The 259,245-nt window shown below is 41.0% G+C and overlaps 11 protein-coding genes across 23 annotated transcripts; 4 read left to right on the top strand and 7 right to left on the bottom strand.

Annotated features, from left to right (window-relative positions):
• Positions 1–6,309: 6,309 nt before the first annotated feature.
• Positions 6,310–13,981, bottom strand: prokr1a (prokineticin receptor 1a). The gene is made up of 2 exons (XM_041786214.1): positions 13,433–13,981; positions 6,310–7,236 (listed from the first exon to the last, which is right to left on the bottom strand). Exons 1-2 carry the CDS (start codon positions 13,858–13,860, stop codon positions 6,537–6,539), a joined length of 1,128 nt encoding a protein of 375 aa, XP_041642148.1. The 5' UTR covers positions 13,861–13,981; the 3' UTR covers positions 6,310–6,536.
• Positions 13,982–32,569: 18,588 nt separating this feature from the next.
• On the bottom strand, positions 32,570–82,637 carry LOC121507734 (GTPase IMAP family member 4-like). Of its 2 annotated transcripts, none has more exons than XM_041784062.1 (3): positions 82,150–82,637; positions 33,947–34,479; positions 32,570–33,768 (listed from the first exon to the last, which is right to left on the bottom strand). In XM_041784062.1, exons 1-3 carry the CDS (start codon positions 82,190–82,192, stop codon positions 33,343–33,345), a joined length of 1,002 nt encoding a protein of 333 aa, XP_041639996.1. In that variant the 5' UTR covers positions 82,193–82,637; the 3' UTR covers positions 32,570–33,342. The 2 variants fall into 2 exon arrangements, with proteins under 2 accessions (XP_041639996.1, XP_041639997.1); XM_041784063.1 differs by lacking the exon at positions 82,150–82,637 and adding an exon at positions 81,791–81,868.
• A 5,868-nt stretch (positions 82,638–88,505) lies between these two features.
• snrpb2 (small nuclear ribonucleoprotein polypeptide B2) lies at positions 88,506–94,977 on the bottom strand. The gene is made up of 7 exons (XM_041784209.1): positions 94,879–94,977; positions 92,260–92,331; positions 91,968–92,140; positions 91,732–91,866; positions 89,814–89,849; positions 88,940–89,028; positions 88,506–88,859 (listed from the first exon to the last, which is right to left on the bottom strand). Exons 2-7 carry the CDS (start codon positions 92,321–92,323, stop codon positions 88,700–88,702), a joined length of 657 nt encoding a protein of 218 aa, XP_041640143.1. The 5' UTR covers positions 92,324–92,331; positions 94,879–94,977; the 3' UTR covers positions 88,506–88,699.
• A 2,370-nt stretch (positions 94,978–97,347) lies between these two features.
• Positions 97,348–144,788, top strand: kif16ba (kinesin family member 16Ba). 7 transcript variants are annotated; one of them, XM_041784709.1, is made up of 28 exons: positions 97,353–97,803; positions 103,377–103,446; positions 103,519–103,632; positions 108,686–108,802; positions 114,110–114,207; positions 114,655–114,764; positions 115,390–115,532; positions 115,756–115,924; positions 115,992–116,123; positions 116,201–116,376; positions 117,655–117,720; positions 118,878–118,937; positions 119,234–119,353; positions 120,137–120,188; positions 120,348–120,485; positions 120,578–120,660; positions 122,900–122,988; positions 124,343–124,375; positions 124,697–124,750; positions 124,903–126,246; positions 126,326–126,481; positions 126,562–126,670; positions 128,956–129,003; positions 129,302–129,349; positions 141,497–141,619; positions 142,004–142,093; positions 143,463–143,546; positions 143,762–144,788. In XM_041784709.1, exons 1-28 carry the CDS (start codon positions 97,757–97,759, stop codon positions 143,921–143,923), a joined length of 4,035 nt encoding a protein of 1,344 aa, XP_041640643.1. In that variant the 5' UTR covers positions 97,353–97,756; the 3' UTR covers positions 143,924–144,788. The 7 variants fall into 7 exon arrangements, with proteins under 7 accessions (XP_041640639.1, XP_041640640.1, XP_041640641.1 ...); XM_041784710.1 differs by lacking the exon at positions 128,956–129,003 and having other exon boundaries at positions 97,354–97,803; XM_041784711.1 differs by lacking the exons at positions 124,343–124,375; positions 128,956–129,003 and having other exon boundaries at positions 97,354–97,803.
• Positions 144,789–148,397: 3,609 nt separating this feature from the next.
• On the top strand, positions 148,398–183,618 carry alg13 (ALG13 UDP-N-acetylglucosaminyltransferase subunit). 2 transcript variants are annotated; one of them, XM_041786266.1, is made up of 25 exons: positions 148,398–148,676; positions 153,551–153,634; positions 153,798–153,848; positions 157,105–157,151; positions 159,433–159,505; positions 161,488–161,569; positions 161,652–161,817; positions 163,231–163,294; positions 163,395–163,512; positions 163,594–163,658; positions 164,283–164,383; positions 166,488–166,573; positions 166,730–167,006; positions 169,258–169,362; positions 169,455–169,602; positions 170,768–170,939; positions 174,144–174,179; positions 174,256–174,311; positions 174,454–174,522; positions 174,819–174,939; positions 176,783–176,899; positions 176,975–177,015; positions 179,126–179,240; positions 179,569–179,676; positions 182,900–183,618. In XM_041786266.1, exons 1-25 carry the CDS (start codon positions 148,557–148,559, stop codon positions 183,265–183,267), a joined length of 2,790 nt encoding a protein of 929 aa, XP_041642200.1. In that variant the 5' UTR covers positions 148,398–148,556; the 3' UTR covers positions 183,268–183,618. The 2 variants fall into 2 exon arrangements, with proteins under 2 accessions (XP_041642200.1, XP_041642199.1); XM_041786265.1 differs by having other exon boundaries at positions 169,255–169,362.
• A 150-nt stretch (positions 183,619–183,768) lies between these two features.
• zgc:110222 (uncharacterized protein LOC550336 homolog) lies at positions 183,769–189,327 on the bottom strand. 4 transcript variants are annotated; one of them, XM_041786268.1, is made up of 4 exons: positions 189,246–189,327; positions 185,215–185,280; positions 184,840–185,100; positions 183,769–184,049 (listed from the first exon to the last, which is right to left on the bottom strand). In XM_041786268.1, exons 1-4 carry the CDS (start codon positions 189,298–189,300, stop codon positions 183,841–183,843), a joined length of 591 nt encoding a protein of 196 aa, XP_041642202.1. In that variant the 5' UTR covers positions 189,301–189,327; the 3' UTR covers positions 183,769–183,840. The 4 variants fall into 4 exon arrangements, with proteins under 4 accessions (XP_041642202.1, XP_041642205.1, XP_041642204.1 ...); XM_041786271.1 differs by having other exon boundaries at positions 184,840–185,126; positions 189,246–189,320; XM_041786270.1 differs by lacking the exon at positions 185,215–185,280 and having other exon boundaries at positions 184,840–185,126; positions 189,246–189,318.
• Positions 189,328–189,596: 269 nt separating this feature from the next.
• On the bottom strand, positions 189,597–200,629 carry LOC121508715 (wiskott-Aldrich syndrome protein family member 3-like). The gene is made up of 11 exons (XM_041785743.1): positions 200,470–200,629; positions 197,759–197,898; positions 196,574–196,708; positions 196,024–196,177; positions 195,108–195,225; positions 194,968–195,012; positions 192,970–193,094; positions 192,596–192,877; positions 192,380–192,519; positions 192,095–192,307; positions 189,597–190,717 (listed from the first exon to the last, which is right to left on the bottom strand). The coding sequence occupies exons 2-11, from the start codon at positions 197,889–197,891 to the stop codon at positions 190,554–190,556; spliced, it is 1,509 nt and encodes a 502-aa protein (XP_041641677.1). The 5' UTR covers positions 197,892–197,898; positions 200,470–200,629; the 3' UTR covers positions 189,597–190,553.
• A 3,783-nt stretch (positions 200,630–204,412) lies between these two features.
• LOC121509135 (opsin-5-like) lies at positions 204,413–209,826 on the bottom strand. Its single transcript, XM_041786370.1, has 6 exons — positions 209,700–209,826; positions 207,592–207,797; positions 206,516–206,615; positions 205,782–205,886; positions 205,083–205,306; positions 204,413–204,880 (listed from the first exon to the last, which is right to left on the bottom strand). Exons 1-6 carry the CDS (start codon positions 209,824–209,826, stop codon positions 204,413–204,415), a joined length of 1,230 nt encoding a protein of 409 aa, XP_041642304.1.
• Positions 209,827–214,377: 4,551 nt separating this feature from the next.
• On the top strand, positions 214,378–229,572 carry LOC121508365 (serum response factor-like). Of its 2 annotated transcripts, XM_041785165.1 has the most exons (8): positions 214,378–215,259; positions 218,511–218,780; positions 220,303–220,495; positions 220,638–220,787; positions 225,880–225,978; positions 226,058–226,219; positions 226,292–226,371; positions 227,157–229,572. In XM_041785165.1, exons 1-8 carry the CDS (start codon positions 214,885–214,887, stop codon positions 227,241–227,243), a joined length of 1,416 nt encoding a protein of 471 aa, XP_041641099.1. In that variant the 5' UTR covers positions 214,378–214,884; the 3' UTR covers positions 227,244–229,572. The 2 variants fall into 2 exon arrangements, with proteins under 2 accessions (XP_041641099.1, XP_041641100.1); XM_041785166.1 differs by lacking the exon at positions 220,638–220,787 and having other exon boundaries at positions 214,380–215,259.
• Positions 229,573–231,223: 1,651 nt separating this feature from the next.
• Positions 231,224–245,536, top strand: eif4a3 (eukaryotic translation initiation factor 4A3). Its single transcript, XM_041785187.1, has 12 exons — positions 231,224–231,516; positions 235,799–235,871; positions 235,963–236,029; positions 236,531–236,593; positions 236,687–236,819; positions 240,428–240,508; positions 240,925–241,066; positions 241,267–241,405; positions 243,793–243,908; positions 243,990–244,097; positions 244,525–244,652; positions 245,377–245,536. Exons 1-12 carry the CDS (start codon positions 231,363–231,365, stop codon positions 245,391–245,393), a joined length of 1,221 nt encoding a protein of 406 aa, XP_041641121.1. The 5' UTR covers positions 231,224–231,362; the 3' UTR covers positions 245,394–245,536.
• A 1,828-nt stretch (positions 245,537–247,364) lies between these two features.
• On the bottom strand, positions 247,365–257,078 carry soul4 (heme-binding protein soul4). The gene is made up of 6 exons (XM_041785285.1): positions 256,954–257,078; positions 253,416–253,615; positions 252,980–253,065; positions 252,741–252,882; positions 252,464–252,647; positions 247,365–251,112 (listed from the first exon to the last, which is right to left on the bottom strand). The coding sequence occupies exons 2-6, from the start codon at positions 253,567–253,569 to the stop codon at positions 250,938–250,940; spliced, it is 741 nt and encodes a 246-aa protein (XP_041641219.1). The 5' UTR covers positions 253,570–253,615; positions 256,954–257,078; the 3' UTR covers positions 247,365–250,937.
• Positions 257,079–259,245: the final 2,167 nt, after the last annotated feature.

Below are 259,245 nucleotides of genomic sequence, written 5' to 3'. Positions count from 1 at the left end.
ACCTTGGGGTCAGGACCCCTTGGGGGTCACGAGACACAAAGAGGGGGTCTCCAGATTTCCTTGAAAAAAAGCTAAGAATATTTTTATAATTCCACTGTTGCCACATTACACAAATTTTGCCAAATTTTTAATGAGTTTTCATGATTTTTCCACACAAATTTTAACACGTTTTTGCCATTTAACACTTATTTTTGCCATTTTAAGCTCTTTTTTTCTACTTGTTTTTGCCACTTCTTTTTGTTATAACTTTATTTTTTCAAAATGTGAGTCACCACTGTGAAACGCCACTTAAATATACAGCAGACCAAAAAGCAAAAGGACCAAGCTAACAGATAAAAATATATTGACATGAACATATTGAAAAAAAAAAAAGAATACAATGACAATAAATAAACCACATACATAGTAAAACAAAAGGTAGAGCAATACAAACAAACAAACAAAAATTTAGGGACAACGTGCTCCCCTTTTTTGGTTGTTGACTTATGTTTTACCACTTACATATTACTGTTTGCTATTTGCTGTAAGAAAGATTGACATTACTATGTTTTTATTCATTTTAGACGTAATGTTATTAGTAATAGTACTAATCGGATTAATGCTATTATTATTATTATTATTGTTAGTTTACTTTGTTTGCTTCTCTATTTTCCATAGGTTTCCCATTTTACCCACAATATTTTACCCTTTCTTGAGTTCCGTCTAATTTTAAATGTTAAGTTCTCCATTTCTTTAATTTGTTCCATCAGTTCTCTCCATTTAGCGACCCTGCCTTTCTGAAGCCAGTTTAAAGTTAAGCCAGTTATAAGTTTAAGCGCAGATATTCTCATTATTCTAATGAGGTATTTATCATCAGAATTCATTGTTCCATCAGGTAATCTGCCTAAGAGAATAAACTCATGGTAAATTATCTAGTCAATTTTTAAAATATTCCTCATTTCATTACAAATAAGTGTCCAGTATATTGTCAGGATGGGGCAGAACCAGAAAATGTGGCTGTAGTTTGCGTGGTTTTCTCCACTCTCTCCAGCAAGATGAGGTCACTGATTGTTGAAACTTTCCTTGTTGAATAGGTGTCATGAAGGATCTCATTTGGAATTTCCATGCATACTCCCGCCAAAACTGAGATGCTGTTGTCTTATGTGTGAAAAGACAAACATTTGTTTTTGCCACTTCTAAACCAATTCTTGCCACATGAGCCAAATGTTGCCTCTGTTGACCCATTATTGCCACTATTAACCCCATTTTATCACTCTTCATGCCCATTTTTTCCCATTTTAACCACATTTCACTATCTGATATACCCATTTTTGCCAGTTTGACCAATTTCTGCAAATATCTGCCTATTTTTTCTTTCTCAATTAGCACTATTTTGCCAATTTATATTGATTTTCTTCCAAGACTACTAGATCCCCACCTATTTTTGCCAATTTAAAGCCTTTTCAGCCACTTCTTAATTCCCTTTTACCACTATTTTTGCTACTTTAAACCATTTTTGCCTTTTTTGGTTATTTTTTGCCACTTCTAACCCATTTCTGCTACTTTTAAGACCCATTTTAATTTTTTTTTAACAAAATAGATTTACATAAGAAGGCTATAGACTACACAAATGATTTTTTAAAAAAAGAGATTTGTTTCATTGCTAAGAGTGGCTTTGTTTTTAAGGTTAAATATAAAATAAGGATATCACAGCTTAACTTTACAACAGACCATGATTTTCTTGACCTCCATTGGCCCCCCAGTTTGGCTGGACCCCAGAATGCTCTCCCCTTTATCCGCCTCATGGACGGCCTTGTCTCCACATGACTATTCTAGGATGTTCATGGCTGTTCAACCTCCCTCAGGTCCAGTGGGGGTCCCCAGTCTCTGGCCCCTGTATTTTGGGGATCTTGGGCTGAAAAGGTTGAGAACCCCTGCCTCACATCCTCACATCTTTGCCAGCTGCATTTCTCCTGACGGTCAACAAATGCTCCCTGTCTGTGAGGCTGAGAGAACAGCACTATGTTCTAAAAATTCAGAATCCTACATTTGTTTTAGCATTTAATGCAAACTTAAAAAAAAAAAAACGGAATGAATAAATGTCCTTTACCCTAACGTTGGATCTTAGACATTCAGTTGCACTGAAATGTAAAAAGATTCATCTTCCATGTATAGATGTGTTAGAGCAGCATCAGAAATCAAAGTTTATGAGAATAAATCAGGAGGCGTTGTTCTCCTGATGACTGTGGAGGATCTCCTCCATCTCTGCTCCACATGTGTGTTATTACAGCTGAAGGCTCTGATTGGACAGGCGTGCTTCCTCAGAGCGATTACACAGACAGTCGAGCGTGTTCATCTTCATTAAATCAAACATAAATGACACCAGACTGCTGCAGAATAACCACACATTCATCATCTCACATCTGTTTTCACCTGAATATTCACTCTAACGTCACAGTAGAATCTGATTCACCACCACCTCCTCTTCTTCATCTGCCTTCATCAACGGTGTACCCATACTCCAGGCACAGGTGGAGCTCAGTGTAGAAGAGGCACCCAGAGGCCTTAGTCCTCAATGCAGTGGTACCAGGATTGGTTCCTGGTCTCCGTGTATGTCTCCCTCCGTTCTCTTCGGCCTCTCTCCAGCTGTTCTATCAGAATAAAGGTAAAAACATCCAACAGTTTACCCACACTTCACTGAGGTCTAACCCTTAAGTCGTTTAATATTTCATCATTAATGAAAGCTAAGGTTGTGAAGTTTTTCATATTTTTATGAACCACAGTTTCAAACAAAGCGGTCTTTGTGATCTAAAAAGGCCGCCATATTGAAAAGCTTTTGTGAAATCCATCTTTTTCATAATTTGAGAGCACTGGCGAGGAATGAATGGATGAAAAATTGCAGACAAATCCTGTATAATGTCTTAGTTGTATGAAAACCCTGCTGAAACACTGTCAATGTTTTTGTGCAGTTATTAGCTGTTTTCTGCAATTTTTGATCACTTAAAACAAGATTTAACTAAACAGCTCTTTAACATGAGCCACTGTAGCTAGCTCCTGTTTGAGTGCCAGTTTCCTTTCCTGCATCTTTTGTCCTCATTTAACTCTTATTTAAAAAGCCAGAGTGGTTAAAACAACCAGCTCTACTGATCTAATCCTCTAAAAAGATACAGAATGAGCTGAACCATGATAAAAACTGGACTGGACCAAACCAGACTGCAAAAAAGGGTAAAAAGAGGCTACATTTGTTAAGAAAAGCAAAAAAAGGTAAGTGAAAATGGTGAAAAGCAGTTAAAAGTGGTAGAAATGGGAAAAGAAAGGCAAAAATGTGTGGGAAAATGGTGTAAAGTGATTGACTAGTGGCAAAAATGGGTTAAAAGAGGCAAAATAGGATAAGAAAGTAAAAAAGGGTGTTAAAACAGTGGAAAGCAGTTAAAAAGCAGAAGAAATAGGTAAAGAAATGCAAAAACAGGTGAGAAAATGGTCTAAAGCAGTGATCATCAACTGGAGGCCCAGGGGCCAAATCAGGGCCCCAACAGCTCACAATCCGGCCCCCAGAGGATTATTAAATTCAGAACATATAAGGGGAAAATATGGCATGCTACTGTTTAACTTTTTCTGACAGTTAGCACAGAAGAAGCACACAACTATTTTCGTGATTTGGCATGGAAAATGCAAACGTATTGTTCTGAACTTGATTGAAGCTGCAGTTTTTTGCATCAAATTTCCACATAAGGCTCTTTGATTTCCCTTCCTACAAAATCTCCACAGATCTGTTTCTTGGGTGTTTTGGCCTATCATGACACAGAATACTAGCATCAAACTCAGTAATAGACATCATGAAGGCTCCAGAATTATGAAGCAAAAATATCTCAATCACTCCCTTGTGGCTGGCTGCAGTATAGGTGATAGGACTGATCTCGCTCTTTTTTTTTTTTTTTACAAAACTATGTAGTGGCAAAAATGGGTTTAAAGAGGCAAAATAGGTTAAAACAAGCATAAAAGGTGCATGAAAATGTTAAAAACAAGTTAAAAAGTCATAGAAATAGGTAAAGAAAGGCAAAAATGGGTGGGAAAATGGTGAAAAGCAGTTAAAAGTGGTAAAAATGGGAAAAGAAAGGTAACAATGGGTGGGAAAATGGTGTAAAGCAGTTGAATAGTGGCAAAAATGAGTTTAAAGAGGCAAAATAGGTTATAACAAGCATAAAAGGTGCATGAAAATGTTAAAAACCAGTTAAAAAAGTGGTAGAAATAAGTAAAGTAAGGCAAAAATGGGTGGGAAAATGGTAAAAAGCATTTAAAAAGTGGTAAAATGGAAAAAGAAAGGTAACAATGGGTGGGAAAACGGTGTAAAGCAGTTGACTAGTGGAAAAAACAGGTTAAAAGAGGCAAAATGGGATAAGAAAACTAAAAAAGGGGTGTTAAAATGGTGTAAAGTGGTTAAAAGGCAGTAGAAATAAGTAAAGAAAGGCAAAAATGGGTGGGAAAATGGTAAAAAGCAGTTAAAAAGTGGTAAAAATGGGAAAAGAAAGGCAAAAATGGGTGGAAAAATGGTGTTAAGCGATTGACTAGTGGCAAAAATGGGTTTAAAGAGAAAAAATGGGTAAAAACAAGCATAAAAGGTAGGTGAAAATGTTCAAAAGCGGTTCAAAAGTGATAGAAATAAGTAAAGAAAGGCAAAAATGGGTGGGAAAATGGTGTAAAGTGATTGACTAGTGGCAAAAATGGGTTTAAAGAGGAAAAATGGGTTAAGAAAAGCAAAAAAAGGTAGGTGAAAATGGTGAAAAGCAGTTAAAAAATGGTAGAAATAAGTAAAGAAAGGCTAAAATGGTGTAAAGTGATTGACTAGTGGCAAAAAATGGGTGTAAAGAGGCAAAATAGGTTAAAACAAGCAAAAAATTTGCATGAAAATGTTGAAAAGCAGTTAAAAAGTGGTAGAAAAAATAAAAGAAAGGCAAAAATGGGTGGGAAAATGGTGTAAAGCATTTGAATAGTGGCAAGAACGGGTTAAAAGAGGCAAAATGGGTTAAGAAAAGCAAAAATTGGGTGGGAAAATGGTGTAAAGTGATTGACTAGTGGAAAAATGGGTTTAAAGAGGCAAAATAGGTTAAAACAAGCAAAAAAGTTGCATGAAAATGTTGAAAAGCAGTTAAAAAGTGGTAAAAATGGGAAAAGAAAGGCAAAAATGGGTGGGAAAATGGTGAAAAGCAGTTAAAAAGTGGTAGAAATAAGTAAAGAAAGGAAAAAATGGGTGGGAAAATTGTGCAAAGCGATTGACTAGTGGCAAAAATGGTTTAAAAGGGGCAAAATGAGTAAAGAAAAGCAAAAAAGGGTGTGAAAATGGTGAAAAGCAGTTAAAATTTGGCAGAAACAGTGATGAACATCAGAACACAATCATAGCTTGACACACTTTTCAGGATGCTAGCACCAATGCTACTGTTCCAACACACATGCATTCATATGTCAATAAATCCTAAATAAACCCCTCCCACTGGGGAGGGTTTGTCAGGGGCTTAACTCTGTGTGGGCCTGGCTGCCGTGCAGCCTCTCATTTGGTTCAGGGAATGTGAAATAGTGTTTTAGCAATGTGAAAAAATGTCTCCTCTTTTTGCTGTATTTGTTGGATATGATTGAAAAACATTAACGAATCACTGTATTCCATTTTTTATTCACATTTTACACAACATTAAACTTTTTAGGAGTTTAGGAGTGTATGTTCAGCTCATGTCATGTAAACACACAGCCGTCATGTAACTGAAGGTCTCTCCGAGAGGCATCTGGCTGCAGCCCTCGGGCAGACCTCTACGCTGGGGCGTTCGGTTGGAGACCTCTACGCTGGGGCGAAACCTCTACGCTGGGGCGAAACCTCTACACTGGGGCGAAACCTCTACGCTGGGGTGTGACGTATATTACCCGCAACGAAATTTCAGCTCTATCCGCTTGCCGACAGGCTGACCCTAAACCTAACCAGTCGGATTTTAATGCCTAAACCTCACCAGTCGGATTTAAACGCCTAAACCGGACCAGTCTGGGTTTAATAGCATATGGGTCGGCGATTGCTACTGCACGGTCCAGCGTACGGGGCTATGCTAATGTGTCATAAGCACAGCGTTTTAGTCATGCTAACAACAGCTAACACGCTGCACGCCTTAGCGTAGGCTTGGGCAATGACGTCACGCCCCAGCGTAGAGGTTTTGCCCCAGCATAGAGGTCTCCAACCGATAGCCCCGGCGTAGAGTTTTGCTCGAGGGCTGCAGCCAGACCCTCTTGGTCTCTCCTGTTCATGTAAACGTGGACAAACATCACAGGATGGACGTCACTTTTACCGGCAGTAGTTTGATATCTCTAACACTCCCCTCTGGTTCCTCCTGGACAGCATCATCCTGTCCATGGCTAACCCACTACCATACCATCCTGTACCAGTCCTCACACAGTGAAGCTACAAACGGGGTCCAGTTGATCTCTCCAGTGAACCAGTCTCAGGGTTCAGATCTTACAGCAGGGCCACCTCCAAACAGATAATGTGGTTTGAGTTCTGCAGCAGATCCTCTGAGTCTCTTCTACCTGAGCCGGGTGTCCTCCACGTCCTCCGTCACTCGGAGAGACGAGGTCCGAGCCTCGCCTTCGTACATGGACTTGGAGGTCACTAAAGTGACCAGCTTCAGCGGGAACTTCGCTGCCCTCTTCAGTTTCTTGTTGGTGTTCCGCACGCTCATGAAGCAGAGCGTGTTGATGACCCCGTTGCTCATGGCGATGCACTCGATGATGTAGAAAGCCACCAGGGAGTTCCTGTTCCGGGATATGAGCGTGGGATAAAAGTCCCGCAGCAGGGCGAAGCCGTAGTACGGCGCCCAGCAGAGGATGTACGCCACCAGCACCAGAATCAGAACCACCACCGTCCTCCGACGCCTCTGAAGCTTCCGTCTGATCTGCTCCGTCTGGAAACCGGGGACGTCCTTAAACCAGAGCTCCCTTGAGATCTGGATGTAGCAGACCGCCATGACGGTCACTGGACCGATGAACTCCAGAGCGAAGATGAGCAGGAAGTAGGAGCGGTAGAAGACCTGCTGATCCACAGGCCAGATCTGAGCGCAGAAGGTCTTAAAGGTTCCTCCTTCCGTGTGTGGGTACGTTGTCTCTGAGGCCATGTAGGCGGAGGGGATGGAGATGAAGACGGGGATGATCCAGACCGTCAGGATCACGCAGTACGCCGTCTGGTACTTCATACGAGGACGGAGCGGGTACAGGATTGCCATGTACCTGCAGACAGGAAGAGAGGAGGAGACAGTCGTCATCTGTTGTTGTTCATCATTCGCCTCCTGATAAAACTGCCTCCAATAAACCCCACTCACACAACAATGAACCACCACCCGGTAACGATAAAAACTCATGCTGAGGTGGGTCAGCAGAAGAGCGAAAACATCCTACCCGCCATGAAAAGTGGCCCAGTTCTGATAAAACCGCCGCTCTGTTGTAGCTACATCTGAGCTAATCAGGAGGCAGCCTTTGCAAACGACTAGAATGACTTAACCCCGCCCATAGCTACTGCCTCGTTCTCCTTAAAGGATTCTGATATGTCCAAACTCACTTTGGTGAAGCTCAAACAGTGGGGGTGTCAAACTCAAGGCCTGGGGGCCAAATCCGGCCCGTGGTACAGTTACAACCGGCCCGCCAGACCATTAATATTTTTATTAGAACTGGCCCACCAGCATGAGGTCTGCAGATTTCTTCAGTATGAAAATGTGAACATATCCTCAAAGATTTAAAATATCCTTAAGTCATAAAAATGTAAAACAAAAAAAAAGGAAAGGGTAGAAAGAACTATAACTATTATATTATATATACTATATATATAGTACAATAAATATTACTGTTTTATGTAATATTTTGACCTTTTAGATCCACAATTTTAAATTTTAAGTTATATTTCCACCCTTTAAACTCATGATTTTGACTTTTTGTCTCATATTTTTAATTTTAAAAAGTATAATTTTGAATTTTATCTCATATTTTGACTGATAATGGGCTAATAACCAGAAGACTAGAGTTCGGCTCAAGGAGGGAGTGGCAGGAGACTGAATTTGCTTTTGGTTGGTACCATATATTATAGAAAGAATTTAGTAAATGACATACAAATATATATACAGTGTACACAATAAAAACTGAATGGCCATTCGAGGAAAACACAAAGTGCTCAGTTCAGGTACAGGGGCATAACAATGAACTGCAATGCAATAAATATCGAGAGTCCGGCAATACGGACTGCTAAATCAAGAGTCCAGCAATAAATTTAGTTCAGCAACTCAGAAAAATATCACCCCCAGCCCACCCACAGTCCATTGGAACCCACGTCTGGGTTTGACCGTTCGACCAGATGGAGGTAAGTGCGATAAGAGTTGGTGAGAGGTGTGTATAGCTGGGTGGCTAATGGGGCAGTGTGCGTGCGTGGGGAGAGAGTTTCGTGGGCTGCAAAGAGCCCCCTACTGGGCCAGCAGGGGAGGTGTGACTCTGCAGTGCTCTCAGTTCCAGTGGCCCTGTAGGCTCTAGGCCTGCTCCTTCATTAGCTCGCCATCAGGATCAAAAACCTGGCCAAATTCCGCAGACTACGCCTTAAACACGAGCTCTTTCAATAGTATATGGGACGCGCTAGAAAGCTCCTGCAACCCAACTCTCAACCGGCTTCCCCACCGCACCTTCCCAGACTGAATCGCAGCGGTACAGTAAACAAATGCGATTGGCCGCGCCAAGTCACGTGACCGCATGATGTCACGAGGAGAATAGCTGTGATTGGCCAGACTGATGCCGAAATCCCGTGAGAACAGACAGAAAACCCCGCGAGATTAAAGGACGGGACTAATGCATGAGCAGAGATACATGTAGAGAAAAGCTGGCATACAGGATTTATCACCTGGGTTACATTTATGGTGTATTTTGACCTTTAGAACTTATAATTTTGAATTTTATCTTGTATATTTGACTTAAAAACACATTATTTTTACATTTTATCTGATATTTTGAATTTTAGAATGTATTATTTTGAATTTCATCTCTTATTTAGACTGTTAAAACCCATTATGTACAATTTCATCCTATATATTGAGCATTAAAACTCATGATTTTTGACATCTTATCTCATATTTTAATTTTAAAATGTATTATTTTTAATTTTTCTCATATTTCGACTAAAAAAATTCATGATTTCCAGTTTTATCTCATAATTTAACCTTTAAAACTTTTTTTGGAATTAAATTTCATATTTTGACTGATAAAATTCATGATTTACGGTTTTATCTTGTATTTTGACCTTTAGAACTTATCATTTTGAATTTTATCCTGTATATTTGACTTTAAAACTCATGATTTCGACATTTTGTCTAATATTATGAATTCAAAAATACATTATTTTTAACTCATATTTTAACTGATAAAACTCATAATTTACAATTTTGTCTCATATTTTGACCCTTAAAACTCATTAGTTTGACTTTTTATCTCAAATTTTGATGGATAAAACTGATTTTATGTCATATTGTGAACCTTCAAACTCATAATTTTCAATTTTATCCCATATTTTGACTGGTAAAACTCACAATTTAGATTTTTTTTCTCATATCTTGACCTTTAAAACTCATGATTTCCAGTTTTATCTTGTATTTTCACCTTTAGAACTTACCATTTTGAATTTTATCCTTTATATTTGACTCTGAAAGTCCTGATTTTGACTTTCTATCTGATATTTTGAATTTTAAAATGTATTATTTTGAATTTTATCTCATATTTCACTGATAAAACTCATGATTTACCTTTTTATCTCATATATGATGGATAAAATTAATTTTATCTCATACTGTGACCCTTCAAACTCATTATTTTCAATTTAATCTCATATTTTGACCTTTAAAACTCATGATTTCCAGTTTTATCTCATTGTTTTACCTTTAAAAATCATGATTTTGACTTTTTTAATCTCATATTTTGAAGTTTAGACATATTATTATGTATTCTATCTCATATTTGGACCTTTAAAACTCATGATTTTGAATTTATCTCATGTAATTGCCTTTCAAAAACTTTTTTGACTTTTAATTTCATGTTCTGACCTTTTGATCGTGTAAGTTTGACTTTTTATCTCAGATTTTGATCCTTTAAACTTATCATTTAGACTTTTTAATCTCTAAATCATCAGTGCTTAGTTTTTTCCCATAATTCATTACTGATGATATGACGATGACAGTTTATGGTTAAATGCGGACCCTGTTGGGCCCTCAGGTTAGACCTGAATCCAGAATCTGGCCCCTGCTGTGATTGAGTTTGACACCCCTGTCAAACAGTGTGGACTGGAGCTTTTCAACATGGATTTTCCTGATGACAGACATGGTGTCTGGCAAATCCAACTGCTTTGTGAGGTTAACTGAGACGGGCTTCTTCTGAGCTGAGGGCTGGTGTGTGAACTAGGGCTGTGAAGCTGTATGTACTCCCTGAGAGAGAAACACAAAAGTTACATAGTGCTGAAAGCAGCTGACTGGGTCACTCTGTGAAAATGGGATAGACTCCACCTTCCCTGAAAGTTCCCAGACTGTTTGACTTTGAACGACTATTTAAGGAGGGAGAGCTGCATTTAACTGATCTAAATGTAATCTTAACCTGCCTTTGCTCTGGTAATTCACAGAAATCTTCACATCCTGAAGATCATGGTGTTTATTTTAATAATTACTTGTTTTTTAATGTCTTATTTCAGAGGATTTATGTAGCTCAATGCTTCTAAAAGCCTCAGTTATAATAAGATTTAATAAAAAGTGATGAGTCTGGGTCTGTAAGCCAGATTTCACAGTTATCAGCAGCAGAAGTGTTTCAGACACGATCACTAACAGAGGAGCGTGTAGCACTGACAAACTCTACATTCTCACGGACTAACAATCTCTCTTCTCTGCTGAAGCTATTTAAACATGACAGGAGGCGCTGGCCATGATAAATGTTAGACGGCGGGCTGCCGGTCCCACGGTGTAAAGACTAACAATGATTGATTTGATCCAGAGGCTGAAAGACGGCGAGAGCTGTTTTTATCAACACTGGAAGTAAATAAAGTCTGTCCAGGACGTCTGCAGAGTCCGGAGGTCTGTTTGGTTCAGCACAGACTCTGAAACAGCAAAACAAACGTGACACAATAGACTGCCTTAGATTGTCTTAAACAAAGCTGTGAAGCTGGATTACATCCTCGGATCCTTGTTAAAGACACACGTCTGTGTCTGGAGAGACGAGGTAAAATCGTTGAACATGGAGGCAGACAGTCACCTTGGGCGGACAGGTTCATCTCTCCTGACCACGCCTCTTCTAACAATCGCGGCCAGCATCGACCCTCACCTTGTTTTTATTCACGGCAGCAGAGGGACGGACAGGCCGAGGTCAGGGGAGTCACGGAGAAGGACATAATCACTGCCAGGAGGGCGTGGTCGGACTCAGACATGTTAAATCAATGTCAGGTGAGGAATGAGGGCCTTTATTAAGGTTTCAGGAATTCGCCACCTCACAGGCAAGAAGGAAGGATTTTTATTTCTGCACTGAGTTTCTCTCAAGAAGATGTGAATGAAAGAATTACTCTTTATCTTAAATGATCAACCATTTATCCAAGATTTGTTCATTGGTATGAGGAGACGGCTGGTATCATGATTGTCTCATCTCCGATTGGTCCATCTGTGTCTGAGTAGAGTAATATCATCAGTGGTGGATGTTTGCAGCTCTAGAAAATACTACAATCCTGTTGGGAAATAATCAGAACCCTATGTGGGACCGTATCAAAGGTAAAGTTCTGATTCTTGTGCTAATATTCCAGAATTTTAGGGATTTTAAAAACCTGCCATATGACTACAAATGCCTCAGTGATGTGGTTTTTCCTTTTACAGTGGTCTGATACTGCTGATTCGAGGTTTCTCAAATCCTCAGCATGGCCTGGGACAATGCAAGGATCGTGGATCAGAGAAGAACAAACATAAAGAGGCCATTGAAAGCAGGAAGTGGGAAAAGACATCATCAGCCAGGACGAGGGGGCACTCATGCTGTCCCACACCTGGGACTCTTTCCTCTAGAGACCAGGGGATGGCAGGGGGGCGTGGTCAGACCTGTCAGGTCCATCAGGCTGACCACGCCTGTATATAAAGGACATGTCAACTGTCAGGTGATGCTTCTGAGGAAGACTGCAGATGACGTTCGAAACACGTCAAGGTAAAAACAAAAAACACCTCCTATAATTAGATGTCTAAAAAGGAAACACAAGTAATCAAAATAAGAAGACTGGATCTACTCGGCCACGCTTCATGATGGCGACTCGAGCTGTTGATGAATTTTAACGTTCAAGGTGTTTGCGGTGTATCGACCAGAGTAGTAACCTGATGGATTTGTTCCACACATCCATCTGGTAAACCTCCCATAGACAGCGTTTAGAAAAGGGCAGAGCCTTTGAAAAAAACTTGGAGGGTGATTGGATGAACGTTCTGTCACATCATCTACGGGCCAATCAGGGCAAAAAAAACACGTGACGTCGTAGCAACTACCAAGGAGTAAACTCCATAGAGAGCTGCATAACTTGAACCATGGCGACTTTTGTCATTGTTGAAAAGAAAACAACTCACTGCTGTTCTCTGTTCTTCTTTTAACCAAGAAATGTCTTCAAGTTCTGATAAAACTGGCGTTTTAGCGGCATCCACGTTAATCTCTTCTGCCATAATTGCACTGGCCTCTTGCTGCTGCTTGTTTACGTCACGACTCCGCCGCACCTGAAAGTACTGCCCCTCGTCGCTGATTGGTCCTGCCACTTTCTAACCGGGCCCAAACGGTTCAGATGGGAGCTTTGCAAGATGGATTCACCAGTGAGAAACAAGGAAACGGGAGAATCCATCTGCTTTGCAAGGTTATGAGTGTAGAGCAGAACAAGAAGAATCCCCTAGGTGGAGTCTGTTTACATGCAGACCCTTAGAGCCACTAAAAACGGGCATTATTTTGGTCAAAATGGTGGCCTTCCGAGACTTTTTGTAGTTTCCTGACATGGTACTTATGCCCAGAAGTTTAAAATTCTAGATGACTGTGCTTCAGGGACTGATGGATGCCATTAAGCCATCCATCAAAGGTCATGTCTCATGTCAGATTTACCCCCTGGGTCATTTGAGATCCTTTTTCTTTCCCATATTGCTGAAACCTGTGGCCTGCTTAATAATGTGGAACATGTGGAAAAGTGCATTTTGAGGTTTTTATTTTTAAAAAAATAATAGTTATCATTATGAAGTTTGTTCAAAAACATTTGAATTATACTCTAACTGCTGATGACTTGAAAAATATTATGACTGTCATTTGCATTGATATTTAGAAAATCAGAGAAAAACGTCGTTTGCATAATAATGTGGAACGCGGTGTATATGAACATGCTAAGGGTCCAGGTGAGTGTATATTTAGCAGGTGTACCCACCTGTCCACAGCTATGGCGAGCAGCGCATTGGTGGAAACGTAGAGTGACACCGTGCGAAGGTAGTTGGTGGAGGCGCAGAGCAGCAGGCCGTGGTCCCACGACAGCTGCTTCACTACGTAGTAATCCAACAGGAAGGGACAGCACACCGCCGCCACCAGCACGTCCGACACAGCCAGGTTGGCGATCAGCAGGTTGGTCAGGTTACGGAGCTGCTTGTAGCGAGCGAGGCTGGCGATGAACAGGCAGTTTCCGACCCCGCACACCAGCATGATGACCACCAGCACCACAGCGATGACAATGGTGGCCACGAAGAAGGCCAGGCCCTGCGTGGTGTCCGGGATCTCATCCAGAGGGATCTCATAGTCCAGACCGTCGCTGGACAGGAAGTAGTCTGTCAGAGCCGAGCTGCAGTTTGAAGAGTTGGCCATGCTGGATCAAGTCAACATGCCTGGAAAGAAAGTCTGCGGATAATAGAACGAGAAATCAAGTTAACAGAACACAGTAGAAAGAATCGTACCCAGCATGCCTTCTGCCTTCATCAGTTTGTCTGTTTGTGTTTTTGACAGTTGAACAAATATGTTGTGCACTGTGGTCAGTGCATGACATATTTCAAATACGCAGGTGTCTGTTCGTAGACCTCGATGAGAGCTAAAGTACTGTAAAAACACCACCATTATAACCTGATATTGCTGTATTTTCACCTATCTCGGCAGCAGCACCCTATGGGACGGCCAGAAACTTTCAAAATAAACTTAGGAGGGTGACTGCTCACTCACCTTCAAAATGTTAGGACACACTTTATGGTTGTTCAGATTTTTGATACTTTTTCATACTAGGGCTGGGCAATTAATCACAAGTTAGATTAAATCACAGTATGGCCTGCTGCAATATTCTAATCGCAGACGGTGCAATATTTCTTTAGCCTGAAATGTGTCAGAATACCAGATACAGTTTTCTGCAGTAGATGTTTTATGCTCTACACCAGTGTTACTCAACCCTGCTCAACCAAAGAGCCAAATTGTTAAAAAATACCTTTGCAAGAGCCACAAAAAGGCAAAAATGGGGAAAAAAGTGGCAAAAAGAAGAGGCAAAAAATTGGGATAAAAGGAAACAAGTGATATTTAATGGCAAAAGGTAGCTTACTTAGACAAAAAGCAGCAAAAAACGGGAAAAAAAGGCAATAAGAAGAATAAAAAATTTGGGGAAAAAACTAAATAAGTAGTATGTAATGGCAAAAGGTTGCTTAAATGTGCAAAAGTGTCAAAAAAAAGGTGAAAAAGGGCAAAAAATTGGATTACAGTGGAATAAATGGGGGAAAAGTGGCAAAAGAAGTTGCAAAATGGCCCCAAATAAAGGGGAATTATGGTGAAAATGGCAAAAAAAAAAGTTTTTTAAGGTTTTCTGGGGAATTATATTTCAGATTAAGACGTAAAAGAGCCACATGTTGAGTATCACTGCTCTACACTACATGCAAACAGAGTGTCTTTTGTGTTTTTTTTTTTTTTTTTTTACAAAAATCTTACTTTTCTCCCTCATGTATGTGTTTTTCTTATTCAAAACAAAAACAACAAAAGATATGGATCAAAATGCCTTTTCTTTTTGTAAAGTTATGTATTCCTCGTTTTGTTTTTCTAATATGGTGCTCTTTTTAATAAAGAGTGATTTATTGAATGTGTTTGTTAAACAACACATAATATGGGGAACCTGAAAATAATCGCACAATTAATCGCAATCGCAATATTGGGAAAAATAATCGCAATTAGATTATTTTTGCAAATTGTTCAGCCCTATTTCATACCATGTATCTTAACACTTTATTAACTCTGTGCTTTCAGTGATTTAAACTTTCAAAGTTTTAAAAGCATGTTTTTCACAGGGCACATGTGTTGCCGAGGAATAAATCAATCAGAACTGTGCAAGCAAACTCCTGCACATGCACGCTTCTAACTGTGCAAATACATCACCATAGAACCAAAATATTATCAGTGGAGGTGTGCAACAAAACCATGAGCAGAAATTTGCTTGCAACTTTTGATAATATTGGGAACTCAGATCCTCTAAGTTGCCACTGAAACAGGTCTGGCTTTCACAGGCGTCCTATCAATGTCTAATTTTGCTGTTGTGATGAACCTTCTCCTGACACAGCTGCATCCTTTAACAACCGTCCTGAAAGAAAGAAAGCATTCTCAGTCTTCACTTTGGTGAAAAACCTTCCTTAAACTCAGACATGTAAGCTCAAATAAACAGTGTGGTTCGGTCACATCACCTATGCTTCAGTGTCCTGTTCAAAGTGGACTTTTTCCCAGCATGCATCAGGTGAATGACTGTGTAAATGCTTCTCAGACAAACATAAAGAGTGTAGATTTACTGTTGAACACATATGCAGCTCTTTGGCCCGTTGGTGTGACATCAGAGACCTCCAGACCGGACTCTACAGGAGCGCCGTGGTCGTGGTTTGGCTGATTCTGTCTCCAGGTGACCATGGTCATGAAGTCTGCCTGTTAGATTTGTTCACAGGTTGGGGAATGTCTCGTCTCCGCTCTGACGTCTGAACAAACTGCCCCCAACTTTGAACTGTTCTCGGTCTGCTGCAGGAGTCCTGGTTTTAAACTTGAACTTCAACAGCTGCTCTCTTTATTTCTGTTCTTTCAATCCAATCACTGATCCTGTTTGCATAAAAAGACCAAGCAATTTCAGTCATGTTCTTTGAATCCAAACTCTGTTTTGATTCTTTTTTAACACCTCTACACTGACTGAAGCCAGGGCTGGAGGCCATTATTATATCTACTGGATGTCCATATGCTGTCCTCCTCTATCTGTTCAAAAACGATCGTAACTAGTAAATATCCTGAGCATCTATTTTCAGGTCATCAGCACAGTCTGCAGTATTTCCTCTGATGTCTCAATTATACATATCCATCATTATAACTCACAGTGGTGCTTTATTCCTCATTCCGAATCTGTAGCATCAGTTAAACGGGCTGGAGCTCATAAAAATAAAAAAATGGACTATTCTCTGAATTTTTAGGGCATCAAGGATGAGTCTAAATATTTAAACAGGCTGACGTCTATTATGTAACACCAAAAAAGGACGTTTTATGACCAGCTGCACCAGAAATATATAAAGATCAAGAATGCTGCCTGTAGTGAACCTAATAAGGGGATCAGAATCATGATAATCCAAAATACATAGTTACTGAGGAATATTAAACCCAGAGAATGGACCCTGATGGACCCAGAGAATGGACCCTGATAAACCCAGAGAATGGACCCTGATAAACCCAGATAGTGGACCCTGATAAACCCAGAGAATGGACCCTGATAAACCCAGATAGTGGACCCTGATAAACCCAGAGAATGGACCCTGATAAACCCAGGGAACGGACCCTGATAAACCCAGATAGTGGACCCTGATAAACCCAGAGAATGGACCCTGATAAACCCAGAGAATGGACTCCGATAAACCCAGAGAATAGATCCTGATAAACCCAGAGAATGGACCCTGAAAAACCCAGAGAATGGACCCTGATAAACCCAGAGAATGGACCCTGATATACCCAGAGAATGGACCCTGATAAACCCAGAGAATGGACCCTGATATACCCAGAGAATGGACCCTGATAAACCCAGAGAATGGACCCTGATAAACCCAGAGAATGGACCCTGATATACCCAGAGAATGGACCCTGATAAACCCAGAGAATGGACCCTGATAAACCCAGAGAATGGACCCTGATATACCCAGAGAATGGACCCTGATAAACCCAGAGAATGGACCCTGATAAACCCAGATAAACCCAGAGAATGGACCCTGATAGACCCAGAGAATGGACCCTGATAAACCCAGAGAATGGACCCTGATAAACCCAGAGAATGGTCCCTGATGAACCCAGAAAATGGACCCTGATAAACCCTGATAGACCCAGAGAATGAACCCTGATAGACCCAGAGAATGGACCCTGATAGACCCAGAGAATGGACCCTGATAAACCCAGAGAATGGACCCTGATGAACCCAGAGAATGGTCCCTGATAAACCCAGAGAATGGACCCTGATAAACCCTGATAGACCCAGAGAATGAACCCTGATAGACCCAGAGAATGGACCCTGATAGACCCAGAGAATGGACCCTGATAAACCCAGAGAATGGACCCTGATGAACCCAGAGAATGGTCCCTGATAAACCCAGAGAATGGACCCTGATAAACCCTGATAGACCCAGAGAATGAACCCTGATAGACCCAGAGAATGGACCCTGATAGACCCAGAGAATGGACCCTGATAAACCCAGAGAATGGACCCTGATGAACCCAGAGAATGGACCCCGATAAACCCAGAGAATTGACCCTGATGAACCCAGATAAACCCAGAGAATGGACCCTGATGAACCCAGATAGACCCAGAGAATGGACCCCGATAAACCCAGAGAATGGACCCTGATGAACCCAGATAGACCCAGAGAATGGACCCCGATAAACCCAGAGAATGGACCCTGATGAACCCAGATAAACCCAGAGAATGGACCCTGATGAACCCAGATAGACCTAGAGAATGGACCCCGATAAACCCAGAGAATGGACCCTGATGAACCCAGATAAACCCAGAGAATGGACCCTGATGAACCCAGATAAACCCAGAGAATGGACCCTGATGAACCCCGATAAACCCAGAGAATGGACCCTGATGAACCCAAAGAATGGACCCTGATAAACCCAGAGAATTGACCCTGATGAACCCAGATAAACCCAGAGAATGGACCCTGATGAACCCAGATAGACCCAGAGAATGGACCCTGATGAACCCAGATAGACCCAGAGAATGGACCCTGATAGACCCAGAGAATGGACCCTGATGAACCCAGATAGACCCAGAGAATGGACCCCGATAAACCCAGAGAATGGACCCTGATGAACCCAGATAAACCCAGAGAATGGACCCTGATGAACCCAGAGAATGGTCCCTGATAAACCCAGAGAATGGACCCTGATGAACCCAGAGAATGGACCCTGGTAGACCCAGAGAATGGACCCTGATAGACCCAGAGAATGGACCCTGATAGACCCAGAGAATGGACCCTGAAAGTCCCAGAGAATGGACCCTGATAAACCCAAAGAATGGACCCTGATAAACCCAGAGAATGGACCCTGATAGACCCAGAGAATGGACCCCGATAAACCCAGAGAATTGACCCTGATGAACCCAGATAAACCCAGAGAATGGACCCTGATGAACACAGATAGACCCAGAGAATGGACCCCGATAAACCCAGAGAATGGACCCTGATGAACCCAGATAGACCCAGAGAATGGACCCCGATAAACCCAGAGAATGGACCCTGATGAACCCAGATAAACCCAGAGAATGGACCCTGATGAACCCAGAGAATGGACCCTGATAAACCCAGAGAATGGACCCTGATAAACCCAGAGAATGGACCCTGATGAACCCAGAGAATGGACCCTGATAAACCCAGAGAATGGACCCTGATGAACCCAGAGAATGGACCCTGATAAACCCAGAGAATGGACCCCGATAAACCCAGAGAATGGACCCTGATGAACCCAGATAAACCCAGAGAATGGACCCTGATGAACCCAGAGAATGGACCCTGATAAACCCAGAGAATGGACCCTGATAGACCCAGAGAATGGACCCTGATAAACCCAGATAAACCCAGAGAATGGACCCTGATAGACCCAGAGAATGGACCCTGATAAACCCAGAGAGTGGACCCTGATAAACCCAGAGAATGGACCCTGATAAACCCAGAGAATGGACCCTGATAAACCCAGAGAATGGACCCCGATAAACCCAGAGAATGGACCCTGATGAACCCAGATAAACCCAGAGAATGGACCCTGATGAACCCAGAGAATGGACCCAGATAAACCCAGAGAATGGACCCTGATAGACCCAGAGAATGGACCCTGATAGACCCAGAGAATGGACCCTGATAAACCCAGAGAATGGACCCTGATAAACCCAGAGAATGGACCCTGATGAACCCAGATAGACCCAGAGAATGGACCCCGATAAACCCAGAGAATGGACCCTGATGAACCCAGATAAACCCAGAGAATGGACCCTGATGAACCCAGAGAATGGACCCTGATAAACCCAGAGAATGGACCCTGGTAGACCCAGAGAATGGACCCTGATGAACCCAGAGAATGGACCCTGATAAACCCAGAGAATGGACCCTGGTAGACCCAGAGAATGGACCCTGATAGACCCAGAGAATGGACCCTGATAGACCCAGAGAATGGACCCTGAAAGTCCCAGAGAATGGACCCTGATAAACCCAAAGAATGGACCCTGATAAACCCAGAGAATGGACCCTGATAGACCCAGAGAATGGACCCCGATAAACCCAGAGAATTGACCCTGATGAACCCAGATAAACCCAGAGAATGGACCCTGATGAACCCAGATAGACCCAGAGAATGGACCCCGATAAACCCAGAGAATGGACCCTGATGAACCCAGATAGACCCAGAGAATGGACCCCGATAAACCCAGAGAATGGACCCTGATGAACCCAGATAAACCCAGAGAATGGACCCTGATGAACCCAGAGAATGGACCCTGATAAACCCAGAGAATGGACCCTGATAAACCCAGAGAATGGACCCTGATGAACCCAGAGAATGGACCCTGATAAACCCAGAGAATGGACCCTGATGAACCCAGAGAATGGACCCTGATAAACCCAGAGAATGGACCCCGATAAACCCAGAGAATGGACCCTGATGAACCCAGATAAACCCAGAGAATGGACCCTGATGAACCCAGAGAATGGACCCTGATAAACCCAGAGAATGGACCCTGATAGACCCAGAGAATGGACCCTGATAAACCCAGATAAACCCAGAGAATGGACCCTGATAGACCCAGAGAATGGACCCTGATAAACCCAGAGAGTGGACCCTGATAAACCCAGAGAATGGACCCTGATAAACCCAGAGAATGGACCCTGATAAACCCAGAGAATGGACCCCGATAAACCCAGAGAATGGACCCTGATGAACCCAGATAAACCCAGAGAATGGACCCTGATGAACCCAGAGAATGGACCCAGATAAACCCAGAGAATGGACCCTGATAGACCCAGAGAATGGACCCTGATAGACCCAGAGAATGGACCCTGATAAACCCAGAGAATGGACCCTGATAAACCCAGAGAATGGACCCTGATGAACCCAGATAGACCCAGAGAATGGACCCCGATAAACCCAGAGAATGGACCCTGATGAACCCAGATAAACCCAGAGAATGGACCCTGATGAACCCAGAGAATGGACCCTGATAAACCCAGAGAATGGACCCTGATAAACCCAGAGAATGGACCCTGATGAACCCAGAGAATGGACCCTGATAAACCCAGAGAATGGACCCTGATAAACCCAGAGAATGGACCCTGATAGACCGAGAGAACAGACCCTGATAGTCCCAGAGAATGGACCCTGATAGACCCAAAGAATGGACCCTGATAGACCCAGAGAATGGACCCTGATGAACCCAGAGAATGGACCCTGATAGACCCAGAGAATGGACCCTGATAGACCCAGAGAATGGACCCTGATAAACACAGAGAATAGACTCTGATGAACCCAGATAAACCCAGAGAATGGACCCTGATAGACCCAGAGAATGGACCCTGATGAACCCAGATAAACCCAGAGAATGGACCCTGATGAACCCAGAGAATGGACCCTGATAAACCCAGAGAATGGACCCTGATAAACCCAGAGAATGGACCCTGATGAACCCAGAGAATGGACCCTGATAAACCCAGAGAATGGACCCTGATGAACCCAGAGAATGGACCCTGATAAACCCAGAGAATGGACCCCGATAAACCCAGAGAATGGACCCTGATGAACCCAGATAAACCCAGAGAATGGACCCTGATGAACCCAGAGAATGGACCCTGATAAACCCAGAGAATGGACCCTGATAGACCCAGAGAATGGACCCTGATAAACCCAGATAAACCCAGAGAATGGACCCTGATAGACCCAGAGAATGGACCCTGATAAACCCAGAGAGTGGACCCTGATAAACCCAGAGAATGGACCCTGATAAACCCAGAGAATGGACCCTGATAAACCCAGAGAATGGACCCCGATAAACCCAGAGAATGGACCCTGATGAACCCAGATAAACCCAGAGAATGGACCCTGATGAACCCAGAGAATGGACCCAGATAAACCCAGAGAATGGACCCTGATAGACCCAGAGAATGGACCCTGATAGACCCAGAGAATGGACCCTGATAAACCCAGAGAATGGACCCTGATAAACCCAGAGAATGGACCCTGATGAACCCAGATAGACCCAGAGAATGGACCCCGATAAACCCAGAGAATGGACCCTGATGAACCCAGATAAACCCAGAGAATGGACCCTGATGAACCCAGAGAATGGACCCTGATAAACCCAGAGAATGGACCCTGATAAACCCAGAGAATGGACCCTGATAGACCCAGAGAATGGACCCTGATAGACCCAGAGAATGGACCCTGAAAGTCCCAGAGAATGGACCCTGATAAACCCAAAGAATGGACCCTGATAAACCCAGAGAATGGACCCTGATAGACCCAGAGAATGGACCCCGATAAACCCAGAGAATTGACCCTGATGAACCCAGATAAACCCAGAGAATGGACCCTGATGAACCCAGATAGACCCAGAGAATGGACCCCGATAAACCCAGAGAATGGACCCTGATGAACCCAGATAGACCCAGAGAATGGACCCCGATAAACCCAGAGAATGGACCCTGATGAACCCAGATAAACCCAGAGAATGGACCCTGATGAACCCAGAGAATGGACCCTGATAAACCCAGAGAATGGACCCTGATAAACCCAGAGAATGGACCCTGATGAACCCAGAGAATGGACCCTGATAAACCCAGAGAATGGACCCTGATGAACCCAGAGAATGGACCCTGATAAACCCAGAGAATGGACCCCGATAAACCCAGAGAATGGACCCTGATGAACCCAGATAAACCCAGAGAATGGACCCTGATGAACCCAGAGAATGGACCCTGATAAACCCAGAGAATGGACCCTGATAGACCCAGAGAATGGACCCTGATAAACCCAGATAAACCCAGAGAATGGACCCTGATAGACCCAGAGAATGGACCCTGATAAACCCAGAGAGTGGACCCTGATAAACCCAGAGAATGGACCCTGATAAACCCAGAGAATGGACCCTGATAAACCCAGAGAATGGACCCCGATAAACCCAGAGAATGGACCCTGATGAACCCAGATAAACCCAGAGAATGGACCCTGATGAACCCAGAGAATGGACCCAGATAAACCCAGAGAATGGACCCTGATAGACCCAGAGAATGGACCCTGATAGACCCAGAGAATGGACCCTGATAAACCCAGAGAATGGACCCTGATAAACCCAGAGAATGGACCCTGATGAACCCAGATAGACCCAGAGAATGGACCCCGATAAACCCAGAGAATGGACCCTGATGAACCCAGATAAACCCAGAGAATGGACCCTGATGAACCCAGAGAATGGACCCTGATAAACCCAGAGAATGGACCCTGATAAACCCAGAGAATGGACCCTGATGAACCCAGAGAATGGACCCTGATAAACCCAGAGAATGGACCCTGATAAACCCAGAGAATGGACCCTGATAGACCGAGAGAACAGACCCTGATAGTCCCAGAGAATGGACCCTGATAGACCCAAAGAATGGACCCTGATAGACCCAGAGAATGGACCCTGATGAACCCAGAGAATGGACCCTGATAGACCCAGAGAACAGACCCTGATAGTCCCAGAGAATGGACCCTGATAAACCCAGAGAATAGACTCTGATGAACCCAGATAAACCCAGAGAATGGACCCTGATAGACCCAGAGAATGGACCCTGATAGACCCAGAGAATGGACCCTGATAAACCCAGAGAATGGACCCTGATAAACCCAGAGAATGGACCCTGATGAACCCAGATAGACCCAGAGAATGGACCCCGATAAACCCAGAGAATGGACCCTGATGAACCCAGATAAACCCAGAGAATGGACCCTGATGAACCCAGAGAATGGACCCTGATAAACCCAGAGAATGGACCCTGATAAACCCAGAGAATGGACCCTGATGAACCCAGAGAATGGACCCTGATAAACCCAGAGAATGGACCCTGATGAACCCAGAGAATGGACCCTGATAAACCCAGAGAATGGACCCCGATAAACCCAGAGAATGGACCCTGATGAACCCAGATAAACCCAGAGAATGGACCCTGATGAACCCAGAGAATGGACCCTGATAAACCCAGAGAATGGACCCTGATAGACCCAGAGAATGGACCCTGATAAACCCAGATAAACCCAGAGAATGGACCCTGATAGACCCAGAGAATGGACCCTGATAAACCCAGAGAGTGGACCCTGATAAACCCAGAGAATGGACCCTGATAAACCCAGAGAATGGACCCTGATAAACCCAGATAAACCCAGAGAATAGACCCTGATAAACCCAGAGAATGGACCCTGATAAACCCAGAGAATGGACCCTGATAGACCGAGAGAACAGACCCTGATAGTCCCAGAGAATGGACCCTGATAGACCCAAAGAATGGACCCTGATAGACCCAGAGAATGGACCCTGATGAACCCAGAGAATGGACCCTGATAGACCCAGAGAACAGACCCTGATAGTCCCAGAGAATGGACCCTGATAAACCCAGAGAATAGACTCTGATGAACCCAGATAAACCCAGAGAATGGACCCTGATAGACCCAGAGAATGGACCCTGATAGACCCAGAGAATGGACCCTGATAAACCCAGAGAATGGACCCTGATAAACCCAGAGAATGGACCCTGATAAACCCAGAGAATGGACCCTGATAGACCCAGAGAATGGACCCTGATAGACCCAGAGAATGGACCCTGATAAACCCAGAGAATGGACCCTGATAGACCCAGAGAATGAACCCTGATAAACCCAGAGAATGGACCCTGATAAACCCAGAGAATGGACCCTGATAGACCCAGAGAATGGACCCTGATAGACCCAGAGAATGGACCCTGATAGACCCAGAGAATGGACCATATTCTTAATTTTGCATCTCACAGTTATGATGCAAGTCATGGTGTTTACGTTTTATTTCAAAATTGACCTTTTCAATTCAAAATTTTGACTTTTTATATTATTTTTTAGCTTTTGGATCCACAATTTTATTTTTTTTTAAGTTATATTTTGACCTTTAAAACCCATGAATGGCGTGCCGGTAGTCAAGTGGTTAAGGCGCATGTCATATAAGCAGGCGACCCGGGTTCGAATCCAGCCCCTTGCACTATTTCCTGCATGTCTCTCCCTGCTCTCTCCCCTGTTTCCAACTCTATCCACTGTTCTATCAAACAAAGGCAAAAAGGCCAAAAATAAATCTTAAAAAAAACATGAATATTAATTTTTGTGATTTTAGCATCACATTAAAGAGTCTGTGATATTTAGCCAGCCCGACTCACATTCACTGGAGGGTCGAAATATTAGGAACACCTCTTACAACAGCAGCAACTCTGATCTCAGTGAAGAGTGAATCATCTCTGACAGAAGAAGTCAAAGTAGAGATTATATTAATGTTTTACATGCAGGTGTGTCTAATGAAGTGGTCAGTGATTGTTTTTTTAAATGAGTTTATTATTATCTGTAGGTTATAGACGAGTGAATAAACACCGTCAGAAACATCACTGGTAAAACACAGATCTAAAACGCTTCTCTCTGCCCTCCTCTAAATGTGAGTTCCCATTTCCTTTCCTGACTTGTTGATTATTGACATAATTAGTTGCAAAATCCTCCTACAGCTGTTTTCATCAGTACCACTTCCTTTTCCAGCCTTGTTTTCACCCTGTCCCTACTTTTTTACGTTGTGTTGCTGCCATCAAATACAAAATGTGCAAATATTTTTTCATGAAATGATAAAATGTCTCAGGTTAACCCTCTGGTACCCTTTGAGCCTAAAATGTACACCCTGTTGTTTTTTTTTTGAAACAGCTCTGCCCTCTTTCACAATTAATATTATCATGTATTGTATTTTTGTTCTTTTTTTCTACAATTTTCAAAATTCTGTCCCAGCCAAAACAATCAGCCTCTTTTATAGTGTTAATATCCCTGGTGTGCAAAAAGTCCCCACTGAAACCCATTCAAACCACTACTTTTGATCCATGCACCATTAAGGCATGAATCATGCGTTTTCTGGTATCTGAGAGTTGGGGCTTTACATTTGCACCTGGACCATTTTTTTACCCTGTGGCGTCACTTTTACCATATATGGCCAAGGGTAGGAAATACATGTTTTTTCCACCAGATTTCAGTGTTATACTGCCCACTGCTCCACTTCTCACTAACTCTCTGAGGGGTTTTTTATGTGCAGATCAATGACATATGCCAGGCTGCAAAAATCAAAAAAATAGTTATCTACTTTTCATGTAGTAACCTGCAAAACTCATTTTTTGTGTATTTTGCATCTGAAAATGCAGTCACATCATTGATAAAACGTGGCATTTAAAGGGTTAAAAAAATTTCTTAGGACCGGAGGTTGCCGCTTGGGCTTCAGCCCTGATTGTTTTCTTAAAAGCCCTGAATCTTTCAGGATGGTTCAGTATGTTTCTTATAGTCTTGCTGATCACACCGTGGAAATACCATTTTTAAAGTACTTTTAAAAAATCAGATTTTTTTTTACTTTTAAGTACATATGTACGGAGGATGATAAGGGACATTAGCAAAAAAAAAAAAGAAAAAAAGAAAATGGTATGCATTTGTTTTTAATTCTCAGAAAAAAGGCAGACTTCTGACTTTACCACAGAATATTGAATTTTTCTTAGAATTTAAAAGATGCATGGCGATTTTTTATGGCCCTAATACTCTTTTGTATCTATACACTCACTGCACTGGAAAAGATATTTTTATATTTTTTCTAAAAATAAAATTTTCAGCATTTTTGTGAATACATTAATATCTACAACCCCAGTTGTTGCTTTTTGTACTTTGTTTGAAAATGCAGAGCTTCAGTTGTAAACTTTTCACCAAATTCCTACCCTACCTATGCAATGTGACTAAAAATATAAACTTCAGACATTTTTAGGAGGCAGAAGGGAAAATGATTGGACTTCAGGATGGTGTATCATGATTTTAGAATGATAATGACACCTTTATCTCATTTAGGTTAAGAAAAAATGATGTTATCAAGTAAGTATTTTTCAGTTGAGCAACATTATTTTTGCCTAAAATGTTGTGTAGATTTGTAGGCATTTTGAATTCTAATTTTTATTTAAGTGTGCAAAAATAGTGCATTAAACCGTTCGATATGCAAAAAAAAAAAAAAAAAAAAAAAAAAAAAAAAAAAAAAAGGGCAGTGCCCAACCCTTGGCAATCTTTAGTTTGGGCTTAGCCCTGGATTTTAAACGTGTCTAGCTCCATCCCACTGGAGACAGATCTACGGCCCAGTTTTGGGACCCGACCCACAAGTTTTAAAACAGCTGTCCTACCTGGGGTCCGTAGACCACTGTTTAACAACCATTAGAGGATCAGCAAACAGTAATAAAGGAAAACTTTATGATGCATTTTTAAAAGAAGCTCAATAGAATGGGTTACTTACAGAGTTACTGTCTTAGCTATCAGATATGAGAGAATGCAGGAGACACGTTTACATTGGTGCACTTTCCACACAGGACTGCCACATTTTAACTGAGAATAGTGAGTAAAATCGACAATAATCACGACGTTTTGAAGAAGAAATCTACATTTAATGTCAGGAATCTAAAACCCGGATTCTCTGTGTGACAGTCGAGCTAATATCTGCGCTGATAAAAACCAAACACATCCGGAGAAAACCGCCAAAAGTAGATTTAAAGAATATTCTGTACAGACCTGAAGCTGCTGCTGCTGCTGGGGCACGCGCTCTGCTCCTCTGAGGATTGATGAGAGCGCGAGGCTCTGCGCGTTCACGAAGGACCACACACTCACGAGCACACCGGAAGATGAACGATGATCACAGTGATGGATGAAACTTTAGAGAAACAGCTGCTGCTTAACGGTGGAGGGAGCAGGTGTGGCTGCGCGCGCACCCTGGCAGGGGCGTGGCTAGGGATTTTGGGCCACCAGAAAAAATATCACACAGGCCCCCCCCCCCCCCCCAACCGGCTAGCCAAGCAACAAATGTAGCATCATTATAACAAATATCTGTGCATTTAAATGTATCTCTGAAGCATCAATGGATTTATGTGCATTACTTTTTACAGTGTTTGACCCTCACATGTACTACCCTCTGGACACCTTGGAGGCAAAAATGTACACGCACAGAAAAACTGCCATTAAATCAGCATACATCGATATTTTTTCTACTTTTTTTTTTCGTTAATCTTTTTAACAACTTCAGACCTGCTCAAAACTACAAAAAACTTCAATAACTCTCAGAATTGTAACCCTTTTAATGCCAGTTTGATTATTTGAAATATTTTATTTTTACTGCAAAAAAACACAAAAAGTGAATGATTTTCTATATGATAAATAGCAGAAAGATGGGGCTTTGGGGGTGATAAGAGTCTTGGATGGGTCAAAGATCAGCAACAAAACTGATTTGATTGCATTAATATTTTTTGTGTAATGTCAGAAATACCCTCTGGACACCTCTGAGGCAAAAATGCCCCCATTGACTTCCATTAAAACCAGGTTTTTTAATCTCACTGTCATTGCAGTATAAAATCATGCATTCTTTAATGTCAGCTTTTTAATGTGAAGAAGTCTAGTGAAATTTGACATTTTTACCGTATTCAACCAGATTCAACCATTTACTCATTGTAGGACCATGCACCACATTCTTGTAGTTTTGCCCGTTATATTATGGAGAGTTTTTGTGTGCGTTTAAAAGGGTTACAATCCTGAGAATTATTGAATATTTGGTAGTTTTGAGCAAGTCTGAAGTTGTTGAAGAGATTTATGAAAAAAAGTAGAAAAAATTGATGTATGCTGACTTAATAGCAGTTTTTTTGTACGTGTACATTTTTGCCTCCAAGGTGTCCAGAGGGTGCCCGAATGTTAAAGCTGGTGCTACATAAAAAAAAGGCAAGTGCAATGAAATCAATTTAGTTGCTAATCTTTGATCCATCCAAGACTCTCATCAGCAACAAAGCCCCATCTTTCTACTGGTAATTTTATGGAAAATAATTCACTTTTTCTCTTTTTTGTAGTAAAAAAATACAATATTTCAAATAATCAAACTGGCATTTAAAGGGTTAAAATCTTGAAAATTATTGAATGTTTGGTAGATTTGAGCAGGTCTGAAGTTGTTAAAGAGATTTATGAAAAAAAGTAGAAAAAAATATTGACGGATGCTGATTTAATAGCAGTATTTTGTATGTTTACATTTTTGGCATCGAAGGTGTCCGGAGGGTAGTAAATTCATCGAGAGAGTCTGAATGACATTTAAGAGTAAAACATGTTGGATTTCAAAAATTTAACTAGAAAGAAAAGTTCATGTAAAAATTCATGCCACAAGCTGTAAAACTGACAAAATAATCACAAATTTTTTAAAAACTAAACACTGAGAAAAATGGCCAAAAATGCCTGAGGAGGGCTCAAGGGTTCAATTAGTTTACTTGCATTATTTCACAGCACTGGGCGATACCATCCAGACACTTTTGAGGGAGGAGCAGCCCCCTCCCCCAGCATTTCATTTCCCTCTATTTGATACAAATTTCTGTCTGTTGCTTTTGATTCAATAATGACACTAACTAATAATAACAATAAATAAATAAAAAAAAAAAAAACACTTTTCATTGCAGGCTTCCAAACGGCCCCTTCCTATTGTGGGCCCGGGTAATCAGTACCCTTTCCCCCCTGTGCTACGCCCCTGACCCTGGGCACGCACTTATGTTAGATAAACAAAACTAAAATGACAGCTATGAGGCTACAGACAGTAAATAAGGAAATATACATTTTAAATCATTTCTGAGTTTCTTCCTTTTGTATTAGTCTTCATCTTCATCCCACGAAAATGTTGGTGATTACAGGAAATAAAATCGATAATGAAGGTTAATCGTGTTTATGGTGCAGCCTCAGGGCTGGTTCAGGCGTAGGTGATAAAGGCGTTCAACTAGGGCAGTGGTTCAACTGGTGGGACGGAGCCCTAAAGTGGGCCACGGAGCAGTTTTCAGAGGGTCTCAAGTGTGTGTCTGGAAAAAAACGGTGGCAGAAGTCTATGAAGAACATGCAACTGTACTGTTTATTTTACTCTGTTTTACTGTGATAATAGGTCAATTTAAATGTTTTATTAATATTTGAACTTATTTATTTCCTTTCCATGCTATAAAAGCGCTGCTTTTACCATGTTTAAGAAGTCATTTCTCAAGTACTCTAGAAATGTGGCTAAAATTGAATTCTGTTGCATTCATAGACTTAAGAGCAACATTTTTATTTATTTAAATGTGCATTTTTGAAAATTTTAGATAATTGGGTCACGATTGGTCATCACAGATTTTGGTTGTTGAGAACCACTGACCTAGGGCGCCACACTGGGGTGGGGGTCATGAGTTCACCTCGGTAACAGATCGTCAACTCCTGCACTCCTCCGGCCCAACAGAGAGAGCAGAGCGGGGGGTAGAGTGATCATATATCCTGAGAAAACTTAACTCAGAGTCTTCTGGTTGTTCCAAATAGCAGTGAGTAACTCGGAGAAAGTTGATTTCCATCATAGGTGCTAATAATTATAAGTGCGCCATAACATCTGTACTCAAACGATGCCGATGCCATCACTGACAACAGGATGTGCTGATGATGAGGCAAAGATGGGACCATTACTGACCCAATATTTTTAAAAACAGGCCTGTTGATGCAATGATAACAGAAATGTACATATCTTTATTTTTAAACTAGATTATTGGCCTAAATTTTTAATACTAGCAGATGTGCATGAATTTTGCACAAATGGATTGTTAACAAGGACCAACAGGGGATGAATTAAAACGGAAACAGAATATGGATATCCTAAATATCCTCCTTAAAAAGTCCCCCTCATATCTCCACATCCCAGCATGCAGTAGGGAACTAGATTTACAGAACGCTGAAATATTAGATCAACCATGTTTTCCCTCTCGCGTGAAGGAGAAACTGACACTACACCAAAAATGAGTGTTAAAGGTCACATATTTTAATTCAGTTCAATTTTATTTATATAGCACGTTTCATACAAATGTAAACTTAATGTGCTTTAAAGAAGATAAAAAAAGACGTGAAACAGACAAACTGCAACCAAGATAGACTACTGAGGCAAGAAAAAGAAGACATTTCAGGAGGGGGATAGATTATTCTGGCCGGGGGCACATGTTTTTGCCAGAAAAGCCTGAAAAAGTGATTTATGTATAATATGTGACCTTTAAACTGAAATGACTTTCAGTTAAAATGGAGATATGATTCACTATTGAGACTATACAATGGAATAACAGGGAGATGGAACAGTGTTTTATAAATCAATAACATACAGAGATAGTTAACAGATGCTAAACAGTGAAGCACTCCACTGAATAAATGATCCTAACTACCACTGACTACACCTGGAACAGTACTGGTGCTGCTTTTTAGTGGGATAATTAACCCTTAGAGCTCATGGATCCATGCTACAGGCACATCCCTTTATTAACTACTTGGTAACGTTTGAACCGTAGGTCGTAGACACTTCTTTGGTTTTTTATCTGAAAGCTCTGTTTTGTGCCTTTCTGATTATGTGCATTATGCATTCATAGCTCTGACAGAACATTTTCTAGTGAACCCTGAACTGGACTGACTATCCGGGGTCTCTGAGGACAGTGTTGTTATAAATAAAAAGAAGTGACACAGTTTATAAAAACGTTGATAATTTTTTAACTGTAAGCCATAGACACTGCTTTTTTCCTCTGAAAGTTCACTTTCTTGTCGATCGTTTGCTACCATCGCTGTTTACATTACCCTAAAGGACGCCGTTCTAGTGAGCCCGGAACTTCAGTAACTTTTGGGGTCTTTACAGATTGAATCTACATTCTTAGATCTGATAATAAGTGTCTTTTTATCCATTTTTAATCCACTTTCGATCACTTACTCCAGCTTTTTGCCCAGGGCATTACATGTTGTTTACCGCAATGCACTGTGGGAGTTGTAGTCAACCAGTTGCGTCTCTACTGCTTTGGGAATGGTACAAATGAATCTAACTGCAAAAAAGTGCATGGACTTTTCTTTGTATATATGTAGATATTTTGAAAACCCTTAGTCAGAAAATATTTATTTTTTCACCGTTGTGTCCCAAAGAGATGGAGAACAAGTCTGTGCAAAGAAAAGGCTTAGTCACTTTTGTTTTCTGTGTTATCAATAAAAATCTCTGAGTTTCAAATTCCAATTTGTTTTTTCTTTTGTCTTTAGAGTCCAATAACTGTTTAAAAATAAAACTCATTAAAAAATAAAAACAGAGCTTTACTGTGCACCACAGGGTCGATGTTTTACAAACTTTTTAAGACAAAAAGTCCAGACGAGACATGATGGTGAAAAAAATAGCTGTGAGCTCTAAGGGTTAATTAGGGCATTAAAAATCCAGATAACATTACTACTTTGGTTGCCAATGTGTTTGTCACTACAGTGTTGTCTAAGTGTCGTCACAAATGAATAAAAATATCAATAAATTCTTGTCAAAATGTTTGTTTACAGAATTAGCATGGTAGCACTGCCTTGTGCTGAAACTAAATACAATACAGTCGAGCAAAAGCTTCATGTTCTAATTCCATTTTAAAGGGGCATTGTGTTGAATTTGGAATTCTAGCACCATCTAGCGTTCAGATTTTAGAATGAGCCGATCTGTTACCAAAACATCACATCACTAAGTGACGAGAGCCTGTGAGGACCAAAAAGGATCGTGAGCCGGACATCATTTACAGCAGTGACGAGGTGAGGGTTTATTATTCATTTTTGTACTCATTGTTTTTATAGATTATAGGTCAGTCTTCTTCTCCATCTGCCTTCCAGGTAGCTTTCAGGACCGACGGGCAGGTTTGTATTTAAAAATGATGTTTCGCTCTTTCTGTCCCCAAAATGTTGCTGTGGACAACATGGCGGTTCGTTATGTCAGTTTCTGTGAGGGCGACCCGCGGTAATGTAAATTTTAAAAGCTTTTTTCTAATTTTGTAAAAAGAAAATGAAAGTTTAAAGGGGATGATTCACATAAATATATAAACATTATATCCTATTAACACCATTTCTGTTCGGCGAAATGCAGCCAAATTCTACACTGTACCTTGAAGTGGAAAATATGCTGAGGGCCAATCAAAAATGGGCCATAGTTTGGACACCCCCGGTTTAAGGCATACATTTAAAATTTTCATCATTGAATTTGATAGTAAATAAAATACATGAGTGCCATCACAACAGAGCCCTATGAGGTCTGACAGGCTCAATGACAGCCTCACATTTATCTTAAATCATCTCCAAATTGTAATTTCGCCAGGGGCACCAAAACAGCTAGAGCCGGCCCTGAGCACCGCTCTGGAGCCGGTGCATAGCAGAAAGAAATAAATTAATAAATCATAGCCGCCCTAAAGTGTGCCAGCCCGCTGGGGAAATGCCCGGAATCGCAGTTCGCCAGTCCATCCCTGCTTGCAGAGCCGTCTGAGCGCCTCTGTAAACAATCCACCATGGCCTGACTTTGGCAAGGGCGGTGGCTCTTTGCTTTGGTGGCATGCTCGGCCAGCGAGTGGTATGGGGTTTTTAAGAACTCTAGGTGACTGCATCACTGCCTTATCTCACAAACAATGGGATGGGTCAAGGGTCACACAGACTGTGTGTGTGTGTTAATTGTGCGACAAAAAAAAAGTGACGTTTAAGTACTTTGAGTTAACGCTGACAGCCCTACCAGATGCAGAACCGGGTTGGATCTGTCATCTGCGCTTCGAGCTCACTCTCATACTGCTCCTTCAGCCGTCTCATCTCTTCTTCCCTCTCCTCTCTCTCTCTCTTCAGCTCTGCTTCTCCCTCCTCTCTCTCCTTATCCATCTCCTCCCTCTCCGTCCTCCTCTCCTCCTCTCTCTCCTTCCTCTCCCTCTCTCTATCAGCCTGGAGTTCCTCATTGAGCTTCTTCATCTGCTCCTCATACTGAGCCTTGACTTTCCTTTCCAGCTCCTCTTTTTCTCTGCATATTTGTTCTTCTTTCTCTTTCAGGATGCGTTGTTTCTCCTCCTCCAGAGCCCCCTCGGCCTCCTGGAACATCTCGTTGGTGTAGTGGCTCCCTCCATTCCTCTGGATGATGTTCCAGATCTTCAGGAGCAGCATAGTCACCTGTGAGAAGAGATGCAAGGATTAGTCTTAGTTTTAGGAGTATCACGATTCTTTTGAAATTTGAATGTGTGTTTGTATTAAAAAGACTCCTTAATTTAAAAAACTAGTAAATAGCAGAGGTTGGAGCATGGAGCTTGGAAGATTCAGTTGATATTTTAGGCTAAGCGTGTCATCCTACCTGAGAGCGATCTTTACTCTTGTTGTTGAAGACGTGGTACTGGCCGTTACAGCGGGTCACCAGTTCCTGCAGGTCAGGGCTTTCATCCAAGAAGTCCTTGATTGGGGTCCCGTCAAGCCGGTCTCCGTGAGTAAAGAGAACCATGCTGTATCTGTCTGCTGCCGGGCCAAAGATCTCCTGAATCCTCTGCACCGTCTTTGTGTCCTCTTCAGTGTATCTGCCCAGCCTGATGACCACCAGGAACACGTGGGGTCCGGGAGCAGCCAACGTCACGTATGCTGCACACTGGGTCACGTCTTTCTCGGTCTTCTCTCCAAATCTGGTGCCAAACAGACCCGGGGTGTCGATAACAGCAACCTTTTGTCCTTCCACTGTACCTCTACCCTTCGAACAGTCCTCAGTCAGCGACACTGCACTGAACTTTGACTCAAAACACCCTCGACCCAGGATGGTGTTTCCAGTGGCGCTCTTCCCAGTTCCGGTCTTTCCCACCATCACTATCCTCAGCTCCTCGTTATTCACTCTGCTGTCACCTGTGAAAGAGAAGGGGGGACGTCTACATCAGGCACGGGGACCAGGACAGTCTACACAAAAAGCTGAGACAGAAGCGTTTACGCTGATGCTAGAAACTAGAAGGTAGGAGAGTGTTGGCTTCCTGTCCCATAATCACCAAATACTGTAGACCAGTGATACTCAACACATGGCTCTTTTATGTCTTTATTTTAAAATATTTTTCACCCAGAAAATCTTTAAAAAGATCAACTTTAACCTTAGAAATTATCCATCAATCAGTTTGTTCCCCACTCTTGTACAGTCAGCTTGAATTGTCAACCTTTATTTTTTTGGTTGTATATTTCCATTGTCCTTGTTTGCAATTTCTCCTCCTTTTTTGCCACTTTTAATCTTTTATTACAGCTTTTTAAGCCCAAGTTTGCCAATTCTTTTGCCCTTTTCACCAGATTTTGTCTATTTTGCCCTGCTTTTTGATAATATTTTTTTTCACTTTTTTGCCATGTTTTGCCCCTTCTCACACATTTAAGCAGCCCTTTATCATTGAATGCCACTTTCTGCCCATTTTGTCTCTTTTCACATTTTTTGTGCCACATTTTGACCTTTTTTTAACCGCTTGTAACTCATTTTAATCAATTTTGCCACTTTTTCCCCCATTTTTGCCAATTTTCACCCCTTTTTTGGCCACTTTTTGATGGTTTTGCCACTTTTGCCCATTTTAGTCTCTTTTCACCTATTTTTTGCCAAATTTTTACAGTTTTTTGACCAATTTTGCCACCTATTGCTCAATTTTTCTTACCGTTTTTACCACCAGATCTAACCTCTTTTATTCAGCTTTTTGTCATTTTCAAAATTTTCCCCTTTTTTTGCCCCTTCGTGCATATTTAAGCTGCTGTTTTCCATTTTTGCCACTTTGCCCATTTTAGTTACTCTTTTTTGCCACATTCTACCATTTTTTGACCATTTTTACTACCTGTTACTCATTGTTTAATCAGTTTTGCCACTTTTTTTTTTCACTTTCACCCATTTTTTTGCCACTTCTTTGCTGCTTTCGGACCATTTTACCACTTTAACTTATTTTCACTGGCACTAACCCATTTTCACCACTTTTCACCACTTAGATTGTGGCTCTTGCAAAGTTATTTTTAAATAATTTGGCTCTTTGGTTGAGCAGGGTTGAGTAACACTGCTGTAGACGATCATGTAGGTGCAGGGCCGTTTCTTGTTATAAGCGGACTATGCAAATGCATAGGGCCACACAAGCCACTAGGGGGCCCCAGAGCTGAATGTTCATTCTCATCTGAGGAGAATTAAAATTGCCTGTCTTTATCGCTTGTATCAGTGGTTCTCAACGTTGGGGTGGGACCACCTTTGGGGTTGTGAGACACTGAGAAGGGGTCTCTCAGTGTCTCACACTATTGCCATTTCATACCAATTTTGCTCAATTTTAACTAGTTTTCTTAAATTTCTCCAGTCAATTTTGTCAATCTCACCACAGTTTTGTCATTTAAAATGCATTTTTGTCCGTTTAAAACCCTATCCACCACTTTTTTCTGCCTGTTTTGCCACTTCTAAAACCAAATCTTGCCACTTTCTGTCTATTGTTGCCTCTGTTGACACCATATTGCCACTATTAACCACTTTTGACGCCTATTTTTGCTCATTTTAACCCATTTTAACCACATTTCATTATTTGATATGCATATTTTTGACAGTTCAACCAATTTCTGCCAAATTCTGCCTATTAACCATTTTCTGCCAGTTTACATCAATTTTCCATCCTATTTCACCAAGTTTCTGCCTATTTTTATCACTTTAAAGCCATTGTAACCACTTGTTAATCCCCTTTTATCACTATTTATGTCCATTTTGCCACTTTTTTGCCTTTGTGTGTGTGTGTGTGTGTGTGTGGGGGGGGGTATTTTTTGGTCCTTTTACGTAATTTTTTGCCACTTCTAACTCATTTCTGCAACTTTTAAAATCCAATTTCACTGCAGAGAGAGAGAGAGAGAGAGAGAGAGAGAGAGAAAGAGAGGAGCACGGAGGAGTAGATCAAAAGGCTACATCCAACACTGCATAAACTTTGTGTTTATTGTTAGGGTAAAAACGCGATTGTAGATAGTTTTTTAAATTACCGTTGAACTCCAATAGTACTGTTGTTATGATTGCACTGTTAGAGAGAAAAGAGCGTCTGTTCATTTACATTAGCTCTATAAACATCAGACCCCAGTGTGATACTACAATATGGACCAAACTCTGACAGTGTTTAATGAATGTCTAATAATGTTAGGAATATTTTTCTATTACTCTGAGTATCAGTTAATATATAAGGGTTGTCCAAACTATGGCCTGTGTGCCAACTGTGGCCCTTGGTCCTTTTGAATTGGCCTGCAAGAAATCCATTAAAAAGACCCACATAACAACATAAAACTTGACTCTATTTCTTAGTTTGACTAGGAATGCACAATATTGGGGTTTATATTATATGGGGATATTTACAAACTTAATTTAGCTAATATCAGTACTAATATATAAATGTAGTTTAGACCTAACACTTCAGTCCTTGAAACACAGTTTAAGGATCAACAAAGAAACATACTTCAGTCTCTAGAACACACTAAAGTTTAAGTAAATTGGATGAACACAGAAAAAGACTTCTGTCTGTTGGTCCTGCCAAAAGTAGAAAAAAAAAGATGAATACAAACAAAAGGTTTTCAGCAAATAGCACAAACTGAGCTCATTTGCTCCTCTGTCTGATCTCAAGGTCTGATCTCCAAATCATACTGCTGTGATCATTTTCAAGCACCAACATTTCTATAAAGTCAGTCAGCTTCCAGCAGGTTGCTCTTGTTTTGTGTCTGAATGTGGAGATAAACCATCAGCATCTCTCTTCTCTGTGATTGGCTGTTTGCTTTGGTAGACATTAATGAGAGCTGTAATTTAGGCTGTTTTGGTTTCATTTTTCAAGTGCATTCATTTACTAAGCATATATTTTGGTTACATGTTGGTTTTAGAGATGTAACAAACATTATATATTGTGCTACAGGTTTTTGTTCTGTGCTACAAGATTGTCAACCTCTGTAACACCAGCGCTATGGGCAAAAAAAGTTAACGTACAGCCCTGAGTCATGGTAAATGTTTTTTTGTTCCACCGATGTAAAATGCTTTGCAGGTTGGACATTCCAGCTTGTAGATGACAAAAGTTGTTTTACAGTTAATGAAATGATTGATGGTGTATTGTTTTTGTGTAGTAGAGTCCAAGAAAGTTTTTGTGCTGTGGTTGCAGTGGCCGCGTTTGTAACTGCCTTCAGGTTTCTGACCCAGACCAAAACAAACACACATCATCAATGTAGCGTCCCCACCAGATAATGTGCTTCAAAAGCTGTTCTTATCCTGATTAAAACAAAGTCCTCTTCCCATTTACCAAGGTAAAGTCCTGCATAAGATGGAGAACAGCAAGCCCCCATGTTACACCCTTTAGTCTGTCTGAAAACCTTATCCTGAAAAATGAATATATTATTGTTTAAAGTCCATTCTGTAAGAGTCAATAAAAAATCATTAGGTGGTGTTTCAGATTCAGGGCGGTTATTTAGGTAATGTTTAAGTGCTGCCAGGCCTTGTGTATGTTCTCTGGTTGTATATAGTGGCTCAACATCCAAAGTGACCCACTCTGCAAAAGAATTTGACACCAAGATTGACCTGTTTCGGTTCTACAGGAATCTACACCTCAAGGCTTGGTACCAAATTGAATTGAGAATTTGTTTCAACAAAAAAAGCCAAATAAACTTTGCAACCTTTCACACAGAGGAGTGCTTTAGAAGTATTAAGTAATGATAATGAGATAGTCATTAAGAAAGCAGACAAAGGGGGCGCGGAAGGGACTTGTATGTTAAAGAAGCTCATAGACAACTGTACAACAGTGAGTTCCATCAATTATTGACTTACAATCCCACTGAGCACTTGAAAATAGAACTTAAAGAAATGCTCACAGAAGCTAAGGGAAAAGACGGGACATCTGAAGCTGAAATGAGATTTCTCTACAATGAAAACCCTAGAATGGCCTCCTTTTACATGCTTCCTAAAATTCACAAGAATATGACCAATCCTCCATGTAGACCTGTGATATCAGTCAATGATAGTCTTACTGAGCCAGTGTCTAAATATTATGACTATTTTATAAAACCATTTCTAGCTTCCCTCCCTGCTTATGTCCAAGACACCACAGATGTCCTCAACAGAGTTAAAGAACTAGGCAGCATAGGCACAGAGACATTGTTAGCCATTTTGGGTGTTGAGTCACTATATACAACCATAGAACAGTGGTTCCCAACCTTTTCCAACTCAGGGCCCACTTTTAAGTCTCAAAAATGTTCGCGGCCCACCTCCGACCCCATAGGTACAGAGGCCATATAATGCGTTCTCAGAGCCCTTTTTTTTATTTATGACTGAACATACAGGACTGGACTGAATACAGGAGAAACATGTTGGAAGCTCCACAGTCGCTAACACAGCATCTGTAACATGTTGCAACAGCTTCAGTATTACAGTTTTCAAGGAGCTGTCCACACAAAAACCTCTAGACAACAACAAAAGTTCCTATCTCTCATTTGCTTGTCACGTGTCTAATACTGGAAGGACAAACAAAACAAAATAATGAAAAGAATATTTGAACATTTTTAATATCCTTTCAAACGTAACTGAGTTTTAACCTTTAAAACATTATTCTGTATATTTTCATTTTTACATTTTTCTTTCTCTGTTTTTGACCGTTCTTGATTGTTTTCATTCTTGAATGAATTCACTGGAGAACAGCTGATCTCCAGGTCAGTGAGGTCCTCTCCGTTTAATATCATATCAGTGGGCTCAGATGTATTGATTATGTCACCAAATCAATCACTCCTAACAACGCGCTACAGTTGTAAACCCCGTGAATAAAGGGACTGTTGTGATAACTGAAGACTTCTCTGAGTTTTAACTCAGAAAAGTGTTTATGTTCGGGTCTGTTGTGCTATGTTTGCCGTTAGCATCTTAGCTAAACTTTAGCTCCGCCGTCTCAACAGGTGAGATTTAAAGAGCTGCCGTAGTTCTTAAACGCATTTCTCCAAAGCGTACAGACAGGCAGACATTTTGAAAGTTATCCTTCCTTTATATAAAGTCCACATGATTGTTTCCTGACGTGCAGAACTGTAACTGAAGGATGTTTTGGCGATGACCAGTGAAACACATCCATCTACCTAGCGAGCACCTCAGGCGAGATGATGCTTTGACCGGTCGGCCGGTGCTAATTTCGACACGGCGCCACCGCCACTACTGGTGGTTGCAGGCAACTGCAGTTACATATGACTGAAATGACAGATCCTGACAGGAAAACGCTTGGTGGAATATCCGATTGGAAAAACTGAGCCGTGAGCTGGTGGTGGCAAAGAATTTTGCATCGGCAGCCACCAACAAATTCTCTGTGCAGGAAAAACCCTGGTATTTGTCACCACTTACAGCACAGAAGCAGATCAGTTTAAAAGGATAATTACTAAAAACTGGGACATCATTCGAAGCGATGAACAACTAAGACAGATTTTTCCACAGCCTCCACTCATCACCTTCAGGAGATGTCCAACTCTGCAAGACAAACTGGTCCACAGCCATCTCCAACCCAGCACTCCCCCATCATGGCTGGGTCAGAAACCCGAAGGCAGTTACAAACGCGGCCACTGCAACCACGGCACTAATGTTATACAGACAAAAACTTTCTTGGACTCTACTACACAAAAACAATACACCATCAATCATTTCATTAACTGTAAAACAACTTTTGTCATCTACAAACTGGAATGTCCAACCTGCAAAGCATTTTACATCAGCAGAACAAAAGAGTTTACAGATTACAGACAAATATTACAGACAAATATGCAATTAGACCTGGAAACATTAACTACCCTACGGCAAAACATTACCTTGAACTTCACAACAGTAACCCAGCAACGTTACAAGCTATTGGCATTGACCACATCCCACCCTCCTTGAAGAAAAGAGACAGACAAAAGAAACTGAATCAACCGGAGGCTTTCTGGATTTTCAATTTACAGGCCACTTTACCCCCTGGTCTAAATGAAGAGTTGGACTTCACTGTTTTTCTGTAAAGAACTGCTAATTGTATTTTTTAAAGCTGAACATCTTTGTTACCCTACAGTGATATGATATTGTGCACTGTTCTTTATTTATCTTTGTCATATGTAAATATATTCCATAAGTGAGGTTTTTTGTATGTCCTTTGACCTATATTAACACCATCGATTGGCCATTTTATATGTTGACATTCTCTGCAGGCCATTACCTTTATGCCTAGTTGGCAGGTTCCTATTGGCCAGGACCAGTTTAAAAGAACCTATGGCTTCCAGGCTTCTGTTTGTTTGACTGCCTGATGAAGGCTTGATGCCGAAACGAATTGAAGTGTGTTTTTAAGGTCTTTACAAGACCATGCCATGAGAATAAAGGCATTTTAATGCTTAAAGAGAGTGCTTTGGAGTTTTCTTCCTGTTATCAACTTTATGAATCCCTTTTCCAAAGAGAAGAGTTTTAAAAGATAAATTTTATTGAGTCCTAGAAGCACTCCTTCCTATGTTTTTTTTTAAAGATATTGTTGATGCACTGTAATGTCATTTAATACTTTTAAAAACAAATACTTTTTTATTTTGTCAATATTGAATCAAATTTTGTCAATATTAAATAAAAAGTTCAATGAAATGTTAAATACGGAAGCCAATGAAAATTAGTTTTAGGCCTACTTAGTCATGTTTGTGGAGGTCCACTGCTGCCTCCTGTGTGATGCCTATGTGATGAGACAGGCAGCCTTGCCTGTGAGCCTGCGCTGAGGGCAACAGACCCAGCCTTCACGCTTACAGATCTAAGCACACACTCACAGATCTGAGTACAAATCGTGCGCGGTACAGCCAATTGGGAGGCAGATTCTGAACCAAAATGAACTAAGTCCACAATTACAATCAGGTCTACATATTTGCAGATTAGTGCACGCATTTGTGGATCTTTGTACAAATTTGCAAAACTTTGTACACATTTGCAAATCTTTACACGGATTTGCAGATCTGTACACACATTTGTGGATTTGTGCACACATTTGCAGATCTGTACATGCATTTGTGGATTTGTGCACGCAACTGTGGATTTGTGTGCAAATCTTTGTACGCTGTTACGGCTGGCTCAAATGCCGAACATAACAATGGAAACCACACACTCAATGGGTTAAATAATAATCACTTTTATTGAAGTTTTAACCAAGGTTTAACTAAACAAAACCTGAGCGCACACAAAGGAAGTGCTGCTGCTGGAGATGCTGCTGCTGCAAGGTGGAGAGAGAGAGCTGGTTAGCAGATCCTGCCTAAATAGACTCTGGGTCATTAACCACAAGTGCAGACAAGGTGACATCAGCAGTCACTAAAGGAAACACCCAAAATAAAACAGGAAGCACTCATGTAACACTTCCCCCCATAAAGATGGCACATATTGTGACATCACTCAAAAACATGAGACAAGGCATCAGCAACAACATTTTCTTGGCCTTTCTTATGGCGAATCTCTAAGTTATAACTCTGGACTATGTTAGCCCAACGCATCAACCTCTGGTTGCTGTTATACATGCGGTTCAAAAACACCAAAGGATTATGATCGGTGTACACCACAACAGGCTGCAAGGAAGAACCAACATACACCTCAAAATGCTGTAAAGCCCACAGCAAGGCTAGAGCTTCCTTTTCAATAGTGCTGTAGTTCTGCTGCGCTGGTGAGAACTTTTTTAGAAAAGTAGCACACAGGGTGGTCAATGCCTGCTGAATCTTCTTGAATCAAGACAGCTCCAGCACCAGTACCACTGGCATCAACCTCAAGCTTGAATGGAACAGCAAAATTTGGGGCAGCAAGTACAGGAGAGTTGCACAGGACAGCCTTAACAGCTTGAAAAGCCTGCTCACACTTGGAGTCCCACACCAACTCCCTAGCTGGACTGACAAGGTCAGTCAGGGGTGCAACAATGGTGGCAAAGTTGCAACAGAATGCTCTATAATAACCTGCTAACCCAAGGAAACGTCTCAACTGGCGTTTAGTAGTGGGGACAGGGTACTGAGCCACAGCACTGATCTTAGCTGCAATGGGGCGAACCTGTCCCTGACCTACTTCCTTACCAAGGTAAGTAATAGTGGCTTTTGCAAACTCACATTTACTGAGGTTAAGAGTTAAAGACGCTTTCTCAAAGCGGTCAAAAACACTGTGCAAAGTATTCATGTGACTTTCCCAGTCAGGTGAATACACAACAACATCATCTAAGTAGGCCTCACAATCAGGTACACCAGACAACACTGTCCACATTAGCCGCTGAAAGGTGGCAGGGGCATTACACATGCCAAATGCCATGACGGTGTACTGAAGAAAAATTGTCAGGCGTGACAAAAGCAGAGATTTCAGATGCTCTCTGGGTCAAGGGCACTTGCCAATATCCTTTAAGCAAGTCCAGTTTGGTCACAAAACACGCTGTTCCTACCCTGTCAATGCAGTCTTCCACACAAGGAAGAGGAAAAGAGTCAGGCTTGGTAACACTGTTAACTTTCCTATAGTCTGTGCAGAATCTAGGAGTTTCATCAGCTTTTGGGACAAGTAAACAAGGCGAACTCCAAGAGCTGTTACTGGGGACTGCAAGACCATTAGTAAGTAAATACTCAACTTCTTTCTGCATTATTTCTCTTTTAATAGGGTTAACACGATAGGGATGTTGTTTGATGGGAACATTATCACCTACATCAATATCATGTTGCAGGACATTTGTGCGAGTTGGAACATCTGAAAACAAAGCTGGATGGCTATTAACCAACTGGAGGATATCCGACTTTTGAGAGGCAGGGAGATAAGACACGTGAGCCTCTAAATTTTCCAGAACCTGAGAGTTTTGAAGCCGGGCACCCAATGCAGTGGCATTTTCTTTGGTCAAACCATCATCAATGAGACAAGTGGTAACAAGAGAAACTGCACCAACACAACCGACGTCATTTAAGGGGCCTTTTTCCCCTTGGGACCGGACTGCATAAGACTTCAACATGTTCACATGACAAACACGAGACTTACGCTTTCTGTATGGAGTACAAATAACAATCAGTGTCACTCAACTTCTTTTTAATGACATATGGCCCAGAAAACCTGGCCTGCAATGCTGATCCAGGTATCGGCAGAAGGGCCAACACAGAATCACCTGGACAAAAAGAACGCTGCACTGCCTTTTTGTCAAAGTGCTGTTTCATTTTACCTTGAGAAGCTGACATGGCCTGTTTAGCAACTTCACAGGCATGGTGAAGGCGCTCATGGAAGGAACTCACATAGTCAAGTACATTTACTTTTGTTGAGGACTCTGTGAGCAGTTTCTCTCGCAGCAACTTTAAAGGACCCCTAACTGTGTGACCAAAAACTAGCTCGGCAGGGCTAAAACCCAGTGATTCCTGCACAGTTTCACGGATAGCAAACAACAAGAATGGAATACCTTCATCCCATTCAGGACCATGTTCAAGACAGTAGGTGCGAAGCATAGATTTAAGGGTCTGGTGAAATCTTTCCAGGGCACCTTGACTCTCAGGGTGAAAGGCACTAGAAACCTGATGTTTCACACTAAGAACCTGTAATACTTGATTAAACACCTTGGACATGAAGTTCGTCCCTTGATCTGTCTGGGTGATTTTTGGTAAACCAAAAGTAGTGCAGAACTTCACAAGTTCCCTCACAACAACCTTAGCTTTCATAGAACGCAGGGGTATTGCCTCAGGGTAACGAGTGTTAGCACACATAATAGTCAAAAGATATTGAAAGCCAGACTTTGACTTTGGTAGAGGGCCTACACAGTCAACAATGAGTCTCTCAAAAGGTTCCCCTATTACCGGAATAGGCTGAAGAGGTGCAGGGGGAACCACCTGATTGGGCTTGCCTGCTAACTGGCACACATGACAAGTACGACAATACTCAACCACTGAAGATTTTAAACCTGGCCAAAAGAAGTGTCTCAGAATCCTGTCATAGGTCTTTGTAACTCCCAAGTGACCAGACATAGCATTATCATGAGCTAACTTTAATATCTGTGCACGATATACAGAAGGTACAACAACTTGGTAGGTGGTACTCCAGTCTGACCCATCATTAACAGCAGTCCACTTACGCATAAGTACATCACCTTCCACAAAGAAACCAACGGGAACAGACGACAATTCTTCCTTAGGCTTAACAGCTGCAAAACACTTACCTAACGAAGGATCAGCTTTCTGTGACTTAACTAGCTGTTCTCTACCTAATGGAAGTGAGCTAACAGTCACATCAGGATCACACAATGTCAACTCAATAACCTCTGGGACAGTAGCTGGGGAACCACTACTACTTTCTCTGTTGGGCTTAGCATCAGAACTAGCCACTAGCACTTGGCTATCAGTGTCAAAAGTGTCAACCATAAATGTATCAGCAAGGTTAGCTTCATTAGCTTTGCGAGCCTGAGCTCGGGTCACGACACAAGCAGGATAAACACAAGCATCTGTTTTTAGTTCACTTTGGTCAGAGTCAGACTGTTCAGTAAGCATAGGGTTGTCTGTCACAACTGGTGAAGGAAACACCTTTCCTCCAGCAAGGTCATTACCTAGAATGAGACTGACCCCTTCTACTGGAATGTAGGGACGCAAACCAACTTGAACAGGCCCTGTGACCAATCCACATTTTAAATACACTGTGTGCAGAGGGGCTCTGAGATAGGACATTTCACATCCTTGTATCAGTGCATCACCACCAAGAAAAGTTTTGTCAGACAATGGTAACACTCCCTGCAGAAGAATAGATTTTGAGGCACCAGTATCCCGCAAGATACGGACTGGAACAGCATAGTCAGATTCGGACAGTGCTACAAAGCCATCAATAATGAATGGTTCAAAACCTGATGGTTCAGAGACATTTTTGCAGGACTGATCATGCTCAGTTTTCATAACAGGAAGTGGGCCACTCACAGAACCAATCAAGGCCACTGGTTTAGGTTTCTGCTTCTTACTTAGAATTGGACAGTCAGCTACCATATGGCCAAGCTTTTTGCAGTAAAAACAAACACGTTCTGAACTGCTGGTTTTAGAACTGGGGGTTTTACTACCTGAAAAACTGGCAGAACTCTTGTTTGAAAAGCGAGGACGCTGAGGAGTAGTGCGAGTTTTAGTCTCTGTCTGAGGCTGGTCACTAAATGAAACTTTATGAGCTAAAACATACTCATCAGCCAAAATAGCTGCATCTGCAACAGTTTTTGTCCTTTGTTTACTTAAATAGGTTGCAACAACTTCTGGAACACAATTTTTTAACTCTTCAAGGAGAATTAACTGTCGCAAATCTTCTTTTGTTTCTACTTTTGTTGAGGTGCACCACCGATCAAACAAAATCTCTTTTTCTCGCGCAAATTCCACAAAAGTTTGCTTTTCAGCTTTGGAATAGCTACGAAAACGCTGTCTATAAGCCTCTGGCACAAGTTCATATGCCCGCAAAATGGACCCTTTAACAGTATCATAGTCGAAGCTCTTCTCTAAAGTTAGTGAGGAATACACCTCCTGAGCTTTACCAGAAAGAACACACTGCAAAAGCAAAGTCCAACAGTGCTTAGGCCACTCCAAGGTGGTCGCCACCCGCTCAAAGTGTGAAAAATACTTCTCAACATCTTTTTCATTGAAAGGAGGCACCAAATTTATATTTTTACCGACATCAAATTTGGAGAAACTTGAGGAGCCAGATTTATCAGTAGCATTACTCCTTGTCTGAGCCCTCAACTGTATCTCCTGAAGTTCTCTCTCATGAGCAAGACGCATTCTTTCCCGCTCCAGCTCATGCTTTCTGATCTGCTCTCTTTCCTTTGCCTCAATCTCTAATTCAACTTTTCTTAATTGTAACTTTAACTCAAGCTCTCTTGATCCTGAAGCTTTGTCTACAGAAACTTCTGACGTTTCTATCTCGCTCTGCTTTTCCTGCTCTTCCTCTGAAAAAGCATCTGATTGCTCAATGGGCAGTTCAAATTCTTCACACAAAATGCCCTGTTCAAGTAACCCATTTATGACTTTAGAGCGGAAATCATCTTTTTTAAGATTACCTTGAATAGCAAGGCCATAATGGTCTGCTACAGCACGAAGATCCTTTTTTGTGCAAACAAAAAGTTGCTTAGCATCAGGCTCCTTAACAAACCTGTCTAACTCAAATGCCATAATAGCAACACACTAAGGCACACTTGTCACTAAACCACAAATTTCTCCACAGAGATTCCCAACTAACACAACTAAATCACAGCTCACACACAAAAAGAAAAACCCACATGAGTAACTAGGGCACTTTCCACTAAACTGAGAGAACCTCAGTGCTAAACTACACAAAAGTAGGACTACTTTAATCCCCCTTGAACTTTTAATGTAGCACACAAAATTTACCCATGCAAATTACCTCAAATGTAACCTGCTGGTCAACAAAAGCTAAGCTAAGCTAGCTACAAACTCAGGGAGAACTAGCCTACACACAAAGACAAGCTACACACTTCCACCTGATGCCACAAAATAGCCTAATACAAGCACTGTATAACACACAAAAGTTAGGCTTTAGAAAACAGTCAATAATACCCCACAATAAAGAGTACCTACACAAAATTACCTAGCCAACACAAAACATCTTCTACTGAGTACTGGAAACATATCACTGAGTGTACAGAAAAAAAAAAAGCAACTCCCCCTGGTTCCTACCTAAACTTTTCTAAACCTACCTGGTTGGCGTGCCGGGCTCGAGGCATCACTAGACCCAGAATACCGCAGAAGGCCACAGACACGACCAACTACAATAAACTGAATCCAGTGCACCCCCTCCCCAGGGTTACCAGAAAAAATGTGAAAGAAATGAAAATAACAAATGAGAGGCTGATGGAAGGACGACCGAAGTCAGCCCAGCAAGACCCCTCCTAACTAAACCAGGGAGAATTACCTCTAACTTGGCATCCCATACACTCTGACCATGTGCTTCCAAACGTACTCACCAGAAGACTCCCAGCAGAAACTGCCTCAGTGCTTGTATCACACCTCCAAAACTAACAAAAAAACCTGAACAAACTAAACTAATCTAGGGGCAAAACTAATCCAAGTTCAACGACGAGCCCCCATTATTATGTTACGGCTGGCTCAAAGGCCGAACATAACAATGGAAACCACACACTCAATGGGTTAAATAATAATCACTTTTATTGAAGTTTTAACCAAGGTTTAACTAAACAAAACCTGAGCGCACACAAAGGAAGTGCTGCTGCTGGAGGTGCTGCTGCTGCAAGGTGGAGAGAGAGAGCTGGTTAGCAGATCCTGCCTAAATAGACTCTGGGTCATTAACCACAGGTGCAGACAAGGTGACATCAGCAGTCACTAAAGGAAACACCCAAAATAAAACAGGAAGCACTCATGTAACATACGCATTTGCAAATACTTTTGCAACAATAATAGCTCCATAAAGTAGAGGCCAAGGAGAGAGGGAAGAGACTTGAGAACGATTAAAACCGTCTAAATATCTATATAAAAAGCACAGTCGAATAGTAATTTAAGCATTAGAATTTCAATTAGTTTTTAATATTCGAATTATATTTGAACCCTGAAATTCATCCAACAGCCTAAATGAGGAGGATACTTAAACATGCCGTTTTGCCACCCAAGTGGGCACTTTAACATGTTTTAACCAGCCAGGAGGGCACTTTAGCACGTGTTTTGACTCCCAAGAGGGCACTTTAGCATGTGTTTTGACTCCCAAGAGGGCACTTTAGCATGTGTTTTGACTCCCAAGAGGGCACTTTAGCACTTGTTTTGACTCCCAAGAGGGCACTTTAGCATGTGTTTTGACTCCCAAGAGGGCACTTTAGCACGTGTTTTGTCTCCCAAGAGGGCACTTTAGCACTTGTTTTGACTCCCAAGAGGGCACTTTAGCACGTGTTTTGTCTCCCAAGAGGGCACTTTAGCACTTGTTTTGACTCCCAAGAGGGCGCTTTAGCATGTGTTTTGACTCCCAAGAGGGCACTTTAGCACGTGTTTTGTCTCCCAAGAGGGCAATTAAACATGTTTTTGGCTCTCAAGGGCACTTTAGCATGCATTTTGTCCCCAAGAGGGCACTTCAGCGCATGCTTTTCAACAACTGGGCATGAGGGGGGGAGACTGCCCCCCTGTGCACACCACTGATAAGAAACGTTGTTTAAATTTGGAAGCTAAAGCCTGTCTTCTTTATGTGGGTAACAGATTTATTGATGTGACCTACCATGACAGTGTTTACCTTCATAAAGGTTTATAGTTAAAGTTTGTGCAGCTGTCTGCACATCAGCAGACACGCTCAGGCAATAGAGGCAGCGACACACTGCATTTGGCTTCTCGGGGGCTCTGTAGTCACAGAAACAAGAGAGGAAAATAATAAAATTAATGAATAGAAAAGCTCAGAGTTGTGCTTGCCCGATTGGGCAAGTCCTCACAAGTTTTGCTTGCCCATCGGCTTTTTGAAGTTGCTCCGGGCATTTGGGCATCCGTTAATGTCGGACCCTATTTATCATCGAGAAGGTTGATAAAAAGCTTAAGTTACAAGCCAAAATTTACAGGTCCCATCAAATGTGATAAACCGCATGTCGTTGCCACAATCTCAGACCACAAGATGGAGCAGGGGTCATCAACCGCATCTGCACAAGGGCCAGATTTAGTCTCCACAGAGACTCTGGGGGCCGGACTTTCAAATAAACAAAAATTAAATAAATATTTTGGTCTGATTTAAATATTATTGTATTAGTATTTGTATTTCTTTTCAAAACGCAGAAGGCCACAAAGAGACAGACCTGCCCACAGAATTGTCCGGGCCCCTGAAAATCCCAAACAATGGGCCCTCCCCAGCAGTGATTAAGCACTAATATTCATTCATTTTAACCCCTTTCATCACTTCATTTGGACATTTCTGCAACATTTTCTGCCCCTCATCTTATTTTTGATCATTTTTGCCACTTTTAAAACAACTTTTGCCACTTTTGCCCATTTTGACACTTTTAACCCATTTCAGTACTTTGCGGGCTATTTTTGAAATATTTGTCACTTTTAACTCATTTTTGATACCTTTCTGCCTCTTGAAAACAATTTTTTCTTTTCTCTAACCCCTGTTAAACCTCTTTTTCTGCACATTTTTGCCCCCTTTAAGCCACTCCAGTATCCATTTTTGCCACTTTTTAACCCTTTTTCATTACTTTTTGCAGCATTTTTGCCACTAATAACTATTTTTTTAATTGTTTTTGCCCCTTTTTCTGCTTTTACCAATTTTTGCCCTATTTTAACCTCTTTTCTTGCACATTTTTATCCCATTTTGCCACTCTAGTACTCATCTTGCCACTTTTTAACCTTTTTTCATTACTTTTTTCAACATTTTTGCCACTAATAACTCATTTTTTTGTCATTTTTGCCACTTTTTTCTCTTTCACCAATTTTTGGCCACATTTTAACCTGTTTTCCTGTACATTTTTTGCCACTATAGTATCCATCTTGCCACTTTTTTTACCTTTTTTCATTACTTTTTTCCACCCTTTTTGCCACAAATAACTATTTTTTTTAATCATTTTTGCCCCTTTTTCCTATTTTACCATTTTTTAGCCACATTTTATCCTCTTTTCCTGCATATTTTTGCCCCTTTGTGCCACTCTTATATCCATTTTGGCCACTATTTAACACTTTTTAATTACTTTTTTGCAACATGTTTGCCATTAATAACTCATTTTATTTACTTTTTGCCCCTTTTTCCCTTTTCAAATTTTTTGCCCCATTTTAACCTCTTTTCCTGCACATTTTTGCCCCTTTGTGTCGCTCTACAACCCATTTTGCCACTCTCTAACCCCTTTTCATCACTTACTCAGGCCAATTTTGCAACATTTCTGCCAGTCTTAACCCATTTTTTTTTTAAATATTTTTACTCATTATGAATGATGAGTGATTTTCTATAAAAACAGGTCAAAATCAGATCATTCTAAAACTGTTTAAATAGTAATTTTTTTGTGCATGGATTTAACAGCTGCAGACATTTGAAGCCAAAAGACACTCCTAAAACCAGAACATCTTCTTTTGCTCCTTTTCTGAATTTAATGATCTTCTGGGGGGCGGACAGAGAGCTTTGGGGGGCCTGATTTGTCCCTCGGGCCACCAGTTGATGATCAGTAAGACAGAGGATCAGCATCAAAGTGCCACTGAAATTAAGGTTTTTGGCTCAGAATATGAGAGAAACATGACGGCCTTTTTACCATCTTTACCAAGAGAGTGTCTCCGTTTGGTGCTATAGTATTTACACTGAATCATTCAGCATAATGTTTGCCAACCAGGGCTGTCACTAGGATTGAAAACCTGGGGGGGGGGGGGGGGGGGCTCAGCCCCTAGGGTTTTGGGTAATGCTTGGCATATGGCGCGCACCATTTTTTTTTCTCCAACCTTAAAATGCTTAATTAATGCATTTATTATCAGTTGTAGAGCATTTATCAGGACCTATAATCGGGCTCACTCTCTTTTCCTTGGAAGGCTGTCTTTTCCTGAACCTTGAGCAGGTCTTCCTTTTTTCTAATAACAGCCTGAGTGAGTTTATGAGTTGGTATTTAAAGGTCTATATGCTAGAGTGAGTTTATGGAAAGATGTTGGAAAACATATCCATTAATGCATTTAGTAAAATATAGTTGTGGTGTATAATATTTATAAATGTTTGATTTCATAACTCCTCTCTTTCTTCTTTCAGACTGTTCATGCTTTCCAAATAAAACTAGCTTATTTCTGCCTGCCACTGAGATTTCTCTGCGTCTGAAGACAGGCTATACCAGGGGAACTCAGCCTTATTCTACCCAAGAGCCATAATGTCTTAAAATACTTTAGCCAGAGCCACATTCCAAAACAGGGGATGTACGAAGATCCAAAGATCAGATGATCCATAGATGAAATAAAATGAAGCTGTAAATTTTTGGATTATTGTGTCATTAAATGGGATACAATAGGCCACATAAAAATCTTTATAGTTTTAGAGGAAAGGATATGTTACTGATAATGAGCATATATCTTTTTATTCATCCAAGTTCTACCTGGTGTAAGGACTTGAATTATGGTTGGCCATTTGGGAACATTTGGGACATCAACTGTTCTGTGGCTCTGTTTAAATTAAAAGACATGTTTTCTATTTTTTTTCCACTCATTATTGATGCTTTTAGCTAAAGGAAGAGGGGCCTCATAGTGGTCTTTGCCCTTGGCCTCAAAATGAGTAAAACCGGCCCTGCTTCACACCTGCAGCTTGCACCTCGCCTCATTCTGTAGCTTTGGTTTCCTGTTTCTGCTCTTTTGACAGTATTTATTATCAGCAATACATTAACTCATTGAGTGCCATTGGCGTATACGCCAAAGTGTTTTTTCGGCGGCTGGCACAAGGGGGCACTCTCACGCTCCCTGTGAGTAATTTTGGGGCTTCTGGGATACGTAGTCGGAACACTTCAGTCGGAAGTGACGGTAGCTCAAACATCAGAGGTGGAGACCCTGGGGTCAAAGAGCAGAGCGATCGTTACGGAGGTAATCTAAGCTAAAAGTTCTAACTTAGATGCTGATGAAACTTTAAACTTTTGCCTGAGAAATCGCTGACTCACTGAAACCGACACTGATCTTAACGACAGCGAATCCAGGGATCGGCGCTTTTATTCATCTGCCTCGGTCGGAAAAGAGGCTAAAGAATGCCCCAAGGTTCCCCCCTGTGCGTCCAGCTGGACGCGTACAGCAACAAGCAGGAGAGGACGTGGGCGTATATGGAGGTCCTGTGGAGGCCGCCCAGTTCCAGAGTGTGACTGGAAGCATTTTTATTTATTTTACAATAAAATAACATCTGTAATACAATTTTCAGATGTCTTTTATGTCAATGAAGGCAAAATTATAACATTCAAATCACTGTTCTGCTTGACAGACTCTCTTTCACAAAAATGCATTTTTCTCAGCTTTCTAGAAAAAAAAGTGGTCTTTTTGGTGAAACTAGCCTCTATTCAACTTCAGATAAATCAAGAACGGAACAAGCTACAAACAAACGTTTTGTAGAGAGTTTCTTCTTTCATTTGAGCTGTTTGGTGTTTTCAGAATCGTAGTACAAAATATTCTGTGGGTCTTGAAAGATGACTCAAAATGGCCAAAAACGCTGGCACAAGGCACTTCCCATTTTGTAAAAGGGCTGGCACTCAATGAGTCAGAGATCAAGTAAAACACCCACGTTTTGACAAGTTTCACGTGATGTCACGTTATCTCAGCATGTGATCCGTGTTTGAGTGTGGGTCACTGACGACGCATATCGCAATAATCATCATAAAATACCAGTGTGGCGTCAAGCGACTAAAGAAACCTGTTAAAACGAGGGCAGACGAAGCTGCAGCCTGAACACAGTACAGCACACCTGAATGAGTGATCTTACTGAGAGACGCAGCACCTGCGGACTTCCTCTGCTCTCTCTTACGCACGATCCTCCATCGCGCACGCCCGACCTTAAAAACAGACGGATTAAAATAAAATTAAAGTTTTCATTTAGATTTGGCACTAAAGAGCCACTGGCGACTAGGGAGCCATGGGCTGAGTATCTCTCCTCAATACATTCAGCAGTGAGTGACATAACGCTGTGGTGCTTTCCTAAGTTAATTTTGTCTCAGTTTTTACTGTAATTATTGTTGGGGGGGCTGAGGAACATTTAGGGGTGGCTTCAGCCCCCCAAAAACGTCCCTGTCGCCAACCTTTGTTATCTCGGCTATTACAGATAAGTAAATGAAGCAGAGCTCCATAAGTCAGCATTAGTTTAACTACAGCCCTTTGGACAACAGCTAAAAATGATGTACGATAACCAAAGCACTAAAACTAGAACAAAATACGCTAATGCAACAAACAACGAACACAACGAACAACGCAGCTAGGAGCTAACGTTAGCCTAACGTTAGCCTAACGTTAGCCTAACGTTACAGACGTTAAAGATAACTTTATATTTTTTTCCAGCAAAGTGACAATATGTTGCCTCAAATACGATGTTGACTTGCCTTAGAACAGATGTAGACGTCCTGGTTAATTTTATTCACCTTGAGCTGATGTTGTGGTCTACCTTACTCAAAGAAGACACTTTTCTCGGTTTAGATGTGGCTTAGGAAAGGGTAAAGAAATACATTCCGTCGCCCAGCCTCTCGGGATACCTTGTGTTGGAGTCGCATGTACCCCGGGAACACCGTTTGACCATTTTAAAACTTGAAATCTCAAAAAAGAAAAAAAAAAACTCATAAAACCGGATGAAAACTGACTTTCTCCTGTACATTTCAATGGACGTCCAGGAAGCAGATGTCCGAGATTGTATGGAATGGCTATACGCGCTATGATTGGCTCATTGCATTTGGGGGCGGGACTTATCCATAGATCCCACCCTCAAAAGCGATGAGCCAATCACAGCTTGAAGTGACATCAAAGCCACGGAATGTGTTGACGTCACAGGATCAAAGCCAAAAATTCTATAAGGCAGACTCTGCGGCAGTGTTAGGTCATAGAATTGACACTTGAACACAAGTTCAATAATTACGCAAATATTTGTTGAAAAAATAGGATAAAATGTCTTCAAAGGTGCAGGAAGCGGAAATTAGAAGAAGTGCTTCAACAATGCAGGCATTAGCTCATCAGGTGCGGCATTTGACCGGCTTTAAAAGCTTTGCTGAGAAAAAAATCAATGAACTAAAAGGGACTGTGGAAATAGTACAGCAACAAAAAGCAGAACTCCACAAAAAGAATTTGGAGTTGACTTACAAAAATACATTTCTCTTTACAAAGGTGAAAGAAATGCAAGTTGTGCAGGAGAAACTGAAAGCATCCCAACAGACCACCTCAGTTTTAAAAGAGGACCTGAAAAACGCCAGAACAGCAGAGCATAATGCAACACAACAACTGAATCAACAAAAAATTGAGAATGAGGCTTTGAAAAAAAAGATTTTGCAATTAGAGACTTTAGTAGTTCACCATTCAGGCAAAGAGGAAGAACTGAATGCTGAAACGAAAGGGTTGGCTGATGAAAATCTAAATCTAAGGGAAAAAATCAAGATTCAAGATACATATTTACGCAAATATGCCAATACCCTTAATAAGAGCATGGCCGAGAAAGAAAGGCTTGAAAGGGGTGAAAAATCGGCCACTCAGGAAGCCTACCTTAAAGACAGTGAGGTAGGCAACCTCAGAATGGTTCTTAAAGACAAAGAGACCAAAATGAAAAGGCTGATTGCTGACAATCAGTCTTTCAGTCGTGCCATCAAAGAGAACAATGAACAGATGGTCAATGACAAGGACACCATCAGTGAGCAGAAAAGAGAAATTCAGAAGCTGAAGGCCACTATCACAGACCTGACGTCAGTGTGCAAGGCAGAAAAATCACTGCAGATAAAGTTTAAAAAACAACTTGTATCTGCTGACAATCAGTTGGAATCCCTTAAAATCAAGCTGGCACAGTGCGAGTCAGCGCGGATCAATCTTCAAACTAAATTTGACGCACAGCTGCTCCAGGCCGAGAAAGACTTGCAAAACATGCTTTCAGAAAAAGAGCAACTGGAACAAAAAGTAATTCACTACCAAGGGGAAATTAGGGATTATCAAAATAAGGCCAGTAACTCTAAACTGGAATCGGAAAAGCGTGAAAAGCAAGTCAAAAAACTTGTGGACGACAACGGCTATCTGACACGGCGAAACGCCAAGCTTGAGAGAGAGTCTGTCATCATGGCAAGGAAATTGAAGCTAACCGTTTGCACGCTGGCAAAGACGAGGAGAGATAAAGTAACGGCTATGAAGGGACCTGTGCCAGAATACTTCCAGGTGATTAATGATCAACCGATGCAGTACTTAAGATTTGCGATAAGCCAACAGCAGGACGATGAAAACAAGACGACCAAGGAGTTTGAAGGATTTACACAGGATGAGGCTACGAGGCTATCACAGAGGATCGAGCGGTACCAAAATAAGATCAGGGCTCTGGAGAAAAACCTGGAGATGGAAAAAAGGACGAGTAAGATGTACCACGATAACATGGCAGATTTGAGAAAGGACAAACAAAAATTGGAAGCTGAACTTAGGAAGTATAAATTGGAGAGCTGGAAGAAGTCAAAACCTTTGCCTCCTATTAAAGAGAGAGACCCTAACCCTAACCCCAACACCAACCCCTATAAAGACCAATCATGGCACCCTCATTACACTGTGAATGGATCACCAGAAACTTGTTTCCAAACCAGGCCAGTCCTGCCAAAGCAGCCCATCGTACCCCCAATTAAGATTGAAATTGAGTGTCCTGGCACCGGAATCACTCTCAAAGAGAAACCAAAAAAATAAACTCTCAGGGGCGCTGTTGAGGGAGCAATGGAGTAACGTGCAATTGGCAAAGCACCATGGGACAACCTTCCAAAAGTATTTTTTCAGCACAGTTTGACAAGGAATTTATTGGTGACCCATTCTGAATTTATATCTTATAAGGGGAAGTCAAAGAGGTCAGTGTATTTTCTGGCAGATTCATTTCCTGCTTGAAACCAGACAAAACAAGGCTGGGTTAAAACCTAGTACTATATACAGTCATGGACGAAAGTATTGGCACCTTTGAAATTTTTACAGAAAATACACCATTTCTCCCAGAAATTGCTGCAATTACAAATGTTTTTGGTACACACATGTCTATTTCCTTTATGTGCATTTGATCAACACAAAAAAAAAAAAAAAAAAACAGAAGAAAAAGCCAAAATGGACATAATATTATACAAAGCTCAAAAAATGGGCCGGACAATGCTGCATAATTCATCCATGGCTGTAATTGAGAAGTTTAGAACCCATGGAACTGTGGACGAGGACAGAAGAGAAAAATTGACAAAAGAATGCAACACAGAAGCTGGAATGGTGGATAAACATCCTCAGTCAACTTCCACACAAATTCAGGCTGTCCTGCAGACTCAGGGTGCAAAAGTGTCAGCTGGGACCATACGTGGTCATCTGAATGAGATGAAGCGCTATGGCAGGAGACCCAGGAGAACCCCACTGCTGACAAAGAGACATAAAAAAGCCAGACTGGAGTTTACAAAAATGTACCTGAGTAAGCCTCAATCCTTCTGGGAGAACATTTTGTGGACAGATGAGACTAAGCTAGAGCTTTTTGGAAAAGCACGTCATTCTACTGTTTACAGAAAACAGAATGAGGCCTACAAAGAAAAGAACACAGTACCTACAGTCAAACATGGTGGAGGTTCAAAGATGTTTGGGGGTTATTTTGCTGCCTCTGGCACTGGGTGCCTTGACTGTGTTTCTTGTGTTGTTCCAAAGCACATAAAGGAAACTAGAAAAGCATTCGGAGAGCACAGACCTCTGCCATTAGCCCTACCTCCCAACAGTGAAGAATCCTTCAAAAAATTCCTGGATCCATCCCCATGTGCCCCCCACCACGGGGGAAGGTGCCAAGTCCTGCTGGAAACATATGTAATTGCAACAATTTCTGGGAGAAATGGTGTATTTTCTGGAAGAACTCCACGGGTGCCAATACTTTCTTCCATGACTGTATCTGGGATGCCTGTTGAAATGCCTGACTGAAATGTGTGTTCTAGGGCGCAGGTGGTTAAGCGCCCCCCATGTACGCGGACGGCCCAGGCCTGAATCCGGCCTGAGGCCCTTTACCGCATGTCTGTCCCCTGCTCTCGTCCCTGTTTCCAACTCTATCCACCATCCTCCTCTATCAAATAAAGGCACAAAAATGCCCAAAATAAACCTTTAAAAAAAAAGAAAAGAAAAAGTGTGTTCTAGCAGAGTGAATTTTTCATGACTGTTAGTAGTTTATTATTTTTAGCCAAAGTTATAGTGAGTGGTTACGTAAGGGTTAATGCCCGACTTCGCGGAGGCAACCGTCCCGACGGTTCAGGCCTCCACGTCGTCCATGAATCCCTGATAAATGGACTCCTCGAAGGGCATTAACCCACTTATACCGTGGTCACTTGCTAACGTGCTAATTAATAAAACTACCAAATTATAATTTCATACATTTTGTGATCAAAATAGAAAGTTTTACTAAAACAATTGCTTTCCCCTAACAACATCTGAGGGCTTGACTAATAACTGGAATAGCCATTCCAGCCTTTTGTTTGAAATAAAAAGAACCATAATATCATAAACTTCAGTCAGTTTAATGTAAACTATGCTATATTTGACTGTTAGCCCTGCCCACAGAAAAGGGCAAAGAATTTACGAGGTGTGCAAGGCTTTGCCTGCTCTGAGGCTGCCAGAATTAGATTTGCTAATATTGACTAAAACCCTGACAAAGCAGTTATTAAGAAGTCTACACAAAGGTCTCTGGATCAGAGAAGCATGCAGAGGCCATTTGTAGAGTTTTAGCAATAAAATAATTCAAATCTATGTTGATTTTTGGTGGTAGCATGTCACTTTTTCCTTCTCTTGGGTCATGGGGAGGGGGCTTTTCTTAGGTACAGTTGAAACCAGAAGTTTACATACACTATATAAAAAGGCACATAGACTTTTTTTTTCTCACCGTCTAACATTAAATCAGATTAAACTTTTCCTGTTTTTGGTCAATTTTGAATACCAAAATTATTTCTATTTGCTAAATGCCAGAATAATGAGAAAATGATTTTTTTAGACCATTTTTATTACTTTCTTCAAAGTCAGAAGTTTACATACACTAAGATTACTATGCCTTTAAACAATTTGGGAAAGCCCAGATGATGATGTCATGTCTTTGGAAGCCTCTGATAGGTTTATTGACAACATTTGAGTTAATTAGAGGCACACCTGTGGATGTATTTTAAGGCACACCTGAAACACACTGCTTCTTTGTGTTCTTTTGTGCCTCAAAATGAGTAAAACCGGCCCTGCTTCACACCTGCAGCTTGCACCTCGCCTCATTCTGTAGCTTTGGTTTCCTGTTTCTGCTCTTTTGACAGTATTTATTATCAGCAATACATTAACTCATTGAGTGCCACTGGCGTATACGCCAAAGTGTTTTTTCGGCGGCTGGCACAAGGGGGCACTCTCACGCTCCCTGTGAGTAATTTTGGGGCTTCTGGGATACGTAGTCGGAACACTTCAGTCGGAAGTGACGGTAGCTCAAACATCAGAGGTGGAGACCCTGGGGTCAAAGAGCAGAGCGATCGTTACGGAGGTAATCTAAGCTAAAAGTTCTAACTTAGATGCTGAAGAAACTTTAAACTTTTGCCTGAGAAATCGCTGACTCACTGAAACCGACACTGATCTTAACGACAGCGAATCCAGGGATCGGCGCTTTTATTCATCTGCCTCGGTCGGAAAAGAGGCTAAAGAATGCCCCAAGGTTCCCCCCTGTGCGTCCAGCTGGACGCGTACAGCAACAAGCAGGAGAGGACGTGGGCGTATATGGAGGTCCTGTGGAGGCCGCCCAGTTCCAGAGTGTGACTGGAAGCATTTTTATTTATTTTACAATAAAATTACATTTGTAATACAATTTTCAGATGTCTTTTATGTCATTGAAGGCAAAATTATAACATTCAAATCACTGTTCTGCTTGACAGACTTTCACAAAAATGCATTTTTTTCAGCTTTCTAGAAAAAAGTGGTCTTTGTAGTAAAACTAGCCTCTATTCAACTTCAGATAAATCAAGAACAGAACAGGCTACAAGAAACCTTTTTGTTCCATTTTGAAATCGATGATTTGAAAAGAGAATTTCTTCTTTCATTTGAGCTATTTGGTGTTTTCAGAATCATAGTAGAAAATATTCTGTGGGTCTTGAAAGATGACACAAAATGGCCAAAACGCTGGCACAGGCCACTTTCCATTTTATAAAAGGACTGGCACTCAGTGAGTCAGAGATCAAGTAAAACACCCACGTTTTGACAAGTTTCACGTGATGTCACGTTATCTCAGCATGTGATCCGTGTTTGAGTGTGGGTCACTGACGACGCATATCGCAATAATCATCATAAAATACCAGTGTGGCGTCAGCGACTCAAAGAAACCTGTTAAAACGAGGGCAGACGGTTGCTGCAGCCTGAACACAGTACAGCACACCTGAATGAGTGATCTTACTGAGAGACGCAGCACCTGCGGACTTCCTCTGCTCTCTCTTACGCACGATCCTCCATCGCGCACGCCCGACCTTAAAAACAGACGGATTAAAATAAAATTAAAGTTTTCATTTAGATTTGGCACTAAAGAGCCACTGGCGACTAGGGAGCCATGGGCTGAGTATCTCTCCTCAATACATTCAGCAGTGAGTGACATAACGCTGTGGTGCTTTCCTAAGTTAATTTTGTCTCAGTTTTTACTGTAATTATTGTTGGGGGGGCTGAGGAACATTTAGGGGTGGCTTCAGCCCCCCAAAAACGTCCCTGTCGCCAACCTTTGTTATCTCGGCTATTACAGATAAGTAAATGAAGCTAAGCTCCAGAAGTCAGCGTTAGTTTAACTGCAGCCCTTTGGACAACAGCTAAAAATGATGTACGATAACCAAAGCACTAAAACTAGAACAAAATACGCTAATGCAACAAACAACGAACACAACGAACAACGCAGCTAGGAGCTAACGTTAGCCTAACGTTAGCCTAACGTTACAGACGTTAAAGATAACTTTATATTTTTTTCCAGCAAAGTGACAATATGTTGCCTCAAATACGATGTTGACTTGCCTTAGAACAGATGTAGACGTCCTGGTTAATTTTATTCACCTTGAGCTGATGTTGTGGTCTACCTTACTCAAAGAAGACACTTTTCTCGGTTTAGATGTGGCTTAGGAAAGGGTAAAGAAATACATTCCGTCGCCCAGCCTCTCGGGATACCTTGTGTTGGAGTCGCATGTACCCCGGGAACACCGTTTGACCATTTTAAAACTTGAAATCTCAAAAAAGAAAAAAAAAAACTCATAAAACCGGATGAAAACTGACTTTCTCCTGTACATTTCAATGGACGTCCAGGAAGCAGATGTCCGAGATTGTATGGAATGGCTATACGCGCTATGATTGGCTCATTGCATTTGGGGGCGGGACTTATCCATAGATCCCACCCTCAAAAGCGATGAGCCAATCACAGCTTGAAGTGACATCAAAGCCACGGAATGTGTTGACGTCACAGGATCAAAGCCAAAAATTCTATAAGGCAGACTCTGCGGCAGTGTTAGGTCATAGAATTGACACTTGAACACAAGTTCAATAATTACGCAAATATTTGTTGAAAAAATAGGATAAAATGTCTTCAAAGGTGCAGGAAGCGGAAATTAGAAGAAGTGCTTCAACAATGCAGGCATTAGCTCATCAGGTGCGGCATTTGACCGGCTTTAAAAGCTTTGCTGAGAAAAAAATCAATGAACTAAAAGGGACTGTGGAAATAGTACAGCAACAAAAAGCAGAACTCCACAAAAAGAATTTGGAGTTGACTTACAAAAATACATTTCTCTTTACAAAGGTGAAAGAAATGCAAGTTGTGCAGGAGAAACTGAAAGCATCCCAACAGACCACCTCAGTTTTAAAAGAGGACCTGAAAAACGCTAGAACAGCAGAGCATAATGCAACACAACAACTGAATCAACAAAAAATTGAGAATGAGGCTTTGAAAAAAAAGATTTTGCAATTAGAGACTTTAGTAGTTCACCATTCAGGCAAAGAGGAAGAACTGAATGCTGAAACGAAAGGGTTGGCTGATGAAAATCTAAATCTAAGGGAAAAAATCAAGATTCAAGATACATATTTACGCAAATATGCCAATACCCTTAATAAGAGCATGGCCGAGAAAGAAAGGCTTGAAAGGGGTGAAAAATCGGCCACTCAGGAAGCCTACCTTAAAGACAGTGAGGTAGGCAACCTCAGAATGGTTCTTAAAGACAAAGAGACCAAAATGAAAAGGCTGATTGCTGACAATCAGTCTTTCAGTCGTGCCATCAAAGAGAACAATGAACAGATGGTCAATGACAAGGACACCATCAGTGAGCAGAAAAGAGAAATTCAGAAGCTGAAGGCCACTATCACAGACCTGACGTCAGTGTGCAAGGCAGAAAAATCACTGCAGATAAAGTTTAAAAAACAACTTGTATCTGCTGACAATCAGTTGGAATCCCTTAAAATCAAGCTGGCACAGTGCGAGTCAGCGCGGATCAATCTTCAAACTAAATTTGACGCACAGCTGCTCCAGGCCGAGAAAGACTTGCAAAACATGCTTTCAGAAAAAGAGCAACTGGAACAAAAAGTAATTCACTACCAAGGGGAAATTAGGGATTATCAAAATAAGGCCAGTAACTCTAAACTGGAATCGGAAAAGCGTGAAAAGCAAGTCAAAAAACTTGTGGACGACAACGGCTATCTGACACGGCGAAACGCCAAGCTTGAGAGAGAGTCTGTCATCATGGCAAGGAAATTGAAGCTAACCGTTTGCACGCTGGCAAAGACGAGGAGAGATAAAGTAACGGCTATGAAGGGACCTGTGCCAGAATACTTCCAGGTGATTAATGATCAACCGATGCAGTACTTAAGATTTGCGATAAGCCAACAGCAGGACGATGAAAACAAGACGACCAAGGAGTTTGAAGGATTTACACAGGATGAGGCTACGAGGCTATCACAGAGGATCGAGCGGTACCAAAATAAGATCAGGGCTCTGGAGAAAAACCTGGAGATGGAAAAAAGGACGAGTAAGATGTACCACGATAACATGGCAGATTTGAGAAAGGACAAACAAAAATTGGAAGCTGAACTTAGGAAGTATAAATTGGAGAGCTGGAAGAAGTCAAAACCTTTGCCTCCTATTAAAGAGAGAGACCCTAACCCTAACCCCAACACCAACCCCTATAAAGACCAATCATGGCACCCTCATTACACTGTGAATGGATCACCAGAAACTTGTTTCCAAACCAGGCCAGTCCTGCCAAAGCAGCCCATCGTACCCCCAATTAAGATTGAAATTGAGTGTCCTGGCACCGGAATCACTCTCAAAGAGAAACCAAAAAAATAAACTCTCAGGGGCGCTGTTGAGGGAGCAATGGAGTAACGTGCAATTGGCAAAGCACCATGGGACAACCTTCCAAAAGTATTTTTTCAGCACAGTTTGACAAGGAATTTATTGGTGACCCATTCTGAATTTATATCTTATAAGGGGAAGTCAAAGAGGTCAGTGTATTTTCTGGCAGATTCATTTCCTGCTTGAAACCAGACAAAACAAGGCTGGGTTAAAACCTAGTACTATATACAGTCATGGACGAAAGTATTGGCACCTTTGAAATTTTTACAGAAAATACACCATTTCTCCCAGAAATTGCTGCAATTACAAATGTTTTTGGTACACACATGTCTATTTCCTTTATGTGCATTTGATCAACACAAAAAAAAAAAAAAAAAAACAGAAGAAAAAGCCAAAATGGACATAATATTATACAAAGCTCAAAAAATGGGCCGGACAATGCTGCATAATTCATCCATGGCTGTAATTGAGAAGTTTAGAACCCATGGAACTGTGGACGAGGACAGAAGAGAAAAATTGACAAAAGAATGCAACACAGAAGCTGGAATGGTGGATAAACATCCTCAGTCAACTTCCACACAAATTCAGGCTGTCCTGCAGACTCAGGGTGCAAAAGTGTCAGCTGGGACCATACGTGGTCATCTGAATGAGATGAAGCGCTATGGCAGGAGACCCAGGAGAACCCCACTGCTGACAAAGAGACATAAAAAAGCCAGACTGGAGTTTACAAAAATGTACCTGAGTAAGCCTCAATCCTTCTGGGAGAACATTTTGTGGACAGATGAGACTAAGCTAGAGCTTTTTGGAAAAGCACGTCATTCTACTGTTTACAGAAAACAGAATGAGGCCTACAAAGAAAAGAACACAGTACCTACAGTCAAACATGGTGGAGGTTCAAAGATGTTTGGGGGTTATTTTGCTGCCTCTGGCACTGGGTGCCTTGACTGTGTTTCTTGTGTTGTTCCAAAGCACATAAAGGAAACTAGAAAAGCATTCGGAGAGCACAGACCTCTGCCATTAGCCCTACCTCCCAACAGTGAAGAATCCTTCAAAAAATTCCTGGATCCATCCCCATGTGCCCCCCACCACGGGGGAAGGTGCCAAGTCCTGCTGGAAACATATGTAATTGCAACAATTTCTGGGAGAAATGGTGTATTTTCTGGAAGAACTCCACGGGTGCCAATACTTTCTTCCATGACTGTATCTGGGATGCCTGTTGAAATGCCTGACTGAAATGTGTGTTCTAGGGCGCAGGTGGTTAAGCGCCCCCCATGTACGCGGACGGCCCAGGCCTGAATCCGGCCTGAGGCCCTTTACCGCATGTCTGTCCCCTGCTCTCGTCCCTGTTTCCAACTCTATCCACCATCCTCCTCTATCAAATAAAGGCACAAAAATGCCCAAAATAAACCTTTAAAAAAAAAGAAAAGAAAAAGTGTGTTCTAGCAGAGTGAATTTTTCATGACTGTTAGTAGTTTATTATTTTTAGCCAAAGTTATAGTGAGTGGTTACGTAAGGGTTAATGCCCGACTTCGCGGAGGCAACCGTCCCGACGGTTCAGGCCTCCACGTCGTCCATGAATCCCTGATAAATGGACTCCTCGAAGGGCATTAACCCACTTATACCGTGGTCACTTGCTAACGTGCTAATTAATAAAACTACCAAATTATAATTTCATACATTTTGTGATCAAAATAGAAAGTTTTACTAAAACAATTGCTTTCCCCTAACAACATCTGGAGGGCTTGATCAATAACTGGAATAGCCATTCCAGCCTTTTGTTTGAAATAAAAAGAACCATAATATCATAAACTTCAGTCAGTTTAATGTAAACTATGCTATATTTGACTGTTAGCCCTGCCCACAGAAAAGGGCAAAGAATTTACGAGGTGTGCAAGGCTTTGCCTGCTCTGAGGCTGCCAGAATTAGATTTGCTAATATTGACTAAAACCCTGACAAAGCAGTTATTAAGAAGTCTACACAAAGGTCTCTGGATCAGAGAAGCATGCAGAGGCCATTTGTAGAGTTTTAGCAATAAAATAATTCAAATCTATGTTGATTTTTGGTGGTAGCATGTCACCTTTCCCTTCTCTTGGGTCATGTGGGGAGGGGGGCTTTTCTTAGGTACAGTTGAAACCAGAAGTTTACATACACTATATAAAAAGGCACATAGACTTTTTTTTTTCTCACAGTCTAACATTAAATCAGATTAAACTTTTCCTGTTTTTGGTCAATTTTGAATACCAAAATTATTTCTATTTGCTAAATGCCAGAATAATGAGAAAATGATTTTTTAGACCATTTCTATTACTTTCTTCAAAGTCAGAAGTTTACATACACTAAGATTACTATGCCTTTAAACAATTTGGGAAAGCCCAGATGATGATGTCATGTCTTTGGAAGCCTCTGATAGGTTTATTGACAACATTTGAGTTAATTAGAGGCACACCTGTGGATGTATTTTAAGGCACACCTGAAACACACTGCTTCTTTGTGTTCTTTTGTGCCTCAAAATGAGTAAAACCGGCCCTGCTTCACACCTGCAGCTTGCACCTCGCCTCATTCTGTAGCTTTGGTTTCCTGTTTCTGCTCTTTTGACAGTATTTATTATCAGCAATACATTAACTCATTGAGTGCCATTGGCGTATACGCCAAAGTGTTTTTTCGGCGGCTGGCACAAGGGGGCACTCTCACGCTCCCTGTGAGTAATTTTGGGGCTTCTGGGATACGTAGTCGGAACACTTCAGTCGGAAGTGACGGTAGCTCAAACATCAGAGGTGGAGACCCTGGGGTCAAAGAGCAGAGCGATTGTTACGGAGGTAATCTAAGCTAAAAGTTCTAACTTAGATGCTGATGAAACTTTAAACTTTTGCCTGAGAAATCGCTGACTCACTGAAACCGACACTGATCTTAACGACAGCGAATCCAGGGATCGGCGCTTTTATTCATCTGCCTCGGTCGGAAAAGAGGCTAAAGAATGCCCCAAGGTTCCCCCCTGTGCGTCCAGCTGGACGCGTACAGCAACAAGCAGGAGAGGACGTGGGCGTATATGGAGGTCCTGTGGAGGCCGCCCAGTTCCAGAGTGTGACTGGAAGCATTTTTATTTATTTTACAATAAAATAACATCTGTAATACAATTTTCAGATGTCTTTTATGTCAATGAAGGCAAAATTATAACATTCAAATCACTGTTCTGCTTGACAGACTCTCTTTCACAAAAATGCATTTTTCTCAGCTTTCTAGAAAAAAAGTGGTCTTTTTGGTGAAACTAACCTCTATTCAACTTCAGATAAATCAACAACGGAACAAGCTACAAACAAACGTTTTGTAGAGAGTTTCTTCTTTCATTTGAGCTGTTTGGTGTTTTCAGAATCGTAGTACAAAATATTCTGTGGGTCTTGAAAGATGACTCAAAATGGCCAAAAACGCTGGCACAAGGCACTTCCCATTTTGTAAAAGGGCTGGCACTCAATGAGTCAGAGATCAAGTAAAACACCCACGTTTTGACAAGTTTCACGTGATGTCACGTTATCTCAGCATGTGATCCGTGTTTGAGTGTGGGTCACTGACGACGCATATCGCAATAATCATCATAAAATACCAGTGTGGCGTCAAGCGACTAAAGAAACCTGTTAAAACGAGGGCAGACGAAGCTGCAGCCTGAACACAGTACAGCACACCTGAATGAGTGATCTTACTGAGAGACGCAGCACCTGCGGACTTCCTCTGCTCTCTCTTACGCACGATCCTCCATCGCGCACGCCCGACCTTAAAAACAGACGGATTAAAATAAAATTAAAGTTTTCATTTAGATTTGGCACTAAAGAGCCACTGGCGACTAGGGAGCCATGGGCTGAGTATCTCTCCTCAATACATTCAGCAGTGAGTGACATAACGCTGTGGTGCTTTCCTAAGTTAATTTTGTCTCAGTTTTTACTGTAATTATTGTTGGGGGGGCTGAGGAACATTTAGGGGTGGCTTCAGCCCCCCAAAAACGTCCCTGTCGCCAACCTTTGTTATCTCGGCTATTACAGATAAGTAAATGAAGCAGAGCTCCAGAAGTCAGTGTTAGTTTAACTATAGCCCTTTGGACAACAGCTAAAAATGATGTACGATAACCAAAGCACTAAAACTAGAACAAAATACGCTAATGCAACAAACAACGAACACAACGAACAACGCAGCTAGGAGCTAACGTTAGCCTAACGTTAGCCTAACGTTACAGACGTTAAAGATAACTTTATATTTTTTTCCAGCAAAGTGACAATATGTTGCCTCAAATACGATGTTGACTTGCCTTAGAACAGATGTAGACGTCCTGGTTAATTTTATTCACCTTGAGCTGATGTTGTGGTCTACCTTACTCAAAGAAGACACTTTTCTCGGTTTAGATGTGGCTTAGGAAAGGGTAAAGAAATACATTCCGTCGCCCAGCCTCTCGGGATACCTTGTGTTGGAGTCGCATGTACCCCGGGAACACCGTTTGACCATTTTAAAACTTGAAATCTCAAAAAAGAAAAAAAAAACTCATAAAACCGGATGAAAACTGACTTTCTCCTGTACATTTCAATGGACGTCCAGGAAGCAGATGTCCGAGATTGTATGGAATGGCTATACGCGCTATGATTGGCTCATTGCATTTGGGGGCGGGACTTATCCATAGATCCCACCCTCAAAAGCGATGAGCCAATCACAGCTTGAAGTGACATCAAAGCCACGGAATGTGTTGACGTCACAGGATCAAAGCCAAAAATTCTATAAGGCAGACTCTGCGGCAGTGTTAGGTCATAGAATTGACACTTGAACACAAGTTCAATAATTACGCAAATATTTGCTGAAAAAATAGGATAAAATGTCTTCAAAGGTGCAGGAAGCGGAAATTAGAAGAAGTGCTTCAACAATGCAGGCATTAGCTCATCAGGTGCGGCATTTGACCGGCTTTAAAAGCTTTGCTGAGAAAAAAATCAATGAACTAAAAGGGACTGTGGAAATAGTACAGCAACAAAAAGCAGAACTCCACAAAAAGAATTTGGAGTTGACTTACAAAAATACATTTCTCTTTACAAAGGTGAAAGAAATGCAAGTTGTGCAGGAGAAACTGAAAGCATCCCAACAGACCACCTCAGTTTTAAAAGAGGACCTGAAAAACGCTAGAACAGCAGAGCATAATGCAACACAACAACTGAATCAACAAAAAATTGAGAATGAGGCTTTGAAAAAAAAGATTTTGCAATTAGAGACTTTAGTAGTTCACCATTCAGGCAAAGAGGAAGAACTGAATGCTGAAACGAAAGGGTTGGCTGATGAAAATCTAAATCTAAGGGAAAAAATCAAGATTCAAGATACATATTTACGCAAATATGCCAATACCCTTAATAAGAGCATGGCCGAGAAAGAAAGGCTTGAAAGGGGTGAAAAATCGGCCACTCAGGAAGCCTACCTTAAAGACAGTGAGGTAGGCAACCTCAGAATGGTTCTTAAAGACAAAGAGACCAAAATGAAAAGGCTGATTGCTGACAATCAGTCTTTCAGTCGTGCCATCAAAGAGAACAATGAACAGATGGTCAATGACAAGGACACCATCAGTGAGCAGAAAAGAGAAATTCAGAAGCTGAAGGCCACTATCACAGACCTGACGTCAGTGTGCAAGGCAGAAAAATCACTGCAGATAAAGTTTAAAAAACAACTTGTATCTGCTGACAATCAGTTGGAATCCCTTAAAATCAAGCTGGCACAGTGCGAGTCAGCGCGGATCAATCTTCAAACTAAATTTGACGCACAGCTGCTCCAGGCCGAGAAAGACTTGCAAAACATGCTTTCAGAAAAAGAGCAACTGGAACAAAAAGTAATTCACTACCAAGGGGAAATTAGGGATTATCAAAATAAGGCCAGTAACTCTAAACTGGAATCGGAAAAGCGTGAAAAGCAAGTCAAAAAACTTGTGGACGACAACGGCTATCTGACACGGCGAAACGCCAAGCTTGAGAGAGAGTCTGTCATCATGGCAAGGAAATTGAAGCTAACCGTTTGCACGCTGGCAAAGACGAGGAGAGATAAAGTAACGGCTATGAAGGGACCTGTGCCAGAATACTTCCAGGTGATTAATGATCAACCGATGCAGTACTTAAGATTTGCGATAAGCCAACAGCAGGACGATGATAACAAGACCAAGGAGTTTGAAGGATTTACACAGGATGAGGCTACGAGGCTATCACAGAGGATCGAGCGGTACCAAAATAAGATCAGGGCTCTGGAGAAAAACCTGGAGATGGAAAAAAGGACGAGTAAGATGTACCACGATAACATGGCAGATTTGAGAAAGGACAAACAAAAATTGGAAGCTGAACTTAGGAAGTATAAATTGGAGAGCTGGAAGAAGTTAAAACCTTTGCCTCCTATTAAAGAGAGAGACCCTAACCCTAACCCCAACACCAACCCCTATAAAGACCAATCATGGCACCCTCATTACACTGTGAATGGATCACCAGAAACTTGTTTCCAAACCAGGCCAGTCCTGCCAAAGCAGCCCATCGTACCCCCAATTAAGATTGAAATTGAGTGTCCTGGCACCGGAATCACTCTCAAAGAGAAACCAAAAAAATAAACTCTCAGGGGCGCTGTTGAGGGAGCAATGGAGTAACGTGCAATTGGCAAAGCACCATGGGACAACCTTCCAAAAGTATTTTTTCAGCACAGTTTGACAAGGAATTTATTGGTGACCCATTCTGAATTTATATCTTATAAGGGGAAGTCAAAGAGGTCAGTGTATTTTCTGGCAGATTCATTTCCTGCTTGAAACCAGACAAAACAAGGCTGGGTTAAAACCTAGTACTATATACAGTCATGGAAAAGTATTGGCACCTTTGAAATTTTTACAGAAAATACACCATTTCTCCCAGAAATTGCTGCAATTACAAATGTTTTTGGTACACACATGTCTATTTCCTTTATGTGCATTTGATCAACACAAAAAAAAAAAAAAACAGAAGAAAAAGCCAAAATGGACATAATATTATACAAAGCTCAAAAAATGGGCCGGACAATGCTGCATAATTCATCCATGGCTGTAATTGAGAAGTTTAGAACCCATGGAACTGTGGACGAGGACAGAAGAGAAAAATTGACAAAAGAATGCAACACAGAAGCTGGAATGGTGGATAAACATCCTCAGTCAACTTCCACACAAATTCAGGCTGTCCTGCAGACTCAGGGTGCAAAAGTGTCAGCTGGGACCATACGTGGTCATCTGAATGAGATGAAGCGCTATGGCAGGAGACCCAGGAGAACCCCACTGCTGACAAAGAGACATAAAAAAGCCAGACTGGAGTTTACAAAAATGTACCTGAGTAAGCCTCAATCCTTCTGGGAGAACATTTTGTGGACAGATGAGACTAAGCTAGAGCTTTTTGGAAAAGCACGTCATTCTACTGTTTACAGAAAACAGAATGAGGCCTACAAAGAAAAGAACACAGTACCTACAGTCAAACATGGTGGAGGTTCAAAGATGTTTGGGGTTATTTTGCTGCCTCTGGCACTGGGTGCCTTGACTGTGTTTCTTGTGTTGTTCCAAAGCACATAAAGGAAACTAGAAAAGCATTCGGAGAGCACAGACCTCTGCCATTAGCCCTACCTCCCAACAGTGAAGAATCCTTCAAAAAATTCCTGGATCCATCCCCATGTGCCCCCCACCACGGGGGAAGGTGCCAAGTCCTGCTGGAAACATATGTAATTGCAACAATTTCTGGGAGAAATGGTGTATTTTCTGGAAGAACTCCACGGGTGCCAATACTTTCTTCCATGACTGTATCTGGGATGCCTGTTGAAATGCCTGACTGAAATGTGTGTTCTAGGGCGCAGGTGGTTAAGCGCCCCCCATGTACGCGGACGGCCCAGGCCTGAATCCGGCCTGAGGCCCTTTACCGCATGTCTGTCCCCTGCTCCCCTGTTTCCAACTCTATCCACCATCCTCCTCTATCAAATAAAGGCACAAAAATGCCCAAAATAAACCTTTAAAAAAAAAGAAAAGAAAAAGTGTGTTCTAGCAGAGTGAATTTTTCATGACTGTTAGTAGTTTATTATTTTTAGCCAAAGTTATAGTGAGTGGTTACGTGGGTTAATGCCCGACGGAGGCAACCGTCCCGACGGTTCAGGCCTCCACGTCGTCCATGAATCCCTGATAAATGGACTCAAGGGCATTAACCCACTTATACCGTGGTCACTTGCTAACGTGCTAATTAATAAAACTACCAAATTATAATTTCATACATTTTGTGATCAAAATAGAAAGTTTTACTAAAACAATTGCTTTCCCCTAACAACATCTGAGGGCTTGACTAATAACTGGAATAGCCATTCCAGCCTTTTGTTTGAAATAAAAAGAACCATAATATCATAAACTTCAGTCAGTTTAATGTAAACTATGCTATATTTGACTGTTAGCCCTGCCCACAGAAAAGGGCAAAGAATTTACGAGGTGTGCAAGGCTTTGCCTGCTCTGAGGCTGCCAGAATTAGATTTGCTAATATTGACTAAAACCCTGACAAAGCAGTTATTAAGAAGTCTACACAAAGGTCTCTGGATCAGAGAAGCATGCAGAGGCCATTTGTAGAGTTTTAGCAATAAAATAATTCAAATCTATGTTGATTTTTGGTGGTAGCATGTCACTTTTTCCTTCTCTTGGGTCATGTGGGGAGGGGGGCTTTTCTTAGGTACAGTTGAAACCAGAAGTTTACATACACTATATAAAAAGGCACATAGACTTTTTTTTTCTCACCGTCTAACATTAAATCAGATTAAACTTTTCCTGTTTTTGGTCAATTTTGAATACCAAAATTATTTCTATTTGCTAAATGCCAGAATAATGAGAAAATGATTTTTTTAGACCATTTTTATTACTTTCTTCAAAGTCAGAAGTTTACATACACTAAGATTACTATGCCTTTAAACAATTTGGGAAAGCCCAGATGATGATGTCATGTCTTTGGAAGCCTCTGATAGGTTTATTGACAACATTTGAGTTAATTAGAGGCACACCTGTGGATGTATTTTAAGGCACACCTGAAACACACTGCTTCTTTGTGTTCTTTTGTGCCTCAAAATGAGTAAAACCGGCCCTGCTTCACACCTGCAGCTTGCACCTCGCCTCATTCTGTAGCTTTGGTTTCCTGTTTCTGCTCTTTTGACAGTATTTATTATCAGCAATACATTAACTCATTGAGTGCCACTGGCGTATACGCCAAAGTGTTTTTTCGGCGGCTGGCACAAGGGGGCACTCTCACGCTCCCTGTGAGTAATTTTGGGGCTTCTGGGATACGTAGTCGGAACACTTCAGTCGGAAGTGACGGTAGCTCAAACATCAGAGGTGGAGACCCTGGGGTCAAAGAGCAGAGCGATCGTTACGGAGGTAATCTAAGCTAAAAGTTCTAACTTAGATGCTGAAGAAACTTTAAACTTTTGCCTGAGAAATCGCTGACTCACTGAAACCGACACTGATCTTAACGACAGCGAATCCAGGGATCGGCGCTTTTATTCATCTGCCTCGGTCGGAAAAGAGGCTAAAGAATGCCCCAAGGTTCCCCCCTGTGCGTCCAGCTGGACGCGTACAGCAACAAGCAGGAGAGGACGTGGGCGTATATGGAGGTCCTGTGGAGGCCGCCCAGTTCCAGAGTGTGACTGGAAGCATTTTTATTTATTTTACAATAAAATAACATCTGTAATACAATTTTCAGATGTCTTTTATGTCAATGAAGGCAAAATTATAACATTCAAATCACTGTTCTGCTTGACAGACTCTCTTTCACAAAAATGCATTTTTCTCAGCTTTCTAGAAAAAAAGTGGTCTTTTTGGTGAAACTAGCCTCTATTCAACTTCAGATAAATCAAGAACGGAACAAGCTACAAACAAACGTTTTGTAGAGAGTTTCTTCTTTCATTTGAGCTGTTTGGTGTTTTCAGAATCGTAGTACAAAATATTCTGTGGGTCTTGAAAGATGACTCAAAATGGCCAAAAACGCTGGCACAAGGCACTTCCCATTTTGTAAAAGGGCTGGCACTCAATGAGTCAGAGATCAAGTAAAACACCCACGTTTTGACAAGTTTCACGTGATGTCACGTTATCTCAGCATGTGATCCGTGTTTGAGTGTGGGTCACTGACGACGCATATCGCAATAATCATCATAAAATACCAGTGTGGCGTCAAGCGACTAAAGAAACCTGTTAAAACGAGGGCAGACGAAGCTGCAGCCTGAACACAGTACAGCACACCTGAATGAGTGATCTTACTGAGAGACGCAGCACCTGCGGACTTCCTCTGCTCTCTCTTACGCACGATCCTCCATCGCGCACGCCCGACCTTAAAAACAGACGGATTAAAATAAAATTAAAGTTTTCATTTAGATTTGGCACTAAAGAGCCACTGGCGACTAGGGAGCCATGGGCTGAGTATCTCTCCTCAATACATTCAGCAGTGAGTGACATAACGCTGTGGTGCTTTCCTAAGTTAATTTTGTCTCAGTTTTTACTGTAATTATTGTTGGGGGGGCTGAGGAACATTTAGGGGTGGCTTCAGCCCCCCAAAAACGTCCCTGTCGCCAACCTTTGTTATCTCGGCTATTACAGATAAGTAAATGAAGCTAAGCTCCAGAAGTCAGCGTTAGTTTAACTGCAGCCCTTTGGACAACAGCTAAAAATGATGTACGATAACCAAAGCACTAAAACTAGAACAAAATACGCTAATGCAACAAACAACGAACACAACGAACAACGCAGCTAGGAGCTAACGTTAGCCTAACGTTAGCCTAACGTTACAGACGTTAAAGATAACTTTATATTTTTTTCCAGCAAAGTGACAATATGTTGCCTCAAATACGATGTTGACTTGCCTTAGAACAGATGTATACGTCCTGGTTAATTTTATTCACCTTGAGCTGATGTTGTGGTCTACCTTACTCAAAGAAGACACTTTTCTCGGTTTAGATGTGGCTTAGGAAAGGGTAAAGAAATACATTCCGTCGCCCAGCCTCTCGGGATACCTTGTGTTGGAGTCGCATGTACCCCGGGAACACCGTTTGACCATTTTAAAACTTGAAATCTCAAAAAAGAAAAAAAAAAACTCATAAAACCGGATGAAAACTGACTTTCTCCTGTACATTTCAATGGACGTCCAGGAAGCAGATGTCCGAGATTGTATGGAATGGCTATCTGGCGCTATGATTGGCTCATTGCATTTGGGGGCGGGACTTATCCATAGATCCCACCCTCAAAAGCGATGAGCCAATCACAGCTTGAAGTGACATCAAAGCCACGGAATGTGTTGACGTCACAGGATCAAAGCCAAAAATTCTATAAGGCAGACTCTGCGGCAGTGTTAGGTCATAGAATTGACACTTGAACACAAGTTCAATAATTACGCAAATATTTGTTGAAAAATAGGATAAAATGTCTTCAAAGGTGCAGGAAGCGGAAATTAGAAGAAGTGCTTCAACAATGCAGGCATTAGCTCATCAGGTGCGGCATTTGACCGGCTTTAAAAGCTTTGCTGAGAAAAAAATCAATGAACTAAAAGGGACTGTGGAAATAGTACAGCAACAAAAAGCAGAACTCCACAAAAGAATTTGGAGTTGACTTACAAAAATACATTTCTCTTTACAAAGGTGAAAGAAATGCAAGTTGTGCAGGAGAAACTGAAAGCATCCCAACAGACCACCTCAGTTTTAAAAGAGGACCTGAAAACGCTAGAACAGCAGAGCATAATGCAACACAACAACTGAATCAACAAAAATTGAGAATGAGGCTTTGAAAAAAGATTTTGCAATTAGAGACTTTAGTAGTTCACCATTCAGGCAAAGAGGAAGAACTGAATGCTGAAACGAAAGGGTTGGCTGATGAAAATCTAAATCTAAGGAAAAATCAAGATTCAAGATACATATTTACGCAAATATGCCAATACCCTTAATAAGAGCATGGCCGAAAGAAAGGCTTGAAAGGGGTGAAAAATCGGCCACTCAGGAAGCCTACCTTAAAGACAGTGAGGTAGGCAACCTCAGAATGGTTCTTAAAGACAAAGAGACCAAAATGAAAAGGCTGATTGCTGACAATCAGTCTTTCAGTCGTGCCATCAAAGAGAACAATGAACAGATGGTCAATGACAAGGACACCATCAGTGAGCAGAAAAGAGAAATTCAGAAGCTGAAGGCCACTATCACAGACCTGACGTCAGTGTGCAAGGCAGAAAAATCACTGCAGATAAAGTTTAAAAAACAACTTGTATCTGCTGACAATCAGTTGGAATCCCTTAAAATCAAGCTGGCACAGTGCGAGTCAGCGCGGATCAATCTTCAAACTAAATTTGACGACAGCTGCTCCAGGCCGAGAAAGACTTGCAAAACATGCTTTCAGAAAAAGAGCAACTGGAACAAAAAGTAATTCACTACCAAGGGGAAATTAGGGATTATCAAAATAAGGCCAGTAACTCTAAACTGGAATCGGAAAAGCGTGAAAAGCAAGTCAAAAAACTTGTGGAAGACAACGGCTATCTGACACGCGAAACGCCAAGCTTGAGAGAGAGTCTGTCATCATGGCAAGGAAATTGAAGCTAACCGTTGCACGCTGGCAAAGACGAGGAGAGATAAAGTAACGGCTATGAAGGGACCTGTGCCAGAATACTTCCAGGTGATTAATGATCAACCGATGCAGTACTTAAGATTTGCGATAAGCCAACAGCAGGACGATGAAAACAAGACGACCAAGGAGTTTGAAGGATTTACACAGGATGAGGCTACGAGGCTATCACAGAGGATCGAGCGGTACCAAAATAAGATCAGGGCTCTGGAGAAAAACCTGGAGATGGAAAAAAGGACGAGTAAGATGTACCACGATAACATGGCAGATTTGAGAAAGGACAAACAAAAATTGGAAGCTGAACTTAGGAAGTATAAATTGGAGAGCTGGAAGAAGTCAAAACCTTTGCCTCCTATTAAAGAGAGAGACCCTAACCCTAACCCCAACACCAACCCCTATAAAGACCAATCATGGCACCCTCATTACACTGTGAATGGATCACCAGAAACTTGTTTCCAAACCAGGCCAGTCCTGCCAAAGCAGCCCATCGTACCCCCAATTAAGATTGAAATTGAGTGTCCTGGCACCGGAATCACTCTCAAAGAGAAACCAAAAAAATAAACTCTCAGGGGCGCTGTTGAGGGAGCAATGGAGTAACGTGCAATTGGCAAAGCACCATGGGACAACCTTCCAAAAGTATTTTTTCAGCACAGTTTGACAAGGAATTTATTGGTGACCCATTCTGAATTTATATCTTATAAGGGGAAGTCAAAGAGGTCAGTGTATTTTCTGGCAGATTCATTTCCTGCTTGAAACCAGACAAAACAAGGCTGGGTTAAAACCTAGTACTATATACAGTCATGGACGAAAGTATTGGCACCTTTGAAATTTTTACAGAAAATACACCATTTCTCCCAGAAATTGCTGCAATTACAAATGTTTTTGGTACACACATGTCTATTTCCTTTATGTGCATTTGATCAACACAAAAAAAAAAAAAAAAAAACAGAAGAAAAAGCCAAAATGGACATAATATTATACAAAGCTCAAAAAATGGGCCGGACAATGCTGCATAATTCATCCATGGCTGTAATTGAGAAGTTTAGAACCCATGGAACTGTGGACGAGGACAGAAGAGAAAAATTGACAAAAGAATGCAACACAGAAGCTGGAATGGTGGATAAACATCCTCAGTCAACTTCCACACAAATTCAGGCTGTCCTGCAGACTCAGGGTGCAAAAGTGTCAGCTGGGACCATACGTGGTCATCTGAATGAGATGAAGCGCTATGGCAGGAGACCCAGGAGAACCCCACTGCTGACAAAGAGACATAAAAAAGCCAGACTGGAGTTTACAAAAATGTACCTGAGTAAGCCTCAATCCTTCTGGGAGAACATTTTGTGGACAGATGAGACTAAGCTAGAGCTTTTTGGAAAAGCACGTCATTCTACTGTTTACAGAAAACAGAATGAGGCCTACAAAGAAAAGAACACAGTACCTACAGTCAAACATGGTGGAGGTTCAAAGATGTTTGGGGTTATTTTGCTGCCTCTGGCACTGGGTGCCTTGACTGTGTTTCTTGTGTTGTTCCAAAGCACATAAAGGAAACTAGAAAAGCATTCGGAGAGCACAGACCTCTGCCATTAGCCCTACCTCCCAACAGTGAAGAATCCTTCAAAAAATTCCTGGATCCATCCCCATGTGCCCCCCACCACGGGGGAAGGTGCCAAGTCCTGCTGGAAACATATGTAATTGCAACAATTTCTGGGAGAAATGGTGTATTTTCTGGAAGAACTCCACGGGTGCCAATACTTTCTTCCATGACTGTATCTGGGATGCCTGTTGAAATGCCTGACTGAAATGTGTGTTCTAGGGCGCAGGTGGTTAAGCGCCCCCCATGTACGCGGACGGCCCAGGCCTGAATCCGGCCTGAGGCCCTTTACCGCATGTCTGTCCCCTGCTCTCGTCCCTGTTTCCAACTCTATCCACCATCCTCCTCTATCAAATAAAGGCACAAAAATGCCCAAAATAAACCTTTAAAAAAAAAGAAAAGAAAAAGTGTGTTCTAGCAGAGTGAATTTTTCATGACTGTTAGTAGTTTATTATTTTAGCCAAAGTTATAGTGAGTGGTTACGTAAGGGTTAATGCCCGACTTCGCGGAGGCAACCGTCCCGACGGTTCAGGCCTCCACGTCGTCCATGAATCCCTGATAAATGGACTCCTCGAAGGGCATTAACCCACTTATACCGTGGTCACTTGCTAACGTGCTAATTAATAAAACTACCAAATTATAATTTCATACATTTTGTGATCAAAATAGAAAGTTTTACTAAAACAATTGCTTTCCCCTAACAACATCTGAGGGCTTGACTAATAACTGGAATAGCCATTCCAGCCTTTTGTTTGAAATAAAAAGAACCATAATATCATAAACTTCAGTCAGTTTAATGTAAACTATGCTATATTTGACTGTTAGCCCTGCCCACAGAAAAGGGCAAAGAATTTACGAGGTGTGCAAGGCTTTGCCTGCTCTGAGGCTGCCAGAATTAGATTTGCTAATATTGACTAAAACCCTGACAAAGCAGTTATTAAGAAGTCTACACAAAGGTCTCTGGATCAGAGAAGCATGCAGAGGCCATTTGTAGAGTTTTAGCAATAAAATAATTCAAATCTATGGTGATTTTTGGTAGCATGTCACTTTTTCCTTCTCTTGGGTCATGTGGGGAGGGGGGCTTTTCTTAGGTACAGTTGAAACCAGAAGTTTACATACACTATATAAAAAGGCACATAGACTTTTTTTTTCTCACCGTCTAACATTAAATCAGATTAAACTTTTCCTGTTTTTGGTCAATTTTGAATACCAAAATTATTTCTATTTGCTAAATGCCAGAATAATGAGAAAATGATTTTTTTAGACCATTTTTATTACTTTCTTCAAAGTCAGAAGTTTACATACACTAAGATTACTATGCCTTTAAACAATTTGGGAAAGCCCAGATGATGATGTCATGTCTTTGGAAGCCTCTGATAGGTTTATTGACAACATTTGAGTTAATTAGAGGCACACCTGTGGATGTATTTTAAGGCACACCTGAAACACACTGCTTCTTTGTGTTCTTTTGTGCCTCAAAATGAGTAAACCGCCCTGCTTCACACCTGCAGCTTGCACCTCGCCTCATTCTGTAGCTTTGGTTTCCTGTTTCTGCTCTTTTGACAGTATTTATTATCAGCAATACATTAACTCATTGAGTGCCATTGGCGTACGCCAAAGTGTTTCGGCTGGCACAAGGGGGCACTCTCACGCCCCTGTGAGTAATTTTGGGGCTTCTGGGATACGTAGTCGAACACTTCAGTCGGAAGTGACGGTAGCTCAAACATCAGAGGTGGAGACCCTGGGGTCAAAGAGCAGAGCGATCGTTACGGAGGTAATCTAAGCTAAAAGTTCTAACTTAGATGCTGAAGAAACTTTAAACTTTTGCCTGAGAAATCGCTGACTCACTGAAACCGACACTGATCTTAACGACAGCGAATCCAGGGATCGGCGCTTTTATTCATCTGCCTCGGTCGGAAAAGAGGCTAAAGAATGCCCCAAGGTTCCCCCCTGTGCGTCCAGCTGGACGCGTACAGCAACAAGCAGGAGAGGACGTGGGCGTATATGGAGGTCCTGTGGAGGCCGCCCAGTTCCAGAGTGTGACTGGAAGCATTTTTATTTATTTTACAATAAAATAACATCTGTAATACAATTTTCAGATGTCTTTTATGTCAATGAAGGCAAAATTATAACATTCAAATCACTGTTCTGCTTGACAGACTCTCTTTCACAAAAATGCATTTTTCTCAGCTTTCTAGAAAAAAAGTGGTCTTTTTGGTGAAACTAGCCTCTATTCAACTTCAGATAAATCAAGAACGGAACAAGCTACAAACAAACGTTTTGTAGAGAGTTTCTTCTTTCATTTGAGCTATTTGGTGTTTTCAGAATCGTAGTACAAAATATTCTGTGGGTCTTGAAAGATGACTCAAAATGGCCAAAAACGCTGGCACAACGCTGTATTTTAAGGCACACCTGAAACACACTGCTTCTTTGTGTTCATGGGAAAATCAAAAGAAATCAGCCAAGATATCAGGAAGAGAATTGTGGACTTGCACAAGTCTGGTTCATCCTTGGGTGCAATTTCCAGATGCCTGAAGGTGCCACGTTCATCTGTTCAAACAATTATACGCAAGTATAAACACCATGGGAATGTCCAGCCATCATACCGCTCAGGAAGGAGACGGGTTCTGTGTCCCAGAGATGAACGTGCTTTGGTCTGAAAAGTGTATCTCAACCCAAGAACAAAAGCAAAAGACGTTGTGAAGATGCTGGCTGAAGCTGGTGAGAGTGTGTCATTATCAACAGTCAAACGAGTCCTGTACCCACATGGGCTGAAAGGCCACTCTCCCAGGAAGAAGCCATTACTCCAAAAGAAACATGAAAAAGCCAGATTACAGTTTGCAAATGCACACAGGAACAAAGACCTTAATTTTTGGAGACATGTTCTGTGGTCGACCAAACTAAAATTGAACTTTTTGGCCATAATGACCATCGTTACATTTGGAGAAAAAAGGGGGAAGCTTGCAAGCCTGAGAACACCATCCCAACTGTGAAACATGGGGGTGGCAGCATCATGTTGTGGGGTTGTTTTGCTGCAGGAGGGACTGGTGCACTTCACAAAATAGATGGCATCATGAGGAAAGAACATTATGTGGAAATACTGAAGCAACATCTCAAGACATCAGCCAGGAAGTTAAAGCTTGGGCGCAAATGGGTTTTCCAAATGGACAATGACCCTAAGCATACTGCCAAACTGGTTACAAAGTGGCTTAAGGATAACAAAGTCAGTGTTTTGGAGTGGCCATCACAAAGCCCTGATCTCAATCCCACTGAAAATGTATGAGCAGAGCTGAAAAGGCATGTGTGAGCAAGGCGGCCTACAAACTTGGCTCAGTTACACCAGTTCTGCCAGGAGGAATGGGACAAAATTCCTGCAAACTATTGTGAGAAGATTGTGGAAGCATATCCAAAACATTTGACCCAAGTCATACAGTTTAAAGGCAATGCTACCAAATACTAATGACATGTATGTAAACTTCTGACTCTCAAGAAAATAATAAAAAATTGTCTAAAAAATGATCTCTCTCATTATTCTGGCATTTAGCAAATAGAAATAATTTTGGTAATCCTAATTGACCAAAAACAGGAAAAGTTTCATCTGATTTAATGACAGACAGTGAGAAAAAAAAGTTTCTGTGCCTTTTTATATAGTGTATGTAAACTTCTGGTTTCAACTGTACATGTCGGCGGGCTACAAGGAAAAATGGTTGGGAAACAGTGATATAAACCAGGGCTTTTCAAAGTGTGTGAGAGTGAGCCTCCCCTAAGAAGAACTTATTCATTCAGTGGACCCCCACCCACAAAAAGATTCAAATGGAAAAAAATAATAATTGAACAACATTTCAAACGTTTCTGTCTAATCTTTAAACATTTTAAACATTAATATATTTTGGTTTGCAAATGTCCTTAAACATCTGCCTTTCCCTCTAACTCAGTTATAATGCCATTAAAAACCCTTTTTCATATTTTTTGGGCCATTACAACTTCTTTTTGCTTCTTTTTCCTTATTTTTTCCACTTTTATCCCATTTTCTTCTTCACCTTTTTTTCCCATTCATCATTAAATATCCCTTTTTTTCCATTTTTTTTGCTCATATTTTCAACGTCTTTTTGCCACTTTATCCCATTTTTTCGGCAAAGCACTACAGGCGCTCCAGTACGCGCCCCCTCGAGCACGAGGGTGCTTTATTTAAACCGTGGCTCTTATGAGGCTTACTTTAAAAAAAAAATCCTCTATAATCCTCTATAAAGGTGAAAACTGTCAGCAGTAGCCTAAAGACTGCAACAAGTCGTATGAATAAATCTAAGTCCACACAAAGGAGACTGACTTTAACTGCCAAATTCAAATGAAAACTTGTGTATTATTACCGTCGGCTGCGCCCAGGACGGAGGAATGTGCGTAAAAAGCGCAGAGGACGTCCGCTGACGGAGCGTCTCTGCAGTGAGTCCATCATCCCTTCACAGAGGTGTGCTGTGTTGTTTTCACACATTTCCTCAGTCATTTCCTGCCGATGCTCTCCCATGCTCGTATTTGATGATGACTGTTGTGATGCGCATCATCATCAACGAGCCAAACACACACGGATCACATCTTAGAATAATGTAAAACTGAGTAAAACGTGTCCAAACGTGGGTGTTTTATTTGATCTTAAATGTACTAATGATAAACACTGTCAAAAGGGCAGAAACAGAAAAATGAAAGCAACAAACTGACAGGACAGGACGATCTGTGAGGGGGGCTGCAGGTGTGGGGCAGGGCTGGTTTTAGCCATGGACAGCATCTTGCACGGGGCCCCGACAAATCTAGTTATTTTCAAGGCAGTACTTCCCTCTGCATCCTTCTCTGATCACTGTCAGGTTGGATTTCTTTTGTGCTACTGCGTTGTTTCCTGTTTTAGGGTTAATAAAGTTAGCGGATCTTTCTTTAAATGGCCCCAAGAATCACTCTGTTCGAGTTCTCATTTTATCAAAATAGTCAGAAGGAATGAAACCAACCCTCATATGAATAAATATTATATTTAGAACAAGTAAAGCTATGCAGAGGTCCTTGTATTTAGTGTTTTACCTGTCACCTGTGTGGGAGGGTTCCAGGTAGTAGACGGATCCATCTAGAGACTTTTTGGACTCCAGCCCTTAAGAATGAATGGATGAGAGCCTGACTAACAGCTGGACTGAGGTTACTAAGATATCATGAAATATTAAAATGTGCAGGGACGGCACATTCCTGCGGCAGTGACGTCATCGCCGTCACGCGGAAGTACGGAGTAAACAGTACGTCCCGTAGACTGTTGATGAGAAAATCAGCTGCGCTACAGAAAAGCTGCTTCAGTTAGAAAATAACGACCCTACCACAAAGCTACTGAAGAATGTAGCTAAGCTACTAATGACGCTGCTACACTGGCTGTAACATCGCTGTAGCTTTGCTACTCACCACAGTCTGTAGCCATGGTTGGGTTGTAGGCGATGCCGTCCATGATGAAGTCAAAGACTGAGGAGAGGATCCTGGAGCTGCAGCTGAGGTGAGGATGGGTTCACTCCTTACTACTGTAGACTGCTAACACACGGCCCTCAGTACCACCCTCACATTCATGATGGAAGTGAAAGGGAGAAAGTGAAAGTAAAACTAGGGAGTTCTGCATGGCCACTCCTGAGGGGGGGATTTCTGGGGCCCAGGGGACAAAATCATGGTCCACTGTAAAGTTAAGCAGTGATGACCACATTTTATTTATAACATTGACAATAATCACGCTTATCAAAGAAACAAAAAGAGTTTTGTTCTGCTGTAGTCTAATATAACCTTTAAAAATGTAAACCCCTTTTCTCTAAACAGAAGGACCTTAATGACATGGATGGGCACACTGACCTAAACCATTAGGACTGTAAGGTCAGACTTCATAGCTAGTTTATTACATGCACAAACACGAGGATGCCACAAAATAAAGTAGAAGAAACTGAAACCACTATGATGAAAAATAATGAAATAATTGTAAAAAGAGGCAAAGGATTGGCTAAAGTGGCAAAAAGCTGCAACAAAGCAAAAACAAATGACAAACATTTGATAAAACAGGCCTCAAAATTAGAATGAAAGGGGAAAAAATGGCCGAAATTGGTTGAAGTGGCAAAAAAGTTGCAAAAATGAGTGAAAAGAGCTAAGGAGGGGTTTAAAGTGGAAAAAAAAGATACTAATTTGATGGAAAAACTCACAAAAAAAGTGGCTAAAAGTGCCACTTAATAAGAGTGAAAGACATATAAAGGCTCAAAAGTGCCAAAAAAGGGCAAAAAGCAGAAAAATAAATAAATAAAAGTGCCAACAGAAGTGGCCAAAAGTGGGAAAAACAGGTTGAAATGGCAAAACAGTTGCAAAAATAAGTGAAAAGCATTAAAGAAAGGATTTAAAGTGGCAAAAAGATACAAATTTGATGGAAAAACTCACAAAAAAATTGATTAAAAGTGTCTAAAATTAGAGTGAATGGGAAAACATGGCTCAAAAGTGGCAAAAAAAAGTGCAAAAATCAGAAAAAAGAAGTTACCAAAAATTGAATTACAGGTGGCCAAAATGGTCCCAAAAAACAACAAAAAAGGGCAAAAAAAATGTGTGGAAAAATGACTAAAACGGGCTAAGAGGTAGGAAATGGGGGAAAAGGAGAAGAGTGGGGCAAATCTGGGAAAAGGGAAAACAGAAAAACAGGTGAAAAAAGTGGCAAATATGGGATAAAAGTGGCAAAATGGACAAAAAGTGGCAAAAAAAAAGGTAAAAGTGGCATTAAAAATACGTTAATAGTGGCAAAAATGGTAACAAATCAGCAAAAAGGGTCAAAATGGTGCAAACTAGATGTCAAATGGCAAAAAATGGGTAAAGAGTGAAAAATGGGGAGGGAAAAGTGGCAAAAATGGGTGCAAAGTTACCAAAAATTGAATTACAGGTGGTCAAAATGGTATAAAAAAAAAAAACAAACACCAAAAAGGGCAAAAAATGCATATAGAAATGACTAAAACAGGCTAAGAGGTGGGAAAAAGGAGAAAAGAGCTGGAAAAATAGGGAAAAGAGGGACATTTTATGGCAAATCTGCTTGAATGTGTGAAAATTTGGAAAAAAGCAGAAAAAAATGGCAAAAATGCAGGATAAAAGAGGCAAGAAAACTGTTGAAAAAGTGGCAAATACGGGATAAAAATGGCAAAATGGACAAAAAGAGGCAAAAAGGAATGGCATAAGCAGACTTAAAGCAGTGGAAACAGATTAAAAGTGGAAAAAAACGGGGAAAAAGTTGGCTAAAATCAAAAATAAGGGCAATTGAAATATACAGACTAAGAAATTAAGTTTGGCAATTAGAGCCAGCTGAATAAGTGTGGGAAACAAACTGCAATGGATGATTTCTGAGGTCACAGTTTCCCTTTTAAATGTTTTCTGGGGGAATAATATTTCAAATTGACACATAAAAGATCCACAAACCATCACAGAAGAGCCACACGTTGAGTATCACTGCTGTATGGTATATTTTTGTTGCTGTGGTATCAAACAGGAAGGGATTTTTACTAGAAGCATAACGTTTGCAATCATGACAGCCCTAATACTAGTAGACACAGTAACAGAGGGAATGTTTTATTTTGCTGATAGGCGGATAAATAAGCAGAGAAATAACAGTCAAATAAAGAAGTATTGTAGTTCTGCTGCCTCAGGTTGTGAAGGAGCACATAAAGGACATTATATTTCACTGTGATGCAACAGAAACGTTGATGTTGTACTGAACCTCTGTGTGTTTCTCTCTTCTTTATGAAGCGTGGCATATTTCTGTGTGAATCCTGCAGCATGTCTGAAGAACAAAGAGGAAAAATCAAAGCAGCGCATGGATTTGAGGAGCTTTTCCCCATGCACATGCAGAAAATATTTCATCAATATAAATGTGAGAACAGAAACAAGGGAGAAGCAGCCATGGTGGAGTCCTCGCCTCTTTGACTCCTTGTTCAGCTGATTGAATGTATTGACGTGTTATGTGACGCCGTTCAATGTTAAGCAGGTGTTTTTGCTCTTGTGATGTGATGATATGATCCAAACAACCATCCAGGCTCCGCTGAAGTGTCCTTGAGCGGCTCATCTCCTCATGAATGGAAGATAAAGAGAGCGTTTACCTGGGCAGGTTTTATAAGAAAGCTCGACCTCCTTCATCGTCTGACAGGCCTGGGCTCCAAACACAAACCTGATGACTGTAGAGAGCACTTCACATGCTGTATTATGTTCATTCAAAGGCAGTTATGGAGGTAAACTTTCTTAATATCGCTTAGTGATACATCTATCCATTTCCTTCCACTTGTCCAGGTCGGGTCAGAGGTCAGGTCCCTCTCCCCAGCATCGTTTTCCAGCGCAGCCTGCAGCCATCGCTCTCTAACTTAGCCCACAGCCTCAGCGCTGAGTCTCTTCAGAGAGTAAACAGCATCCTGTGTCCTCATTGGCTCGATTCCTTCAAGGCCCAGCCTCGTCTTCCTCCAAGATGGTTCAGAGGAGGACCACCAGCACTCACAGGACTGTAACCATGTCTGCACCAAAGCTTTCCCAGGCCTGAAGAGAGAAATAATCCCTCCAGTGAGCTCTGGGTCTACTCCGGGGTCTCTTCTTGGTTTGACGGGCCCAGAAAACCTCCAGGAGACCACCTCCACTGACTCCTGACACAGCTCCACTCTGGGCTCCTCACCCTAACCCTCGTCTGAGCCCAGTCTTCCCTCTGAGAAGTCTCATTTTATCCACAGCAATGTTAAAATAGTTTGGGATTTTTTTATTAGTTTTTATTTTTACCTTTCGTTTCAGATTACAGTTTAGATTTTACTCATTTTTCCTGCTGGTTTCTTTGTTTTGTATTATTTTGAAAAAATATTTGGTTTTAGTTTCGTTTTGATTAGTTTTTGGGGGAATATGAGACACCTGTCAAGGGTCAGGCCACTTTGCTCTCTCTGGGCCTGGGCGTTCATGCCAGACTGTCTGCTGCTGCCAAAGACTAAAACTAAGGAGATTTTATCTCTGATTTCATTTTAGTTTGTTTTGTCAGTCGAGAATTTAGTTTTAGTGAGTTTTTGTTTTTCTCAAGCTCAGTATTGATGTAGTTTCAGTTAACTACAATGATTTGTGCCTTTTAGTTTTAGTTATTCTGTTAGTTTTAGTTAACTTTATGTAAAAACCTTGATCCACAGTCTGGTTCTCGTTTCATGTGTGTTTTAAGATGAGAGTGTGAGGACTGACATGCAGGGAAGAAGCCGCAGACAGGACTCCAACCAGTCTGTCCCAGCCTTTTTGGGGAGACGTGGGGGCCCCCACTACATTGATCTAAGACAGGGGTGTCAAACTCAAGGCCCAGGGGGCCAAATCTGGCCCGTGGTACAGTTATTTCCGGCCCCCAAGACCATGAATATTTTTATTATAACTGGCCTACCATTATGAGGTCTGCAGATTTCTTCAGTATGAAAATGTAAACTTATCCTCAAAGTTTTAAAATATCCTTAAGTCATAAAAATGTGAAAAAGGAGAGAGTAGAAAGAATTATTACTATACTAGTATATCATAAATATACTACATACATTACTATAAATATTACTTTTTATGTTACTTTTAGATTCACAATTTTTAATTTTGAGTCATATTTTCACCCTTTAAACTCATGATTTTAAATGTATTCTCGAATGTTTACCTTTAAAACTATCGATTTCCAATTTTATCTCATATTTTGACCTTTAAAACTCATGATTTTGACTTTTTATCCAATATTTTGAATTTCAAAATGTATTCGTTTGATTTTTATCTTATATTTTGACCTTTAAAACTAATGACTTTGACTTTTATCTGATATTTTGAATTTTAAAATGTATTCTTTTGAATTTTATCTTATATTTTGACCGATAAAACTCATGATATTCAATTTTATCTCATTATTTGACCTTTAAAACATATGATTTTGACTTCTTTGATCTCATATTTTGAAGTTTAGACGTATAATTTTGTATTCTATCTCATATGTGGACCTTTAAAACTCTTGATTTTGAATTTATCTCATGTAATTGCCTTTTAAAAACTTTTTTTGATTTTTATTTTTCCTGTTCCGACCTTTTGATTTTATAAATTTGACTTTTTATCTCAGATTTTGAGCTTTCAAACTCATCATTTAGACTTTTTTAATCTCTAAATCATCATATCATCAGTGCTTAGTTATTTTCCATTATCCATTACTGATGATATGATGAGGACAGTTTCTGGTTAATTTTAGCAGTATTAGTAGCAGGGGAGAAAGATCTCAGTATTTACAATAAAAACAAAACAGCTTAATAAGATTTCTATTTTCTGTTTTCTGGCTGATATTGTATAGTGATGATGTATTGTGGTTTCTCCCTTTTAGAAGAATAATTTTCTGTTACACTTTTGTCTGATGTATTTTTTCCTGAAACCTTTTCTAAGGTGCCATTTTTTCTGAGACCTTTCTGTCTGAGTATGGCGTATATTTTTGAGACATTTCATTTGAGCCTGATGTATTTTTTACTGAGAAATTTCATTCAGATTCCGACAGTTTTCCCTGACTCCTTGTCATTTGGCATCTGATGCTCTTTTTACTGAAACCTTTTCTATGGGTTCGGGTGCTGTCCTCTCACAGGAGGATGAATGGGCATCAATCAGCCTGTCTGTTACTATTCCCAGAAATTCAACAGACATCAGGTCATCTACCGTTAAAAAAGAAGCCCTTGTGTTGCTTTGGTTCCTGCACTTACGTTGGTTCCAGCTCAGAGCCTGCTCTGGTGTTTCTTTGTGCATGTAAAACAAAGATAAGCGCCTTCTGTGCTGGTCCGTGTTGCTGCAGGACTTACACTGAGGTCGCTGATAGACATTGATAGGATTGCTGTTCTCTCTCTCTCTCGCTGATTGGAGGAGAGCTGTTGCGTCCTGGCTGTTGATTGGCTAAGAGCTGACACCTAATCTTTTGAAAAGAGATGGCTTGAGTGAAGACGCAGACCCTCCGACATTTCTCCAAACTTCACCACAGATCAGTTTGTATAATAGGAAATTATGAATTTGTAAATAAGCTCCTAAAAATGTTTAAGTTAAAGCCATCCTGGTAAGTAGAGGAGAGTGGCTTTTAAATACCCGGTCTGTCCTGTTTTCATGTAGTCAGTCAGGTAAGGGTTTTGGTTTATAAATGTGTTTGTTATTTTTAGCTCTGTCTCCCTGAGGTAATGTGTTGTTTTTAATGACCAAAAGAAAAGAATAATAACATTGTCTTTGTGCCCGCATGCTCAGGTGAAGAAGGAGAATGAAGAGCTCAAGGTTACGCCTCGTACCTCTAGGCTGTGCGTCACTGACCAGTCTGATGCCGTTTTTCCTGAGAACTTTTCATCTAAAGTCTGACACTTGACGGAGGCTTTCCTGAGACCTGATGCTTTTTAATCAGAATCTGACACCTGGCTCTGGGGCATCAACTCTGGAGCAGGACTCTGGGCTCCTGATTCTGTGACCCTGTCTCTTGGGCCCTGACTCTGGACTTTTGACTCTGAGGCCCTGATTCTGGGGCCCTGACTCCAGAGCCTGACTCTGGGTTCAATTCTGGGGCCCTAACTCCGGAGTCTGACTCTGTGCTCCGACTCTGGAGCCCGGACTCTGGAGCCTGGCTCTGGGCCTCGAGTCGCTGACCATGCGGTAACAGTGGATAAATTCCCTTCCTCTTATTTTTTAGCCTTCCCGTCTTGTAAATCTCCACCTTTGATTCAGTTTTACTCTTGTTTGTTTTTTTCTGCAGGAGCAAAAACTAAAACTGTAAATATGTAAAAGTCTTTTATTTTACAAATCAAGATGAAGGCTGAACATTTTCTCTTCACCTCATTACAACGCTGCAGAATTCTTGAAACAAAAAGTAAAAAACTAAACTTAAAAAAAAAAAAAAAAAAAATCAATCTGTATGAACAACGGAAACCAGGGTCCACCCCCCCTCCCCAAAGTCTTTGAACACCTGTGACTATTTCTTGGCGTAGGTGATCTTCATGGCACAGGTGGCTGTGATTCTGAAGCCCTGCAGCGCGTCTTTAGCCACGCCAGCCTGCGTGTCGCTCTCAAACTCCACAAAGGCGATGTCGTGTTTCCCCGGGACGAGGCGGACCTCTTTGAAACCTGGGAACCTGAGGAAGGAGGGAAAACTGTCAGCGTGCAGGTAAAAAAAACACACCTGATGTTTGAGAGGAAGTGAGGGGGAACTGACTGGTTGAAGAGCATGGACAGCATCATCTCGTTGGTCTCTTCAGGGAGGTTGTTCAGGAACAGGATGTAGTTTGGTGGATTGTCAGGCACCTGAAAGACGAACAGACCCGGGTCAAAAACCGGCAACAGCAACGACCTGAGGGTTTGAGTCAGAGTCAGACGCTAGAATAAGGATTGACGGGTCCATCAGGCAGGGATTGTTCTAGTCTCAGTCAGTTCTTGGTGAGAACTGGTTAAACATAAATACCAGAGAGTGTATTTACTAAATCTGGGTCCATTTACAGATTTAGATGTGTAGATTCTGTTCTCAAACTTCTGGATTTTCAGCATGGAAAGTGTTCGGGTTTGTTTCTAGTCTGTTGGCCAATCATGTTTCAGCGGGATCTGGCGTATGCAGGAGAAAAAGTCAATGTGGACTACAAAAATAAAGGGAAAGTTGTCCAAGCAAATCCCTTAGCAGCTCTAGACTATAATCTTAAAATGGCTTCCTGTCTCTGTTTATCACACATCTGCCTAAAAGTAAAGCCAACAATCCATAACAGAAAACATTTCAGCTAAGTCCTGATGTTAACTCTCCCCCAGCTCTTCATTTTCAAACATGAAAACTACTTTATTTGCTAGCAGAAGGCAGACAAAAGAGAAAGACAGCTGGAAACAAAACCAGAACCCAAACATATCAAACCCAGAATCACTGCTGCTGTAGTCGGACTCACTCGTGGATATTAAAAAGACTGTTTTAACCTTTGAAAATTACTGCCGTCTGTGTAATACAGCGTTTATTTTTCACCAGTAAAGGATGTCGAGTTAATAAGAACCAAACGTCACGCTAGTTCCCCTTTTTCCCCAAAAACATGGAGTAAAGCGTGACGTCTTACCTGTACTGCAGGAGAGTGGACTGGTGCTGCTGAGCCCTGCAAACAAAGACAGTAAACATCATTAAAGAGTTAAATCCACATGAATATGAAACATAAGAGCCAATCTTTAACACAGAAGCTGGAGCTTCTGAGAGGATCGTCGCTGTTGTTAACATGAAAACCGCCCAGTCTCACTTCACTGAATCAGAAAGCTATCACGGAAGAGCATCAGGTCACTGCCAGCCAATTTCCTGTCAGACACTTAGAGTGTGATGATGATGATGATGATGATGATGTTTCCTCTGTCTGCCTCTTTCTTATTTCTCCTACAGAGGGGGGATAGACCTGAACCACACATCAGCTCACCTCCATCTGCTGCCTCTACAGTCACATTTACGGCCTCAGTGATGAAATTAAACAAGAGACTGACATTTAAAAAGAATTCTAGTCCCGCGTTTCTGGCAACCATCCATCTAGTGTCAGACTCAGTCACAGCAGGGGCCGGATCCTGAATTTGGGTCTAACCTGAGGGCCTAACTGGGTCCAAATTTCCCATAAACTGTCAACCTCATCTTCACTGCTAGAGGATTATAGGGGGGAAAAAAACATAGGATTGATGCCAAATAATTTTGAGGATAAAAATGTCAAAGGTTAAAATCATGATTTTAAGCAGTTAAAATACTAAATAAAATTCAAATTCATGAGTTTCAAGGTCAAAATATGAGATTAAATTCACAATTATGAGTTTTAAATGTCAGAATATAATAAAAAAAATTATAAAATCAGGAGTTTTCAATGTCCAAATATGGTTTAAAACTCAAAATCATGACTTTAAAAGGTCAAAATATGGGATAAAATAAAAAACAAACAAAAAAAAAGAGTTCAAAAGTCAATATTTGAGATAAAATAAAACCATTAGTTTAAAGGTCTAAAAACAGAATAAACTAAAAAAAATCATGAGTTTAAAATGTTAAAATGTGAGACAAGACACAAAAATATGAGTTTAAAAGGTCAGAATATCAGAAAAAAAATAAAATAAAATCATTAGTTTCGAATGTCAAAATATGGTATAAAATTCAAAATCGTGACTTTAAAATGTCTAAATATGACATTTTTTTCTAAAATATTGAGTTTGAAGGTCAATATTTGAGATAAAATAAAACCATTAGTTTAAAAGGTTCCAAAATGGAATAAAATTTAAAAAAAAATCATGAGTTTAAAATGTCAAAATGAGAGACAAAACACAAAATTCTGAGTTTTAAATGTCAAAATATGAGAAAAAAAAATGTATGCCAGCTGAGAGGAGGATCAGGAGAGCCTCATCCATTTCCTGAGAGGGGCGGAGTCAGACAGCTCATTAACATTTAAAGCCACAAACACAGAAACAGCTGGTTCTGAGCAGGGCTGAAACAGGGGTTTTAGACATGCAGAGATCCAATACTGGAGTGTTTTTTCAGTAACAAACTTCACAGGCATGTTTCGGGGACCTCTGAGACTGATTTAAACTTGTCTTTAGGGGGTTAAATATGTCCCCTTTAAGATTCTAGAAAGCTTTATTGGTGAGAGCATTACCTTTTGTTAAAAGCTCAAACGGCATAGCTTACATTTTCAGTCATTAGACTCACAAATTCTAACCAAAAGTCCCCCCAGTAAAGAATGTGAGGAAGCACATTAAAAAGTAATCTATTTAGCCGTGTTTAAAATGCATCTGCAGTGGGAAAAACACGTTCTAAGTTCTTTAGGCTAAGGCACTCTGAAGGATTGCCTTATGGAACATGAGAATCATGTTCTCATCAAACCATTTCAATCAAACTTGTAGAGTTTAGGTGGGGGAGAACTGTTAGCTGAGCATTGAACATTTATAACCATCGGTGTATGAACAGCTGAAGACGTCAGCTCTCTAAAATAACAGAACATCATTTAGACGAGCATCACTCACCGCTGCTGGTTTCTTTGTTAAACTGGCTGCTGGCTCCTGAGCTTTCTTCTTCTTCTCCTTCTTCTTCTCTTTGTCGCCGTACGTTCCTTTCATCTTGGAGATGACCTCAGAGTCTGTCTTTGCGTACTGAATCCTCTGAACAAACATGCCAAGGTTAATAGAGCTTCACAATGAGTCCCAAACATGACTGTAAACAGCCGTTAAACTACTAACTAGTCCTCATTCTCTGGACCTACCATGGGTTTGTTGTAGAAGGGGAAACCCTGCAGCTGCCTCAGTGCGTTGGTGGCAGCAGCCAGCTCTTTGAAGACGACAAAGGCCTGACCTCTCATCGTCATCGTTTTCATCGCCACGATGTCGATGATCTGGCCGAACTGAGAGAAGAGCGCGTAGAGCGAGCGCTTCATCTCTGCAGGACGACAACAGCGGGGACAGAGTTTTACATTAAAAATTAATGCAACATCACAACAACTTCAGTTTCCCTGGAGAGAACACTGCATTAATGTTGCTGATAAAATGTCCTCTCACCTTCTTTCTTGATTTTGTCATTTAAATTGTTGATGTAGATGGTGTGGTTTGGTCGGATATCCATGTTGGAGTCTGGAAAACAGCAAAAGAACACGGTTACCTTTTTAAAGCTCACTTTCACTGATAAATACTAGCTTCTCCTGGCATCCAAACTTTCCACAAAATCTAGTTAATAATGATGTTAATACTGCTGTAATGACACAGTTGTGTATTTCATTTGATTTTAATTGGATGCAACTGAAGTTTGAAACTCCAGGATCTTGACCGGCCAACCCCACAAATCAGCCCATACTAATAATAGGTTTATTTTCTAGATTTGCATCGCACTTCTAAAAACCAGCGGTTCAAATGTGCTTTGACATACATGCCGAAACAAACATGAGGCCTATGCTAACAACCCCCCGCACAAGAAAACATAATCTTTAGCAAAACAACCCAAGCACACCTACATGCATGGTCAGAGCCTGCAAAATATTCAGACTGGGAGGACCAAAGATGTAAGAACATTTCATTTTCATTCAGTTTCAGCTTCAATCGTGAAAACAAAACAAGATCATGTGAGAAATTTTCAGTCAATTTGGCCATGAAATACTATTTTCTTGTAAATCCTTATTGACTGCAGGGACAGAAGAATAGAGAGGATAATTTATTGGATTTTTGCTGATATTGGATGTTGCAGCGTTGTCATTCAGTGAATGTTTTTGTCCAAAGCATCTATCACTAGATCAGCGATACTCAACATGTGGCTCTTTTATGTCTTAATTTTAACTACTACCCCAGAAAACCTTGAAAGGGGGAACATTTTTGCCACCTTTCAGTCATTTCAGCTACCTTTTGTCATTAAATACCTTCTTTCCCTTCTTTTTGCCACTTCATCCCAATTTTTGCCCCTTTTTCCTATTTTTTTGCCACTTTTCTCCCATTTAAGCTACCTTTTGCCATTAAATGCCACTTGTTTCCGTTTGTCACATTTTTGCCTCCTCTTTTTGACAATTATCAATCTGACAGTGGTTTATGTCTCTGGTAATTAACTCGAGCCTTGTCAGTCCAGTATATACAGCACCTCTGGGTTAAAGCTGAACTTTTTAACAACTTTCTCCTGATGATCACAGTCCTGTACATAACCTTGTAAGATGCCTTGATGAAATAAGCAAATGGATGTCCCATAATTTCCTACAACTAAACAAAGACAAAACTGAAATACTAATAGTAGGCCCTCAAAAACAGAGGCAAGAGTTCATATCCATGTCACCATTCCCTCTACAGCACAGTGAGCATGTCAGAAACATAGGTGTCATCATTGATTCAGATCTAAACTTCCAAAACCACATAACAGCTATTACAAAAACAGCATTTTACCACCTGAAAAACATTTCTAAATTATGGCACTTCATGTCACAATCGGACTCCGGAAAGCTGGTTCCTGCATTTATATCCAGCGGGTTGGATTACTGCAACGCCCTTTTTGACGGACTTCCTAAAAAGTCAACTGGAAGGCTCCAGCTTATCCAAAATGCTGCTGCCAGAGTGCTTACAAGGACAAGGAAACAGAAGGTATTACACCTGTACAAAAACATCTTCACTGGCTTCCTGTCCAGTACAGAATTGATTTCAAAATACTACTTCTAGTTTATAAACCTCTGAATGCTACGGCACCCCAATATCTTTCTGACCTTCTCACTGACTACCATCCCATCAGACCTCTCCGATCATCAGGCATGTGTCTCCTCAGTGTACCTAAAATTAAAACTAAATCTGGCAATGGTGCATTCAGTCACTATGGTGCTGTCCTCTGGAAACAACCTGAGCTCTGCTGAAACACTTAGTTCCTTCAAAACACTGCTTTTCTCACAAGCCTTTGGTTGTTAGGTTATCTTTGTGTTTAAACTTGTCTATGGGTTTCTGTATGCTTCTTTTAGGAGATCCCAACATTAGTACATGCACAATGTACAGATTGTTGCAAAAATTCGGTTTCTCTTGACTCAATAGTGTATCTTTGTTGCTCTTTGTATGTTTGTTTTGCGTCTGTTTGTAATCCTCTGTAAAGCACATTGAGTGTACATTTGTATGAAATGTGCTATATAAATAAAATTGAATTGAACAAAAATCTCTCTCAAAGCTCCGGTTACATTTCAGCTTAGGCCTTCCGTGTCCATGCTATCTATGAGGTGACATTTTAAATGTGACAAACAGAAGATTAGAAACAGAAGACTTCTTCCTGCGCTAACAAGGCTAACATGAACAACAACCTAAAAGCTCTTTAAAGGAGTCAAATGTGGATTTACAATGGCAGGACACTTTTATTTTCACAAAGAGGCCTTTCAGGTATTTTGGGACGATTTCAGGTGTCCCGTGAGTTCGTTTTTAGAGGATTTGTGCACATGCTAATGCTAGTATGCTAATGCTAGTACCAACATGCGTTTGTCTAGCGTTCACTCCTTCCATTCATAGAGTTAGCCGTTAGCGCCAGCTAGCTGTCCGGTCAACTGTGTTGACTTTCATTTGTTTAAAGCGGCGTAATAACGTAATATCTTACATTTAAAAAATACAGATGTCACAGTTTAGTTGAGAATAAGGACAAACAGACACAAGACAAATTTGTAAAGTTATTAAACTCACCTCTTCTCTGCTCACAGCGCTCATTGAAAACAGGAAACTCCAACAAGAGGCGCCGGTAGATTCCTGCTGCTACTTAACGAGATCTGACCTCTACCGCCCCCACCAGGCCAGGAGGGAAACTGCAGGCTACGTCTTATTACCATTACCCGTTAGGCCAGTGTTACTCAACCCTGCTCCGCCAAAGAGCCAAATTATTGAAAAATAACTTCGCAAGAGCCACAGTCTAAGTAGTGAAAGTGGCAAAAAACGGCTTAACTAGCATTATGAGTAAATTAAAGGTGGCAAAAATGGTAAAAAGGCGGCAAAAATGTGTGAAAAGGGGAGAAAATTGGAAGAAAAAGGGTCAGAAAATAGCAAAAATGGGTGAGAAGTGACAAAACAGGAGTTACAGGTGGCAAAAAATGGTCCAAAAGTGGCAAAAACGTGGAAAAAATGGGTGGAAATTGAGTAAAATGGGCAAAAAGCGGTCAAGAATGGCAACAGTTGGCAAAAAGTGGGAAACAAGTGGTATTTAATGGCAAAATGAAGCTTAAATGGGCAAAAATGGGATAAAGTGGCAAAAAGAAGTGGCAAAAATGGGCAAAAAAAGGAACAAGTGGTATTTAATGGTAAAAAAATGGTGAAAAGTGGCTAAAAAGGGCAAAAATGGGAAAAACTGACAAAAACAAGTGGCAAAAATAGGACACAAGTGGTATTTAATGGCAAAAGGTACCTTGAATGGATGAAAAGTGGCAAAAAATGGGGAAACAAATTGGAGAAAAGTGGCAAAAATTGGAAAAAGTTGCAAAAAATCTGGCAAAAATGGGAAAAAAATAGGTAACAAGTAGTATTTAATGGCAAAAGGTAGCTCTAATGGTTGAAAACTGGCAAAAAAGTTTCCCTTTAAGGTTTTCTGGGGGAATAATATTTAAAATTAAGACATCAAAGAGCCACAAATAGTCACAAAAGAGCCACATGTGGCTCCAGAGCCACAGGTTGAGTACCACTGCACTAGGCCCTTGTTAGGTTTTAGTAAAATGCCCTAAATGCATCGGAAAAGCCTTCGTCCAGCCCCTTATATCGGACAGATTAAGGCTAACCTTTTCACAAGCTGACTGGAAGAAAATACACTTCCTCTGAGACCGTTACATCAAATCTAAAATAAAACAGAGAGAGAAATATACATAAAAACAGAAGTCAGTGACCGTCAGAGCTCATAAACTCATATCAATTCACAACAGACCATAAACAACATTTCAGATATTAGAGATGTTTCATGAAAAATAGTTTTGTATTTGATGGCAGCAACACATCTCAAAAAAGTAGGGACAGGGCAACCGTTGTGTAGCATCCTCTTTTAACCATAAATATCTGGGAGGTGAGTTTTAGTAGAGGAATGTTGTCCCATTCTTGTCTGATGATTCTTATTCTCCTGGGTCTTTTTTTGCTGGATTTTTCCTTTCATGATGCTCTAAATCAAGGATGTCAAACTTAATCACAGCAGGGGCCAAATTCTGAATTTGGGTCCAACCTGAGGGCCGCACAGGGCCAACATTTACCCATAAACTGTCAACCTCATTCTCACCAGCAATGAACTATGGGGGACAAAAACCAAAGCACTGATGATAAATGATTTTGAGATTTAAAAAAAAGTAAAAATGGTATGTGCAAAGGCTCAAAATCTGAGCTAAAAATTTAATCTTAATGGCTCAAAAGGCATTTAAAGTCAAAATCATGTTTTTATAAGGCAAATATATAAGAAATGAAGTTTAAATCATGATTTTTAAGGGTCAAAACATGAAATAAAATTTTGAAATCATGAGTTTAAAGGTCAAAATATGAGATAAATTTCAAAATCATTGATTAAAAATGTCAAAGTCTGAGAAAAAGAAATACATTTTGAGTTTTACAGGTCAAAATATTGCTTGAAATTTAAAACTGAGGATACAAAAGTCCAAATTATGAGATAAAAGTCAAAGTAAGGAGCTAAAAAGGTCAAATGTGAGAAAAAAAATGTAAGTTAAAAATTCAAAATATTACTTAAAATTTTAAAATTGAGCATCAAGGAAGCTAAAAATGAGATAAAAAGTCAAAAACAGAACTGAAAAGGTCTAAATATTAAATAAAAGTCAAAAACATAACTTTTTCTTGTTTTTATGACAGAACGAGGATATTTTCAACCATCAGGGTCAGGTTTACATTTATAAAGGAGAGGAAATCTGCAGTTTTAATAAAAATATGATAGGATCTGGCGGGCCGGATCTGGCCCCCGGGCCTTGAGTTTGACACCCCTGCTCTGAATGTTTTCTCTTGGTGAAAGGTCTGCATGCAGGCTGATGTATGGCAGCTCAGGGCTTCCGTATATCACAGACTTTTTGGCACTATTTTTATATTTCCAGGCAGGTATTTGAGACCCATCTGTCAAATAAACGGATTTAAACAAACTTAGTTGAAGATACATCTTCATACATGAGTATGTCTCCGGCTTTTGTCCTCTCCAGGCCTCCGTAGCGGTGTAATGTTGATATCAGCTGATGCCTCCCTCCTCCTGTCTGTCAGATGAAGCTAGCTAACAGGCTAACGGGCTCCACTCAGTAACTATGGATGTGAGCCGGTTCACTCCGGGACAGAGACGCAGTGTCACCGGGCCACGGTAACACTGTCCGCGGCGTTTGTCCTCCTCTTCGGTCTCCTCTCCTCCCGTCTGTCTGCCCCAGTTTGGACATTTGGCCTTCAGCCGGTTATCTCGGCGACTTTTGCCCTCTTTATCCCGCTCTGGGTCACAGTGCGCCTCGGCTAGCCTGTTAGCCTCGGAGCTAATTGTCTGATATAAAGAGCTCTGATTGAGGCTAACTGACTTACTGACTCATTACGGGGACCCAAAACAGCGGGATGTGCCATGGCATCGGTTCGGGTGGCTGTCCGGGTCAGACCCATGAACAGGCGGTGAGTCATGGATGCTAGCACGGGTGTTTGAAGCTAACTCTGACGGTCATAGTTCATATTTAGTCAGAATAAGGAGAATTAGTGAAGCTGATTGAGGTGCGTGGGTGTTTAAATCACATGAACAGACTTAGACCATCTCAGGCTTTAAGGCTGTTTTAAATAATGCTATTATAGAAATATAGGTGGATTTATGGGCTCCAAGAGAAATTATTCACCGAGCAACATAAACTTAAAGTCTCACTGTGTTATACAGAGAGACATTATTAATTTATGGATCATAGTATCAGAAAAAAGAAAACTGAACAAAAACATGTTCATAGAAAAGAACAGTAGAGCCACTGAGTTCTTTTAGATACAACTTCTTTTCAAATTCTGGAAGAAAAAAGTCAAAATTCTGAACAAACTCAGTCAGATTAAAGTCAGAGTTTTGAGATTAAACTCAGAATTTAACATGTAGGTTAAAAATTCTAACATCACAGTCAGAATTCAGGGAAAAAAATCTGTCAGAATTGTGAACAATCTAAACCTTCAATCTCAAAAATAAGTCAGAATTCTGACCAAAAGTAATAATTTTGAGATTAATCTAGAGATTAATCTTTTGTAATGCAGAGTAGTGAGATGTAAGACAGAACTCTTAAATCCAAGTCAGAATTCTGATAGATGGAAGTCAGAATTTTGAAATCAAAGACTGGATTTCGAGATTAAAGTCAGAATTTTGAGATAAAAGTCAAAATTGAAATATTAAAGTCAGATTTTTTAAGATCAAAGTCAAAATAATGAAATTAAATCAGAAATCAGAAAAAAAAAATTAAGAATTCTGAACAATTTTCATCTTTAATTCCAAAACTTCTGAGATCAAAGTCAGAAATCATTACAAGAAGAAAGAAGTTAAGATTACAGCCAGAATTCTGAAAAAAAAAAAAAAAACTCAGAATTTTTAATCTAAGAATTCAGGGTTGAAAATCTGATTTTTAAAAAACATTTTTTAAAGCCAGTATTCTGGGAGGAAAGTCAGAATTCAGAAGTCAGAATAATGAAATTAAATCAGAAATCATAAAAAGTAAGAATTGTGAACAATTTTAGACTTTAATCCCAAAACTTCTGAGATCAAAGTCAGAAATTATTACAAAAAAGAAAAAAATCTAAAATTAAAGTCAGAATTCTGAAAAAACCCTCAGAATTCACAATGGAATGATTCTGAGTTGAAAATGTGATTTTTATTTTAAATTGAAGCCAGTATTCTGGGAGGAGAGTCAGGATTGAGATTAAATTCAGAATTCTGAACAAATTCAGCCTTTGAGCTCAGAAAAGTTTAGATCAAAACCAGAATTCCGAGATTAATCTCAGAATTAAAATTAGATTTTAATCTCAGAATTCTGACTTCTTTTCAGAATTCTTTGTTTAATCTCAGAATTCTCTTTTTTTCCCTCAGAATTAGAGAACAAAGATGACACAGAAATGATCCTAATCCTCATCTGTTCATAAAGGAGAGGATTTAATCCACCAGTAACATGAAAGCAAACACCACCATCCCTAAAATTAGACAAACCCTGGCAACGTTCCTGAACCATTCCTCTCGGTTCAGTGTTAACAGGAAGACTCCGGCAGACTGTCTGCTCCAATATCGGCAGTATTTTAGCAGACAGTTAGAACAGTGTGGAGTAATGTTTGATCAATTGGCTCCTCTCTTACAGAACAGTTTCATGTAATTGATGTATGTTTCCATAGTTCAGGTGCTTCCTAAGACCCATGATCTTTAAGTAACAGAAGTTGGACTGTTTTAAAACACGTGGGAAGGAAAAGAACCAAAGTATCAAACAGTTCTGGCAGCTTAAGTTGAAGTTGCTGACTGAGTGTGCAAGATGGAGCAGTGGTTATTGCTGCTGCCTCTCTGCAGGAAGGTTCCACGGTCTTTCTATGTTGAGTTTACATCTTCTCCTCATATCGGGGTTTACATGCATGCATGTGTTCTATCAGGGCTTACATGCATGCATGTGTTCTATCAGGGCTTACATGCATGCATGTGTTCTGTCGGGGTTTACATGCATGTGTTCTATCAGGGTTTACGTGCATGCATGTGTTCTGTCGGGGTTTACATGCATGTATGTGTTCTGTCGGGGTTTACATGCATGTATGTGTTCTGTCGGGGTTTACATGCATGTATGTGTTCTGTCGGGGTTTACGTGCATGCATGTGTTCTATCAGGGCTTACATGCATGCATGTGTTCTGTCGGGGTTTACATGCATGCATGTGTTCTATCAGGGCTTACATGCATGCATGTGTTCTGTCGGGGTTTACATGCATGCATGTGTTCTGTCGGGGCTTACATGCATGCATGTGTTCTGTCGGGGTTTACATGCATGCATGTGTTCTATCAGGGCTTACATGCATGCATGTGTTCTGTCGGGGTTTACATGCATGCATGTGTTCTGTCGGGGCTTACATGCATGCATGTGTTCTGTCAGGGTTTACATGCATGCATGTGTTCTATCAGGGCTTACATGCATGCATGTGTTCTGTCGGGGTTTACATGCATGCATGTGTTCTATCAGGGTTTACATGCATGCATGTGTTCTATCAGGGTTTACATGCATGCATGTGTTCTGTCGGGGTTTACATGCATGCATGTGTTCTCTTGGGGTTTACATGCATGCATGTGTTCTCTTGGGGTTTACATGCATGCATGTGTTCTGTCGGGGTTTACATGCATGTGTTCTCTTGGGGTTTACATGCATGCATGTGTTCTGTCGGGGTTTTCATGCACGCATGTGTTCTTTCGGGGTTTACATGCATGCATGTGTTCTATCGGGGTTTACATGCACGCATGTGTTCTATCAGGGTTTACATGCATGTGTTCTCTTGGGGTTTACATGCACGCATGTGTTCTGTCGGGGTTTACATGCATGCATGTGTTCTATCAGGGTTTACATGCATGTGTTCTGTCGGGGTTTACATGCACGCATGTGTTCTGTCGGGGTTTACATGCATGCATGTGTTCTGTCGGGGTTTACATGCACGTGTTCTCTTGGGGTTTACATGCATGCATGTGTTCTGTCGGGGTTTACATGCATGTGTTCTCTTGGGGTTTACATGCATGCATGTGTTCTATCAGGGTTTACATGCATGTGTTCTGTCGGGGTTTACATGCATGCATGTGTTCTATCAGGGTTTACATGCATGTGTTCTGTCGGGGTTTACATGCATGTGTTCTATCAGGGTTTACATGCATGTGTTCTGTCGGGGTTTACATGCATGTGTTCTATCAGGGTTTACATGCATACGTTCTATCGGGAACGATACATGCATCAGGGTTCACAGGGTTTACATGGCTCCACCCACAGAAGCCCATTAGGTTAATTGGCCCCTCTAAATGGCCGTAGTGTGAGTGTGGCTGCTTGACCGTCTCCTAATGTCAGCCCTGTGATTGACTGGTGGCCGGTCCAGGGTTTACCCTGCCTTTCACCCAGTAACAGCTGAGACTGGCTCCATCCTCCTGAGACTCCAATCATGTTAAGCAGTGATGATAATGGATGAATAACACTGATAAAACGCCCTTTAATAGACATCTCTGAGTCACTGTGATTTTAGCGTCATTCACCTCAATACTTCATGATTCTCATGTTTAAATAATACAGTCTCTTCTGTTTATGATCACTGCTATCATAATGTTCCATCTCTTATTCTAACAACAGTGTATTTATCATCTCTGTGGCTCTACTACTCAGGTTTGGTGTCCCTACATGCTGCTAAGAATGGGGGCCAATTAGCCACGAGCTAAGAGGCTAGCGGCGCCTCTTCAACAGCGACACAGAGAATGAATAAAGCCCTTTGAACATATTAGTAATGTTAATATGAGACTATTTGATGGAAGTAATGGTCTATTGCAGCTTCTTGTGTCTGTGGTGGCCTGTTATATGACGGCTGGTTATCAGCATGTGCAGCTTATATAATGTGCTGTTCTGTGGTTGTCTCCAAAGATAACTCACACCTTTGTGTCCGATTAGTCTCAGCTGACGCTGACGTGTACAAGCCTTACATCGGAGATCTTCATGCACAGACATGTTGAGTTTGTTTTCATGCTTTGTCTCAAACATGAAGGGTGGAGTTGACCCGGAGAATAAACTCAGGTGGAGACGGACGATCAGACTCCACTGAACAAACACGTCTCCCAGCTGGTACAGCTCAGGTTCAGTCACATGGTGATTATCGTTGACAGTCGGCCAGGGCTGACAGGAGAAAAGACACTGAAACTTGAAGGGAGTCAACTTTTGGACAGTTCTAAAGAGATGAATGATTTAGTCTAGAACAGGGCTGCCCTGGTCTCATCTCTGCTTCAGATACCATTTATCTATGAGTGGGGGTTATGAGTATCAGTCATTATTGCTTTATTTAGAGATGCACTGACTGTAAAATCAGTGCTGATTCTGATGTTTATAATAATTTAGCACACTTAAACATAAACTGTGTGCTGGAACAGATCCACTCAGTTGGACTTTAGCCCCTCAACACACTATTTCTGTCTAGATCAGGGGTGTCAAACTCAATCACAGAAGGGGCTGGATTCTGAATTCAGGTCTGAGCTGAGGGCTTAACAGGGTCCACATTTAACCAAACTGTCAACCTCATTTTCACCAGTAATAAATTATGGGGAAAAAACTAGCACTGATGAAAAATTATTTTGAGATTTAAAAAGTCAAAATGACAAGTTAAAAGGCTCAAAATCTGAGATAAAAAGTCAAAGAGGCCACCAAGACACCTATGACTACTCTGAAGGAGTTCCAAGCATCAGCAGCTGAGATGGGAGAGACTCTGCAGACAACAACTGTTGGCCGGGTTCTTCACCAGTCAGAGCTTTATGGGAGAGTGGAGAAGAGAAAGACACTGTTGAAGAAAACTCAGATTCAGTCTGGACTAGAGTTCACCAAAAGGACTGTGGGAGACTCCATGGTCAAGAGGAAGAAAGTTCTTTGGTCTGATGAGACCAGAATGGCCCCAAACACTGACATCACCCCAAACACACCATCCCCACTGTGGAGCACGGTGGTGGCAGCATCATGCTGTGGGGATGCTTAACACCTGAATATGTGTTCAAATGTGCTATCCCTGTTAATTTTGTACTTCTACTGTTACCACACCAGCCATGAGATAACTGTGATATAAATTTTCAGCCTATCTTTAACAAAACTGAGTACAGCCTGCGTTAAGAAGTTAAAAGGACAGTTAAGATAGATGTTATTACATTATTAGAACCTGGAGAAGTAGATGGATTGTGCAGATTGCATGTCTGTCATCAGGTAGATTCCTCCCTCTGAAATGCTAGTTCTAGTAGTCTGAGAATGATTGGACCAATTGGTGTCATTTGAGGTGAAAGAGGTGGGCGCTACAGGTGTGGTTTAGCTGAGGTGTAAACAATGGTGGCTCATGAAGAGATTAGCGTGAATGCAGCTGTAGGAGCAGTTTATCAGAGCCGGACGTTTTTTGTTTTTTTTTTAATTAAAAGCAAAGAACCGCACTGAAAGATTGTCTTGGTGGTTCAGATGTTTTGGCTCTGAACTTTGTCGATGTTTCACAGGGAGAAGGACCTGACTGCAAAATGCATCATCCACATGGAAGGAACCAAAACCAGCATCACCAACCTGAAGGTAGGAAATGCTGTTAGTCTGCTTAAAATACAAGCTGAAGATGATGTTAATGTGTTTCCTTGTTTTCTAAAGCTCCCTGAAGGCATCGGGGGAGATTCAATGAGGGATCGAACGAAAACTTTTACGTACGACTTCTCGTATGACTCCACGGACTGTAAGAGCTCAACATTCGTCTCCCAGGAAAAGGTAAAACACGTGTGTCCTCTCCTTTTCTGCTACTGCCCCGATTCTGCTGCTGTTTTATAACCGTAACTGATAGATGAGGTCAAATTCTCATAACGCAGGCTAACATCTGTCAAACTGGAGGATAGCTTGGTCATAAGTCATGGCAAAGTGCACCTGACCAAAAGGGTGGTTTTCAGCAGGTTTTTAAAAAAGTTCTACCGTGACACTTAAAGGGATATTTCAGTAAAAGAGTTTCAAAAAAGGAAGGATATCACTCAATCCAAGTTATGGAGGACAAAAAAACACCATTTCACTGGTTTATTTGTGTCACATCACATATAAAGGCTTTCAGCACAAGGCCTTCATCAGAGCATTTGACCTTGTACTGAAAACGTAAGCATTTGTTTGTGATTTGAGCCAAATAAACGAGTGAAATGGTGTTGTTTTGTCCTCATAACTTGGATTTAGTGATATGCTTCCTGTTTTAAACTCTTGAATGATTTTTGAGCTTGGGCATGGTACCCCACTGAGGGTCTACATTGATGTGAAGCGCAACTTTCTCCTTTAACTCAGGGATAGTTCAGCATTTTTTTAAGTTGGGTGGTATGAGGCACCTAGCGGTAGAAGAAGCATTAGTATCCAGTGATTTCGGTGAGCACTGCTCCTTTAAGAAGGACTCTCTGATTTTAGGAAGCTAGGCTATACAGTGTAACACATCGGTACAGTTTCTCAGTGAAATTTAGGAAGTTTTTGGTAAAAACGGGTCACAAAACAGTGTCGGTTCAAATGTACGCACTGTCAAAACTTTTTGAACCATTTTATACCCAGAAAGCCTCTGTGATATTGTCACTATTTTGCAGTGCAGGCTTTGGCTACCAGTTCTGTGCTCTTGCACTGCAAAATAGTGATAAAATCACAGAGGCTTTATGGGTATAAAATGCTCCAAAAAGTTTTGACAGTGCGTACGTTTGAACCAACGTTGTTTCGTGGTCCATTTTTACCAAAAACTCCCTAAATTCTGCAGAGAAACAGTACCCATCTGTTAAATTACATAGCAGGGGTCACTAACTGGCGGACCGTGGTCTGGGTCCGGGCCCCAGACGCCATCTGATATGGACTTGGACCCGTACCTACAATCATTAGATTAACAGGGAACTTTAAATTTGACGGGGTGCTTCTATTTTAACAGGCGCAGCTACTCCAGGATATACGGTACTGGTTTTGCAACTCAGGAAATGCAAAGACCAATTGCATGCAAACCTTTGGCCGAGATGCTGCTCGGCCAAAGGTTTAAATAAAAACGTGTATTTTAAATAAAATTAACAGCATTAAAGGAAAACTAATTTTCAGTTTATCAGCACAACAAGTCCCTGAAATATCACACTGACTCAAGTTAGACATCATGATGTTCCAGACCTTTGGTTTAATACATTTTCTCTGACTGATCCTTTGATTTTTAGGTGATTATTCGTGCTGTATAGCCTAGCTTCCCCAACACCCACTGAAATCCCTGGAGGCTTATGCCACTACTACTGCTAGATAACTCATACCACCTAACTTAAAAAATACGGAAATATCCCTTTAAGCATCAGTATAAACAACAAACAGTAATAATAATATTAATAGATATGCTGATTTATGGTGATAAATAGCTTTTAAATGATGGAAAAGAAACCACACATCATACATGACCAAATGTGCAGTTTAATCAACATTTTAAAGACAAAAATGCTGAAAGTAGGTGAAGATTTTGAAAGAGCCAAGCTCTAGTCAAAACTTTGAATTCAGGATTAACATAAATAAATAAAGCTTCAAAATAGCAAAGTGATTAAAAGAAACAAGGCAGGGTTTTTCCTTTGTGATTTTGGGGTCAGTTTCCCTCCTGGCAAACATGATTCTTTTATTCATTAATAACTGAAACCCTGCTTAACTCCAACCAGAGTTTTGGCTTCATAACAATGATCTATAGTTTTAAAATAATGTTCTGTGCCCATCTGAAGGTTTTGAGCCCTATTTCAGGATTAATCTCCACCTCACATGATCCTTTTTATTCACTTTGCATTACTGCTCTGGTTCAAACTGGCACCGATTCTCTCGCTCACAATCAGAGCTCCACGTAAGGCTGAAAATGCCAACTTCCCTCCTCTTCATGTAGGCAGCAGCGTGGTTATAAAAAGCAGAATTTAAGTGCCCAGCAGGAGTAGAGGCATATGCGCAGGCATGTTTCTGTAGGCGGGACAAACTCATTATTTTACAGCATACTTTAGTAACAAAGGTATGGTGTCATTATTGTTGAGTATAGAGTGCATTTTGGGCTCAAATTATTCTTTAACTTTCCATTAAATCTGGACTGTGAGCTCAAAACTGCCTCAGATTTCCTCTATCGTTGCTGAGATGTTTCTACATCTTGACTGGAGTCCAGCTGTGCTAAATTAACCTGATTGGACTTGATTCTAAAGCCCCTCCCCTCTCTATAGAACGCCTCACAGCTGACAATGATATCAGAGCAGAAACCATGGGTCAAAGGTCAAAAGGACAGGATTGTTGACAGGCACAGATCTGGGAAAGGCTACAGAAACATTTCTGCTGCCCTGAAGGTTCCCAAGAGAACAGTGGCCTCCAGAATTCTGACATGAAGAAGTTTGGACCAATCAGGACTCTTCTAGAGCTGGTCGCTCGGCCAAACTGAGCTCCAGAGATCCTGTGTGGAGATAACACATGGTTCCAAAAGAGCAACCACCACTGCAGCCCTTCAATGATCTGGGCTTTATGGCCGAGTAGAGAAATGGAAGCTTCTCCTCAGTGAGAAACACATGAAAGCAAAACATAAAAGCTCGCTATGAGTTTGCAAAAAAGACCCTGAAGGACTCTGACTGAGAGAAACCAGATTCTCTGGTCTGAGACTGGACAGGGAAAGCTGAATGGAGTAAAGTAGGGATGCAAGATGTTATCAGCCTGGTACTGATATCAGCAGATATCAACATTTCTGACAATATTTACATCCGATATTTTGGCCATGAATATCAGCATGTATCAACTGTAAATGGCGTCCTTATATACTAACATTTTAGTGGCGTTTTAGTCTGAACCAACAGACCTGTGTCAGTTGAGGTCTTTTCTTTATTTATCTTCATTCTTTAAACATCCAAGTGTTTAAGGATGAAACTTTGTTTCCTTGGTCATCCTCAAACCTTTAAATGTGTCCAAAAGGACTGAAATTTCTTGTCTGAAAAGCGTATTTAAATATCAGTATAGATATTGACTAGAATGAATCAGTAAATATCAGCAAAAATCCAATATTGTGCATCCTTAGAGCAAAGTGCAGAGATATCCTCAGTAAAAAACCTGTTCCTCAGGACCTCAGACTGGCCTGAAGGGTCACCTTCCAATATGACTATGAAAAATGTTAAAATGTTTTGCAGCAATAATGACTCCATAGAAGACCTCAAACATAACGACTAAAAGAAAAACACATTAGAGCAGGGGTGTCCAACTCAATCACAGCAGGGACTGGATTCTGGATTTAGGTCTAACCTGAGGGCTTAACAGGGTCAACACAACCTTAAACTGTCAACCTCATTTTCACCAGTGAAAAAATATGAAAAAAACAGCCCTGATGATAAATCATTTGGAAATTCAAGAAAGTGAAAATAATAAGTTTAAAGACTCAAATCTGAGATAAAAATTCAAATTTATTAGTTCAAAAGATCAGAACACGATATTTAAAGTAGAAAAATATTGTTTATAAAGAGCAAATATATGAGGAGAAAGTTGAAATCACAAGTTTGAAAGGTCAAAATATGGGCTCAAATTTGAAATCATGAGTTTAAAAGACAGTTATGTCTTAAAATTTTAGATTGTGAGTCTGATAGTTCAAAATATGTGATTAAAAAGCCAAAATTGGAAGTTGAAAATGTAAAAATATGAGCTAGAATTCAAAATGATGACTTAAAAAGTTGAAAATATGATTTAAATTCAAAATTGGGAGTGTAAAAGGTCAAAACATGATATATAAAGTAAAGCTTATGAATTTTAAATGTTAAAATAAATGAGAGAAAAAAATTTGAAATCCTGTGTTTAAAAGTCAAATTATGGGGTTAAAAAGCCAAAGTAAGGAGTTGAAAAGGTCAAAATATGACTTAAAGTTTAAAATTGTGAATCTGAAAGATAAAAATGTGACATATAAAGTCCGAATTATGAGTTGAAAAGGTCAAAGTATTAAATGCAAAATCAAAATCATAAGTTTGAGTCGTAATCTTGAGATGCAAAATTGAAAATATGAAATAAAATGAAATATTTTTTTTCCCTTCCACATTCTTGACTTTTTTTTTTTTTTTTTTGGGCATTTTTTGCCTTTATTTGATAGAGGAGGACAGTGGATAGAGTCGGAAAAAGGGATGAGAGCGGGGAGAGACATGCGGTAAAGGGCCTCAGGCTGGATTCGGACCCGGGCCGTCCGCGTACATGGGGCGCACCTTAACCACTCAGCTGCCTGTGCCCCCATTCTTGACTTTTTAATCTAATTTTTCTTATTCTTTACTCTCCCAGATTTTTATGACTTAACAAGGATATTTTAAATAATCAAGCTGAAGTTTACATTTTTATACTGGTGGGCCAGTTAGAATACAAAAATAATATGATCTTGTGGGCTGGATATAATTGTTCAATGGGCCGGATTTGGCCCCCGGGCCTTGTGTTTGACACCTGTGCATTAGATGAAACTTTTAAATGATGTGAAAACAACCAACCAGGTAACAGAGTTCTATGCTTTAACTGTTCCTACTCCATGTCTGGGTGGATGGTCTGTGCAGATCAGATTCATTTGAATCCTCACCTGAAGCTCCACATCTTATTTGATCCCAGGTGATAAGAGCACACGAGTCTAAGAGCAGTATGTGAGGTATCTGGGTCATAGCTGTGTTTACTCTGAACGATCACATTACTGCTGAAATGTCAATACTGAGTCATGTGAGCAGCAACATCTGCAGTGTAATGTTTCCCAGAACTCGGTGACGTGTACGCAGGAGCTTTAAAGAGATCTCTGCTGAAATAACATTTTCATTCTCCCTCTCAGGTTTTCAAAGATTTGGGCTCAGACGTGCTGAAGGCGGCATTCGAGGGCTACAACGCCTGCGTCTTTGCCTACGGACAAACCGGCTCGGGGAAGTCCTACACCATGATGGGAAATCCTGTGAGGCAAAACCCAGGGCATATTTAACATCACACTCTAAAAGACTTTCAGGCACAATGATGAGATTTAAGGAGGCTGAATAATCAATAGTCTGCTCAGTGAAGGCTCCACTGACCTAATGTTGTTTTCTAAAGATTAGAGCAATCAGTACGACTGAAACCATCGATTATAATCAGATAATCTGCTTTTATGATTAATCACTGCAGGAGAATGCTGGTACTTTCAAACCTTTGGCCTAGTTTTACACATTCATGGGTCTAAATGACTAAAAAGGACAAAAACTTGAGCTGCTGTAGGTCTATTAGTCCACTCTAACACTGTACTGCCAATACTTACAGCTGATGGGCAGATTTTATAGTCATAATACCCGCTTAAAATATTGGTGGAAGTGTTCAGATCTGCTGAGGCCAATAATAACGTGAAATTCCTGCATAGAATTGTCAGAAACGTCCATACTTTAACACTTTCTGTTGCCATGTTTCAAACATTACAAACTCCATGATATCAGTGATCACTAGAATAATCTTTACTCTATTTATGCCCTTCTGTTTCCGTCCTCACCATTAAATGCTGAATACAATAAGGCAGATTTGCATGGAACAGGATACTTTTCCCCAAATAACTGCATCATGGCTCAGCATCTCTGCACGCCGGTGCGTATGTGCTGATAGGCCAACAACACTATAAGGGGAGCTTTAAAGCTGTGCCTTTGGAATTTATTTACAAAATTTTAGCACGTGCACTTTTTTGTGGAGCTTTGAAAAGCATCAGACAGCAGGTGGGCCACATGATGTGACTTATTACTCTCAGCAAATGGAACCCATTCATCTCAGATATGACGTCTAACCTGCTCTCACATCAGACTTCTGAACGCAGTAGAAGTCCTTGAATGATGACTCAGCACAACATTTTTGGATTTTATAGAAAATCTGTACATATTTATGTTTTTTTTATAGCACCAGTTTGGAACCAGTAGACCCAAGAAGAGGGATCAAGGACAGTTATGGTAGTGAGATATGACCCAGCTGTGCTGGATTGTACGGTACTTTCCAGTTTCAACACTAGATGGCACTGTTGTGTTATCTCTCTGAACCAGGGGTTCTCAACCTTTTAAAGGGATACTTCAACATTTTGGCTAATTTGCCCATTGCCATAATTCCTGTGGTCTTAGTGGGGGGGGACCAATATACCAGCTGCACAGCTAACACTATGTAAGCAGACGGTATTTTTTGTTTTCCCTCATCAAATACACAATCCAACAACTCCAAAACGCTCTCGTGGACAAGTCGTGACCTGCACATTCACCACGCTATGAAATAATAACGTATAATTATGTAACATTACAACACATGAAGCAAATACTTGGAACTATTTCTTGAGTAAACCACTGGGCGGAGTGATACAGTGCAGCAGCCATGTCTGGAGTGTAGTTCTGGCTTTGCATTTAATTTTAAAACATCTCTGTCTCGTAATGTTCCATGATTATTTCATAGCCTGGTGAACAGTAGATCACTTTACACCAGCAGTAGCATGTTATACAATTTTGGGGCCCAAGACAAACAAACATTTGCACTAATCAGAGAAAAACCCACTTTACTTTTGTGTGAAAGCAAAAAGTTCTTAACCCACTTAATGACTGTTTAGCAGTGTTGGTGTAACGCGTTGCTAAGTAACGCGTTACAGTAAATCCGTTACTTCTTATGGTAACTAGTAGTGTAACGCGTTTCTTTTCAAAATGAATAATGCCGTTACCGTTACTGGGAATTTAGATCACACATTACTCGTTACTTTTACAGCTGACAACTCTTTGATGAAGGTTAGCAAACATCCGGTTCGGCAGACGATGTGACAGAGCGGCAAGCACATCAGCATCGTGGGAGAGAGAACAGCCTCTGCAGAAAGAAACAAACACAGGCACTGAAGCGCACACACACATCATTGCTGAGCACTCGAGCGTGAGCTCTCTGTCTTGGAAACACCAGAATTACTTTTCCCTCCTTGGGATAAAGGACGAAAAAGAACAGGGAAGTAAAACCTTTCCACCTCCACGAACAGCAATTTTAACTTTACGAAGTACTGAGTTAAACAACACGCTTCAGCTAAACTAATTTCCAGAGAGCCGGATGCTAAAGACACCGCTAACCCAGGTACAGTTCACGTTAGCTGGGCAGAGCAAGCTGGGAGGAACCGCCCCATCTAAACAACCCAAACTGGATTTAATTCACCACCAGCTGCAGAGTGTGTCACTAAGGAAGCACTAAACAGACTGATAGCAAAGTATGCTGTTAAAGACACGCTTCTGATATAAGCTGTGTAGTCCACTGTCTTCAGAAAAATAAGAGAAAAAGATAAGACGAGGGATAGGACCGCCATGTAAAAAGATATTCAGAGAGCAGCCGGGATTTAATCTTTTCTCTGTCAGTAGAGTAGCCTAGATCTATTTGAGACTTCTTAAACAGTGTTAAAAATGCTTTAACACTGTCAAAAATTGAGAAACATTTCTACTGAGTTCTATTGTTTCACCACTTTCCAACATCATGATAATGGCTACAATGTTATATAAAATTTGAGTTATTTCCTCTCACACTGTCATAACTACACAAATTAATGTGATGTGTACAATAATGAGGATTCAAGTGAAAAAAGTAATGCCTGAGTTACTTTTCAAAGTAACTAGTTACTTTTATAAAGCAGTTACTCAGTTACTAACTGTTACTTTTTGCAAGCAGTAACTAGTAGCTGTAACTAGTTACTATTTTTCAGTAACTTGCCCAACACTGCTGTTTAGTGATGTTTATTGTATAGAAATGTCCAAGCGGAGTTTAAAATATCCATTTAGAAACTCTAGAATGAGATATGGTAACCAAATGACATCAGAAAACACAATTTTTTGTGTATTTATAAAAATAAAGACTAATTACTTAAAGGTAAATGATGATTTAACAACCAAAAATTCTCAAAAAGTCACCAAGTTAACCATTATGCCCTGTTAAAAAAGTTGCTTTCAGGTGGTTAACTGCAAAGTTTATAGTTTGACCTTTAAAATGGAATAACTTTATGAAAGATTGATATTTTTCCAAACTTTTTTCCCAGTTTCTTCATGAAGGGGTTCTTGATTGATTTATATCATAATTTAATGAATCGCATTAAAAATTAACCCTTCAGAGGCCATTTTTATCATATACCACTAACTGATTTTTGGAAAAAAAAAAAAAAAAGCAAACAAACATGTCAGTCAATATTCAAAACATTTTTTTGACTTTGTGTGTTATCAGTATCACCAGCTTAACTATCATGATAATACGTGAGAAGATTGATTTTGGTGCATTATTTTTTTTTTTGCATAATGTCAGTTTGTCCAAAACAGTTACTTCTGGTTTGTTCCCTACAAAGTTTGTACCATAGACTTCCATTATAAACACATTTTTTGACCTCCCATGTAAAACAAAGTGAAAAAATATTTTCCCTGTAATTTCCCATTTCTCTGTAGCAAAGTACTTGAAGTTTTGTAAAAATTAAATCAATCACAAAATTGCCCCATTTTCACATCACCCCACCCACCCAGGTCAAAAAAAGGTGTTTTTAATGGAAGTCTATGGTACAAACTTTGTAGTGACTACACAGTCAAAATACAGTGGATATGGATGAAACTCAAAAATATCAAATTCATGCAAAAACACACTCCCTGACCTAATTTTTGTGGCAAGCTCACAATCACACCCAAAGTTATTTCATATAATACACTCTAAAATACACAGATTTCCCTTAACAGTGCATAAGGGTTAATGTTTGTTTATATATTTGAATAATACTAATTTTGAAATATTTAACCCTTTACTTACTGAGTCTAAAAATGGAGATTTGGACATATTTTGTTATTCTGGCTATAGAATAGTCAGGAAAAGCCCTAAGTCTGAGAGCTTTGGTGCCTTTTCCCAGGAGTACTTGAACTTGACTTTTCAACCTCTGGTTAATGATTATTGCACATTATATGGAATTGTCAGCAGTCTAAAAGAAGAAAAACACAAAAACAGATTTGTTTTTCATGGCTTTTATGAGAAGAAATTTTGTTATTGCTCATGAAGTTTTGATTTGACATCTGAAATGTGAACCTATACATGTTTAGAACAATCACCAGTCATTTTTTGAGTCTAGGACTCTGGGTGTGCAAAACACAGTGCAAAAGATAACTATATACATAGGCGACAATTAGTGCAAATAAAGGTGGAAAAATGCATTCTCAACATTCTCAGTAACATATTGTTATTGCACATGACAGACACGCACAAATGCCACTATCTAACGCTATTTTTAGAAAAACAAAACACCACTCTCTCTCGCTCTCCTTTTACTCTCTTCCTTCACTCTCCTTTCTCTCTCGTCTTCTGCCAAAGCTGCTGTTTTCGTATTGCTGTTCAACATTACCGTAATATATATACCACACATCATATATCACTGGAAAGCACAGATTCTCAGCTCTCTGTCAGCTTTTTTTAGATCGGGCAAACTTTCGAGGAGTTACAGTGTTGAGAATCCATGTAGCGGTCTTGCAATACTTCTGGTGTGTTGCTATGAATGCCCACGTCATACGGTTGCCAGTACTGTAATGAACCATATACGTACGCATGCCCACAATTCTAAGCTTTCAAACACCATTGGAATTTCTCTGATTGGACAAACTTTGACAGAGTTACAGTAATAATACTCTGGACATATAAAACACAGCGCTGGTGCCGGCTCAGTAGGTAAAGGGTTAAATTAAGTCACACCAAATGACTTTTTGGAAGTTTTTATGTCCTTTTTCTTCCTAAGATATCAGTGAATTTTATTGACTTTATCATTTACAGTTGCTTTAATGCCACAATAACATCAGCAAATTTACTTGAATGTGTTAACCCCTTAAATTCCTAATGGCCAGAAGACAGCCCTGAGTCAGCATGTGTGCCTAACGGTGAAGCCCGCCTCTGAACACCAGAAAACATCCACAAATAAACACATTAAAACACATCTAAACACTCTGCCCAAGGGCATGATGGGAAACTCTGCACACACTTTCCTCTATATTTTGCGATTGCAGTGGGCGGAGCTTAGATAATTCACTCTTTATAGACCATTTCAGTCAGACTGGAGTTAGGATTATACTTTAGGAGTTAAAATCAACTCTGAGAACTATTTTTAGAAATTAACAGACATGTCTGACATCACAAAGGGAATTCAAAGCTATCAGAGCTTCTATTTTTGTGACGCCACATGCTTAAAACATTAAGATAAATCTCACTGGTGTTTGCCTTTATTTTTTGTGTTCAGGGGGATGCAGGTTTGATCCCGAGGATCTGTGAAGGATTATTCAGCCGGGTCAACGAGGCGACTCGATGGGACGAAGCTTCATTCCGCACAGAAGTTAGGTGAGTCGGACTGTAACCTGCTAACCCGTCTGCTCGATTAAACTTTGGAATATTTAAAAGCAGCCAGGCTGTTAGACATCTTAATAGCCTCAGTCACTGGACCAGGAGCCCAGATTAGATATTAAAAGCATTTGGTAAAGCTCCAAATGAAGAGAATGTGACCGTTTTCTCACTCAGCCATTATGTATCGATCCTCAGGGTGAATATGGGTTACCATCGCTCTACAAGCATGAAGAACAAAGAGCTAAAACATGAAGATAAAGACAGTTTTTCAGCTTTAACTGCATCCTTCATCTTCATTCCTTCTCTTCAGTCTTGGCTGTTTGGAGCAGCAGCTTTAGGGTTAACAGGAGCTAATATAGTCAGAGAGAAAACAGGAGAATGCCATCATTTATGAACCTAAAGAGGACATTCAGAGCTCTAAGTTGAGGCTGTTTTTGTTTTTAGTTACTTGGAGATCTACAACGAGAGGGTGAGGGACCTGCTGAGGAGGAAGTCCACTCAGACCTACAACCTGAGAGTCAGGGAGCACCCCAAGGATGGGCCGTATGTGGAGGGTGAGACAATCGCACCAAACAGGAACAAAATACAGCGTTTTTCTTTAAATCGAATTTGCATGACAGTAAAGCATTATATACTACATATATTACTATAAATATTACTTTTTATGTATTGTTTTGATTTTTCAGAGTCACATTTTTTTAATTTTAAGTCATTTTTTAAATATTTGAACCTTTAAAACTCATGATTTTGACCTTTTTTAATCTCATATTTTGAAGTTTAGATGTATTTTTTTTGTATTCTATCTCATATTTGGACCTTTAAAACTCATGATTTTGAATTTATCTCATGTAATTGCCTTTAAAAACTTTTTTGACTTTTAATTTCATGTTCTGACCTTTTGATCTTTTAAGTTTGACATTTTATCTCAGATTTTGAGCCTTTGAACTTATCATTTAGACTTTTTCAATCTCTAAAACATCAGTGCTTAGTTTTTTCCATAATTCATTACTGATGGTATGATGATGACAGTTTCTGGACAACTATTGACCCTGTTAGACCCTCAGGTTAGACCTGAATCCAGAATCCGGCCCCTGCTGTGACTGAGTTTGACACCCACGCAGATGTTCGGTTATTTGCAGATTCTTTTCTAACTTGCCCCGCCCTCCCTGCTTTTCTCAGACCTGTCCAAACACCTGGTACAGAACTACAGCGACGTGGAGGAGCTGATGGAGGCGGGAAACATCAACCGTACCACCGCCAGCACGGGCATGAATGACGTCAGCAGCCGCTCCCACGCCATCTTCACCATCAACTTCACACAGGTTAGACCCTAGTTACACAGGAGTGTGTAACGCGTGAGGTACGTGGCTGCACACGGAGCTACAACTAGTGAAATCTACTCGTGAATATCTACAAATATCAGACATGAATCTCGCCGTCCTCTGTCCTAGCTGAGCCAGCAGAAGCGCTAAACCCGTGCTAATGAGTCGAAGCGTCTTTGTAATTTTCAGCCAGATCTTAACAAAGCCTCTCTCCCTCTTTCAGGCCAAGTTTGACGCGGAGATGCCCAGTGAGACAGTCAGTAAAATCCACCTGGTAGATCTCGCCGGCAGCGAGCGAGCGGACGCCACCGGAGCGACGGGCGTCCGCCTGAAGGAAGGAGGAAACATCAACAAGTCTCTGGTCACTCTGGGAAATGTCATCTCCTCACTGGGTAAGAGATGTGACATGATTTGTGTTTATGTGGTTTATGTGTTCGCTGACTGCTGATCTCTTTGCAGCCGACATGACGCAGGACGGCGGGAACACCAACCTGAAGAAGAAGTCTGTGTTCGTCCCTTACAGAGACTCGGTGCTGACGTGGCTGCTCAAAGACAGCCTGGGCGGAAACTCCAAGACCATCATGATCGCCAGTGAGACAAAAGTTTGACTAAAAACCTAAAAAAAGGATGAAGAAACTGATCTGATTTGATTCTGTTTGTCATTGCAGCCGTCTCCCCCGCTGACGTGAACTACGGCGAGACGCTCAGCACACTGAGATACGCCAACCGAGCCAAGAACATCATCAACAAACCGACCATCAACGAGGACAGCAACGTCCGGCTGATCAGAGAGCTGAGGGCCGAGATCGCTCGCCTGAAAGCTCTACTGGTCCAAGGAAACCAGGTACACAAACACAGACGGGGGAGTGAGAGGGAGGTCTCACTCTGCTGCTTTTATAAGTTATGAAAAGCGACCTCATGGTTAACAGTACAATATGTAGATATTGCATGAGGCTGTTTACCACTTCTTCAACTTTACTCGGGCACTTGTGATCACACTCACCAGGTGGAGCTGGAACCGGATTGATGCAGTTTAGGCAGAACTGGGGCGGGATTATAATCAAAGATTTGTATTTCTTTAATGACAGTTTGGTGCTTTTTAAAACCATTAGCTGCTAAAACATCAGGGACAGTTTCACCTGAAATTTCCACATAGGATGACTGTGCCACGCACCAAAGCGCCACAGGTTTGCTCTGACCAAAGGTGAGCGACCTCGCCCACTGGAAGCAAGTCTAGAACACTGCACTGCGGCTTGCAACCCTGATCAGCAGGCAGAGATCACGGGAGACCTGCTAGTTCACGCAGGAATAGTATGTCAACAGCAGACTATTTTACCTTTTGGGGTTATTATATCATCCTTTCCAGTAGAAGTCCATGATATTATTGCTTCCTCTGTTGGGTGAGTACATTAGGAAGTTAAAAAGTTAAGGTTTGTTTGAAGAATCTGTTGTTTTATGTAAAATTCTTTGGCTAAATGTCCTCAGAAGTTCACTTTTCCTCTCCAGTGGCGCCAATGGCGTCCTTGTATCTCTGTGACCCACTGACCTCTCGGTGACCCTTTGCTCTCGCTGAAGGATGAGACGTAATGTTGATACCGTAATGATTCTGACTGTGAGTCTGTGCATTGTGTTTTACTTTGAAAGAACCGGATAATCTTCGCTTGTGACTTTCTGTTTTGGAGCTTTCTGGTTGACGGGAATTGACACTGTTTGAGAGCAGCCGGCGCTGAAAATAGACCAGCAGGGTATCTCGAATGAAGCAGAGTGGACTGGCGCTCCAGGCATGCGCCGCTGCCAGTCTGGAGCGCCGGCTGTGGAAATGCTCTGATAGACTAGAGAGGGAGCGATTTGCTCCGCAGTACGTTTCGCCGGTTAGATTGCGGCGCGGTCGTCGTATGTGGAAATTGGAGGTTAGACATTTGGTTCAGGAAAGTATTGACCTTTTAAGACTCTGACAAAGTTGATTTAATATTTTTCTACTCTGTCTGCATGTTTCTGACCATTAGAGACCTCATTTTAAATATTTTCTTCTTTTCTCCTCTTATGCACCAGTACCTTGTGCAGGAAAACTGCCCTCTAATGTGAGGAATTTCTGACCTTTGTGTTTGTGCTCGTACTTCAGATTGCTCTCCTGGATTCGCCCACGGCTCTGAGTATGGAGGAGAAACTGCACCAGAATGAAGCCAGAGTGAGTCTGATGTCCAGCCTTTTCTAACAATGACCACACAAGGGCTCTGCCAGGTTTCTACAGCACCACCAAAGAGACAAATTAACAGTTTAGTGATTCCCTCCTGGCCACGGTTACCAACCAGGAGTTAGCACTGCAGTCTAAGAACCAGTGCTAATATTCCTGGTTTTACACTCTGTACCTCTTAAGCCCTAGTGGGACCAAATTTGGTCCTGCTAGCTTGATCTGAACAAACTTGATCTGTGCGCTGTATTTATGCACAAAAATAGTCATGTTACACATCAAATTAAACAGAAGAAGCTCAGCTACAAGCCCAAATAAACCATTTTAACCTACACCACAAACAACTCATAAAGGAATCAAATCAATGACCACATGTAAAAGTGGCCGTAGTGCTACGTAGCCAGACACTTCTACTCATGTTTGTGCAGTTTCCATTAGTTTCAACAGTTTCTTTTAGTTTTCTGCACTTTTTTGTGTTGTTTTTTGTGCCATTGATGATAAATCTGTTCCTCTTGGTGTCAAACTTTAGTTCCTTTGTAAGACTTTCTTTGAAAGGGAAATATATGGAGGTCTGTGTGATTTGAGAAAAAACAAAGAATTCCAAAAAGAAGTTTGCAATACCTGAGTTTCAAATGGCAGAGATAGTGCCAAAATGGGCCAAACTGTGCCCAAATGGCACAAGAGGGGATTTTGCCTGGATATTGTTTTACTAAAATCTCTCTTTTTTTGTCCTGATAACCCTCTGGTGGTATGAAAGTTGAAAGAGTTAATATCAAAATGTGGTTCTTCGGCCTACTGGAGATTTTTGGACTTCAACTTCATTATTTCTATTGGATATATATGCTAAAATTGCAAAAAAATAAGCGAAAATGATTTTTTTTTTAGTTATAATGTGAGTGCCAACTTGAATCACTCTGATCCAGTAACATATTTACACATATTTACACTTCTGAACAAATTTCACAAGTGTCCTCTTGTATCTGATCATTCAAATAGACCTTGTAGTTACAGTTATACTCATTTAAAGATGGACTGTAAATTTTGAGTAGTAACCTAGGGCTAGGGCTTATCAGATTAAAGGACACTTCTGCATATTCTCTGTCTGTTTTATGAAGTCTCTGGGATTTTTCCGTGATTTTTCCTTGTGTTTGCAGGTTCTGGAGCTGACTAAAGAGTGGACAAACAAATGGAACGAGACACAGAATATTCTCAAGGTAAGAACAGGTTTCTTTAAGTCTTATTTGAATGCATCTTAGTTAGTGCAGTGTTCAAGAAATCGGTGCAGAAGAGAAGCCAACGGATGCTCTAATCCTCTGTACGTCAGGTTTTTAGATGTCAATGGAGTCTGAAGGACAGGATTGTAGTGTGCATTGTTAGATTTTAGTCTTTAGAAAAGATAATGTGTTCTTTTAAAGACTTTTATTCTTCATTATTCCAACCCTTGTCTCCTCTGAGATTTTTATGAAATTGTTCTTAAAGTCATGCCGCTTCGTCATATCTGTACCTGCAGGAGGAGACGCTTGCTCTGAGGAAAGAGGGGATCGGCGTGGTGTTGGACTCGGAGCTGCCTCACCTCATCGGCATCGACGACGACCTCCTCAGCACGGGGATCATCCTGTACCATTTAAAGGTAAGAAAACACAGACTGAGCTGAATATCCTCACAGGTCCAATATCTTGAACTATTTGTAACAATCAGATATTTTTCCTGAGCCATTTTTAGGAGCCTTCTGCCCCCTTCAGGGTTATCTGTGCACTGCAGGTATTATGGTGTATTCTTTCAGTTAAAAAAATCTCACTGAAAATGTAAAGGTCTTTAAATTTTATGTATCAAATAGGAGCCCTTTGGATTTAAAGGCCTAAAGTAAGTGTTGCCTCCATCCATCCATCTAGTAGTTAGACAGAAGACTCTCCTCAGTGAAAAGAAACTCATGAAAGCCCTCTTGGAGTTTGTAAAAAAGCCCCTGAAGGACTCTGAGATTGTGAGAAACCAGATTCTCTGGTCTGAAGAAACCAAGATTGAACTGTTTGGCTTCAGTTCTAAGCCTTTTGTCTGCCACAGCACTCAAGACCTCAGACTGGGCCGAAGGTTCACCTTCCAACCTGGCAATGACCCAAAGACCACAGCCAGGAAACGCCAGGAGGGACGACTCTGTGAATGTCCTAGAGGGGCCCAGCCAGAGAAATTAAACCCTATCTCTGTAGAGACCTGAAAATGTCTGTCCACCAACGGTCCCCCTCCAACCTGACTACCTGTAGAGGATACTTTCTAAATTCTCTGTATATCCATTTATCCATTATCGAGACCTCTTTTCCTGCCCAGGGTTACAAGGACAGTCAGATATTTCCCACACAACACCCATGTACTGAGGCGTGTATTTGTGTGATTTTTCATCTTCGTTCTCCTTCTTCAGGAGGGACGGACGTACGTGGGCAGAGAGGACGCGTCCACGGAGCAGGATATCAGTGAGTCTGATGAGCACTTTTCTCTTTAGCAGTGGTTTTTGGTATTAGGGTTATAAAACTAAACAAACGGGCAGACTTCTTTGTCAAACGATCGATCTAAAAATGTTGGAATCATGCAGAACCTGATTTTGTCTCCTCTGTTATTTTACCGTCCCGTAGTCCTGCACGGTCTGGACCTGGAGAGTGAACACTGTATGTTTGAAAACCAGAATGGCACAGTGACGCTGGTCCCGCTGGGCGGAGCTCAGTGTTCAGTTAACGGAGTCCAGGTGACGGAGCCGTCGCAGCTCAACCAAGGTGAGAGTGAGGATCACCTTTGAGCTCTGAAGATGGAGTGTGTCAGATGGGAATTCTGAACAGGTTTAAGTTTCTGTTGTGTCGTCATCCAGGTGCTGTTATTCTGCTTGGCCGGACAAACATGTTCCGCTTCAATCATCCAAAGGAAGCCGCAAAACTTAGGGAGAAAAGGAAGGTGAGGATATAAGATACTGCACAACACACTACAATGTGGTACGATAAGAAACAGTATGGTATGAAATGGTTCTTTACAATACGATACAATCAATACAGCTAGATCCGTTACAATCCGGTACGATCTGGTCTGATACAAAACAAGGCAGTAACAAAACATGGTACAACACGGTAGGATCAGTGTTGGGGGAAACGCGTCACAAAGTAATCCATTAGAGTACTCAGATTACTTTTTTGGAGTAATGAGTAACGTAACGCGTTAGTTTTACAATTCAAGTAATCCTGTTATTAGTTACATTTTCATAAAAGTAATCCGTTACTGAAAGAAAAACCCCAAATGTCCCCTCTCTTCCGTGACTTCAAAAAGAGAGAAAGAAAAAAGGAAGCTCCTTGAAGCATGGGCTCTGTTTGTCCTTCTCTCTTCCTGTAGTCACGTTGGCATGTAGCGCCGTGCCAGCGGAGGGTAAACATTCTGTGCCATTACACAGCATGACTGTGGAATTATCCCCATTATGATGGATTTTTGGATAAAAGGGACAAGAACGGCATCCTGGTGAAACATAAGTTTAAAAGCTCCGTTTGCTTTCGTTGAATCAGCTGTGCAGCCGTTCCAATTTTGCACTGTTGTTACACACAACCTTGGAGTGATTCTGTCTGCCTCTGCTCAGCTTGTTTTCAAAATGTGGGGATGTTAAAGAGTTGTAAAGGTTTTCCTGTCTGTTAGTGGTGTTCTCAGGCTGCAGAGATACAGATTATGGGCTGTAAATTAGGCTGTACATTGGTATTAGAGTCTGCACATTCAATTGCAGCTGTGCAGTCGTTATCGTTTTTACAACTGCCGAGTGGAACAAGTGGCTAAAGGGTTTTAATAGTTAGTGACGCAAAAGTACTCTATCGCGTTAGAAGTAGGTAACACAGTTACGTAACAAGTTACTTTTCTCAGTATGTAACGCAGTAATCTAACAAGTTAGTTTCAGAAGTAAGGCTACCAAACACTGGCTAGGATACAAAACGGCACGGACATATACGCTACAATGCGGTACAGAATGAGACAGCACAGTACGATATGTTGCAATGTAATAACGTGTGACACGATCTGGTATGATACAGTACGATATGATACAGTACAGTAAGAGATGGCGCAATATGGTACGTTGCCTTGCAGTACAATACATTGCAGTACAATACGATGCAATACTTTGTGGTACGATGCAACGCAGTGCAATGTGGTATGATACGGTGAGGTACCCTACGATGCAGTACGATACGATAGGATTTGGGGCCATGCGGTACGATACGATGTGGTATGATGCATGGGATGCGGTATGATATGGTGTAATGTGGTACAATACGATATGGTATGGTCCGATGCCGTAAGATACGGTACAATACGGTATGATATGTTACAATGTGGTGCGAAACAATACGCTATGGTGTGGTATGATACCATACCGTACAATACGGTAGGGTACGATATTATGCAGTACAGTTCCCTACGATACTATGCATAACAGTACAATACAATGTACTGCAATGTGGTATGATACAATGTGGTATGATGCGGTAAGAAACGGTGCTGTGTGGTATGGTATGTCACGATGCAGTACGTTATGATACCGTACGGTACGGTGTGATACAGTCAGGTACAGTACGATACAATACGATGGAGTATGATATGATCTGGTGTGATATGGTACGATACAATGTGGTAGGATACGGTGCGATGTAATGTTGTGTTATTCGGAAAGATGTGATGTGATGCGGTAAGATACGATACGATATGGTGCAATACGATGTGGAATGCTAAGACATGATATGGTACATTTCATTGGCTGTACATCAAACTGGATAGTTCAGCTCTGTCCAGCGTACTAATCTGTACATTTTATCAGCTCAGGTCTTAATGAGGCTTAAATTTGATTGTTGTAAGTTTGTAGGAACCCTGTCAGTATAAACAACAAGATGGCTGCAGATTCTGACCGTATAATGTCGGTTTCTGCATTCGTATCAATGCTGCCTGTTATTGGACAAATTCACAATGTCAAAGAGAGTAGAAAAGAAAACTAGGTAAAAGTCATAATCCCTGCCTTCCTTCTGCTTCATATTGATTCTCCTGGTCTTGATGAATTTTAGGCTTCCAGGGAAAAGTTAAATTCAGCTACAGGCAGTAGCAGGACAATTTTAGGATGTTTTCAGGAGCTTTGTCCCTACAGTGAGACCTTTTTTTTTTTCCCCCTTAGAGCGGTCTTCTCTCTACGTTCAGCCTCTCCATGACGGACCTCTCCAAGTCGTGTGAAAACCTTTCCACTGTGATGCTCTACAACCCGGGGTGAGTTTTTAAAGACCTCAGACATCAGCTGCATGTGATGATCAGCTCAGACCCTGCAGTACATCCACCCTCTGCATCCAAACCCTGCCAGGACTCTTTAGATTGTCTCCTGTATTTAAGAGAATAAAGAAACCAGATTAATGTAGCTCTAAAGCAGGGGTGTCAAACTCAAGGCCCTGGGACCAAATCTGGCCCGTGGTACAGTTATACCCAGCCCACATGATCATTAATATTTATTATAGCTGGTCCACAAGTATGAGGTCTGCAGATTTCTTCAGTATAAAAATGTAAACTTGTCCTGAAAGATTTAAAATATCCTTACATCATTAAAATGTCAAAAACTAAAGAGTAGAAAGAATGATTTCTATAGATAATATATACTACATATAGTACCATAAATATTCCTTTTTTATGTAATATTTAGAACTTTTAGATTCACAATTTTAAATTTTAGGTTATATTTTCACCTTTAAACTCATGATTTTAGATGTATTCTCAAATGTTTACCTTTAAAACTCACCATTTCCAATTTTATTTTATATTTTGACCTTTAAAACTCATGATTTCCAGTTTTATTTCATTATTTGACCTTTAAAACTTATGATTTTGACTTTTTTTAATCTTGTATTTTGAAGTATTATTTTGTATTCTATCTCATATTTGGACCTTTTAAACTCATGATTTTGAATTTATCTCATGTAGTTGCCTTTAAAAACTTCTTTGACTTTTAATTTCATGTTCTGACCTTTTGATCTTATAAGTTTGAATTTTATCTCAGATTTTGAGCCTTTAAACTCATCATTTAGACTTTTTCAATCTCAAAGTCATCATATCATCAGTGCTTAGTTTTCCCCCATACTTCAGTACTAATGATATTATGATGACAGTTTCTGGTTCAATATTGACCCTGTTGGGCCCTCAGGTTAGGCCTGACTCCAGAATCCGGCCCTTGCTGTGACTGAGTTTGACACCCCTGCTCCAAAGTCATGTTGGCTCGCAGTTCTTTAACGATTTAGCAGCACACCGATCATGAGGATTACATTTTGTTTGCATGAAGAGACGAGGAACACAAATTTAAATCATCATGCTGTTTGTAATTGTGTGGTTTTTTTAGGGTTGTGGAGAAGAATCACAGTAGTTGCATTAGTTTTGGGTCAGCCATGTCAGCATCTCCCTGCAGCTCCCTGATGGAGCGTCCATAGTTGTGTAGTTGGGTTTGATAAACGGGTAAAATCTCAGTGATGTGAATTTTGACTCTCTTTAATACACAGCACATATTTCCCCATCATCTGTGCATCTATGTTTCTGAAATAAAGAGCATAAATTAACTGTGTGACCCATGTCCTGTTGACAGTCTCTTCACTGAGAAGGGCCCCGTCTTCCTCAGGTAGACCCAGTCGTCCACTTCCTGTCTAACTGTCCCGTCTGTGACATGACGACGTGTTTTGATTGGTCCCGTTCGTCAACCTGAACCTTCATTTATCGTCTTGTTTTATTTGCACGTCATCTCACCGCTTCTGTCTCCATTTTTACAGACTCAAATGCATTGTTGTTTTTTTCCCACTTCATTTAAACCTTTTCATGTTTTTGTGTTGTTTGCTGCTTTCACTTATTGCAGTGTTACTAGTGTGCAGTCAGATGTTTCTCAGTATGTTCTGTGTTTGCTGGTTTGGTTTGAAGAAGCTGATGGAGGAATTTGTGTCTAAAGGTTGGAGTTTGAGAGACAGCAGCGAGAGGAGCTGGAGAAACTGGAGCTGAAGCGGTAAGAGAGTCAATGATCCTGTCTCTAAAACTGTACACACACATTTTTAAAGTCCAGGAAACACGAACAGTTTGTCATCTAGCGGTCAAACTGACCTCTCAGTCATCCTTCTAGCTTTCTGGTGCTAACAGGCAGAGTTCTGGTCTCTTTAGGAGGCTGATCAAGGAGATGGAGGCAAAGCATCAGAGCGAGAAGGCGGAGCTGGAGCGGCTGCAGCAGGAGGTGGAGAGTCAGCGGAAGGAGTCTGAGGAGGTAAGACAGCAGATCCTTCGTCAAGAGGAGAACCTCCGCCGCCGCAGCCAGGACATCGAGAGCCGTCTGCGTGACTTCCTGGCCGAGAAGGAGCGATTTGAGGAGGAGAGACGCTTGGAGATCCAGGGGACGGACTTCCAGAGGAGGAACCCCCTGCAGGAGGTGGAGTCAGAGGAAGAGGAGGAGCAGCGGCGTCAGCAGGAGGCTGCAGAGCAGACGGAGATCTACAGAGAGCTGGAGAAGCTGAAGAGGGAGCGGGAGGAGCAGAAGGTCCGCTTAGAGACAGAGCGGCGGCGCTTGGAGGAGCAGGAGCGGGAGCAGCTGAGTCTGGTGGGGAGGCTGGAGGAGCAGCTGAGGGAGAAACACGAGGCCGCCTCCACCCTGCTGACCAGGGAGGATGCGCGCCGTCTGGAGGAGGAACGACGAGCTCTGGCTGAGATCAGAGAGGCGCTCCTCCGAGCCAAAGAGGCAGGGGAGCGGCCCGGCGTGGAGGACGCCGGGGAGGAGGCGAGATCCGCCCAGGCTCGGTACACGGGCTTCAAGGAGGCACAGGTGGAGGAGCTGAACCAGCTGGAGGAGGGGCTCCGGCAGCAGAGGGAGCGCCTGGAGAAGGAGGTGGCTGCTGAGCGTAACACCCTGCTGCTCCTTGCTCACAGCCTCAAAGAACGACAGCAGCAGCTAAAGGAGGCGCAGGAGAAAGGAGCGCAGGACGCTTCTGCCGTCTGCCAGGAAGAGCAGCTGGTCAAACAGGCGGAGCACAGGCTGCAGTTTAAGGAGCGCCAGCTGGCGAGCGTGGCAGATGGCGTCCTCCCCGCCCTGGCGGAGGAGAAGCAGAGAGCGGTTGAGGTTCTGGAGCGCAGTGGAGGAGGCAGGAACGGGAACTGTGACAGCCCGCTGGGGTTGGACAACACTCTATATCAAGTGGAGAAGGAGCTGGAGGAGAAGGAGGAGAAACTGAACCTCCACTGGCAGGGTGCTCAGCAGCTCCAGCAGCTCCAGGAGACCTACGAGTTCACCGCCAACGTGGCAAGGCAGGAGGAGAAGGTCAGGAGGAAGGAGAAGGAGATCCTGGAGTCCAAGGAGAAGCAGCAGAGGGAGGCCATGGAGCAGGCGGTGGCTCGACTCGAGAGGAGGCACTCGGCTCTGAGACGCAGCGTCTCCCTGGAGCCCGACAACGATGAGCAGAGACACAAGAGCTCAACCAGCAGGAACCAGAGGCCGGGGGCAGACCTGGACCAGCAGAGGTCAGAGACGTAGAATAGAATCATCAGAGAAGGTGCAGACTTCAGTAGAGCGCTAACAGGGCTGTTCTCACCTCTTTAGGGTTGAGCGGGAGATCCAGAAGCTGAGAAAGAGGATCAGTGAAGGAGAAGACAATAGAAGCCACTCCATCAGCAACGACGAGAAGACGAGTCACAACAGCTCCCCGGTCAGCCACATCCAGAGTCTGAACACACTGCTGCCACTCTCAGACGACCGGTACGGCTCTGAAACCTGCTTCTACTCAGATTACCCTCCACGGTTTGTGTATTTCATTACATGATCTTTAAATTTACCAGGATAAATGCGTACATTGAAGAGGAGGTCCAGCGGAGGTTACGCAAGATGAATCTTCTGAACGGCAGCAGCAGCACCATGGATCTGTCTCTGTCCTGTGAATCCCTCCGGGTAAGACCTGATCAAAAATATTCATGAGATTATTACTAAATCATTACTGTTCTGGACATCTCAGCATCCAGAGAAGCTGGGTTTATGGAGAAGAACTGGCTAAGACCATATGTAGGTTAACCTCAAACAGATTGTCCAGACTCCATGTCTGTCATCAGGCTAATCCACAATGCTGGTACCCACCCAAAGATGGTTGATAATAACTTTAATAATAATAACTTCATGCTTAAAAAAACAGGAGAACCCAAATAAGAGATAAAGACAGCAGAGCAGCATCAAGAGAACCCTCAAAGTTGAAGAAACTAAATTAAATCCAACCTACATATAAAACCCAAACAACACTATCGCCCTGACAATGAGACATCATTAGAACTAAGACGTCACATGACAAAACGAAAACTAAGACGTCACATGACAGCACAGGAATCCAACAACAAATCTTGAGAGCAAGAGGCCCAAATTCAAAGAGTAATTGAATGACAAACTAAAAGAACTAAAAACAGTTCAACCAATAATCTCACAGTGAAGTTTGTTTAAGCATTTATTATGCAACATAATATGTTTGGCGTCCGGCTCCGACTTAATCACTCCTCACAGATTTTACATACAGAATTTGAGGAGTGATTATGTAACAGCTTTATCCCCAGGTCGGAGCCAACAGGTGGATGCTGGGGTGGAGGTGGGTTGAAGGCAAGAGCACAGCGTTGTTCCAGGTGCAGCGATGCAGCAGACACAGAGAAGGAAATCTTGCAGCTTAAATAGCCCACTAGTATCGAGGATGTGAGTCTTGTGATTAGATTAAGATGCATGTCAGGCGTGAATGATTGTGCTCAAGATTACTGGCAGAACTAACTCACAGGCTTCGTTTCATTAAGGAAAGTTAAGTGATAAAAGAACATGAAAGGTAAAAGCATAAAGAAGAGGAAGGGAAACACTAAAAACAATAAAAACATTAAAATGATCAAAGCAATATCAGTGAGATCAGCTAATTAACCTCCATTTTAATGTAAGAGCTGCCATGAAAGCTGCTACTGGATACCTTCAATTGCTCTTGGTGTGAAAAAATATCTATCCTATATATCCATGCATCCATCCGTTTATCCATCCAATCATACATCCATCCATGCATCCATCTGTTCATCCATCCAATCATATATCCATCCATCCATCCTTCCATGCATCCCTCCGTTTATCCATCTGATCATATATCCATCCATCCATCCATGCATGTTTCCATCCATCCATCCATCCATCCATCAATCCATCCATGCATCCATCCATCAATATATCCATCCATCCATCCATCCATCCATCCATCCATCCATCCATCCATCCATGCATCCATCCATAAATCCATCCATCCATCCATCCATCCATCCATCCATGCATCCATCTGTTCATCCATGCATTCATCCATGCATGTTTCCATCCATCCATCCATCCGTTTATCCATCCATCAATCCAATATATCCATCCATCCATCCATCCATCCATCCGTTTACCCATCCATCAATCCAATATATCCATCCATCCATCCATCCATCCATCCATCCATCCATCCATCCATCCATCCATGCATCCATCCATAAATCCATCCATCCATCCATCCATCCATCCATCCATGCATCCATCTGTTCATCCATGCATTCATCCATGCATGTTTCCATCCATCCATCCATCCGTTTACCCATCCATCAATCCAATATATCCATCCATCCATCCATCCATCCATCCATCCATCTATCTGTCCATCCATCCATGCATCCATGCATCCATCCATGCATCCATCCATCCGTCCAGAATTGTAGTGTTGTCAGTAATGGTATGACACGCCTCAGCAGGAGAGAAATGAAACTTAAAACACAGAGGTTATTAGAAAGAAGTGAACACAGAGAGACGCATCAAACCATTCTTCTGTGATCTCATGTTACGTCTGCTGTCAAAGGTTGGTTCAGAGGTAAGAGAGGTGTTGTAGCATCTTGATAAACATTTAAATGTCTATAATCATCTAATTTTGTAATACCGTGATATGATACTGTTACTGTAAAGAGCTAAAAATAACTAAATACACTGATCTAAATTTCTGGTCATTTCACTTAGCTCTATCACTGAGGGAATAATCAGCTTTTATTATAGATTTCTGTACAGTCAGATTTCTCTTTACAACCACTGGAGCCGCCCTCTGCTGCATGTTTTTGGTTTGTAAAGTGGCTGCATCAGACTTGGATAAAGAGTGAAGATCCTTTCTCTGTGTAGAACTGATATTTAGCTCTTTAACCCTGCAGGACGAGGAGGAAGTTAGCGACTCTAGCTCTGTTAGATTAACAGATGAGGTAAGACCAGGATCCACATCTGCTCTGTATGACCCAATCAGACTTTCCCTGCTCTAATCTGCATGATTCTCCCAAATATCGGCTGTGGATCCTCTCAATCAGCTTGGTTTAAAGTTCTTTTAAATTGGGTTTTTGTAATTCTCTTTTTATTTACCCTAATATTGTTTCTTTTGTTCCTCTTTCATTTTGAATCAACCATGTTTTCTCCCAATCTAACATACTGGTTTTTGATTTAAAGTTATTTAAAATGTAATGATTGTAAGATGTAAAGTTGATGTTTGACTTGCTGTCATTTCAGGATGATGAAAAGCTGCAGAACATAAATCCAAGGAGGCTGAAATACGAGGTAAGACTGTGATTTCATTGTTTTTTAGGGATGGATGAGGGATGTAACGATATACTCCGGTCAACTAGAGGCCCAAATTATGGCCTGAATTTGTGTGGTTAGTCAATAATGGACTTGGCTTTTTATGGTAAATATGATTATTTTATCTAAGTATTTATTTAAATTATTTTAAGGTTGCAAAATTTCTTATAAAACAATAGATAGTCTTGTCTGTGTATAAATGGGCACTGATTATTGCTATTGCTTCAAACACTGATGATGAACAACAGAAAGCAGTTTGGTAGACTATTTCTCTGTGGCTTTTTGTCAATAAATCTTCTACCATAGTGAAGTCTTTTTATTCCCTTTTAAATGGAGCCACATCTGTAAGCATCATGCATCTGTGGGATGAGCAGCAGAGCTGAGGATGTGGGTTGGTCCAAACAGCTGATTCTACCGTTGACTCTTAGTCAGCGTTGTTTGGAAGAGTCTTTGTCAACCGCAGAATAAGCTGTTTGGTAATGGCAGAGAAGATCTGGTATATTTTTTTGTTCCTCACAGATGTGGCTCCACTCAGGGCGCTTTCACATTAGGCCCAGTTGTTTTGAACCGTGCTTCAGCATGACCCCCCTTCTCCCCGCTGGCTTGCTTTCACACTAGCAACATCGATCCATGCCCGGGCCCACTTGTGTATGTACTGAGTCTGAAACAGCAGGTGGCGGTATGCACTCAGCTGGTTTACAACCCCGCCAGTGAGGAGAGAGAAGCAGAAAGCTAACATAGCAACCACTGGGATCATGACCTGAGCGAAGATTGTTTTTGTTTTAACCCGGAAAAGTCCATCCTGCTGCCATGGATGATTTAAAATCACTTTTTAAGATGCCAACAACGTCACTCTTCGTATCTGCACATCTACTACTGCTCAGAGGATTAAATGGGCTCGCGCTGCACTGATACAGAGGTTTTTGAAGTGACTGGAGACTTTTATTGCTGAATAAATTGCCAGTGCCCAGGCGCAGTTTGATTGTATTCACACGTCCAAAATGAACCGAAACGACTTTGGGCTCAAGTGAACTTGGATCAGGGACAGGGTCCCTAGTGTGAAAGCACCCTTAAAGGGAAATAAACAGGCTTTACAACGGTATAAGTTTATAATTGTTGAAGCATTGTTGAAACACAGGAATAATCACTAATTTGATGACTTTTTGTGGTAGTTTTATATTTTCTTTTGAGTTGGTTTGTCCATATTTTGTTAAATTGTATTGTGAGGTATCGTTACATCCCTAGGATCTATGCTGTTGAGAATGATTATAGATCAGATGCCCTGCTACAGCATCACAATGGCATGGTTTTCAGTAACAAAAGTTCATTGAATCTTAATCTGCATGTAAAAATCACACAAGAACAAATCAAAACTAAATTTCTGTTATAATATACCAAAGTCTAAAGTAGAATTTTTAACTTGTTTCCATGTGAAATCTAAATTACAGAAATTGTCTGACAGAGTAATAATTTCATGGTATCAGACTAAGGTTTGTTTGTCTTTGTTTAGCTGCAATGGATTACGTCAAGATATGTTGGTTTTTAAATTTAGCAGCTGTGATAACCGTGGCTGAGACGTATAAATATATCTCTCTCTCTCTCTCTCTCTATATATATATATATATATTTAACATATATGTACAGAAAAATGTGTTTATATCTGTTGAAGGTTATTGTAAGAAAGCATTGGTCTGCTAAGGTGCATACAGTACGTTTACATGACGTTAAAAACATTTATTATGTTCGTCTGACTCAATCTGGATTTAGATGCATATAAACTCATTGGTCCAATTAAACTGTGTCAAGTCAAATTTATCAAAGTAAATAGCGGCTAATGGTGGTCTAGTGGTTAAGGCGGACCCCATGTACGCAGACGGCCCGGGTTTGAGTCCGGCCTGGGGCCCTTTACTGCATGTCTCTACCCCGCTCTTGTCCCTGTTTCCGACTCTATCCACTGTCCTCCTCTATCAAAATAAAGGCACAAAAATGCCCAAAAATAAACCTTAAAAAATAATAATAAATAAATAAAAATAACGGCTAATGGAAACTTTTAGAAGTCGATACACTCTTCTGTATTTACACGTTAAACTGTGCCAGACTCGTCCCAGTGTTCTGAGCATGCTCCAGTGCCGGGCTTTGACCTCAGAGTCAAACAGCATAAATGTGTACAAGGAAGACAAAAAGAAAAGCAAGACATAGAAAGTGTTGGAGTGAGATTCTGCATTGTTGAGCAAACATCCCCTACTTTTTCAAAAACTCCTACCTATGTGTGAACGAGGCCTTTGATGCTAAATATACAACCGCTTAGTTGCTTGTTTGGTGGATGATGTACCGGATCAACCTTGAGAAGGTCCATTAGTCACTGCCTGCAATGGGGACTTTCTGCAGCCTACTGTAGCAGAGTCAGACACATCAGTAATTTTCATCAATAAATTGGTTCCACTTGGTTCTCATGTGGACAGCAGTCGGGTCAAAGGCCTGTGGAAGCTATGGTCAGAGTTCAACTTTACTGTGCATGTAAACGTACTGATGTATGAAGTTATTGTAGGAATGTTGTACCATTCTTTAGGTCATAAAGGTTATTTTCATTAATACTGCACAAATGATGCTTTACTCATGTTTAAATGGGATTCGTATCTTCCAATAACAGTTTTTGTTGAACACTTTTCATCCTAATTTGCATGCAAACCTCTTCACACTTTAAATTTCCAATCACTTACAACACACCTCTGCACCTGGTGATGGCGGACCTGTAATTCTCTTTGGGGTGGATTATGGACTTCAGTACAATTCAAAGATCCTTCACGTCCTTCTTGACGATGTAGTCATGGACTCCCCCCTTGTGCACACAGAGAGCCCCAGGGATGTGGTCTAGCTTCCTGCCTGCCTCGGAGCTTGAAGCAGACACCATTCTTCACATCTCAGAAAATGTGTTTGGTGAGCCGGAGAATGACCTTATAAAGCCTCGGGGAGAAGAAAAACATAAATCCATCGCTTATGTCTGGCTTGAGAGAGAGAAAAAGCCTCCAAAAGATGATGACATTAACAAGTGGTTGCAAGAAACAGTGGGAGTTAGACAAGAAGAAGAAGAAAGAGGGGTTTATGAACATGATGGTGCCAATGTCTGGGAACACAAGTTTTGTTCCTCCTTAGCAAACACATCCGATGAAAACAAGAATATCACCAATAAATCAAGAAATGATTCAGGCTACGGTGTGATTGATGATGAGAAGATGGTTGAAATAAGGGCAACAGAGTTGTGTAGGAATGGACATTTGGATTCTTATTTAAGGGAAAATGTCAGACAACAAGCACATGGCCCAAGAGTGGCACAAGAAGCAGAACTCGCCAATGATCACCCATCAGAGTCCCAGAATTCTGCCACTGGTTCAAGCGATGGTGAGTCGTCAAAGTTCCAGAACTTCTTCTCTGGTGTTCCTAAGAATCAGTCATTTGAGTCAAAGAACTTGCCCACTTCTCTCGTCAATGACTGGTGGTCAAAGTCCCAGAATTGGGTCATTGGTCTTGCCAAGAATCAGCTGTCCAAGTCCCTGAACTCTCTCACTGGTCTGAGCGATGAGCAGTTGTCAGAATCCCAGAATCCTGCAACTTGTCCTTGCAGTGATCTAACATCAAAGTCCCAGAACTCTGTCCCTGGTCTTGCTGATGATAAGCTGTCAAAATCCCAGAATTCTGCCACTGGGCCTAGCAGTTATCTGTCATTAAAGTCCCAGAATTCTGCCACTGGTTCAAGCAATTGTCAGCCGTCAAAGTCCCAGAATGTCATCTCTGGTGTTCCTAAGGATCAGTCATTCGAGTCGAAGAACTTGTCCACTTCTCTTGCCAATGACTGGTGGTCAAAGTCCCAGAACTGGGTCATTGGTCTTGCCAAGAATCAGCTGTCCAAGTCCCTGAACTCTCTCACTGGTCTGAGCGATGAGCAGTTGTCAGAGTACCAGAATCCTGCAACTTGTCCTTGCAGTGATCCGTCACCAGAGTCCCAGAACTGTGCTACTGGTCCTGATAATGATCCTTTGTCAAAGTACTGGAGCTCGATAACTGGTCCGGCAAATGACCAGTCACCAACGTCCCAGAACTCTTTTATTGGTTTTCTAAAATCCATGCAAAATCCAAAGGAAGGTATTCAAAGTCAACTCAAGGAAGTTCTGGATATAGCAGTTGAGAAAGGAGTAGCCAGCAGTAGTTACACATTGGGCTATGTCACTGGAAAGCTTTCAGATGCGTACAAAGATGCCGGTAGAAGGCTGCAGGGAACACGGGACATAATTCAGAACGTAGGAGTAGATGAAATGAAGGATGTGCTCTCTCAGTATGTGACCATGATGTCCAAAGACCTTCCTCTGATTAATCGGATGCAGCTCAAACCAAAGCCTGAACCTTGCATCCCCTCAGAAACCAAAGCCACTTTGGTTGATCCAGCAGATCACACCCGTAGTCCTTCTCTGAGTTCTGTCATGCCTACAATCCCAGGTGTCTCAGGATGGCCAGAAGGCTCTGTGTCATCTCTCAAAAACACCTCTCCTGAAGTGTTTTATCAAAGACTGGTCCAGCTTCCACCAGCCTTGTCCCACCTACAGTCACTTCCATCTGAGAAGATTTTAGAAAAGTTGGAATATCTGGCTCCTGGAATGGAAATCAAGAAGCTTTTGAGTATCTTCTGGATCAAAACTGCCAACAAAAAGCAGCCCAATTCCAAGCCTGGGTGCTTGCTTTTGTCAGAACATGATCTTGTTGTGGTGTCGAGTGAAACAACATTAGATGACTCCTTATCTGTTTTTCACCATTTTAACCTGCAGGAAATCAAGAAAGTACAAATAAGCTTGGCAGGGCAGCATGCCCGCCTTAGCGGATGCACTGAAGACTCAGTTTTGGTGATCTATACCCACAGCAAAGAGCTCACCCAGGAGTTCTGCAAGGCTTTACTGAAGATCCTTTCACCTGAAAAGTTTTCTGAAGGGACAGAACATCACCCATTACTCTCTGCTGATCTCATGGCGCTCTCTTTGGATTGGACATCTAATGTTCCTGATATTGTCCTGGACAACGGCTTTCACATCACGTCTAGATTCAAGCGGGTCCTTGCAGATCTGCTCTACATCATCCATGGGAACATGGATGGTCCAGGCAAACCTTCTCTGGCAAACATCTGTCCTCTGCTCTACACCAGCGTCAAAATCATGAACTCTACCCATGTTCGTCAGGACACCATCTTTCAGTTCCTGTTGTCGGACACCCATATAGCCCTTCTCCGGGAGGATGGTGTCTTTCATCCAGCGCCACGGGGATCCAGTCTGGTCCCTTCCCAGCCCCAGTTTCAGGGCCTTGAACTCCGCAGGCGTTCAGACATCAAGTGCGTTCTTGTGAGGCAGAAGGACGACTGGCTGACCATAGAAATCTCATTCATGACTCTCAAACTACAAGCTCAAGAAATGATGATTTACACAAGGCAAGGTCCACCTGAAATGCCCTCAGTTGCTCATCAAGGGGGTCGATGTGATTCCTGGAAGTTATCGTTTGGTTGTACCTCAGAAGCTGTGATCTTGATAAATCACCTGTGTACCTAAGAAGTGCACCTTAAGGCCGCCCCCCCGGATGGGGGCCTGCGCTCACCAACGCCTTTTTTGGCACCAACAATAACCTAAGTTTCAGAATGCTTCTCACTGGCAGTCACTATAAGTTGGCTTGAGACTTTTAGCTTCTACCAGCAGTGACGCGTGTCTGTTTTAAATTACCATTAGCTTCTATTAAGGAAATGTCACCAACACAACATACATGCTGAAGCAGCAGCCTTACATCTGGTACCTTCAAAAAGGCTTGTCTGATTATTCTCTCCACCATTGTTGATGACAGATCAAAAGTCCCGCCCCTTTTTGATTGTGACTGGTTTTTTAGAGGGAAGTGACATTGCCAAGCAAAGTTGAGTGCAACACAAAAAGCTGTTGCTGAGGGCTCCAAGTGGACACAGGCTCTAAAGACTGATGAAACTTTGGCAATTGTGTTTGGCATTTTAAAATAAGTTCACCATTTTGTAGCCAAATGTCTGTAGAAAATCAGAGAAATTACCTGAGTAGATGCTATTGATCAAACGTAAGTAAAATGGGGCATTTGAAAGTATTTTTTAAGTATTATTTTAAAATGTTGATGTTATTAAAATTAATTGCGACTAAAAGATCTTCTTCCTGAAAGCTCTTTGACTATTCCTTCAGCAGAAGAACCACAGCAAAAGAGGGGTTCCGGTATTTTTAAACCTGGGCCAAAAATAGTTTTTATTCATTTAGAGGTTGAAATGACTTGTGAGTAAGGCCGCGCCTAAGAGAGGACAAAGGGGAAAGCCAGCCAAACTGGGGGCCCATGGAGGTCCGCAAAAATCATGGTCCATTGTAGATTAATATGTGATAACCATACTTTATTTTTAACCTGAATAATAACCACTCTTATCAAAGAAACAAAAATGAATTCTATTAATTTATGCTATAGAAAAATAGTCTTCAAAATGTAACCCCTTCAGAACACATGACCTTTCTATTGGTGTGGCACACTGACCTCAACTAAACCGTTAGAAAGTAATGTCAGACCTCATAATGTTCAAATGCCAAAAAATGAAGTGGAAAAACTAGAAAACAAGAATAGAATCAAAACAGGCTAACGGGCAAAAAGGTGGCAAAAATGGGAAAAGTGGCTAAAAGGGGAATAAAATGGCAAAAAAGTGGCAATAATGGATGGAAAGTATGGTGAAATTGGATAAAAAGAATGACAAATAAATAATTCCAACACCAGAACCAATGGCTTGATATACTTTTCAGCTCTAACTGGAGGTAGATGTTAGCCAGGATGCTAGCACCAATGCTACTGATCCAAACATAAGCATTGATATCATCAATAAATCCATCTGCAGAGGGCCCATTCTCTGGGTTTATCAGGGGCCATTCTCTGGGTTTATCAGGGGCCATTCTCTGAGTTTATTAGGGGCCATTCACTGAGTTTATCAGGGTCCATCCTCTGGGTTTATCAGGGGCCATTCTCTGAGTTTATTAGGGGCCATTTTCTGGGTTTATCAGGGTCCATTCTCTGGGTTTATCAGGGGCCATTCTCTGGGTTTATCAGGGGCCATTCTCTGGGTTTATCAGGGGCCATTCTCTGAGTTTATTAGGGGCCATTCACTGAGTTTATCAGGGGCCATTTTCTGGGTTTATCAGGGTCCATTCTCTGGGTTTATCAGGGGCCATTCTCTGGGTTTATCAGGGTCCATTCTCTGGGTTTATCAGGGGCCATTCTCTGGGTTTATCAGGGGCCATTCTCTGGGTTTATCAGGGGCCATTCTCTGGGTTTATCAGGGTCCATTCTCTGGGTTTATCAGGGGCCATTCTCTGGGTTTATCAGGGGCCATTCTCTGGGTTTATCAGGGGCCATTCTCTGGGTTTATCAGGGGCCATTCTCTGGGTTTATCAGGGGCCATTCTCTGAGTTTATTAGGGGCCATTCTCTGGGTTTATCAGGGTCCATTCTCTGGGTTTATCAGGGGCCATTCTCTGGGTTTATCAGGGGCCATTCTCTGAGTTTATTAGGGGCCATTCTCTGGGTTTATCAGGGTCCATTCTCTGGGTTTATCAGGGGCCATTCTCTGGGTTTATCAGGGGCCATTCTCTGGGTTTATCAGGGGCCATTCTCTGAGTTTATTAGGGGCCATTCACTGAGTTTATCTGGGGCCCTTTTCTGGGTTTATCAGGGTCCATTCTCTGGGTTTATCAGGGGCCATTCTCTGGGTTTATCAGAGGTCCATTCTCTGGGTTTATCAGGGGCCATTCTCTGGGTTTATCAGGGGCCATTCTCTGGGATTGTCAGGGGCCATTCTCTGGGTTTATCAGAGGTCCATTCTCTGGGTTTATCAGGGGCCATTCTCTGGGTTTATCAGAGGTCCATTCTCTGGGTTTATCAGGGGCCATTCTCTGGGTTTATCAGGGGCCATTCTCTGGGTTTATCAGGGGCCATTCTCTGAGTTTATTAGGGGCCATTCACTGAGTTTATCAGGGGCCATTTTCTGGGTTTATCAGGGTCCATTCTCTGGGTTTATCAGGGGCCATTCTCTGGGTTTATCAGGGGCCATTCTCTGGGTTTATCAGGGGCCATTCTCTGAGTTTATTAGGGGCCATTCACTGAGTTTATCAGGGGCCATTTTCTGGGTTTATCAGGGTCCATTCTCTGGGTTTATCAGGGGCCATTCTCTGGGTTTATCAGGGTCCATTCTCTGGGTTTATCAGGGGCCATTCTCTGGGTTTATCAGGGGCCATTCTCTGGGTTTATCAGGGTCCATTCTCTGCGTTTATCAGGGTCCATTCTCTGGGTTTATCAGGGTCCATTCTCTGGGTTTATCAGGGGCCATTCTCTGGGTTTATCAGGGGCCATTCTCTGGGTTTATCAGGGGCCATTCTCTGAGTTTATTAGGGGCCATTCACTGAGTTTATCAGGGTCCATCTTCTGGGTTTATCAGGGTCCATCCTTTGGGTTTATCAGGGTCCATTCTTTGAGTTTATCAGAGTCCATCCTTTGGGTTTATCAGGGTCCATTCTCTGGGTTTATCAGGGTCCATTCTCTGGGTTTATCAGGGTCCATTCTCTGGGTTTATCAGGGTCCATTCTCTGAGTTTATCAGAGTCCATCCTCTGGGTTTATCAGGGTCCATTCTCTGGGTTTATCAGGGTCCATTCTCTGGGTTTATCAGGGACTCAGGGGGTTCTGTGGGTTCCTTGGGCAGGCTTGCTTATGGTTTTGAAAGTTGGGAACTCTTCCAGCTGACTGTGAAGGCGGCACTGAAACAGGCTGCTTCTACTGTAACATAGTATTTTAGGGCCCTTGTTCAGATTCCAGAGTTTTACACTTCATTTCATACTAATAAAAATTAGTTCTAGAGATCCAATAGTGCACAAGTTTTAAGCATTCAACACACATAGGAGTCGTTCGATGTGCCACAATGTGCAGCCAAGGTCAAGCTCAGTGTCACTTCTTTTGTCTGGCAATACGCCGTAGACCACCGGTGGTTTCTGGTCCTTTAGACATCCACAGCATGACCAGGAGCTGGTGGAAACCCTACTGCCCACCAGAATGGTACCCTAGGACGTACTTACTCATGCATCCACCCCTTACTTAGTCCTAAATGTGTTGACCTTTTTTCCATGTCCTTGGCCAATGGTTCTCAACCTTGGGGTCAGGACCCCCTATGGGGTCGTGAGACACTAAGAGGAGTTCTCCAGATGCCCTAAAAAAACAAAAAAAATAATATTTTTTTAAATTACATTTTTGCCCCTTTACACCATTTTTTGTCCATTTTTTAAAAACCTTTTTATTATTTTCCTACCATTTTAACACATTTGTACCATTCAATGCCTATTTTTGTCATTCTTAAACACTTTCCACCACTTTTTTCCTGCCTGTTCTTGCCACTTAAGCTTAATGTTGCCTCTGTTAACCCATTACTGCCACTATTAACCCCTTTTAACCTCTTTTATGCCCATTTTTTTTCCCATTTTAACTCCATTTCACCATTTGATATGCCTATTTTTGCTTGTTTTACTAATATCTGCCTATTTTTTCTTTCCCAGTTAACCTTTTTTTGCCAGTTGATATCAATTTTTCATCAAATTTCACCAAATTTCCACCCATTTTTAACCCATTTAAAGCTATTTCAGGTTTCTTTTTTTTTGTTTTTTTTGTTTTTTGCCATTTTTATTGAATTCTTGCCTGTTCTAACCCATTTCTGCTGCTTTCAAAATTTAAATTCACCAGCTTTTCCACCATTTCTCTGGCATTTTTAACCCATTTTAGCAATCTAAAACCATTTTAATCCTTTTTTTTAAGAAATAGAACATACATTTTTAAGATGGCTATTTACTACACAAATGATTAAAAATATTTATTAGTTCCTTTGATAAGAGTGTTTTTTCAGGTTAGATCGGAAACACAGATATCACAGCTTAATTTTACAGTGGACCATGGTTTTGCTGACCTCCATGGGCCTCGGTTTGGCTGGGCCTTGTCTCCACATGACTATTGTAGAATGTTCATGTCTGTGTTCAACCACCTTCAGGAACAGTGGGGGTCCCCGGTCTCTGGCACCTTTATTTTGGGGGTCGTGGGCTGAAAAGGTTGAGAACCACTGTCCTTGGTAACATGCGAGGACATCCAAAGCCTAACTTGGATTTTGGCAATCCTCCTTCCTAGCTGATGGCGCCCTCTGGTGGCCATCTTTGCCATTGCATGCCTCACTCCGCTTCAGTTTTGGCCCAAATGTGCCTAAAAGTTCTGCACAGAACTGTATAGTTATTTCGATTCTCAAAAGTCACAGGCAAACGTCTGCACACCGTCTAAAGTGCACAAATACATCGACAACATTTGTGCATCAAAGTGTTTCTGTATAATTTAGAAAATGTGCAGCAGTAAACATTGATGGATTCATCCCTCTCCTAAATAACCAGCCTGTTTCACAGAAAGCGGCTAAAACTCCAAAACTCTGTGATCCTGCTGTAAAGACCAAAGATGTCTGAGCTGTGTCCTGATAAACAAACAAATTTCACCTTAAAATCTGATCTATTTATTTTCCTTTCTTGCTGATTTGTATGCTCATTGTCTCTGTGTGTATTAAATACATTCTGGCTGTGATTGGCTGTTGTAAACATGTGACTATTTTTATTTTTGACTTTTCATCTTATCGAGGGACAATGGTAATCTCACGTAAATTTAATATGATTTTGCTGCTGATCCAAAAAAGAAACTGCCTCAAAGTGACTTGACCTCCTGAGACCCAGGATTTTTGGGGGTTCTGGGTGTATTTTTAGTTTCTCCCACTTATTTTTGGACCCGATAAGTAAAAAAAACAAGGCGTTATCTGCTGCACAGTACAAACAGGAAGTCATTTTGACTAAGAATGTTTTTCCACTAAAAGTTCATGAGGTCTTGGAAAATTATTAGTTTTCAAAACACAAAAGATCATCACTGAGACCTTAAAACTTCAAAGACATTGATAAAATTTATATAAACATTCCCTCAAAGTTTCAGTGAAACTTTGGGAAAAGCCTTACATTTACTTCAACATTTTCCCTAAAATAAATTGAAACTAGTTCAAAATTTAAGATCAAATTCCACCCAATATTTGCAATGAAAATTCCAGAAAGTTAGAAGACAAATGTCCCCAAATTCTAGGAAATTTCCAAACAAATGTGCCAAACATCCAGACAAATTCCCTGAAATATTAATGAAAAATTTGAAGGAAATTGCCCCTAAAATTTTCAAATTCCAAAATAATCAATAATAGATTCCCCAATAGCTTACAAAGTACCTTCAAATTTCAAAGTAGCTCCAAAATATCCAAACATTCAGTCAAAAATAACTGAAAATTCCTGAACATTTTAAAGCAAGTTCACCAAAATTTTAAATAAAATTCCCCTGAATATTTTTGATGAAAATACCATAAATTTAGTGTAAAATTTCACCAGAATTCATGGGAAATTGTTGAAAATTTTCAAACAAATACCCTTAAACATCCAGACAAATTCCCTAAAATTACCATTAAAATTTAGGACAAATTTAGAAGGAAAATCCCCCTCAAAATCTCAGTCGAATTAAAGAAAATCAAATAGATTTCCATGAGAGTACCCTAAAATTTCAAAATGACTCCAAAATATCCAGACATATCCTCTAAAAAACTCATGAAAATTCCTGAAAATTCAGAGCACATTCCCCTGAAATTCCCCCCAAAAAATGATCCAACTTTTAAGGAAATTCCAGACAATTATCCCTGAAATGATAAAGGCAGAGTTTAGTACCACACTGCTAAACTCTGATGTCCTCATATTTCCATGCAGGGTCTCAGGAGGTTAAAACATTTCCATGTTGTCTAATGTGAAATAATAAGATGTGAATATTTGAAATGTTTGAGGAGTTGTTGTTTAAATAAAGGTTGGTTTTTCTCTGTTTCCTGTTGTCATGTCTTTTTAATGGTATTTCATTCTCAGTCAAGTGTTTGTGATATTTCTGAGTCAACCTTTCACTCTGTACCTCTTCCTCTCCTTTCTCGTCTCGTCTTCCTTCCTCCTTCCCGGTGGCGTCCTCTGCAGCACCTGATGTCTCGTCCTCTGGTGGCGAGCTCCGACGGCGTCCAGGAGCCCGTTAAAATTAGCATTCCTCGTTACGTCCTCCGTGGGCAGGGGAAAGACGAGCACTTTGAGTTCGAGGTGAAGGTGAGTTCTCAGCTCAACCCTCCCACCATGCCCACACTTCCCCTCGTCTTTGACCAGAGCTCGTCCAACAGCTCGGTTCTCCTGACGTAACAGCTGATCCTCTCTGGATCAGCTGTTACGTCTGCGAAATGCTGCAATAACAACTACAATTCCAAAAATGTTGGGACACTGTATAAAAAGTTATGAGAACGAGTTAATGACTGTCAAATCTCATAAACTCAGATCTGAAACAACAGATCAGATGATAAACAGAAATCACTGCCAGCACAGCTGGTCGTGAGTTTCTAGATCAGACACTGGAACTGTTTTAACCAAAGCTGTTCATACATCAGACTTGTGATGTTTTCTCTCTCCTAAACCAGCGTTTGTCTCTCTGTTCATCAGATCACTGTGATGGATGAGATGTGGACCGTTTTCAGGCGCTACAGCCGCTTTAGAGAAATGCACAAAAGCCTCAAACTCAAATATCCAGAGGTAAGACGGCTGATGACCTTCAACCATTCCTCTCATTCTCATCAATATTAAAGGCTGAGGTTCTGTTAGAGCACGGGTGTCAAACTCGTGGCCCGGGGCCAAATGCAGCCCATGGTGCAGTTTTACCTGGCCTGCAATATCATTTCATATTTGTATTGGAAGTGTCTCACCTGGATGAGGTCTGCAGATTTCCTCCAGGATAGAAATGTAAATTTAACCTTGAAGATTTTCAAGAAACCTTTAAGTCATAAAAAAAACTGAAAAAGTAGAGAGTAGAAATAGTCAGGAATGAGGGAAAGAAATTAATTTGTGTTTTCATTCCATATTTTCATTTTGCAATCCGAGATTATACCTAAATTTAGGATTTTGACTTTTTATTTAATATTTTGACCTTTTAAATTCAAAATTTTGTCTTTTTCTCTCATATTGTGACCTTTTCTGTTCAAAATTTTTCCTGTTAAATCTTATTGTGACCTTTTAAACTCCTAACTTTGACTTTTAATCCCATGTTTTCACTTTTTACACTCCTGATCTAGAATTTAATCTCATATTTTGAACTTTTTGAGTCACAATTTTGAATTTTTACATCATATTTTGACCTTTTAGAGTCACAATTTTGATTTTTATCTCATATTTTGACCTTATAGAGTCACAATTTTGAATCCTATCTCATATTTTGACATTTTGGAGTCACAATTTTGATTTTTCTCTTGTATTTTGACCTTTTAGAGTCAATATTTTGAATTTTATCACATATTTTGACTTTTTAGAGTCAATTTTTGAATTTAATCACATATTTTGAACTTTTAGAGTCAATATTTTGAATTTTATCACATATTTTGACCTTTTAGAGTCAATATTTTGAATTTTATTACATATTTTGACCTTTTAAATTCAATATTTTGAATTTAATCTTCTGTTTTTAAGTTTTAAACTTTTGATTTTGTATTTTCTCTCATATCTTGACCTTTAAACTCATGATTTTAAGTCTCTATCTCATATATTTGTTTTTTTAAATCCTTATTTTTGACTTTTAATTTTGTATTTTGACCTTTAGGACTTATAAAGCTGACTTTGTCTCAGATTATGAGCCTTTAACTCATTTATTTAATTATTTAGCATTTATTTGACATGGACACACAGTAACATTGATGCTGTGGTATTTAATCATTTTGACTTTTTGTTCATCACTGTTTAATTTTCTCTATAATTCATTACCTGTGAAAACACGGTTGATAGTTTTCAGTTAAATGTCGACCTGTTAGGCCCTCAGGTTAGACCTAAATTCAGATTTCGGCCCCTGCTGTGACTGAGTTCGACACCCCTGATTTAGAGGAACAGCTCATGATTCTGGATGTTTGTGTTTCAGCTCGCAGCTCTCGAGTTTCCTCCGAAGAAACTGTTTGGAAACCGAGACGAGCGGATGGTGGCGGAGCGTCGGAATCAGCTGGAGGTGAGAGACTTGATACTCAGTTTGACCAGGAGGGTCGCGTCTTCACACAGGGTATCCTTTCAGATATATCTATCCTGGTTTTAAAAGGTCCCTGTTCTGGTTTAAACCAGTGAAAAACCAGATCATACCAGGCTTCCACTGATTGGTCTGTATATCTGCCAGATGATGGCGATGATGATGATTGATGATGACGATGCTGATCCTGTTTTCTGCAGCGTTACCTGAGGAATTTGTTCCGGGTGATGCTGTCGTCCTCCAGCTCTCCTCTCAGAGCCGACGCAGACGGCGGCTTCCGTCTCACCAAACACGCCGTCTGCGAGTTCTCGCCGTTCTTTAAGAAGGGCGTCTTCGAGTACAGCAGCCACGGCACTGGCTGACTGGAAACCTTCTCCAAACCAAAACCAACAGGAAGTCCTGCGGGGTGTTTTTTCAGGCCTCAGGAGGTCAAAGACAGACGAACTTTGAGGTCAGTTTCCTCTGAGGAGATCTCAGACACATCAGGGACGCTCTGGTCTTATTTCCGGTGGAGACTTCATCATGAATGTAGAGCTCTGTTTAAAGAGTTTACTCCTGTGATTTATTCAGAGAAAAGTCCAGATTTGTACCATCTTTATACGACTTTATGAACTGTATCCGACACACGGTAAATCTGCACACTCTGGCAATAAACGGCTACAACAACACCACACACACACAGATGTGTGTGTGTATTTATTAATCAGTCCCAGTGGGTGTCAAAGATTTACAGCTCCAAAAACCACAGGAGCACCATGTAAAGTCACTTTAACCTTAAGGACAGGCTTTGGGACATTTATTGGTCAATTAAATGCTTCAGATGCAATAAAAAAGTACAACTCTGAATCTCTGAGCTGCTGCAGTAGTTCTTTAAATGTTAGCTTCATGCAGGGCTATTTTAACCCTTTCACCACCTGTATTTCAGAGCAAAGGCAGCCTTGTGTAGCAGCTATATGACAGAATAAACCTCCTTTATGCCTCAGACCCAGTTTTATTTCATATCTGACATTAAAGTGAGCAGATCTGCCTCCTTCATGGATCTGCAGGGACCTGATCCTGAAGTCTTCCACTGTCTCGCATTTGTAGAAACATCCAGAACACTACCACTGCTCTGTTCATGAGCCATACAGTGTAAATAGATTGTAAATGTTGATGTCCATAGTTTTTCTATCATGCTTGTAAGAAATGTTCAATAATGGACTCTGAATGTCAGTAAAGGGAATGTACCAAAACCTTCATGCTGCTCCCTGTGTGTTTTTATTTCATCTAGAGCATGGGTGTCAAACTCATGGCCCGGGGGCCAAATGCGGCCCATGGTGCAGTTTTACCCAGGTTGCAAGATCATTTCAAATTTTAATTGGAAGTGTCTCACCTGGATGAGGTCTGCAGGTTTCCCCCAGGATAGAAATGTAAATTTAACCTGGAAGATTTTCAAGAAACCTTTAAGTCATACAAATCTGGAAAAGTAGAGAGTAGAAATAGTTAGGAATGAGGGAAAGAAATTAATGTTTTCTTTTCATATTTTCATTTTGCATCCAAGATTATACCTACATTTAGGATTTTGACCTTGTAAATTCATAATTTTGACCTTTTCTCTCTTAGGCCCTGAGGTTAGACCTAAATTAAGATTTCGGCCCCTGCTGTGATTGAATCTGACATCCCTGATCTAGAGAGTGATTGAAGGAGTTAGTGGACGCTTCTGGAAAAGCTTTAATGCCCTGGGTTTGAACCTCCTGAGATCATTGGTGCAAATAATCTAATCTGAGATTAAAATCACAATTCAGACTTTATTCTGAGGGTAAAATCACAATTCAGACCTTAATCTGAGATTTAAATCACAATTCATAATTTAATCTGAGATAAAAATCACAATTGAGACTCTAATCTGAGATTAAATTCACAATTCAGACTTTATTCTGAGGGTAAAATCACAATTCAGACCTTAATCTGAGATTTAAATCACAATTCATAATTTAATCTGAGATAAAAATCACAATTGAGACTCTAATCTGAGATTAAATTCACAATTCAGACTTTATTCTGAGGGTAAAATCTTAATTTAGACTATAATCTGGGGTTAAAATCACAATTTAGACTTTAATCTGAGATTTAAATCACAATTCAGGCTTTAACCTGAGATTAAAATCACAATTTATAATCTAGTCTGAGGTTAAAATCACAATTCAGACTTTAGTCTGAGGGTAAAATCTCAATTCAAACTTTAATCTAAGATGAAAATCAGAGTTCAGATTTAATCCCGTTATATTCCACTCATTGAAATATCTGGAAATTGTCAGCTCAAACCCTCAAGGTCAAGGTTCACTTTATTATCCCTGTGAAGGGCAATTTGTTTCACAGCCAGCAGTCAAGACATACATTCAGATCAATCATAAAAAACAGCATTGACAACACAATAAATAGAAGCACGAGAGACTGTGTGCAATACAACGATAAAACACAATAAAAAAACAAGAAATAACAGGCTTTGGCTAACTATTTAGAAAGCTGATGGCAGCAGGGACAAAAGAGCTTTTTAGCCTTTTTGTCCTGCATGCTGGCAGGCTGAATCTGCGACCTGATGGTAGCAGCTTAAACTCTGAAAATAAAGGGTGGCTGCGATCAGCCAGGATAGACTGGGCCTTTTTTAGAGTCCTAACTCTGAACTACTGAGTTAGGTCAGTAAGGGTCGAACCTGTAATTCGACTGCAGATTTTTGAAATGCCCTGCAATCTGTTACGGTTTCTGATACTGAGGGACCCGTACCAAATGATAAAAGAGAAAGTTAAAACAGATTCAATAAAGCAAGAGTAAAACATTTTCATGAAGGTGCAATCAACATTAAAGTTCCTCAACTTCCTCAAGAAGTACAACTGTTGATGTGCCTTTTTACACACAGCATCCACCTGGGATTCAAAACCCTAGAGTATAATCTGCAGACATCCCAGTTCTCAAACGTGTAATTTTATTACCATGGTGAAGATAAAGGTAAGTGACGTGACCAAATGCGGTTCCTTGCCAATCTTTGATTTAAAAAAATCCAAGTGTATGCATACTAAAATGAAAATAAAGAAAAATAAACACCTTTAGGGTGTAGTAAGTAGGAAAAAGTTCCCTAAATACCAAATACTGATTTTCCAGACATGGTGAGGTTTTTTTTATACTGTTTAAGCCGACAGTTTGATCCTCTAATCCAACAGCAGACCAATAATAATCACAAATATTGAATAATAAAGTCCATTTTAGCAGTGATTAGGCTCACGGTAAAAATAAAAACTGATTTATGCCATTTAAGATAATAAAACTGAAAAAATCTCAGATATTTCATTATTTAGTCCACTTTTTTCTTCATTATTTCACCAAAAAACAAAAAATAGGTCCCTAACCCTCCATTTACCGAGTACCCTACAGAGGACCATAATCCTACATTCATATCATTTATTACTGGTCAGGAAATTCCTCTGTGTGGTTGAGAGATGAGTTGGCCCTAAGTCTTAATATAGACGTCATTCCACACCTAAATATGGGTCCTCCATTTTTAACGCTACAACTTCAGTCATTGCCAGAAATCCTTGACAATTAAAACCTACCATGACACTGAGCTCTGCTGTTCACCTGCATAATGTGTGAGCTTCATCGTCTTATCACCGTTAGTTCTGGTTTTAGGTTGGTTGGGACCAGAGGAGAGATGAATCTGTATTTTCAAGTTCTGGAGGAAACAGGAAGTTTGAGATGCTCTTGGCTACTGCTGATTGGTGCAATGGTGTGATATCACTTTTAGTCACGCTGACTGATCTCCACTGATTGGCTGAGAAAAATCTTTTTGGTTCTACTGTATCACAGAGAGACGGGTGGAGGCCACAAAGAAAGGCGACCAGAGTCACCATGTTGTGTTCCCTCCAAGGTACTCTTAATTCTAACCAACGTTTATCCCACCAAAAGTTCTTTAGGTCTAAAAAAATATTTTCAAATTAGTGTAGGTTCCCCCAAAATTTATAAGCAAATCCAACCCCAAATTTCAATCAAATTCCCCAAAATTAACTTAAAATTCTCCCAAAAGTGCATGGAAAATTCTGAAAAATTCCAATTTCCCCCAACATCCAAACCTAAAATTTCCTTGAAAATTCCAGAAACATTTTGAAGGAATTTCCCCTCAAAATTCCAATTAAATTCCCCAAAAATGACTTAAAATTCTCCCCAAAAATTCATGGAAAATTATGAAAGAAATTCCAAAGTCCCCAAACATCCAAACTGAGAATTTCCCTGATAATTCCTGGAACAATTTGAAGGAACTTCCCCTCAAAATTCCAATCAAATTCCCCCAAATTGACTTAAAATCCACCCCAAAATTTCATGGAAAATTCTGAAAATATTTCAAATTTCCCAAACATCCAAACTGAGGATTTCCCTGATAATTCCTGGAACATTTTGAAGGAATTTCCCCTTAAAAATTGTAAATCAAATTCCCCAAAATTGACTTAAAATCACCCCAAAAATTCATGGAAAATTATGAAAATATTTCAAATTTCCCAAACATCAGACCCAAAAATTTCCCTGAAAATTCCTGGAACATTTTGAAGAAACCCCTCCCCCAAGAACTTTAAATCAAACACTCTAAAATAAACAAACATATTGCCCCAAATTTCCTTGAAAATCCAGAAAATTTTAAGGTAAATTCCCGCACATTCCAAGCAAATGGAATAAAATAGAAGACTTTCTTTCTATCATGTAGGAAATGCCAAAGTGTAATGTCCTACATGCAGGCTCTCTTCTCCAGTTATTTTAACTCCAGATTACCGATCCGTTCCGGGCCCCTGAACGCCTCTGCAGCACGGGATTCCCGCGTTGATTGAACGTGATTACCCACACCTGTCCGTGAACATAGCTAGTGCCGGTAGCAGCAGAGGTTTCCCGGTAAATGTGGCCCGGAGTTTAACGGCTCTGTTCCGAAGTTTTCGGTTCTTTTCTGCGGTTGGACGGTTCTCTAACGGCTCCGTGATGCAGAAGGGCCTGAAAAAATACTTCGCCAACATGGACGAGTACCTGGGCAGCCTGGGACTCTACCGGAAGATGGTGGCGAGGGACGCGTCCAGTCTTTTCCGGGCAGTGTCCGAGCAGGTGAGTCCGTCGGACGGTAGACCTTCTGGTGTATTTAGAATGGAAACAAGGGGCCAAGAGCGGATAACAGCCTTAAACTAGAGTTAAATTAGCCCAAAGAGGGTCCTGGTGGAGACCCCTGACCCCAACATCAACGTCCAGGCCCCTCTAAGCCCACAAACATCTACTATCAGTCTAACGACAGTACGGTACCGGGGGTCCAAACTACGGTCCCGAGGCCTGGGTTGTACTGGTCTGGTCAGATTCTCTTCCAAATAATCAACAGTTTCAGATTTAATTATCTTTAAACGGGTTTGTTTTGCATACATTTAAAACGTATAAAGTTTTTTTTTATTTAATAAACTTTTAAAACTTAAGTTTTAAAAATAGAAAATCAACAGATCCTTTATTTTCTAGAATGACTCTGATACACAGTTGTAATAATGGATAGTTTATACATAATTCTACTGGCAGTATCAGGTGTTTTTAGGACTATTATGTTGGTATTTTATCAATGAAGATAATATGATGTTTTATTTTTCCATCTAGGTCCTGGGGGCCTTGGCTTTTCTTAGATAAAATAGGGGGCGCTAAGGGGAAAAAGGCTGGGAAACCGTGTTAATTTCATCAACAAAAATTATTACTAATAATGTTTGTGACAGCCTTTTTCCATGGCAAAACTAGACTGAGACTAACAAAAATAGATCTGTGATGACTAAAACTAGACTAACAAAAATAGATCTGTGATGACTAAAACTAGACTAAAACTAACAAAAATAGATCTGTGATGACTAAAACTAGACTAACAAAAATAGATCTGTGATGACTAAAACTAGACTAACAAAAATAGATCTGTGATGACTAAAACTAGACTAACAAAAATAGATCTGTGATGACTAAAACTAGACTAACAAAAATAGATCTGTGATGACTAAAACTAGACTGAGACTAACAAAAATAGATCTGTGATGACTAAAACTAGACTAACAAAAATAGATCTGTGATGACTAAAACTAGACTAACAAAAATAGATCTGTGATGACTAAAACTAGACTAAGACTAACAAAAATAGATCTGTGATGACTAAAACTAGACTAAGACTAACAAAAATAGATCTGTGATGACTAAAACTAGACTAACAAAAATAGATCTGTGATGACTAAAACTAGACTAACAAAAATAGATCTGTGATGACTAAAACTAGACTAACAAAAATAGATCTGTGATGACTAAAACTAGACTAACAAAAATAGATCTGTGATGACTAAAACTAGACTGAGACTAACAAAAATAGATCTGTGATGACTAAAACTAGACTAACAAAAATAGATCTGTGATGACTAAAACTAGACTAAGACTAACAAAAATAGATCTGTGATGACTAAAACTAGACTAGACTAACAAAAATAGATCTGTGATGACTAAAACTAGACTAACAAAAATAGATCTGTGATGACTAAAACTAGACTAACAAAAATAGATCTGTGATGACTAAAACTAGACTAACAAAAATAGATCTGTGATGACTAAAACTAGACTAACAAAAATAGATCTGTGATGACTAAAACTAGACTAGACTAACAAAAATAGATCTGTGATGACTAAAACTAGACTAGACTAACAAAAATAGATCTGTGATGACTAAAACTAGACTAACAAAAATAGATCTGTGATGACTAAAACTAGACTAACAAAAATAGATCTGTGATGACTAAAACTAGACTAACAAAAATAGATCTGTGATGACTAAAACTAGACTAAGACTAACAAAAATAGATCTGTGATGACTAAAACTAGACTAACAAAAATAGATCTGTGATGACTAAAACTAGACTGAGACTAACAAAAATAGATCTGTGATGACTAAAACTAGACTAACAAAAATAGATCTGTGATGACTAAAACTAGACTGAGACTAACAAAAATAGATCTGTGATGACTAAAACTAGACTGAGACTAACAAAAATTGATCTGTGATGACTAAAACTAGACTAACAAAAATAGATCTGTGATGACTAAAACTAGACTAACAAAAATAGATCTGTGATGACTAAAACTAGACTAACAAAAATAGATCTGTGATGACTAAAACTAGACTAACAAAAATAGATCTGTGATGACTAAAACTAGACTAACAAAAATAGATCTGTGATGACTAAAACTAGACCAATAAAAATAGATCTGTGATGACTAAAACTAGACTAAGGCTAACAAAAATAGACATGTGATGACTAAAACTAGACTGAGACTAACAAAAATAGATCTGTGATGACTAAAACTAGACTAACAAAAATAGATCTGTGATGACTAAAACTAGACTAACAAAAATAGATCTGTGATGACTAAAACTAGACCAATAAAAATAGATCTGTGATGACTAAAACTAGACTGAAACCAACAAAAATAGATCTGTGATGACTAAAACTAGACTGAGACTAACAAAAATAGATCTGTGATGACTAAAACTAGACTAACAAAAATAGATCTGTGATGACTAAAACTAGACTAACAAAAATAGATCTGTGATGACTAAAACTAGACTAACAAAAATAGATCTGTGATGACTAAAACTAGACTAAAAAAATAGATCTGTGATGACTAAAACTAGACTAACAAAAATAGATCTGTGATGACTAAAACTAGACTGAGACTAACAAAAATAGATCTGTGATGACTAAAACTAGACTGAGATTAACAAAAATTGATCTGTGATGACTAAAACTAGACTAACAAAAATAGATCTGTGATGACTAAAACTAGACTAACAAAAATAGATCTGTGATGACTAAAACTAGACTAACAAAAATAGATCTGTGATGACTAAAACTAGACCAATAAAAATAGATCTGTGATGACTAAAACTAGACTAAGGCTAACAAAAATAGACATGTGATGACTAAAACTAGACTGAGACTAACAAAAATAGATCTGTGATGACTAAAACTAGACTAAGACTAACAAAAATAGATCTGTGATGACTAAAACTAGACTGAGACTAACAAAAATAGACATGTGATGACTAAAACTAGACTGAGACTAACAAAAATAGACATGTGATGACTAAAACTAGACTGAGACTAACAAAAATAGATCTGTGATGACTAAAACTAGACTGAGACTAACAAAAATAGACATGTGATGACTAAAACTAGACTGAGACTAACAAAAATAGACATGTGATGACTAAAACTAGACTGAGACTAACAAAAATAGGTCTGTGATGACTAAAACTAGACTGAGACTAACAAAAATAGATCTGTGATGACTAAAACTAGACTGAGACTAACAAAAATAGATCTGTGATGACTAAAACTAGACTAACAAAAATAGATCTGTGATGACTAAAACTAGACTAACAAAAATAGATCTGTGATGACTAAAACTAGACTAACAAAAATAGATCTGTGATGACTAAAACTAGACTGAAACTAACAAAAATAGATCTGTGATGACTAAAACTAGACTGAAACTAACAAAAATAGATCTGTGATGACTAAAACTAGACTGAAACTAACAAAAATAGACATGTGATGACTAAAACTAGACTGAAACTAACAAAAATAGATCTGCGGTAGAAGAGTTTAGAAGCAGGCAGAGGAGCAAAAACCTCTTCCTCTTCAAAACAACAGGCTTTTCTCCTCTTCCTAGGAATTTTTCTCTGTCTAGCTAGTGCAGAATCTTTTTAGACCCTGTCAACACGGAGACGAATACAGGAGTATACGCTCATGTTTTTTTGTCTTATCAGCATTTCATCCGGACGTAAACAGCGTTTAAGGAGGCTGTAAATGCTACTGAATCTGGGCCCCAGAGAGAACAAATCTGTTAACCTTAATCTGTTAATCCTGGTCCAGGATTGGTCCAGGTCTCCTGTTTAAAGCGTCCAGGGTGGGTCCAGGTCTCCTGCTTAAAGGGTACGGGATTGGTCCAGGTCTTCTGTTTAAAGCGTCCAGGGTGGGTCCAGGTCTCCTGCTTAAAGGGTACGGGATTGGTCCAGGTCTTCTGTTTAAAGTCTCCAGGGTGGGTCCAGGTCCAATACTTAAGGGGTCCAGGGTGGGTCCGGGTCTCAAGTTTAAAGCGTCCAGGATTGGTCCAGGTCTCCTGTTTAAAGGGTCCTGGTCTCCTGTTTAAAGGGTCCAGGATTGGTCCATGTCTCCTGTTTAAAGGGTCCAGAATTTGTCCAGGTCTCAGGTTTAAAGGGTCCAGAATTGGTCCATGTCTCCTGTTTAAAGGGTCCAGGATGGGTCCAGGTCTTCTGATTAAAGGGTCCAGGATTGCTCCAGGTCTCCTGTTTAAAGGGTCCAGGATGGGTCCAGGTCTCCTGTTTCAAGGGTCGGGGCTGGGTCTAGGTCTACTGATTAAAGGGTCCAGGATTGGTCCAGGTCTCCTGTTTAAAGGTTCCAGGGCTTCTGTTTAAAGGGTCCAGGATGGGTCCAGGTCTCCTGTTTAAAGGGTCCAGGATTGGTCCAGGCCTCCTGTTTCAAGGATCCAGGTCTCCTGTTTAAAGGGTCCAGGATGGGTCCAGGTCTTCTGTTTAAAGGGTCTAGAATGGGTCCAGGTCTCCTGTTTAAAGGGTCAGGGATGGGTCCAGGCCTCCTGTTTCAAGGGTCTAGGATTGGTCCAGGTCTCCTGTTTAAAGGGTCTAGGTTGGGTCCAGGTCTCCTGTTTAAAGGGTCAGGGATGGGTCCAGGTCTCCTGTTTAAAGGGTCAGGGATGGGTCCAGGTCTCCTGTTTAAAGGGTCTAGGATGGGTCCAGGTCTCCTGTTTAAAGGGTCAGGGATGGGTCCAGGTCTCCTGTTTAAAGGGTCTAGGTTGGGTCCAGGTCTCCTGTTAAAGGGTCGGGGCTGGGTCCAGGTCTCGTGTTCCTAACCTCTCTACCATGGTCTCTGTCTGTTTAGCTGTACTACTCTCAGAACTACCACCAGAAGATCCGTCAGGACTGTGCCAACTTCATGAGAGCCAACAGGAGCAACTTTGAACCTGTGAGTGTTCCACAGCTCACCTGCTAATGTAAAAACTCGTTAACAACCTCACTGCTTAACGAGCTCATGCTTTAACCCTCCACCTCCCTGCTGGTTTCCCTGACGACCTCTCACCTGGCGCTGAGGTGCTCCCGGCTGATCTCTCTCTGTTTTTGTCTTTCAGTTTGTTGAAGGTTCATTTGAGAAATACCTGGAGCGTCTGGAGGACCCAAAGGTGAGCTGATGTCATCTTTTACCTGTGAACAGGTGTTAATGTGTTAACGTGTGTTTTTAATGGTCGTCATGGTAACAAACTTTGATATGAAACACTTCGACACCAAAGGTTTTAGCCCTACACACCAGATATCTGGTAGATGTTGACTTGGATCATTTAAGGAGGCTGCTGGCAGACTCTGTGTTGAAGCTTTGGTCCTTCTCAATATCAGCCTCTAAAATAATCTCAGATGTGAGGGAGGTTACACAGACTTTAATCTCCTGGTTTAAAGACGCTGTAAAGTGAAATGCAAAATTTGTGTTTAAACACTCTAGAAATGTTGACATACGGTTGCTGTAAACATGTGAAAACACTGAGATCTACAAGTGACTGAATTCTGGATTTAGACTGTTAGAAAGTTTTTCACCTCTTTCCTGGCTGTGTTTAATGTGGGCGGGGCCAATATGTGGACTGGTGAAGTCATCAGTCCACAGTGGGGAATGACCCTAGGCAGCTGCAATCATAAGGTCAATGTGAGGTCAAAGGGCGGGGCTAATGGCCTGTGTGCTCTCCAGTCAGAATGTAGAATTTATAAATTTAAGAGGAACATATTTCTCCTGAGTGGGCGTGGCTTCAGCTCATTAACAGAGCCTGCCTCATTTTTCATGATTTTGAAGCTTACTTTTACAAACTTTACAATGTTTTATTAGACTGAAGTTTGATTTAGAGGTTCATAACACAGTGACCTGTCATACAACAAACCTAAATACAGATTTATTTTCACTTTACAGGCTCTTTAATCAGATTTGGGGGCCTCTCTTTAACTCGGTGTGGCCCTCAAGTTAATTTCAAATATCTAGAAATTGTAAAAATGAGGAAAACATGAAAAATAGACATTTCAGTAATCTTTGATTATTAGTATATGCTAATAAAATGAGAGATATAATTGGCCTTAACTGTCTTAAAAATGTATGCGTCATCAAATGTGTTTGTATAATAACCTAGATGTGAAAGTAAGATACTAGAAACACTTTATACTAGTTTAAATTCTGTCAAGCTGAATAGATGAAGCACTATTATTTGCATTTGCATGATGAAAGCTATGTTTTTGTTCCTTTTTAAGAAATTAAAAGTAATCATGATTGTTTTATGGAGAACGTTTCATCATTTGTAACAATTTGGCCCTCTCATAGTGAGAATAAAAACTACTGGGGCTTTCCACTTTGACTTTTGGCTCATTTACTTTTCCATCACCAGTTTCTTTCTAAAAATTAAAGGTGGAGATATTTCAAACTAGGGCTGAACAATTTGTGAAAATAATCTAATTGCCCCCCCCCCCCAATATCGCAATTGTGATTTAATATTAGGGCTGGGCAATTAGATTAACTCGCAGTATGGCCTGCTGCAATTTTTAAATCGCAGAAGGTGCAATATTTCTTTAATCTGAAATTTGTGTTGAAATACCAGTTTAATACTCTTTCGTTTTTGTATGTTTTTCTTGTTAAATATGAGAATAACATAAAATGATCATTCCCTTAAATACAACAGTTCATATTCAATTTGCAAAATGAGTTGAAATCATCACAATTAAGATGTTTTTCTAAACTGTTCAGCCCTAGGTTAATCTAATAATGTGTTGGTTATAGAATAGAATGAAAAATTGCTTGTTTTTGTAGGAAAATACATGACATGAGGAACTTAAGGAATAATAGCATATTAAATCACAATTAGCTTATTTTTCTAAATTGTTTAGCCCTATTTAATATGCAGTTATTTTCAGGTTCCTAATCTTGTGTATTATTCAACAAACATAAGCATCAATCATTCTATCTTATAACCAACATAATATTAGAACAAAATATCCGATTGAGATTTTGGCTCATATAGCAAATTTGATATGATTGCTATACTGAAGGATAATTTTTTAAAATGTTATTCTCAGTTTGATTAAGAAAATCATATACACAAACAGGAAATGTAGGATTTTAGTAAACTATTCTGAAAAAAGACACTTGTGCATAAAAATTGTATCAAGTTGATATTTTGACAAATTTTAGGATAAAAATATTGCACTGTCTGCGATTTGAAAATTGCAGCGGGCCAATTTAATCTAATTTGCGATCAATTGCCCAGCCTTATTTCAAACATGTAGCCTATGATAGAGACAGTCTTTAATTTATTAACTGGCTTTAGTAAAATAGCCGTTCTTATTGCTTTATCCAAATATGATTGTGTTAATTTTCTGAGGTGCTGTTTTGGTCTGATCCCACGACTTTGTTGTCACTTTTTTTGTATGAAAGAGCAGAAAGGAGGGATCTTGTGCCTGTCCTCCTAATAATGAAGAAGATTTGTGCTAATTGTAGTGATATGTAGAATAATCAGGGGGCGGAGCCTGTTGTAGTTTATTAACACAGCTTGACTGAGAGGACGGACTCGACTGCAGACTGACTCCTCCTGGAGCAGATAAACGCTCAGTCCTGTCTGGTCACATCACTTCTTATGTCTACATCTCTCCCGTATCCTTACGCCTTTTACTGTATGAAATAGTGCCGTGATTTTATTTTACACTACTGTGGGAATATGTGAGGTTTAACTCTGGCTGCAGTTAACTAACTTCTGTTGTTGTTTTACCTGTGAATCTTATTTCTGATCAATTCAAGTTTTCTGATGTTGGATTAGTTTTCTAGTGAAAATACAGGTGAAGTCAGGTCAGATCTTTTACTCAACCATAATCAGACATACTGGTATTCATAAACCCCTTGCAATCACTTTTTTATGTCTTTGATATGTTTTTATTGTTACTGTATGTTCAGAATTATTTAATCATTGTTTATATTACTTTTTGTAGGTCAACTTTGAGTTTCTTTGTTTTGTGTAATGCTGTGTTCATTTTTTAATAGTATTTAGGTGGAGGCTTCAAATAAGCTCTGTGAGATTTCTGCCTCTTCCTGCACTGTGTATCTATCTATTTCTGTCATATTGTGTATTTTTTTTGTAACTGTGCAAAATAAATCAATAAACTCTGTAGTTTTCATCGGGGATTAAGTGACATAAGATCTCAGGTGATGAGCAGAAGTAATGTAAGTAGTGGTTTAACTAGTTATGATAAGTAATGTAACTAGTTACTTTTTTAAGAAAGTAACTAGAAATGTGTAATGGATTAATTTTGGGTATTTACCTTAACACTATCGATCATTAGATTGATCGATTTATATAAAAGAATGTTGAATCAAAGTCAGGAAAAGTTTCCAACCTTGATGTTTTGCTGTGTTTCCAGGAGACGGTGGGTCAGGTGGAGATCAAGGCTCTGTCTCAGCTGTACAGGTGAGACTCACCTGTTCTGATCTGGATCAGCTCATGTTGGTGTAATTGCTCATTTAGACTCCCTTTATGTATGATGGTAGACTGAGCTAGCGCTGGGACAAATTAGAATTAACACAGCCGGAACCACTTCAGAACATGATGCAAAGGTTATATTTCAAGCATGCAGGGAACTCTACCACCACCTTTGTGAGAGACTCACCTGTCTCTGTTCTGTCTCTCTCACGTGTGCACAAAGCTAAGCATGCTAGCATGTCATCATTTTAAATCATCAAACATTGCTAAACCTTTGAAATAATCAGGAAACCAAATCACCAAGAGTATTCAAACTTATTTTTACCTTTAAAATTATGCATGCAGATATTATTGCTATAATATCAGTATCTGCAGATATTCTGCCGGTGTTTTGTTCATAAAAATCTTTTTAAATCAGCTGTCAATACTGACTGTATCTTTGTAGCTTACACAGCTAATGGAGCTACATTAGCTACATTAGCTTTATGGAGGATGAGCTTTTTCAGACTGTCTACTCACCTTCATTAAACTTTTTGTTATCAGGTTTTTGACTTTTGTTATCCTAGCCAGTAACTTAATCCTTACCCTAACCCTAGAGAGAAGTTTATTCTTATTTTATTTCTAAAGTTTAAGTGTGTATTTCCATTCTGAGATGAACGATCTACAGTCAGACTATCTAGCCATAGTTTTGGACTGATTTTCGCTGAATTATTTGGACATTATTTACTGTGGAATTAAAGCAGTTTTCACTAACGTTTATCATGATGAATAAAACATGAGCAGTTTGACTGTGGGGATTTTATCACAGTTATCATTAATAATATTATTGCAGGCATCCTTTCCTTGCAGATGGATGTTAATAAATCCATCCATTAGAGCAGTGGTTCTCAACCCAGGGTCAGGACCCCCGACGGGGTCACGAGACAATAAGAGGGGGTCTCCTGAAAAACCTAAGAACATATATATTTTTTTAATTCCGCTGTTGCCACTTTAGACCAATTTGGACAAAATGTAACCAGTTTCCATAATTTTTCATACCATGTTCACACATTTTTACCATTTTAAACCTTTTCCACCACTTTTTCTACCCGTTTTTGCCACGTCTAAAACAATTCTTGCCACATAAGTCTAATTGACCCATTATTGTCACTATTAGCCCCTTTTTTTAACCACTTTTCTGCTCAGTTTTTCCCATTTTAACCACTTTTCATCATCTGATATGCCCATTTTTTCCAGTTTGACAAATTTCTGCCAGTATCTTCCTATTTTACTTTCTCAGTTAGCGCTATTTTGCCAGTTTATATAGATTTTTCTTCCCATTTCTACAGATTTCCACCCATTTTTGCCAATTTAAAGCCTTTTCAGCCACTTTTTAATTCCGTTTTACCATTGTTTATGCCCATTTTGCCACTGTAACCCATTTTTGCCTTTTTTTTTTTTGGTTACTTTTTGCCATTTTTGTATCATTTTTGCCGCTTCTAACCCATTTATGTTATTTTTAAGATCCAATTTCACCACCTTTTCCACAATATTTTTGCCATTATTAACCCATTTTTAAAATTGTCAACCCATTTTTATTCTTTTTTTCTAAACAAAATAGATGTACATTTTTAAGAAGGTTATACACTACACAAATGATTTAAGAAAGATATTTGTTTCATTCATAAGAGGGGTTTTCAGGTTAAATATAAGATAAGGATATCACAGCTTAACATTACAATAGACCATGGTTTTGCTGACCTCCATGGGCCCCCAGTTTGGCTGGGCCCCAGAAAGCTCTCCCATTTATCCCCCCTTATGGACGACCCTTTCGCCACATGACTTTTCTTGAATGTTCATGGTTGTGTTCAACTACCTTCAGGTCCAGTGGGAGTCCCCGGTCTCTGGTACCTTTATTCTGGGGGTCGCGGGCTGAAAAGGTTGAGAACCCCTGCACTTGTGGACTTTGTCTCTCCCAGACCTCCACTTCTTCTCTGGCATACATCTGACATTCAGTTCACTCTGACTCCGCCTACCCTTTAACATCATTCAGATGTTAAATGGTTCATAACCAGCTCACATGATCTTTACTCAAAGCATTTAGATATTTCACTCCTTATTATTCTTTGTTGAGTTTTTCTGCCCCGGCTTGAACTGTTAGCCACACTGCTCAATGCTGCCCCCATGAAAATGGGGAATAACAACATTGGTATAACAACATTTGGTCCATATCCAGAAAAAAACATGCAGAAAAGTTTATGACTGACGACAAACCTGTTTCTGTGACCAGGCGCTGTTTCATCATCTATCGTTACCCAGGAAAACCAGCCACGGTGATCTCAGAGGACGACTTTGTGGACAAGGTTGGTGCTTATCTCAGAGACTGTATAAGAATCCAGTAAATCTGAGGGCCTCAGTTATTTGGTTTCTGAAGGGGGGTTTAGAGTCCAGTCAGCAATAACAGTGTTTCAAACTACCTTTAGATCACCTGAAGGAAGTTACCTACCTTTAGCTTCCCTCATGTTGAATGTCCTTTGTTGGTAACTTTTGGAAATGTGGGTGGAACTAGAACAAGAGAACCCCTTGCTTCTCACTAATTCCAACAGCTTTTCCAAAAGATGCCAGCTGTGGTCTACAATTGTGCAAAAACAGAGGTAGGAACCCCCAACATCCCCAGCTTCACCAACATGCTCTGTCTTTGATGACGTCATCCTTTAGGGTTGTGTATAACTTTCCGTCCTCTGTCTCTGATGTTGTCACCTTTTAAAGTTTATAAAACATTACACCCTTTCTCTGAAGATGTCACCATTTAAAGTTTGCCTAACATTCCATCCTTGACTTTGAAGTACATTTTATCCTTAAAAGATTGTAAAACATTCTGGCCTTCCCTTTGAAGGTGTCACCCTTTAAAGCTTATAAAATATTAGGCTCCTTCTTGCCTTTAAAGATGATGTCATGCTTTTAAATTTATGAAGCAGTCTTTCCTTGCCTTATTAAGATGATGCCCCCCTTTAAAGACAAGGCTGGAATGTTTAATAAGATGTCATCCCCTAAAATCTTTTGAACATTCCTGGCCATGTCCTCGCCATTGAAAGTAATGCTATCCTTTTAGCTTATTAAACATTCCATCCTTGAATTTGAAGATGATGTCATCCCCCAAAGTCTATAGAACATTCCGTCCCCGCCATTAAAGTGACATCATCCTTTTAAGCTCATTAAATGTTCCTTTCTTGCCTTTGAATATGATGTCATCCATAAAAGCTTATAAAACAGTCATTCCTTTGTTTTTGATGCAGTCTTCCTTTAAAGTTATAAAAACATTGCATCTTCGCTTTGACAATGTCGTCCTTTGAAGCTTGTCTAACATTCCATTCATGCCTTTGTAGTACATATCATCCTTTAAAGCCAATAGAATGGTTCATTCTTGTCTTTGAAGATATCATCTTTAAAGCTGATAAAACAATGTTTTTTTACCTGTCAAGATAAATCCATCATGGCGTATGAAACATTCCAGCCTCATTTGTGGAGATACCATCTTTTAAAGTTTGCACAGTATTTTGAAGATGTTGGAACCCTGAAAGGTCTACTAAACATTCCATCCTTGACTGTGAAGATGTCATTCCCTAAAGTTTGTAGAACATTCCAGCCTTGTCTCTTAATGTTACTAAAGCTTATAAAATATTCCTATTCACTTGTGAAGATACCCTGTTTTAAAGTTTATATAGTATTTTGAAGATGTTGGAACCCTGAAGGATCTACTAAACATTCCATCCTTGACTGTGAAGATGTCATTCCCTAAAACTTATAGAACTTTCCTGCTTTGCCATTGAGAGTGATGTCATTATTATAAGCTTATTAAACATCCTGTCCTTACCTTTAAGATGGTGTCATCGAAGTTTGTAAAACATTCCATCCTTGCCTTTTGTCTGCAGGGTTAGGCCCTGCTGTCCTTCATTGTGAAGCCATGCTGTTGTAACTCACTAAAATAAGCCAACCAATCACCACTTAACCTTCGTACCTGTGGAGTGCTACAGATCAGAGTTGTCTCAGATGTAATGAAGGGAATGAAAGCAGCATGTTGATAATCGACACACTCAGCTGTGTTTGGCTGGTTGTGTTACCATCCCGAGGATCACCTGTAAACTTTGTAACCACCCACTTTCCTGTCAGTATGTACCATTTTGTCCCTCAGACTGTCTGCTGCACCTCATCTCATTCAAAGGTGTCAGCTTCATGTGACGTAGAGGTCGATGCTATCAGGATAGGATCTAGAATGGACTGTGTAGCGTGTAGCTGACCTCTGTGATCTGATTGGTCAGCACTGTCACTCCTCTGTGTTGCCTAGGTGACACTGTGTTGCTCCATCAATGGTAACTATGACATTGTTTACCCACGGAGTTACCCCGCCTCTGCCGCCTTCTGTCAGTGTGAGTACTGAGCCCTTATTGGTCTATGAGCGAGACTGTTGGATTTAAAGGAACAGTCCATCATTTATCTCTGTCTTTGTAGCTCTGCTGTACGAGCTGCTCTACACTCAAGTGTTTGGGTTGGAGGAGGCGGAGCTCTGTCAGGCCATGGAGACCTTCAGGATCGGAGGTCGTCGCTATAGAAACAGCCCGTCAGTGTGTAGTGACGTGGACATCGGTTATGACACACCGGAGGATCGAGGTCACAGGTACACAATCATGTATATCACATAAGTGTCATCATTAAATGTTGTTTGAAAGTTTAATATGGCAGCTATTTAAGACAACAGGCTGATATCCTTTAATATTGTTTCAGTTAATTATGGTCCTTTAAATTAAAACAAACATTTTGAACGTCTCTCATAGTAGATACGTCTGGTAGTGTCATCTCATCATAGATGCTGTTGGCCTAACAGACGTAAGGACTAACAGATGGATATGGGACTAAAGGACAGACAGGGGACAAAAGGACGGACCTAGAACTAAGGGACAGATGTAGGACTAAAGGACAGACATGGAACTTAAGGACAGATGTAGGACTAAAGGACAGACATGGAACTAAAGGACAGATGTAGGGCTAAAGGACAGACATGGAACTAAAGAACAGATGTAGGACTAAAGGACAGTCATAGGACTAAAGGACAGATGTAGGACTAAAGGACAGACATAGGACTAAAGGAAAGACAGGGAACTAAAGGTCAGACCTGGGACTAAAGGACAGATAAAGGACTAAAGGACAGATGCAGGACTAAAGGACAGACGTAGGGCTAAAGGACAGATGCCGGACTAAAGGACAGATGCCGGACTAAAGGACAGATGCTGGACTATAGGACAGACCCCGGACTAAAGGACAGATGCCAGACTAAAGGACAAATGCCGGACTAAAGGACAGATGTAGGACTCAAGGACGGACGTAGGTCTAAAGGGCAAATGTAGAACTAAAGGACAAATGTAGAACTAAAGGACAGACATGGAACTAAAGAACAGATGCAGGACTAAAGGACAGATGCTGGAATGAAGGACAGACGTGGGACTAAAGGACAGATGCAGGACTAAAGGACAGTTGTAGGACTAAAGGACAGATGCAGGACTAAAGGACAGTTGTAGGACTAAAGGACAGATGCCGGACTAATAGACAGACGTAGGACTTAAGGACAGATGCAGGACTAAAGGACAGATGCAGGACTAAAGGACAGACGTGGGACTAGAGGACAGACGTAGGACAAAAAGACTGAAGCGGGACTGAAGGACTGAAGCGGGACTAAAGGACTGATGCGGGACTAAAGGACTGATGCGGGACTAAAGGACTGATGCGGGACTAAAGGACAGATGTGGGACTAAAGGACAGACGCAAGACTAAAGGACAGATGCGGGACTAAAGGACTGATGTGGGACTAAAGGACAGACGTGGGACTAAAGGACAGACCTAGGACTAAAGGACAGACGTGGGACTAAAGGACAGACCTAGGACTAAAGGACAGACGTGGGACTAAAGGACAGACGTGGGACTTTATAAGGACTGATGGACAGAAGGAAGTCAATTATGTATCACCTGGATTTTTTAATCATCCTGACAACCACATTCTACCTGACATACAGAGATGTATTTATTTATCATACAGGGAGGAGTCTGAGGTGGGCGGAGCTTCAGAGGACAAACTGCGGGCTGTGACAGATGAGGCAAAGGTGAGACATGAAGGTGTGATCTCTGGTGGGGACACAGAGTTCATCTCATCGTGATTCTATTTCTTTTTAATTTTATTCCTATTTTTGTTTCATTGGTCAGTCTCCTGCAGAGGCCCCGCCCCCCTCTAGGCTGTCCCTTCCATATAAGGTCATGAAGTCTCTGGATGGGGAGGTGTACAGGAACCTGGAGTTTGACGTGTGGCAGGACACCTGTAAAGGTAAGTCACATGGTTTGTATAAACCCGATGATATTATTGATCACTCCAGTGATCAGTAATACTCCTGTCTGTGTCTGGCAGAGATGCAGAAGACGGACTACATGGTGTTTGCAGGGAGGCAGTACTTCCTGGGAGATAAATGTCAGGTAACAAAACTGCTCATAACATCGACCACACCAGAACAGATACCAGTGCTAAATCAATACTTCCTATACGGTGTCTGAATTGATCCTTTTGAGAGGAAAAGGAAGCTGAATGTCAGTGGGAGAATAAAAGCTGTGTGGGGAGGATTCCCAGAAATATCTTTAAAAGATGCCAGTAGAACTCGGATTTCTTTACACAAGACATAAACGATCTTTCCCAAGACTACTTTATACCCGTAGTCCGGTTTGGAGAATTTTCTCAGGAGCCAAGTAAGAGACAACATCTAAACTGTACGAGCAAACCGTTGCTTTTTTTTTGGCTTTAGGGGGAACATGAGAAGATGCACCGTTGGCTTCTGAATTACACAATCATGCTAATGTGAAGCTTACAATACTGAGATGATGGACGCTCTCCGTCTCTTCTTCAGCAGGTTATATGAAAGCCATTAAACACACAAACCCCTTTCAGCGCTCAGCATGCTGGGATGATTTGCAAACTCAAAACCAGGCAGAATTACCTTAACTGCACCTACAGGAGCTATAAACCATCACGGTTTCATCAATAAGTGTTACCATTCATTTAAGTTTGCTCATTTGTTCATCCTCAGACTTTAAACTGTCTTCCAGGTTCGTCTGGAGCCAAAGGGGAAATACTACAATGCCTTTATCCAGGAAGTAGGAACTCACCCATCGGCTGTCACCGTGTTCATCGAGGAGCTGGGAGAGAAGTAAGATGGAGATAGACGCCATGGTTATCTGTTAGACTGGCCTCACACAAGGTCTGATCCCCCCACACTCATTCATCATTGTAGAAATGGATTATTCCTCCAAATAATTCTGAAGTGTGCGGTGTATGTATGGTTTCTTTAGTGCTTGGAGGAAGTCTTGAATCTGTGGAATCTCAGCTGTCACTACAAACAGCAGCTGTGTGGTCTTTCCATCAGGATGAATGCTCTTCTGCAGTGCTCCCAGTCTTTGTTTCTGGTGACTCACTTTTTAAGAGGTCTAAGCCAGTGATTCTCAGCTGGTCCGGCCTCAGGACCCGCTAGTCTGTCCTACAACAGATTGCGACCCAAGTTTCCAACAACGCATGTTTAGTTAATTTAATATGTTGGAGCAAGATTGGACGAAAACACCTGATATAAAAAAGAAAAAGGACAAAGCTCCTAATTCATTTTTTCTTATTAAATATAAGAATGAGAAAAACATGATGCCATCATGACAAATATCTGGCATTAAAAGGGTCAAATATTTAAAAAATCAAGAGTATTTTAAATCAATATTGAGGTTGGATGTTGCTGAATAAAATTTGCTCCATGAAAGCAGAATAAAATATAAATGTATAATACTTTTTTCTAATTACAATACAATCAGTGCATTTTACACGCCAAAGGTCTTAAGAAGGAGTATTTGTCACTACACAAAAAATAATAATGCATGAAAATCAATGTTACTGCTAATCATAGACATATCCCAGGCTGTAATAATCCAAAACAAAAAATTCTACTTTGCATGTACTATATTGAAAAAACTTAATGTTTTCTGTTTTTTTCCATCTGAAAACGTGGTGCCATCATGACAAAAAACGGGCATTTAAAGGGTTAATATCTTTAAAAATGCAAGAATATTTTATATTGATATTTAGGCCAGATGTAGCTGAATAAAATGAGCTCCTTGAAAGCAGAATAAAATATAAATGAATAATGTTTTTAATAATGAAAATATGAGGAGTGCATATTATGCACTAAAGGTCCTAAGTGTAACAAATATTTAAACAGTCCCAGAGGGTTAATACAACAATTCATATCCAATTTGCAATATGAGTCAAAATCATCACGGTTTGATATTTTTTCAAAATTGTTCGGCCCTGGTTTAATCAACTATTGTGTTGGTTATAAAATAGAATGGATTATTGCTTGTGTTTCCTGAAAAATACATAAGGAACTTCAGAAATATTAAATCACAATATGTGGAAAAAAATTGCAATTAGATTACTTTCTTAAATTGTTCAGCCCTAGTGCCCAATTTCACAGTAAAACAGGGTAAAATAGATGGTATTGATGCATGTCCAATAAGGACTTTTGCCATCTTTTTTTTTTTTTTTCCAGACACCTAGTCACGACCTACTGAAAACTGTCCTGCGACCCACTTTTGGGTCCTGACCCAGCAGTTGAGGACCACTGGTGTAAGCCATTGTGACCCAGTCTAAAACTGTCCTGATCATGAATCACTGGTTAGTAAATGTTTCTGAGTACTTTAGTCCTGTTTCTACACTGTCATGAAGATTCAACCCTTTGAGGCCGGCGCCGTCATCGTGTACAACAAGGAGAGATGTGTTTTTCAAAGTTAAATAACTTTGAACTATAAATCGTAGCCATGGCGGTATCCATGCCTCCCTAGCTCTTATAGAACTGTTTCTAGCGAGTCTGAAACTTGGCTGACTTTGCAGGTCCTTTAAAGAGTAAATCCTCACCAGTAACTCTGATATTGGGCTTCTTTTTATCGGTTTCTATCATTCCTGCAGCTAGCAGGTTAGCCTGCCACCATATTGTCTGTTTATATCCCAGAATGCATTGTGACTGGGCTTTGACAACTAATGGTAGGTTGGTCCATCATCACGTCTTGCTTTTGCCATCCAGTGGCGGGTTAAGTCTTGTTCAGTGTTTTACTATGGTGGAGTTCCCCCATGTGGCAAAGACTGACGTAGCATGAGTGTTCAGAGGATTGTATCGTTGAAATCAGCTCAGGCTTCCTGATATCTGCTCTACCGTGGCTTTAGAGTCAGTGAAGGTTTAAATATCATCTCACGGGTCCTCTTTCTCTCTCTGTCAGACACCTTGTTCCTCTGACCGACCTTAAACCAGTGAATCCGGTCCCCGCCTGGAACGTCGCTGCCCCCTCAAGGAAAGGAGACCTGGGTATGTTCAGCGCCACACAGACTGTTTCACATCTCCATGGGCATTTTTCACAGAGATGAAGCGCTTCAGGGTGATCAGACTCAGGAGCTGAGGTAGACGTGACGACCACGGACAGGAGCATCAACATGTCGCTCTGTGTCTCTTTGTCTCTGTCAGACCTCGACTCTCGTGGTCAGCGTCACCAGCGCCATCGTTACTTCAGGAAGTCTCGCGGTAGCAGTGGAGTGAAGGGGGCAGAGCTGTTGATTCCCCAACCGGCCTCATATGGAGGCCCCTCCCCTTCAGCTCTGCCGCCCCGATTCCAACCCACTGGTCACCCTAGACCCCCTCCTCCCCCATCTCCAGGAGCTTTGACCTATGACCCCTACGCACCCCCTCACCACCATCACCATCATCCCCCTCCGCCCCGCCCTCCTCGCTACGGGGCGTCCAGGTGAGACTATACCTAAGAGAACAGACAGGTAGGAGACACACCCTGTGTGACCTCAGAGGAAATGATGTCATCATACATGAGGACTGATGGTTAACGGTACCCGCCCACCTTAACAGTGGCTCTGGTTCCTGAAGTAAACGTCCTCGTATAAATCCTCTATAAACATCAGATAGTCTGTTTCAGCTATACATAAAATTCCTCAAGTAGTGTTTAAAACGTCTTCACCCCCTTGGACTGATTTTATTGACGGTTAATATAATTTGGCTCTAGACAGATTTACACATGTGCCAGATTCCTTCATTTCTTCATGACGGATTTAACTGAACTCTTTCCCGAAAAACTGAAAACTAACTAAAACTGTATAGTGCGCTTACAAAACTAACTAAAATAAAATAAAAATGGAGACAAAATATCCTTAGTGTTAGTCTTTGACACAACCATACTGACTGGCACCCACACTAGAGACTAGGGAGAGTAAAATGGCCTGAGTTGATTGGTTAAGACTTCACATAGTGGTAGTTTTATGTCTGGAGTTGTATTCAAACATCATTTTTAAACGAATTAAATGAAAAGTGAAGAGTAGCCTGTTTGAATATGTTTTTAAAAATGTATGACGTTCCCTCAGCTCTAAAGCTAACACTGAAACTAATAAAAACCAAACTGAAATGAAGCATTTTTGCAAAATAAAAACTAAACTAACAAACCAGCAGTCAAAACTATTAAAACCAATCTGAAATTGAAAAAAGAAAGTGAAAACGATATAAAAACTATTGCAAAATCTGAAACTAATATACTCTTGTTCCAGACACTAACTGTATATGTTTATGCAGTCAATTATTTATAAAAGTATTTGTATTTAATTGGCATTACTTTGTAGAAATCTGTTTTCACTTTGACAATAAAGAGGTTTTTTTTTTTGTAATTTTTCCATTAAAACCGTACTATATTGAATATGATTTTATTTAGAAAATCAATAAAAGGATAAATCATCTTCAATACTTTTTAGAGGCACTCTTTCTCTGTGTAACTCCTTATTGACAGTGGCTGTGTCCGAAAACACTCCCTATGCACTGTATAGTGCACTATATAGTGAATATGCTGTGAAGCCACATTATGTAATAGCGCTACATTATGTAATAACCCTAACCGTAGGACTTAGTGTGGGCTCCAAGGTATGCCCTACCCAACTACCTTGCCCTAACTCTAACCACTTAGTGACTTATGCCTAACCCTAACCCCCCTTCAGGGCTCTAGACTACACACCTACCCTACTACCTTGCCCTAACCCTAACCGCTTAGAAAATGTGGCGTTATTACATGATGGATGAAAAATGTATTACATTATTACATAATGCGGCGTTATTACATAATGTGGCGCTACATACGCCATTTCGTAGTGGTGTCCGAATTCTGAGTGAGCATTGTTAGTCACTATATAGTGCATTCATTCTATCCCACAATGCATTGTGAGAAGTAGTGAACAGCCAATGCTCACTAGCCCAGCAATATTTACCATCATGCATTGTGGCTGCTGCTCTCAAACAGTACAGACAAATGAGAGGAGCTCAGGAACACATATAAAAACTTTTAAAAGTTTTGTTTTGTCTGTTGGTTTTAACCAAAGTATTTCATCTGTAATATAATGTTAAGGATTCAGAACAGAGTAACTCATGAGAGCATCATCTTTATGCAAAAATAAGTGATAATACACACAAAAATGCACACTATTTTACCACTGAAGACACAAAACTTTTAATCTATTAGTAATTTGTGAATGTGAAAATACGTTAGCTTCAGTATCAGTTTTTAGTGAAATTCTCCCGTTAATTTTGATTCTCGGCTGTTGTCATGGAAATCTACAAGTCGTTGTTGCTGAATATTTAGATTGTGGGACGGCGGTGACATCATTACCCGCGGCCGGAGTAGTGTCTGGAATCATTTTTGTGTTTTGCAGTTGAGTCCACTATATAGTCCACTATATGCTGCCCACTATAGAGTGGATAGGGAGGAGGGAATGAGTGAGGGGTTTCAGACACAACCAGTGTTTGTGAAGGGCAGAACCTTTCAAAATAAAACTCAATCACTGACCTCCTAAAAAGGTTGAATTGTAATTTTAAAGCCCTGTTTTCCTGCACTGGCTGATTTCTTTAACTGATTCAACATTTGTTTTTGTCTCCATGTTTGTGTTTTTTTTTTTTTTTTACACCTGTGTGCATGTCTGTCCACCTGTCTCTTTGGTTCTGGTCAGAAGCTCCGCCCGCTTCCTGAACCGTCACCTGATTGGTCAACAGTTGACCTATTACCACCCTGGCAGACGGTATTACCACGACTACGAGAACTACACCTTCAGGTCCCGGTACACAAATCAAAAGACAGAAGACGCTAACGAATCAAATGCAAAAACGTAATTTAATGTTATGATCTGATCTAATGTGATCGTTTGTTCAGTCGTAGCCGGCGTCAGCTGGCTGCTCTGAATAAAGAGTGTCAGTTTGGATTCCCCACTGAGGCGTCAGAAGAGCCCACTGATCTGGACGCCACCATGGCATACTACCAGCTGGACGATGGTGGCGAGGCCGTCTTTCCTCAGCTGACGGTGAGAGAACAAATGAAAGTTAACAATGAAGAGTCTGATAAGAGACTCGAAAATAAACTGAAGTTAACATTAATGATACAACGATAAGAAAGGCTCACGCCAAGGTATCCTCCTTATTAACATGTTTATTCACCACACTGCTGTGTTTAAGCTTTAATACAAACATCTCTTCAAAGCTCTGATTGTGCTGATTAGACTATTTCAAGATCCAACCAGAGCAGCCACATAAAATTAGTTCAAAAGCAATAAATCCATAGTAGCAGGAATCTGCATATGAGGATGCACAGAGCTTTATGCTATGAAGGAGGAGGCTGGGGTGGAGGAGGTGAAGCTTTGTGCTATAAAGGAGGAGGCGGGGATGGAGGAGGTGAGGCTTTCTGCTATAAAGGAGGTGGCTGGGGTGGAGGAGGTGAAGCTTTAGTCTATAAAGGAGGCGGCTGGGGTGGAGGAGGTGTAGCGTTATGCTATAGAGGAGGTGGCTGGGGTGGAGGAGGTGAAACTTTATGCTATAAAGGAGGAGGCTGGGGTGGAGGAGGTGAAGCTTTATGCTATAAAGGAGGCGGCTGGGGTGAAGGAGGTAAAGCTGTCTGCTATAAAGGAGGCGGCTGGGGTGGAGGAGGTGAAGCTTTATGCTATAAAGGAGGAGGCTGGGATGGAGGAGGTGAAGCTTTAGTCTATAAAGGAGGAGGCTGGGGTGGAGGAGGTGAAGCTTTATGCTATAAAGGAGGAGGCTGGGATGGAGGAGGTGAAGCTTTAGTCTATAAAGGAGGAGGCTGGGGTGGAAGAGGTGAAGCTTTAGTCTATAAAGGAGGAGGCTGGGGTGGAGGAGGTGAAGCTGTCTGCTATAAAGGAGGAGGCTGGGGTGGAGGAGGTAAAGCTGTCTGCTATAAAGGAGGAGGCTGGGGTGGAGGAGGTGAAGCTTTCTGCTATAAAGGAGGAGGCTGGGATGAAGGAGGTGAAACTTTGCCAGCAGCAGCCTGCTGCATCAGCGTGGTGCTGTGATTGGCTGTGGGAGCTGGGAGTTGACAATTTGGATCAGCTGGGCGTCAGCCGATCACAGCTGGGTGTATGTGATCATAACCATCATCTATCATAAGAGTTTATCTGTGCTCTCTGGCCTTTAAGTGATCTCTTATCGTTAGAACGTGAGCCTTCTCTCCTTCAGGGACCTGCTGTGGCCCCTCCCCCCTCTATAGGAGCCCCGCCCCCTCCTTCTGGGTCATCCTACAGGGTTCAGAGGGGCTCAGGACCCCTTCCCCCTGCCCCTCCTCCAGGAAACACCCCAGTGAGCTCGTCTGAGGAAGAGCAGGAGGAGACGAGCACGGTGGAGGACCAAGGTGAGGACCAGAAACGGGGTCAGGGTTATTAGTTTTGTATTTCTAACTGAATTTCCTCCTCCATTGTTGCATATCTACTCTTCAGAATTCAGGGAATTCTGTGTTGGATGCTAAAATCTTAAATCTATTAGCTCAGCACACCTGATTCAATTTAAGATACATAAATATAAACCATAGGGTTTTCTGATAGAATAACGACCTGAAAAGTGACAAAAATTACCAAATTTGGACATTTATGGCCAAAGAAAATCTTTACTCTAACCAGTGGTTTTCAAAGTGTAAGGCCTCCTCTATGGGGGCGGCAAAGGACTTCAGTGGCGGCGTGGAACCATGAACCAGAAAAAAGGTGATTTGCTTTGCCGACTTCTGCTGTGTGTGGAGCAAAATGGACAGATTTAAAGTTAATAGAGAGAGTAAACTACAGAGTCAGCTGTTAAAGTTAGGACTTCCAGCACTGGTCCTGATGATGCTCAACAGCCACCGTGTTAAATATGCAAAGAGCTAATGAGGTTGTGTAAACGCTAGGGTCATAGGGTCATACTGCAAAGCAGTAGTCTAGTGAACAAAACCAGGAGTATTTTTGACAGGAAGAAAAAGGAATTTCAGTCACTGAAGGTAACTGAGATATTTAAAGGGGAAATACTACGCAAAAATCACTTTTTCAGGCTTTTCTTACAAAAATATGTGCCCCTGGCCTGTCCACAATCCTTTAAAATACCAGAAAAATCCATTCCCTTTGACCTTCTTTTTCTTCGTTTTTCAAAAAATGTGTGCTACAACAAGCAATTCTCAGATTATCCCCTCATGATGTCACGTGGGGAGTTGGCCCCGCCCCCAGGTTTGGTTGGACCTCCCCACTTAGAAGAAAGTTCTGCCCTCCTCTCCTGATCTTCAGCTGAGAGGAAGATCAGAAGAGCCACATCCATTAAGCCACATTCATTTCCTGAGAGGGGCGTGGCTAGGGGCGGAGTCAGACAGCTCAGTATCATTTAAAGCCACAGACACAGAAACAGCTTGTTCTGAACAGGGCTGAAACAGAGGGGGGTTTAGACATGCAGAAATCAATACTGGAGTGTTTTTTTGGGGTTTTTTTGTTTTTGTTTGTTTTTTTGCTTTTTTTAGAAACAAAATTCACAGGCATGTTTTGGGGACCTCTGAGACCCATATAATCTTGTCTTTAGAGGGTAAAATATGTCCTCTTTAAGACAGCCTCTGCACATGAAGGTTTTTGGACCCAACAATGATTAAAAGCGAGCACAAGGCTGAATGTGAGGATTATCTGCTGTTTTGTAATCCTGCATCAGCTGCATAGATGCGAACTCACAGTTCCCACTAAATCAGAGCGTAATGACCTTGTAGTATTGGCAGTAATTTCATTACTGAAACTACATAACTGACAGCCTGGGTATCAAAAATGTATCAATGTTAATAGAAATGTTTAACGAGGAGACATTTTACATGTCAAAATATAGTTTGATTATTACAACTATATGGAGTTAATTATTTTCTCCTTGGGGAGGCTCACGCTCCCACACTTTTAAACCCTGCTCTAAAGATTAAGACATTTCAGGAAAAGCACATTAAATTGTAAAACGCAGCCCGTCAAACATCTTACATGCCTATAATTTTTCACAGTTTACCATGGAAAAAAAACCAAAATCTTCCACCACAGGAACATTTTCTTCTCCTCTGCAGTCAGCCTCCTGAGCAGTACTCCGGCCCTCCCTATACAGACTCTCACTAAACCAGCAGACAACAATACTGCATGGTACTAGTGGTTTATAGGTCACAGACTGTATTTTACCCTTTTAAGACAAGTTTACATCTGTCTCAGAGGTCCCCGAAACATGCCTGTGAAGTAGTGCTGTCAAACAATTAAAATTTTTAATCAGATTAATCACAGGGTTGCTGTGGATTATTTTTGATTAATCATGATTAAATATCATTCATTTTTAATCTAAATTAATCGAGTTTCATTTTGCATCAGCAAACAGACTCAAGAAAGAAGGGAATATATATGCCAGGGCTATTCAATTACAAATTCGTGTTAATGTGGTATTTTAAGCTGGAAGTGCTTCGGTGAAAAGAAAACTCCTTCCTGCAGAATGTGCATAATACTTTGTCGGTCGACTGTTCCGTCTTGTTTTTTTGTTTTTTTGTACTCAAATTTCCCATGGAGAGAACCAACGTGCTTTTTAGCGTCTTCCATATCGAGTTGGTTGGTCACCACCGGATCAACGGCCCATTTGCACATGCGCGGCGGCATGCTCAACGGTAACCCTACTTGGACAAACTGCCTGAAATGCGTTGCCACAGACATTTTAGGGATTTTTGAGTACTTCTGCACTGTAGATGGGTTCATTGCGTTAAAATTTTTGATCAAATTAATCATGATGATGGATTAATCCGCATTAACACGTCAATTTTGACAGCCCTACTGTGAAGTTTGTTTCTGGAAAAACACTCCAGTATTGGATTTTTCCGTGACTAAAAACACCTCTGTTTCAGTCCTGCTCAGAGAGAGCTGTTTCTGTGTCTGTGGCTTTAGATATCACAGAGCTGTCTGACTCCGCCCCTTACCACGCCCCTCTCAGGAAATGGATGTGGCTTAATGGATGTGGCTCTCCTCATCTGGCAGCTGAGAGTAGGGCAGAACTTTCTTCCAAGCAAGGAGGACCAACCGAACTTTGGGGCAGGGCTAACTCCCCGCATGACATCATGAAGGGAAAATCTGAGAACAGCTTGTTTCAGCACACATTTTCTAAAAGGTGGAGAAAGAGAAGGGCTGAGGGATTGATTTTTATGATTCTTGGAGGGATTGTAGACAGGCCGGGAGCACATATTTGTATTAGAAAAGCCTGAAAATGTGATTTTGCATAATATCTCCCCTTTAAGGCAAACTGCATGCACACGGGCGGCCCATGCACTCTCTCATCCCTGTTGCCCATTCTATCCACTGTCCTCCTCTTTCAATAAAGGCACAGAAAACCCAAATAAAGCTTTAAAAAAATTAATAAAAGTACTGCATGTCTACAGACTCTCATCTTTTGATCAACATCATGTCAGCTGTATTGAATGTGAAACTGTACTTGGCAATAAAACCTGATCCTGAATTCTGATGGACTGGAAGTATAAACCAGGCTCTGGTATTGTCGGTGTGTTTTGTCCAGCAATGTTTGACTCAGGTGTTTGCATCGTTTTCAGCGGAGTACTCCGAGGAGTTCATCTACTCGTCTCAGGGTGAGAAACACTCGGACAGATGGTGGTAAATCAGCTGATTGTTGCTCCACACACTGACTGGTTGTGACTGTTTCAGATCAGAGCTATCCGACTTCAGGTGTTTACACTGCTGCTGAGCCCTCCACCAATCAGGTAACTCAACCCTCACCTGGCAGCCCCCACCCCCTTACCTCTGAACAGTCAGCAGTGTATCTTTAGCGTTTTTGTTCTGATGCTGTTACATGATGGGTTAAAAGAAGATCCATGATCTCTTCTTTTTATCTTATTGTGAAAGGGTGAGGAGGAAGTAGGAGCCACTGACTCCCCACAGAGACCAGAGATGAACTTCAGCTACACACAGCAAGTAGGTCATGTGACCTGTACAGAGGCTGTAACCGTGATGACATGCATGTTTTCAGGCTGGAATATGAAGATTGATTCTCCTAAAGCAGTCCTGTGGAAAAATGTTATACTTGACCTGCCATCAGATAGTGACAGATGGAAATTCCAAACGGTCTCATGATGTCGGTACAGTGATGCAGAGCAGCAGCTGTCATGGCGGAGGTTTATACTGAACAGGAAATAGAAGATTCAATAGAAGATTGGGATGCATGGTTGATATTTGAAGTCTTAATGACGGTTTTATTTCCTCTGTCTGAGGTGGTGAAGCCGTTGGGTGTCATCTGCTCGTCTCCCTCCTCGTCCTCCTCGTCACCTTCGTCTCCATCACGTTTACCTGCTGCTCACCTGCAGCCAACCGCTCACACTCAGCCCCGCCCAGGTAAACACAGGGAAAACACAGTACACATGTCAAACAGAAGTTAGGGTTTACGGAGTCACTCTGAGGAACACGTTAGAAACAAAGCATGTCAAACACAGCAGGGTTAAAAATATTTAAGATTATTATTAAATATAAAAGTTGCGTATAAACACCTGAGAGCACAGGTATGTCAGATTTTGGATAGACAGAGGGTCTACATCAGGGGTTTTTAAACTGTGGGAGAGTGAGCCTTCCCTAAGAAGAAATTATTCATTCGGTGGACCCCCACCCACAAAACGGATTGAAATTGAAAAAAAAATTCAACGTTTCAAACATTTATGTCTAATCTTTAAACATTTTTAACATTAATATATTTTGGATATTCTGGTTTGCAAATGTCCTTGAACATCTGCCTTTCCCTATTATTCAATCATAATGCTATCAAAAATACCCCGTTTTCATATTTTTTTGGCCATTTTACAACTTCTTTTTGCCACTTTTCCCCGTTTTTCCCATGTTTATCCCATTTTTGCCCCTTTTCACCGTTTTGCCCATTTAAGCTACCTTTCATCATTAAATATCCCTTTTTTCCCATTTTTTTGGTTCATTTTTGCAACGTCCTTTTGCCACGTTTTCCCCTTTTTTGCCACTTTTATCTAGGGGTGCACTGATTGCAATTTTCTGGCCGATCACCGATCTTTGAAAAGCCTGACCCGCCGATCCTGATTTTGGCCAATACCGATTTTTTATTAACTGACAGCATACACCTTCAATCTTCCAGTCTTATATTATTGAAAAACATTGAACAATACCCGTGAAACAACACAAACTTGTTGTTTTAACTGCACGAGGTTGTTCTCTCAAAATTAAATGAAAAGTTTAGAGCACTGCTGTCCAAACTACTAAATTATATCAGTTCCTTTAGTCTTTCATTTTTCACATTTTAGTAGGTAGAGGTAGATAAGATCGGTGGAAAAGATCAGTTACATATGTAAGTATCAGCCAATCGCCAATCCCCCAATATTAAGGAAGTCGGCACCGATGGCCGATCGATCAGTGCACCCCTACTTTTATCACATTTTTGCCCTATTTTAAACCATTTTTGGTGACTTTTTGTCCATTTAAGCTACCTTTTGCCACGAAATACCATTTGTTTCCTTTTTCCCAATTTTTGCCTCTTCTTTTTGCCATTTTTGCCCTTTTTCACAATTTTTTTTGCCACTTTTTGCCCATTTACACTACCTTTTGCCATTACATACCACTTGTTTCCTCTTTTTTTGCCCATTTTTGCCACTCTTGACTGCTTTTTGCCCATTTTAGTCACTTTCCACTCACTTTTTGTCACCCATTTCTGCAACTTTCTGACCATTTTTCCACTTTTCCTCCCCATTTTTGCCCCTTTTCACACATTTTTTTGCTGCTTTTTGACCATTTTTGCCACCTTTAACCTATATGTCTTGCTACGAGCTGTTTTTGTAACTTTTTACCTCTTAGATTGTGGCTCTTGCGAAGGTATTTTCAATAATTTGGCTCTTTGGTTGAGTAACATTGATCTATAGCATAGTCCCTATAGTAACTATAAGTCTAACCATTTTGCTTCATGCACAGCAGAGGTTAGAAAAGCAAATCAACTTTTTTAAGGTTTATGGTTCTGCCCCTCCCCTGAAGCTCTGTGGCGCCCCCCAGGGGAGGCCCGCCTCACACTTTGAAAACCACTGGCCTAAATAATTTATTTAGTTCTGTTTTCGTTCTATAAACCCTTAACTTCATGCTTGTTTGTCATTGAACCAGTGTAATTCAGTTTTCTGTTAAAAATTACCAAATAAACTAAACATCATAATAACGACCTGTTTTCTGTTGTTAGTTGCCATGGCGATACCAGCCTCTCCCTGGTTGGTTAATGAGCTCGGTGAACCTCTCTGCAGTGTTGTGGCCCCGCCCCCTTACTCCTACGACCCCAATGGCAGCGATTTACCCCGAGGTCAGGGGTCAGCCCGTGTGAACACGTGTCACTTCCTGCTGCAGCTTCCTGTCTGACTGTGTTTGTGTTTTCCAGACTGCAGGGTTCTTCAGTATTATTTCAACCTTGGCGTCCAGGTACCTCAACCACACACCTGAACTGATGATGGAGTTATTCATCTGGATTCAATCTTTCTGTTTTAATCACACCATTAACTTAAATATAAAATACTCACTGAACTCAGAACAGCTGATCAGAATCTACAGTCCTACACAGTGGGCAGTAATGTTTTATAGAGTATCTAGAACACAGGCTGTAGGCACGATAGCTCAGTGGGTGACATCGCTGACTTTGGTATGGGAGATCAGCGGTCTGAATCCCAGTCAATGCATGATCAATACCTAGCCTTGGACCCTTGGACAAGGCTCCTGGAATGCCTAAACCTGTAAGATGTGCAGTGTTTTGGATGTAAAATGTAAAATGGATCAAAATTATTCAATCCCCATTTCATACCAGGTTTTATTGTAAATATGTGTAGACTGCCTGCTGTTTGCAATGAACAAACCAGACAAAGGCAGTTGAAATAGCTAAACACAACAAATGCTTTAAGTGGTTTCTTCTCCAGTCTCAGAAACAGCTTAAATATGCAAAGCTCGGGTTGCTTCAAGAACACCTGATGCAGCTAATCAAGGGCTTCACTAGCTGCAACAGGTTTGTTTGAGCTGGAACATGAAATCCCTGAAATGTGAGGGTTTGTTGAGTTTGACTGCATGTTAGAAATATGGCAAAGTCAAAATAATGGTCCAGAAAGTTCAGAGAAGATATTGTAGGCCTTCACAAACAAGGAACAGATACAGAAAGATGGGAAAGGCCCTGAATGGTCTAGAGACACCACTGGAAGCAGAGCTCACAGGTTCAGAGTTCCAGGAACAGTGGTTCCACTGACCTGGTGTCAACAGGGACTGAGGTTTCAGTGAGTACAGTAAGATGGTTTCCATGCCAGAACTCCTAGACCTACACCACCATTGACCCAAAAGACCAGGAAAAGTCGGCTCCAGTCTGCTCACAGTCATAAAAATAAGCCACACAGGTTTGGGGGTTCTGTTCTGTGGAGCCATGAAACAAAAATGGAACTTTTAGGCCCGATGGATCAGCGGTATGTCTGGGGGAAGAAGAATGAAGCAGACGCTAAAAAGAACACTGAGCCCACAGTTACGCATGGCGGTGGCTCGGTGATGCTCTGGGGCTGCTTTGCATTCTCTGGTACCAGAAACCTGCAGCGTGTGGAAGGATTAACTGAAGTATCAGGAAATCTTAAGAGGAAACATCATGCCATCTATGAGGAAACTGAAGCTTGGGCATCATTTGACCTTCCAACAGGACTATGATCCCAACATACCTCAGATTCCACCAAGGCTTGGCTGCAGAAGTCCTGGAAGATTCTACAATGGCCATCACAGTCGCCTGACCTGAACCTCATAGAAAATCTCTGGTGGGATTTGAAGCAGGCAGTTGCAGCATGCAGACCCGAGTATATGACTGAACTGGAGGTTTGCACATGAGGAATGGGCTAAGATTCCTCAGGAAGGCTGCCATAAGCTGGAGTCTGGATATGTATCTCTGCAGCAGGTCATAGAAGCTAAAGGTGCTCTATAAGGACTGAAGATGCTGCCATGAAGGGGTTAAATCATTCTGAGACTGCAGAAGTCATTAGAAGTTGTATTTTCAGTTGAATTTTGGGGAACCACTCGAAGCATTCATTGTGTTTAGTTATTTCAATTACTTTTGTTCGATTTGTTCATTGCAAAAAAAAAAAGAAAAAAAAAACAGGAAGTCTGTAAATTTTCACAATAAGTTGTATCTGCAATGAGGGTGAATAATTCTGATTGCAACTGTAAGCTTCTAAATGCTGTCTTTGCTACATAGCTGTGTACTACACAGTAGGTTTACAGTATCTAGTATACTTGATCATCAAAGTATGAATTACACAGTATGAAGTATACACTTTTATAAGTTTGGTGCGTACGCTATGTGGTACACACTATGTAGAACATACCATGCTGTTTACAGAATGCTGAGCTGTTCTCCAGCAGACACTCGCTTTGATCTCACTCAGAGTCCCAACATTCTATCACACACATCATCTTCGTTGAATTCTAAGCCCTATAACTCTCCCTCAGTTCCTCCTTCAGACTCCATTTTGACATTAAAAAGCAGAATTTCTATTATTTTCTATTGATTCTCCAGTGGTATCATCACACGTGCTGGCAGCAGCAGCAGGTCTACCCCCCAACTCCACCTGACGCCTCCTACCCGTACCAGCACTACATGCCCTACCCGAGCCAGGACACGCCCCCACACGGTAACTCCTTCTTTGATTGGCTGCAGTCAGTACAGCCCGATCTGGAGTGACTCAAGGTCATTAATATCAAACATGTTGGCATGACAGACGTAAAAATGGATGTATCAGATAGCTAACAGCTAGCCAGGTTAGGTTGTTCACTATAAAGTCACTGTGTGAGATGTGTTGTTTTTAGAGTCAAGATTTAGTTAGTAGTGTGTTGATCCTCTCGTTCTAGATCACACACTATAAAAGAGTAGAACCAGTGATTTGTCACCACGTGTGGTGTCCCTCACACCAGAACCTTACCTGGTCTAAATGCTCTATGCCTTGTCTCCCTTCCCCCCAGCTGCCCCCCCCTCATACCCTGACACAACTCGAGGTCCCCATCAGACCCCCTCCTCCTACCCAGAATCCTCCAGGCCTGGAGATGGACAGACAGATGGACACAGTAGTGGTAGGTACCTACATGATGGTATCAACAATGAGAATCACACAGCTAACGTTTACAGTTTTGGTCCTATCACATTTTAAGTCGCCACCTAACATTTTTAGTCGCAGTTTTAGTCACCTAACGTTTTCTGTCGTAGTTTTAGTCACCTATTGTTTTTAGTCAAAGTTTTAGTCACCTTATGTTTTTAGCAATAGTTTTAGTCACCTAACATTTTTAGTCGTAGTTTTAGTCACCTAATGTTTTAAGTCTTAGGTTAAGTCACCTAACATTTTTAGTCGTAGTTTTAGTCACCCAATGTTTTAAGTCTTAGGTTAAGTCACCTTATGTTTTTAGTCATAGTTTTAGTCAAGTAACGTTTTTAGTTGTAGTTTTAGTCACATTACATTTTAAGTTGTAGTTTAAGTCACGTAACGGTTTTAGTCGTAGTTTTGGTCACCTTAAGTTTTTAGTCGTTGTTTTAGTCACCTTATGTTTTTAGTCGTAGTTTTAGTCACCTAACATTTTAAGTCATAGTTTTAGTCCCCTAACGTTTTTAGTCGTAGTTTGAGTCACCTATTGTTTTTAGTCGTAGTTTTTAGTCACCTAACGTTTTTAATCATATAGTCATCTAACGTTTTAAGTCATAGTTTAAGTCACCTTATGTTTTAAGTCAAAGTTTTAGTTACCTTGTTTTTAGTCGTAGTTTTAGGAACCTAATATTTTTAGTTGTAGTTTTAGTCACCTAACGTTTTAAGTCCTAGTATAAATCACCAAACGTTTTTAGTCCTAGTTTTAGTCACCTATTGTTTTTAGTCGTAGTTTTAGTCACCCAACTTTTTTAGTCCTAGTTTTAGTCACCTTATGTTTTTAGTCGTAGTTTTAGTCACCTAACATTTTTAGTCATAGTAGTAGTCACCTAACATTTTAAGTCATAGTTTTAGTCACCTAACATTTTTAGTCATAGTTTTGGTCACCTAACGTTTTAAGTCGTAGTTTTAGTCACCTAACAATTTTAGTTGTAGTTTTAGTCACCTTATGTTTTAAGTCAAAGTTTTAGTTACCTTGTTTTTAGTCGTAGTTTTAGTAACCTAATATTTTTAGTTGTAGTTTTAGTCACCTAACGTTTTAAGTCATAGTTTTAGTCAAGTAACATTTTTAGTCATAGTTTTAGTCACATAACTTTTTTAAGTTGTAGTTTAAGTCACGTAACGTTTTTAGTCGTAGTTTTGGTCACCTAATGTTTTTAGTCGTAGTTTTAGTCACCTAACAATTTTAGTCGTGGTTTTAGTCACATAACATTTTTAGTTGTAGTTTTAGTCACCCAACATTTTTAGTTGTAGTTTTAGTCACATTACAATTTTAGTCATGGTTTTAGTCACCTAACATTTTTAGCTGTAGTTTTAGTCACCTTATGTTTCAAGTCAAAGTTTTAGTTACCTTGTTTTTAGTCGTAGTTTTAGTCAGCTAACGTTTTAAGTCATAGTTTTAGTCAAGTAATGTTTTAAGTTGTAGTTTTAGTCACATAACATTTTAAGTTGTAGTTTAAGTCACGTAACGGTTTTGAGTTGAGGGGGGATGAGGGGGGATGGCATCCCCCCTGAAATAAAAATGGTCAAAATCATCCCCTTTCTAAAACACTCATCCCCCCTTTCCATCCCTAGAGCCGTTTTTATCAGTGTATGTGGAAATATTACTACTATTTTAACACTGGAAATATTACCACCATTTTAACATTTAGGGGGCTTTGCTCACATTTACACCCGCCAACTAGCCAAATTCGGGTGGAATTTGGCCGTGGTGGTAGCAGCTGTTTGATAAATATAATCGAGGTAATGTAGATACAATGTTGACCAAACAAAAACTTTACCTGGCCATTACATTAGTAAATCAACCCTCACGATATCTATTTTTGGAAATCAGCACCATCTATGATCAATGAGGTGCACGCTGAATGCGCTCTCTCTTCCTTTGTCTTTCTCTCTCTCTCTCTCTCTCTCTCCTGAGCAGCACAGAAACTCTAATCACGTGTGGCCTGTATATCCACCTGTTATTCTGCAACCTCTCTTGGCAAAAGTCAGCTTCTGCTATAGTAGGTGCTATAGTAGATCCTTTAGTTTGTGAATTTATGGTAAAGCTGGTTCGCCGGCCCTGGTTCTGATTGACGTCATAGAACTTCCTCGCGCTGATCAGCTGTTTTAAAATCAGATCGCGGGTGAAAACAAATAAAGAAAATGTTTAAGGTGATATAATAAAATAAAGCCTACTGATAATGTGATAATGACACAGTAACAGAAACATAGTGAGAAAGGTACAGAAGCAAAATGGATGACCTGCTGTGTTAGGGAAGGGGATGGGGAGGGGTGCAGGGGTGTATTTGAGGGAGGATGAGGGAGGCAAGATCACTGGTTTATGCTAGTGTAATTCTGAGGTAAAAGCACAAATAAAACAGAGCTAAAAAATGTGGGATTAATGTTATGATGAAAATAAGTCTTGAAAAGTCAGATAGACATTGAAAATATTATCTTTATTATTGCAACAAGAAATATGATCATTGAAAGCTTACAAAAATGTGAGAAAAATGGTCAAAAGCAGGAAAAACATGGCAAAAAATGAGTGTAAAAGTGACTAAAATGGGTAAAAATGAGAGAAAAATGATCAAAAAGCAGCAAAAATATGGCTATATATCTGGGGGGGGGGGGGAGTTCTAGACCTTGCTAATTTTGAAACCCTGGCTACAGCCCTGACCATCCCCCCTGACATTTTTTTACAAATCGACTACTGATTTTAGTCAAGCAACGTTTTTAGTTGCAGTTTTAGTCACACAACGTTTTGAGTTGTAGTTTAAGTCAAGGTTTTAGTCGTAGTTTTGGTCACCTTATGTTTTTAGTTGTAGTTTTAGTCACCTATTGTTTTAAGTCATAGTTTAAGTCACCGAACAAATTTTAGTCGTAGTTTTCGTCACCTGTTTTAAGTCATAGTTTTAGTCACCTAACAAGTTTTTGTCATAGTTTTTTTCACCTAATGTTTTTAGTCGTAGTTTTAGTCACGTAACGTTTTTAGTTTTAGTTTTAGTCACTTATTGTGTTTAGTCATAGTTTTAGTCACCTTATGTTTTAAGTCAAAGTTTTAGTTACCTTGTTTTTAGTTGTAGTTTTAGTCACCTCCTATTTTCAGACAGTTTAGTTTTAGTCCCCTCGGGTCAATTTTGTTATTGTTGACTCTGTTATTGTGTCTCTTATAACATCAGGCCCCACCCCCTCGATGGAAGGCTCCTCCTCTGCCAGCCCCACCCCAGGCACCGCCTCCTCATCTTTAATATACTCAGATCAGCCCCTCCCCCCTCCTCCATTGCTCCACCTGCCTTATGAAGCTCCGCCTCCATCCACGTACATGCCTTCAGCCCCACCCCCTCCTCCTCTTCCCCACCCTCCCCATCCGTTGCATCTCCCCCATCACACCTCCTACCACGCCTGTCTGCCCTCCTCCACTCACTGGGGGACATCGTCTGGCCCACGGGTCTACTGTCCCTCCCCTAACCCTGCCCATGTGGTCAGCTACATAGCAGCTCCGCCCCCTCATCATACGGCTGCCCACTACCTCCCTCCCACAGTCTAACAGACACGCCCAACCTGAGGGGCCGCCTCCATGCCAACCATGCTCCACCTTTAAACCCCACACCCAGATGTTACCATGGTTACAAACAGAAAAACAATTCAGCCGTAGCCATGGTAACCCACCTGTTTGACAGTGTTCGCTGTAGCCATGGTAACTATGGTTGCCACAGTAGAGAGTTTAGAAACCATTTTGGCGGTCGACAAGAATGTTGACATGTTTTGTTCTTTCTCAGTTCGTTTGTTTAGATTCTAAGCCAGCCAATCAGAGAGAGGGTGTGGCCTGTCCCAGGTTATGATAAGGGATGTCTTTGTGTTCAGACCATCTGTTTAAATAAAGTTTATTTCCGCAGCAGACAAGTGTTCTGTTTCTCTCCATCACATGGATCAGTTTGTAAACTCCAGAAGTTCCTCCTTAAGTCTGCATTCCCTCAACAGGATAAGTAAAGGTGGGAGAGGGTCCACCAAGGACTCAGAACTACAACAAACCAAGACAAGACTAATGTACAAAAATAAAACCTTTATTAACAAAAACAGAGAAACAGGTAAGTCACCAGGTTATCACCTGTGTCTGTCATCATGGTAACAGCTCATAGGGGATCTCTACAGTCCAGAGGTCACGGCCTCCTCGGGTTCCCAGCGGCTCCTTCAGCCAGCGAGGGTTGGACAGGTGAGTCAGGTGTTTCTCCTGAAGACCAATCAGAACAGCCGACCGCTCCAGATGCTGAAGCTCCTCCACCTGCAGGGAGGCAGGGCAAAGCCAGGTGTGTCCCACATCAACCAATCCTGAGAGAGAAGAGCACAGTGGGTGTGTCTGAGACAGTAAACTAACTGAAGGGGTGTGGTTTCAGATGTGGTAAGTGATGCCTTCAGGGACACCTCGTTCACAGCAGAGACTCTGACTGTAGCCTTATCCCAAGTCGCTTATTCATCAGTCCTTGGTCTTCTGTCGAACCAGACGCAGTTTATGATCTGCTAAAGACCTTAAAGACCGTCCCAAAGACTCTTGGCTGTCTGAGGACAGAGGACTGAGATTTTCTCTTTTAACTCAAAGACACGTCCCCTTATTAGATATCACTCTCTGATTGGATGCTGCTACAACGTGGACGTCAGTGAAACTTTACAACACAACATCAGTGTAATTGTTAGTGAGCGTCAGGTTTGATCATTAGCTTTCACACTGAATAACTAGGATAATAAAAAATTATAACAAAGCATTTGCTGGCAGAAAGAGTCAGCATGATTTTTATAGACTGCAGGTTTCTCTTCATGTTCAGAAGTTTTCTGATCCCGCACTAAGACCAAACACTGTAAATGTGGAGGTTTGATTAGAATAAATACAGTACAAATGTCTGCAGAGTCAGCTGTTTCTGCCTACTGACAGCTGATTGATGATCAGCTGACCGATGATCAGCCCCCTCCGTCATCATAAACTGACATCACGTGATGCAGAGGGGTTCAGTCCTGCGCTTGGGTTTCTCCAGTCTCTCCATGAGTCTCTGGTGGAACGGACTAAGGACCAAGCCAGAGACCCAAGCCATATAGTGAAAAAAGTGGGACGCACCCCGTGTCTCACCTGCAACCACGCCACGGCCGAACCTCTCTCCAGACTCCAGCAGGGCTTCAATCTGACCAAAGGTCATCCCCAAGGGGCCGCTAAGCACTGCCCTCCACTCCACCCCTTCCCAGTCCCGCTGGGCGATGTGCACAGCCAAAGTCTGGTTCTCCAGCGGGGCCAGCAGGGGGCGCCAGCGGCTCTCCACCGTCTTCACACCATCCAGTACCAGACCGGCATATGGCTGCCGAAATGACAGGCAGCTGACCTGCAGAGACATGTCTGGGGGTGAGGAGATGTCCCGGTTACTGCATAAAGAAAAACATAAATTATTTAATTAAGGCTGACTGATTATTAAAATCTTTTATTTTAGTGTCTACTCTGTTTCGTCTGTACCTTTAAAACATTTTCTCATCATGTGGACATCAGTACGGTGGCCCTGCGGTAGGTAGAAACATTTCCCTGAGGAAACAATGTACCAAAATAAATGAATAATTAAACTATATTTAACAAGGCTAAAAATCATTTCAGGAAGAAAAACTTCAAATCTTTGTTTTAATTTTTTTCTTAGTTTTTAAACATTTTCTAACAAAATGTTTATGCCTTCTAGTTTTTTTCCAATCTTTTTCAGAGGACAGCAATTTGACATTTTAAACACAACGGTTAATGATTTAAAAATGTTTTTTTTAATGAGATGTTTGGAATAAATGTCTAATTTTTTTTTGTTTCCTGAAATATTGCATTATTCAAAATATTTATACGTTTTATGAAAACATTTATATTCTATTTTCTCTGTTTTCTTGTGATCTCGACTTATTTTTGTCTTTAGCTTGAGATAACAACTCTGGTTGTCCCATGATCTCGACTTATTTCTGCTGTTACCTCAAGATAACGCTGGTTTACCTGTGATAATGACTTAATTTTCATGTTATCACAGGATAAAGTTTGTTTTCCCTGTGATAGTGACGGGAACATTGTGATTGCCTGACAATGTCAGTTTAGTTATTAGTTTTGACTGCTGGTTTGTTACTTTAGTTTAATTTTAATTTTGCAAAAATGCTTCGTTTCAGTTTGGTTTTTATTAGTTTCAGTGTTAGCTTTAGGGCTGAGGGAACGTCATACATTTTTAAAAACATTTTCAAACAGGCTACTCTTCACTTTTCATTTAATTTGTTTAATGATGATGTTTGAATACAACTCCAGACATAAAACTACCACTGTGTGAAGTCTTAACCAATCAGATCAGACAATTTTACTCTCCCCAGACTCTGGTGTAGGTGCCAGTCAGTATGGTTGTGTCAAAGACTAACACTAAGGATATTTTGTCACCATTTTTATTTTATTTTAATTAGTTTTGTAAGCGCACTATACAGTTTTAGTTAGTTTTTGTTTTGGTGGTAAAGCTTAGTATTGATTTAGTCCAGTTAACTAAAATGACTTTTGAATTTTAGTTTTAGTTATTTAGTTAGTTTTAGTTAACCATAACAACCTTAGTGAGAACATGGCCCTTTAGGGCTTCTGTAGAAGGTGCAGTTTTACCATTATAAATGAATATTTCCTCCAATAACTCTTAGTGAATCAGTGTTAATTTTGACTGAAACTATGACTAAAACTATTTGTTGACAGCCTTTTTTCCATGACAAAAACTAGACTGAGACTAACAAAAATAGATCTGTGATGACTAAAACTAGACTGAGACTAACAAAAATAGATCTGTGATGACTAAAACTAGACTAACAAAAATAGATCTGTGATGACAAAAACTAGACTGAGACTAACAAAAATAGATCTGTGATGACTAAAACTAGACTGAGACTAACAAAAATAGATCTGTGATGACTAAAACTAGACTAACAAAAATAGATCTGTGATGACTAAAACTAGACTGAGACTAACAAAAATAGATCTGTGATGACTAAAACTAGACTGAGACTAACAAAAATAGATCTGTGATGACTAAAACTAGACTAAAACGTAATTTAGTTTTTGTCTGACATTCTAAATCTGTGATATTTCTCCACTGTGGATAAATCTGTCAAAAACAATGCATCAGTATCTTTTCTGCCTCTCAGCTGTAGAAAGCAGGGACCCCAGGTTTGGACCAGATTTAGGCAAGGAAATAAATGCTTGGACTAAAACTAAAGATGAAAATGTGAGGACTTTTTTGGACTAAAACTAAAAAGAGTAGAAATTAATAAAATGTGACTAAAACTAAATTGCATTTCATTTAAAGACTAAAACTAAAATTAAAAATAGCCAAAGGTGTTGAGTTACTAAGCACAAATACTTTGTTACCATACTTAAGTAGAAATTTTGGGTATCTTTACTTTACTGGAGTAATTATTTTTCAGCTGACTTTTTACTTCTACTCCTTACATTTTCACACAATTATCTGTACTTTCTACTCCTTACATTTTAAAAATAGCCTCATTACTCCTATTTTATTTCAGCTTGTTTTTATTCCGGCTTGTCATCGTTCAAAAAACAAATTGGAAAAAAAAAAAAAAAAAAAAACTATCCAGATAAATCGCACCATCCAGATAGAGTAAATCTGACTGTGGTTGGAAGAGAAGTATAAACATGATACCATTCTGACACCCTATTGGTTTGTACGCGATACATTGCACATTCGAACATGACAAATCACATCACACTCCAGCAAGGAAATATCAGACGTATGTAGACTAGTACAAAGATGTCCGTGGTAGAGACTCAAAAGAACTCGAGCGAAATGTCCAAACCAATCACCAGCGAGGAGGTTGATAGTCAGGAAGACCAATACTTAAAGGCACCTAGCCATCATATCTTCTGCTCCATGAAACACATGTTAATGCTCAGTAGCACACGTATATGGTTCTTGAATGTATTTGCATTGTACTAAAATGTACATTTTCAATGGGCTTCAATGCGGCTGAAACAGGTGCATCCCAAATTTTTCAACATTAACATTTTAATATAACATTACAGTCATTATGGCCCTTAGAAAACTATTTTCTGGGAAGGTGGGGTAGTGCACTATGGTAGAATGGAATGGAATGTATAATGAACTGGAATAGTTGAATGGAAGGGTAGAATGGAATGGAATGGAATTTATAATGAAATAGATTGATAGAACGGAATGGTAGAATGGAATGGAGTGGAATGGTAGAATGGAGTGGAATGGTAGAATGGAATGTTAGAATGAAATGGAATGGTAGAATGGAATGGTAGAATGGAATAGAATGGTAGAATGGAATGGTAGAATGAAATGGTAGAATGGAATGGTAGAATGGATTGGAATGATAGAATGAAATGGAATGGAATGGTAGAATGGAATGGAATGGAATGGAATGGTAGAATGAAATGGTAGAATGGAATGGAATGGAATGGTAGAATGGAATGGAATGGAATGGTAGAATGGAGTGGAATGGTAGAATGAAATGGAATGGAATGGTAGAATGGAGTGGAATGGTAGAATGGAATGGAATGGAATGGTAGAATGGAATGGAATGGTAGAATGGAATGGAATGGAATGGTAGAATGGAGTGGAATGGTAGAATGGAATGGTAGAATGGAATGGAATGGTAGAATGGAATGGAATGGAATGGTAGAATGAAATGGAATGGAATGGTAGAATGGAGTGGAATGGTAGAATGAAATGGAATGGAATGGTAGAATGGAGTGGAATGGTAGAATGGAATGGAATGGAATGGTAGAATGGAATGGAATGGTAGAATGGAATGGAATGGAATGGTAGAATGAAATGGAATGGAATGGTAGAATGGAATTGGTCCCTGTGGTGCAGCCTGAGCTTTTGTCCTTAATGAAATTTTCTCCCCTTTACATTTCTTATACTTTAGTACTTTAAGTAGTTTTGAAACCAGTACTTGTACACTTTTACTTGAGTGAAAAGCTTGAGTTGATACTTCAACTTCTACAGAAGTCTTTTTAAACCCTAGTATCTTTACTTCTACCTGAGGAATGAATGTGAATAATTTTGACACCTCTGGAAATAGCTGCCAAAACTAACACTTAACCAGGTTTGTTCTGCTTAAATCCAGACTCGGAGGACTAGAATAACAGCTAACATTTATCCCTCTGGTCAAAGACGATAAAATAATATAGATTAACAGGATGGTCGCTGCTTTAAGTAGAAATAAAAATAATTATAATGAACCATGTCAGTTTGTCTGGTATTAACGGTAGTCTTTATGTCATCTTCTCACCAGTGTCAATGATAATTATCTGATTTAGTAAAAGTGATTTCAATAAGCAGTGTTAATGATTATTTTCTGATTTAAAGGGTTATTGACACATTTAGCTCAGCTTCTTCTATCTAAGCTAAAGTCTTATGGCGGGAGAATTAATCTGTGATAACCCTGCAGGTCCTCGGTTAATAGTAGTGACACTTTCATCTGAATTTAACAGATTTAAATCAAACTTCATACCAAACTGAAACTTGAAGACACATCCAGACTCCGCCGAAGGGCCCGCTCTCTTCATAACATCCGGACTGAACGTTTCTTCTTCTACGCTTGAAATATCTGCAGCTACGCTCTGCTGCCGCCTACAGGTCAGATTAAGAGTGCAGATAATCTGAATTGTTTACGTTTATTATTATCAAACGGGAAATGGTAAAATAAACTATTACATTTTATAATGATCATTTTTATCAAGATGCAGTCTTATCAGTCACCTGACTAGTCTGATAAACACAGGGACAACTTGGGTTACTAATAAAGTTTTTCTATTTTACAGACAAATTTGAATAATTAAATCTTTAATATTTTTCCCACCAACATGCAGATCACAGAGAACAAACACAGCACAGATCAGTAATAAAAAAATCAACCAACCACAGATGCCCCCGGCTATGACATCACATCAAACATGGCGGATACAGTTACTGCTGGAATATACAGGACATGAAGTCATCTTTTCTTTTTTCTTTTTTTTTTTTTGGTTCGCTGTATTTACACATGATGTCATGATGATGTCAAGATGATGTCATGGCGTTTCCTTACTGAATGCCACAGCCCCTAACTGAACAGAAACCAAGTGATGATTTCCCCAGACCACCTCATTAATATTCACAAATATATCAATAATAATGCTTAATATTTACATCAGAGATGAGAGAGAACACAGTCCTCATGTTTAAATATAAAATAATAGAGACAATAAAATAAATAATACAAATAAAATTCTTTGACAGTATGAAAAATAAACTAAAAAGTGAATCTTCTGTGATTTGGCACTGGTAAAGGGGGCGTTAACGAGGTCTCAGCTCGTTACCATGGTTACTACAACCACCATTGTACCGATCACAGCGTGATGTTTGGTGTTTATGTTTTCATGATTCAGGAGTGAACTCTGATCAGAATAATTTCATCATTTATTCCTTTGGTTATTTTTTTTGTAAATAGGAAATAGATAAATATATTAAACATCTTTATTTGATTTATTTCATGGTGTTATATTCTTTCAGCAGAGATGTTCTATTGATGTCCCACTCTGCACTAAAACAAAATAATTCTAAAACAATAAAAAAAACATTAAAACTGATGAGAATATTTACCCACAATACTCTGAATAATCAAATATTTCACTAATAACATTTATAAATATCTGATCCACACTGGTTTAACTGGGACGGTCTTTCTTTAACCACCTTCCCCTCCATTAAACCTTTTTAAATCTGTGTTTCACTTCCTGTTTGTGGGTTCTAATTGGCCCCCGTCTTCATGAAGCCCCACTCAGTCAGACCACTCCTGGTCCTCGGGTTCAGACTCCTCCTCTGATTCGCTGTATTCCACAGCGATGCGTCTGGACAGGATGGTGGCGACATCATTTCCTGTCGGCTCTCTCTTCTTGGCCTCCTCCTGCTCACGCTGCTCCTGAACCTTCCGGAGCTGGATCCCTGAGAAACGTAGAACCGACAGAACATTAGAACCGGGACAGGATTCAATCCTATTCTAATCTCTATTATTCTATTCTAGAGCATCTGTTCTAATTCTGACCTTTCCAGAGCTGGATCCCTGAGGAACGTAGAACCGACGGAACGTTAGAACCAGGAGAGAGTTCTATTCTATTCTATTCTATTCTATTCTATTCTAGAGCATCTATTATTGATTCTAATCTTTCCTGACCAATAAACCTCCGTTTGACCATCATGGATGATGTCACATAACGAGGGAGAAAAGCGGATAAAGTGGCATTGCCCATCCACCTTGTGCCATGTACTACATGTAAAGGTGTGGCTTTTTGGCAGCTTTTCTCCGTCATGTTGTGGTTGCCCCCCCTCAGGGCCCAATTGTTGAAAAACGCGTGCTAAAGTGCCCTCTTTGGAGCCAAAACATGTGCTAAATTGCCCTCCTGGTTGGCAAAACACACTAAACTGCTCCCTTGGCTGGTTAAAGCATGATACACTGCCCACTTGGGTGGCAAAAAGGCGTGTTTAAGTACCCTCCTTATTGGCAAAACACACTATACTGCCCTCTTGGCTGATTAAAACATGATAAACTGCCCTCTTGGGTGAAGAAAACACTCTAAACTCCAGAAGACCATTAGTATGAAGAAATACATTGATGAAACATTACTGTTGCAGTGACTTTTATGTTGGGCCCTTTTTTGATCTATATTGATCCAGAACTATATCTCACGGAACCAGTTTGGATTGTCTGGTGCTAATATGGTGTTAAAATGCACATGAATACAGGAAATGACATCTACTTACTTTAAAATGTTCTGGGGGAAGACCCCAGACTCCCTAGGGATTTATTTATTTATTTCTGTGTGTTCTTCACAGTCCAACGGGGATGCTGATCCTAACTACAAACTAACTTGAGTAGTCTGTATAGTTAGTCTGTTTAAAGGCTATATAATGTGGCATTTGTAGAACATATAAACATGTCTAAGTGCCCTCCAAAACACGCCAAACTTAGTGCCCTCTTCAGTGGCGAGAATGCGCTGTATGTGCCTTTTTATTTTATTTTCGCCCCTGCCCTTGAAAAAGTCTGTGCACTCCATTGCTGGGTCATAAATGCATGTCTGATGTTTGTGACAAAACAAACAGTTTGAAAATGGGGTCATTTTTCAGCGAGTAACGATCATTTTAATTGTGCATAAACTTCCCGTCATTGGCTTGCATACACAGTCAGGTGTAACGCCCCCTTTTGCATATGGCACCCAGGTGGAGCTATTCCTCCAGTAAGAGCCAGCAGCCCAGAGGGCATCTACATATTGATATCCATGATTCAGCATTTCATTCATCATGATGCTAATGCTAACGGCTAACCTCGGCGTATGGCGGCCAGCAGGTCACTGCGGGCGTCGTTCATTGGCACGTTTGGACCTCCAGAGGGCTTCCTGCCGTCGGTCGTCGGGGGTACTGGGGGCATCGCAGCGGAGGCAGCCTGCTGGGATCCAGGGCGGGAGGGGGAGGGGACGTAGTTAGCTGGGGGAGGAGGGGGAGGGGAGGGGCTGTAGGGGCGAGAGAGGGCAGAGCCACCTACGGACAGAAAAGAGCTGTTGTAGTTCAGTGCTGGGACAGCAGAAACATCAGGAGGTAGACGTCCGTTACCTTGGTTACCAGAGGTTGCTGCAGGGTGCAAGGGGGTAGTCATGGCAGCTGGGTGGGCGGACGTGTTAGAGAACGCCATCTGTCCTGCTGGTGGCATGAGAGGAGGTGGCGGCGGCGGGGCAGGGGGTATCTGATGGTCACTGCAGAGACAGAGGTCAAAGGTCAAACACGTGTTTGAAAGCATGAGTGGCATTGGATTGGTGGATGTGTCCTTACTTGGCCTCTTTGGCGGCACTACTCCGTGCTCCATTCTGATTGGTTGAGCCAGCGTGTGGTGGGTGGTGGTGATGATGCGGCTGGTTGCGGCCCAGTGAATGTTGCCGGGTGGTCGCCCCGGAGACCCCTGAGGACGCAGAGGCAGGTCTGAGGGCACGGTCTAGAGACTGAGTCTGACCACTCCCACTGGATGCCACGGCAGCGTGATCCTTCCTATCATGACCCTGGGCGTCATGATGACGGGGAGTGGTGGAGTGGGAAGGATCATCTGATATCCCTGACCTGTAGGGGAGTGATGCAGAGTGACCTTTGACCTTTGCTCTGTGTCCCAGGGATTTTAATGTGAAAGGTGAAATAGGAAGTAGTGTGAGTACCTGTCAGGTGACAGCGATCCATCCGAGGTGTGGTAAGGCGAAGGTGTGACTCGAGCATCTGGGCGGAGCTCCTTGTCATATGCCATCAGGTTCCACTCCTGACGCCTGTTACGAGCTTTACGGACCTGTGCAGAAAGGAGAACGGCATTAAAAGACAGGAATGACAACGGCGTTTAGTGCAGGAAGGAGGATGGCGTTGACCACAGGAAGTAGAATTGTGATTAAAACAGGAGAAAGTACAACGTTTATCGGGAAGGAGGATGGCATTTAATACAGGAAGTAGACTGATGTTTAGCATAGGAAGTAGAACATCCAGCTGGGAGACCTTCTATCATGGAACCATGGCCCAGATTTGGAGGTGCTGACCCTGATCCTGATCCCTTCACATTAAGCTACAAACTGCCAGCCAAGGAAGCCAACAGAACCACATCATCTGCAAACAGCAGAGATGACATTCTATGGTTCCTGATCCTGAAACCCTCCTCCCCCAGCTATGCCTTGAGAACCTGTTCAGGGGCAGCACTAGCAGAGGCTAACATGCACTGAGAAGGTGTCTGGCCTTGTGCCAAGAATGACGAATCTCACATGTGGAGTAAACTTTACTGGGAGGCTGCATAGTGGGATACCACCATAGTCTCCCACTCTACAGGTGCTATCCCAGTCATGTGTGTACATCATGACAGTCCAACAGCATCCAAAGTTTTCAGCATCTCAGAATCCCATCAACACCTGGCACCTTTCCACTGGGGAGCTTTTTGACCACCTCAGTGACCTCCACCAAGAATATAGATGAGTCTTCCCCTGGAAGATGAGTTAACTGGACTAAGGAGTTCCTCAAAGTGTTCCTTTTACCATCCAACAACAGCCCCAGTCTGAGTCTGCAGTTCTCCAGGTTCACCAGGCCTGTCCGACAGCCTCCCCTGCCACTTGATCCAACTCACCACCAGGTGGTGATCAGTTGACATCTCTGCTCCTCTCTCTAAGTGTCCAAGACATTCAGCTGCAGATCTGATGAAACGACAATGGAAGTCTTCATCAGTCTTTGGCCCCAGGTGCTCTGGTACCAGGTACCCTTATGAGCATCGCTGTGTTTGAATGCTCCAGTGTTCCAGTGTCTTTTAGCAGACGCTTTTTGTCAGTACATCTAAGACTAAGTACAACACAAGCAAAGATCTAGAGATCTGGGGGCAACGGTAAAGAAGAGTCTAGTTAGGTGTATAGTGTTCTCTAAAGAGCTGGGCCTCTAGCTTTCCCTAGAAAGTAGAAGGGGACTCTACGGATCAAATGGAGTTGGGTCCATCGAGAAACAACAGAACATGGTCTTTGTTATGGACAGTCCATGGCTAACGCTGAAGTCTAACAACAAAGCACCACTTGGGTTCAGATCAAGTAGGCTGTTACTCTAAATCACCCCCTCCAGGTTTATCCATCGCTGCTCATGTGAGCACTGAAGGCCCCCAAGGTGAGAACCCATTCAGGTCCCCACCAAGAGACTCCTAGAAGTCCACTTACTCCAAATTGCCATTGTGCATAAGCATAAACAACAATCAGAGCCTTACTCTTGCCACTCAGTCAGTCTCAGGGGAACCAGAGCTGTGCATGGACGTGGGCCCAACTAGATCCAGTTAATATCGCTCCACCTCCCACACCAACTCGGGCTCCTCCCCCTCCAGAGAGGTGGCATTCTACAAACTTGGAGCCAGTCTAAGCCATTGGGGATCAACACGCCAAGGCCTTGGCCTTTGCCTACTGCCTGGTACAAACTGCACCTGACCCCCATGCCCATCCCTGTGGGTGCTGAGTCTCTAGGGTGGCGGCTCCAGGTTGCTTCTTCAGGTTGAACCCGGTCAGGCCCCATGAAGTTAAAAACTTGAGATGTTTGAGTTTACAAAGTCAAAATTTTAGAATATAAAATAAAAGATATGTTTTTTTTCAGAGTATGCTGCTTGCATCATTCAATAATTTTGAAAATCTTGTTGGCAGTTTGGACTTCCTAACCTTCTTCACCTCCCGTCCAGAAGACTCCTCCACATGCTTCTGCTCCTGTTCAACAAAGAAAGACAAAAAAAACTCTTTAGTCTTTTTAAAACAACATCATCATCAACAACAACAGCACACATACACTCGCTGAGGCTCACCTTGTGTCGTCTCTTCTCTTTCCGTTTGTTCTCGGTCGCCTGCAGCATCTTTTCTTTCCACAGACTGAAGAAGTACGACGGGTCAGTGTAGAACTTCAGGCCATCCTTCTTGTCATCCCTGCAAACACAGACATGTTACTATGACTCTAAGTTCTTTATCTCTATATCTACATTCATGTGGGCAACAACACATAGACGTTTAGGAGGGGGAGACCCTTTCAAAATAAAACTCAGAGGGGTATTGAATGATGCATTTAATATGGGCCAATCAGAACAACAGAGCATATGCTGGAGTAGGCGTGCATCACAGCTAAACCACGCCTACACTTGTGAAAAATATTCTTCTTTATGAGGGAGTGGCAAAGAGAAAGACACTGTTGAAGAAAACTCAGATTCAATCTGGACTAGAGTTCACCAAAATGCATGTGGAAGACTCCATGGTCAAGAGGAAGACCACTGTGAAGCATCGTGGTGGCAGCATCATGTTGTGGGGATGCTTCTCAGTAGCTGGCCCTGGAAGGCTTGTAAACTTAGAGGGTAAAATAAATCCTGGAGGGCAATCTTATTCAGTTTGATGGCTTGGGAGAAGGTTTATTTTCTACAATGGGCCGAAGCATACAGAGAAATCTGCTCAGAAATGGTTTAAAAACAACAAGGGGAATGTTCTGGAGTCAAAGCCCAGATCTCGAGCCTGACTGAGACCCACCACACAGGCTCAGAGCTGTGACTGCAGCCAAAGGTGACTGTACTAAAAACTGACTTAAAGGGGTGAATATTTGTGCAGTCACTGATTTTACATTGTATTTTTACTGTATTGACATTACTTGCTAGAAATCTGTTTTCAGCATCCTAGGGGGTGAATACCTTTTTATGGCACTGTCAGTTCACCGTCAGGAAACCCCAGGGCTAAACTGACCTGTAAGGAGTGAGGATGTTGAGGGGCGGTGGTTTGTCACAACGGTGGTACATCTCCAACACCGGGTTCAGGATGGAGCTACGAGACACCACCTGCTGGTCCTGGATGGTACTACTCCGAAACGCCTTCCTCATGTTGATGTCCTGGAGAGAAACTACACAACATACCACAGAAACATACGTTATTAATACACTCCAACAAATATACGGATATGTTAAAAATATACAGAATATGCAGTAGACATGTACATAAATTATGCAATGTTTTATAAATTTTCCATTTAGTTTGTTTAATATCCATGCAATGTTTGAACAATGTTTAATGCAAAGGTTGTTTTTTATGTGATGCTTGAGGAGTGTTTGCCCAATATTTGTGCAATGGTTGTGTGATGTGTTTTGCAGTATAGCCGTGTTAATGTTGCTTTAGCATTGCTGCTGTCGTAGTTTTATGATGTTGTTATAGTTGTAGTTGCAGTAGTAGTTACTGTTGTTGTATTATTGTATCCTGCTGTAGTAGTTGTAGTAGGTGTTGTTGTGGTCGTCATGGTTACCTTCCTCCACAGTCGAGTCGAGCTGTGTCACCTTAACAGCCAGCAGGTCGACTCTCTCCTGCAGACTGCTCATCCTGAGGTAGAAACTGTTCGCCTCTGTGAACAGCTCGCCAAAGATGTCCTCGGCATGACGACCTGCAGGCCATAAAACAGCACATGGTTAAATAGGAACATGCCAGCAACACACAACAAGGCCACAGCAGTGGTACTGACATGTTTTTCTCTCAGTTATTAATAATTCACAGGTGTTTCTCTTTTAGTGTGGAAAAAATTAGTTATAAAATGAATGACGGTTTAACAGAGAGCACTCAGCTTGGTGACTCTCTGGTCTCTGATTGGATAGTCTTACTCTGAACAGATGGTATTTACATTTCTTTGGCCAAAGCGCACCATAGATCAGGCCAACACATGAGACACACCATGATCACATGTTACAGCATCTTTAGCGTTCAGGCTGTTATAGTGACAGTGAATGAGTGTCTACAAACTCAAGAGAGAGAGAGGCAGAACCTCTGATGTTAAAAAGAAGCAAGGATTACAGTTAGAAAAGCATCCCATCTACATCCTATTCTAGAACTCATCTACAAGCATCACTGTAACAAAAAGGTTGGGACAGGCATAAGAAAAGACTGGGAAATGGATAAAATGCTCAAAAATACCTAGAACATTCCACAGGTAAAAGTGACTGTTAATTAGTCTTATTTTCAGTGAGACAATGACAAGGCACATTCTACAGAAGTCACAGCAGAATGGTTTCACAGTGAAAGATGTAGGAACCTGGACTGGAAAGCTTGCAAAAGACAAGGATGGAAAGTTTTTAGACTTCAAGGGTGACCTTAATCTTCAAAGGCAAGGATGGAATGTGATACGATATAAAAGGAAAGGAAATAAAAAAGTGTTGAACCCTCTTTTTTCAAAAGTTGCCAACAAAGGACAGTCAACATCAGAGGAAGGTTGTTGGTATCCTTGTTCTAATAAAGACAGAGAGATGAAGTATGCTGAACTTGTTATGAAGATGAATTCCAGTTATTCATTATTAAGGGAGTTGCTGCTGTGAAAACACGTCAGCGCGTTAGTCTGGAGGCTGACACTCAGACTTGGATGTTAAATGTGGATGATGGGGGTTAATGGTTGCCCTTGGGTGTATGTATGGGTCATGTGACCAGGTGTACCAGGATCACTCACTTAGTCCTCCCAGCTGTTTGATGACAGCAGCCAGCGTGCTGTTCGTTACACACTCCAGCTCACTGGCGACCCCATCAGGCAGAGCGCCGCGGCACAGGTACCGGGGCTCAATGATCCGCTTCACCAGCGGCATGGCTCACCTGGGAAAGAGAGAGAGAGAGGTAAATAAGTGCAAAGTCTATCAACCAATCAGAGGCCTTAATGTTGACTGGTTGTGTTTTCCGTTGGTTATTCTATTATGTCTGAGTTTAAGTAATTTGATTGAAATGTTGAGAGAATTTACTGTTCGGGTATTTTGGGGAATGTGCTAATTAGTTTAGTTTGTTTTGTTTATTTTATCATTGGAAGTTTTAAGGAAATGTCCTTTGAATTATTTTTTGGCATTTTCAATGGAATCTGGGATAATTGGATGGACATTTATTTGGAAATTGCCAAGCATTTTCATGGAAATTTGGGGAATTTATTGTGTAAATTTCAGGCAGTTTGAATATTTTCATAGAAGTTTTAGATCATTTCTTTCATTCACAAAAGAACCCAGAATGAATCTAAAGATCTTAAAGGTACAGATGGAATGTTTGTACGGTCATAGATGGCCACACATTGCTGGACTACTTTCTGTAACTCACTGAAACATAAATTCTGCTCTAAACCAGAAAATCCTGAAGGAGAATGTCTGGACATCAGATCAGGACCTCAGACTCAAGCTCACTTGGGTTATGAAGTCGGACTGTAGAAACTTTAAATACTCCTCCTCCTCACAGATGTTCAGCAGTTACTCTAAAGTGTGTCACATCTGGATGAACACATACACATCGGGCTGAGAGGGCATCGCCATGGCAACACACCCGGCCTTCACATCTCGCTCTGATACCCACGGTTACTGTTGCCAGGAGACGGAGATGGGGGCGTACAGCTGGTCTCCTCAGAGGGGGATCCCTCATTGGCGCCTCCTATAGGTAACACTGAGAGTCACACCTATCGATGCCTCTCTCACCTCGCCATACATCTCAGAGGCCTGATGCTGGTAGCCATGGTAACCATCCCCCTCCATCCTGAAGCGTGCTCTCACAGACGCTATGATCCTGTCTCTGTGAGGATGTCTCACTCTGAGCTGACTTTAGTTTCATTCCTTATACAGTGACTATAAAAGTATTCAACCCCTTGGATGTTTTACCCTTTTATTGATTTTATAAATCAATCCTGGTCAATATAATTTGGCTTTATTGACAAAAACAAATGCAAAACCCCTCTTTATTGTCAAAGTAAAACTGATTTCTACAAAATAATGCCAAATGAAAATCTGTAATGTCTCACTAACTGTGAGACTACTAGCACCAAGTGTCTGGACCTCTGTTAGATTAAGTCAGTCACTTTAAAGGGAGTGAATATTAATGTAGTCACTTATTTTACTTTACATTTTTTTCACTCAGCATTAATTTGTACAAATCTGTTTTCACTGTGATTTGTGATTGTCAAACATGTGTCCAGAGTAAAGACTAAAATTAACGATGAATGACAGAAGTTATGGCCAGCTGAGCCCCAGTCACCAAATCTCTGTCTCAACACAGTGGTCCATTTAAATCTGATGCACTTCTAACTTATCCCTGCTTAATCAACGCACTTCTACTCCTCCACCTTAGCCTCCTCCTTTACAGACTAAAGCTCCACCTCCTCCACCCCAGCCACCTCCTTTATAGACTAAAGCTCCACCCCAGCCTCCTCCTTTATAGACTAAAGCTCCACCCCAGCCTCCTCCTTTACAGACTAAAGCTCCACCTCCTCCACCCCAGCCTCCTCCTTTATAGACTAAAGCTCCACCCCAGCCTCCTCCTTTATAGACTAAAGCTCCACCTCCTCCACCCCAGCCTCCTCCTTTATAGACTAAAGCTCCAACTCCTCCACCCCAGCCTCCTCCTTTATAGACTAAAGCTCCACCCCAGCCTCCTCCTTTATAGACTAAAGCTCCACCCCAGCCTCCTCCTTTACAGACTAAAGCTCCACCTCCTCCACCCCAGCCTCCTCCTTTATAGACTAAAGCTTTACCTCCTCCACCCCAGCCTCCTCCTTTACAGACTAAAGCTCCAACTCCTCCACCCCAGCCTCCTCCTTTATAGACTAAAGCTTCACCTCCTTCTACAATTAAGACATTCATTCATTCATTCATTCATTCATTCATCCAGGAGCAGTTATATAATGCCTTTCACACCACACACTGTAGGATTCATTCCACCAATAATAAACTGTGATTGGTGTAAGATCAGGTCCAGTGGGACTGGTGATGTCTTCTTCTGGTTTTCTTCGGACCAGTGAAACCAGTTACACCAATCAAACCAGTGAAACTAGTCATACAGTTAACCAGTAGTTGACCTGCAGACACAGGTGGTCTGATGATGCTGACAGGCCCCGCCCCCCTCACACAGTCTGGGTGCATTACGTCATGCAGCGATTGTGTGTGTGCGTTCAGGCGCGCGGACTCCCTATCGTTTATAGATCAGCTGATCAATCGATCACCGGGGCCGTGCGGTCTGTCCGCGGATGACGTCATCGCCGGCAACATATGACTGACATGTCTGTGTGGTCGGTGTGTGGAGCTGCAGAGCGCGTGAGGCCCGAGAAACGACCACCGCGTGCGCGACGTCCAACACCAACGCGCATGCACGCGCCGGCAAACACATGGCGCGATCAGAACCGATCAGCGATCGATTACTCACCCTGAATGATCCGGTAGATCCTCCTGATCCTCCGGCAGAGTAGAGACTGATCCTTCGCTCAGAAACACCGGGACTGATGGAGGAGGAGGGGGGATCTGGAGGAGGAGAGACTCGGAGATACTCGGGGATGTTCGGCCCCTCTCGGCCCCACAGCTAAACTCGGCTGTTCTCGGTTCCTCTCGGTTCCTTTGGCTGCAGAGGGGAGGACGGAACTGTATCTGCTGATCAGACGTCTTTAAATATTGACTAGTGAGGAAACAATGCCCATCAAATCATCAATAAAACACTCACAGCGCCCTCTGCTGTACATGTCTATTTGTTTCCTCTATGAAGCCAAAGGGTCCAAAAAAGCTCTGTTATCTGTTTACAAACTTTGGTTTTTCTCCACATTGGCCTCTGATAAAATTCAGAAAACAGTTTAAGATCAGCTGGTTTTGTTTATTAACCCTTCTTGACCAGGCACCTGAACGCTCGAAGATAACCACGTGATGTTAAAAGGTGGAGGCATTGGTGACTCACCTTTGTTGGAGAGACATCCATGGATGATGCCGAATAATTATATTAAAGTTCTCATTAGCTTTAAAGGATGACATCATCAAAGGCAAGGATGAAATGATTTTAGACTTTAAAGGATGACATCATCAAAGGCAAGGATGAAATGATTTTAGACTTTAAAGGATGACATCATCAAAGGCAAGGATGAAATGATTTTAGACTTTAAAGGATGACATCATCAAAGGCAAGGATGAAATGATTTTAGACTTTAAAGGATGACATCATCAAAGGCAAGGATGAAATGATTTTAGACTCTAAAGGATGACATCATCAAAGGCAAGGATGAAATGATTTTAGACTTTAAAGGATGACATCATCAAAGGCAAGGAGGAAATTATTTTAGACTTTAAAGGATGACATCATCAAAGGCAAGGATGAAATGATTTTAGACTTTAAAGGATGACATCATCAAAGGCAAGGATGAAATGATTTTAGACTTTAAAGGATGACATCATCAAAGGCAAGGATGAAATGATTTTAGACTCTAAAGGATGACATCATCAAAGGCAAGGATGAAATGATTTTAGACTTTAAAGGATGACATCATCAAAGGCAAGGAGGAAATTATTTTAGACTTTAAAGGATGACATCATCAAAGGCAAGGATGAAATTATTTTAGACTTTAAAGGATGACATCATCAAAGGCAAGGATGAAATGATTTTAGACTTTAAAGGATGACATCATCAAAGGCAAGGATGAAATGATTTTAGACTTTAAAGGATGACATCATCAAAGGCAAGGATGAAATGATTTTAGACTTTAAAGGATGACATCATCAAAGGCAGAGCAAGGAATGTTTTATCGACTTTAAAGGACAACATCATCAAAGGCAAGGATGAAATGTTTGCTAGGATTTAAAAGATGGTGTTATCAAAGACAGGGATTGAAATGTCAGTGAGCTAGGGATGTTGGGGCCACTTTTTCCTCCTTTTTTGCCAAATAGTTGACCAGTAGCTCTATAAGTGATTCTGTGTTCTAATAATGATCGACAGATTGAGTGTGCTAAATTCTTTATAACTTTTCTGTTTTGGTTTGAAGAAGGATACCAGTTATACATTATTAGTTGTTTTTCAGGAGACTCGCCTCAGCTTTGCCCCTGCATCCCCAGCAGAACCCTCAGGTCCAGACCAGGGTCTACTTGTCCCTCAGTCTGTTCTCTCCTTCCAGTCAAACAATCAGCCTCCTACAGATAAACCACCATTCATCACACAGTATAAGAGTCTTTTTGTTTTCTTCACGATAAATGTGACTAATCTTCACTTTTTAGTAATCAGCATCCTGTGGTTGTTGTTTCAGCAGAATTTATTCCCATTAATGTGAGTAAATGTGTTTGTTTTTAGCCTCATACTGCAGGAGTGATCCAGAGCTGAGCCTCAGTGTGACGAGTTATCTACAGTCTGAAAGAACAGAGAGAATAATTAACGGTATTTCAGTTTATTTTAGGCTCCTAACCTAATATCTAAACACTCCTGTCTCCATCCTGGGGTCTTTATTACACCCTTGTACTTGGTCTGCACTTCTGTCATCATCATGTGTTCAACTCCTGAAACAGCTGACACTCACGTTTGTTTCTAAACTTTTTATTAACATTCATTTTAATACAAAGTCACATTTTAATCAAACAGTTCAGTAGAAATATGATTCTTCCTAATGTCCAATTTTCAGGATCACTGTTGTCTTTATTATCGCTGTGAAGGGTCATGTTTCACTATCAGCAGTAAACAAACATCAAGCTGACCATAAGTACAGCATACAGAATCTCAAAAAGGTCCAATGGTCAGTGAATGCAACATTAAAACATGTAAAAATCATCCTTATGATAAAGATAAAAAAAAAAAACAAGGGCACAATCAATATTTTACAAAGCCAGTGGCAGACCAAATAGATATTGAGCTTTGACCATTCAACAACCAATCAGGAGGATTCAACCTTCAACAGATGAGGGATAAGACTAAACAAAAAACAAGTAATCAGGGATCAGACTCAACCAACAGCCAATCAGGGATCCCCGTTTACCCCAGTGTAAAAAGAGCAGACCCTCTAAGGAGGTAAGGATGGGTCCACCATGTGATATTTATCTGCTGGAAAGAGAACAGAGTCTTTGTCTGTGTTTAAACGGCTGCTTTAAGGAAAATAACATTTTTTATTTTTTAGAGTGCTTTGGGCTCTCAGTCTTAGTTCGTCTTCTTCACTATTTTAAGCATAAAGACTTGGAGGCATTAGCCCCCTGCTGTGTGATCTTTCATGTTTGACCTGGTTGGTCAGTTTGGTGATCATAGATCCTGTGGATTGGTTGGCTGATTTTGCGATATGGCTGATCTGAGTCCCAAATTGTTGGTGAGTCAATCAGATTTAGTTGGCTGGTCAGTCGGTTGCTCATAGACCCTGTCTGTTTATAGACCCTCTCTGTCATGTGGTTGATCCTAGTCCCATTCGGTTGGTTGATGGTAGACCCAGTTGGTTGGTTGATCATAGACCTGGTGTTCCAGTCAGATGATCTTGGACCCATTTAGTCAGTTAAATGTAGGCCCAGTGAACTGGCTAATACCAGACCCTGTTGGTCTGTCGATCTTCAACCCAGTTAATCCATTAATTGTCATTGCCAAGTCAGTTGGTTGCTCACAGACCCTGTCTCTAGGTCAGTTGATTTTAGACCCAGTAAGTCAGTAAATTGAAGGTCAAATCAGCTGGTTGAGCAGAGACCCTGTTGGTTGTTTGATCTTTGACCCAGTTAGTCAGTTCATTGTAGGTCAAATCAGCTGGTTGATTGTAGACTCGGTTGGTTGGTTGTCAGTTAATTGTAGGTTACTCACAGACTTTGGCTCTAGGTCACTTTCTTAGACCAACTTTATCAGTAAATTGTAGGTCCAGTCGGGTGGTTGATGGTAGATCTGGTTGGTTGATTGTAGACCCTGTCTATTGTTAGTTCATTAGGCCTAGTGAGTTTGTTAATTATAGACCCAGTTGGTTGATGATAGGCCTGGTTGTTTGGTTGGTTGGCTGATTGTAGACCCTGTCTATTGTTAGTTCGTTAAGCCTAGTGAGTTTGTTAATTATAGACTAAGTTGGTTGATTGATTCCAGACTTAGTTGGTCAGTTAACTGTGGGTCCAGTCAGGCGGTTGATGGTTAACCCGGTTGGTTGGTTGGTTGGTTGGTTGGTTGGTTGGTTGGTTGATTGTAGATCCTGTCTATTAGTTGGCTACTTGTAGACCTAGTGAGTCCATCAGGCCCAGTGATTTGGCTGATTATTGACCCCACTGATTGGTTGATGGTAGGCCTGACTTGTTGGTTCATTGTAGGCCTGTCGGTAGGTTGCTAATAGACCCTGTCTGTAGGTCAGTTGATTGTAGACCTGGTTGATTGTTGTGCAGGTCTGTAGAGTTCCTCAGAGTCGTGCACACTCGTACTCAGAGTTCTCAGATGGTTGGGGGACTTCTATGTAGAACACTTCCTTGTTGGCAGGTGGCGGTGGCGTGCTGGGAGGGCTCCCCATGCCTGAGTCTGGACTGTGGGCGAGTTTCTGATGCTTCAGGGAAGTGTACCTCTTGACTTTGAGTCTGGCCCCGCCCCCTGCGGCAGGCCGGCCGTGGGCATCGGCCTTGGGCTTAAAACGCTTCAGTTTGACGGTGTCCTTGGCATCGCGGGTGCACGGCAGCAGCACTGCCACATCCTTCCTGAACTTAGAGCTGAGGCCAAAGTAGATGAGCGGGTTGTAGAAGCTGGCTGATTTGGCAAAAAGGCGGGTGAAGATGCTGGTCAAGTTGGGGACGTGGAAGCCCCACGCAGACCACATGGACACCACAGCGTACGGAGACCAGGCCAGGATGAAGGCAGTGCAGATCACTATGGAAACCTGCAGGGAACAGAAAGAACCAGGAATATAAGAGCCATCATCATCAGACTCTGGACTACAAGCAGTCCCTGGTCTGGTCTGATGGCTCTCTGATTGGTCAGTTTTCTAATCCCTTGTTTAATTTGATTGGTTGGTCGGTCCCTGATCTGACCCTGTGCAGGTAGCAGCCGTTAGCATTAAAAAAGTAGGGATGAAGACTCACAATGGTGACATCTCTCTCGATCTTCCTCTGGCGGTCGGTCAGGTCGCCCTCAGCAGACAGCGCATTCCCTCTCTTTACCGTGTTTATGATGGACACGTAGCAGAAGAGCATGATGAGCACAGGCATGAAGAAGCAGAATATGAAGATGGAGATGATGTAGGACCGGTACACGGCCGAATAACTTGCTTTGGCCCAATCGATCTCACAAGTCCCGTAACCACGGTCTGTCAGAGAAGGTTATTATCATACCTTGGTTTAGAGTTTGACAAAATTCAAATGATGTCTAAATACATAACATCCTTAAACATGAGTCCTAGTAACTCAGTATTAATCATTTCTGAACCGCAGGAAAACTCCTGAACTGTATGAGCTGCTTGATGAGCCTGAGGGTTAGGGGACATGGGGAAGGGGGGCTATGGAACATGGGGGGTTTAGGTTTAGAGAACATGGAAGAGTTAGGAAACATGGAAGGGTTAACAGACATGGTATGATTAGGGAACATTGATGGCTTAGGTTTATAAAACATGGGAGTTAGGTTTGGGAAACATGGGTGGTTGGGTTATGGGAATGTTGGGGGGCTATGGAACATGTAAGGATTAGAGTTGGGGGACAGGGGAGGATTAGGGTTAGGGAACATCATCATGTTCAAGACACAGCAATCAAAGAATTAAACAGAATCAAAGAAGTGTTGACTCCTGCCTTTATAGCTGCCCCAGCCCAGCAAGGGGGCTCCAGACCAGAATCCAGCTGTGAACCAGATGAACACCAGACAGACTGACACAGTGGTCCAGCTGATGTGATGGGCTGAGACACACAAGCAGAGAAACAGAGATGTCGGTTTTAGAACATTATCATACCACAACAGCACCATGTTGAATGGGTCTGAGTCTTTGTGTCCACAGCTGCCATTGTTTCACTCTCAGCACCCACAACCTCACTTCCAGAGAGCTTTTCACTGTCGTTTAGCATTTCTAGAAGATAAAAGTTGACCTCTTTCTTCCACAGCATCCATAAGGTTGTTTTAAATAGCCCCATGTGTTAAGGACGGTCTGTATTGAAGGAAATCTCACTGTTAAAACATGAGAACACTGTACATAAATCCTGACCTACACCTGCAACCGTTCCTCTAAAAGATGAGTCGGACTTGTTTCTCTTTGTTGTTGACAAAGCTGGTATCTTAAGTCCCACCCCTTCTAGAGTGTGATTGGCCAGTGAGGGAGCGATGACACTAGTTCTGTTATCACTGAGCACCATGAGAGCAGCGAGAGCGTCTCTGTGACTACAACGGTTCTCCAGAGAACATGAACACTGCAGAACCAAATGCAGTGACTGTGGAGACAGGTCCTTAAAGATACTGTCCTGACTGGAGTGCAGCTCGCTCTCAGTAAACCATGTGATGTTTACAGGTGTATGTGGTGCCGTTGTTGGCTCACCTTTGTTGGGGTGACATCCTTTTATGTAGCGGGTGATGCTGATCACTGTCAGAGTGTTGATGCTGCTCAGGCCAAAAAGCAGTGTGAAGAAACCATCTACCTGTATGACACAATCAACACATGTCACAGATACGTCACTGTTCAGGCTCCGCCTCCTTCATAATGAAGGCTTTAGCCTTTAAATGACAAAGTTTGGATACCAACCACCATGCACGCAGATCCATCAATATGACTATGGGGTGTATGTGAAAGGCAAGGATGAAATGTTTATAAACTTAAAAGGATGACAGCTTCATTGGCAAGGAGGGAATGTTTGATTGGCTTTCAAAGGTGAAGTCGTCTGCAAAGGCAAGGATGGAACTAGTGAGAAGAAGGGAGTAATGGTGGGAGGGTACGATACAAGAGAATGGTCCCTTCAGTAAACACCCATCATCTACCCTCGGGCTTTTTTCAGGTGTGTCTCAAGGGGGGGGGTGGGTGTGACTCAGGTGAGTGTGGGTGTGACTCAGGTGAGTGTGGGTGTGTCTCAGGTGAGTGTGACTCAGGTGAGTGTGGGTGTGTCTCAGGTGAGTGTGTGTGTGTTTTAGCTGAGTGTTGGTGTGTCTCAGCTGAGTGTGGGTGTGTCTCAGCCAAGTGTGGGTGTGTCTCAGGTGAGTGTGGGTGTGTCTCCAGTGAGTGTGGGTGTGACTCAGGTGAGTGTGGGTGTGTCTCAGCTGAGTGTGGGTGTGTCTCAGGTGAGTGTGGGTGTGTCTCCAGTGAGTGTGGGTGTGTCTCAGCTGAGTGTGGGTGTGTCTCAGGTGAGTGTGGGTGTGTCTCAGGTGAGTGTGGGTGTGTCTCAGGTGAGTGTGGGTGTGTCTCCAGTGAATGTGGGTGTGTCTCAGCTGAGTGTGGGTGTGTCTCCAGTGAGTGTGGGTGTGTCTCAGCTGAGTGTGGGTGTGTCTCAGGTGAGTGTGGGTGTGTCTCCAGTGAGTGTGGGTGTGTCTCAGCTGAGTGTGGGTGTGTCTCCAGTGAGTGTGGGTGTGTCTCAGCTGAGTGTGGGTGTGTCTCAGGTGAGTCTTAGGTTAGTGTGGGAGTACCTCGCAGGTCCAGATGGAGGAGATGAGGAAGCCGCTGTCCTGGAACACGTTGAAGATCTCGATGATTCCTCGTGAGTATCCAAACACAGAGATGCTGGCGTCTGACACGGCCAGGTTAAAGGTCAGGTAGTCTGTGGGCTGCAGCGTGGCTCTCTGTCGGTACAACACGAAGAGGACAATACTGTTTCCAAACCACGAGAGCCAACCTGGAATCACCATGGAGACGGACAACATTAAGGCACACGTCTACAGTAGGGATGTGAATTTCTAGGAAAACTACTCATCAAGTTAGTGACCCTTACTTCCAGCAAAATTAGATTCTAACAGATGGACCAGGATGGATAGCAGAGTTTGTTAGCTTGATGCTAACACATAATAGAAATGTTTGTTAATGGGCTAGCTAATGTAGCATTGATTCACTGATTTAGACATTAAAAAATGATGTTGGGAGCACAGGTGGTTGAGTGGTTTAAGGCGCTACCCGTGTATGCAGGCGGCCCGGGTTCGAATCCAGCCCGTGGCCCTTTGCCCCATGTCTCTCCCCGCCCTCTTCCCTGTTTCCAAGTCTATCCTCTGTCCTTCCTCTATCAAATAAAGGCATAAAAGGCCCAAAAATAAATCTTAGAAAAAAGATGTTAATCACATGATTTCACTGATCGTTCACATCAGAAAAACAATCCTGTCTAAAGTTAAAGAAGTCATTATAAGTCCCTCCGTGTGACAGCAGTGCTGTCTTCTTCTTTTGTTATTTAACTGCAGGTTGCAAACAGTTTTCAGCTCTCCCAGAGCCACCAGCTGGTGGTAGATCTGCATAACAACCAAAAACTGCTGAAAAGAAAGGAAGAAATGTGTTTAAAATTCCCATCATATTCACATGAAATCTGATCATTTTTATAAACAGGTGACTGATCGTTTATGATGCTCTGATGTCTACAGGTGAAGACGTTCAAACTCAGTAATCCTCTGTTTACTTCCTTCAGGTGTGTTCATGCAGACTCACAGAGAGTGGGGTCACTTGACCTGAGAGGTTATATGAGTTCACACTGAGCCGTCCCAGGATTTAGGGGTGAGAGGGTGAAAGACAGTAGGCACAACAGAACGACCTTTGTTTACAAAAGAAACCACTCTAAAAAATGACTGTGATTGGCTAAAAACGTGGCCCTTTGGCCCCCTGAAGAAATGTAAACATGGCCCTTTGGCGGGGCCACGTGGCGTAACTTGTCCATTGGTTTTTAACTGGAGGGCCCTCAGGACTAACCATCTCCTCAGTGAGAACTGTTGTCTCCATGTTCTGACATTTTTGGACCAAATAAACTGGAACAGTTTAGCACTAGAGAGATGTGAGAAATCAGAGAAACAGGACTAACAAACATGTTAAAAACAGTTTCACACCTTTGCCACAACTGTTTTTCAGCCACACATTCATGACCCACTGAAGAGGGCCTTGTGACCCGTAATTGGGTCCCAACCACCACCATACAAGGTTAGCGTTGCTAAAAACAGATCTTTGATAATCGAGCTGTAAGGAAATGTCTGTTTGATTTTTGTTTGACTAAAACTATAAAAAATATTACTGCTGAATGTTTTTGACAAGGGAAAGGGGAAAAAATTAGCCTCATAGGAGATACAAGTTTTCTCTTTTATGATTACTACAGTTTAAACTAGGAGTTACAAGGTCTCACTTTTTTAACTAGAGTTTAAATCAGGAGATACAAGGTTTCACTTTTATATTTACTACAGTTTCAACCAGGAGATATGAGGTTTCACTTTTTATTTACTACAGTTTAAACCAGGAGATACAAGATTTCACTTTTTATTTACTAGTTAAAACCTGGAGATACGAGGTTTAGCTTTTTATTTACCATAGTTTAAACCAGGAGTTACAAGGTTTCACTTTTTATTTACTAGTTAAAACCAGGAGATACAAGGTTTAGCCTTTTATTTACTACAGTTTAAACCAGGAGATACAAGGTTTTTGATTTAAAGGAGCAGTTCATAAACTTTCACCCTTCAGTGCCGTCAGTCTGTCAGACTTTGTCGGTGTGTGTCTGTGTGTCTCTGTGTCTGTCTCTGTGTTTGTCGGGATGTCTATGAGTGTGCCGTCTCACCCAGCAGCAGCAGGTACACCCCGATGATGGTCTCCCCCTGATCAGATAGAGGAGGGTCCCGGCCCCCTCCCAGTATGAAGCTGTTGTTCCTCCAGGGGACGCCTGTCCCCGCCGCAGACGCCGACATGCTGCAGACTGAGCGAGTCCTCTGAGGAGCGGTGAGTTAATCCGAGATAAATTTAAACCCTGATCCTGATCCTGGATCAGCTCAGAACTGGACCGCGGCCAGACGTCAGAGGTCACACCAAGTAAAACCAGAGGCCCTGATTGGCTCATTCACTGATGATGTCATTAACAGTCCTTTGTAGTAGTTTACATGCTGAACTCTGCTCTGATACATGAGGATACTCACATTCATTGGAACTGGCGAGGACCCGCCAACTGTGGCGTTTTATTGGCAGAAATGGAGGGAAGCGCCCCCAACATCCCCAGCTTCACTGACGTTTGAGTATGATGTCATCCTTTTAGGCTCCTTAAGCAGCCCATCCTTGTCTTCAATTATGATGTCATCAGAGCCTCTAAAACATTCCATCCTTGCCTTTTCATGGCTGCTAGTCAAGGCCCCGCCCTATTTTAGTAATGGGTAACACCCAACACGAGGCATTTATCTAAAATCAGTTATAGTGAACCAAACATGCTGATGCATCTCCTCTCAGACCTACAGGACACGCCCACAGAGCCAACGGTACTTGACATGGTTCTGGTTCTGTAGTATCCTGCAGCGTCCTGCAGGGGCGGCAGAGATCCAATCTGCTCAGCGGGGGGGCCAGCAGATCTCCGGTCCGCTCAGCGGGGGGTCGACTGGCTGGTCGGGTACAGAGCGTCCTGAGCGGCTGAGGCTCAGACACCGCCCGCCTGTGACCTCCTGCTGCTCTGAAACAAACACACCTGCAGCCCACACAGCAGATAAAGCAACGTCACCACACCCCTCTAAATCAGAAAAAAGAGCACATGAAATACTCACACTAAAGCTGTAATCACGTTATATATCCATCCATCGCTGATGTACCAGCTGTAAATATCAGAAATGTTCATATCTGCGGACGCCCGTTACACACGTACTGATGATCCAAGAAAATAACTTGTCAACTGTAGAAAGTGTCACGAAATACAACAAGTTTTTGTGAAATACACTGCTGACATTTCACAAAATATCTTAAGGTAGAATCAAAGGTTTTCATGTTGAATAAATGTTTTAGCTGAATTATGTTTGTGCATCCACTTAAATGTTTTGTGGTGGACCTTCAGGGCCACCATAGCCAGTGCTGGGTGTAACGTGGTACAAAGTAATGACATATTTGTCTTAACACAGTTGTGTAATGTTTCACTGCTAACTCAGCAATCATTGTACTGTTGCTGTAAACTGTTATTCCTGTAACTGGCGCTGATGTAAATCAGGGGTGTCAAACTCAAGGCCCGGGGGCGAAATCCGGCCGTGGTACAGTTATACCGGCCCACCAGATCATATCATATTTTTATTATTACCGGCCCACTGGTTTGAGGTCTGCAGATTTCCTCCAGTTTAAAAATGTAAACTTCACCTTGATGATTTAAAATATACTTTTTAAGTCATAAAAATTTAGAAAAAGAAAAAAGTTTAAATGATTAGATAAAACGTCAGGAATGTGGAAAAAATATGTTTCTGTTTTCATTTCAGAATTTTCATTTTGCATCTCAGTTATGACTCAAAGTTATGGTTTTGACTTTTTATTTCATATGTTGACCTTTTTATTTCACAATTTTGCTTTTTTATCTTATTTTTTGACCTTTAAAGTCCTCAATTTTAAATTTTGAAGTAGCATTTTGACCTTTTACACTCAAAATTTACATTTTTTCTCACATTTTAATATTTTAAACTCCTTACTTTAACTTTTATCTCATAATTTGACCTTTTTTATCCTCAACTTTAAATTTTAAGTCATATTTTGACCTTTAAAACTCAAAATTTGGAATTTTATCTCATATTTCCACTGTTAAGAATAATGATTTAAACTCTCTATCTCATATATTTGCATTTTAAAATATTTTTTTACTTTAAATACCATGTAAGAACCTTTTGAGCTAATAAGTTAATTTTATCTCATATTTTCAGCCCTTAAATTTATCATTTTGACTTTTTTCAATCTCAAAAACATTTATCAAGAGTGATAGACAATAATTCATTGCTTGTGAAATTGAGGTTGACAGTTTATGGTTAAATGTGGACCCTGTTCGGCCCTCAGGTTGGACCCAAATTCAGAATTCGGCCCCTGCTGTGATTGAGTTTGACACCCCTGCTGTAAATCCTCAGCCTCCCTGTTAAATGGGAGCAGTGAGGAAACAAATCAAGCGCTCTTTTATGTGCACGCTCATGCAAAACTCCCTGATCCAGGCGACTGACATGCATGAGTCCATGGAAGAAGGACATCTGTAGATGAGTGGAGATATGAACTCTACTTTGGATTTGTTAGACTAGAGCAGGGGTCCTCAACCTTTTCCACCCATGACCCCCAAAATGAAGGTGCCAGGGACCAGGGACCCCCACTGTACCTGGAGGTGGTTGAACAAACTGGGGACCCATAAGGGTCAGCAAATTCATGGTCCACTGTAAAGTTAAGCTGGGGTATCCATATTTTATATTTTTACCTGAATGATAACCACTCTTATCAAAGAAACAAATATCTGTTTTTATTCATGTGTGTAGTAAATAGCCTTCTTAAAATGGTTTAAAAATTGCTAAAAATGGGTTAATCATGGCAAAAATTTTGAAAATCTGATGAAGTTGAATTTTAAACGTAGCAGAAATGGGTTAAAGACACAAAAACTGGCATAAATAGTGATAAAAGGGAGTTAAAATGAGGCTGAAATGGCTTTAAATTGGCAGAAATTGGTGGAAATTTGGTGAAATGGGATGAAAATTTGATATAAACTGGCATAAAAGGGTTAACTGAGAAAGAAGAGATAAGCAGATATTGGCAGAAATTGGTTTAACTACAGACCTGCATATCAAATGGTGAAATGGGGTTAAAATGGAGAAAATGGGGTGTAAGAAGTGGTTAAAAGGGGTTAACAGTTGCAATGATGGGTCAACAGAGGCAACATTAAAGTGGAGGTATTATACACCATCTCTGACACCCACGTAGTAGCGTCTCATGGTTTACAGCTCATAAAACTCCTCATGTTTCTCACACTGGCGTCCTGAAAAACCCTTATTTTAACCTCCGTCTGAAACGCGTCGTTTTCGCCGCTGTCACTTTTTGCCCGTTTTGCCACCCTTTGATGCTTTTTGCCCATTTAAGTCACTTTTCACTCACTTTTTGGTCACTTCCCACCCATTTTTGCCACTTTCTGCTTTTTTTTTTGCTGCTTTATCTTCTAATTTTTGTCACTTTTTCTCTCAGTGTTTTCCACTATTTGACCATTTTTGCCACCTTTAACTTATTTTAGTTTCCACTTTTCACCACTTAGATTGTGTCTCTTGCAAATGCATTTTTCAACAATTTGGCTCTTTGGTTGAGAACACTGGACTAAATGAATCGGTCAACAGACTGAAATCTGTATCAAATAGAGTAAAAAACAATACTGCTCCTCCCTTAAAATGTCCCAATGGTATAATACAGCGCTGTGAAATAATTCAATAATTCAATTCAAACATAATAAAAATGTTGTTCATAAATGGGGAAATTATGTTTCAAAAATACATTAAAATGCATAGATATTTGTAATAAAGACTCAACATGTGTTACCTGTCTTGCCAGTTAAGGGGGGCCCTGTGTAAATTCTTTCTGGGGGCTGAAGTCCCTAGCTATGCCCCTGCCAGCACCAAACAGTCAGCAACAGGTCACCAGAAGGTAAACCGGCTCATGATACCTGCACTGGTGGAGGAAATGTTCCCTACTGTGGCCTGGGTCTGGACTTTTTTTCTGTGAGGTGTTTTGGTCTGACCTTCATGACTTTGTTGGTGCTTTTACACCAGCCCATTCACACCCTTTTACTTGGTTCACTCCACATTCACACACTGATGGCAGAGGCTGCTGGGGAGGACTAGCCAGTCCCATTCACACACACCCATACCCATTTACACTTCACTGCCAACCCACAGCCAGCTGACTCTGCCTACCGAGCCACATCTTCCTGAAGTTCTCAAGTGACAAGGAGTAATGCAACAGCAGAACAACTAGTACTGAAACTTGTTACTTTAACTGTGAATAAATCAATAATGTCACTTTTCTAGAAAGTAATGATAGCTTTTTTAGAGTAGTTCCCTCAACACTGACCATAGCTGACACTGCCAACTACTTAGACTCAGTCAGTTTTCTTTATTTATAGCACTGAAAACGATAAATATTAGATATTAAAGGAGTTTCATGAAATTACTACTTTACGAAAACAATGAATTTAGATTCAACTAAAATATCTCTAACCAACAGAAGAGACAGAGGGACAGGTGAGAAAATAAAAAACAGAAGAAAGATTCGCTAAACCCTCTCCTCTTCTTCTTCCTCTCTGCACGTGTCTGTAGTTTTTCAGTCTGAAGTTCTAAATGACCATATAAGGAGCGGTCGCGCCATAAAAGGAAACGTGCTTCTTTATATGGAGGAAAGTAGTTCTCCTGCACGTTCGAAACAACACGTCGACGTTACGTATCCTTCCGCACAGCCTCCGTTTTTTCTGTTACTCCTCAATCATAATATGTGCAGAACGACGTCACGTGACGTGTCTGATACTAGGTGAGGTTTTCTACGGGACAGGTGTAAATCTAGTCCTTTAGATCAGTAGAACTAGATCCCTGAGTGGAGGGATACTTGAGGGTGCTGCTACTCATTTCCTTATGTGGAGCGGAGTGAGTGAGTGGGCCGGCCTCCCTCATTACTGTACAGAAACACAAACTTTAAACTTTATTCTCTATTTCATGTTGTCGGATTTATGGAGGAATTTGTCCCCGGTTCTCCCACCGAGCTGCTACCTCTGCCCCGCGTGCTCTCCAAGTGATTTCGCGGTCTTTCTGATGGCTACTTGTTGCTAAACAAGGCTAACTGATGCTAACTAGTTAGCTGGGTTAGCCGAGCATCTAGCGGGGCTTTTAGCCGAGAGAGCCCGGGGAGGAGGCGCCGAGCAGCGGGGGAAGCTCAGAGTTCACCCCGCTGGTAGAGCCCGCCGGGGGGGAGGTGGGTGACAGCCCGGCTGTGGGAGGGACCGGCGGGGGATGCTGGCGGGTAGCGGCGCTGGGATGAGCAGCAGAGCCGGCTCCGGGAGCGAGGAGGGCCGGTTCGAGGAGCGGGAGGAGGGCTACAGCGGCTCCGAACTGGACTCGGAGTCCGGAGAGGATGAGGACGCGGTGGGTTCCGGCGGGGACAGGAGGGGGGTGAAGCGGGAGAGGAGGGAGCGGGAGGTCGGTAGGCAGTCCGCTGGATCCTCCGGGGGCCACGGCGGGGCCTTCTGTGGACTCAGCCCCGGGGTACCAGGGGCCAAACCCGGGAAGAAGACTAGGGGGAGGGTGAAGATCAAGATGGAGTTCATCGACAACAAACTAAGGAGGTATACCACCTTCAGCAAGAGGAAGACGGGGATCATGAAAAAGGTGAGCTCACCTAGGGACAGGTGAGAGGGGGCGGGGCCAGAGAGAGGGAAAGTTCTCGGTGTTGCTTTAATACTAAATTGGTGCCTTTTACTTGGTTGATTGCAATCATGTGATCCTAATTGTCCTTGGGGTCAGGAAGTGGGAAACCACAGGAAGAACAAGTTAAAGTTAGTACTTAACAGCTCTAAATGGATCCATAGGCTGTAGTTATCAGGACATTTCCATGTACAGTCAGTGCAATTTTTACATTTGATCAAAAAGTGATTCTTACCAGGTTAACTGATTTATCAAGCATGGATGTGAACAGTATCATACGTTACTCAGTCCTTCAGACCGATCCAGGTGAAGGGAGACAAGAATTTAGAGTCTAGTGCTGAGCCTCGTTAACGTGTAAAAAAATCCTCATGTTGTCACAAACATGATTTTAATTGAAACTGTGATTCACTGTCAACCCAAAAACCTTTTAGGGTGCGTAACCAAGTGATGATGAGCTGGTTCTCCTATACAACTCTGTATTTTGAGCCATGATGGCTAGCTCCTGTTTGTGTACCAGCTTCCTTTCCTCCATCCTTGTCGTTATTTAATCCACATTTTAAAAGCCATCGATGTGGTGAGTTGGAATGGCTGCCAGTGGACCAGTTAGCTTGGATGTAGCCACAGCAGCAGCTACCGCTACCGCTGAAGGGTTAAGCAGTAGAAAAGAGGCAGTTTTATCAGAATAGTGCCAGATTTCTTCATTAAAACAAGAGCAAAGCGCTGCACCATAAACTTTTTTTGGCAGAGATGTTTTCGTCTTCTCCTGACTGGCCTCGGCATAAGTATCATGCTCTCCTGCCAAACTGATTCTGAGTTGTGCCAGTGTTAATTAGGGGTGAGTATTGGCAAGAACCTCACGATAGGTTACACATCACGATACAATAGTATCACGATATATCAGGATATCATGATATTGTGATATATTGCGATATTCTACACAGTTAACTAAGAAAAATATAGAGATGATGTATATGTAAATCACACAATATGTTGGTGGTGTTCCCGCTATATTTCACGGCAGCAAGACAGAGCATGCAAACAGCATTTCCTTTCTCTAACTCGCTGTTTGTGCTCCCCGTTTTAACTTTGAAGCCTAAATGTTTCCAAACGTCTGGTTTGAATTGCGCAGGTGTTGTTATTTTGTAAGCCATGTGGAGGTGCGAAAGTCGTATTTTACTAAGAACTTGGCTACAATATGAGTTTTTACTTTTTACAAAAAAATCGATATTAAGAGGTGAAGTATCGATATTGTATCAGATGTCAAAGTATCACGATATATTGCCGTATCGATATTTTTTCACAGCTCTAGTGTTAATTCTGGCAGCTTTTTAAAATTTTAGTCTCAGTTTTAGACTTTAAATGAAATGCATTTTAGTTTTAGTCTAGTTTTAGTCCATAAAAAGTCCTCACACTTTAGCCTTTACTTTTAGTTCAAGTGTTTATTTTCTTGCCTAAATCTGGTACCAAATCATGGTAGTGTGTTCTCTGTACTCTACCAAACCTGGGGTCCCTGCTTTCTACAGCTGAGAGGCAGAATAGATACAGATGTCTTGTTTTGACAGATTTACCCACAGTGGAGAAATATCACAGATTTTGAATGTCCAATGAAAATGGAATTACATTTTAGTCTAGTTTTAGTCATCTTGATGAAAACTAAACTTATTTTTTGTCAGTTTTAGTCATCACAGATCTATTTTTGTCAGTCTTTGGCCGGCCACACACTAGATGATTTTTTTTAATCTGAAATTATTTTAAAACTGTGGGAGACCACAAACTTCAGGACAATTTCCAAAGATTTCTCATCTTTAATCCTCTGAACGCACACACTGGACGACTCAGCCAGACTGTCAGATCACTGGAGACCACACACCTGCCGACCTGCCTACGACCTTGCGTGATCACGTGACTTCAGAAAAAAAAACACGGATGTCTGTCGATACCGTCCTGCTGTCTCTCCCCAACAGGCTGTCCTGGCGTGTGTTACAGGTGCAGCAAAAATCATAAAACAAGGGAAAGACTCAGGATGAAATCATGGCGTATTACCGTCTGGTGACAATACCCAGTCTGCTCGCTCTCATTGGTTGTTTTGGGTACTCCGTCAGCGGCACTACGACCTAGAATCGTAAATATCAAACATGTGTGATATTTTCGATTCAGGGTCTGGGAGGCTACGACGTGATTTGAAGAAGTAAATCAATCGTGTTGACACCACACACTCAGACAAATAATCGTTTGCAACGAGGCTCCTGTCGGTATACGCCCCCACAATCACTGGGGGGTCAAATCTTGCCTAAAATCAGGCTTGAAATCCTGTTGTGTGTGGCCGGCCTTAGTCTAGTTTTTTTTAACCTGACATGGATTTGTTTCACACATCCCTCTGCTATGCAAGGTCACTAGTTTTTGTCATGGAAAAAAAGGCTGTCGACGAACATTTTTAGTCATAGTACTAGTCAACCAAATTAACACTGTGACAATTAACGCTGTGCATCCTAACAACTTAATCCTGTCTTGTCACTCTGATTGGTCCGTCATGAATGTGACAGACAGAACGTTTGTCCAATCACCTTCTGAGTATTTTTTGAGAAGTCCTGCCCTCTCCAAACACTCTCTATGGGAGCTTCTCCTGGTAAATGTGAAATTTGTCCATGCAACAGATGTATGAAACTGTCTCTCTGGCATGTCAGGTTACCAAGGTCCAGCTGTTTGGTCTGGACTATGGTTAAGGGGTGGTTTCATACCTGTCATTTCAGTTTTGGATCAAAGGAAAAGTCTGAAAGTCTGGACCAAACAACAGAGGTGTACAGTGCATCTAAACTAGCAGAGCTTTACATCCAAACTAACCTAAATGTTGTCTGAAATGTGACATTTCCACTTGATTTAACCAGTTAGCGACAGTATTTTTAACCCAATGTTTGTTACAGCTCTGCTTCTCCTTCCTATTGTCTCTAAGAAGGCTTACAGCTGAAAATAGCCTGAGGAAACTATCTCAGCTGGTGCAACACCAGACCAACACCACTAATGATGATCAAGTTTAAACCCTGTTGTCAGTCAGAACTGACTGGGCTACAATTGAACTTATGCACAGCAAGGGATGGGTACCTTTCATATTTTTGAATCGATGTGATCACTGCAGAGCAGCAGATCCAGATATTGCCTCTTTGTAAATCTTTGACCTGAACTGGGCTCTAACTACCCTCCCCTCTCCTCCCCCGCAGGCATACGAGCTGTCCACGCTGACAGGTACCCAGGTGCTGCTGCTCGTAGCCAGTGAGACGGGTCACGTGTACACGTTTGCGACGAGGAAGTTGCAGCCGATGATCACCTCAGAGACAGGTAAAGCTCTGATCCAGACCTGCCTCAACTCCCCCGATTCACCGCCACGATCTGACCCCTCTTCCGACCAGAGGATGAGCGCCACCGGCTTCGAAGAGACCGACCTCACCTACCAGGTGTCTGAGGCTGACGGCTGCTCAGAGGTCGCCAAGGTAATGCCAAGTTCTCTGGGTCAGAGTAGTACAGGGGCTGGTGAACCCGCTTCCACTTTATAATATTATCACCGACAGTTGACTCGTCAACCATCTTATGGCAGAGGTGGCATCCATCACAGGACTTCACTTAAAGTCACTGAGCTCTTCAGAACGACCCATTTACAATCACAGATGGTTGTAAATGGAGACTGCATGGCTAAGTGAAGATTTTATACACCTGTGGGTCTGGTTGAAACACCTGAATTTAATGATTAACAGGTGTGTACAAAGACTTTGCCCTTAAAGTGAAAATAGCTCAAATCACATCCATTTTCATCCACTTTATTTCTTATCATCAGTTTCTGTTCCTTACACCTGTGAGGCTACTCTCCTTCTGTTTTAAATGTAACTAGTTGAGCTGTTAACCCTCTGAGACCAGCGTTGTCGTAAATGATAGAACAGAAACAGGTTATGAAAAGGTAAAGGAACATTAATCATAGCCACTGAATTTTCCCCCCTCTTGTTGCCCGCTGTTGTGTCATTCTAGAAAACTGTAACCGTAAGACGTTTCAGCAAAAATCAGTGATGCTCATTCAGCTACCTAGCAAGCATCTACGGCTCACATTACTCATGTTTAAAGGTCACCCAGGTCACCGACAGGCTTTTAGGACCGCTTAAATTGATACAGGCTGGTTTATCTTTACGCCACAAATTTAAACAAATTTTTCATCCATTTTTCAATCTTTCCTGCTGGAGCAGCTAATGCTACCCACAATATTGTTATGTCACATGAGCTGTGACAACCAATGGCAGGCTGTTGTCTTGCTTGGCCAAATAGCACATATCTATATACACTTAGAACCTGGAGGAACCTGGAGTAGCTCATAATGGAGAGAGAAGACAGAGAGCCTGTGATGTGGCCCTCAGACTGTGATCTGGCCCTCAGACTGTGATGTGGCCCTCAGGCTGTGATGTGGCCCTCAGGCTGTGATGTGGCCCTCAGACTGTGATGTGGCCCTCAGACTGTGATGTGGCCCTCAGAGTCTGTGATGTGGCCCTCAGACTGTGATGTGGCCCTCAGACTGTGATGTTGCCCTCAGAGCCTGTGATTTGGCCCTCAGACTGTGATGTGGCCCTCAGACTGTGATGTGGCCCTCAGACTGTGATGTGGCCCTCAGAGTCTGTGATGTGGTCCTCAGAGTCTGTGATGTGGCCCTCAGAGTCTGTGATGTGGCCCTCAGAGTCTGTGATGTGGCCCTCAGAGTCTATGATGTGGCCCTCAGAGTCTATGATGTGGCCCTCAGAGTCTGTGATGTGGCCCTCAGAATCTGTGTTGTGGCCCTCAGAGTCTATGATGTGGTTCTCAGAGTCTATGATGTGGTTCTCAGAGTCTGTAATGTCTTTTAATATCGGCTGAATCAGAACCAGCACAAAGACACACAATGACATTTTTGTAAAAATGTTTGTATTTTGCTGCAGTCGTTCTTATTTATTTACCCTGTTTCACCTGTTGACGGTCTGCTTACCTGTCTGTCTTCAGGATCTGATCAAACCGCCATTCACCGCATCTACAGGCAGCACACAGGCCCCTCTTCCACCCCCTTCCTCCTCCTCCTCAGTCCCCCTGGTCCAGACCAGCGCCGCCTCCTGGCAGCCGCCTTCCTCCACTAACGGCACCGTGCTGAAGACGCCGGCCGGCCTCATGCTCCCTGGAAGCCTCACCTTGATGTCAGGTAAGTAGGCGTAGCTTCCTGTCACCTGCTGCCGCTCTATCCTCTCATACTGATGATGTCACATGATCAGCTGACTTCACGCTCTGCTTCTTGCTTCCTGCTAACTTGTCTCTGGCTCTGCCCCCTCCTCACCTGTCTACAGGTGGCGCTCTGCCCCCCGGCACACACACCATCCCCCTCAGCCAGCTGCAGGCTCCGCCTCTCGCCCTGCAGGGCCCCGTGGCCCCTCTGCACGCCTCCCCCACACAGCCGACCACGCTGCTCCGCCTCCCCACCACCGTGTCACTGTCAGGTCAGCACCAGGCCACGCCCCCCTGTGTCCGTGTTTGTGGTAGAGGTGATATCTGTCCAATCATGAGGGTTTGGACACGTCTGGCCCGCATGTCAGATAAAACTAGATTTAACCCACATAGATTTTAGAGTTTGAGTTGATTTTTACCATCAGACCGATTCAGTCAGTGTTGATCTCTGCTGATCCCTGAGAAGAACCCTGCATGTTCAGACTAGTGATGCAACCAGCAACAGCTTTGATCATCAGCTAGTCACCAACTATTGAAAGTTGACTGTTCAGGTGGATTCTCCTGCAGGAGAAGGAAGTGTTTTAAAGTGTTGTAAAGTGTTTTTGGTTTAAAAAAAATGGGTGGGAGTATTAAAATATAAATTTGAGAAGAGTCACTGGGTGGCTTTACCTCTAAAGAATAAAAAACTACCTTTACGACAAATGTCCAACATGCCTTCTCTTCAAATAGTCTCACACTGCCATCATGTCCCATGATAAGCAAGGACCACTCACAAATATCCACATCCATAATCACACACCCTAGTGCAGGGGTGTCAAAGTCAGTCACAGCAGGGGCCGGATTCTGGGTTTAGGTTGAACCTGAGAGCCTAACAGGGTCAACATTTGACAAAATATAAGATCAAATTTGAAATCATGAGTTTGAAAGTCAAAATATGACTTAAAATGATAAATTGTGAGTCTAACAGGTCAAAATATGGGATTAAAAAGCCAAAATTAGGGTCAGGAAAAAGGAAAAATATGCGCTAGAATCCAAGTTGATGAATTAAAAGTAGTGCTGTCAAACAATTAAATTTTTTAATCATATTAATCACAGGGTTGCTGTGGATTAATTTCGATTGATCATGATTAAATATCATTCATTTTTAATCTATATTAATCACATTTCATTTTGCATAAGCAAACAGACTCAATCTCCGACAAACGTATGCTTGGCGTTAATGTGGCATTTTAAGCTGGAAGTGCTTCGGTGAAAAGAAAACACCTTCCTGCAGAATTTGTATAATACTTTATGTCGGTTGACTCTTGTTTTTTTTTTTTTTTGTACTCAAATTTCCCATCGAGAGGGCCAACATACTGTTTAGCGTCTTCCATATCGAGTTGGTTGGTCCCTACTGGATCAATGACCCATTTGCACGGCGGCCTGCTCGACGGTCACCCTGGACAAACTGCCCAAAATGCGTTGCCAGAGACATTTCAGGGATTTTGAGTCATTCTGCACTGTAGATGGGTTCATTGCATTAAAATTTTTAATCAGATTAATCATGATGATGAATTAATCCGCATTAATGCGTCAATTTTGACAGTCCTAATTAAAACGTTAAAAATTTAAAATCGGGAGTCTAACAGGTCAAAATACAATATAAAAAGTCAAAATAATTAATTTAAAATGTCAAAATAAGAGAAAAAAGATTGAAATCATGAGTTTAAAAGTCAAAATATGGGATCAAAAAGCCAAAGTAAGGAGGTCAAAATATGACTTAAAATTTAGAATCGGGAGTGTAAAAGATAAAAATCCAAAAGTCCAAATTTTGAGTTGAAAAGGTCAAAGTATGAAGAGAAAAGTCAAAATCATAAGTTTGACTCATAATCTTGAGATGCAAAATTGAAAATATGAAATAAAAACACAAATTAATTTCTTTCCCCACATTCTTGACTTTTTATGAATTTTTTTTTTTTACTCTTAAATTTTTCTGATTTTTATAGCTTAACAGGGAGGAACTCTGCAGACCTCATACTGGTGGGCCACCTATAATACAAATGTTAAATAATCTTGTGGGCCAGATATAATCACTCCACGGGCTGGATTTGGGCCCCGGGCCTTGAGTTTGACACCCCTTCCCTAGTGTGACAGGAGAAAAGCGATTGAAAACTGAAATGATTAGGACGGTAGACTGCTCCATTTCAGCTGTGAGAGCAACAGCAAACTTCTTAAGACTAAGCCCGCTTTCGTGTCTTCTTGTTGCTCGCTGATAACGAATTAAAACAGTGAAGTTAGCCCTGAGGTTACCTCCAGTGCTGCAGCAGACAGATTAGTCTCCCCTGATCCATCAGTGCATCAGGATTCTGTAGCAGAAGTTTAATTATCAACAATTAACACTTTAACACTCACTTTTTGTCCTTTTGTCCGACCAAGCAGTCAGCAGCTTAACTGGGTCTGGGTTGTTGCTTTTCTTCAACACAACCATGACCAGAAACATCTGTGAGTCCTGGGGCCTATAGCATGACGCATGGTCAGCTTACCCTGGGTAACTCACATCTATCCAGGGTTGACTAACCCCAACAGTGGCAATCAGGATAATCGATAGCACGACGCGGGTTATCCACATGGTAACTCAACCCAGGTTTGTCTCATCAAGAGCCGTGAACGCGCACATATAAAGGGAGGGCACAGAGGCAGCTGACCAATCGCAATCATGAGCGCTAAACAGATGGAGAATTGCAGGGAAGCAAGTGACAGGGCATCCTACTTCACATGTGAGGAGCAAAGATTAATAATGATGAAGTACGAGGAGGCAAAAGTCTGAATCCTGGAAAAAGGAAACACCGTGGCGGCTGCCAATCACAGGCAAAATTCGTGGCAGTGCATAGCGGACTGTGTAAATGCGTAAGTTACTCACCAATGGCTCAGTCTGACACTGATCACACTCATGAATCTCATGAAACAAAATACTCTGCAAAGGAATTTCGTGCACTACAATTATCTCATTCCCCCAGATGTAATCCTTCTGGAGTGAAAAGAACGTGAGTGCAGATTAAAAATAAGTATAAAAATATCATTGCATCTGGTAAGTTGGTCTGTTTCATGTCTTAGCATCATGCTACAATTAAGCTTAAAGTTGTCGCCACACTGAAATCATGCATACCGAGTTGATGTCTGACCTAAATTAACAAATTACAAATCAGCAGCTGGACTAAAATACACTCTCGCTCTTTAAAGAAAGAAAGCCCTCAAACACAGTGAATGAAGTGTAGGAATGACATGATGGAAGAATGTGCTGTTTCACATTAGCATTACATCCCTTTTATTTGTCAAGCACTTTGTGTTGCATTTGAATGTGTGAAAGGAGCTATATAAATGAAGTTTGATTATCCCTTCCTGGTATATTACCTCTAACTATGGTTACGTATGATTTCATATCATATTGGACAATCACACCGCTCCTGCGGGTCGCACGGGCAATAAACGGCTCCAAGATTTCACACAGGTAGATGAGTCTGGGCCGCGAGAACTGGTACCTCTCATAAAGCGCATTATCGGGTTGATCCAGTGGGTTTAAACGGTCTCAGAACACTCTTTCGCGTCTTAATGCTCTCCTCACTAGTTGTGCTCGTCTGTCTAATGGGTTCAGGAGAAAAGGGCAGACCATCGTTTCGGAGAAGCTGATTGGCCAGTGGGATGGGCATTTTATAGGATCAGATTCAACCTCCAACTTACCCTGCTCCAGAGCAGGTTAGCCGTTCAGAGTAAGTCACCATGGTGATCTACCCCGATAAGAAATGAACCGAACTGAAGACCAAGGTCCATGCCAGGAGACCATCAAATCTGGAGGAGTTTAAGAGATTAGCCAAAGAAGAATGTACTGGGATTCCTCAGGAGAGATTCTGAGACTAAAACTACCACAAATGACTGCCGGCTGTTATCCAGCAAGAAGGAGACACAAAACTGACTGTTAGCATCAGGGGGAGCATTATTCAGACCATGGGGGATTTTTTTCTTAAATAAATTTGTTTCTGTAATGCAACGTAAAATAATTTTAACGTCCAAAATTAACTAGGATGTTTAGAAAAGCCGTGTTAAAAATTCCAATCTGTTATACAGCACTTGGGAAATACTTGTAAAGAACAGACATTCTCCTAGTGAGCTAATAAGTCTGTCCCCATTAGAAGACAGATATAGATAAAGTAGAGTGTACGTAGATAAGCAGAAATAACCACAAATGTATAGACCAGTGATACTCAACGTGTGGCTCTGGAGTTACATGTGGCTCTTTTGTGAATATTTGTGTTCTTTTATGTCTTAATTTTAAATATGAATCCCCCAGAAAACCTTAAATAATGGAAACTTTGACCTCAGAAATTGTTTACATGAATCAGTTTATTTCCCAGACTTAGACAGAAAGCTTTAATTGTCCCATTTTTGCCATATTTATCTCATTTTTGCTCTTTTTCACCATTTTTTACCATTTTGATACCTTTGCCATTAAACACCACTTTTTCTATTTTTTCCCATTTTTGCCACCTCTTTTTGATGCTTTTCCCCTGTTGGCCACTTTAATCCCATTTTTGTACTTTTCACCATTTTTGCCCATTGAAGCTGCCTTTTGCCATTTAGTGCCCCTTTTTCCCATTTTGTTTGCCCATTTTTGCCACTTTTTTTAGACCCTTTTTTCCCATTTTTGCCACTTTTCACCATTTTTTGATCACTTTTTCATTAAAGCTACCTTTTGCCAATTAATACCACTTTTTTCCTCTTTTTTAACCATATTTTGCTACCCTTGACAACTTTTTGCCTATTTTAGTTGCTTTTGTCTAATTTTTTTTTTTTTTTCACTTTTGGACCATTTTTGCTCTTTTCCACAATTTTTTCACCACTTTTTGCTCATTTAAGCTACCCTTTGCCATTAGATATCAATTGTTTTCTTGTTTGCCCATTTTTGCCACTTCTTTTAGCCCCTTTATCTCATTTTTGCCCATTTAAGCTACCTTTTGCTCTTAAACACCACTTGTTTCCTATTTTGCTCTATTTTGCCACTTGACTGCTTTTTGCCCACTTTAGTCACTTTTCTCTCATTTTTTGCCACTTTTGGACCAATTTTACCACATTTAACTTATTTTTATTGCTACTTCAAGCTGTTTTCACCACTTAGATTGTGGCTCTTGCAAAGGTATTTTTCAACAATTTGGCTCTTTGGTTGAGTAACGCTGGTATAGACATCTTGTTCATATGTATACAGTATAAGCAGCGTAAATCCTGAGGCAGAGAGGATCATTGTTTTATTTTGAAGGTGCCTGATATCTGAATTCATACACAGATATTAGAACTGCCGGTGTCAATGTTGCTAATGTGTGATGTCATCATTAGGCGGAGTCCCTCAGCAGCTACAGACCATCCAGGTGCAGCCTCAGCAGACAACGACCAATCAGAGCAGCTCAGACACACAAAGCCCTGCCTCCTCTTCAGGTAAGAACGTGTCCTTAAACCATCTAGGTCTGCTGTTTTGGTCTTCACCACTGAGGTTTAATTTTCTGTCTCTCCACAGCCCCCGTCGTCTCCTCCTCCTCCTCCTCCGTCACTGGTCACATGATGTACCCCGGAGGTCACACCGTCATGTATGCCACGCCCACGTCCTCTTTAGGTGACGGCAGCCTCACTGTGCTCAACACCTTCCCCCCAACAGGCCACGCCCAGTCACATGATGCTGGTATGTCTGTGTTACCATGGATACCACAGTCTGATTAACCATGACGTCAGTGTAACACGTGTCTGCGTGCAGGTTCCCTCCCTCAGGTGTTCCTCACCTCCCTGCCTCCTGTCGCCACGCAGATCCCCGTGTCTGCAGTACAGCTGCACCCGGTAACACACACTGATGACATCACACTACACAACAGTACAGCTGCACCCGGTAACACACACTGATGACATCACACTACACAACAGTACAGCTGCACCCGGTAACACACACTGATGACATCACACTACACACTACACAACAGAACAGCTGCACCCTGTAACACACACTGATGACATCACACTACACAACAGTACAGCTGCACCCGGTAACACACACTGATGACATCACACTACACAACAGTACAGCTGCACCCTGTAACACACACTGATGACATCACACTACACACTACACAACAGAACAGCTGCACCCTGTAACACACACTGATGACATCACACTACACATTACACAACACACACACACTACACACTCATTTAAATTCATGCATGCATGTGAGGCCAGGCTTCCTCTTACCGAGGATCGTAGAATCCACAGTGAGGCTAAAAACTTTTCTCTTGGTAGAACAGGGCAGGCTGAGCATTAGACGGTACGTTGTGTCAGACACAGCATTATAAACATCACTGACACTAACAGCTAGCGCTGCTGATGCTAACGACTAAAGCCTCCAGCAGCATCTGTGTTGGCAGCACATGGAGGACATTACCATTCCATTACCATTCAGACATAATAAACCAACAAAACCAGATTAAAAAGTAAACATGCTCTGAATAGCACAGATGATTAGATCAGGTCTAGATGTGTTTATCTGATTTAACATAGTCCAGTAATAGTAATAAGACCAGTTTGATAGGAACAGCTGTTCCCTCCTGACTCCTGCGCTGCGTTTCAGATGGTGATCAGTCAGCAGAGCAGCAGCAGTAACCTGACGGAGCTGCAGGTCGTCAGCCTGGATGTCCACCAATCAAAAGACGACTGACGGACTGTCTCTCACACTCACACAGCTGGACGTCGTCTGACTTCAGTTTAGTGTGTCAGTGGAAAAACCTGCTTCCTGTTTACTCCACGGCTGGGTTCACATTAGGGACCGGGGCATGGATCTGAGGCTATTTGACCCCAAAGTCTGGTTCATTTGGTCTGAAGTACTGGATGTGCCTGAGAGGTGGTCATGGACAAGATTTACCAACAGTCTTTCCTTCATTTGACTGTCTGCAACTTTATGAAAAGTGAGGGTTCCCTTGCTTTTCATAAAGTTGCCAACTATGACCCACTTTTTGGCAAAAACAGAGGGAAAATGGCCCCAACATCCCCAGCTTCACCAACATTCTATCCTCTGCATTTGATGTTGTCATCCTTTAAAGATTATAAACATTCCATCCTTCAAACCAACTCTATTCATCCCTCCACCTGCTGGATCAGACTGTCGACAAACACAAGAACCATGTTACTGATGTGAACGCAGACCAGAGGAGGAGAGGAGAGGAATGGACCCCGGTCATGGTACCAAACAATCCTTCTTAATGTGGAAACTCACGAAGTTTCTTCATCGTGTAAACAGACCAACAGCTGTTTGTGCAGAGAGTAAAAAACACAAGATGAAATGAGTTTTTATTTTAAGGGTTTTATGATCAAAGTCTTTAAAACTGTCCACAGGAAGCTGGTAAATGAAGACTTTTATTTTGGTAATGTTGCTTTATTTTTTATGAGAAGTGATCAAACAGACGATGACGTCATCCCACTGATGATCAGGTGGCACTCACCTGTGTGTGTAGTATCTGTCAATGAATGTATCAGTTTTTATTCTCTATCTTTTTTATGCTCTACTTTCTGATTTAGAAACTAAAGTGCCAAAAACTGTCCACTTGCTCTGCTACACAATTGCCTCTTAAAGGTACAGTACACCATCATGGCCTGTGTCCACAGACGACTGTCTTTGTTCAAGATGGTGTCACCAAGAAGACGATGAAAAGTCTTGTCCTGGCATGAGCAGCAGCTCTGCACCTGAAATGTTGGTTTCTCCACCATTGTTGTTGGCAAAACTGGTATCATAAGCCCCACCTCTTTTTTATTGGCCAATGAGGGAGACACGCCACCCAGAAGCACAACTTTCCTTCTCATGAGAGCATGAAAGGCAATGGAAACATTGGACTATGTTAGTTTTTGTTGAAAACCAGCACTGAAAATATAAGACTGCATTGGTTTATTTGAAAATGAGTGCCCAAAACTCTGGACTACATAGATCTTGTTGAAAATAAGTGCTGAAAATGTAAGACTACATTGGTTTCGTTGACAATTTTTGGACTACATAGTTTTTTGTTGAAAATAGGCACTGAAAATAAAAGACTTTATTGGTTTATTTTGAAACTAAGCGCTGAAAACTCTGGACGTCATTGTTTTTTTGTTGAAAACTAGTGCTGAAAATAAGACTATACTGGTTTATTGTAAAACGTGCTGAAAACTGGACTACATTGGTTTTTGTTGAAAACTGCAGAAAAATTTGGACTACATAGTTTTTGGTTGAAAATGAGTGCTGAAAAATCTGAACTGCATTGGTTTGTGTTAAAAGTGAGCGCTGAAAACTCTGGACTGCGTTGTTTATTTGTTAAAAATTAGTGCTGAAAATATAAGTATATTGGTTTATTTTGAAAACAATTGCAGGAAATTCTGGACTACATTGGTTTTGGTTGAAAATGACTGAAAACTCTGGACTACATTGGTTTTTGTTGAAATGATGCTGAAAATGCTGGACTACATTGGTGTTTGAAAACCAGAGCTGCCTACCAGTACAGCGGTGTTGTCTGTGGACACAGGCCTTTTCTCACAGCTGTTCTCTGTGAAAATGTCCAGCTTAATGAGCTTGACAGACCTGTTAGTATCATAGAAGAGGATCAGTATGCACAGGACACACAGGACTACATCTGACACTCATACAGTACGGTGTGGGGTTTAGGTTAATGTGTGACGGTGCGTTCAAGGACCCTGGATTTGATGAGCAAACTGAAGACAAACGGGGGTCAAACATGGACTCTGACCCTGAACACATCAGAAGGCTCTCTTTTCTTTGTTGACATTAAAAGTTCAGTTTTTCACATTTAGGAGGAATAACCAATCTGAGTATGTTATAAATAAAATGTATGTATTTTTGTTAAAACGATGAAGCAGCTTGTTAAGTCTGTCATGTTTCTACAGGAGCCTGGAGTGGACAAAAACACTTTCTACAGAGGCTGAAAGAGACAGATTCACTGGTGCAGCTTGTCTTACAGTGATGTTTTTCTTACGCAGGGCCAATAAATCATCAATCAACAAGAGCACTCTGAATATGGTTTACTGGGGCAGTCCTCATCCACTGGGGGGCGCCACCAAGCTGTAGGCCTATTATCAATGAAATAACCTCTGACAGGCCTCAGACAGTGAAGGTTTACTGTGGGGATCAGAGATTTGTAAAACCTTTGATTTTATGAACTGATATTGGTGATAAATTAAAGCAGACTAAATGTTCCTATTTTTCATATTTTATTTAAACTGTTTAATTTTATAATATTAATATATGACTGTTACCAGGGAGACCTGTAAGGAGGATCATACTTGTAGAAATTGATGGTGTTTGAAATCAGCCCCTAACTTAAAATGAAATGGGTTTTTTGCACGCTGCCAAGAAGTTGTCCATCTTTGACCTCTGGCTGTAGCCCCGCCCTGTGATGAAATCTCAAGCATGTGATAGGTTTTTTTTATCTTGAACTTGTCTCCAATGATCTTAAAGGACCTGGAGTCAATCATATCAAACCTCTAGGATATGTTTGTAAAAATGTGGAACCTTTTCAGACCAATATCACCAAAGACACTTAATCTTTGTCACCTCAGTAGAGCACTTAAAAAATGTCTATCAGCCCCAATGATCGACCAGGCTGATGGTTGACCCCTAGTCCTAGCACCCTTAGTGCTAGGGCCCTAAATAAGATAGACACTCTATTGTCAGTGAATCAAAGAACAAACTGTGTTCATGGCAGTTTTGTATTGCAGGACAAAAAAAGTGGGAAAAACGAAATAAATTTATTGTTATACATACTTAACAAAAACCAGTCAGGACATTTTAATTCCACAAGATTTTATCCTTACCGTAAAGGCTGGACTATGGAACGCCAACTGGACCATAATGTCTACTTCAGCATTCGCATTAAAACGTCAAATTTATGTCTTAGCACGTATAAAACTGCGTTAAGATGAAAGAAAATGCTGTGTTAACAAGTACGTTTTTTATGTATTAAGTTGTCTAGAGCATTAAGGCTTCCATTTTATTGGTTGGAGTCAACATACCCACCCCTTTTAGACGTAGGGGCTGCATTGGGCCGTATGCCTACGTTGTGGTCATGTGGATCTTGCCACTGGGTACGTTTTGGCTACGTACCAATCACGTCTTGTACGTAACTGATTTGGGACAGTCCATTTGCCTGGGTTTGTTTCAAAATTTAACAGGTTGCCATTATTACTCTAATACTGCCATCTAGTGGGCACATAGGTAATCACAACATGTCATGTATGATACTGTAAACAAGTTGCATGTACTGCAATTAGTTACCAGTACAAAAATAACAGGTGTTTAATGTCACCATAAATCAATATTATTTTTTAACCCCAATTGAAGTAATGGCCTTTTATTTCTTAACCCCAATTTATACAAAGTAGGTGGGGAATAGATTCCTCTGTTATAATGATTGTATACAGGATTTCCCCTCAGAAACTGATGAAGTGGTAGCACCCAAATTTAAACGTCCTAATATGTAAAAAATGAACTTGTTAACAGAGCATTTCTTTTGTCTTAACGCAGTTTTAACGTGTTAAGACGTACAAATTTGACGTTTTAATGCGAACGCCGAAGTAGACGTTATGATACAGTTGGCGTTCGATACCGGACAGTTCGCGTACAGGTGACGTCACACCCAGCGTCGCTTCCCGTGTACGTCATCGCAGCGACTCACGCGGCGGTCTTTCTCCCTTTCGGTCCCCGTGTTAGCCGTTAGCAGTTAGCGGATCCTCGCGGAGGTTTTTTTTTTTTTACCGGATTATCGGCGAGTTTTACCGGACACAGAGCTCAGAGGAGATGGCTGCCGCCGGGGCGCAGGGCAGGAAGAGAATCCTGAGGGAGGAGGACATGACTAAGGTGGAGTTTGAGACCAGCGAGGAGGTAGACGTCACCCCCACCTTCGACACCATGGGCCTGAGAGAGGACCTTCTCCGGGGGATCTACGCCTACGGTAGGTCGGGGATCCACGAGGCCTCCCGGGCACAGCTAGCTGAGGATGCTAGAGCCAACTGCGATGGCTTTTAGAAGTAAAATACATTATAAATATATATTTACAGTGTTAGACAGGGTAAATAAAGGATAAGTTTGAAACTAGAGAATTTATGTTCGGAGTTTTCACAGATTTTTCTAAATGTTTACCGTTAGGCTGTTAGCATCCCCGTTAGCCTCATGCTAACAACGGTTACTGCGCACTTAGAGCTGGCTGTGGATTATGTCAGCTTTAAGAAGAAAACTTGAATCAAACATCATTTCTGCGGGTTACATGATGTAATAGTTACATTAACTCCCAGCGTGTCGGCTGCTTTACTTACTGGTGTTACGGTGTAAACAGTGGCCATGTTAACTGGTGGCTTGATTCCCAGAACCAGACCCGCTCTCTTATGATGGAGGTAATTATAGAGATTACTTTGTTGATATTAAGATTATTAATGTTATATATGAGGCTTCTTTGGTGAGTCTTTAAATGGGAAAAATAACATAGTTGCAGCCTTTGAGGTCTGTCTCCAACTGTTGGTAATTTTTCTGTTTTTAAGTGTCTTTCTTCAAGAATTTTACTAATACAAACAGCTTTTCTGTTGCATGACCTGAAGAATTGAAACAAATAAACATCAAACATAACCTGATATATGAGGGAGGGAAAACAAACAAGAGCAACATCTCCAAGGCTAGCCAAAAACACAGAGAAATTAGTTAAAATATATCAAAATGGCTGGTTACAGTGATATAAAATGCAGCTTGGGTGTGGATGAAAGATTAAAAAAATGCTGAGAAAAAACTCAGTTTACTAAGAATATTCCTCTAAATGTGAAGTGAGGTACTGTGAAATTGTGTTGTTGTTTTTACTCTTATGTTTTTAAAGTGAACTTAAAATGTAATGACCGCCCTCAAATGTATTAAACTGCAGGTTTGCAGCTTTTAATGTAATATTCCCACAGGAGTAATAGCAGCTGCGTCAGGGCCTCCCCTAGCCAAAGTGAGGCCCTAAGCAGACTTTCATGTGAGGCCCCACCACCACCATTGGCCAAACATACTCACTTAACATTACTCATACAAAATTATTGTAAAATAACTAAAAGAAATGTTATTACAATAACAATTATTACAAAGTCTTTGCAATTTAGCCCAAGTTAGATACATATAAATACACTGTTCTAAGTTGTAACTGAGTCATCATCAAGGATAACAAACCAAAAATTACCACAGACCTGAGTCTTCCAGCCAAACTGACTTTTATCTGAAAAAGTCACAAAAATGATCATTGCTTTTAACCTCCTGAGACCTAAGCTTTTGTCTGTAATGGACAATTAATCAAATTTTAGATTAAATTGCATTATGTCCTACTGCAATTTTCAAATCGCAAAAGGTGCAATATTACTTTGACCTAAAATATGTACTAAAATACCAGTTTAATTCAATTTTTGTGCAGCAGAGAGATGTTTTACCCATCATGCAAACATTTAAGTGTCATTTGGGTCGTTGCTTTGTTCTTCTGCTTGCTTCTGCACATGTCAAAGCACTCTGTAAACCCATGTTTTTAAAAGTGCTATACAAATAAAGTTATTATTATATTATTATTATTATTTAGAATAGTTTGCAAAAATCCTACTTTTCCTTCTTTTTTATTTTTTTTTTCTTATTCAAAATAAGAGTGTCATAAAAATGATCATTCCCTTTAATGCAGCATTAATATAGAATTTTTAATATAAGTCAAAATAATTGCAAATTGTAAATTTTCTCAAAATTGTTCTGCCTCGGTTTAATCTATTTAATATTGTTCTAGAATGATTTATTGCTTGTGTTGGAGGAAAAGCATTGGATGAGGAACTTAAAAATAATCACACATTAAATCGCAATTGTAATATTGGAAAAAATAATCGCAGTTAGATTATTTTCTTAAATCGTTCTGCCCTAATTTTTTAGTTTCTCCCACTCATTGAGGATCAGGACCTGATGAGTATAACACCTAAGCCGGGTCTTTAATCAGGAAGTAGTTTTGACAAAGATATGGCTTCAGCATATGAGGACAACAGGCTTACAACATTTTATTTTACATTTTTATTTTTTTATTCAAATTTCAGAACAAATTCCACTTTATTTTCTTAAATCGATTTCCCAGAAATTTACAGATTTATCCAAGGAAAACATCCCTCTAAAAACATCCAAAACATTCAAACAAAATCCCTTAAAATTCCAGGAAATTTGGGGAAAATTAAGAAGGAAAATAATGACCAAAATATACAGTCAAAGTTCCAAAACTTTGAAAATTTTCCTAAAATCATTTTAAAATAAAGTAAAACATTTCAAAGTATCCCAAAAAATTCCAGAATTTTTTAGGCAAATTCCCTAAAACTTAAAAGCAGATTCCACTAAAAAATTTCAAGGCAAATTCCCAGAAATTTACAAATAAATTTCCATGGAAAATTCCTCCCAACAATCTCCCAAACATTAAAAACAACGTCCCTAAAAATTCTGGGATAATTCAGGGACATTTAAATGGAAATTTCCTAACCAAATCTTCAGTCAGATTCCCCAAACTTTGAAAACAAATTCCCCTGAAAGTACCAAAAATTTAAAAATTTCAAAGCACCCTAGGAAATTCCTGAAATGTGAAGCAAATTCTGTAGACATCCCAAGCAAATTACTCGAGAATCATCTAAAAAATTCTAACAGCAGAATGTCTTACTGTTGTAGGAAAGCCAAACTATGACAACGTCCTCATACGTGCACGCAGGGTCTCTGGAGGTTAAAGATCACATTCCTTGTTGCAATAATGAAAATTATGTTTTTCTTCTTTTTTTAAGGTTATCACTATGGGTTAATTTTTTCATCATAACATTAATTCCACTGTTTTAGCTATCTGTTTTATTGGAGTCTATCCTCAAAATTAAAGTAGCGTAAGCCAGCTGGTCTTGCCCCCTCACACACACACACACACACACACACCCTTGCGTCCCTCCCCTTCCCTCACACACAGCAGCTCATCCATTTTGCTTAATTTTTACTCCTCACTGGTTTTCTGCTTCAGTGTTATTATCAGTAGCATTTCTTTTATTAAACCACCTTAAAATATACACTCTCTTTACTTTCACCCACGGGCTGATTTTAAAACAGCTGATTTGCACGAGGGTGTCCGACTACATCAAATATTTCCTGACCAGCGTGAGATCTTGATGAAGTTTTATCATAAATTCACAAACTAAACAATGGCAGAAATTAATGTTTGACAACAGTGGTTGTAGAATAACGGGTGACAGGCGTGATGATAGTTAATGTGCTGCAAATATCAGGAGAGAGAGAGATGGAGAGCGCGAGCGAGCGGACACTGCCCGCCCTTAATGACCACGGATGACACTGATAGCCAAAAATTGAGATCTTTAGGGTTAGTTTACTAATTTGTGACTGCCAGGTAAAGTTTATGTTTGGCCAATGTTGTATATGCATTACCTGGATCATATTTATCATGAAAACACAGGACTCTGTGCAGAGAGAGAGACAGAGAGAATAAACAAACGCTCAAAGTGAGGCCCCCCACGGTGATGAGGCCCTACGCACTATGCATAGTTTGCGTATAGGCAGGGGCGGGCCTTAGTTGCATACTCTAAACTTGATTATCATTACATTGGCAGGGATTTCTTCATTTTATGAGAAGGTAAAAATAACTGTCTCTCAAAACTGTATGAACTTTCCACAAATGTAATGTGAACATAAAAAGGAAAGTTATGGTCATAGCTTGGTATCACCTTCTTACTGCCAGTGGGTCCAAGTCAGTGCAGTCACAGTCATGGCTGATTGCCATGATACAGGAAGTAGTCTTTTCAGAGCCTTTAACGTCGGTAGAGACATAAATCGTAGCAGAGTGGATTAAAATTAGTCCAAACAGACTCTGAAAAAAACACCTCCTCTTTGTGTTTTTTGCTCAGCTTAAGCTGACTTGAACAACAGCAAACAAAACTCGTACCGCAAAGATTAATTTCCCAGATATTTATTGAAATAATTAAAGTTTTTAAAAGCTGAATATTTTTATCTTCCTGATAAGGGGATCAATCCCTGTAAATATAATAGTTGTCATATTTGCAGGGATTTTGTTATGTTTGCAGTAGGCAGACGCTGTTATATTTGTGGGAAATAATCACATTAAAAACTGCTGGTTTGTATTATGTTTGTTGTTTATTACGTTCGTGGGCAGGTATTTTGTTTTAAAGGTGTGTAACATTGTCTGTCTGCTGTTTTAGGATTCGAGAAGCCGTCTGCAATCCAGCAGCGAGCGATCAAACAGATCATCAAAGGCAGAGACGTCATCGCTCAGTAAGTCGCTCACACACTGACCTCAGCTCTGGTCCTCTCTCTCTTTCTCTAAAAGTCCCAGAATGTTCTCTAACAGATGATCTCTGACCAGGTCGCAGTCCGGAACAGGAAAGACGGCCACCTTCTGCGTGTCCGTGCTGCAGTGTCTTGACATCCAGGTGAGACCAGACCGCTCTGATAATGGAGGAACTTCAGACTATACCTAAGGACCTTCAGATGATACGACACGACTTATTTCTGTTTATCCTTATTGATTGACAGGTAGAATCTTCAGTTATTTGGCCATGTGTCGACTGCAGACTTTCTGCAGTCTTCCTCAGAAGAGTCACATGATGTTGTTGTGACAGGTACTGCCAGCTGATCTTGTGCAGGTTTGGTTGTCCAGGATAACCAAACCTGCACAAGATCAGCTGATGTTACTCCTCTGAGGAAGACTGTATAAGGTCAGCAGTCGAAACATGGTAAGGTAACTGAAGACTCTACCTGTCAGTCAATCAGAATACACCAAAATGAATTTTATTTTCTGTAAATAGAATGACCTTATTTGGATTGATGCTGCAAAACAACCTTCAGACCATACTAACTGACAGACGATACATAACGACCATTAGACTGTACTAGATGACGCATGTTTTCAAAGATGGTTCTTCTTCCGCCAGGTGAGGGAGACTCAGGCTCTGATCCTCGCTCCGACCAGAGAACTTGCCGGACAGATTCAGAAGGTAAGCCCCACCCACAACATACGCTTCCAGACAATCATCCATGAGCTTCTCTGTCCTGGTCTCTGATTGTCTGTCTGTCTGTGGTGCGTTCAGGTGCTCCTTGCTCTGGGAGATTACATGAACGTGCAGTGTCATGCCTGCATCGGAGGAACCAATGTGGGCGAGGATATCAGGAAACTGGACTACGGCCAGCACGTGGTCGCAGGGACGCCTGGGCGTGTGTTCGGTGAGTGAACAGGGCATCATCAGCACTGACAGATCGACATACTGCGTCACCTCTGAAGGACACGCAAAAAAGAAGACAAAGGAAGTGACTTTACTTTGTTGGCAACTTTTGGAAAAGTGGGTGAGGCTGGCGATGAACGCTCTGTTACACATGGGAACAAAATAAACCGCAAACATAATTCAAATCTGCAGCTTTCAGGGAAATAATATTTTGCAAAAAGATCTTAATACACGCTAGTGTGGCTTCTATTTTTAGCTTTAGTTTTTAAATGAAATGCATTTTAGTTTTTGTCTCATTTTAGTCATTTCTACCCTTTTAATTTTAGTCTAGTTTTAGCCCATGGAAAGTCCTCACATTTTAGTCTTTACTTTTAGTCCAAGCATTTATTCTCTTGCCTAAATCTGGTACCAAATCATGGTTGTTTGTTTTCTGCACTCTGCCTAACCTGGGGTTCCTGCTTTCTACAGCTGAGAGGCAGAATAGATACAGATGTCTTGTTTTCAGACAGATTTACCTACAGGGGAGAAATATCACAGATTTTGAATGTGCAGTGAAAAGTGAATGACATTTTAGTCTAATTTTAGTCATCATGATGAAAACTAAACTTAGTTTTTGTCAGTTTTAGTCATCACAGATCTATTTTTGTTAGTCTTAGTCTAGTTTTAGTCATCACAGATCTTTTTTTGTTAGTCTTAGTGTAGTTTTAGTCATCACAGATCTATTTTTAATAATAATAATAATAATATCTTAAATTTATATAGCGCCTTTCAAGAAACCCAAGGACGCTTTACAGGAACACATAGACATGGACAAACTATGTGAGGGGTAGGATGAGTGTAAGGGGTGGTTTAGTGAAGAGGTTTTTGAGACGTTGAGACGTGAGACGTTTTTTGAAAATGTCTAGAGATGGAGCGCTACGAATGTCTGCAGGAAGAGTGTTCCAGGGGGTGGGAGCAGCAGCACTGAAGGCTCTGTCTCCATAGGTTCGGAGTTTGGTTTTGGGCATGAAAAGTAGGCCGGTGTCTGAAGATGGAAGGTTGCGGGATGGTGTGTATGGATGGAGGAGATCAGAAAGGTACTGGGGAGCCAGAGCATGGAGAGATTTGTATGTGTATTTTTGTTAGTCTTAGTCTAGTTTTTGTCATGGAAAAAGGCAGCCGATGAACATTTTTAGTCATAGTTTTAGTCGACGAAATTAACACTGACACACGCAAATCCAAAACCAAAGTCGGCAAGTGTTTTATTGCACTGGAAAAGAGATGCTTTGAGCACTGCTCTTCATCAGACCTGTTATGGATCCTGATGAAGATCAGCAGTGCTCGAAGCGTCACCACGTTGGTGCAGTGAAGCCCTGCAGTGTGTGAAACATTTTCCTGTTCACCTTTAGGGTAAAAATCCCACAAATGTTATTCATTTACCACAACTGCTATAGCAGTTTCCCACTCTAAACTTAGTAACTTTTACATCTGCAGAGATTTATTTCCTTTGTTGTAAAACAAAAATCACTGTCACTCAAAGTTGCACTTACTATCAAAAATGTAATGTGAACACAAAAAGAAAGTTGTGGTGGTTGTTTCCACTGCCAGTGGATCCAAATCATCTTAAGCTCAAGTTACAAAACAAAACAGAGTCATAGTGATTTTATGTCCGCCATGAAACAGGAAGTGTTTTCCCAAAGCCTTTTAAAAGAGTGGACGAACCGTAACTCTCAGTCTAACATTTTTGAATGAGAAAAGGACAGGATTAATATCGATTTTGAAGGAATTCTGCAAATCCAAGGGGTTGTTCTTGATTGAAGCACTCAGAGGGAGTTTATCTAATCCACATGAATGTGATTTTACTGTTCATATAGCTGAAAAAACAAACTTTCTTGCATGTGAACAAAAAGTCAAAGGATAAGGCTGTGCTGGCTCGTCAGAGTTTAATTTCTCTCCCTATTAAAGCAACTTACTGAGTCTTTAAGATACAAGGTCCAGACTTCCTGAGTTTAAGGAGAAATTTTGAGTGGATTGGGATTTTCAGTTTTTATTAAACTGGCTGGATGAATAGTGTTCAGAGAAGGGGTGCGCAGTATATGTGATAGACGGTATAAATGATATAAATTTGGCCTACAGCAGAGATTTTGACTCTACCGACCAATCGCAGTAACGCTTGTTAATGACGTCATCGTATCTGCTTCAGTGTGAGTTAGCAGGCAAAAAAACATGTTTATCCTCTCAAAGTTTGACGGCTGTCCCGCATCAACGTCAGCTGCTGTCTCTGTCAGCCTGCCTGGGGCTGTAACACAAGCTAAGTGCTGCTTTGGCTGGTCTCAGAGCCCAGCGCTGCAGCTCTTCCTCTTACAACGGCATAAACAACCGTTTAAAAGTCTATTTTAACTTATGACTTTCTTTTCTAAGTCCACAGTAAGTCAAAGATCCAGGCTGCGATGTTAACTGAGGTCAGAAAAGCTGCTGTAAACTAGCCGTATCCTCCGGTACAGCAGCCAAAGCTAAGCTAACTCAATGCTAAACACAATACTTCCGTCAAGCTCTTCAAAATCAAAGTCCGCGGCTGTTATTTTTCTGTAACGCTTTTATTGTGAACGCCTTCACTAGGAAATGTGTTCAAGTCATTAGCAGCTTAACACACCTCACCAGGTTAGAGATGAAATGTGAAACTTGGAGTGCAGTTAGAAGTAAACCTAGAGAGACTTGACAAGAAAAAAACATGTTTTCTGTGTTCCTGTACTTAGAGATAAATTGAGTATGCCATCAAAGGCTTGTTTTAAGGGGAGAAGGGGGTTAATAACACTTGAATTAGGATTAAAAAGCATGATCTCGTTTTAATTTTGTAATACCGTGATATAATCCTGTTATCATCAAAGGCAAGAAAAATGATATGATACCACGATATGATTTTTAGGCCATATTGCCCAGGCCTAGTTCAGTTCAGAGTGCCCAGAGCGCTGTTTTGACACCTTTTAATCCACTTTAGTAGGGTTGGTGGCTCTACCAGACTGAAAAAAAACACTTCCTGTTTCATGGCGAACAAAACATTTCCATGACTACCTTTTAAGATGGGACTTGAGATTAAGCTGACTTGAACCCACAGACAGTTCTAGAAATTTTTTAACAAACAATGACCACAAACATTCAGGTTCCATCTTCATGTTACATTTGTGGGAAATTATTACAATTTTTAGAAGGCAGAGATTTATACCTTCCTTCAAATGTTATGGTTGTGTTTTGGGATTATTATGATAAAGACTGCTGATATGCGTTACTTATGTGGTTATAACATTTGCAGGTGTAACACGCTCCAGTTCCACTCATATTAAAAGGAAAAGTCCCAACGTCTCCAGCTTCACCAACATTCTGTTCTCTGTCTTCGATGTCATCCTTTTAATTTCACGAAACATTCCATCCTTGCCCTCAAAGATGATGTCACAGTTGCTTTGTACAACTCTAAGACACAAACCGTACCCCAAACACTCCACAGCTGAAGAAGGAAAACCAAATGTTTCTGATTGGTCCATGGTGGGGGGAGACCTCTGCCCTCTGATTGGTCAGACTCCGGCTGAAGCAACCAATAGGAATCTGACTTTAGTGTGTTGCTGTCTGTTGCAGATATGATCCGCCGCAGGAGTCTGAGGACGAGGGCGATAAAAATGTTGGTCCTGGATGAGGCTGACGAGATGCTGAACAAAGGTGAGACTGAGCATGTGTAAGTTCATCCCTCTAGAGGGTGGTCATGTGACGTCAGAGCAGCATGACTCTCTGCTGTTCCAGCCACTGAGTGTCAGAAAGATGAGACTGGTGACAGGAATCAGTGGGTAATAAACGGCTTTATTTCAGCTGAAAAGTGCCGTCTTTTTATAACTGCATCTTGATGATGTTCACCAGTCAGCCCAGATCCTCAGCTGGTAGAATATGCTTATAGAAATGTTCGGGGCGGTAACGCTAGCTTAAAGACAAAAAATGAAGCTGGGATATGACAGTAGCTGATGTGAGCATTACACAAACTTTCTTGCATCCTTTAATTACACCATAAATCTCAGTGTTTATTCGCTGAGACAGACAGACGATCTTCTCTAATCTTCGCACCCTCCATCCTTCCTGTTCAGGTTTTAAGGAGCAGATCTACGATGTGTACCGTTACCTTCCTCCAGCAACTCAAGTGGTTCTGATCAGCGCCACGCTACCTCACGAGATCCTGGAGATGACCAACAAGTTCATGACTGACCCTATCCGCATCCTGGTCAAACGGTGGGTACTCTAACAAAAGTATGCAGACTTTTAGAACGATAAACAGGAGACGCAGAGACAGATGACAAAGAGGAATACACCAGATATTTATGAAAATAACTTTGTTAAAAGTTTAAAAGCAGAGAGCTGCTGATCAGAAATGGATTTTATCAGGCCATTATTAATTCAGATCTCTCTCTCTGTTTGTCTCTCTCCCCCAGTGATGAGTTGACCTTGGAGGGCATAAAGCAGTTCTTCGTGGCCGTGGAGAGAGAGGAGTGGAAGTTTGACACTCTGTGTGACCTGTACGACACTCTGACCATCACACAGGCCGTCATCTTCTGTAACACCAAGAGAAAGGTAACTGAATGATACAGGACTGTGCTGGAGTTACACTCAGACTTTTACATCCCATTTATACAACATTAATGGAATGAATCCATCCAGATACCAGGTGGTAATCCTTAATGCTCCGTGTGGACATACCTCAATGATAACAGTCTATCTCGTAGCTCAGACTGGTCTGGGATGTCTTCTCTGGACTACATTGGTTGTATAGACACAACAGGTACTGGTGTGCACTAAAGACTGCCCCATCAGCTGATGTGATCTGCTGTATTCTGATAGTAAACTTAAATCATTGTTTTGTTTATGTCCATCCAGCCTCACTCACAGTGAGGGAACTGTGGCTCTTTTTAGGGATCTGAATTATTTGTGTCAGCTCAGCAATAAGATCTCATCTGTCAGCTCCCAGACGGCTCTTCATTTGGTACCAGTTTGACTTTTTGTGTTAAGAATGTATAACATCTCTCAAAAGAAGCCAGCTCTTTAAACCATTTCATTATGAGAACACAGTTAAACTGACAATCTTTCCCTGGTGCTGACTGTCCTTTCTTGGCAATTTTTTGAAACCCCCGTTCTTCACTAGCTCCACCCACTTTTCCAGAAGTTGCCAACTATGGCCTACTATTTGGCAAAAATGGAGGGAAACAGCCCCCAACACCCCCAGCTAAATGGACATTCCATCTTCTGCTTTTGATGACGTCATCCTTTAAAACCTTTAATGGGCTTCAGAATGACGAAAGCTAATAAACATTCCATCCTTGCCTTCAAGATGTTACCCTTGAGATTTTATAATACATTCCATCCTTGCCTTATAAGATGTTATCCTTTAAAGTTTATAAAATTTTCCATACTTGCCTTATAAGATGATTTTCTCAAAGTTTATATAGCATTCCATCCTTAATTTTTTTGGCTGATGTCTTCCTTTAAGGTTAAAAAATATAAACTCGCCTTTGTAGATGATGCCACCGAGACTTACATGCGTTTTCTCCCTAAATTTGAGGCTTGCGCCATCTTTGAAAGCCTAACTCTTGTGAAACATTCTATCCTTGACTCATAGGATGTTATCCTTTACAGTTTATAAAATATTCCATACTTATAAGATGATGTTATTCGTTAAAGTTTATTTAACGTTCCATCCTCGACTTTGTGGCTAGTGTCAACTTCTATGGTTAAAATATTACATAGTTGCTTTTGAAGATGACATCATCCTTTAAAATTTATAAAACATTCCGTCTTTGACTTTTAAGATGTTATCTTTTAAAGTTTATAAAGCATTCCATCCTTGACTTATAAGATGTTATCCTTTAAAGTTTAAAAAATATTCCATACTTGCCTTATAAGATGATATTGTCCAAGTTTATATAACATTCCATCCTTAACTTTGTGGCTAATGTCATCCTTTAAGGTTAACATTATTACATACTTGCTTTAAAGATGACATCATCCTTTATAAAACATTCCATCTTTGACTTTTAAGATGTTATCCTTTAAAGTTCATAAAATATTCCATACTTGCCTTATAAGATGATGTCATTGAGGCTTAGATAACATTCGCTCCCTAAGTTGGAGGCTCATGGCTTGTTTGAAAGATTAAAAAAACATTCCATACTTGCCATATAAGATCATGTTATCCGTTAAAGTTAACAAAACTTTCCACCTTTTACTTTAAAGATGATATTATCAAAGTTTGAAGAACATTCCATCCTTCAAATATTTCATACTTGCCTTATAAAATGTTATACTTGAGTGTTTATAAAACATGCCATCTCTGATGTTAAAGATGATATTATCTACGTTTAAATAACATTCCATCCCTTACTTTGTGGCTGATATCATATGGTTAAAAATATTACATACTTGCCTTTGAAGATGACATCATCCTTTAGACTTTAAAGATGACGCCATTAAAACATATATAACATTCCCTCCCTGAATTTGAGGCTAATGTAATCTCTGAAAGTATAGGAAATCTATCCTTTACTTTGATGTTGATGTTGAACTTTAATACTTACAAAACATTCCATCTTTGGCTGTGAAGATGGAGTCATCAAAGATCATAGAGCGTTCCATCCTTTCCTTTTGCATGCAGGTCAGTCTAGCCCCCCAGCTGACATCCAAGTCTAACCAGTACCCCTCAGGGTTTGTCTTGATAGTATTTCAGTGACATCACCTGGTACCTGAATGACCAAAGACTGTAAACAGCCTTGTTGTCATTTTTCTCCATGGATGGTGATTGATCTCTGCATCCTAAAAACGAGGCTGGTATCTCCTGTCATACTGTGAGCCTCTCTCTGATCCTGTCTGTAGCTTCTGTGATGATTTGACAGGACAGTTTTGTCAGTCCATCCTGCAACAGCAGTAAAGCATGCTGGGAGTGAAGAGTCTGACTGTGTTTGTTGTAGGTGGACTGGCTGACGGAGAAAATGAGGGAAGCCAACTTCACGGTGTCATCGATGCACGGAGACATGCCTCAGAAAGAGAGGGAGTCCATCATGAAGGAGTTCAGATCAGGGGCCAGGTAACACACCTGCATGCTGTCTTACCTGCTGAGTCTGATGGTCACGTGACCTCCTAATAACCATTCCTGTTTGCGTTTCAGTCGCGTGCTGATCTCCACAGATGTGTGGGCTCGAGGTCTGGACGTCCCCCAGGTGTCTCTGATAATTAACTACGACCTGCCCAACAACAGAGAGCTCTACATTCACAGGTACGGAGCACCCGAGACAGACATATCCCTCCACAGGAAGTAGAAACAGACCTCAGACAGACATATCCCTCCACAGGAAGTAGTAACAGACCTCAGACAGACATATCCCTGCACAGGAAGTAGTAACAGACTACAGACTTGACATTTTTCTACAGGAGGTAACAGACACCTGACTACCATATTCGTCCACAGAAAGTAGTAACAGCAGGATTAAACCAGGATTAAACCACAGACCAATGTCTGTCGTTTTAGTGATCCAGAATTTGGAACAGGAACAGTTTTTCGTGTACAGCAGGCAGAGTTCAGAGTTCATGGTTTGAGTTTTTATGTCAGATGGTCAATCTTAGGTTTGGTGGGCATGTGTGAGAGGTCAGCCACTGCTTAGTTCATGATTCTGACCTACTGTCATGACCTCTGACCTCCTCAGGATTGGTCGGTCTGGTCGTTACGGAAGAAAGGGTGTGGCCATCAACTTCGTGAAGAATGACGACATCAGGATCCTTCGTGACATCGAGCAGTACTACTCTACCCAGATCGACGAGATGCCCATGAACGGTACAGCCAATCACACGCCTGTCGCTCATGATGATGTCACAGCTCACAGAAAACACAGCCATTGAAGAAAATAGAGCTAAACAGCGTGGTTCCTGCAGTAAATTCCCATTATTTTCTCCATAGTGAATTTGATTATTTGCCATATTATCAGAACCATTGCAGGTAACCTTACTAGAGCTACCTGAGGAGTAATAAGTGATTACAAATCTTAAACATTTATTCAGTTTCACATCAGATGTGTGCCTTCAGGTTGTGCTTTGTGTTCCGACAACAGGTCCATATAATTTTTATTAAACAGTGTGAGCTCTGTCCAGTCCAGACATCCCTGATTTAAGCAGATATTACTGTTTTTCTCCCGTTTTCATCCAGTCAGTGTAAACCTCTATAGACAGAAGGATTAACAGGAACCACCATGGACTGTGTCTATGTCCAGTTTTATTTCCATCTTAATAAAATCCATCTGAACACGTTAAAGCTTTGAGAGTTCCTGTCACATTGAACTTTCAAAAGAAAAGTTATATAAATTATTTAAAATAATCCCAAAACATTGGCCCAGAGGTCAAAGTTCACTGATTTAATTGCTCTACAGAGAGCAGGAAGAACAAACGTAGCTGACTCAGGGGTCCAGGTTTTACCCAGAGGGCTCCACAGACATGCTAGCTAACACAGCAGAGCTGATCAGTTATTGGCTGATGCTTCTGACACATTTTTTCTCTCTCCACAGTGGCCGACCTGATCTGAGCCCTGATGACATCACACCAGAGCCACGCCCCTTTCCCCTTAGTTACTTCCTGTCTGTTTTTGTTTTTAAGTTTGAGGGAATTTTTATTTTAACGATAAGATGAAAACAACCTGATGTTTTTGTAAATAAAGTTTTGGTTTGACCTCAGAGTGACCTTTGTTTTTTATCCATACCACAATCAAACAAAACTCTAAAGTTTATTTACAAGCAAACACACAAACAGGTAAGTTTTCTTTTAATTTTGATTTATTTTAAATTTTTACACAAAAACACACAAAGTTTTAGAGACAGCGATTATAAAAGTTCACTGTGAAAACAAACAGGAAGTACATTAAATAGAAATAACAGGCACCAAAATAAAACCTTCAAACCAGGTGAATTAATCCAGGTAAACATGCTGTCAGTTTAACACCTGGAGGCGGGACAAACAGCTGTCAATCAAACATCAACTTTTAATGTTTAATCAGTTTCATGGTTGTATTTTGAAAAACTTCACAAACAGTCTGTACAAAAATATTTACATCAACAGCTGATCAGTTAGCTTCAGGCTAACAGCTGCTAATGCTCTAGGCTAAGCTTGCGCCGTAGAGAGAGTGGCGTCGTCTCCGTTCACTTCATCAGACCAGTTTTAATGGCGGACCAGGAATAGTTCCATACAACAGGAGCTCATTAAGGCTGTAGAGAAGAATTACTGAGAGAGCCCACTACTCTGTTAAGAACCTAAAATACGCTTCATGCATGATTGTCATCACATTTAAAACCATGTATTAATAGTTAAAGTGGTTTAGCATATTTATACTTCTCAGTTTATTAATGCTAACATCAACACTTAGCTGTACAGCTAAGGGCTTTAAAGTCATTCACTTTAAAATAATAATTAGACTTCAGACCTGTATTATTTCATTTTATCAGAAACAATTATTTAAATGCCTGTTAGTATAATTTCCCTTTACTAAATTGTAGAATTAAGCAGCTGCTTACACAAACTAAACTGTTTTAAAAATAAAGCAAGAATTACAGTCAGCTGAGCAAAAACATTTAGACCATTTAAGCGTAATTTTACTGAAAAATAAAATGCAATAGAAAAGTTACTAGTAACAACTGAGCTTGGTTTTAGCTGTAATTGCATAAACGAGAAACAAAAACAACTGAAAAAAGGTTTACAGGTATGAAAATATATTTATTTGAACCTCTTTTATTGGTTTGATGGCGTCAGTGGTCACGTGAGGATATCAGCTACAGGCCGTCCCAGGTGAAAAGAGTACCTAAGAGTACTTTATGATGTTGCTGGTGATCCCAGTGATGAATCTGTAATTTAGGATTTTTATGTATCAGCCATTATTTTGCAGTGCAGTGGTGATTAAAGGGGACATATTATACAAACTACACTTTTTCACGTGACCCTGGCCTGTCCACTATCCCCCAAAGAATTAGAACCCCACCCCTCTTTCTACACCTTTCAGAAAATGTGTGCTGAAACAAGCCGTTCTCAGATTTTCCCCTCATGATGTCATGTGTGGAGTTAGCCCCGCCCCCAGGTTAAGTTGGCCCTCCCCACTTGGAGGAAAGTTCCGCCCTCCTCTCCTGATTCTCCTCCCTGCTGCCAGCTGAGAGAAGGATCAGGAAAGCCACATCTGTTTAGGGGCGTGGTCAGGGGCGGAGTCAGACAGCTCGGTAACATTTAAAGCCACAGACAGAAACAGTTCGTTCTGAGCAGGGCTGAAACAGAGGGGTACTGTTTCTGGAGTGTTTTTTTTTCCAGAAACAAACTTCACAGGCATGTTTTGGCACCACATTATGTAATAACCCTAACCATAGGACTTAGTGTTGGCTCCAAGGTATGCCCTACCCAACTATCTTGCCCTAACTCTAACCACTTAGTGACTTACGCCTAAACCTAACCCCCCTTCAGGGCTCTAGACTAAACACCTAACCTTAACCCTAGGACTTAAGGTGGGCTCCAGGGTATACCCTACTACCTTACCCTAACCCTAACTGCTTAGTGGCTTACAAAATGCAGTGCTATTACATAATGAATTGAAAATTTATTACATTATTACATAATGCAGTGTTTTTACATAATGTGGCGCTACAGACCTTTAAGTTTAGGGGCGAGGTCTAGGTTTCAGTATTAAGTTCTTACAGTTAAAATTTTAAACCTGGCTCAACAGGGTGGTAGCATACAACATTATTATGCATTAGTTTTTCAGTTGTTTGAATTTGTGCAGCTACTTCATGTTCTAAATTAGCAAGAATTGATAACCCTGTGACAAACACAGGGTTACGTTAGAGACGATAAACCAAAGCCTGATATCAGGATAGAATAGAGTGAAGCTAAAGCAGCACATCCATGACTGGTGATCGCCTTCCCGACCTCACTCAATTTAACCCCATAGTTTCAGGTCATTTCAACAATAAATCACGTTACGTAATATCAAAGACATCGATCTTATACCCATCTGTCTTTTTGGCTCACATCCCAATGAATGGATTCAAGTTAGAACTACTCTGAGCTCCATTAATCATGGGACCGTACACTTTAAACCTTCCACTGACACAACTCTCTTTACGGCTTTGTGCCAAGCTATCTAAGCAAACATATTTACAGCAGATGTGGAAACAAGGCAAGGCTAAAGGGTTACACAATCACAGGACTGGGGACATAACCTGAATGAAGCTCTGCCCACTGACCAATCAGAACGTACATAAGTTTATTGATGGATTGATGAAGTGATTCCATCCTTAAAGAACCACCAGAGCTCTGTGGTTGTCTGAACTTTTACGCTTTTGTTTATATTTAAGGTGGTCCAGCAGCTGAGATATTTCCGCCTTAAATCTCACACCTAGCTACAAGTAGGTGTAACATCCTCAGTGTGGTTGTCATGGTGATGGTGTGTAAATGATGAGGAGGCAGTGTTCTCCATCATAGATCATCCTCACTAAAGTCAGGGTACGCTGGGATTCTCAGACAGGTCAGAGTTTCGGGTCACATGACTCGCTCTGAAGCCGTGCTGACCAATGGTTAATTACCAGATACCCCAATTACCAGATAGGTAATAGGTAATACTTAGAAATTATATATTGTGTTACCTAGAAAATATCACGCACAAATCTTAATAAAAGCTCAAAGTAATTTTTCTAACACACTGTCTGTGTTGGGATAGTGTATCTACTCAGGCAGCAAGCATGTGGCTAATTAAGGCAGTGAATATTCAAGATATCAGCGTGGACATGCCAAACAAAGCCCATTACCGGGGGACTAGAGATACTGTAAACTACGCAGTGAATTTTTGGCCAGGACACTCAGGACACACGTTATGAGGGGATTCTCAACTAGTCGTCACTGTAGGTCATGAAGAAGCTGAAACAAAGAGAACTGAAGATAGCAGAGTGGCTAAAACACTGATGCAGCTGCTGAGACTCTGACAGGTCAGTAGTGGACTCCAGTAAGAAGGTACATCTACCTGTGACCAATTCAATCTAGTACTACACCAAATAAACCACAACAGTTGGGTTTACTGTTTTAGCGGAGGTTACAGTTGAGATCATCAGTACGAGGAAGAGCAAGGTGTTGTCTAGTTAACAGAGCTCTGGTTAGTCTGTTAGGATGATTTGTTGGTGTTTTCAGTGGAGGATGGTATTTGGCTGTTCTAAACTGCTAAGTCATGGTAGCAGCTAACAGGCTAACTTAACGCTAAGGGTGCTAATGTGAAGTTAAGTGCTGCTGGTGTTTATGTGTTACAACGTAGGTGTATATTGTGCAACTGACTGCAAATTTATCAGGAAAAGCTCACATTTTTAATTCTGTTTGTTTAAACCACCTGTATAAAGACAGTAGAAAGTCTTTGCCCAGTCGTTTCTAAGGTAAGTATATATTTGTCCACCAGGCTGTAATAACAGGGTGACAATTACTTGGGTTTACTATCAGCTTGGTATCTGCTGTCTTGGTCTTGAGTCAGATTCAGACAGAAAAATGTTTCCTCAGTCCCGCTTTATGTATTTTGCTGCTGTTATTGGTCATATTTGGCTATCTAAAGCAAAAGTTCTTCTGAATGGCTGAAATTCTTGAAGACTGTCATTTTCGACAGAGACAAAAGAAGTCTAGTGGAAAGCCTAAAGTTGGATTTTTCATATATTTACAAATTAATTTAAGCTGATATAGAAATTTAAATGTAGTTCAGACTTAAAAACAAACTCTGAAGTTTAAGGAATGATGAATACAGATGAAGAGTTCAGCTGAAGTAGGTCAGCTGGTCTGGACTAAACCTCCTCCAACTTATCAGTTCATACAGCAGATATTTACAGATGATATAGTCAGATTTTTAAAGATAATGAGTTATAAACATGGGCAGAAACGTTTATATCTGCCCTGTCAGCAGATATCATACTGATAATAGCATGCATCCCTACTTTTGAAAACTGAAAACAGCATCTTTAATCGTCATGGCAACAGCAGCAATGACTGCTGTGACTCTCCCACAACCGTAACAAAAGAGTCAAGGGTATTATAAGCTGTATTTTCATTTCAAAAACATCAGTATGTCAATGAATGCCCTTAACTGGGAAGTAAGCGCTGTTGTCTGAATTTTTGACAGTGTCACCAGTTAATCCACCACCAGTTAAACCGTTATACCAGTTCACGACAACAGACAAATCCATGATAATTAAATTTTGGTTCTGGTTTTTAGGTTTGAGACTCGGTAAAAACTACAGGTGAGTAGGGAAATGACAGGTATACTTAATAAACTGACCTCTGTGTCTCTGTTCATTATCAATAAAGTTTGATGGGTTTAAGTCTGTTACAATAAACGTAGCTGCCACTCTGACACCGGATGGCGTTGTGGGGAAAATGCTCCCACGCTTCGTGGGCGGAGAAATCACTGCCAACCGTCTCCACCGACCATGGCACGCTCTACAACTCCGCTGACCCTTAGCACGTCGTCTACACACGTTTGCTGCTGCCACGTGATTGGTTGATTAAATATTTACCATAGTGAGCTGCTGACAGGTGTACCTGATTAAGTGGTCAGTGAATGTCTATCATCAGTTAAAAAAGGAATCAGACTGAGTCGTGTTCACTGGGAGAGACAAATGAATTGCCACCATCTTACAGAGGTAAGAGGTCAAAGCTTGACCTTACAACCTGTCTGAAGGTGGCGTTCATCCGTACGCAGTCTGGATGGTCATGGCTGTTATCCATCTAACCATCTAACCTTCATTGCTCTCCCAGTAAACTCACCATTTAACCGTCTACCTGCTGACCGGGCAGAACTGCCAGTATGGCTAAAAGGTCATATGACCTCACTGATTTCAGAAGTCAGCAGGGTGTTTGACCAATGAGAGCACAGTAGCATGACATCACACATGAACATACCGTCTCACCCTAAAAATTACGTCTGATTGGACAGAGCTTTAACAAACTAAAGTAGGCGGGGCTTGGAGTCCAAACCTGCTGTGAATGGTCGAGTTAAATGGTGTATGAACAAGCAGCAAGCAGCCAATCAGAGGAGGAGCAGACAGAGCAGAGCATGATGGGAAGGCGTCTACAGGTGGCGTCTGATGAACCAGATCTCGTTACGGCGGCGAGGGACACCAGGGTTCTCGTACACAGCAACCATGTAGCTGTCCCTGTGCAGGTCGTCGGACGCGCCCACAATCTCCCACAGCTGCTCGATCTGACGGGTCACTGTCTCCTCAGTGGTTGTCCCAAAGAACGGCCTGTGAGCCAATCAGAGAGCAGAACATCAGTAGACTGCTCAAGGTTAAGAATTAATCAACCAATCAATTAATTGATCAATGGATCGTCACAGGCTGATTCCTGGACAGGGGGTGTATTAAACTCTGCCTGAATATTCACTATACTTTAACAAACATAGAACATCCTATGGAGTCAGAATGGATATGAAACTCAGTGTTCATTTAACTTCCCTCTGCTTTATAAAACATGTAAAACTATGGAGTCAGTATGGTTACAAAACTTATTGCTCTTCTTGATATTAAGTCAGTTTTAACATATAACATTTTATGAAGTCAGTATGGTTACAAAGCTCCATATTCATTTAACTGTTACCTCTGCTTTTAAAACCATGGAATATCCTATGGAGCCAGTATGGTCACAAAATTTAGAGCTCATCTTAAAATTCCCTCTGCTTTTGAAAACATAGAACAACTGTGGAGTCAGTATGGTTACAAAACTTCGTACTCATCTTGATATTCACTGAGTTTTAACATATAACACTATATGGAGTCAGTAAGGATACAAAACTTAGTGCTCATCTTGATATTCACTGAGTTTTAACATATAACATTATATGGAGTCAGTATGGACACAAAACTTAGTGCTCATCTTGATATTCACTGAGTTTTAACATATAACATTATATGGAGTCAGTATAGACACAAAACTTAGTGCTCATCTTGATATTCACTGAGTTTTAACATATAACATTATATGGAGTCAGTATGGACACAAAACTTAGTGCTCATCTTGATATTAACTCAGTTTTAACATGAAATATGCTATGGAGTCAGGATGGATACACAACTCAGCATTCATTTAACTCTTCCATCTGCTTTCAAAACATCAATTATTTTATGGAGTCAGTATGGTTACAAAATTTAGAACTCATCTTAACATCCCCTCTACATTATCAGACATGGAACATTCATATGAAGTCAGTATGGTTACAAAAATCAGGTTTCATCTTAACAATCTCTCTGCTGTAACAAACATGGAACATTCTATGGAGTCAGTCTGGATACAAAACTCTGAGTTCATCTTAACGTTCCTTCTGCTTTAACAAACACACATTTCCTTGGAGTCAGTATGGTTACAAAAATCTGATGTCATCTTGATATTCCCTCTGCTTTAACAAATATGAATTATTCTATGGAGTCAGTATGGTCACAAAACTTAAAGCTCATCTTAACATTCTGCGATCATTTCTTGTTGATTTTGCGCTCAGCTTTTTCAGAAAATCTGCACACAAAATCACGTAGTCATGAGCTTGAGTTTTGCTACCATACTGACTCCGCAGAAACCCCAGGTCACTGCTGATCTCACGCTCACCTGGTGATGACTCTGATTGGCTCCCGGCGGATTATGGTGATGTCGGGGTCAGAGGGTTGTGGGGGGTTTGTCTGGAACTCGGTGGGGAGGAAGAACGCTGTTAGGACGTCTTTCTGGAACGTTTTACCGTCTTCCATCATGTGGATGTTACTGACCACAGGAACCGACATCCCCAGGTACCTGCCTGATTAACACACCTGTATGAGTCAACACTGATGACATCACAGGCGTAAGGTGTGGTCAGATGTGACGGTGTGGCCTAAAGGTGCGGTCTTACCTGCAGAGTTGTCCTTACAGATGAAACGCATCAGCTTCATGAAGGCCATAGAGATGCTCTGCTCATAAAGCTTCTCCCCCCTTGTCACGCACGCCCAGTTACCTGCAGGATAGACCCTCTCCTCGTATTGGACCTCCCCCATCTGACAGGGCAGGGTAGAGAGAAAGGGGAGTAGGGTAGAGAGGGTTAAGACCAGGTCTGACCGCTCTCTACTGGGTAGATGAGGTTCTGGTTTTTACCTTCTCGTGTATGGACACTGGAGCAAAGGGAACCGGCTCCCTCTGCTGGCTGTTCCTGGTCATCTCATGGATGGGCCCCGTCATATCTGACACAGAGACAGCATTGGTCAGTATCTTACTACTATAATAAAGTCCAAAAATGTCATGAATCAGGAACTTCCCCTGTGCTATGAAGTGACTGTGGGCTGTTAATGCATCTTAGTGCCACTAGAGGGCACCAGAGAATATGTAAAGTGTGTGTGATTATGTGGCAGAACTGAGAAAGCTGGCGCAGGACTGTAACTTTAGTGATCGGTTTACAATGATGCTGAGGGATCGTTTGGTCTGTGGCACAAATGAAGACAGGAACCTGGGGGGCACAGGCTGTGGATACACTACCCCACCCCCCTCACGGGACGTGTAATTGTCCTTCTCTACCATAGCCACGCCCTCTCACCTGCAGGTACAGACACCTGGTGCGTGCTGGCGACAGCCTGCCAGTGCCTCAGCAGGTCGTCGTCCGCCTCCATTGGTTCAGGATTGTCTGTGATGTCATCGTCCAGCTGCTCATCGTCTAACTGGTCCAGGTCCTCTAGAGAGATCAGAGCCATGGCTGCAGGGGGCGGAGCTGACTTTTGACTTTAGGTACAGGTGAGTCTGGGAGAAAGGAACACACCTATTAGTCACATGATCTTCAGTGACCTGTGCTACTGCTCATGCTGACCGCTCTGATGCAGGGTATATACCAGTGTTACTCAACCAGAGAGCCAAACTGTTGAAAAATATCTGTGCAAGAGCCACAACCTAAGAGGTGAAAAGTGGCAAATGGGTTAAAGTAGCACTAAGAATTCATTAAAGGTGGCAAAAATGGTCGAAAACTGGGAGAGAAGTGTCAAAAATGGGTAAAACGTATGCATGAAATGGCAAAATATGGGAGGAAAGTGGCAAAAACTGAGAGAAAAGTGTCAAAAATGGGTGAGAAGTGACAAAAAATAAGTAAAGGGTGACAAAAATGGCCAAAAAGGGGCATAAAAGTGTCAAAAACGTGGCAAAAAATGAGTGAAAAGTGACTAAAACGAACAAATAACAGCAAAAAGGTGGGAATCAACGGGCAAAAAAATGGCAAGAAAGGGGAAAAATATCAATAAGAAGGATAAAAGGGGTAAAACCTGGTGAAAAAGGGAAAAACGGGATAAAAGCTGCAAAACAGAAGTGGAAAAAGTGGGCTTAAAGCAGTAAATTGATTGAAAGTGTCACAAAATTGAAAAAAATTGCCAATAAGGGCAATGGAAATATACAGACAAAAAATAAGAATGACAATTAAAGCCACTGTACAAGTGTGGGAAACAAACTGATCAATAAGATAAGATATTCCTTTATTAGTCCCACAAGGGGAAATTTCAATTTACTGCAGCAAAAAGTAGTAATTATACACAAAGCAGGCCATTGGTGACAGAAGCACAATAGAAATAGAGGACAAGGAAAGGTACTGTTAAAAGAGCACTAATAAATACAGAAGTACAAAAATATGGAATGTTAAAAAAGTCAGCTTACAAATTATAAATAGTATTTACAAACAGTTCTGTACAGGTTGGATATATTACAGATAGAGTGTGGTGGAGATATTCATATGTACACCTATATACACAAATATATATACAAACATGTGTACAGATTATACATATAAGTATAAATTATTTTAATGAGAATTTCTGAGGTCAGAGTTCAACTTTTAAGGTTTTCTGGGGGAATAAAATTTCAAGTTGAGACATAAAAGAGCCACAAATTATCACAAAAGAGCCACATGTTGAGTAACACTGGTATACAGATATTTAGAGTTGTGTATGTATATAGGTGTACATATAAATGTCTGCCCTATCCAATCTGTAATATATTCAACATGTACATAACAGCTGCAAATATTATTTATATTGTTTTAAATTTGTAAGTTACATTTCTATTTTTCCTATTCTGTATTTATTCATTGTACTAAATGAATGCTCTTTACTCTGTTGCATGCTTTGTTTACTCCACTCTTGCTGCTGTAGCCTAAATTTGGAATTTCCCCTTGTGGGTAATTAATAACTAATTCCTTTATTCCTTTAACTAGTAAAGGAATATCTTATCTTAAAATATGACACTGGATTTAGCCAGTGTTCATTTCATCGACTAAAACTCTGACTAAAAATGTTCCTCGACAGCCTTTTTTTCCATGACAAAAACTAGACTAACAAAAATAGATCTGTGATGACTGAAACTAGACTAACAAAAATAGATCTGTGATGACTGAAACTAGACTAACAAAAATAGATCTGTGATGACTGAAACTAGACTAACAAAAATAGATCTGTGATGACTGAAACTAGACTAACAAAAATAGATCTGTGATGACAAAAACTAGACTAACAAAAATAGATCTGTGATGACTGAAACTAGACTAACAAAAATAGATCTGTGATGACTAAAACTAGACTAACAAAAATAGATCTGTGATGACTGAAACTAGACTAAAATGTAATGTAGTTTTTGTCAGACATTCTAAATCTGTGATATTTCTCCACTGTGGGTAAATCTGTCAAAAACAAAGCATCAGTATCTATTCTGCCTCTCAGCTGTAGAAAGCAGGGACCCCAGGTTTAGCAGAGAACTTACTGCCATGATTTGGTCCCAGATTAGTCAAGAGAATAAATGCTTGGACTAAAAGTAAAGACTAAAATGTGAGAACTTTGATGGACTGAAACTTAAAAAAAAAAAAAAAAAAATGATCAGGTCTGATAGTGAGTATTGATCAGGTCTGATATTCAGTATTGATCAGATCTGATAGTGAGTATTGATCAGGTCTAATAGTCAGTATTGATCAGGTCTGATAGTGAGTATTGATCAGGTCTGATAGTCAGTATTGATCAGGTCTGATAGTCTGTATTGATCAGGTCTGATGGTGAGTATTGATCAGGTCTGATGGTGAGTATTGATCAGGTCTGATAGTCAGTATTGATCAGGTCTGATAGTCAGTATTGATCAGGTCTGATAGTCAGTATTGATCAGGTCTGATGGTGAGTATTGATCAGGTCTGATGGTGAATATTGATCAGGTCTGATAGTGAGTATTGATCAGGTCTAATAGTCAGTATTGATCAGGTCTGATGGTGAGTATTAATCAGGTCTGATGGTGAGTATTGATCAGGTCTGATAGTCAGTATTGATCAGGTCTGACAGTCAGTATTGATCAGGTCTGATAGTCAGTATTGATCAGGTCTGATGGTGAATATTGATCAGGTCTGATGGTGAGTATTGATCAGGTCTGATGGTGAGTATTGATCACATCTCGAACCAGCCTCAGTCTTTTCTTTAGTGATCCTTAAACTTTTAATAGTTTTGAGGACTGAACTTTTTTGTAACTCCTTATTCAAATGTATTTATTTTAATCTGATATCAGTAATGATCTATTACCGTTCCTTCCTAACCCCTAAAGGTGTGAACATCCCTGAATGTCCGACTCTTTCTATCACGACTGGGTTATTTTACTTTGAAAATCTGACAAACTTCCTACTCTGTCATTTCTCTTGTTCTTATTTTGAAAGGCCCTGCGTTAAAATGACGTATGTGTGGTTAAAATTATCCTACAATAATAAACAGCGATAACCCGTCCCTCCTTGGACCCGCTCTGAGCCGTGTCTGCGAAACTAGGTCACCGGAAGTGCCATCCTGAGACGTTCTGACCCGCTCCAGAGACCAGCTAACAGAGCGAACCGAGCGAACAGAGCAAAGCTAGGAGAACCGGGCTAAGCGGACCGAGCTAACAGATTACTCGGGTCAGAGCAGAATGGGTTGGTTAGCATGGTTAGCACGGTTAGCATGGCGCTACCTGTCTGCATCGCATTCACTACTAACACAATCAACCAGACTAGTTAGCACGGTTAGCCTGAACACTTTTAGCACGGTTAGCACACAGATCTAACCCAGATCAGACGTGTCTCTATCAGGTAATGATCTCACCTGGTTCTGGTCCCTCGAGCCCTACAGCCGAGTGCACAACTCTAACGACAGAAAGTCTTTTTCTCTGCTTCCGGTGACTGTCCGCACCGAACCCTTCAGAATAAAAGCCTGTCGCTCCTCCCCTCTGCAGTAGAGAGTTCCAGACTGTCCGGATTACTGGACCATTTATACTATCAGTACAATGAGAACTACACTAATACTCATCCTGCTGCCATTAATATTACTACAACCAACGACACTTTCTGATAGTACTGTTAATACAACCAACACTACAACTTATACTACAATAACTGACCGGACATTTAATGATAATTCTAGTAACACTACTGTTAATAAACCAGTACTAGTACTACTACCACTACCGTTAATATAACTTCAACGACTGGATATTTGCTAATAAAAACACAACTAAAAGTAGTATTATTATTATTACTGCAAGTGATGGTGCTGCTGCCATTAATATTACTGGACATTTATTACTAATACTATTAATACAAGTTCAACTAGTAATGCTATTACTACTGTCATTAATACTAATATAAGTCAAACTACTTACATTTATATCACTATGACTGGACATACATAATAACTCGGGCTGGGCAATTAATCGCAAATGAGATTAAATCGCAATTTGGCGATTGGTGCTTATTTCTTTAACCTGAAATTTGTGACAGAATACCAGTTCAAAAATATTTCACAAAACACAAAAATATTTCAGAAAGACAAAAATATTTCAGAAAACACGAAAATATTTCAAAAAACACACAAAAAATCAGAAAAAAAACAAAAATATTTCAGAAAAATATTTCAGAAAAATATTTCAGAAAGAAAAAAATATTTCAGAAAGACAAAAATATTTCAGAAAACACGAAAATATTTCAAAAAACACACAAAAAATCAGAAAAAAAACAAAAATATTTCAGAAAAATATTTCAGAAAAATATTTCAGAAAGAAAAAAATATTTCAGAAAGACAAAAATATTTCAGAAAACACGAAAATATTTCAAAAAACACACAAAAAAATCAGAAAAAAAACAAAAATATTTCAGAAAAATATTTCAGAAAGACAAAAATATTTCACAAAACATACAAAAAAATCATAAAAATATATATATATTTCACAAAACACAAAAATATTTCACAAAACACACAAAAAAAATCAGAGAAACACAAAAATATTTCACAAAAAAATCAGAAAAAACAAAAATATTTCACAAAACACAAAAATATTTCAAAAAACACAAAAATATTTTACAAAACACACAAATATTTCACAAAACACACAAAAAAATCAGAAAAAAATTCACAAAACACAAAAATATTTCAGAAAATACGAAAATATTTCACAAAACACACAAAAAAATCAGAAAAAAACAAAAATATTTCAGAAAACTCAAAAACATTTCAGAAAACACAAAAATATTTCAGAAAGACAAAAATATTTCACAAAACACACAAAAAAATCAGAAAAATATATAAATATTTCACAAAACACAAAAATATTTCACAAAACACACAAAAAAATCAGAAAAAAAAACAAAAATATTTCAGAAAACACAAAAACATTTCAGAAAACACAAAAACATTTCAGAAAACACAAAAATATTTCAGAAAGACAAAAATATTTCACAAAACACAAAAATATTTCAAAAAACACAAAAATATTTTACAAAACACACAAAAAAATCAGAAAAAAATTCACAAAACACAAAAATATTTTAGAAAATATGAAAATATTTCAGGAAAAACAAAAATATTTCACAAAACACAAAGATATTTCACAAAACACAAACATTTTTCAGAAAAACACAAAAATATTTCACAAAAAAAATCAGAAAAAACAAAAATATCTCACAAAACGCAAAGATATTTCACAGAGCACGAAATATATTTCAGGAAACTGGAAAGGGTAGGACCCTGGTACTTGTCTCTGATTGGAAGAAAACAAAAGTCATTTCTTGTTTCCATGGATACCACAATATCCGATCCAACGCAAAATTTGTGACCAAGTGTTTTCCAGGAGGGAAGAGGACATTCAGCTGATATTAGGTTCAAACCCTCAAGAAATCCTTTAAAATCCAATTTTATTTGTTCCTTCAGGCAGAAATCAGCCACCTCCACAAAACTGCTGTAAAAATATGATTCGTTAATATTTTATTCCACTTTAAACAAGTCAGTCTTGTAAAACTACTTCAGCCTGAAATATACTTATCAAATAATTATTATATGTTGGAAATTTTAACCCTTTAAAGGCCAACAGGTTTCATAACCCCACTGTTTTTTTTATTGAAA

Source organism: Cheilinus undulatus, linkage group 4, assembly GCF_018320785.1.
Source record: "Cheilinus undulatus linkage group 4, ASM1832078v1, whole genome shotgun sequence".
Classification (NCBI taxonomy): domain Eukaryota; kingdom Metazoa; phylum Chordata; class Actinopteri; order Labriformes; family Labridae; genus Cheilinus; species Cheilinus undulatus.
The sequence above is the reverse complement of the archived record's forward strand: the minus strand, read 5'-3'. Positions and strand labels throughout refer to the sequence as shown.

What these genes read in the sequence shown, in the direction of transcription:
- LOC121508365 (XM_041785165.1), top strand. Translation starts at nt 214,885, where the DNA reads ATGCTGGCGGGTAGCGGCGCTGGGATGAGCAGCAGAGCCGGCTCCGGG. An exon ending in AGACGGGGATCATGAAAAAG is followed by an intron (nt 215,260 to 218,510) that starts GTGAGCTCACCT and finishes CCTCCCCCGCAG; the next exon opens with GCATACGAGCTGTCCACGCT. An exon ending in CGCCCAGTCACATGATGCTG is followed by an intron (nt 226,220 to 226,291) that starts GTATGTCTGTGT and finishes GTCTGCGTGCAG; the next exon opens with GTTCCCTCCCTCAGGTGTTC.
- LOC121507734 (XM_041784062.1), bottom strand. Translation starts at nt 82,192, where the DNA reads ATGGACGGCATCGCCTACAACCCAACCATGGCTACAGACTGTG. An exon ending in AACCATGGCTACAGACTGTG is followed by an intron (nt 34,480 to 82,149) that starts GTGAGTAGCAAA and finishes TCTCTTTCACAG; the next exon opens with GTGACAGCAGAGTGAATAAC. An exon ending in AGAGTAAAGATCGCTCTCAG is followed by an intron (nt 33,769 to 33,946) that starts GTAGGATGACAC and finishes CTCTTCTCACAG; the next exon opens with GTGACTATGCTGCTCCTGAA.
- zgc:110222 (XM_041786268.1), bottom strand. Translation starts at nt 189,300, where the DNA reads ATGAAGAGAGCGGGCCCTTCGGCGGAGTCTGGATGTGTCTTCAAGTTT. An exon ending in TGTCTTCAAGTTTCAGTTTG is followed by an intron (nt 185,281 to 189,245) that starts GTATGAAGTTTG and finishes TTGTTTCCTCAG; the next exon opens with GGAAATGTTTCTACCTACCG. An exon ending in CGGCCGTGGCGTGGTTGCAG is followed by an intron (nt 184,050 to 184,839) that starts GTGAGACACGGG and finishes CTTCTCTCTCAG; the next exon opens with GATTGGTTGATGTGGGACAC.
- kif16ba (XM_041784705.1), top strand. Translation starts at nt 97,757, where the DNA reads ATGGCATCGGTTCGGGTGGCTGTCCGGGTCAGACCCATGAACAGGCG. An exon ending in CATTCGTCTCCCAGGAAAAG is followed by an intron (nt 103,633 to 108,685) that starts GTAAAACACGTG and finishes TCTCCCTCTCAG; the next exon opens with GTTTTCAAAGATTTGGGCTC. An exon ending in GAGAAACTGGAGCTGAAGCG is followed by an intron (nt 124,751 to 124,902) that starts GTAAGAGAGTCA and finishes TGGTCTCTTTAG; the next exon opens with GAGGCTGATCAAGGAGATGG.
- snrpb2 (XM_041784209.1), bottom strand. Translation starts at nt 92,323, where the DNA reads ATGGATATCCGACCAAACCACACCATCTACATCAACAATTTAAATGAC. An exon ending in TCCACTCTCCTGCAGTACAG is followed by an intron (nt 89,029 to 89,813) that starts GTAAGACGTCAC and finishes TTCGTCTTTCAG; the next exon opens with GTGCCTGACAATCCACCAAA. An exon ending in CTGTCCATGCTCTTCAACCA is followed by an intron (nt 88,860 to 88,939) that starts GTCAGTTCCCCC and finishes CTCCTTCCTCAG; the next exon opens with GTTCCCAGGTTTCAAAGAGG.
- LOC121508715 (XM_041785743.1), bottom strand. Translation starts at nt 197,891, where the DNA reads ATGCCGCTGGTGAAGCGGATCATTGAGCCCCGGTACCTGTGCCGCGGC. An exon ending in AACATCCTCACTCCTTACAG is followed by an intron (nt 195,226 to 196,023) that starts GTCAGTTTAGCC and finishes CTGTGTTTGCAG; the next exon opens with GGATGACAAGAAGGATGGCC. An exon ending in GCTGGCCGCCATACGCCGAG is followed by an intron (nt 190,718 to 192,094) that starts GTTAGCCGTTAG and finishes TACGTTTCTCAG; the next exon opens with GGATCCAGCTCCGGAAGGTT.
- soul4 (XM_041785285.1), bottom strand. Translation starts at nt 253,569, where the DNA reads ATGGCTCTGATCTCTCTAGAGGACCTGGACCAGTTAGACGATGAGCAG. An exon ending in CAGTGTCCATACACGAGAAG is followed by an intron (nt 252,883 to 252,979) that starts GTAAAAACCAGA and finishes CTGCCCTGTCAG; the next exon opens with ATGGGGGAGGTCCAATACGA. An exon ending in CTGTAAGGACAACTCTGCAG is followed by an intron (nt 252,648 to 252,740) that starts GTAAGACCGCAC and finishes TGTGTTAATCAG; the next exon opens with GCAGGTACCTGGGGATGTCG.
- LOC121509135 (XM_041786370.1), bottom strand. Translation starts at nt 209,826, where the DNA reads ATGTCGGCGTCTGCGGCGGGGACAGGCGTCCCCTGGAGGAACAACAGC. An exon ending in GGGCTGGGGCAGCTATAAAG is followed by an intron (nt 205,307 to 205,781) that starts GCAGGAGTCAAC and finishes CTTCTCTGACAG; the next exon opens with ACCGTGGTTACGGGACTTGT. An exon ending in TCGAGAGAGATGTCACCATT is followed by an intron (nt 204,881 to 205,082) that starts GTGAGTCTTCAT and finishes TGTTCCCTGCAG; the next exon opens with GTTTCCATAGTGATCTGCAC.
- prokr1a (XM_041786214.1), bottom strand. Translation starts at nt 13,860, where the DNA reads ATGGCCAACTCTTCAAACTGCAGCTCGGCTCTGACAGACTACTTCCTG. An exon ending in CTCGCCATAGCTGTGGACAG is followed by an intron (nt 7,237 to 13,432) that starts GTGGGTACACCT and finishes TCCTGTCTGCAG; the next exon opens with GTACATGGCAATCCTGTACC.
- eif4a3 (XM_041785187.1), top strand. Translation starts at nt 231,363, where the DNA reads ATGGCTGCCGCCGGGGCGCAGGGCAGGAAGAGAATCCTGAGGGAGGAG. An exon ending in CCGGGGGATCTACGCCTACG is followed by an intron (nt 231,517 to 235,798) that starts GTAGGTCGGGGA and finishes CTGCTGTTTTAG; the next exon opens with GATTCGAGAAGCCGTCTGCA. An exon ending in ATCCGCATCCTGGTCAAACG is followed by an intron (nt 241,067 to 241,266) that starts GTGGGTACTCTA and finishes TCTCTCCCCCAG; the next exon opens with TGATGAGTTGACCTTGGAGG.
- alg13 (XM_041786265.1), top strand. Translation starts at nt 148,557, where the DNA reads ATGCAGAAGGGCCTGAAAAAATACTTCGCCAACATGGACGAGTACCTG. An exon ending in CTCTGCCGCCTTCTGTCAGT is followed by an intron (nt 161,570 to 161,651) that starts GTGAGTACTGAG and finishes CTGTCTTTGTAG; the next exon opens with CTCTGCTGTACGAGCTGCTC. An exon ending in ATCGAGGAGCTGGGAGAGAA is followed by an intron (nt 164,384 to 166,487) that starts GTAAGATGGAGA and finishes TCTCTCTGTCAG; the next exon opens with ACACCTTGTTCCTCTGACCG.